The 284020-nt window shown below is 41.5% G+C and overlaps 18 protein-coding genes, 1 long non-coding RNA gene, 2 other non-coding genes and 1 pseudogene across 31 annotated transcripts in view; 11 read left to right on the plus strand and 11 right to left on the minus strand.

Annotated features, from left to right (window-relative positions):
• Positions 1-12038: 12038 nt before the first annotated feature.
• On the minus strand, positions 12039-18958 carry LOC146673573 (uncharacterized). The gene is made up of 3 exons (XM_085390292.1): positions 18767-18958; positions 16047-17102; positions 12039-12935 (listed from the first exon to the last, which is right to left on the minus strand). Exons 1-3 carry the CDS (start codon positions 18881-18883, stop codon positions 12888-12890), a joined length of 1221 nt encoding a protein of 406 aa, XP_085246418.1. The 5' UTR covers positions 18884-18958; the 3' UTR covers positions 12039-12887.
• A 16711-nt stretch (positions 18959-35669) lies between these two features.
• LOC146673574 (PRELI domain-containing protein 1, mitochondrial-like) lies at positions 35670-62637 on the plus strand. 5 transcript variants are annotated; one of them, XR_014908641.1, is made up of 7 exons: positions 35670-35836; positions 36637-36760; positions 37060-37285; positions 38908-39021; positions 40408-40486; positions 41162-41734; positions 62060-62637. XR_014908641.1 is itself a non-coding variant. In XM_085390303.1 (6 exons), exons 2-6 carry the CDS (start codon positions 36669-36671, stop codon positions 41251-41253), a joined length of 603 nt encoding a protein of 200 aa, XP_085246429.1. In that variant the 5' UTR covers positions 35670-35836; positions 36637-36668; the 3' UTR covers positions 41254-43099. The 5 variants fall into 5 exon arrangements, 2 of the variants coding, with proteins under 2 accessions (XP_085246429.1, XP_085246448.1); XR_014908640.1 differs by lacking the exon at positions 62060-62637 and adding an exon at positions 51766-51894; XR_014908637.1 differs by lacking the exon at positions 62060-62637 and adding an exon at positions 51435-51598.
• On the plus strand, positions 36145-36216 carry trnag-ucc (transfer RNA glycine (anticodon UCC)). Its single transcript has one exon. It is a non-coding gene; the product is annotated as a tRNA-Gly (tRNA).
• Positions 46035-55188, minus strand: LOC146673576 (alpha-tectorin-like). Its single transcript, XM_085400974.1, has 17 exons — positions 55146-55188; positions 53891-53982; positions 53378-53602; positions 52627-52701; positions 52373-52478; positions 52113-52242; positions 51742-51979; positions 51427-51577; positions 51215-51302; positions 51046-51108; positions 50659-50858; positions 49480-49611; positions 49199-49386; positions 48887-49038; positions 48519-48764; positions 48248-48410; positions 46035-46543 (listed from the first exon to the last, which is right to left on the minus strand). The coding sequence occupies exons 1-17, from the start codon at positions 55186-55188 to the stop codon at positions 46451-46453; spliced, it is 2385 nt and encodes a 794-aa protein (XP_085257100.1). The 3' UTR covers positions 46035-46450.
• A 1895-nt stretch (positions 62638-64532) lies between the features above and the next one.
• Positions 64533-68978, minus strand: LOC146673577 (alpha-tectorin-like). Its single transcript, XM_085400975.1, has 11 exons — positions 68880-68978; positions 67181-67265; positions 66937-67066; positions 66531-66774; positions 66071-66227; positions 65859-65946; positions 65687-65749; positions 65332-65531; positions 65091-65222; positions 64810-64997; positions 64533-64649 (listed from the first exon to the last, which is right to left on the minus strand). Exons 1-11 carry the CDS (start codon positions 68976-68978, stop codon positions 64533-64535), a joined length of 1503 nt encoding a protein of 500 aa, XP_085257101.1.
• Positions 68979-83525: 14547 nt separating this feature from the next.
• LOC146673578 (uncharacterized) lies at positions 83526-85107 on the minus strand. The gene is made up of 4 exons (XM_085402289.1): positions 84978-85107; positions 84585-84836; positions 83957-84046; positions 83526-83785 (listed from the first exon to the last, which is right to left on the minus strand). Exons 1-4 carry the CDS (start codon positions 85105-85107, stop codon positions 83526-83528), a joined length of 732 nt encoding a protein of 243 aa, XP_085258415.1.
• Positions 85108-88755: 3648 nt separating this feature from the next.
• Positions 88756-92449, plus strand: LOC146673579 (uncharacterized). Its single transcript, XM_085390334.1, has 12 exons — positions 88756-88962; positions 89111-89143; positions 89240-89329; positions 89741-89812; positions 89921-90009; positions 90122-90224; positions 90501-90603; positions 90683-90735; positions 90848-90926; positions 91148-91644; positions 91844-92037; positions 92146-92449. The coding sequence occupies exons 1-12, from the start codon at positions 88813-88815 to the stop codon at positions 92288-92290; spliced, it is 1608 nt and encodes a 535-aa protein (XP_085246460.1). The 5' UTR covers positions 88756-88812; the 3' UTR covers positions 92291-92449.
• A 1421-nt stretch (positions 92450-93870) lies between these two features.
• LOC146673580 (uncharacterized) lies at positions 93871-98736 on the minus strand. 2 transcript variants are annotated; one of them, XM_085390345.1, is made up of 6 exons: positions 98617-98736; positions 96977-97886; positions 96612-96708; positions 96128-96238; positions 95513-95679; positions 93871-95180 (listed from the first exon to the last, which is right to left on the minus strand). In XM_085390345.1, exons 2-6 carry the CDS (start codon positions 97882-97884, stop codon positions 94718-94720), a joined length of 1746 nt encoding a protein of 581 aa, XP_085246471.1. In that variant the 5' UTR covers positions 97885-97886; positions 98617-98736; the 3' UTR covers positions 93871-94717. The 2 variants fall into 2 exon arrangements, with proteins under 2 accessions (XP_085246471.1, XP_085246479.1); XM_085390353.1 differs by lacking the exon at positions 96977-97886 and having other exon boundaries at positions 98617-98723.
• Positions 98737-99461: 725 nt separating this feature from the next.
• Positions 99462-99533, plus strand: trnag-ucc (transfer RNA glycine (anticodon UCC)). The gene has a single exon. It is a non-coding gene; the product is annotated as a tRNA-Gly (tRNA).
• Positions 99534-99943: 410 nt separating this feature from the next.
• On the plus strand, positions 99944-108225 carry LOC146673582 (PRELI domain-containing protein 1, mitochondrial-like). Its single transcript, XM_085390788.1, has 5 exons — positions 99944-100035; positions 101061-101286; positions 105166-105279; positions 107369-107447; positions 108134-108225. The coding sequence occupies exons 1-5, from the start codon at positions 99944-99946 to the stop codon at positions 108223-108225; spliced, it is 603 nt and encodes a 200-aa protein (XP_085246914.1).
• Positions 108226-111662: 3437 nt separating this feature from the next.
• LOC146673583 (alpha-tectorin-like) lies at positions 111663-129220 on the minus strand. Its single transcript, XM_085402290.1, has 18 exons — positions 129175-129220; positions 125370-125461; positions 124857-125081; positions 124107-124181; positions 123853-123958; positions 123593-123722; positions 123210-123459; positions 122838-122988; positions 122623-122710; positions 122454-122516; positions 122067-122266; positions 120451-120582; positions 120170-120357; positions 119858-120009; positions 118197-118442; positions 117921-118083; positions 113337-113429; positions 111663-111984 (listed from the first exon to the last, which is right to left on the minus strand). The coding sequence occupies exons 1-17, from the start codon at positions 129218-129220 to the stop codon at positions 113337-113339; spliced, it is 2400 nt and encodes a 799-aa protein (XP_085258416.1). The 3' UTR covers positions 111663-111984.
• A 6848-nt stretch (positions 129221-136068) lies between these two features.
• On the minus strand, positions 136069-152691 carry LOC146673584 (alpha-tectorin-like; annotated as a pseudogene).
• On the minus strand, positions 138903-141642 carry LOC146673585 (uncharacterized). The gene is made up of 6 exons (XM_085384469.1): positions 141480-141642; positions 141359-141371; positions 140905-141323; positions 140330-140761; positions 139009-139265; positions 138903-138911 (listed from the first exon to the last, which is right to left on the minus strand). The coding sequence occupies exons 1-6, from the start codon at positions 141640-141642 to the stop codon at positions 138903-138905; spliced, it is 1293 nt and encodes a 430-aa protein (XP_085240595.1).
• On the plus strand, positions 141917-148445 carry LOC146673586 (uncharacterized). Its single transcript, XR_014908646.1, has 3 exons — positions 141917-142722; positions 147292-147331; positions 148306-148445. It is a non-coding gene; the product is annotated as an uncharacterized LOC146673586 (long non-coding RNA).
• A 7706-nt stretch (positions 152692-160397) lies between the features above and the next one.
• LOC146673587 (uncharacterized) lies at positions 160398-175736 on the plus strand. 2 transcript variants are annotated; one of them, XM_085390372.1, is made up of 5 exons: positions 160398-160588; positions 166085-166769; positions 168055-168216; positions 170069-170273; positions 170694-175736. In XM_085390372.1, the coding sequence occupies exons 2-5, from the start codon at positions 166625-166627 to the stop codon at positions 172744-172746; spliced, it is 2565 nt and encodes an 854-aa protein (XP_085246498.1). In that variant the 5' UTR covers positions 160398-160588; positions 166085-166624; the 3' UTR covers positions 172747-175736. The 2 variants fall into 2 exon arrangements, with proteins under 2 accessions (XP_085246498.1, XP_085246507.1); XM_085390381.1 differs by lacking the exon at positions 166085-166769.
• A 2891-nt stretch (positions 175737-178627) lies between these two features.
• On the minus strand, positions 178628-189486 carry cyp17a2 (cytochrome P450, family 17, subfamily A, polypeptide 2). The gene is made up of 9 exons (XM_085390394.1): positions 189208-189486; positions 185184-185304; positions 183482-183620; positions 182666-182895; positions 182101-182187; positions 181538-181750; positions 181150-181319; positions 180806-180909; positions 178628-180705 (listed from the first exon to the last, which is right to left on the minus strand). Exons 1-9 carry the CDS (start codon positions 189441-189443, stop codon positions 180440-180442), a joined length of 1566 nt encoding a protein of 521 aa, XP_085246520.1. The 5' UTR covers positions 189444-189486; the 3' UTR covers positions 178628-180439.
• Positions 189487-196552: 7066 nt separating this feature from the next.
• LOC146673589 (early growth response protein 1-like) lies at positions 196553-198915 on the plus strand. Of its 2 annotated transcripts, XM_085402293.1 has the most exons (3): positions 196553-196793; positions 196924-197134; positions 197186-198915. In XM_085402293.1, exons 1-3 carry the CDS (start codon positions 196667-196669, stop codon positions 198093-198095), a joined length of 1248 nt encoding a protein of 415 aa, XP_085258419.1. In that variant the 5' UTR covers positions 196553-196666; the 3' UTR covers positions 198096-198915. The 2 variants fall into 2 exon arrangements, with proteins under 2 accessions (XP_085258419.1, XP_085258417.1); XM_085402291.1 differs by having other exon boundaries at positions 196924-198915.
• Positions 198916-204213: 5298 nt separating this feature from the next.
• On the plus strand, positions 204214-219022 carry LOC146673590 (F-box only protein 41-like). The gene is made up of 17 exons (XM_085390408.1): positions 204214-204354; positions 206216-206387; positions 207743-208264; positions 208345-208424; positions 209673-209745; positions 211564-211794; positions 211918-211982; positions 212065-212220; positions 212306-212475; positions 212613-212836; positions 213611-213726; positions 214268-214420; positions 214493-214588; positions 214777-214895; positions 215060-215218; positions 215306-215421; positions 216490-219022. Exons 2-17 carry the CDS (start codon positions 206238-206240, stop codon positions 216550-216552), a joined length of 2493 nt encoding a protein of 830 aa, XP_085246534.1. The 5' UTR covers positions 204214-204354; positions 206216-206237; the 3' UTR covers positions 216553-219022.
• Positions 219023-220664: 1642 nt separating this feature from the next.
• Positions 220665-227197, plus strand: LOC146673591 (ceramide-1-phosphate transfer protein-like). Its single transcript, XM_085402294.1, has 6 exons — positions 220665-220906; positions 222121-222185; positions 222743-222924; positions 225221-225377; positions 225605-225801; positions 225897-227197. Exons 1-6 carry the CDS (start codon positions 220798-220800, stop codon positions 226123-226125), a joined length of 939 nt encoding a protein of 312 aa, XP_085258420.1. The 5' UTR covers positions 220665-220797; the 3' UTR covers positions 226126-227197.
• Positions 227198-248183: 20986 nt separating this feature from the next.
• On the minus strand, positions 248184-253545 carry LOC146673592 (uncharacterized). 2 transcript variants are annotated; one of them, XM_085390486.1, is made up of 7 exons: positions 253205-253545; positions 252306-252386; positions 251403-251544; positions 251146-251261; positions 250658-250884; positions 250333-250439; positions 248184-249640 (listed from the first exon to the last, which is right to left on the minus strand). In XM_085390486.1, exons 1-7 carry the CDS (start codon positions 253455-253457, stop codon positions 248374-248376), a joined length of 2193 nt encoding a protein of 730 aa, XP_085246612.1. In that variant the 5' UTR covers positions 253458-253545; the 3' UTR covers positions 248184-248373. The 2 variants fall into 2 exon arrangements, with proteins under 2 accessions (XP_085246612.1, XP_085246611.1); XM_085390485.1 differs by having other exon boundaries at positions 248184-249643.
• Positions 253546-255436: 1891 nt separating this feature from the next.
• LOC146673593 (uncharacterized) lies at positions 255437-276489 on the minus strand. Of its 2 annotated transcripts, XM_085390482.1 has the most exons (20): positions 276125-276489; positions 274379-274459; positions 273435-273585; positions 273209-273336; positions 272671-272906; positions 272069-272142; positions 271839-271939; positions 271502-271728; positions 270663-270766; positions 270470-270571; positions 269562-269677; positions 268616-268851; positions 268448-268491; positions 268238-268353; positions 267347-267582; positions 267008-267117; positions 265604-265719; positions 265005-265240; positions 262953-263059; positions 255437-262728 (listed from the first exon to the last, which is right to left on the minus strand). In XM_085390482.1, exons 1-20 carry the CDS (start codon positions 276339-276341, stop codon positions 261633-261635), a joined length of 3834 nt encoding a protein of 1277 aa, XP_085246608.1. In that variant the 5' UTR covers positions 276342-276489; the 3' UTR covers positions 255437-261632. The 2 variants fall into 2 exon arrangements, with proteins under 2 accessions (XP_085246608.1, XP_085246607.1); XM_085390481.1 differs by lacking the exon at positions 270470-270571.
• A 329-nt stretch (positions 276490-276818) lies between these two features.
• LOC146673594 (uncharacterized) overlaps positions 276819-284020 on the plus strand; it is a 36516-nt gene continuing 29314 nt past the window's right edge. For both annotated transcript variants that reach the window (XM_085390422.1, XM_085390431.1), the window contains exons 1-10: positions 276819-277221; positions 279278-279358; positions 279615-279729; positions 279822-279955; positions 280088-280314; positions 280418-280532; positions 282269-282568; positions 283189-283415; positions 283535-283623; positions 283710-283810. In XM_085390422.1, coding sequence (XP_085246548.1) covers positions 276972-277221; positions 279278-279358; positions 279615-279729; positions 279822-279955; positions 280088-280314; positions 280418-280532; positions 282269-282568; positions 283189-283415; positions 283535-283623; positions 283710-283810 — 1639 coding nt within the window. In that variant the 5' untranslated portion in view covers positions 276819-276971. The remainder of the gene's footprint in view (positions 277222-279277; positions 279359-279614; positions 279730-279821; positions 279956-280087; positions 280315-280417; positions 280533-282268; positions 282569-283188; positions 283416-283534; positions 283624-283709; positions 283811-284020) is intronic.

The raw sequence follows: 284020 nt of genomic DNA on the forward strand, positions 1-284020 counted from the left end.
GCTGCATTTATTTTCACATTAAACATAAAGTACGAACTTACATGGAACAAATTTGACTTACGATTTAAAAAAAAAAAAAAAAACCAACAACACGAAATCTGACATGCCTGACAATGAAAGGTAACAAAGACATGCAAGTCATTAACTTGCCCACTCCAGCTCCTACAACCAAATGAAAACAGTAGGGAAGAGGGTTAGCTCAACCCTCCACAACTCCCAAGCTAGCAAAAAAAATAGTTTTTTGGGGTGTTTGGGGTCTGGCCCAGTCTAGTAGCAAAATGTGGGGGGGTAAAGTCACAAATAGCTGCCTGTGCATTTGTGTTCACGGATATGAATCATCGGGTTTTGGGTTTGTTTTTTATTTGCTTTTTATACCAGTCAACAGACTGGAAGTGCACATCTGGTCTAAAGTTGCATCATCATATTATGAAAGCAAAGAAGTGGTAGTCAAAGGAGTTTGCAAAGAAAAGCGTCTGGACTTCTTTAAGTTACTTGAAGACGTTTCACCTCTCATCCGAGAAGCTTCTTCAGTTCTAAGGTCAAATGGTGGAGAGTCCCAGATTTAAACCTAGTGGGAGTGACCCCCCACAGAGGGACAAAAGGACCTCCTGATGATCCTCTAATCTCCTGAGCCAAGGTGTGAAACTGGGTGTGGGTCCCAATCAGCCAGAGTTTCAGGTGAGCTCATTGTGAAACCTGGCCCCACCCTATCATGTGATTTCCTGAGGTCAGATGGCCCAGGATGTGAGTGGGCATTAAGGCGTCTGGGAAGGGATCTCAAAACTGGATTATAGATGGCAGAGAGTTGGTGTCGTAAACCCCCGCCTCTGTTCAACGATGGTCGCTCACAGTGGACATAGATGGCTTCTTTCACTCCTCTTTCAAACCATCTGTCCTCTCTGTCCAAAATGTGAACATTGGCATCCTCAAAAGAGTGTCCTTTATCCTTAAGATGCAGATGGACTGCTGAGTCTTGTCCTGTGGAGGTGGCTCTTCTGTGTTGTGCCATGCGCTTGTGAAGTGGCTGTTTGGTCTCTCCAATGTAGAGGTCTGAGCATTCCTCACTGCACTGTACAGCATACACCACGTTGTTAAGTTTGTGTTTTGGCGTTTTGTCTTTCGGGTGAACCAGTTTCTGTCTGAGTGTGTTGCTGGGTCTGAAATACACTGGGATGTCATGCTTGGAGAAAACTCTCCTGAGTTTTTCTGATACACCGGCTACATAGGGGATGACAATGTTGTTGCGTCTGTCCTTCTTATCTGGGACTCTCCACCATTTGACCTTAGAACTGAAGAAGCTTCTCGGATGAGAGGTGAAACGTCTTCAAGCAACTTAAAGAAGTCCAGACGCTTTTCTTTGCAAGCTCCTTTGACTACGATGACCTGGATGACTGAGAACCTTCACAGACACAAAGAAATGGTAATTGTGCTACTTCAGGCCAAACCATGGGATTTTTTTTTTTGTAACTTAAACGTTATTTGTAATGTCTAAACAGGTAAACAGGTAAACCAGGTAATGTATTCTGAAATTACAAAGCATTAAGGAATCATATTTGTGTCCTCTGGTTTTTGTGAAAGGTGGCCCAGTGAATTTGCTAAGCCCATATATATATATATATATGTATATATATATATATATAAGAAAAAGAATATAAAATGATTGCTTACAGACATTATATACACACAGTACGTTTAGTGCGTTATAAACGAATTTATCAATACTGGAAAAATGTATCTGAAGCTGTGTGATTGTTATGATTAACAGGTGGGAGGCCTCTCCAGATCTCTTTCATCTGAGTAAATTTTAATTATTTTATGCAAAGGTGACATTAAAAAATCAGTAAAACAGAATAGGTGGCAACAACATAAAATGAATAAAAATCAAAAAGGAAAGGAAAATAAAAATGAGTCAGGAAATCAGAGTGAAGGACAATTAAACCAACAATGTGGAAAACAGGAGAATAAAAACACATAAAACTTTTCCTTTTTAGATCTCATTTATTCCTTAATTTTCAATTAATTATTTTTCAGAGTAGTAGCTCTTGGAAAACATAAAAACAAAAAATATAAGGCAAAAACAGAGTTTGTCAACGAGCTTGCAAGTCTATATTTGGTATGACCACCTTTATTCTTCAACACAGCCGGAACTCACTTAGCAAATCTTTCTTGTAATTCCTTTAAGTAGTCTGCGGGACTAGTTCTCCAGGCTTTTTGAAGGACATTCAAAGCTCTACATTAGATGTTGTCTTTTGTCATGTTCTCTGTCAGGATGAGCCCACACTTCATCAGTAATATCTGGGCTTCAGAAAATCCATGACTGATAGTGGTCCGCTGTGTGTTTTTGTATCATGGTGGGCTTTTACTGCACTCGCAGTGTGTTTGGGATCATTGTCATACTGAAAATCTCCCATCGTCTCCCCAGCTTCTCTTGTGATTGCCTCAGGGTGTTCTCCTTGTTGGACATCAGCTAGGAGGCTCCCAGAAGGGCATCCTAGCCAGCTTGCTCCTTTTGATGTGGAGCAGCAGCAGTTCTCTGAGCTATTCTCACTCTAAGGCTGAGCCCAGAAACTCATCATAGGAACATTTCTCCACTTAAATCCATGATTAAAAAATTTTCAGTTAAAAATAACAATTTATTTGACATGAAAATAACCACATGCAGATACAGGTAGTACCTCGGCCTGCAGTCTAAGGGGATAAGTTGACTCAACAGTGACAGAACCTCCAGATCCCTTCACTGTGAAGGACTAGTGGATCAGTTCCCCCACAGTTCATCGCCCGTCTCATCAAATCATTTAATAAAGTTAGAAAAAATAACGTTTTTCTGTGATTTACATTTTTACAAGAAAAAAAGAGTAACAGAAAAGTCAGTGCAGTTTATGTTTCTCACCACCAGATGGAGCCAGAGGAGTGGTTCCCCCCCTTTTCCTCTTCCTCATCATGTCATCACTTTCTCACCACATCCTCATCTTTCACTTTCTCCTTCTTCCTCCCAATTTCCGTGTCCTCCTCTTCACTGGCCCTTAGAAGAGAGCAAGAACACTAAGTGGGATAATGAGCCCCGAGAGAGACCGAGCCAGCGACAGCGGTTCTCCCACACTAATTAAAGCCGCTGGGGTCCCACTAAATGGCTGTTAAATACACACAGTTACACACTGTGATGGATCAATGCCAACTCCTTACTACAGTTGAAGAACATGAGGAGTGTAAAGGAGAAAAGATGACATGATGAGCTGTACAAAAACACCTAAAGAAAAAGCTGAGTACACAAGTGGAAAACAGCATCTTTTCCAGCATACATGTCCATACTGGAAAACGTGCTGTGAAAGATTTGAAATGAACCTCAGACAGTATAGACAGCAGCATAACGCTGAATTTACATTTTTTAAATTTCAAAATAAAACTACTTGTTGAAAACCCATAAAACTACTCTTCAGAAGTGAATTTCATGTCTTTGCACAGCATAAATATGAAGTTGTTTTATAAGTACAATTTCACAGTTTGTAAAGTCTTGTTTTGAAAGATACTGTGCAAAAGTCTTGAGCCACCCCTAGTTTCTTTACATGTTTCTTTTTGTTTAAAGTCATCTTGAGCAGTTGTTCTCCAGGCTTTCTGAAGGTCTTCCAAAGGTCTGTCCCTTGGCTGCTTTTTCACTCATTCTCAGTCCAGTCCTTGTACACAACCACTTTCAAAGGAATGTTTTTAGTTTGGTAAGCCACTAACCAGTGAATCATACAAGCGTAAAAAGGGATGAACCTGTCTGGTGTCTGCACATAGGTGGCACTGTGATAAAGATAAACACATGAAAATAGTCACACCCCCCCCCCCCCCCCCCATTTTATTTTATGCCCAAAGACACTTTATTTTGGTAAGGACACTATTAATGTCCATTTCCTGTCATGTAAGGTGCGCCAGCAGAGGGCGCTCTGTGTCGTACGCTTCAGTAGCCAGTGTTGCCAACTTAGCGACTTTGTCGCTATATTTAGTGAGTTTTTTTTTCTAAAAAGCGACTAGCGACAAGTCTGGCGACTTTTTCTGGTGTTATTGGAGACTTATTTATGACGACTTTTTGACGTGAAAGAGCGTGTTGCTCTTACTCTCGACAAGCAGCGGTGCTGCTGTGGGCACCTCACCCGTGCTAAAGCGCTCATGGGCAGAGGATAGTCCTCCCCCAGCTGCAGGAGATGTTCACATCTATGCGTCCAAACTGCAAATGAACCACGCATGAGCGAAACCGCTGCTCCCGCACTGACTGTAACGCAGTCAGTTCTTCTTTTACTGTTATGCTGTTTTGTGGATCACAACGTTTAAAACTACTTATAAACACACACACATAAAGTGGGCTTTTTTCAGTGTTTTGTTTGTTCGTGAGTAAATCGGTTTGGCTGAGATTAAAGTTATTAGATTAGATTAGATAAAATAAAACTTTATTAATCCCCCGGGTGGGTTCCTCCTTGGTTTTTACACAGCTGACTAAACGTCAAACAGAAAACTGATTAAACAGAAGTATGAGACGGTCGAGAATTTACACCAGTGTCCTGTTATATTTTAGATAGCAGGGAGCAGACGGCTGAGTATATTAAACTCCACCGAGACAGCGGTGACGCTAATCTGAAGGCTAGACCGTCCAATTTCACGGCCGTTTACTTCCGGCCTATCCGACCTTCTAAGGACCCGGCCCACGTAGACCACAAAGGCCGGGTCCTCAGGAGGATGCAGCCCATGAATTTGGACACGACCATAGACTCCTCCGAATGCGGCCGACAAATGCGTCCTCCTTTTCCCCGAATTTGAAGGATGGGTCGGGTGTGTCCTTCGTGGCCCACCATATCCCAGCCAAACTCCAGTTTCCAGCAATGGCGGCCGCTACTAAGTTTTAAAATTACTCTTACTAATCTTTCTGGGTCACAAAATAAACTTTTAACATATTTTCAGGCGAGAAAGTAGCTGTGTAAACATCAAATATCTGCTCGTTTTATCAAGATATCGCATATTTGCCAAAGTGCTTCGATGTTTTCGGAGCATCTGCTACCCACCAGCTCGATAGCTAGCCGGGAGCTCGAGGGTTACTGATGCAGCCGAGAACGGCACAACTCCCGGCACATCATTTTCAGATCACCGCGGACTTTCGCTACTCGGGTTAAATGTAATATATAATTCACTTAGACAACCTAAAAATGTTATTGTTGGGCTTTTTTCAGTGTTTTGTTTGTTCGTGAGTAAATTGGTTTGGCTGAGATTAAAGTTATTAGATTAGATTAGATAAAATAAAACTTTATTAATCACCCGGGTGGGTTCCTCCTTGGTTTTCACACAGCTGACTAAACGTCAAACAGAAAACTGATTAAACAGAAGTATGAGACAGTCGAAAATTTACGCCAGTGTCCTGTTATATTTTAGATAGCAAGGAGCAGACGGCTGAGTTTATTAAACTCCACCGAGACAGCGGTGACGCAAATCTGAAGGCTAGACCGTCCAATTTCCCCAGCAGTTTACTTCCGGCCTACCCGACCTTCTGAGGACCCGGCCCACGTAGACCGCGAAGGCCGGGTCCTCAGGAGGATGCAGCCCATGAATTTGGACACAACCATACATTACACAAAACATCACATGGGGAAGACAGGTCAGAGAGGTATAACAATGGAAAAATGTACCACATGAGGAAAGATAAGGAGATACAAATAACTCCCCCCAGACTGAGCTCCAACAGGGAGATTTCTTTGGAGTCTTGTGTGGTGAGCGTCATTATTACCTCATTATTACACATAATTTATGGACATCTATGTTCTACTTCTTTCTGTGTGCAGCTGGGATGGGTTGTAGCTGACTTTGGTGAGAATTTCATGTCAATAGCAACTTTAGAAATATATTTTCTTCAATACTTTTTTAACCTGCTGTAATTCCTAATTTCCTATCAGCAAATAAAGAAGCGAAGAGTGGATCAAGACTTTTTGTACAATAGTGCAGTTATTATTATGATTTTTGTTTGGATTTGGTAATTTTCAGCATACCATGTCTTTTGCACCTCAACCCTGTGCAGAATTTTATTCACGTCAGAGTTTTAAAGACTTCGTTTTTTGTTTTTTGCATAAGCACGAAGTGGTTCTTAAAGCTGTAGATGTGCCTTTAGATTTGTCATCTCTTTTTGTGTAATGGCGTTCCTTTTGCATGCTGTTTGTTTGTTTGTTTAGATTTCTGACAGATTTAAGGAAAGCTGCTTTATTCGCAGATTTGCAACAGACTGTAATAAACATCAATCATTCATGTCACAGCTGTTTATCACGAGATTAATGGGCTGAAAACTCTGCTGAGAGAAAAGTGCCCTCCTCTATCACTCAACCCCTCTCTATCTGTCAGGCCACACCCACATTCTAGAACACTGGTGGTGGGCCATTGTTAGCGCTGTTGCTAGGCAACACGGAACACTGTCGTCAGGGACAACCAGCCTTTCAGTCTTTCTCTCTTTTTCTGATAGCAACACCATTACTGAGATGAGAAGCCCACGCGCACACATAGACACTCTTAGACACACACTCAGCTTCCATCTTGTGGCAGAGAATTTCACACAAACACAAGAAAACATATTGTTCATTTTCATGCCTGCCTGCTCTCACTCTCCCCCTTCCCCTCCAGCTCTCTCACTCTCCCTCTCACACACATCATTACAAACAATACTGTATGATGCAATCACCTGACATCCACTGCGTGTCTGTCACACACTCGCAGCTAATCTTTGAAATGCTTTATTATAATTCAGCACATGAGGAGGTCACAGAGACAGAATACATGAGGAGGAGGACACACATACAAAACAAACGCCCCCTTCCTCTCTCAAACCCCCCCTCAACACCTTCGACACCTCAGCCAACCTGAGAAAAAGGGGATGTTTGATTCCGACAATGAGGCAATGGAACATTTTCCTCCAAAAATAAATTAGGCTTACGTCAAAATAAAAGTAATCTGTATTTCCATCACGTCGGCAGGTGCAGAAACTTCAACACACTGATGGTAGTAACTGAAACCAGCCACAAACAAACTAATAGGAATCATTCAGCGGGAAACCTGAATCTTTGTACAAATTTAACACCAAATCATCAGGTAATTATCAAGACATTTTCTTTGAAGTTGAAATTCTGACCTACTAGTGGTGCAGTCTGTTATGGACGTGAACGTCCAAGTAAAACATTTAAAATATTTTACTGCCAGTTTCTATTACAAGAAGCTGTCGCCATATTTGTCAGGTACAGATTTGTCAACATGTCAGAGCAAGCAATCATGATGGCATCACACTCATATATTTATGGAATAATAGGAGGATGCATTGAGCATAAAGCTACATAGCTATATGCTGATGATGTCAGATTATTTGCAACAAATTAACACAAATATGTGCTCTTTGAAATAATTAAAAATTAATAAAGATTTTCTTTATTAAATCGGAATTTTTGGGCTTGCTGTCTGTGGAACAAAAGGATCAGGTTGTGATTACTATTTTTTGTCTTGTGTTATTTCTTCTTTCTGGTCAAAATTCAACAAATATAGTGTTAGAAAATATAGTTCAGTATTTGTGTTTCACCTAAAGACCACTTTGTCGAAGTACTGATCAGCTACACAGGACCATAGTATAAAACACGGATGTATTTTCAGGTTGGAAAAATGAAGTCAATGCCCAAGTACCTAAACACTGCAATTTATCTGAAAGCCACTAGATGGTGGTAGCTAGGGTTGCAGAAAGACTTAGGGTCCCGTTGACGTTTCTTATGTGATGTTATGCACACTTTGCTCGAGAGTTGTCTGCAGTGTTGGATGTGATACAACCAATTTTGCTGTATTGGTAGCTAAGGAAATTTGTTTTTCCCAACTAGTTGGTAGTGGTTCCTCAATGTTTCTGCTGCACACTGGGTGTAATCTGTTGCAAAAAAAAAGGTCCACTACCAAAAACCTCCTGATGTTAAATTTGGTTGCTACCAAATTCCACAGTTGACTAAAATTTTTCATGTTTGTTTGCAAATACTTGCTAACTGCTAGGCTGCTAGGGTAGTAAAACTTGAAAAAGTTTGAAGCAAACCAGAAAGGGAGAATGTTTGCCTCTATAGTAAAAGTTCGGTTTCATGAAGGCAAATAGTATCCAGTTCCAGTTTGCATCCTTCTTTTCAGTTTAACTGTAGCTTGGACGGTAACTGACTACTGTTTGTAGACAAGTCTGTCACATTCATCCAAATTATGACCACTGCAATCTGCCAGTGACCAAAGCAATCACAAGGAAGTTTTTGCTAACCATAAGGTTGCCATCAGGTCACTGAACCATTTGTAGACAAGCGTGACTGGGGATTTAGAAATAATTTTCCCAGGATTTCAAAAACCACTGGATGGCATTACAGTATCTACATCCACCTTTTTATAGTGTCTGGCTGGAATCACATTTATGTATTTCAGGAGTTAGTGTTCTCCTTTCTTAGTTACAAATCACTTATCTACTGAGTGGATAAGTGATAAAGTAACAAGAGTGTGTTATAATGAAAATCTTCTAAATGTTATGTGATCCAACCCAGAAAACATGTGAAATGGCTAACATTCTTGACTGTTTCCAGATACACCATATGGACAAAAGTGCTGGGCCACACTTCCTAATCAGTAAATTCAGGTTTTTTTCAGTTCCATTGCCACAGGTGTATAAAATCAAGCACTTAGCCATGCAGCGTCCCTCTACAAACATTTTAAACATTACAAAGAGTAGGCCTCTAGCATCAGCAAAATACGTCACCAGAAGCTTCATGGCATGGGTTTCCATGGTCGAGCAGCTCCTAATGTGTGGTTGGCCCAGTACTTTCATCCATATGGCATATCAAAGGTCTTCTGATGGCAGATTGCTCAACATTTGTGAAGATAATATTTCAAAATAAGACTTTAAGAAGGCTGTGGATTCTGCCGTCCAATCATTTTATAAGACAAATTATTGTTAACAGTAATAAAGGTTTTTGTGCACAAAGTCTCATAGGGCCTCATCAATGGCCTACAGACGTGTTGGAAATAACATTATTTTTTTCTGTGTGTGTGTAATGTTCTGATTTGATCTTTTAGTTCAGTTCAGTTCCTTTTAGTCCCAGAGTTATACTCAGAACCTCAGAGCTCTCCAGATGATCCAAGGGTGAGTCTCTGTGCCACAAATAAACTGCAGGTGAGTTCTTCTGTTCTGGATCCTACTGGTCACCATGTGTGGTACAATATGCCCAGATACAAGTACAGAGAAACTGGTTCTGAACTCTCTTGGAGGTCCTGGCAGGGGTCTCATAGATATGAACTTTAGAGATCTGAATATTCAGGACTGGAGGTGTAACTTGAGAGCAGATTTTCTGATCCATACTTCTCTAAAAATGCATCTTGCCATTTTAAGCTTTTAGTGAAGACAGGAATTTCAAACCTTCAACTGCCACCTTTTAATCAAATGTAAAAAAAATGCAACAAAGTGAGTTTTGTGTTCAGTCTACTGTAGTTCATATAAACCAGAAGTGTGACTGCACCCTGAGAACTTTCCATTAAATCTAGACAAATAAAATAAATTCAGACATTTCACGACTCATTTAGACAGCAGAGTACACTTGCAAATACAAAATCTAAACACCAGATTCCACAAGAGGCAGATCAGCTCCGGACCATCTAGAGAGTTAAGAAGCAGATCATGCCGTACCAACATGAACAGAGCCCAATAAGAATCAATCAAGGTGCCTTTAATGTTCTTGAGGAGGAGGTAGACAGAAGAGACAGATAACAGTGATGTGGTAGTCCTACTGTGGTGAAGTTGTAGTCCTTAATAACAGTCCTGAATCACGTCCTGCTGAGGTCAGTTTGTATCCTCTCTGTGGTGATTTTTTTTCCCTTTGAGGTTAACGTGTCATCCGGTTTTGGTCAGACTGTAATTGTTTCTGTGGTTAAGTCCTGAATCTTCCTGGTTTGGCTACAATGGGGTTTGTGGTTTGCTAGGAGGAGGAAGAAGAGGAAGCAGGTGACAGTTTTATCACAGATTGTGAAGGCTGTACACAAACATACATAATCTGTGCCATGATCACAAACTATATACCATATATACGGCTTCTGTTCACATTATCGGACATCTCAAGACAGCAAGACTACAGCTGACCAAAATTATACTTTATGTACTAAAATCAAAAAGTGCAACTGTGAGAGAGCAGAATGTGAAGAATTGAAGCTCAAAGGTCAGATCAGGAGTTCTACTACCATGCTAGTTGATATTATGGCAAACTGTGTGTTGTGCACCCTGAGTTCACTCTCAGGTGTCAGGCTGCCAATGCAGAGTTCTGCTCCAACATCCCGAGGCAGGGTCCTGAGGGGTTAGAGGATGACTTCCACTATGCAACCTAAGCCATGTTGGGCTGCACATGAATTTGAACACCCTGAAAGGAAGAGTAGCCAATTTAATCCGGTATAGTTATTTTTTCTATTTACTTCGAACTTTCAGACAATCAGCTTTTCACTGGTAATGTCTTGGATGTTTATGTGAACACCGCTTACATACCTTAAAGATATGTTATTCATAAAAGAAATCCAGATTAAGGAGTTTGGACCTTGACCCAGAACAAGAACAGTCTTCTATAAAAGCACGTCAGCACGATGCTTCAGTGGTAAGCCCTGTTGCATGTTCTCCCCATGTTTGAACAGCTTTTCTCTGAGAACTATGGTTTTGTCATAATTGCCATAACTGAAAACCAGGCTAGACTTATGCTCCCTGTTTAGGATAAGGACACTCTCACAAAATCCAGGAAGCCAGAAAGAGATGTTTCATCTCAATTGTTTTACTTCCTGGTAATATAAGTGTTATGGAAAAAGAAAAAAAAAAAAAGTTGCTACATTGCACAGTACACAAAGCGTCCTTGCAATAATGTCACTATTAACATAATACTTTTTCTCTTAGCAAAATATGTTTGTCAGCAAGATTGCTGAATTTCATGAAATCTGTTTACTGGTTTACATTTGGTACTAAAGTTTGTATAATTTCTTATATTTACTGAAGATTATTTCCAGAAAGCTCTTTCCTGTGGGTGGCCAGTCAGAGGTGAGGTAATGTTAGCTACATGATTTTCCTAGTGTCAGGGGGATTACAGTGAGAGTAATCCATTGTCATTAGTTTAACAGGACCAAACTGGCATATATTGTTATTTCAGAATGATGTTTATAAGTAACAACAGGAAATCCTATGCTACAAACTGGGCTTTTCTTCTTCTGGGAGAGACTACCTTCCTTTGGTGTGGACTTTGGGCTTTGTGACTTGATGGACCTTTACAGAAAAGCTACATAACACATTAGAGGAAATGGATAAAACGGTTACAATGTTGGCACTTAAAATGATTTCTATGTAATTAATACATGTTTATGTGAATGAGATTGTCAAGACTGTTCTGGAACTTACAAAAACACTGCTTTGATTGCCTTTTTCCTTCCTTTTTCTTCTTTTATTTTCAGACATTTTTAAATCAAGGCTACATGAGGTACACCAGGCTAAGGTAAACTTCATGTTGAGGTCCATACTGGGATCTGAAATGGATAATCTACCTTATTGATAACACCACCCGCTTTTGCCAGAGCAATCACGTGACCGGAACATCTGGCCAAAACATCTGGTCAAGCTTACAAAGAAGCCCAATTTCCCAAATCTAACATTTACTGTTGAAAGCAGGTACAGAACACTCTCTCTGCTGTTGGCTTATTGATCTTTGATGCCATGCCTCTATTTTCTGTTTTTCGGGGTCAGGTTGCATTGATAGCAAACTATGCAGGGTATTATTCTCCCAATGTCTGCAACATTTTTCAGTTACCCGTGGGAGTTCCCAGTTTTCTCTTGGCTGAAATGGGATCTACAATCTGCATGGCTCCTTCGAGCTTGGATTGTACTGGAACCTTCCAAAGGACAGTACTCAGAGGGAATCTCTAATTAGATGCTCAAACCACCACAGCTGGCTGCTTTTGATGCAAAAGAGCAGCATCCGAGATCCTTACCCTACCTATAAGGCTGAGACCCATAAAAAGTGGATTAGATCTTGACACAAAGAACTGCTAAAAGTAGAGGTACAGGGCAATACTCTTGCATTTTCACCAGTAGATGTCAGATTTCATATACCCTCAAAGATGTCGTTTTGATACAATTTCATGTAATTTTAAGAACAGCCTAGCTACAGACATAGACATAGTGGCAGCTTTGTTCCAGCACTAGTCTTTGAATTGATTGCAACTCTATGAGTAAGCCATAAGAGAACCGTTAATGTTTCGATATTCATCCAGTCAAGCTTGCAATGGAACAACCTGAGCTTTTCGAAATTTTTATGTAATAGATTAGAGCTACAGAATTTATAGATTATTTTTATGTGGCTACTTAGCGGCCTATCCTTTCAATAGTCAAGGCCTGAACTGTTTGTTAAGAAAAGCAAACAGGAGGAGTGATAGACAATTTAGAGGTCTGGAACAAGTTTGTTTAGCCAGTACAAATACAGACTAGTATCTGTTCTAGCCAGTTTGCTTGCTACGGTCTGGACATTCTGTGTGCGCCTTTTTAAGAATTGATTTATAAATTTACCTTTACACAATCTTGGGAAAAACATGCAATTATGGCATCACCACATCAATTGGCCAAGTCCGGTTGCCTGTGACCAAACTGCCCCCTCTTCCTCTCCTTCTGTCTAGCTACTCCCTGTTCCAGCTGAGGTGGGAATAGTCTCAGTCTGGGAACTGTCATCCATACAGTATGAAATTGTAATCCTGTCGCAGAGAATCAATTTCAGTTCCAGAGGTTGTAGTCCTTTTGCTGATTTTGCAGTCCGTGTGATGGTGACTTCCTGCTAGGCCTCCAGATTTTGGTTCTGTTGGTGGAGGGAAGGCTAGAAGAACCAACGAAATGCCTCACTGGCTGGGACAGAGGGAGGCCGCTAAGAATAGGAGACAAAATGTGGCGTGAGACATAGGAAAACTGACAGTAAAATCGAAATGACAAAATAAATACACACCTAAATGTCTGTTTCTACTATTTCTTTCCTGAATCTTAGTCTTTTACCTTTGACTTTTTTTCAGTTAAATTGTAAATATTGGATCACATCAGCATCAACGCTGGCTCGCAGTTTCTGCTGTGTTTCTTGAACCGTTTGTGTGGGTAAACACATCCGCAGTGATGCAGGCTGTAGATCAAAGTCGGTCTGCTGCGACTATACTCTCCTTCCTCTGAAAAGCTGCCAGCAGAACTTCATAGAGTCAATATAGATTTCCTGTCTTGTCACCTTGTGATAAAGTTTAATTTCATTATAATTTGGGGTTTGGGATATAAATTAACTTCGAAAAACAGCAAATCTCTTTGACTGTGTGGATACACAAACTATCACTGGTTTAGTTTAATACTGAGATAATATTAAAAAAAAGAGGGTTTGTTGAAAGAAGAGCCACCAGTCACAAAGTAAAGTATTCATCTGTAAAGGGAAAGCATGTAAAAACAAGTTCTTTAATATAAATTAAAAGGTGACCCCAATAATGAAACAGTCCCCAGCATTTTTGGGGGTGTGGCCTCTTTGAGAGATGGTTGGCGACACAGGTTCAGCTCCGCTACATTTGGACTGTTTGATCTCTTTGAGCCTTTTGGAGGATATTATTGCAATTATCTGATGATTAATATAGTCGTAATAGACTAATATATTTCAATGCAACTTTTCCTGTTGCTTTTGATCTTTTAATAAGATAGTAAGATAATAAGTTTCTTTTACGGTCCATGAAATAGTCTTTATACACCCCTGTACAGCTGCAATTCTGTATGGTCAGTGGTCTGTGGTTTTCAGTAGCGATACATTGTAGATTGACAGAGCCATATGTGACAATTTCGCTATTTTTAACCAACTATGACACATGTACTCTTCTTCAGTGTGAAACTGAAAAATATGTTTAAGAAAAAAACCTGAAAGACAAAAATGTTACTTCTCAGAATATACTACCACTTCATTTCCTTTATGGTGGTTTCCATCATATTCAACAAAATATGAGCTCAGTATTAAACTGGCTAAGTTTCATGTGACTATAATAAAATGCTTTCCCTTCATATGCTCTGGGTAAAAGAAGGCGTAGAAAAGTGCAGAACCAGTCAAAATGTGGGAGGTTTTTGTAAGATGTTTAAGATGTTGTGCAGTCTCACTTGAAGCATAATTTTTCAATCTGCATAATTGTTACATTGCTGGGGGGGGGGGGGGGGGGGGGGTTTGTTTGTTTTTTCTTTTTTAATCTTCGATGGGGTTTTTTCACAGTTCTCCCATTCCTGGTGAACTCCTGTTGCTCCTGTCCTATTCTGACCTACTTGTCAACCAATTAGCATTTGGCAGATGCAAATGTCATATGGTAGCAATCTGTAGTTAGGATTTTGGAGGCCAGGATGGGAGCACGTCTGCGGTTGAAAACCCTTCTCTGCTCACTCCGTGAATAGAAAAATGTTTGAAGTGAAACCGAGTGTAAAAAACAATGAAAAGTTTCCACCGCTGCCATGATCTCTCTTTGTATTTTATAACTTCACTCTTCTCTTTGGCTGGCTAACGGACCAACAACAAAACAAGCAAGAATGGCCCACAGACCAGTTGTACCACTTATTTGTACACTGGCGCCACTGCAGGTAGAAGGGCCATCCTTAGACTCGAACCATAAATTCTGCGTAATGAGGGACATGTGGTCACCCTACCTGCTAAGAGTTGACCATCGAAGAAGTCTGTGCTTCAGTTTTGGTCAGTGACACTCACTAATTAGCACAGTTAACTGATAACTCAATTACATCCTCTCATCCAAATATGGTCGCTTCTAGCTCCACAACCGCCAACATGACGATGGACATGAAGTTGAAATTAAGGCTTCAAAACTGGACTTCTTAAAAGTGACGACGCCTACATATGCGGGGTATGATATCCTTGCATACGTTGCATCGAGTGCACTGAAATCAGCTGTGACTGGTTTTGAAATCACTTTGAAGTTAGTGGCCAGTTTGCTCTGGGCTCTGACAGGTTATCCTGCTGCAGAGAAAGGTGGAGAAAACTACCCAGGGTGCTTTGCTGTTCATCTCACAGAGTAAACTTGGTGCCAGGCTGAGAGTTTGTCAGGTCGACATCAAAGAGAGCGGAAAGAATGAGGCAAGAGTGTGAAACCACCTGCTGACACACACACAGAGAGGGAGAGAGAGAGTTGCCCTCACAAACATTCACATGCTTTGTAACACACACACACGCCGCTGTCACTTGCCGTTAGCCTCCACAGGTCCAATTAGCGTGTAATTGAGGAAGATTATGGCTGCTAATTCACTCTCTTCCCATCACACACACACACAGTGTTTCAGCGCGTGTCCTCACAGCACATGTGTGCAGATGAGGGAATAATTAGTGATAGTTTGTAGCGATTCCCACAGGAAGTGCGTGTGCGTGTGTGTGTGTGAGAGAGAGAAAGGGAGAGAGATATATAGAGTCATCAGTGAGGTCGAATGCTGGTGTCAAAGAATTATTGATCGCCACTAATTCTTATTGCGCTCACACACTCTTATACACACGCACGCACACAGCAGTGGTAGATCACATAAATATTCGCTGTTCCCTCCCTCTCGCCCGGCCGCTTTATCACCGTGAATCAGTGTTGGTGTGTGTGTGTGTGTGTGTGTGTGTGTGTGTGTGTGTGTGTGTGTGTGTGTGTGTGTGTGTGTGTGTGTGTGTGTGTGTCTGCTGGCGGCTTGCCAGACCTCAGCAGGGACCGAGCTCTCGCATTTCACCACCCACCATCTGCACAGCACTCACACACACACACTCAGCAGGGTGAGCGATGCCTTCCAGCTCGAGCATCACTGCCAGTGATCTGGGTTAAGTGAGCCAGGACACACACCGAGACACACACGCACACCGAGATGCACACATACACACAGACAGAGATGCGCACACACACAGAAGAAAGAGAAGATGAGACATACATTTGCTAACGTCCAGCCAATGCTGTGCGTGTGCACGTGTGTATGCGTGCGTGTGCGTGCATGAACTCACCTCCAGCACCCCCCCTCCTCCCCCCGGCTTCTTCTTCAGCTCCTCGCACTTTCTGAACTTGCAGATCTGGTGACCCGTCTTCCTGTTGCGGCACGATGAGCAGACGCCACAGTTGATGAGCCGCCTGCACGGCCCGCACACGCCACACCGCTTCCTCTTTCTTTTAGCCACCGTCCCGGATGACGAAGATGATGATGACGACAAGGAAACGGCCGCCGCTGTCACGCCTGATGATGGGGGCGAGGAGGAGGAGGGGCAGGGGGAGGAGTTGGCATGCTGCTGGCAGTCTGTTAGCGCCCGCTGGCCGCCTGTCATCTGAAAGGCGCTGCTAGCGTCTGAGATCCCGCCCCCTGCTGACCCCATTGCCATAACAATGACCCCGGGAGGTAGTCCCAGCCCCCCCAGGAAGCTGCCACCCATAACCCCTCCTCCGTTGCAGCTGCCACCCTCTGATAGGCCTATCATGTCCGCGTGGGTGTGTCCCTGCTTGTTCATGACGCCACAGTCTGTTCCGCCACTGTATCCAGGAAGGAAGTTCCCGTTGCTTGATGCCATGGCGTGATGGTGTGCCGTTCCCTGTGAAACAGGAAGTGAGGCAGTGTGTCCGTGTTTCTCAGCCCCTCCACCGTCACTGCTCCCACCACCTCCTCCCCCTCCCGACCCACTGTTGCTGCTCTGGTGCATGCTGGTACTATGGGGGTGCGAGGATGTCATGTGACCCGGCGTCGCAGAGGGGTGATGATGGTGGTGGGGGTGGTGCGTCGGCGTGGCCGCCACGGGTTTAGGTCGGCCCCAGAACATTGCCGCCGGGTGGTTCATGTTCATGTTCATGTTGTCGTGGCAACCCCAGGGCGTCGTCGCCATAGCCCCAAGTCTGGCAGCGGTGGGAGGGAAGATGGGGGCGGCCGCGGCCAAGCGGGCGGCCAGTTTGGCTGACTGAGGGAAGTTTGTAACGTTCATGTTCATATTGACATTGGTCTTGTAGAAACTGGCGATGGAGGAGCGGTACCGATCCATCTCTGTAGTGTAGTCCAGCATGGGAGCCAGGCCCGACACCTGCAGGACATAGCACCAATCACTGTTATCAATACCAGCCATAATCAATTTAAAAAAGCACACGGATAAAGTGGCTTTACAGGGAGGTTGGTGGGCAGAGCTGTCTTCATGGAGCAAAATACAAAGGACAGAGCGGTTCACCTGTTAATGGAGCCTCAAATATCAGCAAACACCAAGGCGACAGAGTTGATACTATGCCTAATGACGACTGCTAAAAGCTGGCTACACACCAACAAGTCCACCTTTGAATTGCCCAACAAAACCAAAATGAAGGTGTTGGAGTGGCCTAGCCAAAGTCCAGATTGAGCTGCTGTGGCATGACCTTAAACAGGCTGCTCATGCTTGAAAACATTCCAGTGTGGCTGAATTAAAACAAAGCTGCAGAGTAAAAGTGGGCCAAAATTCCTCCACCATGACACGAAAGACTCATTGGCATTGCAGTCATTGCTTCCAAGGGTGGAACAACCAGGTACTGTTTAGAGCAGGGGTCCCCAATCCCAGTCCACGAGGGCCGGTGTCCCTGCAGGTTTTAGATATGTCCTTGTTCCATCACAGCTGATTTAAATGGATGAATTACCTTCTCAACATGTCTTGAAGTTCTCCAGAGGCCTGGTAATGAACTAATCGTGTGATTCAGGTGCGTTGACCCAGGGTGTTATCTAAAACCTGCAGGGATACCAGCCCTCGCGGACTGGGATTGGGGACCCCTGGTTTAGAGAACAATTACTTTTCACAAAGGAACTAGTGGGTTTGGATAGCTTTTTTCCTTAATAAATGAAACCATCATTTAAAAACTGTGTTTTGTATTTACTCAGGCTATCTTTGTCTAATATTGACATTAAATCTAAACGATTTACCGAATTTCCCAGAGGGATTAATAAAGTTTTATCTAATCGAATCTAAAAAAAAATCCAAGACATATATGCAAATCGCTACAAAATCTGGAAGGGAGCAAATACTGTTGCACAGATCTGTTCCACGTTTTCCTTCCTTCACAGCTCACAAAGAAATATCCGCTGTATTCACCAGTGCAGTTTTATTCATCTCTATTATTTGCCTACAAACATTCGTTCATGAGAGCCAATCTAAGAACTACTTTATTCCAAAGTACAACTCTTAATGAACAGTACCACATTCTGTCTTTGTAGTAAATCCATTTTTGCCTAGACTTCGTCTGTCGTCTCACTGCAGGAAACATTTATTTTGCAGTTGGTCTGACCACACCGTCGCTGTATTCTCTGGAGCAGAGTGACAAGAAGGAAACTGAAAAGTAAAAGTTCTGTAAATGTGAGCATTAATTAAGCTGGCAGTCCCCCCCCCTAGCTGTGAAAATGTGGGGGTCATTTTCACAGCTAATGGATCAATCCTTAAAAGGCTTGTTTCGTTCTTTGAAAGTAACGCAGTGGATTGGACTAATGAGAAAGCGTATTGACCGAACAATCGACCAGCTGACCCTGAGATCGGCGCCCTCGCAGCAGAGCAGCGGTGGGTTCTGTAATTGATGCCTACCTGGATGATCTAATTGAGTTTTTGGCAATGACCCGAGGCCAGTTTCAACAGGAACCTTCTAAATTTAATTTGATTTAACCTTCGCTTCACCCGCTGATTCTGCAGCCCTGCACTGGGAGACCAACATGGATGCAAAAGTTTACACGTCAACTCACCTGTCCCTGTCCACCGTAGCCATGGTGATTTGGGTGATGGTGCGAGGGGGCTGAGCTTCTCTGGAGCATCGAGGAGAGGTCACTGTCCACACACACGCCACTCGTCATGCCCGACATGACCTCACACACACATATACATACAAGCGCACACACACACTCACTCACACACACTCAGGTGGGCTTTGTTGCACAGGAAGCTAGTTAGTTCTGCGTGGTCGCCACGTTTTGCTCTGAAAGTAAAAAGAAAAGTCAGGTGAAGGTGCTGCATTCAATAAAGAAAACCCTCACTCTCGTGGATCATCTTTTTCAGGCTCAGCAACAAGATTTTCTGTGGTTTTAGTCCCACAAATGCACAACTCTGTTGCTTGTGAAGCTCGCACACAAGAATTTCACTCACATGTACTGTACCAATGTACCTGCACATGTGATGTGACAATAAAAGTGATTTGATTTAATTTGATTTGACAAATGATCTACAGAGAGTATTTTAATGTAGCTGATTGATTGGTCAGTTAAGTCGGCAGGCCATTACCCTCAGTTATTCACATCTAATCTGAAAGTAAACCCAGAAAGTAAAGCCGTCAGAGGACATGAAAGACCGACTATCCTGTGACAGTAAGCGAGGGGAAATCCCTTAAGCCTGCATTCCCTCTGAGGTTCGGCAGGGGGCGACTGCTCATAGCTGCAAAAAGAAGTCTAACTGTGTAGAAGTCTGATTCTAACTCGATGTCTGACTTCGGCTAATGCTTTCCTAATGAATTTTAAAAATTATAGGAAATTTAGTCGAGAATAAGCTCTCCTCAAAATCATCACATCAACAGCTCACTTGGTTTCAAAAACCATGATGGCAGCGCACAAAACGCTCCAACAAACTACCTGGTGACATCACGGTGGCTACGTCTTGTCTTTTATATGGAGATGGCGATGACACAAGGCTGCAAACAAAAGAGGAAACAAAGAACAAGCTGCCATCTTCTTCGTCTTCCTTTGTGGAATTCCCTTTTCCTCAGGTGATGACGTGCCCTTGAGCAAGCAAGTGCCGAATCCCCACCAGGGACACCGCAACATCCGACATCGAGTGAACTGAGGCCTCTATTTGTAGCTCGTCAGCGTCGGTTTCAAGGCCAGGTTGTGACCCCAGTGCTTCCACGGAGGGCACTCAATAGGCAAAAAAGTTCACGTAAGGCAGATCTCAGGTCCAAGCAGAGGCCTCGAAATATCAGAAAGGGTGGAATAATCTGATTATAAGTGACCTCTGACCTCTCGGTGTGCACACGCACAAACTCACACACAAATGGTTAAGTCCAACTGTAAAGGAGTCATTGTCGTTTGTGAGCGTGTGCAGAATAAATGGGCTGCAAATGTGTGAGCTTGAAAATGTGTTTGCATGGAGAAAGAAAGAGACTGAAATTGTGTCCCTGTGTGTGTGTGTGTGTGTGTGTGTGTGTGTGTGTGTGTGTGTGCATGTCTATGTGAAAAGAATTGAATGTGTGCAGCCTCAAATGTGTGTGTGCGTCCGTGCGCTCTGCTCTGCGTGCGCAGCCAGTGTGTACGTCAAGCCTGTGTGTGTCTGTGTGTGTGTGTCTCTCGCAACATCCCCCCCCCCCCCCCCTCCTCACCACCACCACTCTCCCACTCCCCCGAGGCGTAACTAATTACCCTGTCTGGTCAACCGGGCTGGCGCGAGCTCCGACAGAAGGTCATGGTGGCCACCGGCCGCGAGGGGGGAAAACGGCTCTCCCACGCGACACATTAACACCTCCCCTCCTTCCTCCCCCCCCCCCCCCCCTCCCCCGGCACAGCACGAGAAAGGAAAAGGAAGGAGGGAAGAAGGAGGAGAGGGAGGGGGGAGGGTGAGTGTTGGGGGGGAGGGGGGTCAATCAAAAAAAAAAAAATAGCCAGACTCGATAACGAGCGGTAAATACCGTGAACACAGCATGCAGTCCGACAGAGAGAGGAGGAGTAAACGAGAAGATGGACGGCGCTTGCTGCTGCTGCTACTTACCGGGCCCGCGAGGAGGAGGAGGTGGTGGAGGAAGAGGGTGATGAGAAGAAGAGGAGGAAGGAGGAGAAGAGGAAGAAGACCGTCTGGGAATTAGCCCGCCACGGATCATGGCTGGCGGGAAGGAGACAGAGAGAGAGAGGAAAGGAGAGGAGAGGAGGGGTAGGGGGGAGAAAGGAGCACCGGGAGGGATTTGTCGGTCTGTTGGTACCGAGGAGAGGAGGAGGAGGAATGGAGGGGGGGGGAGGAGGAGGAGGAGGGGGGTAACGGATAACGGGGGGCGGATGGATAATCACCTGGGCTTGGCACAAGCCAGTGCGAGGCAGGGAGAGAGACACACACACAGAGAGAGAGAGAGAGAGAGAGAGGCGTTAAATTAGCCCGGGTGAGGCGAGGAGGAAGCAGCTCTGTGGAGACCCTGCAGGGGTGGGAAAAAGAGACGAGCTCGAGGAAAGGAAAAAAAACGGCACCATGGGAAGAAAGGAGAAGGACGGGGGAGAGGGAGGGGGTAGGGGGTGATGAATAATGGCGGAGGTTATGAACGGATACGTGCGTCGCTCTTGCGACAGAGTGAAGGGAGCGAGGGAGGGGGGAGGGTGGTGGCAGGGGGTACACACAACGCTGATGTTCAGTAACAGGGAGGGGAGGTGTGTGTGTGTGGTGGCTTGTGCCCTCCGCCGTGTCTCCTGTTGTCAGCGGCGCCCGTGGCGACGTGCCGTGGCGTGTGCGCAGTGTGAACGGTCTGATTGGCACTGAGGCGAGGTGAGGCGAAAACAGGAGGCGCGAGACCCTGCAGATGATTGGCTGCCTGCCGGTAACAGAGAGAGATGGAGAGACCTTAGAAACCACACGGAGAGAGAGAGCTGAGCGAGGAAACACTGAATGAATTTACTCGATATTTTTGTGACAGTGTGGATGATTTTAACTGAGTCCTGTGACTTTGTTGGATTGCTGTTGTATTATTAGTGCGATTGTTTACTACATTTTTGTTAATGTGGACTTGTTGGACCCAGACGTGCCCACATTTAAAGAGGTCGGAGGGTAAAGTTATCAGAATGTTGTGGTCGTTACTCAAAAAGTTTAAAGCGTTAAACATTACTTGTTACTTTCCTTAAAAGCAATGCGGTGTGTTGCTTATTTACTCTCCAGAGAAACTAATTTGGTTACTGTTACTTTTGCTTAACTCTGTAACATGAACTTAAACACACTGTCACATAACGTGATAACAATATAAACCTGAGGCTACAGTTCCACGCACCGCCACAAACCCCTATCCTCATCATATATGCTAATGAGAATACACATATGATTTTTCTTATAGTACAAACACAAAAACAACAACAACAAACTTTGAAGTGATTGCTGGTGCGTATAAAGCACCTTTCCGCTTAGTCTGGGGAGTTATTTCACCCGCACCTTGTCTAACAATTATACACACCCACAAACACACACACACAAGCTCATCAGGTACGGTATCTTGCCCAAAAATATTTTTTTACATAAAGAGTAGAGCAGCCAAGGACAGTAGACAACCTGCTCTTCCTCTCCGCTACAGCAGCAAAGCAGCTTTGCATTGACTCAGAATCGAACCCGGATCAACTGCTCTAACTACGGCTGCAACGATTCATCGAGTAATTCCAGTAATTTGATTATAAAACTCTTGACACAGACAGTGCATCATTTAACACATGACTCTGCAGTATGCCGATGTGTTAAATCAGCAGTCCCCAACCTTTTTTGTGCCACAAACCGGTTTGTGTCCGATGATACTTTCACGGACCGGCCTTTAAGGTGTCGCAAACAAATACAACAAAATAAAACCAGTACCGGTACCCAAAAAAAGATTTCTTCATAACACACAGGAAAAAACCCGGGGAAACCGAGTCAATGATAAAAATGATTTAAAAAAATAACGATAAAAAACAATAAAAACCCTGAAAACAGTACATTTCACACCCAAGCCTCAACTGTCACGGCCCGGTACCAAACGCCTCACGGACTGGTGGATTGGGGACCGCTGTGTTAAATGATGAAAAGACAAACATTTCATTCTTGTAACTAAAAACAGCTCTGCAGTAGGAACATATTTAGGAGCAGTGTTTGAATAAAAAGTCTGAAAACATTAAGCCCACACAGCCCCCAGTTTTAAACAAAAACACAGATAACATAGCAGCAGTGATGATGACGCTGCCACAGTTTTTTTTAATGAGATGGTAAGCTCAAACTGAGTAAAAGAAAGAGTGTTTCTAGTGTTTAAAACAGAGGCCCTGTTCCTGTAATTACCATTAAAACCTTAACTGGGAAAAAGCTAGCAGGAGTCCTTCATCAAACCACCTGATCAATAAACTCCGACATGAAGAAAAGGAAAAGGAAACTGGCATTTCCCTCCACCACTGTTTGTTTTACACAGCAATAAGTCTGCAGTAAGCCTCCAGAAGGTGTATTCAAATTTTATATGGAAGCGATACCTCCAGCAAATAGTGGTGACTCTAAAGGGGGGCATGGGGTGTACTAGTCCAGATTTATTTCAAGGCGTTCGTACCATTTTTCAGATTGAAAGTGGAGTAATATAAAATATTTTATCAATTAAACTGGATTCGCGTTTAAAAATATAAAAATAAAAGCTTTTTTCACAGGCCAATAAAAATGTACATGGGCAACTCTGAGCCACTGACGTGAGGGTTGTTGTTCGGTTGGACGCTATTAATTAACGTCTATATCATCATAGCGTCTGTTTTCCGCAGGACAAAAAGTTGCCTCCAAGAAAACAGGCAAGAAAACAGAGTAAAGGTATGCTTTATTTTCGATTGCGTATACATCTTATTTTATTTGCCTTTGCCCTTTGATCGTACTTGAGATTATTTATATATTTTTGAATTTAAGAAAATGTTTTCAGTATGAAATGTACATCCAATCAAAGAGTTTAGTTTTGTTGGTTTTTTATAAAAAATCAATTTTATGCAGTTAAACTTTAAAACATTGTAATTTCTAAAATGCAAACTAATATGCATATTATTATTCATAATATTCTGAAAGACCTGAGGGTTGTTTTTTTTCTTTGAATGGGTTTTATTGCTCATTAATAAGACAAAAGCATTTCTTATCCGATTAAAAGACGGACTAACTGATAACTAACTCGATTACCAAAATAATCGATAGCTGTAGCCTTAGCTCTAACAAGTATACCACCAATACTTAAAAATGCAGGTCAAATGGAGGCTCCAGTGTCCAAGCCTAATTCCTCATCACTGCCTTTGTTACCTGTTGAAGTTCAGGCTCTGGCTGCTGGGCTCAGGTCTGCATACACTCAGCTTTGATGTCACTCTAGGATCTTCGCTAGCGTTATGTTATTATTGTCTGTGCAGATATCTGCTGAGGACAAAGGTTGTGCTAGTAGCACAATGAATTTTTTGACACAATTTGCATGCTCTTGTTTTTTTGTACATTAACAATAAAAGCAATAAAAACTTTTCACTCAATTGGAGCTCTAAATTAGCTTTTTACACCAAGTAACAGACATTCAACATTTACATTCAACATGTTAGACAACATTGTTTAACATTTGCACTCACTCACATGAAAGCATTAGGGTTCAGTATATTGCCCAAGCTCACTTAGATATGCAGAGTAATCAGAGTAACCACTCACTCACTGATAGGCAGTGTTGGGTAAGTTACTTTAAAATAGTAACTTAGTTACATTACTAGTTACTTCTCTCAAAAGTAACTCAGTTACTTCAAGTTACTCGTTACTTTCAAAGTAACTAGTTACTAGGGAAAGTAACTTTGGTTTTACTCAGAATTCTCTTGTTAATGTGTTGCTTCCATAACTTTGCCAGTCTTCTAGCTTGCTTACTTGCCACAGGTGCACTGTGCCACCTACCAATAGAAAGGAAAAGATAATGTGCATATTTCCACGAGAGAAATCCCACGCCTGGACCGTCATTGACTACTGCCATGATTCTAGCCTACGTCACAGTGTCATGTGCGCCTTTTACATCCAACACAAAAACTGCAGTCGTGGTGCTTTCGATTATACTCAGAACTCGGAAATTCTGCCTTCTGAATAGGAAGATGTAGGTAACACCAGACTGCAGATGAGCTGCATACAGGGCTGGACTGGGACAAATAAATCGTCCCGGGCATTTTGACTAGAGACCGGCCCATCATTATAGGAAAAATCATAAAGCCTTTGAATGAAAATAAACACTGTTGTGACAGTGATGTACACTGTTTTGATGGTATATATGCATCAATCTATCAATCGTTTGTTGTAAGATTCAGATAATTATTTTTTAAAAGCGAGACATTTTAAATGAGAATAAGAAAGAAAAGTATTTCTTTGTGCCCCCCTTTCCCTGTTAATGCCCTACCTGGCCCCCTGGCAACACTTTGCTAGATCCGCACCTGCACAGTTACCAGCTGTCAGCTACATAGAAAAGGATCCTGGTGTTATTTGTCTCTCAGAAACAGTTCATAACTTCCGTTCAACTCATTCATGTCACCTAAAAGGTAAACCTGTTTCTCCATCACAGCTCTGATGATCCAGTAAGGACATCTCCTGGGCCCTGTTTCAGGAAGCCGGTTTAGTGGAAAAACTGAGTAAGTATACCCTGAGTTAACGAAAACTCTGGGTTTTCGGTTTCACAAAGCGAGTTCAGCTGCAGCCTGAGTGAGTCACTATGACGACACACTCCGTGAAGCTAACCTGCCCCCTAGCAGGTTTACTACAACTAACCCTGACTGTCTCCGCCCCTTTGTCGGAAACCTGACAGTAGGAAGTGTCAGACATGGCGTGCCACTTCCTTGAAGAGCCAGTAGATCGTGAAGCCCAAATTCTCCGCAGAGCTCTCCGCCGGGAGAGAGTGATCAGAGCGCGTTTGGACATTTTATCATTTCCTGATGATTTTCTGTGCGAACGTTACCGTTTCTCAGCACAATCTATAATTTATTTGGATAACATCCTCAGGCCATATATTACGCATGTGACACATCGCGGACATGCTCTCAGTTCATTGCATATTATTTGTATTGCACTTCGGTTTCTTGCAAACGGGAGCTTTCTGTATAATATTGGTGACGCTGAGCACGTTTCCAAGGCTACCGTCTGTCGGGCAGTCAGGAATGTTACAGTTGCACTGAAACGTCTCCTGTACTCGTCTGTGGTGTTCCCCGGTCACAGACCCACAAGATTTATCAAAGAGGGATGCCACAAAATTGCAGGTATCAGGATGAACAAAACTTAATTTATGATGTGGTGATACTTGGACTACTACTTAAATTGCACATTTATTTTCAGGGTTCCCAGGCGTGATTGGCTGTACAGATGGCACTCACATTCCAATCATTGCTCCTTTAGTAAATGAAGGAGACTATGTGAACAGGAAGTCTTTCCACAGCATTAATGTACAGGTACATAGTTCCCTGTAGCATGTCAAACTAACAAATTATTTCATTATAGTAATGGATGCTAATTTGTGTTCTCTGCACTGTGAAGATCATATGTGATGCTGCCAACATTATCACAAATGTGGAAGCCAAGTGGCCAGGCTCTGTCCATGACTCACAAATATTCCGTGAATGTACACTGAGCACAAAATTTGGACATGGTGAGTTGAGAATACTTTAAAATATATAAAGACCAATTGCTTCAGGGACATTTGAACTGAAGTGTACCCTTCTGTCTTAGGAGAGTTCACTGGCTACTTGCTTGGTGATAGGGGGTATCCATGTTTACCCTATTTGCTTACCCCTTACTCTGACCCTGAACCGGGCCCACAGCAGCGATATAATCTGGCTAATTGCAGGACAAGAGCCAGAATTGAAATGACTATCGGAATGCTTAAGGCCCGGTTCCAGTGCCTGCAAAGACTCAGGGTCACCCCAGAAAGGGCATGTGACATTATTGTGGCATGTGTGATTCTTCACAACATTGCCACAATTAGAGGAGAACACTGTCCTTCTGAACCAAACATCAGCAGTGATCCAAACCATGAACATCCTGACCCTCCCACGGACATACAAGATGGAAGTGCAGTCAGAGACACCATATGTCACAATCATTTCTTTTGACCCATCACCTCAACATGTTGAAAGAAGAATAAACAGATTTTTTGTTCAACTGGCTTTATTGGTCGCCTGTATTTCCTGTACACAAAGTATTAAAAGATGTAAACCTCATAAAGTGTCTCTGTTGCTTCCTCCTCTGTAACAGCTGTCAATGTTTCTTCATTATTTTCCTGTAGTAAAGAAATAAACAACATTGCTGTTCTACTGTAAACTCATATAATCTGTGGAGTATTACTCACAACTGCATGTTGGTCTGGCTCAACAGGAGGCTGCACCAGATGCAGTACACCATCACCATCAACTGATAGAATATGAGGTTTATACAGGTCACTTATAACTTACAAGGGACCAAATGGCAATTAACAAACATACCAATCACCTTACACTTCATTGTCATTATGCTCTCAAAGACAACCAAGACTGAGGGAAGGCAAAATCAGTCGGAAAATAACTTCACTACAAAATAATTCATTATGGTAAAGAGTTTATCAAATGAATGTGTCGCACTGCAAAGGTGACTGTGAAGAAAGGATGTATGCACATCATGTATTATTTTGAATTTACCCCCTATGTAGGCACTTGTGTCTTGCGGGGTTATTGCCTCAGAGGATGTCCCCGCAGAGATGCCTTCGGCCACAGGGCGCCCACTGTTTTGGCTTAGGGGCCAACTGCTCAGCCTCTGTGAGTGGTGGTGGTGGAGGACCCCCACCTGTTTTTCGGGCCTCCGCTTTTTTTCTGTTGGCTATAACGGGTCACATTTGAGCATACAGAGTAAGCAAATATGTACTTGTAATGTGCTCAGATAATTTCAATAAGTGCTTACAGAAAGAAAATTAATGTAGCCTCTAACTGCAATTGATTTACATGGGACAAACAGACCAAGCACTATGGCTCATAATACAATTACACCTTACCTGTTTGGACTATATTTTTATATTTCATTTTTACTTGCTGCCAGGCACGTTTGGGGCCTGTTGGGTTGCACCTGCGCTCACATCACATCACAAAATAAAATGTATAAAATAACAAATAAAATAACATATGATAAAATAACGTGTTAAATGGGTGGAAATCCCTCGATCAATGTTTAAATTAACACTCACGCATTGACTCTGTCGGCTATGTTTTGCCATGCATGCTTTTGCAGCTGTGGCTGTGTTACTTTTTTCCGCGGAATTTGCATGTTATCGGCATATGCTGCCATCAGAATTTCGGCCTCAAGCGCTGTGAAATACATTGACCGCGCCTTCTTTCCCTCCGTCTCCATGGTGACTCGCTTAATCTGTGCTCCGCTTATCAGGGCTTTATGTATCCTCGTCCGCGCGCTTCACTTGGGGTTAAAGCAACTCCGCGTTGACTGAACTAATTGTTATCAGCCTTTCTGAAACCGAATATTCCGAGTTGGACAGTTCGGGGTTACTCAACCGTGAGTGTCGTTTTTCACTCTGAGTTTTCCAAACCGGCTTCCTGAAACAGGGCCCAGGTTTCATCTTCATGTTTCCCTCTCACCAGATAACCAAACCATATCATGACCAGCAGCTTTACAGCTGTGGCTCCAGCAAACATCAGCTGATAGTAGAAATTAATATTAAATAAATTCTAACAACAGCTGATCAAGCTTAAAAGTGCTGCTGTTGTTTAGCGCGACATCCGCTGGTTTCCTCTTTCGGCGCAAAGTGAGCGATAAACAAACAAGAGAGCTGATCAGCTGATCACTGATCAGTTTCATGATTGAAGTAGAAACGGGAGAGGGAGGGGGGAGAATGAGAGGAGAAGAGGCAGCTGTGCAGCGTAAACACAGAATAACTCCAGCTTTGTGCCTTTTTCATTGTAGCTGAAGTCCGGGACAAACTGTTCCTTTTCACCTCAATAAGAAACGCGTAATATTTTCTCTGAATACCAGACGGGACGGTTGGCAACTCTGATAACTTATGAACAAAAAAAAGTTCAACATCATTAACTTCATAGCACCCACCCAGCTGTATAGAAACTCCGTCATGCTAGCTAGCACGCAGTACGGAAAAAGTCAGAATAACGAAAATAAACTCCACCTAAACTTGGTTCATATCTGACCCAGAGAGACTGCAGGTCATAACTTCTTACCTGAAGTTCAGTTCACACTTGGACCGGCGGCCGCCTCGGGTCTCTTTTCCTTCTGCGTCCCTTTTCCTTCATCCACCTGCTGGCCTCCACCACTTGCTAATGTTACTGAATCTGTGGAAGCTCCGCGATGCCACCACACGAAGTAACGAGTAACGACCCTATCTAAATCCCAGTAACGACTAACGCGTTCCTGATTTTGGCATAATAACTAGTTACCGTGCTCGTTACCACAATAATAACGTAGTTACTGTAACGCGTTACTTAATAACGCGTTAGTCCCAACACTGGTTATAGGAAAACTTTCCCCCCACCATTTGTGTGCTCTTCCACCTCACCGGATTACTTCTTGCTACCTATGAAACGTGCCCTTGGCAATTCCAAGAAGAAATCAAGGAAAAGAGGCTGTAGAGCCCACTCTTCCTCCTGAGTTACAATCTCAAAACAGTTTTACTTTGGCCAGGAATCACACCTGCTTGGAAGGCAACTAAGCTAACTACACATCCAGTGCTGAAACATACAGATAGAAATGGGACATACAACACTGCAAGGTGAACTGCTAATTACTGTCTTTGTTACCTTTTTAAGTTCAGGCTCTGCCTGCTGTGCTCAGCTTGGCTACATTTGTGTTAGCAGGCTGTCTGTGCAGGTGCTTTCACAGACATGCTAACACATGCTAAAAGTTGTGTTGGCAATCAAATGTAGTTGTTTTGTGATCCAGTTTGCACTTTACCATTACAGTCCTGTCTTTTTATGCAATAAAAGCCTGCAAGTCCACTCCTCAAAAATTGTAGATTGCTCCACTGTTTTCCTCCTCCTGCCACACAAACTGAAATCACTTGATGCTATCGTAAAAAACACTTTGCAGTATTACAAGTAGCTCAAAGGTCACAACAAATAATAGGATGTCAAAAACACTATATGGAAAAAATTATGTGATATGTCAGTGAGTGAGTAGTGTTGGTATGTTTGCATGTGAGCACTTGTGATAAATGAAATGCTGCTTGAGTGTAGAAAAGAAGCGCAAAGGGAGGACTGAGCAGCAATTTTCGTCTCTCACCTGCAGCAGAAAACAGAGACACAAAAGCTACGTCCACATGTGCACTTGTATTTTGGCGAATGTGGCTTTTTCTTTGCTATATGTTTTTGTGCACATGTAAATGAAGCATATGAAAGACTCGGTTTTTACATTTACACACGAAAAAGGAAAACAGAGATGCTGTCTTGCGATGTTTTTGCCTTTATCTACTTTTTCTACTATCTAATACCAGGTTGAGATGCAAATGAGGAGACTTCACTCAGGCAAGTCTGCTGGACCAGACGGAGTGAGTCCCCTTGTCCTCAAGACCTGTGCCCCCCAGCTGTGTGGAGTCTTTCATAAACTGTTTATGCTGAGTTTGAGTCTGCAGAGGGTCCCGGTGATGTGGAAGACATCATGCCTCATCCCTATTCCAAAGACGCCACGTCCCAGTGGCCCCCAGGATTACAGGCCCGTGGCACTGACCTCCCACATCATGAAGACCCTGGAAAGGCTCATCCTGGACCAGCTGCGACCCATAGTAAGACCACATCTGGATCCCCTTCAATTTGTTTATCAGCCTCATCTCGGAACTGAGGACGCCATCATCTACCTGCTCAATCGTGTCTACACCCATCTGGACCAGCCGGCGAGCACTGTGAGGGTCATGTTTTTTGACTTTTCTAGTGCTTTCAATACCATCAGGCCGACCCTCCTGGGTGATAAGTTAACAGTGATGCAGGTGGATGCTTCTCTGGTGTCCTGGATTGTTGATTACCTGACAGGAAGACCACAATATGTACGTCTCCCACAGTGTGTGTCTGACAAGGTGATCAGCAACACAGGGGCACCACAGGGGACTGTCCTCTCCCCCTTCCTCTTCACCCTCTACACCACAGACTTCAGCCACTGCACAGAGACCTGCCATCTTCAGAAGTTTTCTGATGACTCTGCGGTGGTTGGATGCATCAGCAGGGATGATGAGACAGAGTACCGGGCTGTGGTCGACTCCTTTGTCACGTGGTGTGAGCAGAATCATCTGCAGCTCAACGTGGCAAAGACCAAGGAACTGATCGTGGACTTCAGGAAGACCAGGAAACACTTGACCCCTGTTTCAATCCAGGGGGTCAGTGTTGATATTGTGGAGGACTATAAATACCTTGGAGTACACATTGACAATAAACTGGACTGGGCTAAAAACACCACAGCACTTTACAGGAAGGGCCAGAGTCGTCTCTATTTTTTGAGGTCCTTCAACATCTGCCAGAAAATGCTCAGGATTTTCTACAAGTCTGTTGTGGCCAGTGCGATCCTCTATGCTGTTGCATGCTGGGGGAGCAGGCTGAGAGTCGCAGATGCCAACAGACTTAATAAACTGATCCGTAAGGCCAGCAATGTTGTGGGGATGGAGCTGGACTCCCTCAAGGTGGTGTCGGAGAGGAGGATGCTGTCCAAGATAAAGACAATGTTGGATAACACCTCCCACCCACTCCATGACATGCTGGTCAGTCACAGGAGCTCGTTCAGTGAGAGACTGAGATTACCGAAAAGCACCACTGAACGACACAGGAAATCATTCCTGCCTGTGGCCATCTCCCTGTACAACGCATCCACTTAACACACTGTTTACTGCTACAGCTACACATGTTTCTTTTTCAGCTATTTATTGATAAGTGACTTTTATGTATATATATATATGTATATATTGTGCTATTCTTAGTGTAGTGTAGTGTATGTCTTGTTAATGTTAGTTTATAATGGAGCACTGTAACAAAAAATAATTTCCCCTAGGGATCAATAAAGTATTCTGATTCTGATTCTGATTTTCAGTCAGATTAGGGTTATATGTTTGTTTGGGTCTTGACAACGCTTGAGATGGGTTTTTCTTTTTAGTTTTATGTGGATGGGGGTATTTTATTTAAAGAAACTTGGGGGAGCTGTTTTAAAAATTAACCGTGTACTTGTGGATGAAGACAAAGGCAACTGCGACCCAAGAGGTGAGCTCTTTTTTTTTTCAGCATCTAGTCATTGATCTGAAGGATACTTTAGGACACATCACTTATCCTATTTAGCCTATTAACTTTACAACACAGCTGAATCTATAATGCTGACAGAAAGAGGGGATAATTGTAAAATGCCAACATGTTCAGTTGTTACATGTTACCAAGCCAAGAAGAAGGAGACAAAGGAGACACTGATACTTGATACAGACACATAGTATAATATAGTAAACACCAGTATGAAATGTAAAATTTGGTTCTAAATTTCTTTGTCTAATGTGTATAATGACACAAAATCACCAGGCAAAATAGGTACACTCGAATAAGAGGATAACTCTTATTTAACTACATTCAAGTACTGCATAAATAATTTTAAATAGGGCCTAAATTGTAGGTATTTTACAGGAAAGGAGAAACAAATTATACTGTAATTAATTTTTCAATACAGTGGTCCCTCACTATAACACGTTTCACCTTTCGCTGCCTTGCTGTTTCGCATGAAATTTTGCATGCTTTGTTTTTTACTGAGCCCCGCAGGGGACATGGGAGAAAAGAAATGAAGATGAACTTTTGCGAGATCTCGCAAAACTTCAAACTGGTGGGTAACAGACATCTCCAAAAACGTTGGAGCACCTTTGCAAATATGTGATGTCTTGATAAACCAAGCAGATATTTGAAGTGTACACAGCTACATTCTCGCCTGAAAAGGCTGGCCCACAAAGGACACATTTGGAGCAGCCTTTGAATTGGGCCAGCCTTCGTCGCCTGGGTCGTCAGCTTCAAGCTGGCAGCCTCTGAAGGATGCAGCCTATTTTGTGAGATCTCGCAAAACGTTTGTGAGATCCCGAGTTACTTTTGCGAAATCTCACAAAAGTTCATCTTCATTTTTGTTCTCCCATGTCCCTTGCAGGGCTCCGTAGTTTTTTCTTTTTCTTCTTCTTCTTTTTTTTTTTTTTACAGCACATTGTGTTCTGCATCCTGATTGGCTGTAGACCAGATAAGAGAGAGATAAGATAAGATAAGACTTTATTAATCACTCGGGTGGGTTCCTCTGGGAAATTCGGTTTCCAAAAGCACAGCACCGACAGAAGTTACAGAGTTACAGAATGTTATATATACACACACACACACACACACACACATATAAATACAGAGACATATATAAATAAAATATACGAAGGGGATAAATAGAATAAATAGGAATAAAAATAAAAATACAAGTGAATTGCACATTTAAAGTATTGAGGTCTATTGCACCATTGACTATTAACAAGAGTATTGCACAAAAGGTATTGCACAGTGAAGTGAAGAGGCACTACAGCTTAGTTGTTCCCCCCTCCTTTGTCCTCCTGTTTCCCCTCCCTCTCCCCTCCAGAGAGGAGTTAAACAGTCTGATGGCGTGTGGGACAAAGGAGTTTTTAAGTCTGTTGGTTCTTGTCTTTGGGAGAAGCAACCTGTCACTGAACAGACTCCTCTGGTTGTTTATGGCCGTGTGCAGAGGATGCCCAGCATTGTTCATAATGTCCAGCAGTTTTTTTAGTGTCTTTTCTCTGCCACTGTCACCAGAGTGTCCAGCTTCATGCCGACCACAGAGCTAGCCTTCCTGATCAGTTTCTCCAGCCTGGATGAGTCCTTCTTTGCTGTGCTGCTCCCCCAGCACACCACAGCATAGAAAAGTACTCCAGCAACCACTGACTGGTAAAACATCCTCAGGAGCTTCCTGCAGATGTTAAAAGACCTCAGCCTCCTGAGGAAGTACAGTCGGCTTTGGGCTTTTTTATACAGGTGCTCTGTGTTGCATCACCAGTCCAGTTTGTTGTCCACCCACAGCCCGAGGTACTTGTACTTGTTGACCACCTCCTCCTCCTCTATCTGAACCGGCAGGGGACCTTCTCTGGACCTCCCGAAGTCCACAACCAGTTCCTTAGTCTTTGAGGTGTTGAGTTGCAGGTGGTTTGTGTGACTCCATGCGACAAAGACTTCTCTACTCCTCTTCCTGATCATCCCAGATACACCCCATGATGGCTGTGTCATCTGCAAACTTCTGAATGTGGCATAATTCAGAGTTGTAGCAGAAGTCAGAGGTGTACAGGGTGACCATTGTCAATCAATCTCGTGCCGTGTCTCCAGTACATTACAGAATGTGTCCAGCTTGTCAAGTTTAAATAAATCTTCGATCGCTACCAGTGTGGCTTTGAAGTGCTGTACTGTGTGTTTGTAAGTTTTCTTGCCAACAAACACAACAATGGCGATGAAACGTTTTGCACCGTCAAAGTCACCTGCGGGTTTCTTTGGTTTCATTCTATAATACTGGACTTATTTTTCTACAAAGGTTTGAACTTTGAGAGTCTTTAAACAAGAGAGAAAAGTGTGAAAATGTTCATGCCTGTCTGAGAAAAGTGTATAAAGTGTGTTGTGAGGGGTTCTACAGCCTTAAAACATCTATAATAATTGTATAAAAATAAAGTTGGCTACTTCGCAGATTTCACCTATTGCGGGTTAATTTTAGAACATAACTATCCCGATAAACGAGGGACCACTGTACTAAGTAATTTATTGAGAATTTTTCAGAAAAACAATATTTCCCCATTGGATAATCAGAAGAGAATGGATGAACGGATAATATTTCACCATTTTACTAGGGTGACCAACCGTCCTCTTTTTTGCAGTTGTTGACTTGTAAAAGCCTATCGTTTAAATATGTTAAAGTTTTCTTTAAGCAATTGTATTATTAAAGTTTTTCATGACTAAGCCAAATCTCCTCTTTTTTGGAAATCAAATGGAAATCAAAATATGGTCACCCTAATTTTACAAGACAAGTTTTCTTTACTTTATGGGGTGCAGCCCATATTATTGAGTCATTTAACCTGGACTGAATTCATGGTATTTTACCAGACAGGAGACACTCCTTTCCTGTACAGCTCTTTTGGTAGTTATGTTTAAACAGTGATTGCGAAAGAAAAAAAAAATCTTAGAATTTCTTAAACATTTCTTGCATTTTTCAACTGTCTTTTTTTCATCAACAACATGAAGTGCAGGTCTTCAGGGCCAGCTTATGTGATAGGAATTCCGTGGAAAGTGCAGGGTATCAAGCAAGTCCAGGGGATCAATCACTGCTCAATCTCATCATAACAACTTTATTCTCTTAAACATTAGATCTTTAAACCATAGTCTAAGTGGATATATCACCTGAAACTTAGATTTGCTCTAAATCTGACCAGGCCTGCTTTAATTCACAACTGAAAAGTGTCTGTAGTATATTTTTGCCTGTACAGTATAGTTATTTATTTATTATTTTATTTTGTAACAATGGAAAAAAGTATTTACTCCTTTTCTGTTAGCTGACACCCATCCTAGAGTAAATAAGTGCAACAGACAGAAGTGGTACCAGCAAGTACAGACAGATTTACACTTTAAAAGATTGAGAGAAACTGTATTGTGATCTAAGGAGCTTGGAAGGAAAAGCATCTGGACTTCTTTAACCTCCTAGAACCTGGCGTCCACATATGTGAACGTCACATTTTGGGTTGCCTAGACTAAAATATGTAAATCATGTAAATTGACAGAGTGAGTGCACAGAGGGCACCAAATTTTTGCAGAGTTGCCACAGACCTCCAAACTTCATGCGGTCTGCAGATCATGTGGATTTAGTCGTGAACCGTTTACCAAGCAGCGCGACCTGATTTCTGCTTGTCTAGTCTGCCATCTGGTGGAAAAAGGCGGTAAGTGCACGTATGACCGCCTGGGTCCACTTTTTTTCTTCTTTGTTTCTGTCTGAAATAAGCAGCTGCTACAAAGAAACCCCCGAACTGCCTCGCTGCTGTGTTTTATCCATGCCGGCTCCCTTACAGTCCGCCGGGCTTTGAGAAACACGCGCTTTAGGTACGTCCGTTACTTGGCTAGCCGAAGCTGTTAGCTTCCTCAGCAGCTACAACAGACTGCGACGTTTACGGTAGAGGGTGTTTGTGCGACCGCGTTAAACAGCTAACTAGCTTGAGCCCGCTGATGAAGTGCGGTTATAAAACAAAGGGATTAGCAATGCTGGCCTCGAGCTGTAGCAACACCTAATAACGGTCGCAGCTAACAGTTTTTACAGTAAACAAATGCTATGATGAAAAGCATTGCGTAGAAGTACTAGTATTGTGTTAATCACAGGATAAGTTGCTCTACTTTCCCCTCTGCTGACGTGAGCGTTGGTGGTATAGTGGTTAGCATAGCTGCCTTCCAAGCAGTTGACCCGGGTTCGATTCCCGGCCAACGCAAAGTCATTTTTTCACTAAAGTGGCAACTTTAGATTCTACTGTTAACAATTGCATATTTAAAAACGTGCTCACCCCAACGGTTTTCATTTGGTGTCTGAAAACTAGCGTCTGAAAACTTTTTGTGGGGGAAAAGCTTTTTGTGGTATGAAAACTAAAGTCATTTAAACACACTGTTAGAATTTAAAGCTACCCGGATTTTCAGGCACTAATGCAGGCACAATCAGCTGTCTGTCCTGTTAATGGGGACTTTGGCACGACTGTCCTATCCTCTCTTGCTTGCCGTGATCAAATTCAGTGAGTGTTCATACCAACGGGACAGGAATTTTATTCTACAAACTTAAACATGAAGAGGAACTCATGACACTAAATACAAAATATATTTTAAAAAAATATAACTTGTCTCTTATGTTGTTCCTGCAGCTGCTGAATGAGCTCTGTTAGTACATGCCGACATGGGGAGGTATTTCCACAGCGAGGTGGACATTAAGAGCCCGTGGCATCAGGTGCTGGCTGCCTTCTGGCAGCGCTACCCAAACCCATACAGGTAATTAATGATTGTTTCAGTGAATATGCAAAGTCATTTCCATCAATGAATCTGATATTTTTCCCTTATAAAACAGTGAAAAATGTCACCTTATTATCTAGTACAATAAAAGAAAAAAAACACATTAGTCCATTTTCTCCAGACAATGGACAAAGTGGACCAAACTGTCGTGCTTTTATCTTGACTGCATCAACCCTGGGTGTTGTTTGGAGAACTTCAGTTTTTTAAACAATAAAAGACATTTAAAAAAAAAGAATGTGTGAGTGTCCTTAAAAAATAGATCTGTTTTGGTGTACCAGCACCCATGTACTCACGGAAGATGTCCTATACCGCGAGGTCACCTCCAGCAACCACCTGCTGTCCAGGCGACTGCTGACGAAGACCAACCGCCTGCCGGGCTGGGCGGAGCGGGTCTTCCCCATGCACATGGCTCGGGCGGTCTATGTCCTGGAAGATTCTATCGTGGACCCTCAGGCCCACACGCTCATCACCAAGACCTGGAACCTGAACCACAACACGCTGATGGTGAGATGCGCTCTGATTAGATCACTGTGGTTAATTAACCCCCCCACCCCCACCCCATGACAGATAGGATAGAGTTCAGATTGATGGTCTTATTGTCATCAAGTGATTTCTCCCACTTTGAATGGGGCAGTTTGCAGTTTGAGATAACCAATCAGAAAATGGCCACGAGCTGTGAATAGCATGAAAGCATGAGATCATGGTCATAAGAGGTGGATGTAATAGAGCAGACCTTCCCAAAGTGTGGGGCCCGCCCCCCAGGGGGGGGTGCAGAGCCATTGCAGGAGGGGCGCGGTATGAAAAGGGGGGGGAGAAAAAACAAAACTCTTGGACACTGCTAGCACAGGGCGCCCACAGAAATGCAAAGCAGGAGATGAAGCATCGCTGAATATGTTTCCAAACCAACTTCATTCTAAGCCAAAGACTAGAAAATCTGGTGAAGCATGTTTGCCCTTTGGTTTCACCTGCACAAGTGCCGAGGTAGGTCTCCCGTGCTTAATTGGTTTTCCCTGCGTTGGGAGCAGTGCTGTGCTCTCCCAATCACGGACAAACAGTATCCCACAGTTGTTTATGTTTTTAAACCCATTTTGCACAGAGAGGCATTTTTTGAAAAATGCATTGATAGCAATGTTGAATATTATTACACATACAGTAAAATAATCACACCGTGACGCCTCTGCCTTTCTAAATGGAGGGACAGTAACTGCGTTTGTATATGTTAGTGTGTAAAACCTGTAGACAGTAAGATTAACAGTATTTTGTCTCTATCTGCCATTCTGCAATTCATCTCATGTAAACAATAACGTGCGCACAGCGTGACGTGAAAAAAGGCACATACCTTTGACGTTGCGTGACGAACTCTGTATTCCTCATCCACACGTAAACGGAAAAAAAGGAGTTTTAAAAAAATCTCCGTTTTCGGTGATTCGAAATGCTGTTTATGTGTCAACGAAACAGCTGCGTTTTCAAAAATACCCGTGTAGGTGTGGACGTAGCGTAATAGTTTACTTTCTTACTACCTGTAATTTATTGCAAGTTACTTGTATTTGCTTAATTGTTTACTAAATGTTTGAGGTGTGAAAGAAACCGCAATGGAGCAAAATATGGGTGTGTGTGGTTGGAGGATGTGTTTGTGCGTGTGCGTGCGTGTTGTAAAACAAAGGCAGCAAAAAAAGTTTGGGAACCACTGTAATAGAGGAACCAGCTGACATGGTTTGAGCACCTGAATAGGACATCTCCTGCACATCTAGACTTTGATGGACTAGGTCAGGGGTTTTGGGCATGTCCAGCTGTGAGGAGACCTGTGACAGAAACAGGACTGGACTGGGAATGCCTTGCTGGAAAGGCTGGAGATAGTTGCCTAAATGAGGCCATTCTCTCCACTTTTGCTCATCTCAGAAAGGACAAGAAAATGGATGAATTTGCAGATTTAAAGAACTGCACTGAACACAGGTATAAATGCTTTTTGACTGGAAAACTACAAGGCCTCTTACAGTCTGGTTGGTTTTAACATTTTCAGTATTTAACTAAGTTGAATATAATACTTTTTCCTGTGCTTGAACATAGTTTGTGTTTGGAGTAAAAACGGGCTTTTTTGTACATTTTCTACCGTCTCTGCCTCTAAGACTGTTGTGGAGCGGTGTCTGTTTGAAGAGAACCATGGTCGGCCATCTTGGACCAAATTGAGGAGGGAGGCCTGGATCTCCACAGCTGTATATGGACTGGGTCGACCCATACAGGTATACACAAACATACAAATGTTTCAGTCCTAAGGAAAATTGGCCACCAAAACCCAAACTCAACCTACTATCACTTAAAGTATAAAGAACACATCAGCTTCTCTTAGTGTATTTCTAATAGAGATTGACAGACCACGTGACCTTCGTGCATTGCTTTGTGGGTACCCGTGGCAACAAAATCAAAACACTGCATTAAGCGCTAGTATTTCCAGCACCGGTAATCATTAATTCTGTGGTTTTAAACCCTACTTGCATTTTATTTACCCCAAAAACAGTTATGTACAAAACGACGGACAACACGGCAGGTCCGTACAAAGGTTGATAGAGGGCGCCCAGTCTGGATCGCATTCCAGCATTTTGTAGGCTGGTTTTCCTACAAAACATAACAAACATTAGCCCGCAAAGCCACAGTGAACAAAGCAGCATAGCGCAATGAATTCTATTCAAATCAATATAAGACTTACTTGTAACCTACATCAACAATTATGTTATGATAAATTACGTAATAACTACAACAGAAGACTTACTGTTGTGGAAATGCTTGGAGCAGACTAACATGTGAGCTGGAGTGTTCTGAAACGTTATATTTGGTCTTCAAATTGCTGCAATCCAGGCCATACGTCAGCTCTTGTTACTTCGGAAACATGGCTTGAACAATTTCTCTTCCACGACGTAATCCCATAAACGATCTCTTTACCCGTCGGCTTCCCGTGGCTGTCATGCGACCGGCTATTGCAGTTAATAATACAACAGCTTCTCGCCATTTTTTGTGTTTCTTTTTATCGCTGTGTGACTGTTTTCATGTGAAAGCCTGCGTGCGCTAGTACCTCTTGCCACGAATTCCCAGAATCCTTTGCGGTTTTACCCCAGAATGACATCACATTTTCAATCTCTATAAAAGATCCCCAGTAATGGCTGGAGGTGTGGTCAACACGAACTTGATAACGGCTGCTTAGTTTGCCTTAATGTTCTGCATGTTTGCGATTATAATTTTATTCCATTATTTTTGCAGTTGGGTTGTTATGCTTGTTACATAGCTTCATGTTGGCTTAGCTAATATCTCGGTTACTCCTTGGCAATGCAGGTCATAAATAAAACCCCTGACTAGTTAGCGAGTTGTTGCTGGGGAAATTCGTTGCAAAGAGGGTGCTGCACCAAAATTCTGTCTGCGATTGGTTTGGTCTCTTATCAGATTGTCCATTGTCGCCCATAGTTTGCATGGAAGATGTCTGCAAACACTCAGAAAATTGTGAAGTAATACCTCCTGGCTCTCAAGCCAAGCCAAGATACCAAAACCAACTATGTGACACTTCGTCAGTATCTATATACAGCTAACGTATGGTGCGGGTATTTATCTTTGACTAATTCTTTGTCTTTCTCCGCCAGGAATTCGGTCTTGCCAGGTTTAAAAGTAACCAAGCTAAAGCCATGAGAGGGCTGGAGTACTCTCTCTCCAAGCTACAGAGTAAGTCACAAATACATGCACACACACATTTGTATTTCACCTCTGAGGGCTTCACCAAAACCTGAAGCTTAATTACCACAAGCTATGTGTTTTTGTACAAAAGTCCTGAAACTGTAAAAAGAAATCCAGTTAAAACCAAGAAAACAAACGTCAGCCTATCACAAAACCGCTGTTTTTTCTTTCTTAAAAAGGGAAATCATCATTTAAAAACTGTGGTTTTTATTTTCTCTGATCATCTTTGTCTAATTTAACTTTTAGAGCATTTCATTAAACGTTGGTCTCAATCTTGAGACCAACATTTACTGTATTGCACACCTTTGGTGGTGGCTTAGAGTGATGTCAACTTTTTCATTGATTTTTAGATTTGGTCACAGGAGTCACAATTTTTTTTATTTATTAAAATATGAATAACAAATGTCATATGAGTCTTCTCTTTTGACTTTTTTATGTAGATGTAGTTTAGATCAGCCTGATTTTCGGTCATTAGAACTTAAACCTTAGATTGCATATAAAAGACGACGGTACACTCCGGGTGTGAGAACTGTGCATTTTCTTTTCTAGTGTTAAACCTTAAACCTATTTTCAGCTCCATTATGCTCATATTCAGTTTATTTTTCACTTCAGGGCTCAGATCAGTGTGACAGTTCCTCATTTTCTACTTTTATTTATCCACAGCTAGTGACCAGGGAGAGTCATCAGAGAAGCAAAAGCCCCTCCCACCACAAGCCACGCCGACCCCCAACCAGAAACCCAAACAGTTTGTCTGAACCTCAGTAGGAACAACAAGCCCACAATAGAGATTGACAGACCACGTGACTTTTGCGCATTGCATGCCGGGAACTCGTGGCAAAACAATCCAAGTACCGCATCAAATGCAAGTATTTGCAGCACTGCAAAACGTTCATTCTCCGGTTCCAATACCTTCTTGCTTTTTCTTTGCCCCCCAAAAAAGGTATGTACAAAACGAAGGATAACAATGCCGGTCTGTACAAAGACAGACTCGACGAAAAGGCAAAGAAAAGATACGTGGAAAAAAATCAAAGGAGTGAAAGGGTTAGACCCTTACGAGCACACAGAGTGGACAAAAGACGTTAGCGTGCTGCCCAACTTTCACCACCACCAGTGCATACATTCATGAAGTTTAGTAACTTCAGGTCACTGCAACAAGCCCAGGTACAGTTTACTGACGGATGGGTACAGGACCTTGAAATGCACCGTGTAGAACGAAAGACCATCGCACAAACAAAGGTAAGTTTACCAGTCTCACAAATCGTCTTCATAAATACACATTCGTTAACCGTTTATTAATAGGACCTTTAAGCTCAATGGTAATTAATTAGTAGTGGAAATAATTTCTGGTACGGATTACAGAAATGTAGCAGTGACAATAATATTGTATGCTGTAATCGTACTGGGCAATTAGTGATACAAAAAACCAAAAAACCTGTTTTATCTGCTTTACCCGTCGGCTTCCCGTGGCTGTCATGTGAGCGGCTATTGCAGTTAATAATACAACAGCTTCTTTCCATTTTTTGTGTTTCTTTTTATCGCTGTGTAACTGATTTCAATTGAAAGCCTGCGTGCGCTAGTACCTCTTGCCACGAATTCCCAGAATCCTTTGCGGTTTTACCCTTGAATGACGTCACATTTTCAATCTCTATGGCTCGTTTGAAGAGCAGCACTAAAACGGTGGGGCATCCACTCATCCTCAGTTCTGATTGGTGACACATTAGCTGATACTGATTACTTTTCAAAGTCACCAGAGCAATGAACTACAATAATTCCCAGGATTCCTTGGGACTGATTTAATCATCTTATTAAAGTTTTAGTAATTTTTTTTTGAAGTTTGCAGTTTGTAATTTGTCAGTTATGTAATGTAAACATGATATTAAGTTAATAATTTAAGTTTATGTTGACTTTTCTTATCTTTGTTTTTATATTTTTATATGGAAATAGTGTTTTGTCTTATTTTGTAGAATTCTCTGAATGATTATTGTCATCTTGGATTTCTTTGGGACCTCCCACAGTAAATGTCTTAAGAGATTTTCTATCAATAGGAACGGGTTTACATCAGATTCAGGTAGTTTAGAATCAGACTGTTGTAGAAATGCATGTTTCATAGTATCCATATGCCAGTTTGAGTAGATGTTTGTTTTCTGGTGGTATGGCTCTGATCTTAAAATTCCAATAGATTTATGTTCTGGATAATTGGCCAACCCATTGAGACCAAGGGGAAGGTCAGAGTTGAGTTTTGTTTTTTCTCATGCTAAAGAGGATATTGTGTTTTAGATGTAGTCTTATCCGTTTTGGCTTTCCCATTTTTCCATTTGGTAGCTCGAAAAAGGGTTGTCAGTAACCTGGTGTATGTTAATATTGCAGCATGCCAAGCTGCATTATGCAAAATCAACCTCTGGGGCTAACAAATAAAGCTAATGTTAAAGCACTGAACACTGCAGTTTCTCTAATATCCACTTCAGACTGGTTCTAAAAGTGACCAAAAGTGAGTCAGTTCCCACAGACGCAAAATGTCAAACTTTACAACAGAAATAAAGATATTTACAGCCTGCTACAAAAAGATATTTTGGCCATATAAACTGTCCTGCATGTTGGCTAGAAGAGGGACATCAGTGTTAAAACTTCTGCCCACTCCCTGTGTGTTCTATATAATATCTATTCACACATCTTGACGCTGAAGGTTCTACATGGTTCTTACATGGTAAAGTAAGCACCTGAAAATAAAAGAGAAAAAACTTGTGGGCTGCAAATGGTAGTTTCTCATTGCCCGGATAAAAAGAATTTGTTAAACTGCCCTCACTGGATTGACCAATGCTTGTAATGGGAAAGCCTAAGTGAAGATATAAGAAGGAAAACTGTAGATTAACCTGAGTTGGGAAGGTCTGTTGGAGCCATTTCTAAGCAACTGCAGATTCCAAGATCATCAGTTCAAGCAGTTTCATCTAAGTACAAGTTATTTGGATGTCTCATTGCTAAGGACTGAAAGAAGAGCCAAACTGTCACTATCAGATGAGAGGAAATTGGTCAGGATGTTCAGGGATCCCCCAGGCTCAAGCCTGCCATGAACAGGAAACTTCTGGAACACCAGCATCAACGTCGATAGCAAAGTCAGTTTTAAATTGCCACGGAATGAGAGGGTGCTGACCAAGAAACAAACTCCTACTCCAAAAATAACACCTTCAAACTCCACTGAAATTTGTAGCTGCCCATATGGACAAGCCAAATGCATTCTGCAGAACATCTTTATGATGAGACTAGACGACCGGGGCGGCGGGTTGGGAAGCTCATCTATGTAACCGGAAGGTTGCCGGTTCGATGGACAAGACACTTTACCTACTGCCTACTGGTGTTGGCCAGAGGGGCTGATGGCGTGATATGGCAGTCTCACTTCTGTCAGTCTGCCCCAGGGCAGCTGTGGCTACAACTGTAGCTTGCCTCCACCAGTGTGTGAATGAATGAATAGTGGAATTGTAAAGCGCTATGAGGGTGTCGAAAAGCGCTATATAAATACAATCCATTATTATTATTATTAGACAAAGGTTGAACTATTTGGCCAAAATGACAGGTGGTGTGTTTGGAGGAGTAGCACTGCAGCGGCCGTCAAGCATGGTGGTAGCGTCATGCTCTGGGGCTGTTTTTACACTATTGCTACTGGTACATTACACAATGTGGATGCAATAATACAGGACTCTCCTTTTTTTTTTTTACTTGACAACGATCCCAAACACAAACGAAAACTCGATTCAAATGGAAGCACATTCAAAGCACATTAGCTCACATTAGCTAAGCCAGGTCTTTGCGAGGAAACTAACCAATTGAAATAAACTCTACCAATTCTGCCATGATGAATGGTCAGTTATCCAGCCTGAATTATGCCAGAAGCTTGTTGATGGATACCAAAAGTGTTTGGTTGAGGTCAAACCTTCTGAGACATTTAACCAAATACTAGTGAGGATGTAAGTATATATTTAAGTCTTTATGCATAGTTTTCGACCCTGTGTGAATTAGAGAAAATTCCAAATAAATTCAAACTTGAGCACCCAGCTCTTATTTTTTAAAGTAATTAAACATGTATGCTATACCATCATTCCACCATCGAAAAAGGTCAGTTCCAATAAATTATTTAAAAAAAACAAATTACCATGACATTCATGATGAGTGTATATAAACTTCTGACCACAACTGTATGTTTAAATGTGGAATGAATGGGTGGTGTCTGTAACACTAATATTAGTGCACATCTTTTCATTTTTCTAAGCCCGTCAGCTTTTCAAAGCCTCTGAATGTATTGCAGGAAATATTCATTAAAGCTGAAAAGACTGGAGTTCAAGCTGAACAGTTTCAGAGCCAAAAAGTAGAAGTAATGAAATTCTGGAAAAACACAGACTGGTTACCACACGCTTTATTTTTCCATCCTTTAGCAGAAATAGTACAAGTATAAAGGAGATGGATAAAAGCAGCATGTCTCTTGTCTCTGCGAACACTGTCACATTAGGTCAGCACTCGGTTGGTCAGTCAGTCCATCCAAGTCACCGTGGAAACCACCTGAGAAGACAACCAGAGTAAACTGTGACTGCTGTTCTTTCTGTCACAGACCTTGGCTCCTTTTCACAAATCATATCCCAGTTCTTCTGTTGGAATCATCTGTGTTTGAGGATGACCTCTGCCCTGATGCTGGACTGTCAGGTGACGTACAGTGGTGTGAAAAAGTGTTTGCCCCCTTCCTAATTTCCTATTTTTTGTGTATTTGTCACTCTTAAGTGTTTCAGATCATCAAACAAATTTAAATATTAGACAAAGATAACATGGCCCTGTATGAAAAAGTATTTGTAATTAAATAGAAATTTTCTAACAAACTGAAGCAAGCTAAGAGATCTCAAAAAGCAAAACAACATACCACGATCCAAAGAAACAGCTGATAAACAAAGTAGGTGACATCTCTCAGTCTGGAAAGGGTTAGAAGGCCATTTGTAAGGTTTTGGGACTTCAGTGAACCACGGTGAGAGCCATTATCCACATATGGACAAAACCTCGAACAGTGATGAACTTTCACAGGCCAGCCTACCAAAATTACTGCAAGAGTGCATCAGCAACTCATCCAGGAGGTCACAAAAGAACGATTCTTGACCTCAAGCTGAGATCACGAACAGATGGCCGTATATTCCCACTTGGGTTCTGCAGGAGGACAATCATCCAAAGCACAACAGCAAGTCCACCTCAATGGCTTAAGAAAAACAAAATGAAAACTTTGGAGTGGCCAAAGTCAAATTCCTGACCTGAATCTGATTGAGATGCTGTAGCATGACCTCAAAAAGGTGGTTTAGGCTTGAAAATCCTCCAATGTGGCTAAATTACAACAATTCTGCAAAAATGAGCGGGCCGAAATTCATTCACAGCACTGTACAAGACAGACTGCCATTTATGGTAAACGCTTCGTTTCAGCTGTTGTTGCTAAGTTTGGCCCGACCAGTTATAAGGTTTAAGGGAGCGATCACTTTTTCACACAGGGCCATGTAGGTTTTTTCCTCTTAAAAATAAACACCTTCATTTAGAAACTGCATTTTGTGTTTACTTGTGTTATCTTTATCTAATATTTAAATTCTTTTGATGATCTGAAACATTTAAGTGTGACAAATCTACAAAGGAAATACCAAATCAGGAAGGGGGGGAAACACCTTTTTGAACCACTGTATAAACTAGGACATTTTATTCACTCAACAGCTTATCAGGCAAAGTTGGAAATACAAACCCATCAGTTTAGGTGGGCAGAAAACTTAACTCCAGTAAAAATTGCTAACATATCTGTAATGTCTCTTTCCACCTCCACCAGTGAGGTTTCCTCAGGCATTTTTCCTCTTTCTGAATTTCTTACTTAAACTTCACTGTTCTCTTCAGCAATCACCACATAACATATATGATGGTAAATCACAAAAGCCGATTGTACCTTACCTAATAAGTCCAGGACACGCTGATGAAGGCTGGAGCTTCAGGTTCATATGTCAAACTGGCAGATCTGCGTACCCGAGCAGGTGTGTTACACGTCTGGAAGTTAAAGACAAAGTCCAGGCTTTACAAAACCAAGAGTGATCCATTCATTTAGGACTGAAGCCACTGACAGCAAACATTTCATCTTTTGTGTCAAAACCCTCCAATTATAACATTTTTATTGAATCTGATGATAGTAGTCTCTGAAAGTCGATCAGCATCTATTATATATGGGTCGATTCATCTTTTAAAAATGATGAATTCCGGTGATAACAATGAACAGCATCAGAAACAGCATTTTCAAAAGCTGAAGAACCTTTTAACCCTTTAAGACCTACCATAGAACCAAGTCCGCCAAAGCTTACTTTATATTTTTACATGCTGTAGTGCCATTTTTGGGAGCATTTCAAGTTGCTATACATCAATACAACTGTTATAGCCCAAATTTTAATAATATTTATGCATTAAATCCATAGTAACCACATAAATTGCAAAAAAGTGCAATAAACTACAGAAAAATTGAACATCGTTTTTGTTTTGTTTTTTAACATATATTTCTAATTAGAGAAATTTAAGAGGTTTATCCCTCAAAACTTTAAATACAAAAAAGTTGCAAAAAATAGTTTACAACCACAGGAAATTTAATTTGAGTGTCTTCATAGTTTTATTTCTGAGATACACCAATTTTTATATACTGCAGAAAAATTGAAAAACAATCGTATAATGCAAATTTGCAAAGAAAACAGCATGTGCATCAAAATAAACTATTTAAAGCAGTACAATTTGAGTTCTAAGCATCACAGAAACTATTCAGAAAAGCATAAAGTCAAACATGACTTTTAAAAACACCAGTATAGGCTTTTAAGGCCTACAAGTAAAAAAACTACATTTTCCGCGAAAATGACGTCACTTCCGGTTTCTGGCAGGTAATGGCGGACATGCGATCGTTCGCGCTGACGTCTATTTCAATGTAGGAAGTGTTACGAACAGCTGATCGGATTGGCAAAGTGTATTACATTTTTGTTCCTGCAAGCACTTTTTATGCAATTTTTGCAAAGCTATATGTGGAAGGAAACCGTGACCTAGCACAAGCTGATGGCATAAGATGTAAGTACAACCCCTCCAGTTTCATATGCAAAACAACATTATTGTGCTAGCTTACATGGTTCCGGTTCTACAGGGATTTAAAAATAGTTACGCAAAACGGAGCGTTGCCGCTCCGACCGCCTTTAAAGGGTTAATGCTTGATGCACTGCACCCATATCTAACAGCTCGGGCAAATTAGGAAAAAAATCTATGGTGTCATGGACAAGAAAGTCTACCACAACATTTTAGTGCATTATGGAGTCTCTTCTGGACCGGAGCTGATTAGTCGTGGGTTCATATACCAACAAGACATTGACCCCAATCATAAGTCAAAGCTGTGCAGACACTATTTGACCAAGAAAAAAGAATGTGAAGTTCTGGACCTGATGAAATGGCGAAGCGAAAGGTCAGACTTCAGTTCTGTTGAGCAGATTTGAGATTTAATGTATTCAAAGACAGCTCGCTAAAGTTTTATGCAAACCAATTCTCTGTGGACAGCTAGAAGCTATTTGGACATCAATAGCAAAAGACACTATGGATAAGGAACAGTAAATAATGCGCTTCAGTGCTTGAACATTTGCACACTGAAGAGAAATGTCTATGTGCAGAGCAATGTCTCATGAAATCAGAAAAGATGGCCAGATTTGGTATATCTTTCTATGAACATTTGCGTACCGGGATGCAGTTGTTCCCCTGTTTGGGACACAGGTGGAGCTGGCAGTGAAGGAAGATGTCACTAGAGCCCCCAGTGAACCGGAACATGTTGAAGGAGAAGTAAGTGGAGGTTGCCAGTCCGTTTTCCTCCACCTGCACCGTCGGGTCAGCAGGGTTTGCACAGCTGTTCATAAGCAGGAAAATAAACTTTGTTCAGGAGTCCATAATAGTGATCAAAAGGAATTAATCTCTGAGCAGCAGCGAGCAACCACCACCTCTGAATTTCTCTCACCCGTTAATGATCAGATCATGTCTTGGACTGCTGGTGGGTGATGCCTGGTCAGTTGCCCAGCAGGAGTCGGTCACCACACTGACCATGCTTCCATCCAAGCCATTGGTCTTCAACACCATCCAGATTTTCTGGTTCAACTGCAATTCACTGTTCCACTCCACAAGTTGTGTGCGGCCGGCATCAGTGTAGGCCTTGATAGTCAGAGTGTAATTCCAAGCTCCAGATGTGATGCACTGTGCAGCGGACCTGCAGAATGCACACATTTACACTGTTGTTAACAACAATCCCAACATCTTAAAATACTTGCTCTGTTAACAATGCCCACATTTTAACAAATATTCAAACAATACCTAGCAGCCATTACAAACCAGTCTCTGATTCTGAAGGTTGCAGTGTGGATGCTTGGCTGACTGTGAACACAGGAGAAGTCGATCTGGACTTGGTCGTTGCGAGTGATGATGTCAGAAGAGTGATTCTGGCTCCTGATGGTGTTCTTATAGATGATGTAGCTGTTGTTGGTCTGCAGGGTCACATAATCAGATACTAAGCAAGTTCTTCATTGTTTCATCTTTAACATCTGATACTGTTTAAGATGTTGACTGACTGGTATAAACTTCAGATGACCAAAAATTTTAGAATTCACAGAGATCAAAGCTTAAACAGCAGGAGATGAAACCCACCGTGACCACCGTCCCACATCTGTTGCTGCTGTTGAAGCTGAAGGTCACCATGTGGGTGAGCTCGTCCACCTGACCCCTGCAGGTCGGGTCGTTGAGCTGTAAAGCAGAGTAATTGATGTCTTTGTCCTCCAGGAGACAACCGACCAGAGTGACTGAAGCAGTGTTCTCCTTGCAGACCGCTGCATCACCTGAACGTCACAATATCAGTCAGAAAAATCACAATTAGAAGTTTTCCTCCATTATTCAGCCCTGTTGTCATGGTGATGTCACAGCTGTCGTACCCAAAGAGTTGTTTTCTTGGTACTTGGAGGCAAAAATGGTCCGACAAAAGCAGCGAGTGTCACCACCGACCGTCTTCTCACCACAGAACTCGTGATCGCTGCAGGTCCTGTCCTGACAGAAGGCCTCAGAGGCTACAGAGGAACACACTGATGTATTATCCTGAAAACGTGGGAGCTCTAAAACTCCACAGTTCAGTTCTTTAACAAAGGAGAGCTTATTAATAGGGGTGGGTTTTGATTAGTGATTTATCGATTAAAATCGATTCTAGCTTGGATAACGTGATATCGATTCATTAAAATCCTGAATCGATTTTTTAATCTAAATTTATTTTGCCCAAAAAGCCAGAATCTCAGGTTAAACCTCACAAAATTTCAACAACCACCAAACAGCTAAAACAGTAAATGAGAGCAGGTACATGGATTCTGCACAAAGACGTAAACACAAAGCGCGGACCCGCGGATCAGGATCAGGATCAGTGAGATGTTGCCTTTCTCACCCGACGGCACGGACTGGGGCTGAAAGCCGACAGCTCGCTGATTCTGATGTTTCGGCGGGTCCACGCTTTTTTGCGCTAGATTCCGAAGCTGCAGGTTTCTCTCTCCAACCAAAATTCACTGAACCAGCACAAAAGAAGCAGCAAACTACGCTTCACATTTGATAAACATCGACGTGAATTCCCTCTTACTTTTGCTGTTTTGCTTCCACCACGATACAATCACACTTCATGCACAGCTCTCTCTCTCTCTCTCTCTCTCTCTCTCTCAGTCTACTTCAAGAACAGTTTTGTTGAGCTAGTTAATAGGTATGCCCTCATTGTCATCTGTTGTGATTTTATTTTGAAAGGATGCTTCCTGTTATGCTGCGGAGTATACGCGAGAGTTCAATAAACAAAGTCACCTTTTGGTGTGAATGTTCCCATGAAAGCCGATGCCCCACGTGTGATTATTCCTCCGTCTAGATAATAAGTATCTTCAATATTTGATAAAGTCTCGCAAGTGTCAGCTTTCTTTTTATGGATATAAAAATATAGAAATGTACCGATGCATGATCTGAATTATAATATTTCTGACTGTCTGAGGCCAAATTTCCCCGATTCAAATCAAATCGAATCAGAATTGAATCGATTCTAGAAATCAGTGACAATCTGACGTCTTATTAAGGTCTTATTAACATCTTACAGCAGCCGGTCTTTGATGTCCAGCCATCCAGAGCGTGGTTGTGTTGACTGCAGGCTCTGGCGTAGGCCTTCAGGAACTGACAGTTGAGTCCGCTCACCGCAGGATATTTACACAAAGTGTCGGTGCAGGCGGTTATGTAGGGCTCTGGGTCAATGTCAGTGTTACAGGAGGAGAAGGGCGCCTCCTTCAGGAGATTACAGCTGTACCACAGATAGAGAAACAAAATTGAAGACAATAAAATAATAATCTGTAATCAGTTGTGTTTATCTTCCATCTATGCTACAGTCACATGTGATGTACCATGTAATTTACAAGACAGATCAACACACATGTTTTTTATTACGTCAAAGGGTAAACAGATCCTGCCTTGTGGATCAGTCTGCTCACCGTTCAGTCACACTGGTGCAGTTGATCGTGCTGTCAGCAGGCTCACTGTACTGCATCTCACAGCTAGGGGGCGACAAACAACAAAGTTCAGGCTCCTTTATAAAAACAGAATATCTGCAACATCAGCAGCAGCAGTCAGAGGGACTCTGAGCTTGTGATGCGGTCTTACCTGGTGGAGCTGTACTCAGAGAGCCTCAGGTCACTCAGAGAGCTGCTGGAGTTTCCACACAGACCCTCCACAGATGAACCAGCAGGTCCTGCACAGGATCAGGACAGAATGAGTCAGATCAGCATCAATATTCAAACTGGACAAACACAGAAGAATAAATAACAGCACAGTTTACAGTTTACATTACATGAGTTAAACTTTATTTTCTGTACCTTTTAAGACGATCTGTGCGGTGTCGCCATCAAAGAAGACAGAGATGCTGAGTTTGGTGAGTTCGGCAGTGACTCCAGTTTGGTCCTTAGAGAGCTGCACACCGTGAACCAGCTGAGATGAGCTGCTGAGGGTCAGTGTGGAGTCGTCCAGCTGCATCACAGCAGAGACAAAGTGGTGGAAACACTGAGTGAAACATGTCAAACACACAAACAGGCTGATTTCACAGCAACAACCACTGAGTTCAGCAGAGGATGAGGGAGGACTTTGGATCAGACTCCACTCTGACACATGAACTGTGGCTGTAGGTCGCTTACCTGAACTCTCCCACCTTGTTCCAGGTGAATGTCATGCCCGTCCACACGCAGCGTCACACTGTCCAAAAAGCTCACATCTTTACGACGTCTGTCCCTGAAGTTCCCCAGAACAAGGAAATCTGGGAGTAACGGAGTCGAGAACAGAGAGTACGCACAGCGATCCTGGATGGAGTTCATATGGCCGTGGACGTCGATGACAGTGGGGCCGGTCACAGTGCAGGTGGAGGCCAACCTGCAGCTAACAAAGGCAACCAACCACAAACATCACCATGAGTTGCTGCCAAAGAAGGTTACCGCAGGGGACCCTCTATTTCTTAAGTTATTTCACTGTAGAACCTTTTAGTAACAAAATATGAAGAGAAAATATTTACATGCCGTTGCCTTGACAATACTCCAATGGACCACAACCAGAGGTCTGGAGGGTTGCAGTCTCAGAACAGGTGACATTGGAGCAGATTTCTGGGTCAGAGTTGACCACAGTACCAGGTATATACACAGTACCTGGGAAGAGATAGAGGCTTCACTTTAGTTCAACAGTTTTCCAACTGTAAGTGCAAATAAAACAGTAACAATCAAATCTTTCAGAATTACATAATCCCAAAGTCACGGTAGGAGTTTAAGATTCACTAACCTGAGTGTCTGCATCCACTGATATCTATGGTATAATTATGATACTTGTTAAGAACGTTATTAACCGCTAATGTGTCGATTACGACATCACTGACCCGAGTTTGGAGCTAAACAGAAACAAACACAGCTAATGTTATAATCACAGAGCAGAAAGAACTGACATCAAGCTGAAAACAGACACAAATGTTGGCATTAAATATAAAGTATTTAACATATTACGTCAAAGTGTTATTGTTCATATACACACAGACTCACCGCCACTAAACCAGTGCCATGTGCTTCCAAACTCAGAGCTGCTTCTGTCCCAAAGTTGAATAGGTTTAAGATCATCTGTAAACAGGTTAACAGGAAAGATTCAGTCACTGTGAAGAAGTTTCATCTGAAAGTGTTTAGAAAAGCTCAGGTTCACAACATTAACATTGGGCCTGTTGAGCTGCATTGCTAAAACATTTTGAATTTCATAATGGAGTGTTTCCATATGCTATAAAAACTACAGTCATCACACATGTTTTTAAATCAGGTGATTATATAACCAATCATCAGACCAATCCTTCTGCTAGCAACAAAAATAGCAGAAAAAGTGATTTTTAAACAAACACGATCATAATCCAACATGTTGTCATATACTGAAGTGGTATCCATGCAAGTCTCTGTTTTCATGGTCTGTATTGTCTTAAAGTGCCTCTGTTTTCAATCTTTAATAGTTGCTTTTGATGTTTAGTTTGTTTGGTTATGATTATGCATTACTTTTACCATTCACATGCGTTGGTCCTGTCTCCTGTCTACGCTTAGATGCCTTTGCATCTTTGGTTTTCCTTCACCCTTCAGGTGAAAACTAGCCTGTACGGCTGCATCTTACATACTCATGTTAATTAGTCTACAATGTCCCTTTAAAAAATAAAAAATAAAAAGAAACATTTTTCATTTTATGTTTGTTTTCAGTGTTGATTGAAACTATTAATTTTAGGCACACCCTTCAGGCTTTGTGATACAGAGCAGGACTCACCGTTAAATGGCGGATCGGCATGATTATTTGCACACTGCATCTCAAACTGTTCTGAATTGTTTGTGTTTTATTTCTAATCCAACGTTCAAGAAAAGAATCTGCTTGAACTATAGAAAGAACTGCTCTCCTTTTGTCAGGTGAGCTCCCTATGATGCAGTCGCCTTTATTCCCAGGGTTGTAAAACTTGTCAAAACAGAACGCAATCTCTTCTCTTGTGAAGTTCGCCTGTAAAAATCAGAGACACAACAAATCAAATAGCAAAATATTTTGTGGGTTTTTCTGTCATGTACAGCTGAACTGTTGGTGCTCAGGTTTCAGTCAGAGCTCTCGCTCTTCTTCAGGAAGCTGCATCAGGTGATGGTTACATACTCAGCATCACTGCAGAGGACATTAATAAGACGCTGATCTCTGAACTCTTCACTCAGTCTGCAAACATCATCTCTGCTACAGGTGGAGATTAAACAGCAACAACACATAAAGCTCTGCTAAAACATCAGGCTTCATCCTACTCACATAGAGCTTCCCGTACTTCTGTCCATAATATGTGATGGGACATGAGCTGATGTCCAACACTGAAGACTCACTGACTGACTGTTGCTGAGCACCTGAAGACACAGACACACGTGAGAGGTGTGAGCTGCAGCCTGTTAGCTGTTAGGACAAACAAAGGTTCACATTCACGCGTTTGTAGAAACAAAGTATTCGTACAAGTTGCCAAAATCTTGGAAAAGGAGGGTAGATTACAAGTTAAACTTGGGGAACTTATATGGATGGGTATAGTAGACTTAACGTTTTTATTACTTACTCACTTTACACTCTCATTTGTAATAGCAGAGCATACTCGATGCAGCGATGGACAGCCGGATAGGTCATGATCAGTCTCATAGCTGGTGTAAAACAACTATTCAAATTATTTTGCTAAAGTAATAGGGTTGATGGATATATGGGGACTTATGAAGTCTTATCTATGTTACGGTAGTACATTAACATGTACTCTCACGACAGGCCTAAACACTAAAGTACAGAAAGGTTACTATGTTGTAACTTCAGATATTGCATTGTATAGATCAGCTATGCAGTGTTTGGAAAAGAGAATGAGAGCTGTTTTGATCTGAATATGATGAGTTGATAACATTCAGAGTGCCAGTGAGGCTAAAACAAAGTAAAACAAAATGTATGAAATACATGACAGGGACTCACAGATAATCAGGGTGAAGCTGAAAAACCAGTAACAGACAGATATGGACAGGGAAAAAACTCCAAATGCAAAGACTGGAGGTCCACTACGAAGCAGGATTCAAGGCAAGGCAAGGCAAGGCAAGTTTATTTGTATAGCACAATTCAACAACAAGGTGATTCAAAGTGCTTTACAGAGACATTAGAAACAAAAAAAAAATAAAAAGCATGATTTAAAATTGATTAAAACAAGCAAATAAACTAACTAACTAATTAACAAATCAAATCAAATCAAATCACTTTTTATTGTCACATCACATGTGCAGGCACACTGGCACAGCACATGCGAGTGAAATTCTTGTGTGCGAGCCCCACAAGCAACAGAGATGTGCAAACACAACAACACAAACGAGCAAAATACAAGAATGGCCAACCTGAAACTAATAAAACAAACAAACAAACAAACAAACAAACAAACAAACAAAACAGTATATAAAATCAAAACAGATAAAAACAGAACAGTAGATAAAATCAGTAGTTAAATGTAAGTTTTGAAATTTAAGCTTAAAAGTGTGGATTCAATCTTATTTACGCTGGGTTTCCTGTCCTGTGAAAGTGTGACTGGGGCATATCATGATGGTAACTAATACTGCAAACCTAACCTGCACTGGGTAAGAGATCAGCAGGTATGAAATCAGTCACCTATTCTCCAGAAATGAGCTTGGCCATTTCTGGGAGATCCCTCGGACCTCTGTATGGCGAGCAGTGTTGGTCAAGTTACTTGAAAAAAGTAATCAGTAACTAATTACTGATTACCTCCCCAAAAAATAATGCCGTTACTTTACTGATTACTTATTTTCAAAAGTAATTAATTACTTAGTTACTTAGTTACTTTTTAAAACACGATTTACAACCTGAATTGGTGATAAAGCGATAGATCTTTCAGCCCAATTCTACTTTTTCTGCATAATCCATCATACAAAATGTAATCAAATGGAAAAGTCTCTTTTTTTAAACTTGTTTTATCAGTTTTAATCTTTTAACTTTATGCATCAAGCAAAGCTTAAATTATATGCACCATTCTCTGACTTGAAGAAATTAGTTTAACATTTAAACCTATTTTCTGCACATTCCAGCACATAAAATAAAATATTTTTTTGTGTTTACACTCAGTCTTTCAAATAGATGCAAGTAAAACACAGCAGAAAATAAATAAAGTCAAAGACTAGCGGTCCTGTTGCTCTATTTTCACCTGTGAAGCAGGACTGAGGGTAGGCGGAGGTTTACCCTGGTGCAGGTGAGCCGCAGCGGTCAGTTGAAGAATCTGCGAGTTTCTCTGTGAGTTTCCCATTACGTGGTAGCGCACTCGGTGCTTGCTTGGAAGTTTAGGGGGGTTTTTTTGCTGTAAAAAGAAGTTTTCTTCCCACGCACAACGGACGCTAATGTTTTTGTCACTTTTTATGGAATCAAACTCAAAGTAAGGTCAGTACTTCCACGCTTTAAACGCTGCACGCTCATACTCTCTCCCACAATCGATATATGATCCATTGTTGATCTGCACACAGCTGTTGTCACCAACGTCGCGCTCGCTTACGTCACTGTCATGACACATTCTCGCAAAAAAATCACGGTTTTAGTAAGGCAGTAACGCAGCGTTCCTATACGGGAAAGTAACGGTAATCTAATTACCGTTTTTGCAATAGTAATCCCTTACTTTACTCGTTACTTGAAAAAAGTAATCAGATTACAGTAACGCGTCTGATGGCGGGTAAGGAGGGTCTAAACTTTTTCAATGACATCTAATGTTTTTGTATTTCTCTGAGTATCAGTTAAGAAAAAAAAAAAGATTCTCAACTTTATTTGCTGATTTTCTCCTGGCTGGCTGCAGATATCTTAACACATCTTTTCTGTTTTATAAGCATTAATATATTATTCTAAAAGAGAGCAGATATTTGTATTGGTGACCTTGTTAAACATTTTTCAGTTTTACTAACTGAAGTGCTTGAAGTATAAACTTTTAGTACTATATATTTCTCTACAGTGCCTTTCTCTTCACACACACACTGCTATTTTTGTGTGTAGCGATCCATATTTTCCCCATGGTACAGTTTTATCTTCCTGCATCCAGTAAATATGGAAGCTTGTTTCTGCCACTGAAAAAAATGCTGTCAGTTATCTGCAAGTTACACTTTTGGTTTATTGTCTTTAAATTTCAATTTAGTAACTCAAGTTTAGGATCAGGACTAGGGGTTATAATTTGTCTGAGTCTTATTAGTTCAAAATGCCACGAAAATAACTCAATATTAACAAAAAACAGGACTTGAAATGTTCAGTTATTACGTGAAAAGTTTAAGATGAGTGAGTTAAATTGAATGTGAACAGAAAACAGGAAATAATTTCTTCCACATAGACCCAAAACTATATTTACTGTGTTTGGACCTTTAAGGACACAAACATGTTAAATGTGAGCAAAATGTTAGTAAAGCTCAGTGTTTTCAATGCAAAAAAGACCATAGCATTGTCAAACGCGCCAAACCTTCCACGAGAAAAACATAGAAACTAAAAGACAAGACAGGGGGTTTGAAAGAGTTCAGGGAGTCGTGTTGAATGTAATTAATGAACCATCAGATTGATGGATGGGCAGATGACAGAGATCTACATCCCTTGAACTCTTTAAAAATGCTTGTTTGTTTGTATGATTGTTTATTCTAAAATAAAGATATGAAAGCAAGGATCCCAGGAAAATCTGTCCATGTTTGTCAGATTATCAGCACTTCAAATGGCCTTCACTGTCCCTCCTCACTTCAGGTCATTTGGTCTTTGTTCCTCAGTCTCTGATTATCAGTTCCTGAATACTAATCACCAAATACTCAAGTCTAGTAAGGATACTTTTAAAGTAGCTGCGGTGCATGCTTACCTGCCAGTACAATGAATGCAGACAGGAAGAGCAGTGGGCACAGCATGTTGGAGGGAACCAATCGCCTGACAAAGACCTGAAAGAAAAAAAAACACAGTTGGACGTCTGTGATTGGACAGAAAGTAGCACAAACATCAAATGGTAACACTTGGAGTTATTACTGTACATCATCTGTAAGGTTAGGAAAATCCCAGCATGCAGAATGTTTGAAATTATGACTCTGATGATGTCACAGAAACAGACTAACTGAACAATCATCACTGTGCGAGTTAAACATCTCCATGCTCCTTCAGCTGTCAGTGAAATTTGTCTCCTTGCATCAACACTTGGCACATTTCCTCTCTGAATCTAAGTTTATTTTCTCATTAAACACCAAACTTCAAAGAAGAGAAACATAACAATATGAATAAAAGACTGGAGGAATGCGTATCATGAGCAAAAAAAACAAAGAAAACCCTGAATTTATCCTTTAAAAGGAGGACTCAGCATTTAAAAGTTCTAAAAGTCAGTGTGCGAGTTTTGCCCACTCCTTCGTCTGTCTGTTATTTATCCTGTTAAAGCCACAGAGATGCCCGTCAGTGACTCTTTATTGTTCTACTCGTGCAGCTCGTCTTACCTTCTGGAGCTCTGTTGGAGGATGAGGAGGGTGGAGGCTGCTGCTAAGGAGGCTGTCTGGTGATGGTGTCTCTGTGAGCCGTCCGTCTCTCTTTATTTGGATCCTTCCTGCTGTCCACACCCAGGTAGAGAGGAGGGCTGGAGGAGCTACCTGATGGGAACCTCCCACTGATGAATCAGCCTCTTACAGAGAGACACCTGAAATAAGCCCCCGAGAGCTTCAGGTGTTTTTTGAAACCTTTCAGCATATAACATTTATGTCTTCTTAAATGGAATAAAATTAGAAATAATTCCTTATGAATTTTGATTGCTGAGATTTTTCTAGTGACCAACATCTTGTCCCGGTCCCGTTCGTAATCTCAGCTTTCTAATCACCACGTGGCTGCAAACACAAGTGCACACGGGCAAGAAAGTCGTCAAGGCCACCAAGATACAGAGATGGCAGAGATGGAGGAGAGTCCCAAGGCTGGAACATTTGAGGCCAGAGATATCGTATCAAACAAAAATTCCTTTAGTTCACTCCTTGTGCTGAAAGTTTTCGTGTCACCCTCACTGCACCTCATCTTTGGGATGACTGTGTATTCACACTGTTAGAGTCCTGTTAATGCCATCATATTACAACAACTTTAATCTACATCTGCTTCTGCTCAGACGGTACCTTTTTAGGGACCAGGAACCAGTGGGGTAGAGAGGAGGGCTGGAGGAGCTACCTGATGGGAACCTCCCACTGATGAATCAGCCTCTTACAGAGAGACACCTGAAATAAGCCCCCGAGAGCTTCAGGTGTTTTTTGAAACCTTTCAGCATATAACATTTATGTCTTCTTAAATGGAATAAAATTAGAAATAATTCCTTATGAATTTTGATTGCTGAGATTTTTCTAGTGACCAACATCTTGTCCCGGTCCCGTTCGTAATCTCAGCTTTCTAATCACCACGTGGCTGCAAACACAAGTGCACACGGGCAAGAAAGTCGTCAAGGCCACCAAGATACAGAGACGGCAGAGATGGAGGAGAGTCCCAAGGCTGGAACGTTTGAGGCCAGAGATATCGTATCAAACAAAAATTCCTTTAGTTCACTCCTTGTGCTGACAGATTAACAAAAGATTAATACACTAATCAATTTTTGTCAGAAGCACGTCGCATATGCCAGCAACACAACTCTAAATAGCTACAGAGAGACTGATTAAGCAGTAAGAGTGAGTTACCCAGAATTAAACACAGATCGGCCACAACTGTTATAGGTAAAAATGGAATAATGTCACTCTTTCACTGGCTAATATGATCACTTCACTGTAGGTCATTAGTCGCTCAATGAACATTTCATTAAACAGAGCAGGAATGTTTAAAACAGCGTGTTCAAACATCCTAGTTTTATTTTGAATGCTCACATTACTTCTTACTTTGCAAAAACACAAAACTAGCAGGGTCAGAATTATTAGCATCACTGATGCTAACAGTCAGCTGTGTGTGGTCTCTGTTGGATAACAGCCTGAACCGAGTAACCCCAGCCTATTCTTCTTTTGCAAAATTCTCAAGCACCTCCAGATTTGACGATCATCTTTTATGGAGCTCGGTCTTCAGTTCCCTCCACAGATGTTCAGCAGGCTTCAGGTCAGGACTTTGTGCAGGCCAGTCAGTAATGCTCATTGTGAGCTGGTTTTTCATCGCCTCCTGAAGGAGCCACGTCTGTTTTGTTTTGCGGTTATGTTGGAAGACAAAGTGAAGACCCAAGCACAGTTTTGCTGCTGACTGCTTGATGTTTTCCTTCAGGGTTGTCACATTTTCTTTCTTCATGTTTCCTTCCACTATGAAGCATCCTCACCGTGTTTCACTGTGGGGACGAGGTTCGCTAGGAGTTGGTTGTTCTGGGGTCTTTAGACACGTCTCTCACTAGTTTTCTGTCCAGTCTTTGAGATCTATTCCTTCCAGTCTCTGCCAGGCTTGTTCTGTACTGTCTGGCTGTCTTTGAATGTATCGATGATCCTTCTCACTCCACTTCTTGACACCTGGAAAATTTTTGTTAATGTTGTATTTTTAGCTCCAGCTTTCTGAGCCTCAGCAAGTCTTTTTCTCAAGTCTAAACTGATTTCTTTTGGTTTTGACATAATTTATCTGTGTAAGTTGAAAGATAATCCTCAGTTTTAACTTATTTCACAAGTTTTGTGGATTTCAAGTTAAACTAGATCATTTGCACAGCTGTGGCTTAATAAAAAAGTATTTTTTTCAGGACGGGTTTGATTACAATTTTGTTGTTCTTGACAATAAGATTCTGAAACAGAAATAATTTAGGCTTACTTAAGAAAACTAGTATGTTTACACATGCCATGTTGAAGTTTGAAAAGTTTTAACCCAAATTTTAAATTTTAGCAGATGAATGGAGGGAACATAACAGGATGTAAAATATTGGTCATTACATTTAAAGATGTTAGAAGGATCGTTGTGCTTAGTCTTTGGACTCACTGACCCATTGATCCAATCCTTTGTGAGCAGGTTTTCTGATGTTTGACAAAAATCTCTAGTAAGTGTCATTAGCATCAGCTTCATGTCAGAATTATTGGGTGTAACAGATAGAAAAGCTCCCACAGTCCCTTTATCAGCCCTCTGAAATATCAAAAGATGCATTTGAGTACACAGCATGTTTACAGGTAATCGTGTCAGTGTTACGTAGTTGTTATCAGTCCTTAACACACTCATCTGAAAAACCCCATTATACGTCATGTTGCTTTGACTCGGTGTAGACACAGATACAGGATGTGGAACAGTTTGGATAATAAGGACTTTAGTGTACATTTTGTTCCCACTGGGATTTTATTACAGCTAACAACAATACGCACTTTACATTCTGAAAGCCTTCCTTTACTCTGACATTTGGGCTCTGAATCAAGAACCGTTAAGTTTGTACATGCTTCTCTGATGGTGAACATCTGTCGGCGTATGCTTATGTACTCGGGCTAACAAACTGCACCACAGAAAGTACACTATGTGTACTTTCAAAATGCATTTCTTGCAAAAATTTAATTTTTGTCATATGTACATCATCTTCATCACAGTCTCACTTTTTCAATCACATGACATTTTACTATGGTATTCTGGTTGTGCTTTTGTGCAAGAACACATATTTTAAACTGGCCAGACTGCATCGAGATGGGATTTTAGTGGAGCCGAGTGTAAAATGAGGATCTTTCAGTGCAATGATGTCATTTTGCATGCACTGAAAGTTTTCGTGTCACCCTCACTGCACCTCATCTTTGGGATGACTGTGTATTCACACTGTTAGAGTCCAGTTAATGCCATCATATTACAACAACTTTAATCTACATCTGCTTCTGCTCAGACGGTACCTTTTTAGGGACCAGGAACCAGTGGGGAATGTAGACAATTTAACTTTTAACAATTTTACTTGAGTGAACTATGTGAAAACCTCCTTTATTTATGAAGAGTCAACAAAATATTTGCAAAAACACAAAACTAGTTACAGTATCATCATGCAAGGACACAAAGACTATTTTTAGGTATTTTGAGATGAGACATCTAGAATGTCAAGGCTTGGGAGGAGCAGATATAAGGGTGCATTTCACATTTGATTTTGAGGAAATCAACATACTTTGGGTAAACCATGTGGAGCGATTCTCACAGAATCATAAACACAAAAAACTTGCTGTGCTACAAATTGAAAGACATCACCACTGTCGTGAAGGTAAATGCTACTAATTAGTGAACTAAATGACACATTCAGAATACTTTATTAATCCCTGAGGAAATTATGTGGTTACACATAATTAATGTTAATTAATGCAAATCAAATTAATTTGATTTACATTAAAATTAATGTCAATGTCAATGAAAAGGTGACAGGCATGTTTTCTGGAGTGCATCTTGCCAAAACACCTAGTGTGACAGACCTCATTCCAAAAGGTTGGACAGGATGTGAGATTGAACATTACACAACTTTTTATTTATGTCTGTTCCCAGAGGCCATTGTTGAGTTGTGGGCAGTACACCATCGACAGCTGGAGTGCATCTAGGATCCACCATACATGGAAATTTTTAGGTGTAGGCTGAATTCCAGTGTTTTCTGACAGGATGTCAGGTAAAAGGTGTATTGTGTATATTTGTCTGTAACAAGTTAAGCATGTGATCGTGTTATCATTGTCATTAATTTGATGATTATGTTTAGGTCCCCACCGTGCAGCACAGCTTTATCGCTGCAGTGTGAAGCTCTGACAGGAGCTCGGTGCTGTATTTGGTTGTCAGGGATGAAACACAGGGTTGTCTCTGCGAATGCTTCAACTCTAACTGTTTGGAAAAACTGTTGAATCTAAACTTTGATTGTGTCCTCTGTTTTATGTTATTTGAATTTTCTTTTAGATGTACATAACTTTAATCATCAGCTGTAGTTTTTAAATGTACTTTAGAAATAAACTTGACAGATAATTATGACATTTTTGGTTTATTTTGAGTTGGTGTGCTTGTGCTTTCCTTGTGCCATTGTTGATAATTTAGTTCAGCTGGGTCTCGTTCTACATGGCTGTCTGCACTTCCCTGAATTTCCCTCTGTGTATACTTCAGTTGCCACATTCTGTATATACTAGAGATGGCACGATACCACTTTATATGTCCGATACTGATATGAATCCGATATAGTGTATTTTTTAATCATTAAAAATGTTTTTTGAATATCTTGCTGCATTTTGTATAAGTTCATTCTCAAGTTTAAAAAACAAAACACTAAAGCTATTCTGTTATGCCTGTATGCAAAAAACACACTGCACTCAAAATATTTCATAGTTCAGCAATACTGATCAATCTAATAAACTTAAATCCTCCATCCTCTCTATTCTGGTATTTTAAAGAGTACTTGGCAAAAACATTAAACAGCCAACTGAAATAAATTTTTCTAATGTTTAAAGTGTCAGGAGGCTTTTAAGAAACTGAGTGGAAGGACTTGCTTCTAGGAGGACTTTGAGTCACCAAATACATTTCTCACTTCAAAAATGATGTGTTCAATTTATTTCTAGAAGCTCAAAATCATCTGCAAGTATTAAGGCCTTTATTTTACCTCAGATACACAGCTAGAAGCTGCTCCTGTTCCCTGTCAGTCAGTTCCCTAAAATTACTTCTCTGCCTCCACAGATGTCTTCCCAACTCTGCTAACCAAACCTCAAACTGCCCCACTGACATCCTGAAAAATGCACGAAAGCGGTCATGGTACAGATTTAAACTCCTGGATCAAATCTCACCGGCGTTCTTCTTGTGAGAAAGTGAACCCAAAAACTCATCCCAAAAAATTCTGAAATTCTTGTAGTCTTTTTGCATAAAGCTTAGTTTTTGTTTTGTTTTTAATGCTCTGAAATAATCTGGGGTGCATAGTATTGTGTACATGTGTGGTCAACTTCTAAATTCTGCCTAACAAGATTTAAAATAATTCAGTGCTTGCCTCATCTCCTACAACATTAGTTTCCTGTTTGCTATGGTCACCAGAGATGGGCAGTAACGCGCTACTTATAACGCGTTACTGTAATCTGATTACTTTTTTCAAGTAACGAGTAAAGTAAGGGATTACTATTGCAAAATCGGTAATTAGATTACCGTTACTTTCCCGTAGGAACGCTGCGTTACTGCGTTACTAAAACCGTGATTTTTTTGCGAGAATGTCTCACGACAGTGACGTAAGCGAGTGCGCCGCTAGTGACAACAGCTGTGTGCAGATCAACAATGGATCATATATCGATTGTGGGAGAGAGTATGAGCGTGCAGCGTTTAAAGCTTGGAAGTACTGACCTTATTTTGTGTTTGATTCCATAAAAAGTGACAAAAACATTAGTGTCCGTTGTGCGTGGGAAGAAAACTTTTTACAGCGAAAAAAACCCCTAAACTTCCAAGCAAGCACCGAGTGCGCAACGACGTAATGGGAAACTCACAGAGAAACTCGCGGATTCTTCAACTGACCGCAGCACACCTGCACCAGGGTAAACCTCCGCCTACCCCCAGTCCTGCTTTACAGGTGAAAATAGAGCAACAGGACCGCTAGTCTTTGACTTTATTTATTTTCTGCTGTGTTTTACTTGCATCTATTTGAAAGAGTGAGTGTAAACACAAAAAATATTTTATTTTATGTGCTAGAATGTGTAGAAAATAGGTTTAAATGTTAAACTAATTTATTCAAGTCAGAGAATGTTGCATATAATTAAATTTTTGCTTGATGCATAAAGTTAAAAGATTAAAACTGATAAAACAAGTTAAAAAAAAAGAGACTTTTCCATTTGATTACATTTTGTATGATGGATTATGCAGAAAAAGTAGAATTGGGCTGAAAGCTTTATCACCTCTTCAGGTTGTAAATCGTGTTTTTAAGAAGTAACTAAGTAACTAAGTAATTAATTACTTTTGAAAATAAGTAATCAGTAAAGTAACGGGATTAGTTTTTTGGGGGAGTAATCAGTAATTAGTTACTGATTACTTTTTTCAAGTAACTTGACCAACACTGGTTGCGAGTGATGACGTCAGAAGAGTAATTCTGGCTCCTGATGGTGTTCTTATAGATGACGTAGCTGTTGTTGGTCTGCAGGGTCACATAATCAGATACTAAGCAAGTTCTTCATTGTTTCATCTTTAACATCTGATACTGTTTAAGATGTTGACTGACTGGTATAAACTTCAGATGACCAAAAATTTTAGAATTCACAGAGATCAAAGCTTAAACAGCAGGAGATGAAACCCACCGTGACCACCGTCCCACATCTGTTGCTGCTGTTGAAGCTGAAGGTCACCATGTGGGTGAGCTCGTCCACCTGACCCCTGCAGGTCGGGTAGTTGAGCTGTAAAGCAGAGTAATTGATGTGTTTGTCCTCCAGGAGACAACCGACCAGAGTGACTGAAGCAGAGTCCTGCATGCAGACCGTTGCATCACCTGAACGTCACAATATCAGTCAGAAAAATCACAATTAGAAGCTTTCCTCCATTATTCAGCCCTGTTGTCATGGTGATGTCACAACTGTCGTACCCAAAGAGTTGATTTCTTGGTACTTGGAGGCAAAAATGGCCCGACAGAAGCAGCGGGTGTCACCACCGACCGTCTTCTCACCACAGAACTCGTGATCGCTGCAGGTCCTGTCCTGACAGAAAGCCTCAGAGGCTACAGAGGAACACACTGATGTATTATCCTGAAAACGTGGGAGCTCTAAAAATCCACAGTTCAGGTCTTTAACAAAGGAGAGCTTATTAATGTCTTATTAAGGTCTTACAGCAGCCGGTCTTTGATGTCCAGCCATCCTGAGCGTGGTTGTGTAGACTGCAGGCTCTGGCGTAGGCCTTCAGGAACTGACAGTTGAGTCCGTCCACTGCAGGATATTTACACAAAGTGTTGGTGCAGGCGGTTATGTAGGGCTCTGGGTCAATGTCACTGTTACAGGAGGAGAAGGGCGCCTCCTTCAGGAGATTACAGCTGTACCACAGACAGAAGAAGAAGTTGAAGATAATAAAATGATAATCTGTAATCAGATGTGTTTATCTTCTATCTGTGCTGCAGTTACATGTGATGTACCACAGAGATCAAGGTACAACACAGATGTTTCCTGCCTTGTGGATCAGTCTGCTCACTGTTCAGTCACACTGGTGCAGTCGATCGTGGTGTCAGCAGGCTCACTGTACTGCATCTCACAGCTAGGGGGCGACAAACAACAAAGTTCAGGCTCATTCATACAAACAGAATATCTGCAACATCAGCAGCAGCAGCAGTCAGAGGGACTCTGAGCTTGTGATGAGGTCTTACCTGGTGGAGCTGTACTCAGAGAGCCTCAGGTCACTCAGAGACCTGCTGGAGTTTCCACACAGACCCTCCACAGATGAACCAGCAGGTCCTGCACAGGATCAGGACAGAATGAGTCAGATCAGCATCAATATTCAAACTGGACAAACACAGAAGAATAAATAACAGCACAGTTTACAGTTTACGTTACATGAATTAAACTTTATCTTCTGTACCTTCTAAGAGGATCTGTGCGGTGTAGCCGTCAAAGAAGACAGAAATGTTGAGGTTGGAGAGCAACAGCTTGGCAGTGACTCCAGTTTGGTCCTGAGAGAGCTGCACACCATGAACCAGCTGAGGCAAACTTTCAAGGGTCAACATGAAGTTGTCCAGCTGCATCACAGCAGAGATAAAGTGGAGGAAACACTGAGTGAAACATGTCAAACACACAAACAGGCTGATTTCACAGCAACAGCTCTGAAAGAACTGCTTCTAACAGCCCTGAGAAGAACGATGCGAGGAAACACAGCAGTTTCTTTGCATAACCTAAACTTGCACCACTGACCAACAATCGACCGAATTGTTATGACCATTAATTAATTGCCATGAGCACCATTGAGAATCGGGGAATGGCTGCAACAATGTACATGGCAATATGGTTAAAGATGTACCCTTAGCTTGCCTGACGCAGCTTACCCAAACTCTCCCGCCTTGTTCCAGGTGAATATGAACACCTGGCCCATCTAGACGCAGTATCACGCTGTCCAAAAAGCTCACATCTTCACGACGGCGGTCTCTGAAATTTGCCACGAGGTACAGGTTTGGGATTGACGGAATAGAAACCAGAGAGTAAGCACACCGATCCTTGATGAAGTTGAGTTGGCCGTGGACGTTGATGACAGTTGGGCCAGTCACAGTACAGGTGGTGTCCACTACACAGCTGATGGAAGCAAAGAAGAAAACAATCAACCACTAACCTCATAAGCCGCTGATGAGGAAGAGACCAAATACACAAAATAAAAAAAATTAATTAAATTACATTAAAAAAAAATCCCTTAATGCATCAGATCTTTCTTTTAAATATAAATGGGGTTATATTCACGTGTTGTTTCCTTGACAACGCTCCAGTGGACCACAGCCAATGGTTTCAAGGACTGCAGTTTCGGAGCAGGTGAGTTTGGAGCAGGTTTCTGGATCAGCGCTCACCACAGTGTCAGGTTCATATGCAATACCTGAGAAGTGATGGACGGTTTACTTTAGTTTAAAAACCAACAAGAGCAAGCAGAAAGGCACAGCACTCCCTGTAACATCCCAGAGTCAAAGTAATGAGCCTGAGATTCACCAACCTAAGTGTCTGCATCCACTGATATCTTGTATTGTATTCTTGTACACTGTAGTCACCTTGATACCACTGATGTAAACTTCCAAGTCCTAAGCAGAACCGCACAAAACTCATGTTACACAGCAAAATCTCCAGTGTTAAATTAACACTGGAGAGTGTCTATATGGGTGCACACCTCTGAGTGTTAAATACAACACTGTTGAGTGTTAAATTAACACTTTGACAGTGTTATATGTTTAAAAGTAACCTAGTCAGTTTTGAAGATTAACAATGGCTAACACTGAGCAGTGCTGATTTTCTAACACTGGAAAATAACTCAAAATGTTAGAAATATTTTGCATTATTCTCCTGAATTAGAAGAAGGTGATAACTATTGCATTTGTTAAACTGATTTGCATTACATTAGACTGCTGATTTATTGTGAATGAATGATATTGTTTTATGATGCATTATACTGCTGAGTTATAAGAAATACTGTTCGCAGAAAGTCATCGCCTTATTTGTCTGATTAGAAGAGAACAGAATATACTGGAGTTTTCTGCCCCATCTCAGCAGGAGGCCGTAGCTTAGGCGCTGTGTGAGAGAAAGAATGTGAATCTCTCAGGCCTGAGAGATTGAACTTTAAAGCGCTATAAAATATTCTTACTGAAAACAGTCGCAAAGTATTTTTCTCCATGATTATAATGGGCTTGGGAGAAAGATGGGACGTTGATCACATGAGAAGTCCTGAGCCTAAAAGGATTGCAGCGAGTCAATCCAGTCCAAAAAAAACACAAGGAACTGTTTTCCTTTAAAATGATGACGTCATCTTGCTGGTGATGGAGGCTCGAATAGGTTGCGCGTGAGACTCCATTATCAGCAATATCTGGTATGAATGTGTGTGGATGTATGCATGTGACTGGACTGTGATGGACTGACGACTAAAAGTTTTAACTGACTTGATACTGAGACAAAAACGGTACCGACTTTAGGATTAGTAAATGTCCACAAACAATTCACCCAGCCTGTAAAAGAAGGGTGGATGTTTTGTCTTGCTTCGTTTTGTTTTTGCAGGAACAGAAGGATGACAGAGACTAAAGGGGGAGGCTGTAGCTTCACATGAGTGTGAAATGCAGACTTAACCCTTTGGTTGCTAATTTTGAGTTACTGATGTTTGCATTAAGAAAATTGTGTTTTAGTAGCTCTGTTTTAATTAATGTATCACATTATATTGTTGGGAATGTTAAATGCTAAAGTGAAGAAAAGGTTTGATTTCACTCATGACTGAACGTGTTATTATTAACCATAGCAGGCCACTGTAAAGAGTCAATTAACTTTTATAGAGGAAAAAAAAAAAAGCCAAAAAACCCTCTATTGAGGTCTGTGAATAACAGGGGAATGATAGACTTGTCACACTCAAAATGGAGATATGTAATAATAAACACTGGTCCCCGTCTTTTAGGTCCCTTCATTGAAATAGTCAATAATTCAGAAAAGTACAGATATAACCGACAGGGGCATGTGCTGAGGGGTGGTGCTGCACAAGAACAAGAGCAAAATAAAGAAAAATATTGTGTTTAGCTTTGAGAAATTCAAATTAAAACGTACCATTACACTCAGAGGATCAATATGAAATTCGATATATGCTAATTTTGTGTGTGAGTACATGACTGGTGACTGATCTGTCCTGAGCTTTTGTTTTTACAGCACCCACTTGACCACACCAACAGTTTCTCGCCACCAAAAGGGGGTACTTGCAAAGAATAGGGAGGAATATCATCAAAACTGGGAAAGGTAAGCCCCGAAGGGGGTGATAACACCATAACTTTCACTTATGGTCAAATTCTCAAAATTTGACCCCAAACTTGAAAAATTCTTCAAACATTTAGAGACAGAGTGGATAAACATAATGTCGCAAACCACATAAGGATGGAGCATTGGAATTGATAAGATGGTGAAATAACACGCAGGAAAAATATTGACCATGTTGATTATGTTTATTCCAGTGTACAGAGATTGGCTAATCTGACCAGGAAATGTTATAAAATGGATTGTCGGAACAGTCAGCATTAAAGTCACCATTGACAGTCCAGACCAAGGTTATTATCGTTAACAAAAACTAACGAAATAACGAAAACTAGAAGTGAAAAAACATTTTCGTTAACAGAAATAAAAATAAAAACAAAAAAGGAAAACTAACTAAAACTGTAATGAGTGTTCACAAAACTAACTAAAATTAACTGAATTTATAGCAAAATGTGTTTCGTTTTCATTGATGTGTGTGCGTCATACGATAGTCAAGGGTGAAGATGAAGTTTAGTTTCCAGATTTTTTCTTGCTGTCTCATTATGCCAGCAGGTGGCAGTACGTTAGTCGTGTCATCTGTGTTGCTGCCAGTGTTGCCAACTTAGCAACTTTGTCGCTATATTTAGCGAGTTTTCAGACCCCTTAGCTAAAAAAAAGACGTGAAAGCGTGTATCACTTTTACTCTCAACAAGCAGCGGATGCTGTAACGCAGTCAGTTCTTGTTTTACTGTTTTACTCTTATGCTGTTTTGTGGATCACAAGGTTTAAAACTAGTTATAAACACACACACAAAGTAACTCCACAAGAGTGCCTATTTCGGGTCACTTTTGCCGGTCCAAGCCCAGGTAAAGGAGCAGGGTTGGAATTGTGTCAAAAAAACAATAATTGCTAAAAGAAATTTAATTTATAGTTCTAAATAGACTCTAAATGCATTTAGGACGTTTTTTACTCACTTTATGTCTCTTCCACGATGTTATTTCTCTCTCCAACAACTTAGGTTACAATGAGATTAGCATGACCAATTATGCAAATTAGGCGATGACGTCATTTAGCGACTTCTAGCGACTTTTAGGACAACCAATAGCGATTTTCCTTATTGAGGAGTTGGCGACACTGGTTGCTGCTCCGTCCACGCGCAGACTCAGGTCAGGAAAAGTCGGGAGAAAGCGCCAGAGTCCAATTTGGGATTACTTTGAATATGACTGTGTTTTGGATAAAGGGACATTTCTAAAGGGAAAAAACTCCCACAAATCTTAAAGTGCACTTGAAAAGCTCACACCAGAAGGCTAACCTAGCTTACCTTGAGAAGGTAAGGGAGCACACTCAACCCTCTTCCCCAGAAAACAGAAGCTAACCCCAGGCAAGACAGCGTGATGCATCCCGAGACAACAGGACGGGGACATCTACATAACTGTGTGAGTCAATTGCCTTCAAAAAGTTTATCAATTCACTTGAACCAAAATTACGACCATCCTGGTGCTGCAAGAGTTAATAGTCTCAATACCCAAGGATAAGCAGAAGAGCATGACTGATATGATGGAACGGGGATTTCATTACACTTAGTTATTGCAAACACAACTAAAGCTATAACTGAAACTAATCAAAACTAAACTGAAACTAAGGATTTTCAGGAGAAAAAATAGAAACTAAACTAAACTAGCAAACAATTGGTAAAAACTAATTACAACTGACAGGAAATTGAAAATCTGAAGTCGAAACTAAATAAAAATAAAACTAATGAAAATTGCAAAACTATTAAAACCCTGGTCCAGACTAAGATGGCGTTGGACATCTTCAGGGCGGAAAAGTGTTGGTGTGAACAAGGTGTGGTTTGGCTTGTTGCATATATGTTTCAAGATGATACAGCTCTGGATGAACCAGTTACCAGGGCATGGAAGGAGGACGGACTCATTAAATGAGGAGAAGAAATTTTCTGGGATTGGTAACCCTCTGGGTGAGTGGTTGACTAAAAGCATGCATAAAATAAAAGCTATTTTTCATTATTGATTGGTAATAGATTGATAATTGGCCACATTTACAGCTGTATTGACTTGTTGTGGACGTAGTCTACTTCATGTTTAAGCACTCTAATTAACAGATTGAAAATAGTGACATTAAAGGAAGAGTATGCAGCGCCACCCTGTCAGACGCCAGTGACGGTGGGGCTCAGTGATTAATCAGGTGAGCTGCATTCATGGCTGAATCAAAACATAGATTCCCCTGCTGTGGTCAGTGAGGGGAAAACAGGGGGAAGTGAAATTAAAAGAGGCATGGATAAACGTTTATGTGTGAAGGTTATAAACGGGATAAAAGGGGGTGTTTTACTGTTATTTTAGCATCAGCATTATTATTACATAAGAATCATATAACAAGCATTGCATTAAACATTTTTTTAAGCTATTGACATTACATTAACATTTGTTTTACAGTGATTGTTATAACCTCAGGTTAATCTTCTATTTACAGGTGTTAGAATAATCATATAATCTTTCATTGCAGGTGTAACCATGATCATTTTTATACATATTGCAGTTTGTTGCTCATTATAGAGTTGTGCTGAAGTTAATAAGGGTTAAAAGCTACAGTCAGCGCGATGTTTGGCTGATCTATGGACTGGAGTGACTTCGAGCATAGAAGGCCGCACGCGCTTACATAACACTGATATCATGCTTTTCTTTGTGCTCTTTTATTCAGTTATATCTTTTGCTAAGTTTTAAGTAGTGGCAGTTGATTAAACAACATTCATTTAATATTACATACCTGATTCCGAGCATTACACACAGATCAACTTAACAATCTGCAAAACCTTGTGGCTGCATTGTTGTGTCTCCATAAGGGACAGTTGGCTCCAGGAGATAGGTGGGAGTCAGTGCCTGTCCTCGAGGAGGAGAGAATCTTCCTTTGCTGTCTCAGAAATAGTCAACAGGTTCATATTGAAGTGAAGTTCATATTATTACAGGTTTTGTTTCTTGGCAATTCTGCGGACGCAGGCTCTGGGCAGAGCCAGGAGTTGAACAGATCTAACATGACAATTAAAATGATTTCATTCCCTAACACAGGATGACAGGACTGGAGCAACGACACTGGATAGGAGAAAGTCTCATACTTTCTAAGATACGAGGTCACTAACCTTTTCTTTTAATTTTCTAGCTCCGTTGATTTGACACATGGGAATGTGTCAAAAAAGGGGGGGAAGTTGAGTTTTAACATCAAACAAGGATTATATGAACATTTTTATGACTTCATTTGTGTTTTAATGACGTAGGTATGGTAAAGCTTAAGCTAATAGAGGTTTCCGGACTTTTTTATAGAATCAGTGAGAAGCATAAATCATTATTTCCATGTTTAAGCGTTAATCATTGAAATGAACTGAATAGCGTTTAGATGATAAAATGCCTGTGTTCATGAGAAGCTGAGTACCACACTGGAGAGGAAACCGTGGGACAGTAGGCGGAAGCAAACACATGAAAACGGGGGGCAAATGTTAGAATTAAAAATGGCTAATTTGTTTTTGATGTCTTTTGTTAAAATGAGTGGTTTTAATAATTTTCAGACACGCCTTGCAAATGTGCTTATAATGAGTTGGCACTTGGTCTTTTGAAGGTCATAAGCTTCGTTCGGCGTGATGGTCCGGACTGATATATTGCAGATATTGACTTTGAGTGCAGAGGGCTAAATGCAAACACGCTTACACACACATAGGATATGATTAGAATGAGTCCCTGGGACATTCTGAATATTCTAAACCAATTCTGAATCGCCAGAAGATCAGTAGATAACAACATTAGATTATTAGGGCTAGGCAGAGAGGTGTTTTGGTTTTCTGTCTCTTACAGAGAAAGGAACAGACACCAGACGAGGTCACAGATATACGAGGATCCTTCGCAGCAGAGACAGACACAGTGACTGCCGAGACACCAACTGGGTTCAAGTGTCATGGCGCTTGGGCTCCGATTAGTCACCTCAAAAGGATGGATCCCATAAACACAGCAATAACCATGAAGGGGTTGGCGGAAATCCAGGAACACCAGACCAGCGAGGTTCGAGAGGCTCTTGGTCAAAAGGGGGACACGTTCCTGTTCCTTTTTCTGGAGGATACACAGGACCGGAGGATACACAGATTGTTGTTTGAAATCGGGGCAGAATAATCCCCTGATCTGTGCAACGACTGAAGGGTTGTCTAACCCCTGAGGTTGAAGAAAGACGAGCAGATGATCACCCAACTGGACGACACTGGTAGCTGCAGCAATAAAATAGAGGCTAAAAGCTCCTCGGACAGGGGTTCTAGTCTGAATACGTCTGGAGGGTATAAGGTAGCACCAAAATAAAGCTGTGGCAGAACTGGGGAGTGTCATCTGTACCTGCTACTATTGTAATAATAGTTTTTCTTGCATCTGAACTGCGCAAACACAGAGGCCATCTCACATATGGTTCACCCAACAGGGGGACAAAGGACCTGAGCGGTAAGAAGAAATGAACCCGGCCACACTGGAATGCAGGGTGTAGGTGAGCTCTTTATTCTAAAATGCTCAACAGGGGGAGTGTGGGATTATAATATTATTGTATGCCATGTTAGACCCCTAATTAAAGATTGTGAATTATTATGTAGTTTTGGTTTGCATTATTCTCCTGAATTAGAAGAAGGTGATAACTATTGCATTTGTTAAACTGATTTGCATTGCATTAGACTGCTGATTTATTGTGAATGAATGATATTGTTTTATGATGCATTATACTGCTGAGTTATAAGAAATACTGTTCGCAGAAAGTCATCGCCTTATTTGTCTGATTAGAAGAGAACAGAACATACTGCAGTTTTCTGCCCCATCTCAGCAGGAGCAGATAAACAGGGAGCCAAGGCCGTAGCTTAGGCGCTGTGTGAGAGAAAGAATGTGAATGTTTAGGCTTTTATAATTAGGTGGGGGCCACTAGAGGCTATAAGAGTTTGATCAATGCTCCACCATTTTGAGATCTGATGCTGTCTGAGTACAGTGTCCATCTCCCACGCGTGTGACCATTAAAATCATTGTTTGACTTAACCCGGCCGGACCAGTGTTGTTCTTTTGGCTTTTCCTCTTGTATCCATCCCCAATATTTGAATCCGTAACAGTTGTTTTCACAGGTGTGCTCTATATCTCAACAATGGCTCATATTAAGACAACAGTCTTTCACACAGGTCAAGTGCCTCTATGCACTTCATTAGTTTAAATATTTGCCTATTTTACTTCATCTCATATGTCATTGTACTGAATTTGAGCAACCCTAAGCTTAATGCAGATTACTTTTAACAACTATCCACCTCAATTAAATCTATGGTCTGGAGCACAGGCTGTTGTCGAACAAGCTAAAGAATAAACATTTTGTGTCAGCAAGGGGTGGGGGAAAGCCATTCACCAGAGCATATCTTAAGTGCTGCTGATGTGGGCTGGCCTTCTCCACACGCTCTTCAAGGCTGATGTGTTTTCTGAAAACTTCTAACATTTGAATCTCTTCCATTTATAAGCCTGCGATTAACCGCACGGCTCAGGTCCGCTTGAAACCCGCGCAGCCATGGAGCCGTCGCTCTCTTTTATTTTTATTTAAATACTTTGTGCTGCCAGGAGCAAAGTCCAGCATAAACGTCTGTCACCCTCTGACACACTCTTGGTTGCTTAGGAATTCATGATAACAACAACAGCTGCTGACGTCACAGACCACGTGTTCTGCTCCTTACACACTCACACAACAACAACAACAACACAAAAAAGGGCTATTGTCCAGCACAATCTGGACCCCGCGGAACTTCTCAATACCCCACAAAGCGGCGGACCCCACAAAGCGGTCTACATTTCTCCCCACTAAGACGGCGAACCAAAAAGGTTCGAACTGCGCAACTCTGCGACTTAATGCTTCTGTACAAAAAAACCCCACTGAGCGGCTTTGTACATCGCCCCACTAAGACTGCGAATTTATCCCCACTAAGCGGCCACGGACAACGCCCCACTGAGCGGCGAAGACGTACAGTTATAGAGTTGGACTCTAAACTTACTCGGTGTTGCTTAGCGTGTAGTATAGCCTCGGATCCCGCCGATTGCCATTCATCAAGGAGAGAAAACAGACAGCTCATCCACTGGCCTGATGACAAACTCTCACGTCTCGGGACTTTACTACAGGAACTTCCTGGCTGACGTCAGTCTTTCAGCGTGTCTCTTCTCCCCTTGGTGAATGTCGACTCCAGGGCTCCGGCTCTCAAAGGACCAATTAATGATAGGTTTGTAGCTTGAACCTATTCACTGGAACGTTGAAGACAATATAATTACACAGCAAGCAAGACACGAAGTAGGCAAAGTTCTTCTTGTTACTCATGCATGAGGGAGACCTGCCTGGAGCCAAGTGTCGTTCCACCACTTGACCTCCGTCAGACTCCCAGCCAGGTTCCCCATAGCACTCCTTTTATTGTGGTTACATGAATATGCATAGGGTCATAACATACGACGGACGTCTACATACAAACAAAGAGTGTGTGTGTGTGTGTGTGTGTGTGTGTGTGTGTGTGTGTGTGTGTGTGTGTGTGTGTGTGTGTGTGTGTGTGATAAGTGATAAGTTAACAGTGATGCAGGTGGATGCTTCTCTGGTGTCCTGGATTGTTGATTACCTGACAGGAAGACCACAATATGTACGTCTCCCACAGTGTGTGTCTGACAAGGTAATCAACAGCATAGTGGCACCACAGGGGACTGTCCTCTCCCCCTTCCTCTTCACCCTCTACACCACAGACTTCAGTCCCTGCACAGAGACCTGCCGTCTTCAGAAGTTTTCTGATGACTCTGCGGTGGTTGGATGCATCAGCAGGGATGATGAGACAGAGTACCGGGCTGTGGTCGACTCCTTTGTCACGTGGTGTGAGCAGAATCATCTGCAGCTCAACGTGGCAAAGACCAAGGAACTGATCGTGGACTTCAGGAAGACCAGGAAACACTTGACCCCTGTTTCAATCCAGGGGGTCAGTGTTGACATTGTGGAGGACTATAAATACCTTGGAGTACACATTGACAATAAACTGGACTGGGCTAAAAACACCACAGCACTTTACAGGAAGGGCCAGAGTCGTCTCTATTTTTTGAGGTCCTTCAACATCTGCCAGAAAATGCTGAGGATTTTCTACAAGTCTGTTGTGGCCAGTGCGATCCTCTATGCTGTTGCATGCTGGGGGAGCAGGCTGAGAGTCGCAGATGCCAACAGACTTAATAAACTGATCTGTAAGGCCAGTAATGTTGTGGGGATGGAGCTGGACTCCCTCAAGGTGGTGTCGGAGAGGAGGATGTTGTCCAAGATAAAGACAATGTTGGATAACACCTCCCACCCACTCCATGACATGCTGGTCAGTCACAGGAGCTCGTTCAGTGAGAGACTGAGATTACTGAAAAGAACCACTGAACGACACAGGAAATCATTCCTGCCTGTGGCCATCTCCCAGTACAACGCATCCACTTAACACACTGTTTACTGCTACAGCTACACAGCAAATTCAAAAGTGTTAAATGTTTTGGTGTTAATAGTCTTCTTGCAAAAGTAGAGTTGATTTTACTCTAAGTAGAGTCACATTATTTTAATGTAACTCTGAGGTGTAAAATGATAGTAGTTAAAATCGAGTGTTAAAAATGAGTGTTTCTCTGTCAAATCTGGAGGTGTTACAATGGAAACATTAACTCTTGACCTCTTAACTCTGAACTCCTACAGGGGCTATGACAGCAATAGAGTAAATTCACAGTCATTTTTTCAAAGATTGTTTCAATTATTATCATGAGCTTTTACTTCTGTGGCTCTTTGGAGCAGGGGCGGAGCGTGGGGGTGGCTTACTGGGCTTAAGCCCGGGTTGTTTTGTCAGAAGCCCGGGGTCTTTTGGAGTGTAATTTTTTCATAGTTAGATGTCTGGCTGACAACTGTATAAAACAAAAAGTACACACAATATTCGAAGCACATAGTGCACACTGTGGGAATTTACGACTGTGCGTGAATCCCCCCTGATATTGGTATGATCCGAGCTCAGGCACTAAGCGACTGAGCGAGGGGGCGGGGCAGCTGCTGCCAGCAGTGAGTGCGCTGTTGGAGAGACGGAGCCAGCCATACTAAGGAGAGCTTAAGTTTGACCAGGTACCAAAGAAAATCATTCATACCGTACAAATAATGTAAATATGATGGTGCATCACGAAAGATTGATATCAAACTGATCACTTGACCAATATTACGTTACTTGCTCTTCAAGTGAATCAACAAATGGCGAAATGAAAAGCCGAACAAATGCTATTTTTTTTAGAGAGTCTTAGCTTACGTGTGTTTATTTCATATTTTCAGTTCTTACCCTCCCCGACTAAATCGGTTTCAGTAATGCACTGAAATATAAGAATGGACATTAGAGGCTTCTTTCAAAGAAAAAACTCAGGTAAATGTTATTTTATATATTATGCTTTGTATGTTGTTCAGTATATTTCTATGCAAAACAAGAGGGATTTCAGTACACAGCAGGATATTCACATTTGTAACCAGATATTTACATACACTTTAGGGAGAAAACATAAAACATTTTTACTGTACAAGATCAATTTAGAGTAAACTTTTGTTTTAGATAAATATTGAAATATATTTTGAATTTGTTAAATGTCAGAATAAAGAGAGACAGAGCTTCTATTTTTTATCACTTTCATCAAATTTAGGAGTACATATACACTACGTTTATTGTTAATTAATAAGAAAACTCCAGAGGATTCCATTCTGAGCTGAAGAAGCTTCTGATAGGTTAGTAGAGTCCATGTGAGTAAACAGGTGGCACAGCTGTGGATGCATATAAGGCAAAACACAGAGCCTGTTTCTTTGACATGGGAAAATCAAGAGATGTCAACCAAAACACCAGGAACAGAACTGTGGAGCTCCATAAGTGTGGCTCAGTTTTGAATACAATTTGGTGCCATTTGCAATTAAGAAATACAGATAGTTTCTCTCTTTACTCTTAAAGTTAACAAATATGTTTTTTATATTTATCAATCTAAAAAAATAAACATTTAGTCTGATTTGATCTTACAATTAAAAAAGTGTTTGTGTTTTGATCTGAAGAGTACATAAATATGTGGTTTCAACTGTATATTTGATGATTGTCAGCACAAAGAGGGAGAGAGAGGAACAGAGAGGGAGATGGAGAATGAGGACAGAACAGAGGTGGAACAAGAGCAGGTGAGACACACATGTTACTCAAATGGTTGTTTACCAAAAGTATCACTGTATCATAGGTACTCATGTATCTAGTACCTAGTGTTTCTTTTTAGGTTTGCTATTTTTCAAATTCTATATTTATTAAGTTATGCAGGCTTGTTTGCACAACAAGGCTAAATAATTATATAAACTTTTCTCAATCTAAATAGTGGACTTTGGTAGAATTAAAAAAATAAGTGTAGTGCAGGTCTATGATGATTTTTAGTGCTACTATCATCTAGTTCTGATTCTGGTTCTGTCTTGGTTAAGTCCTCAGTAGTCCTGATTTTGAACTCTTGTAGTCCTGTTTTAATTCACGGTTTAGGTAAAAATTAAAAAGGTTGAGGTTTTACATTTAGTTCAGTATACCTGTTGCCTGTGTCTTTGTCTTTTGGGAAAATACTTTACACAAGTAATGGCTCAAAGAGGATTCCTTTTTTTTTTTTTTTTTTACTGTGCTGCAATTGTTTACTGGATTATTTGTGCCATTAATTAGTGTCAACTAATTTTTATTCAATCTCCACACAGGATATGCTTGTGAAGATGGAATATGGGGGAGAGCAGAAGTGCGTTGAAGTTCCACAAAGGGATGAATGAAGGACATGCATATTGTATTGAAGAAATAAGAGATGAGAATGCTGTTATTTGCATTTACCATGTCAGACCTTTTGATAAACACAATTCTAATGAAAGTGAGAACATGTATACTGTTACATCTTTCAGAAAATGTTTTGAAATTGTGGTGCACAGTTCAGAATAAATGTTTTTCAAAAACCATTGCATCTTTTTAGTAAATGTTTATTTCCAAAAGAAATTTCTAGAAGTTCAGAACAGTAAAATTCCCGCTTTTTAGAATGAATTAGAAGATAACTCTTAAGTAGTTAAACTAAAATACTCTTTGAGAGTTAATATATAAACTCTTAACACTAAGTGTTAAATTATCAACTCCAGACAGATTTGGTGTTTAACACTAAATCAGAGTTAATGTACCAACTCTCCAAAAAGAGTTAAATTAACACTCTCTGGTGTGGACCCATATAGACATTTTATAGTGTTGAAATCAAATCCGACAGTGTTAATTTGGACATGCTGGATTTGCTGTGTACACATGTTTCTTTTTCAGCTATTTATTGATAAGTGACTTTTATGTACACACACACACACATATATATATGTGTGTGTGTGTGTGTGTGTGTGTGTGTATATATTGTGCTATTCTTAGTTAGTGTAGTGTATGTCTTGTTAATGTTAGTTTATAATGGAGCACTGTAACAAAAAATAATTTCCCCTAGGGATCAATAAAGGATTCTGATTCTGATTTTCAGTCAGATTAGGGTTATATGTTTGTTTGGGTCTTGACAACGCTTGAGATGGGTTTTTCTTTTTAGTTTTATGTGGATGGGGGTATTTTATTTAAAGAAACTTGGGGGAGCTGTTTTAAAAATTAACCGTGTACTTGTGGATGAAGACAAAGGCAACTGCAACCCAAGAGGTGAGCTCTTTTTTTTTTTTCAGCATCTAGTCATTGATCTGAAGGATACTTTAGGACACATCACTTATCCTATTTAGCCTATTAACTTTACAACACAGCTGAATCTATAATGCTGACAGAAAGAGGGGATAATTGTAAAATGCCAACATGTTCAGTTGTTACATGTTACCAAGCCAAGAAGAAGGAGACAAAGGAGACACTGATACTTGATACAGACACATAGTATAATATAGTAAACACCAGTATGAAATGTAAAATTTGGTTCTAAATTTCTTTGTCTAATGTGTATAATGACACAAAATCACCAGGCAAAATAGGTACACTCGAATAAGAGGATAACTCTTATTTAACTACATTCAAGTACTGCATAAATAATTTTAAATAGGGCCTAAATTGTAGGTATTTTACAGGAAAGGAGAAACAAATTATACTGTAATTAATTTTTCAATACAGTGGTCCCTCACTATAACACGTTTCACCTTTCGCTGCCTTGCTGTTTCGCATGAAATTTTGCATGCTTTGTTTTTTACTGAGCCCCGCAGGGGACATGGGAGAAAAGAAATGAAGATGAACTTTTGCGAGATCTCGCAAAACTTCAAACTGGTGGGTAACAGACATCTCCAAAAACGTTGGAGCACCTTTGCAAATATGTGATGTCTTGATAAAACAAGCAGATATTTGAAGTGTACACAGCTACATTCTCGCCTGAAAAGGCTGGCCCACAAAGGACACATTTGGAGCAGCCTTTGAATTGGGCCAGCCTTCGTCGCCTGGGTCGTCAGCTTCAAGCTGGCAGCCTCTGAAGGATGCAGCCTATTTTGCGAGATCTCGCAAAACGTTTGCGAGATCCCGAGTTACTTTTGCGAAATCTCGCAAAAGTTCATCTTCATTTTTGTTCTCCCATGTCCCTTGCAGGGCTCCGTAGTTTTTTCTTTTTCTTCTTCTTTTTTTTTTTTCAGCACATTGTGTTCTGCATCCTGATTGGCTGTAGACCAGATAAGAGAGAGATAAGATAAGAAAAAAAAAAAAAAAAGAAGTTACAGAGCGTGAGCAGAATATTATATATATACACACACACACACACACACATATATAAATACAGAGATATATAAATAAAATATACGAAGGGGATAAATAGAATAAATAGGAATAAAAATAAAAATACAAGTGAATTGCACATTTAAAGTATTGAGGTCTATTGCACCGTTGACTATTAACAAGAGTATTGCACAAAGGTATTGCACAGTGAAGTGAAGAGGCGCTACAGCTTAGTTGTTCCCCCCTCCTTTGTCCTCCTGTTTCCCCTCCCTCTCCCCTCCAGAGAGGAGTTAAACAGTCTGATGGCGTGTGGGACAAAGGAGTTTTTAAGTCTGTTGGTTCTTGTCTTTGGGAGAAGCAACCTGTCACTGAACAGACTCCTCTGGTTGTTTATGGCCGTGTGCAGAGGATGCCCAGCATTGTTCATAATGTCCAGCAGTTTTTTTAGTGTCCTTTTCTCTGCCACTGTCACCAGAGTGTCCAGCTTCATGCCGACCACAGAGCTAGCCTTCCTGATCAGTTTCTCCAGCCTGGATGAGTCCTTCTTTGCTGTGCTGCTCCCCCAGCACACCACAGCATAGAAAAGTACTCCAGCAACCACTGACTGGTAAAACATCCTCAGGAGCTTCCTGCAGATGTTAAAAGACCTCAGCCTCCTGAGGAAGTACAGTCGGCTTTGGGTGTTTTTATACAGGTGCTCTGTGTTGCATGACCAGTCCAGTTTGTTGTCCACCCACAGCCCGAGGTACTTGTACTTGTTGACCACCTCCACCTCCTCCCCCTCTATCTGAACCGGCAGGGGACCTTCTCTGGACCTCCCGAAGTCCACAACCAGTTCCTTACGGTGTCTTCACACCGAACGCGATGGACGCGAATAAAACGCCCCAAACGCCCCTAAATTGACGCGTGTACATTCGCGTCTCAACGCGTGTCCAAGAAAAATCCATCGCCCGTCAAAATATCATATTTTGACGCGCGTGAACCGGAAATGTGGGAGGAATGTGGGAGGAAGTTGTGCCAGACCGGTATCTTTGCAAGATGGCAGCTTTCGAGCTAGCGCTTGAAGAGAGAGTCTCCCTTCTCTATTTACTGTGGAGAGCAGAGCAGCAGCGTAAAAGACGTCCTCGCCGTACCTGGGTCCATCAGGTCCTCCAGAGGCGTGAGCAGTTTGGTGAGTTTCACCATTTGCTCCAGGAGCTGCGCCTGGATGACGGCCGATTCCAGCGCTATCACCGTCGGCCAGTTTGAGAACCTGCTTTCCCTCGTCGGTCCCAGCATCGCCCGCCTAGACACCAACTACAGGCGCTCAATCCCACCTGCAGAGCGCCTGTCCGTCTGCCTGAGGTTAGTAAAAGTATTTAATACGGTAGTCCTTTATTGATACCTGTGCTAATATGCTAAACCATCCATTTATACACTGCTATCATGGATGTGCTATGCTAACAGTGAATGCTGTCGGTGTTTACCGATAATATTCCTAGTGATACTCAGACGGTCTCATCAAGTCCCGATTTAATTCAATTTATGCTGTTATCAGTGGTTGAATGATAGCATGGCTGTGGTGTCATAGGTATGCTCTCGGTGTTTGCTGATATCAAACTGGTATTAGGACCAATGTGGGTTAATCTTTGTAGTGATACTCACTCCTTTTTTTTATTTAGACCTGGTTTAATTCTGGGATAGTTGAATATTTGTATATAATCACCGCAGACTGTTTTGGATTATATCTAAAATATATCATGTAATTATCCTTATAATTACAAAATGTTTTATGTAAGATTTATGTTTTGTAATTTGTAATTTTGGAATTTCAATAATGTATTTTGTAACTGCAGTACACATAATACTCATTTTAAACAATTTTGTCCAGGTTCCTTGCCACTGGGGACTCCTTCAGGACCATCGCGTTCAGAGGCTGTCCTGGTGAGGGAGAAGTTCATGGCTCACTTCTCGGCAGAGGGAGCCGTGTCTTGGCAACCAAAGGAGTAGCCTGTTTGAAGTCTGAGTGACTTCCCCACAACGGCTCTTTTAAGAGCCACCCACAAACCTCTAAAGAGTGTTCCTGTCTTTTTAAATTTTTCTTAATAAATGGAGCTCTACGCCAAAATAAACTAACCTCTTTTTACTCTGCAACTTGTTTTCACTATGTTCCTGTATACAGTGTGGTGCAAAAGTTTGGGCAACCTTATTAATAGTCATTATTTTCCTGTATGAATTGCTGTTACAGTAAAAAAATGTCACTTACATATATCATATAGGAGACACACACATTGATATACACTACATATTTATATTATTTCTCTTTTTTTGTGTTGCCAATTTATGCACCTGCTTGATTTGGTTTAAACAGTTATTGCACACTTTCTGTAAATCCAGTGAACTGCATTTCACTTCTCAAATATCACTGTGTGTCTCCTATATGATGTATTTAACTGACAATTTTTATTGTGACAACCAACGATTTGTACAGGAAAATAATTACTTTTCACAATGTTGCCCAAACTTATGCAACCCACTGTATTAGTATGTTTTGTTATTAGTGTAATATGAAATAAATTCTACTTTTGTCAAGTCGGGTGCCAATATTTGCTGTGTAGTAGAACAAAGACATTTGTCATTATAAATGTTTATTTGATAAAAGATATAAATTCAGTAACAAAAAGATTCAACATAAATATATGAAATTTAACTATTTACAGACAGACAGGAATAAAAAGGACCCAGCTTGGAGTGGAAGAGCCTCAGGGAGAAGGAGGATAAACATAAGAACATTGTTTCTGCCCTGGAGAGCTGCTGCCTCATCAGAAAACTACTGATCATTAGGGTCCAATGTTTCCAAATTTAGCACAGCTGTGCTGTTTTCATAAACTGATTTATAAATTTGGAATTTCACGAATTCTCGTGTCTGAGGCGGCATGCTCTCCAGAGCAGGAACAAGGCTGAGGAGGAAATGTTCAGTTGCAGACGGGCGTGGCCTCTTTAGGGTCTCCAGGATAGCCAGCTCCACCGCCGATGGACCGTCCTGGGACCCTTCCCTCGCCCGCCTTCGAGCTGTCCTCCTCTGTGGGCCTGTAAAACACAGAACAAAACACCACAAAGAAATGAGAAGGCTGCTACTAGATTTTCATTTTCAAAATTGAAGAAAACCAGGATATGAACAGATTGGTTGTAGATATTTAGTAAAGGTGATCACAAGGGGATTCAAGCAAGTAAAAAGCTATCAGTGCTTGATGTTCATACCTGTGGGTGCAGCAGCAGGAGTGGAGGGACCAGGGACTGGGGAGTCAGGAGAAGCAACATGGGAGGACTCTGCTGCATGATTACTTGACTCTATCAAGACAATATTAAATGTTAACAGGTTGAAGACAATAGTCATAGAGAATATTATATTATTATATACAGTGGTCTCTCATTTATTGCAGCACATGAACAGTAGTCACAGTTCTCACAAGTTGATTCTCAAAGTGCAAACCTTTGTCGATTTTAAAACGTATTATGCCGCGCTTTTTCTCCGTCTGCGGCGCCACTTTTGTGCGCCTTTTTCCCTCCCCGGTGCAGGTTTTATATTTCCGAATGAGGGTCATAGTTAAGAGTGTTTTTGTGCTGTTTTTTTCTATTGGACATGATGGATATCAAAACCAAACATGATAAGTTTGGCAAGCGCAGGAGATACGACACGGAGGAGATTTGTCATTTGGGCTGCAGAATGCAATGCTGTACGGTGCAATAAAAACAAAATCAGCAAAAAGGCGAGGCAGTGACGGATGAACAGCGGCACTACTGTATACTGTTTATTAATAAACAAAATATATTCCTGTATGACAACACGCATTAATTAACTGCCTACATTAATTCATTGTAAACATACCTTCTGACTGACACTCCCCTGCTGCCTCTTCGGGCTGTCCCTGGTCCTCGGGGGAGAAGTTCTCCACGGTCCGCACCATATTACCGCTAGTCTCCCGCGGGGTGAGGAAGGGGTCCAGAAACCCCATGACCGCGAAGAACTTCCATCTCCTCCCCGATCCTGCTGCCGACCCACTCCTCTTCTCCTTCTCTGCCCTCTTCTCCTTATTATAGGTGTCCCTGAGGCTCTTCCACTTTCTCCTGCAGATGTCCTCTGAATAAACGCATTATCTGGTTAGCGGAAAGGTATTTGTACAACAGTGGGAAAATCGCGGGACAGTAGGCAGGCTTGCTAGCTTTTGCGCGGCTTCATCGGGTCAGTCTGAAAATTAAAAAGAAGAAGGAATGAACTTACCAGGTTGCCCGATCTCCTCACTTATGTGTCTCCAAGCTAGGTCCTTTTTATTCCTGTCTCGGTAAAAATAGTAGCTGGCATCATACAGCTCAGGGTGGTTAGCCACAGCGCTGATTAGCTTTTCCTCCATACTGAATGAAGAATGAAGGGCTTTGGCTGGATCTGCCCCTTTGACCTAGGTCAGAGCCACATCACCAGGCTCCTGATTGGTTGTCGCGGCGCGATTTGACGCTCGAGTTCAGCTTTTTCCAACTCGAGCGGTAGACGCGAAACGCGCGTATGCACAAAATGCAACACAAAAACTGACGCGCGTGGTTTTATTCGCGCGTCAAACGCGCCAGACGCGCTACACTGACGCGCGTTTCACGCGTTTCACGCGTTTTCGCGTTTTCGCGACGCAAATCTGCTTCCGAATTTTCGCGGGACCCGCAATCGCGCGTCATCGCGCCTTTCCATTGACTTTACATGTAAACCTGACGCTCTATTCGCGTCCATCGCGTTCAGTGTGAACACACCGTTAGTCTTTGAGGTGTTGAGTTGCAGGTGGTTTGTGTGACTCCACGCGACAAGGTTCCTCACCAGACTTCTCTACTCCTCTTCCTGATCATCCCAGATACACCCCATGATGGCTGTGTCATCTGCAAACTTCTGAATGTGGCATAATTCAGAGTTGTAGCAGAAGTCAGAGGTGTACAGGGTGACCATTGTCAATCAATCTCGTGCCGTGTCTCCTGTACATTACAGAATGTGTCCAGCTTGTCAAGTTTAAATAAATCTTTGATCGCTACCAGTGTGGCTTTGAAGTGCTGTACTGTGTGTTTGTAAGTTTTCTCGCCAACAAACACAACAATGGCGATGAAACGTTTTGCACCGTCAAAGTCACCTGCGGGTTTCTTTGGTTTCATTCTATAATACTGGACTTATTTTTCTACAAAGGTTTGAACTTTGAGAGTGTTTAAACAAGAGAGAAAAGTGTGAAAATGTTCATGCCTGTCTGAGAAAAGTGTATAAAGTGTGTTGTGAGGGGTTCTATAGCCTTAAAACATCTATAATAATTGTATAAAAATAAAGTTGGCTACTTCGCAGATTTCACCTATTGCGGGTTAATTTTAGAACATAACTATCCCGATAAACGAGGGACCACTGTACTAAGTAATTTATTGAGAATTTTTCAGAAAAACAATATTTCCCCATTGGATAATCAGAAGAGAATGGATGAACGGATAATATTTCACCATTTTACTAGGGTGACCAACCGTCCTCTTTTTTGCAGTTGTTGACTTGTAAAAGCCTATCGTTTAAATATGTTAAAGTTTTCTTTAAGCAATTGTATTATTAAAGTTTTTCTTGACTAAGCCAAATCTTCTCTTTTTTGGAAATCAAATGGAAATCAAAATATGGTCACCCTAATTTTACAAGATAAGTTTGCTTTACTTTATGGGGTGCAGCCCATATTATTGAGTCATTTAACCTGGACTGAATTCATGGTATTTTACCAGACAGGAGACACTCCTTTCCTGTACAGCTCTTTTGGTAGTTATGTTTAAACAGTGATTGCGAAAGAAAAAAAAAAATCCATCCATCTGCTTATCCTTTTCAGGGTCACGGGGGGCGCTGGAGCCTATCCCAGCTGTCATAGGGCGCAAGGCGGGGTACACCCTGGACAGGTCGCCAGTCTGTCGCAGGGCCAACACACAGGGACAGACAACCATTCACTCGCACATTCACACCTAGTGGTAATTTGGATTATCCAATTAACCTATTCCCACAAGCTGCATGTCTTTGGACGGTGGGAGGAAGCCGGAACCCAGAGAGAACCCATGCAAACACGGGGAGAACATGCAAACTCCACACAGAAAGACCCCGGCCTGATGTTGGAATTGAACTCAGGACCTTCTTGCTGTGCGGCAACAGTGCTAACCACCGTGCCACCGTGCTGCCCAAGAAAAAAAAATCTTAGAATTTCTTAAACATTTCTTGCATTTTTCAACTGTCTTTTTTTCATCAACAACATGAAGTGCAGGTCTTCAGGGCCAGCTTATGTGATAGGAATTCCGTGGAAAGTGCAGGGTATCAAGCAAGTCCAGGGGATCAATCACTGCTCAATCTCATCATAACAACTTTATTCTCTTAAACATTAGATCTTTAAACCATAGTCTAAGTGGATATATCACCTGAAACTTAGATTTGCTCTAAATCTGACCAGGCCTGCTTCAATTCACAACTGAAAAGTGTCTGTAGTATATTTTTGCCTGTACAGTATAGTTATTTATTTATTATTTTATTTTGTAACAATGGAAAAAAGTATTTACTCCTTTTCTGTTAGCTGACACCCATCCTAGAGTAAATAAGTGCAACAGACAGAAGTGGTACCAGCAAGTACAGACAGATTTACACTTTAAAAGATTGAGAGAAACTGTATTGTGATCTAAGGAGCTTGGAAGGAAAAGCATCTGGACTTCTTTAACCTCCTAGAACCTGGCGTCCACATATGTGAACGTCACATTTTGGGTTGCCTAGACTAAAATATGTAAATCATGTAAATTGACAGAGTGAGTGCACAGAGGGCACCAAATTTTTGCAGAGTTGCCACAGACCTCCAAACTTCATGCGGTCTGCAGATCATGTGGATTTAGTCGTGAACCGTTTACCAAGCAGGGACGATCTGATTTCCTCGTGTCAGCATTGTTCCCACATCATCATAATTAATGTTGTTCCAGGTTCAACATTGCAAGTGACCAATCACCTTCTTGTGACGTCATTCCTTTGCGACTTCGAAATACCCGCCTTCGAGTATTTCGAAATACAAGTGAAGAAGCGAAAAACCGCCGCCTGTCCGCCAAATTTGAAGTCAATTCGCCTGTCCGCCGAATTTGAAGTCAATTTAGGATACTTTCCTTTAATAAACGGTAAGCATTATACATATGTTCCTCACTTGGCTTGCTGTTTGTTTGCTAGCGATAGGCTACTTGACAACAGCATTAGCTAACCAGTGTTCTCTAGACCAGCGTTCCCCAACTTTTTGGGTGTTTCGTGGCCCGGGGGTTGGGTCAGGCAAAATTGCAGTAGCTTCCCTGATCATTTTACAAACATAAGTGAAGAGAATCTGGACTAAAAGGCCTAGACTTATGGTTGTGTGCTGAATCTATGAATCAAACTATCACCTGGAAACATAATTAACTGGTCCATAGCTGTGAAACTGGACATGAGTTCTTGATTCTATGGAGATTAACAGTAATCCAGAAATTTACAAATTTGTCCTGGTACATCGCGTAAATGTTGTCCCTGGGACATTGTGTAAATGTTGTCCCTGGGACATTGTGTAAATGTTGTCCCTGGGACATCATGTAGAATTTGCCCTGGGACATCGTGTAGATGTTGTCCCTGGGACATCGTGTAAATGTTGTCCCTGGGACATCGTGTAGATGTTGTCCCTGGGACATCGTGTAGATGTTGTCCCTGGGACATCGTGTGATAGCTTGTAAATAATGGAATGAAAATTATTGATTGTTATTAACTTGTGAAAAAGAAGTGTAACAAATCCACATGTTATGTTCTTACACCCTTACAGAAACTGTGACTCCTTCACAATGTTAGGTAAATGTCAACTCATGTTGAATAATCAACCAATCAAGCCTTTTATTATCACATGCAATGTTACACGTACAACTGCAATGAAAATTTCACCCCCTTCTGACCATACATATATTGCTTAAACATCACATTGGGAAGACAGGTCGGAAACAGTTAGGAAGGTCAGAAAACAATTTAATTAATAGATGAGGAGGAGAAAAAAGAACTACAACCAGACAAAGCTCCTAGAAGACTGAAATGGATGATGGTTGCAGCATGCAAAAAGAAAATGATATCTGTTGACTACAGCATATGCTTTCTCACAGATTACCTTGTGGGAGTAGCTGGACCAAACTCTATTGGTATTTCAAGTTTGAAATCCCTGTTTGACCAGACTAACATTTCAGATGAGGTACCTCTTGACATAAAAATCCTTTTATGTTGTCATAAAACTAATGTTAAATTCTGCTTTAAATACACTTTATTGTACAATTTACTTAATGAATCGTATTCCTTAGTTCTGTTTTTATTTATATGTATTTATTTATTTGTTTTATAAGGTAATAGATGGCCTAATCTATTTGCAGTGTGAGGTATGTTGAAAAGCTTGTTTGATCATAATGACATAGCATGTTTACGTTTTTTGTAATGTATTTGAAAACATAGGTGTATTTATGTTATTTTTATAGAATTTCCCTCACATTTATCCAATACCAAGCCAAATCACTGGAAAAATTTTGGATGGGTCCACAAGAGCACAAAGTGCATACTTTTTGAAGGTATGACTTGGACTGTGGTAACTATGTTCTTATCACAAAGGGTTTATAAGTTGCCACTATAAACAAACAGCATTTTCCAAAATTGAAGCCTTGTCAGAAGAACCTGAAAAATACCTTTCTGAAACCTTTTCTGTGTAAAGACTTGTTCAAAAGCAATGCACACAGATTAAAACATTTCTGTCTTGGCCAACTGATAAAGAACACCAAAAATTGAGTGGTGCGTGTTGAGTCTGTGGTCTTGATTTGTTTTGTACACACTATAGAAATTAATTAATGTAAACCAAAAATGACACTTTCTATATGTTTGTGTATCTGCAGAATTAATTACAAGTCTCACCTGACAAGCTTTTGCAGTTTTGCAGTGTCATTCTTGACAGAAAAACATACTTGTCACATTATTTTTATTTCCAGAAAAACATCTTTCAGATGTATGAGAAATTGATTGGAGCCTGTCTGGAAAACGGCAGCCACTGGACCTTGTTTGTAAGTTGCACAGATTTTGCACTCTCTCTAGTGCATGATACTTTTCAGTGTCCCTCATTAGGAAAGCTCAAGGCCCAAGCCTACCATATCCATCTTTTTACAAAACAGTTTTGTGACATACCCAAGAGGACCATAGTCTATATGAATTCATTTGGCGAGTCGGAGGTCAGAAAAAGTGCGATGTTGAAAAACTGGAGGTAATTAATTAACATATTTAACATAACATATTTAATTTAATTGAAATCATTACCGAACGTGGTTATTGATTTCTCTATATGCTTTTTATTTGTAATAACTGCGATCTCTCAGCTCATTTGCTTCAGCAAGAGGCTGCGCTGGAGAGTGGACCTTGTCACATGTGAGCCACCCACATCAACAGGATGGGAACTCATGTGGAGTGCATGTCATAATGGTACTGAAAACTATAGCTTTAACCTATATAAGTAATGTTTACATTTTTGCCTATTCAGTTTTTAAAGCCTTAGAGGCAGGATGGTAAAATCTCAATTTTTTTTGTAGATTGAACCATTTCAGCAGTAATGCTTTGCTTTGGTTGCTCTGTTTTTTGTTTTTTTTCTCGGGGGGGGGGGGGGGGGGGGGGGGGGTTAAAAACAAACAAACATTTCTTTGTTAATCTAATTCTTTTTGTTCTTTTTTTTTTTTTTTCTTCTTCTTCGTCAATTATTAGTTTGCCCAATCTCTCATTGACGGTAAAACACAAGTGGAGGAGTACAACACTGAAATCACAAAGCTCAGGTCCCGACTTTGCCACTACTTATTTTCCTCAATAGGTAAAGATAAAATTAGCTGCCTTCTTTTTCTCTAACATTGGAAAATGTAACTTGTACTTAAACAAATTATATTTTGCAGATCGAACTAGGAAGTGCAGTCAGTGCTGGTGTGTGATTGCAGCCAAAGACCGGGTACACTATGACATGTCCTTAGCCATATAGATTGTTTATTTAATGGACTTTGTTCATTTGTTTTTTGTTTGTTTATTTCTTCTTCTTTTTTTTCTTTTTTTTTAATTCACAGGTGCAGTGCCAGAAATGTGGTGCATACAAGCACATGCGTTGTTCAAAGTCTGTTTGTGGCATCTGTATCTTCTGTGAGAGTAAGTCACAATATAACTAAACAATGTCCAAAAATGTTTAAAGTGAAATTTTTTTTCGTAATTTTGCCTTTGCACACCAGGACTGTGTAATTAAAGTGGACGTTTCAAGATCCAGTTTTTACACAAAACTATTTTAGACATAACTGTGTCGTATTGTGGGGATTTCTCTTCACAATTAAATTGATATAGTGCTGTTTATATCATTCTTCTTTATGTAACAGCACAGTGCAGCACAGCAGAGGGAAAGGAGTTGTGCAGCATAGTGGGTGGCTATACAGGAGGAGCAATAGAAGTAGCCAGTGAAGAATGTCATCAGGGAAAGCATCAGGCAGCGAATGACAAAGGAAAAGTTCCTAAGGGAGAGAACATCTGCAGCAAATCGACAAGTAACAGTGAGATAGGAAGACTGACAGTCAGAGATGAAGGTACACAGACTGAAAGAGATGAAGGTACACAGACTGAAGACAACGAAAAAGAAGCAGAAGTATACGGCACAAGTCTGAGTACAGATAATGCTGCTGCTGATGATGTTGACAGGATCGATGCAGATACAGAATTCCAAACTGATTCAGAAGGAACTAGTACAGTTTACAGAGTGCATGGTCGCTTATCTGTACCAAGCTCAAAAAAGAAAACCTACACAATAACAGAAGACGAGATCAAGCGCAGAATCAACGCAGAGAACATGTCAGTTCATGTTTTCAGAGGTTTGATTGGGGTAGGTATACATTTCGTGATTTTGATGTCACCTGAAATAAATCCGGGTTACTCGTATCAATGAAGTGACAATCTGGCTGGAAATTGTGCATTTGCTGCAACATATACACAATTACACCATGTAAACAAAAGCATTTAACTTTGTGCGCGTGTGTGTGTCTCTCTCTGCTCTTTTGGTGTTTGCACTTTTTCTTTTTTAGGGCCGTAAAGCCAAACTGCCCGCAATGATTCTTGACAGGCCTAAGAAGGCCAAAACTAAAGTAACAGTGTTTAGTGTTCTGAGTGAAGAGGAGGCTGGGGAGCTAGCCCTCGGGTTTGCCGGAAGATTGGCCTGCGATGTCACAACAGACATGGTCTGTAAAGGCATCGACCATTCAAGTGCTGATATGACAAAGTAAGTTAGTAAAACAATATGAAAGTTGTATCTTTTTTGGTATTATTTGTCATTTCCCCGTATTTGGGTTATTGGTGTAACATTGTTAATCTTACTTTCTAATAACAGACAGACTCTTCTCAAAATCCAACACAATCTTAAACATGAGCTGACTGATTCCTCAACCTTCAGTTTGCTGACACACACCTTTGGCCCCGCTGCACTGGATTCTGTCATTTCATTCCTGTGTGAAAAACTTGATCTTGTCTCTTAAATAATGAAACCTTTTGTGACTTTTGTTTGTTCTGTAAATCAGAATCTTGAAAATTGTTCATTGTTGTTCTAAGTTTGTGTTAACTATTTGGCAAAAATGATTGGTTCCTAATCCAAACAGCATAATGACTGTTCTAACACATATCTTAAAAATGCTACAAAGAAAATTATCACATATGTTTCAATATGAATGTAATTGTGTCACACTCGGTTTGTAGTAGCTTTCCTGTTTTATTTTGAGTTTTGGTATGTTTACACTGTTATTTTTATTTCCCGTGTGTTCGTCTTCCCTTATTAGTTTTACTGTATTTAATTAGTCTGATTTAATAACTTATAATTATTTACTTTCCAGTGTGTATATATGCTCCTCGTTTGGATTATTGTTTGTTTGAGTTCTGCCTGTCTTTTCTATTAAAGATTTGGACTTTTGGACTATTAGTGGACCTCGTAGGTTTTTATTCTGTTCAATTGGTAATTGACTGGGTTTAATTTAGTGGCCTGGAAAACAGGCCGGAGGGGTCTGGTCATTTTAACCCCCTAAGACCCGAAATCTTCCATGGCATGCATTTTTAATTTCTCTTTGATATTTGGGCCGATTGGAACCCGATGAATGTAAAAAGAAAGAATTACCAGGTTTTGTTTTTTTTTACCTAATTTTTGTTTCTGAGAAAAATGAGAGCCACATATGAGGACATTAATTTGAAATTTCGATAGAACAGTTGCAGTATAATGTCCTCATAACTGTATATCAGGCACTTGTTGATCAAGATTTAGTATTTTGGTCTAAATAACCCAAAATGTGATGTCCACATGTGTGGACGCCAGGCTGGAGTAAAGTGTTAGAGCTATTTATACCTATGTAAACTTTTATACACTGGTTTTTACCTGTCTTGTTTCAGAAAGGTTTAAAAGGGTAATGTCCACAGTTTATTTGTTTATTTATTTGTTTGAATTCAACATATTTTATTAAAGTAATTGAGCTTGAACACAGAAAAAACTGAATCAAATAATCATAAAATCAAATCACTTGCACTATACTGAAGTCTAATCTACTCTGAGCTAATGCCGGTTTCCAACACTAATGATCGGGTGAAGGAGAGAGATGAGGGTGTGCACGGCCACTGGTGCTCTTATCCCTGTTCTTTGTGATACAATCCAACAGGAAAGCAGTCAAACCCTTGGACATTAGCCAAGTTAACGTTCACAAATATATACACACAGAGGAACTCTGAGCCCCAATGTCAGCATTAGCACAAACATGCCACTTCATACCAAATCTCAGTGTGAGGTCAGGTGTTAGTCTCATTCCATTATTCTGGCTATATTTTCTTACTCATTACTATTAAACTTATACTTAAGACTAACTATTAACAAAATCACACCCCAATAACTCTGTTATTACACTTTGTATTTAATCATAAAAAGGCTGGATGTTGAAACCTTTTACTTCTATTTTGTATGAGCCGGGGGTTCTCAACAGCTGATACTCTATGTCCAAAAAGTGACAGGTATCGTTTTATGGAGCAAAAAACTTAAGAGCGCATATTTTATAAATAATACCAACAATTACAAATGCAGACCTTTAATAGTAATAAGTAATCCTTTATTTATAATGCATAGCAATATAAAAATAGTAACATATGAAAATATTACAATGGGCACAGATGAATTTGTATCAAAAACAGCAACCAAGCCAAAGTAATGAATAACACACATAAATAACAACTGCTTGAGAGACCAAACAATTTCTTTTCATCTGTTCCTTGGCAGAAAGTTAAGACAGCTATTCAGCTTTAGGTTTCAATAAACAGAAGTAATGGATGCAGTCCCTTTGAAATGTCACACAAAAGTCTACTTGTGCATATACTTAGCTTTAACTCTTCTCTTTTTTGTTTTGTATTCCAAAAGGTTTTCATTTTCTCCAGAGGATGTCTCTCTTTCAGTGGTTATCGACTGTTCACATTCATTTTCACAGACTGTTGGAATGTCGATGCTGGCCGAACGTTTCTTGCTAGAATACAATGGCCTAATTTTGCGTGCATTATCTGTCGTCTTTATTTCGTACTGGCATATACTTTTGCCTACTTGTTTTGTTTTTAAGACATTTGTATGCAGTTCATCTATCATTGCAGTAATACCCTCTGGAATGAATGCCCACTGTTTAACTGTGTCTAAAACAGCATTTAGTTTTCAAACTGCATCTTCTGTGCATTTTTTGTCTGTGCTTTCAACTACAGGAGTGTCATTCAAAGTTGATAGAGGACTTTTCAGAGAGTTTTTCATTTGTTTAAAATGGCTACAAGCCACCTTCAGGCAAGCACATGTGTTATAGTGAGAGAACGTACAACAAGTGCACTGAAGTGTTTCAGCCGATGCAAAAAAACACAGATTTCCAAACAAACTTGGCATTTTTATCACTTTCAAGTCCTCACAGTGTACAAAGTAATGCCTTTCTTTCACTGCAATTCTTGCCAAGGTCTGTTTCCATGTTTGGATAGATGTCATTGTCAGCCTCTGCTAATTTTGCAAGTAACACTAGATGCTTGCAAAGAAGTCCTCGTAAGCCATATGTACAGTTGCAGCAGGACTCAACAGGGCAGACATCATACACCATGTCTTCTCTTGACTCAGATGGGACTTGATATGCATTAACTCCATGGCTGTTCTTGACTGTAATTTTAAGAGCCCAACCACTTTCCATCAGTCTTGAAGCAGAGTCTGAAACTTGAGACAAGGTGTCAGCAAACCTGTTTTTCATGCGGCCCACATCTTGCAGGGTTTTTATGACTGAGAAGTAGTCGTCGGCCTTCCCTAGGAGCACTTCAATCAGATCATCCAGACGCCTATTCTTGTAGCCAGATAAAAACTGGTATTTCAGGCGGTGGAAAAATCTGAACAAAAGTTATTTGAAATGATTAGTAACTGTAATTGAAGGAATTTAAAGTTTTAATCAAGACTGTATTATTTTTTTAAAAATTGGAATACCTATTGCACACGTCTTTTATAAAGGAATGCTCTGTGCCGGTTTAGCTGATTTAGGCAAATCCACCTACTCTGTTTTTTGTTGTGATAACATAAAAAACGCTGCAAGAATTTAAAGGATTTGCCTAAAACCTGTTCTGGCAATGACATGACGAACCTACTCAGTTTAGCCTCTTGGATTAAAGCATAATATCTTTTTTTCAGCAATACAATTGAATGAGGTCAAAATAATAAATCATACCTTTCAATCACATTGTTTGTTTCAGAACGAGCGTGACTGAAGCGACGGCCGTAGTCACACCACATGTGGCCAATGCCTTCCCAGTGCTTCTGAAAATACTGGCACACCAAAGGGTATTGCTTAAATGTCTGGCAGAACTCTGCTGATGTGGCTTTAAAGTCGTCCTCCTAAGAGAATTGGATGCAACAGAATATATTTCAATCCATTTAACAGACCTATTGAAATCTTTAATATTATGTATTGAAGCCCTTTTCCTTTTATTGAATAACATTAAGAATTTTAAGTTATTAATAATATGTCGTGTTTTTGTATTAAGAAGCAATTATTTCTTCCCTTACAATGGCTAAGAAGGAACACTAAACCTATAAGCATATTTGGTTTCAGCATCTGTCTGTGAAAGAATCCCACTCACAAGTTCTACTGCACAGTGGGTGACACAATGATGTTCTGCACAGCTTAAGTACTTGTTTTGATAAGCAAGATAAGAAGCCAGTTTTAGAAATTGTTTCAAAAATCTATTTTGTATCTCTCTGTAACTTTTTTTAGCAACTGAAAGTTATTATGCTCTTAGTGTAATCAAGAAATCAAAATGTGAAATAGACAAATTACACTTACAGATGTGCAAGCTTTCAGCTTACAAAAGAAAGAAATGATTTCATTTCTCTTTTGGGTGTTAGAAAGCCCGTGGACCCCGGACTCTGATTTTGAAAGCCATCGATTAACAGCCTGTGAATGTAAGAGAAAAAAAGTTAATCTGGAGAGAGAGACAGAGGAGCAGCTGTACAAAAAGCATAAAAGAAAGCTGACGTCCAAAAATAACTTTGTCACTCACTGGACAAGAGGACCTGTGCATTACAGAAATCAACCAGGCAAACATATTTTTAAATGTCAAAAAGAGCTTTGGGAAGCAGCCACCAGAAGATGAGTGCACTGTGGTCTTAAATGGATGGACATAGTCACTCAACATTTTATCCCTTTATATTCATTAACCTGAGTAGGTGAATATCACAATGAGGCAAATCATAACAACAGGACCCTGTTGTAAAAATGTGTTTCAGGTGCATCTTAGACAACGTGAAAAGAAAACAATGTGGTTTACCTGCAAGACATGGTACCAGCATAGAAGGATAGCTGACTCTGGAAAAACCTTCTGCAAAGCATTTATTTCCGCAAAGTCTTTGTCAACCATAAATGCTCTACAGAAAAAAAGAAAACACTAAATGAGATTAAACAGTATGAAAATGTTTTTGCTATCTCAAAGCACCACTTCAATGCCAAATTAAACATTTCAACTCACAAGTAGATATATAAAATACTGCATACAGCCTATAGGAATAACTTTAACAACTGGAAAGGAAAGTTTTTTGCAGCCCATGCTGCAGCTATAGCATTAGATTCTGGCATGTTATAACTTTTTTGAAAAGGAATTATTTCAAAATTAATAGCTGTCAATGTATTATTTACCTCGGGGAAGTTGGGAAATGCTCACAAACTATTCCAAGAACAGTTTCCAGGGTTTTCTGACTTTCGTTGCTGACAATAGCATAGGCCACAGGGACTCCATGCCCATGATCATCTCTTACAACAAGTGTGAATAAGGGAAATGAATACTGGTTAACGCAGTGCGTGGTGTCAACAAATACTAACTGTTTTGCATAGTTCTCCATGTTTGATTTCATTACAGGTGTCTGCAAAACAATCATTAGTTCTTGGTCAGATGTGTATGGTTGATAGAAGAGAACATGTTCTTGATGTTTTCCATTAAGTAAGGTATGTACACATTGACTGTCTCCACAGTTAAAGTGCTTCTTCCTCATCATGCAGGTTCTAACACTGTCAATGTCACGTGGTGTGACAAAATGCTCTCTGTTGTGAAGATCTCTGTGTCCATGTTCTTTGGCCCATTTATGACATTCGGTTAGTATGATGGCTGGCTTAGTTCCAAGGGAAAGCAGTTCCTCAATCTTCCTCCTCAAATCACTGGAAATATTGTTGAAATGTGCGTCTTTTGGGTCCGAAGGATCATGCCCATCATGCTTATCATATGTACGCTGCACGATGACTGTGTGGTCTTTCCAACATTTGAGTACTTTAAATGAAACATAGGCCTTACAGCCCACTGCTCTGTAGCTGTTTCGACTTTTTTCCCCAGCTCTGATGCAGTTGAATTTGTAATAGTCTCTTTTCCTGTCTTTACCTGAGGCAACATTTAAACATTTATAATGTCCATGAAGGGTTAATGAGTTCAATTTTTCTAACACAACACTGAATGGGTCCTCCTGGCATTGTGACACATGCACACAAAGTTGTGTGTCTTTTCCAGTTCTTTTTTTTTCGTCATTCAGAACACTTCTTCTAATTATATCGTCCATTTCTGGTGGAAAAATAACGAAGGTTTAATTAGTCAATATTCATTAATTCATTTTAACTTGTTTTGGGGTTTTTTGCAATACAATGTAAATATTAAATATAATATTAAAATATATATATATATATAAAATAATATAAAACAAACAGGGGCTAAAAGAAGCTAAACTTTCATATGGTATGTCTCTGGCAACTTTAACATGATGTCCCAGGGCAACTTCTACACGATGTTCCAGGGACAACATTTACGCGATGTCCCAGGGACAACATTTACGCGATGTCCCAGGGACAACATTTACGCGATGTCTCAGGGACAACATTTACACGATGTCCCAGGGACAACATTTACGCGATGTCCCAGGGACAACATTTACGCGATGTACCAGGACAAATTTGTAAATTTCTGGATTACTGTTAATCTCCATAGAATCAAGAACTCATGTCCAGTTTCACAGCTATGGACCAGTTAATTATGTTTCCAGGTGATAGTTTGATTCATAGATTCAGCACACAACCTTAAGTCTAGGCCTTTTAGTCCAGATTCTCTTCACTTATGTTTGTAAAATGATCAGGGAAGCTACTGCAATTTTGCCTGACCCAACCCCCGGGCCACGAAACACCCAAAAAGTTGGGGAACGCTGGTCTAGAGAACACTGGTTAGCTAATGCTGTTGTCAAGTAGCCTATCGCTAGCAAACAAACAGCAAGCCAAGTGAGGAACATATGTATAATGCTTACCGTTTATTAAAGGAAAGTATCCTAAATTGACTTCAAATTCGGCGGACAGGCGAATTGACTTCAAATTCGGCGGACAGGCGGCGGTTTTTCGCTTCTTCACTTGTATTTCGAAATACTCGAAGGCGGGTATTTCGAAGTCGCAAAGGAATGACGTCACAAGAACGTGATTGGTCACTTGCAATGTTGAACCTGGAACAACATTAATTATGATGATGTGGGAACAATGCTGACACGAGGAAATCAGATCGTCCTACCAAGCAGCGTGACCTGATTTCTGCTTGTCTAGTCTGCCATCTGGTGGAAAAAGGCGGTAAGTGCACGTATGACCGCCTGGGTCCACTTTTTTTCTTCTTTGTTTCTGTCTCAAATAAGCAGCTGCTACAAAGAAACCCCCGAACTGCCTCGCTTCTGTGTTTTATCCATGCCGGCTCCCTTACAGTCCGCCGGGCTTTGAGAAACACGCGCTTTAGGTACGTCCGTTACTTGGCTAGCCGAAGCTGTTAGCTTCCTCAGCAGCTACAACAGACTGCGACGTTTACGGTAGAGGGTGTTTGTACTAGCAACCTCGGACGCTGACTTCAGCATTTAGATAAAAAAAAAAGAAGACGATGACGAAGCGGCGACCGCGTTAAACAGCTAACTAGCTTGAGCCCGCTGGTGAAGTGCGGTTATAAAACAAAGGGATTAGCAATGCTGGCCTCGGAGCTGTAGCAACACCTAATAACTGATGGTGAGCTAACAGTTTTTACAGTAAACAAATGCTATGACGAAAAGCATTGCATAGAAGTACTAGTATTGTGTTAATCACAGGATAAGTCGCTCTACTTTCCCCTCTACTGATGTGAGCGTTGGTGGTATAGTGGTTAGCATAGCTGCCTTCCAAGCAATTGAGCCGGGTTCAATTCCCGGCCAACGCAAAGTAATTTCTTCACTAAAGTGGCAACTTTAGATTCTACTGTTAACAATTGCATATTTAAAAACGTGCTCACCCCAACGGTTTTCATTTGGTGTCTGAAAACTTTTTGTGGTATGAAAACTAAAGTCATTTAAACACACTGTTAGAATTTAAAGCTACCCGGATTTTCAGGCACAATCAGCTGTCTATGTCCTGTTAATGGGGACTTTGGCACGACTGTCCTATCCTCTCTTGCTTGCCGTGATCAAATTCAGTGAGTGTTCATACCAACGGGACAGGAATTTTATTCTACAAACTTAAACATGAAGAGGAACTCATGACACTAAATACAAAATATATTTTAAAAAAATATAACTTGTCTCTTATGTTGTTCCTGCAGCTGCTGAATGAGCTCTGTTAGTACATGCCGACATGGGGAGGTATTTCCACAGTGAGGTGGACATTAAGAGCCCGTGGCATCAGGTGCTGGCTGCCTTCTGGCAGCGCTACCCAAACCCATACAGGTAATTAATCAGAATCAGAAAGGGTTTTATTGCCAAATGTTGAGCAGGTTTACAACATTAGGAAATTGCTGCGGTGCTTCAGTGCAAACATACTGTCATAAATTGCGCTTAAATAGACATGAAAAAATAAAAGTAAGAATAAGAATTAAAAGTGCTACGTAGAAAGAGTGCAGGTGGTGATCAGTGCCAAACATGGAATGATGCAGTGAACACAGCGTAGGGTCATGTGTTAGTGGTGGGAACAGTCGTACGTTTATTGTTCATGTGTCCAACAGCAGAGGGGAAGAAACTGTTCTTATGGCGAGAGGTTCTGGTGCGAATGGACCGGAGCCTCCTGCCTGAGGGGAGCAGGTCAAACAGACTGTGTCCAGGGTGAGAAGGGTCAGCTGAGATCCGAGCTGCACGCCGCAGTGTCCTGGAGGTGTACAGGTCCTGCAAAGATGGGAGTCTGCAGCCAATCACCTTCTCAGCAGAGCGCACAACACGCTGCAGTCTCTGTTTGTCCCTGATAGTGGCTCCAGCGTACCACACGGTGATGGAGGAGGTGAGGATGGACTCGATGATTGCGGTGTAGAATTGCATCATCGTCCGGGTTGGCAGGTTGAATTTCTTCAGCTGCCTCAGGAAGTACATCCTCTGCTGGGCTTTCTTGATGACGGAGGTGATGGTGGGCTCCCACTTCAGGTCCTGGGTAATGGTGGTACCCAGGAAGCGGAATGAGTCCATGAATGATTGTTTCAGTGAATATGCAAAGTCATTTCTCATCAATGAATCTGATATTTTTCCCTTATAAAACAGTGAAAAATGTCACCTTATTATCTAGTACAATAAAAGAAAAAAAAAAAACACATTAGTCCATTTTCTCCAGACAATGGACAAAGTGGACCAAACTGTCGTGCTTTTATCTTGACTGCATCAACCCTGGGTGTTGTTTGGAGAACTTCAGTTTTTTAAACAATAAAAGACATTTTAAAAAAACAATGTGTGAGTGTTCTCAAAAAAATAGATCTGTTTTAGTGTACCAGCACCCATGTACTCACGGAAGATGTCCTATACCGCGAGGTCACCTCCAGCAACCACCTGCTGTCCAGGCGACTGCTGACGAAGACCAACCGCCTGCCGGGCTGGGCGGAGCGGGTCTTCCCCATGCACATGGCTTGGGCGGTCTACGTCCTGGAAGATTCTATCGTGGACCCTCAGGCCCACACGCTCATCACCAAGACCTGGAACCTGAACCACAACACGCTGATGGTGAGATGCGCTCTGATTAGATCACTGTGGTTAATTAACCCCCCCACCCCCACCCCATGACAGATAGGATAGAGTTCAGATTGATGGTCTTATTGTCATCAAGCGATTTCTCCCACTTTGAATGGGGCAGTTTGCAGTTTGAGATAACCAATCAGAAAATGGCCACGAGCTGTGAATAGCATGAAAGCATGAGATCACGGTCATAGATGTAATAGAGCAGACCTTCCCAAAGTGTGGAGCCATTGCAGGGGGGGCGCGGTATGAAAAGGGAGGGAGAGAGAAAACAAAACTCTTGGACACTGCTAGCACAGGGCGCCCACAGAAATGCAAAGCAGGAGATGAAGCATCGCTGAATATGTTTCCAAACCAACTTCATTCTAAGCCAAAGACTAGAAAATCTGGCGAAGCATATCTGCCCTTTGGTTTCACCTGCACAAGTGCCAAGTGCACAAGTCTCCCCTGCAGGATTGGTTTTCCCTGCGTTGGGAGCAGCACTGTGCTCTCCCTATCACGGACAAACAGTATCCCACAGTTGTTTATGTTTTTAAACCCATTTTGCACAGAGAGGCATTTTTTGAAAAATGCATTGATAGCAATGTTGAATATTATTACACATACAGTAAAATAATCACACCGTGACACCTCTGCCTTTCTAAATGGAGGGACAGTAACTGCGTTTGTATATGTTAGTGTGTAAAACCTGTAGACAGTAAGATTAACAGTATTTTGTCTCTATCTGCCATTCTGCAATTCATCTCATGTAAACAATAACGTGCGCACAGCGTGACGTGAAAAAAGGCACATACCTTTGACGTTGCGTGACGAACTCTGTATTCCTCGTCCACACGTAAACGGAAAAAAAGGAGTTTTTAAAAAAATCTCCGTTTTCGGTGATTCGAAATGCTGTTTATGTGTGAACGAAACAGCTGCGTTTTCAAAAATACCCGTGTAGGTGTGGACGTAGTGTAATAGTTTACTTTCTTACTGCCTGTAATTTATTGCAAGTTACTTGTATTTGCTTAATTGTTTACTAAATGTTTGAGGTGTGAAAGAAACCACAATGGAGCAAAATATGGGCGTGTGTGGTTGGAGGATGTGTTTGTGCGTGTGCGTGCGTGTTGTAAAACAAAGGCAGCAAAAAAAGTTTGGGAACCACTGTAATAGAGGAACCAGCTGACATGGTTTGAGCACCTGAATAGGAGATCTCCTGCACATCTAGACTTTGATGGACTAGGTCAGGGGTTTTGGGCATGTCCAGCTGTGAGGAGACCTGTGACAGAAACAGGACTGGACTGGGAATGCCTTGCTGGAAAGGCTGGAGATAGTTGCCTAAATGAGGCCATTCTCTCCACTTTTGCTCATCTCAGAAAGGACAAGAAAATGGATGAATTTGCGGATTTAAAGAACTGCACTGGACACAGGTATAAATGCTTTTTGACTGGAAAACTACAAGGCCTCTTACAGTCTGGTTGGTTTTAACATTTTCAGTATTTAACTAAGTTCAAATCAAATCACTTTTATTGTCACATCACATGTGCAGGTACATTGGTACAGCACATGTGAGTGAAATTCTTGTGTGCGAGCTTCATAAGCAACAGAGTTGTGCAAAATACAATAATGTAAACAGGCAAAATACAAGAATGGCTGATCTGAAACTAATAAATATATGTACAATATATAATAGTATATGCATTTCTAGATGTGTATACTAAATATTTTTCTACGTGTGTGTGTGTGTACACATATTTTACAAATTAAATAGAGTAAACAATAAATAAAATATATAAAAATATACAGAGTTGAGACATGTGCAAAACAGTGGCATTGCTGTACAGTATGTAGTGCATAATGTTGAAGTTCCAGTAGTGGAGGTGAGGTGTCTATGAAGTGTTCAGCAGTCTGATGGCCTGATGGAAGAAGCTGTCTCTCAGTCTGCTGGTACGGGACCGGATGCTGCAGAACCTCCTTCCTGATGGAAGTAGTCTGAACAGTTTATGGCTGGGGTGACTGGAGTCCTTGATGATCCTCCCCGCTTTCCTCAGGCAGCGCTTCCTGTAGATGTCTTGGAGGGAGGGAAGCTCACCTCCAATTATCCGTTCAGAGCACCGCACTACTCGCTGGAGAGCTTTGCAGTTGTAGGCGGTGCTGTTGCCATACCAGGTGGTGATGCATCCAGTGAGGATGCTCTCAATGGCACAGTGATAGAAGGTCCTGAGGATGCGGGGGCTCATGCCGAATCTTTTCAGTCTCCTGAGAAAGAAGAGGCGCTGCTGCGCCTTCTTCACTGTTTTGTTTGTGTGTACTGACCACGTAAGATCCTCAGCCAGATGTACACCAAGGAACCGGAAGCTGCTCACTCTCTCCACAGCAGCGCCGTTGATGGTGATGGGGGTGTGTACTTCTCTGCACCTCCGGAAGTCCACTATCAACTCCTTTGTCTTTGCGACGTTGAGGGTGAGATGGTTGTCTTGACACCAGTGGGTCAGGGCGCTGACCTCCTCCCTGTAAGCCGTCTCATCACCATTGGTGATAAGACCCACCACTGTAGTGTCGTCCGCAAACTTCACAATGATGTTGGAGTTGTTAGTGGCTGTGCAGTCGTAGGTGTAGAGTGAGTACAGGAGAGGGCTCAGTACACACCCCTGTGGAGCACCAGTGTTCAGTGTGATGGGGGATGAGGTGATGCTGCCCAGTCTGACCACTTGGCGTCTGTCAGACAGGAAGCTAAGGATCCAGCTGCAGAGGGAGCTGCTCAGTCCTAGATCCTGCAGTTTCCTGTCCAGCTTCGAGGGAACGATGGTATTGAATGCTGAGCTGTAATCTACAAACAGCATTCTCACATACGTGTCTCTCTTCTCCAGGTGTGACAGGGCAGTATGTAGTGTCAGGGCTATGGCATCATCAGTGGACCTGTTGTGGCGGTATGCGAACTGTAGAGGGTCCAGTGAGTCGGGTAGTGCAGAGCAGATGAAGTCCCTGACCAGCTTCTCGAAGCATTTGCTTACGATGGGGGTCAGGGCTACAGGTCGCCAGTCGTTCAATGAGGAGATGGTGGAGGATTTGGGTACAGAGACGATGGTGGCCATTTTGAAGCAGGCTGGGACTACAGACAGAGAGAGGGAAAGGTTGAAGATGTGCGTGAACACTCCAGCCAGCTGAGCCGCGCATGACTTGAGGACGCGGCCGGGAATCTCGTCCGGACCAGTAGCTTTGCGTGCGTTCACCTTCCTGAAGCACTTCCGCACATCCTCCTCAGACACAGTGTGCGCACTGACGTCATCCGCAGTGCGCACCCTGTCCGGTCTCATGGTGTTCGCTGTGTCGAATCTAGCGTAGAATACGTTTAGATCCTCACACAGAGAGGCCGTGGTCTGCGGTGTGCTGGGTTTCCCTCTAAAGTCTGCGATCGTGTTTAGTCCCTGCCACATACTCCGAGGGTTGTCAAACTGTTGCTCCACCCTGTCCCTGTACTCACGTTTGGCTGCTTTGATCGTCTTCCGGAGTTGGTAATGTGCGTGTTTGTAGTCCGATGTGTTCGCGGAGGCAAAGGCGGTGCTCCGTGCCGCGCGAACATCTCCGTTAATCCAGGGTTTTTGATTTGGGATGGATTTAACTGTTCTGGATGGGACGACATCTTCCACGCATTTCCTGATAAATCCACAGACTGAGTCTGTGTACTCATCAATGTCCCTAGCAGCCACGTGAAACATTTCCCAGTCCGCGTGATCAAAACAGTCCCGCAGCGTAGACTCCGATTGGTCCGTCCAACAGTGCACCGCCCTCCGGGTTGAATATAATACTTTTTCCTGTGCTTGAACAGTTTGTGTTTGGAGTAAAAACGGGCTTTTTTGTACATTTTCTACCGTCTCTGCCTCTAAGACTGTTGTGGAGCGGTGTCTATTTGAAGAGAACCATGGTCAGCCATTTTGGACCAAATTGAGGAGGGAGGCCTGGATCTCCACAGCTGTATATGGACTGGGTCGACCCATACAGGTATACACAAACATACAAATGTTTCAGTCCTAGGGAAAATTGGCCACCAAAACCCAAACTCAACCTACTATCACTTAAAGTATAAAGAACACACCAGCTTCTCTTAGTGTATTTCTGATAGAGATTGACAGACCACGTGACCTTCGTGCATTGCTTTGTGGGTACCCGTGGCAACAAAATCAAAACACTGCATCAAGCGCTAGTATTTCCAGCACCGGTAATCATTAATTCTGTGGTTTTAATCCCTAATTGCATTTTATTTACCCCAAAAACAGTTATGTACAAAACGACGGACAACACGGCAGGTCCGTACAAAGACAGACTTGACGAAAAGGCAAAAAAAAAGGACAAGGAAAAAATCAAAGGATTGAAAGGGTCAGACCCATACGAGCATACAGAGTGGAGTAAGGACGTTAGCGTGCTGCCCAACTTTCATCACGGACATATTTATTATTGTATGGTCCTAAGTGTGAGTGTATGCACTTCACGTTTATTAACTTCAGATCCCTGCAACAAGCCCAGGTCCAGTTTACTTTTGGTGATTTGGACTATTCCATTTCACAGCTGTTGTTACATTTTTTTCCCCTTTTTCTTCTGTACAGGCCAACGAAATCTGTTTGTAGTTTCAGGTTGTAGTATTACACAACATTTTCAGATCTAATAGAAAAAAAATAAGTGTTTCATAATTCATTCAATTTATTGTCTTTCTTTATAACTGGCATTATTGTTTCATTCTATTATAGAATCTTACAAGAAAGAGGCAAAATTGTATTCCATTATGCTTTATTAGCTGCTTCAATAAAAAACAAATCAACAATGCAAAAAACAACAACAAAAAAACAACAACAACAACATTGGAAACCAGCATAGTAGAAAACAGTTATTCATCACTTGATTGCTTGAAAACAACACTTGGGCACATATATGCGGGATTTTCGTGGCTGTTTTGATCTCGCTCTCTCTTAACCGATCAAATCTGGCTGTGGTAGCAGCTTTAAACTCAGTATGATCCAGGTTGATAGAGGGTGCTCAGTCTGGATCACATTCCAGCATTTTGCATTGGTTTTCCTACAAAACATAACAAACATTAGCCCGCAAAGCCACAGTGAACAAAGCAGCATAGCGCAATGAATTCTATTCAAATCAATATAAGACTTACTTGTAACCTACATCAACAATTATGTTATGATAAATTACGTAATAACTACAACAGAAGACTTACTGTTGTGGAAATGCTTGGAGCAGACTAACATGTGAGCTGGAGTGTTCTGAAACGTTATATTTGGTCTTCAAATTGCTCCAATCCAGGCCATACGTCAGCTCTTGTTACTTCGGAAACATGGCTTGAACAATTTCTCTTCCATGACGTAATCCCATAAACAATCTCTTTACCCGTCTGCTTCCCGTGGCTGTCATGCGACCAGCTATTGCAGTTAATAATACAACAGCTTCTCGCCATTTTTTGTGTTTCTTTTTATCGCTGTGTGACTGTTTTCATGTGAAAGCATGCATGCGCTAGTACCTCTTGCCACGAATTCCCAGAATCCTTTGCGGTTTTACCCCAGAATGACATCACATTTTCAATCTCTATAAAAGATCCCCAGTAATGGCTGGAGGTGTGGTCAACACGAACTTGATAACGGCTGCTTAGTTTGCCTTAATGTTCTGCATGTTTGCGATTATAATTTTATTCCATTATTTTTGCAGTTGGGTTGTTATGCTTGTTACATAGCTTCATGTTGGCTTAGCTAATATCTCGGTTACTCCTTGGCAATGCAGGTCATAAATAAAACCCCTGACTAGTTAGCGAGTTGTTGCTGGGGAAATTCGTTGCAAAGAGGGTGCTGCACCAAAATTCTGTCTGCGATTGGTTTGGTCTCTTATCAGATTGTCCATTGTCGCCCATAGTTTGCATGGAAGATGCTGACTTGTCTGCAAACACTCAGAACATTGTGAAGTAATACCTCCTGGCTCTCAAGCCAAGCCAAGATACCAATACCAACTATGTGACACTTCGTCAGTATCTATATACAGCTAACGTATGGTGCGGGTATTTATCTTTGACTAATTCTTTGTCTTTCTCCGCCAGGAATTCGGTCTCGCCAGGTTTAAAAGTAACCAAGCTAAAGCCATGAGAGGGCTGGAGTACTCTCTCTCCAAGCTACAGAGTAAGTCACAAATACATGCACACACAAATCTGTATTTCACCTCTGAGGGCTTCACCAAAACCTGAAGCTTAATTACCACAAGCTATGTGTTTTTGTACAAAAGTCCTGAAACTGTAAAAAGAAATCCAGTTAAAACCAAGAAAACAAACGTCAGCCTATCACAAAACCGCTGTTTTTTTCTTTCTTAAAAAGGGAAATCATCATTTAAAAACTATGGTTTTTATTTTCTCTGATCATCTTTGTCTAATTTAACTTTTAGAGCATTTCATTAAACGTTGGTCTCAATCTAGTATCAGATTGAGACCAACATTTACTGTATTGCACACCTTTGGTGGTGGCTTAGAGTGATGTCAAATTTTTCATTGATTTTTAGATTTGGTCACAGGATTCACATTTTTTTTTTTTTATTAAAATATGAATAACAAATGTCATATGAGTCTTCTCTTTTGACTTTTTTATGTAGATGTAGTTTAGATCAGCCTGATTTTCGGTCATTAGAACTTAAACCTTAGATTGCATATAAAAGACGACGGTAAACTCCGGGTGTGAGAACTGTGCATTTTCTTTTCTTGTTTTAAACCTTAAACCTATTTTCAGCTCCATTATGCTCATATTCAGTTTATTTTTCACTTCAGGGCTCAGATCAGTGTGACAGTTCCTCATTTTCTACTTTTATTTATCCACAGCTAGTGACCAGGGAGAGTCATCAGAGAAGCAAAAGCCCCTCCCACCACAAGCCACGCCGACCCCCAACCACAAACCCAAACAGTTTGTCTGAACCTCAGTAGGAACAACAAGCCCACAATACAGATTGACAGACCACGTGACTTTTGCGCATTGCATGCCAGGAACTCGTGGCAAAACAATCCAAGTACCGCATCAAATGCAAGTATTTGCAGCACTGCAAAACGTTCATTCTCCGGTTCCAATACCTTCTTGCTTTTTCTTTGCCCCCCAAAAAAGGTATGTACAAAACGAAGGATAACAATGCTGGTCTGTACAAAGACAGACTCGACGAAAAGGCAAAGAAAAGATACGTGGAAAAAAATCAAAGGAGTGAAAGGGTTAGACCCTTACGAGCACACAGAGTGGACAAAAGACGTTAGCGTGCTGCCCAACTTTCACCACCACCAGTGCATACATTCATGAAGTTTAGTAACTTCAGGTCACTGCAACAAGCCCAGGTACAGTTTACCGACGGATGGGTACAGGACCTTGAAATGCACCGTGTAGAACGAAAGACCATCGTACAAACAAAGGTAAGTTTACCAGTCTCACAAATCGTCTTCATAAATACACATTCGTTAACCGTTTATTAATAGGACCTTTAAGCTCAATGGTAATTAATTAGTAGTGGAAATAATTTCTGGTACGGATTACAGAAATGTAGCAGTGACAATAATATTGTATGCTGTAATCGTACTGGGCAATTAGTGATACAAAAAACCAAAAAACCTGTTTTATCTGCTTTACCCGTCGGCTTCCCGTGGCTGTCATGTGACCGGCTATTGCAGTTAATAATACAACAGCTTCTTTCCATTTTTTGTGTTTCTTTTTATCGCTGTGTAACTGATTTCAATTGAAAGCCTGCGTGCGCTAGTACCTCTTGCCACGAATTCCCAGAATCCTTTGCGGTTTTACCCTTAAATGACGTCACATTTTCAATCTCTATGGCTCGTTTGAAGAGCAGCACTAAAACGGTGGGGCATCCACTCATCCTCAGTTCTGATTGGTGACACATTAGCTGATACTGATTACTTTTCAAAGTCACCAATCAGAGCAATGAACTACAATAATTCCCAGGATTCCTTGGGACTGATTTAATCATCTTTTTAAAGTTTTAGTAATTTTTTTTTTAAGTTTGCAGTTTGTAATTTGTCAGTTATGTAATGTAAACATGATATTAAGTTAATAATTTAAGTTTACGTTGACTTTTCTTATCTTTGTTTTTATATTTTTATATGGAAATAGTGTTTTGTCTTATTTTGTAGAATTCTCTGAATGATTATTGTCATCTTGGATTTCTTTGGGACCTCCCACAGTAAATGTCTTAAGAGATTTTCTATCAATAGGAACGGGTTTACATCAGATTCAGGTAGTTTAGAATCAGACTGTTGTAGAAATGCATGTTTCATAGTATCCATATGCCAGTTTGAGTAGATGTTTGTTTTCTGGTGGTATGGCTCTGATCTTAAAATTCCAATAGATTTATGTTCTGCATAATTGGCCAACCCATTGAGACCAAGGGGAAGGTCAGAGTTGAGTTTTGTTTTGTCTCATGCTAAAGAGGATATTGTGTTTTAGATGTAGTCTTATCCGTTTTGGCTTGAAAAAGGGTTGTCAGTAACCTGGTGTATGTTAATATTGCAGCATGCCAAGCTGCATTATGCAAAATCAACCTCTGGGGCTAACAAATAAAGCTAATGTTAAAGCACTGAACACTGCAGTTTCTCTAATATCCACTTCACACTGGTTCTAAAAGTGACCAAAAGTGAGTCAGTTCCCACAGACGCAAAATGTCAAACTTTACAACAGAAATAAAGATATTTACAGCCTGCTACAAAAAGATATTTTGGCCATATAAACTGTCCTGCATGTTGGCTAGAAGAGGGACATCAGTGTTAAAACTTCTGCCCACTCCCTGTGTGTTCTATATAATATCTATTCACACATCTTGACGCTGAAGGTTCTACATGGTTCTTACATGGTAAAGTAAGCACCTGAAAATAAAAGAGAAAAAACTTGTGGGTTTCTCTTTGCCCGGATAAAAAGAATTTGTTAAACAGCCCTTACTGGATTGACCAATGCTTGTAATGGGAAAGCCTGAGTGAAGATATAAGAAGGAGAACTGTAGATTAACATGAGTTGGGAAGGTCTGTTGGAGCCATTTCTAAGCAACTGCAGATTCCAAGATTATCAGTTCAAGCAGTTTCATCTAAGTACAAGTTATTTGGATGTCTCATTGCTAAGGACTGAAAGAAGAGCCAAACTGTCACTATCAGATGAGAGGAAATTGGTCAGGATGTTCAGGGATCCCCCAGGCTCAAGCCTGCCATGAACAGGAAACTTCTGGAACACCAGCATCAACGTCGATAGCAAAGTCAGTTTTAAATTGCCACGGAATGAGAGGGTGCTGACCAAGAAACAAACTCCTTCTCCAAAAATAACACCTTCAAACTCCACTGAAATTTGTAGCTGCCCATATGGACAAGCCAAATGCATTCTGCAGAACATCTTTATGATGAGACTAGACGACCGGGGCGGCGGGTTGGGAAGCTCATCTATGTAACCGGAAGGTTGCCGGTTCGATGGACAAGACACTTTACCTACTGCCTACTGGTGTTGGCCAGAGGGGCTGATGGCGTGATATGGCAGTCTCACTTCTGTCAGTCTGCCCCAGGGCAGCTGTGGCTACAACTGTAGCTTGCCTCCACCAGTGTGTGAATGAATGAATAGTGGAATTGTAAAGCGCTATGAGGGTGTCGAAAAGCGCTATATAAATACAATCCATTATTATTATTATTAGACAAAGGTTGAACTATTTGGCCAAAATGACAGGTGGTGTGTTTGGAGGAGTAGCACTGCAGCGGCCGTCAAGCATGGTGGTAGCGTCATGCTCTGGGGCTGTTTTTACACTATTGCTACTGGTACATTACACAATGTGGATGCAATAATACAGGACTCTCCTTTTTTTTTTTACTTGACAACGATCCCAAACACAAACGAAAACTCGATTCAAATGGAAGCACATTCAAAGCACATTAGCTCACATTAGCTAAGCCAGGTCTTTGCGAGGAAACTAACCAATTGAAATAAACTCTACCAATTCTGCCATGATGAATGGTCAATTATCCAGCCTGAATTATGCCAGAAGCTTGTTGATGGATACCAAAAGTGTTTGGTTGAGGTCAAACCTTCTGAGACATTTAACCAAATACTAGTGAGGATGTAAGTATATATTTAAGTCTTTATGCATAGTTTTCGACCCTGTGTGAATTAGAGAAAATTCCAAATAAATTCAAACTTGAGCACCCAGCTCTTATTTTTTAAAGTAATTAAAGATGTATGCTATACCATCATTCCACCATCGAAAAAGGCCAGTTCCAATAACTTATTTAAAAAAACCAAATTACCATGACATTCATGATGAGTGTGTATAAACATCTGACCACAACTGTATGTTTAAATGTGGAATGAATGGGTGGTGTCTGTAACACTAATATTAGTGCACATCTTTTCATTTTTCTAAGCCCGTCAGCTTTTCAAAGCCTCTGAATGTATTGCAGGAAATATTCATTAAAGCTGAAAAGACTGGAGTTCAAGCTGAACAGTTTCAGAGCCAAAAAGTAGAAGTAATGAAATTCTGGAAAAACACAGACTGGTTACCACACGCTTTATTTTTCCATCCTTTAGCAGAAATAGTACAAGTATAAAGGAGATGGATAAAAGCAGCATGTCTCTTGTCTCTGCGAACACTGTCACATTAGGTCAGCACTCGGTTGGTCAGTCAGTCCATCAAAGTCACCGTGGAAACCACCTGAGAAGACAACCAGAGTAAACTGTGACTGCTGTTCTTTCTGTCACAGACCTTGGCTCCTTTTCACAAATCATATCCCAGTTCTTCTGTTGGAATCATCTGTGTTTGAGGATGACCTCTGCCCTGATGCTGGACTGTCAGGTGACGTACAGTGGTGTGAAAAAGTGTTTGCCCCCTTCCTAATTTCCTATTTTTTGTGTATTTGTCACTCTTAAGTGTTTCAGATCATCAAACAAATTTAAATATTAGACAAAGATAACATGGCCCTGTATGAAAAAGTATTTGTAATTAAATAGAAATTTTCTAACAAACTGAAGCAAGCTAAGAGATCTCAAAAAGCAAAACAACATACCACGATCCAAAGAAACAGCTGATAAACAAAGTAGGTGACATCTCTCAGTCTGGAAAGGGTTAGAAGGCCATTTCTAAGGTTTTGGGACTTCAGTGAACCACGGTGAGAGCCATTATCCACATATGGACAAAACCTCGAACAGTGATGAACTTTCACAGGCCAGCCTACCAAAATTACTGCAAGAGTGCATCAGCAACTCATCCAGGAGGTCAAAAAAAGAACGATTCTTGACCTCAAGCTGAGATCACGAACAGATGGCCGTATATTCTCACTTGGGTTCTGCAGGAGGACAATCATCCAAAGCACAACAGCAAGTCCACCTCAATGGCTTAAGAAAAACAAAATGAAAACTTTGGAGTGGCCAAAGTCAAATTCCTGACCTGAATCTGATTGAGATGCTGTAGCATGACCTCAAAAAGGTGGTTTAGGCTTGAAAATCCTCCAATGTGGCTAAATTACAACAATTCTGCAAAAATGAGCGGGCCGAAATTCATTCACAGCACTGTACAAGACAGACTGCCATTTATGGTAAACGCTTCGTTTCAGCTGTTGTTGCTAAGTTTGGCCCGACCAGTTATAAGGTTTAAGGGAGCGATCACTTTTTCACACAGGGCCATGTAGGTTTTTTCCTCTTAAAATTTTAAATTTAAATTCTTTTGATGATCTGAAACATTTAAGTGTGACAAATCTACAAAGGAAATAGCAAATCAGGAAGGGGGGAAACACCTTTTTGAACCACTGTATAAACTAGGACATTTTATTCACTCAACAGCTTATCAGGCAAAGTTGGAAATACAAACCCATCAGTTTAGGTGGGCAGAAAACTTAACTCCAGTAAAAATTGCTAACATATCTGTAATGTCTCTTTCCACCTCCACCAGTGAGGTTTCCTCAGGCATTTTTCCTCTTTCTGAATTTCTTACTTAAACTTCACTGTTCTCTTCAGCAATCACCACATAACATATATGATGGTAAATCACAAAAGCCGATTGTACCTTACCTAATAAGTCCAGGACACGCTGATGAAGGCTGGAGCTTCAGGTTCATATGTCAAACTGGCAGATCTGCGTACCCGAGCAGGTGTGTTACACGTCTGGAAGTTAAAGACAAAGTCCAGGCTTTACAAAACCAAGAGTGATCCATTCATTTAGGACTGAAGCCACTGACAGCAAACATTTCATCTTTTGTGTCAAAACCCTCCAATTATAACATTTTTATTGAATCTGATGATAGTAGTCTCTGAAAGTCGATCAGCATCTATTATATATGGGTCGATTCATCTTTTAAAAATGATGAATTCCGGTGATAACAATGAACAGCATCAGAAACAGCATTTTCAAAAGCTGAAGAACCTTTTAACCCTTTAAGACCTACCATAGAACCAAGGCCGCCAAAGCTTACTTTATATTTTTACATGCTGTAGTGCCATTTTTGGGAGCATTTCAAGTTGCTATACATCAATACAACTGTTATAGCCCAAATTTTAATAATATTTATGCATTAAATCCATAGTAACCACATAAATTGCAAAAAAGTGCAATAAACTACAGAAAAATTGAACATCGTTTTTGTTTTGTTTTTTTACATATATTTCTACTTGGAGAAATTTAAGAGGTTTATCCCTCAAAACTTTAAATACAAAAAAGTTGCAAAAATAGTTTACAACCACAGGAAATTTAATTTGAGTGTCTTCATAGTTTTATTTTTGAGATACACCAATTTTTATATACTGCAGAAAAATTGAAAAACAATCCTATAATGCAAATTTGCAAAGAAAACAGCATGTGCATCAAAATAAACTATTTAAAGCAGCGCAATTTGAGTTCTAAGCATCACAGAAACTATTCAGAAAAGCATAAAGTCAAACATGACTTTTAAAAACACCAGTATAGGCTTTTAAGGCCTACAAGTAAAAAACTACATTTTCCGCGAAAATGACGTCACTTCCAGTTTCGGGCAGGTAATGGCGGACATGCGATTGTTCGCGCTGACGTCTATTTCAATGTAGGAAGTGTTACGAACAGCTGATCGGATTGGCAAAGTGTGTTTCTGGAATATTACATTTTTGTTCCTGCAAGCACTTTTTATGCAATTTTTGCAAAGCTATATGTGGAAGGAAACCGTGACCTAGCACAAGCTGATGGCATAAGATGTAAGTACAACCCCTCCAGTTTCATATGCAAAACAAAATTATTGTGCTAGCTTACATGGTTCCGGTTCTACAGGGATTTAAAAATAGTTACGCAAAACGGAGCGTTGCTGCTCCGACCGCCTTTAAAGGGTTAATGCTTGATGCACTGCACCCATATCTAACAGCTCGGGCAAATTAGGAAAAAATCTATGGTGTCATGGACAAGAAAGTCTACCACAACATTTTAGTGCATTATGGAGTCTCTTCTGGACCGGAGCTGATTAGTCGTGGGTTCATATTAGAGCTGGGCGATAGAACGATAACGATATGTATCGCGATATAACTTTTACTCGATAGAGAAATTAAGCTATCGCGATAGACCTCGCCGCTCTTGTCCTCTTAAAAAAAAAAATACAAAAAAAAAAAATAAAGGTCAGCCAATCCAAATTAAGTAGCGCAGAGCCGAACCAATCACAGCCGCAGCGTCACGTCGCGTGACTTGTTACGTACAGCACAAGTGCCAAGCCGCACGTGTGTTTGTTTGGGAAGCAGCCAGCGGGTAATGGAGCCAGCGCGTAATGGAGGAAATGAGTGTGCCGACTAGAAAAATCAACCGAGCGTGACCGAAGAGAAAACAGATGATGGTTCCAATGCCGGAGAGATTGTCGAACGGAAGAGCCAAAGAAGTTCCGTAGGGTGAAGGTATTTCGGCTATTTCAAGTCTGACAAAAAACAGAGTAGCATGCACTGTAAATTGTGCCGAAAGCAAGTCTGGAAATACAATAAACTGGTGCATGCGTCACACTGTGAGCCACGTTATTGTTTCAGTGAAATGAATTTCTACAATACTGTTACTGTTAATTCTACTCTGCAGTGTTTAAATGCTTACATATACACAGTTACTGTCCGTCCACACATACGACTCGGGTCTGCTTCTATGCCCCAGCTTTGTTTACTTTTTCCCACCGAGGCTTCTAGACTTCTGATTGGCCAACATTTCTGCACGGTTAGGAATCTAGCACCACCTGCTGCTTTGGCATGTTCATAGCAGCGTTTTCCTTCATTTCTCCCTTTATGTGTGGACGGGATTATTTTTTAAAACGAAAACGGAAAATCTCCGTTTTCAAAAATACCCGTGTACGTGTGGACGTAGCCTCAGTCTCTGACTGGAAGCGCTAATTCGTCATTCGGCTTTTGTCAGACTAAAGTAACTGTTAAAACTGTTTGAAAAGCTCAGCTATACAACAAGGAGAGATTGAGAATTTCCTTTTAGTTCTCAGTTTATTTGATATTGACAAAAGTTAGTCAGTTTTGTCTGTTCTTCTGTAAAACAAACTAAGATTTATTTTTAGAATTAACATTTTGTTTCTAAGTGGAATTGACAATTTAGTCTGTTTTGTTTGTTCTATTTTGAAACTTAAACGCTTTAGCGGCTGCCTTTTGTGTAGTTTGCAATATTTGCCTTTATTTATCTGAAAAAGTCTCATGTTCCTTAAGTACATCTACCCTGTTGAACTTATTATGGGAAATAAATATTTAAATAAAAACAAGCTGCTGATTATTTCACATTTTACTTGTGAGCAACGGCACATTTAAATCTTACAAATAGTTATTTGGCTTATATCATGATAGATATCGTTATCGCCTGAAATGAAAAAAACATATCGTGATTAGAGATGGCACGATACCACTTTTTTATGTCCGATACCGATATCATAAATTTGGATATCTGCCGATACCGATATGAATCCGATATAGTGTTTTTTAATCAACAAAACTGTTTTTAAATATCTTGCTGCATTTTGTATAAGTTCATACTCAAGTTTAAAACAACAACTACACTAAAGCTATTCTGTTATACCTGTATGCAAAAAAAAATATTTCATAGTTCAGCAATACTGATCAATCTAATAAACTTAGACCTACACCATCCTCCCTATTCTGGTATTTTAAAGAGTACTTAGCATAAATATTAAGCAACCTAACTAATAGGGTTCCAACTACCAGCAACAACAAAAATAAATAAATAAAAAATAGGGAACCACCCCTCACGCTCCACCTCATGATGCTTAATCGACGTAATCAACCTTAATTTGATGCAGTGTGAAAAAAAATGCACAGAAATCAATTATTTTTCAAGAAATATTAAATAGATTCAACATCTTTCTTCAACAGAATTGCAGACTGCACAGATGGTACCTTCCCAAAGGAAAAAGTACTATAGCTTACTAGGGTATATATATTAGACTTAATAGTTACTATATACAATAATGGACTTCTATTCATTTTGCATCAAATTAAAACTTTGGGTGTCAGATAATTATTTATTAAAAGCTAGACATTTTAAATGAGAATAAGAAAGAAAAGTATGTCTTTGTGCCCCCTTTTCCCTGTTAATGCCCTATCGGCCCCCCTGGCTAAACTTTGCTAGATCCGCCCCTGCACAGTTACCAGCCGTCAGCTACGTAGAAAAAGATCCTGGAGTAGAAAGTAATATTAAATACATTCTAACAACAGCTGATCAAGCTTAAACGTGCTGCTGTTGTTCAGCCGCTGGTTTCCTCTTTCTGGTGCAAAGTGGGCCAAAAGCAAACTAGAGACACGGACTCGCGACAGAAAAGCCGATCAGCTGATCGTTAAGCAGTTTCATGATTGAAGTAGCAGCAAGAAGAGGCAGTCGTTTGTTAAGCTTAACGCAGGAATGCTTTACAAACATTCAGAGATGGACTTACACACTTGCTTTACTTCTCTCGGGATAACTTTGTCGGAGATGAAATGCCGGGTTGCTAGCGAAGCTCCAAATGCTATCCAGACCACCGACAGGTCCCGCATGCCACAGCCGCTCTATCACGTGATGCATACTGCTCCGACGTGCTAACGTTCTGAGGTGAGTTACGGCGTGTTGCAAGTTTTGTGAGGTGCTTTCGTGATATTTAATGGATCGGATTACATTTTTTATTTTTCTCCGATATCCGATCCAGTAATTTAGGTCAGTATCGGACCGATACCGATACGTAATATCGGATCGGTCCATCTCTAATCGTGATATGAAAAAATCTCATATCGCCCAGCTCTAGTTCATATACCAACAAGACATTGACCCCAATCATAAGTCAAAGCTGTGCAGACACTATTTGACCAAGAAAAAAGAATGTGAAGTTCTGGACCTGATGAAATGGCGAAGCAAAAGGCCAGACTTCAGTTCTGTTGAGCAGATTTGAGATTTAATGTATTCAAAGACAGCTCGTTTTATGCAAACCAATTCTCTGTGGACATCTAGAAGCTATTTGGACATCAATAGCAAAAGACACTATGGATAAGGAACAGTAAATAATGCGCTTCAGTGCTTGAACATTTGCACACTGAAGAGAAATGTCTATGTGCAGAGCAATGTCTCATGAAATCAGAAAAGATGGCCAGATTTGGTATATCTTTCTATGAACATTTGCGTACCGGGATGCAGTTGTTCCCCTGTTTGGGACACAGGTGGAGTTGGCAGTGAAGGAAGATGTCACTAGAGCCCCCAGTGAACCGGAACATGTTGAAGGAGAAGTAAGTGGAGGTTGCCAGTCCGTTTTCCTCCACCTGCACCGTCGGGTCAGCAGGGTTTGCACAGCTGTTCATAAGCAGGAAAATAAACTTTGTTCAGGAGTCCATAATAGTGATCAAAAGGAGTTGAATTAATCTCTGAGCAGCAGCGAGCAACCACCACCTCTGAGTTTCTCTCACCCGTTAATGATCAGATCATGTCTTGGACTGCTGGTGGGTGATGCCTTGTCAGTTGCCCAGCAGGAGTCGGTCACCACACTGACCATGCTTCCATCCAAGCCATCGGTCTTCAACACCATCCAGATTTTCTCGTTCAACTGCAATTCACTGTTCCACTCCACAAGTTGTGTGCGGCCGGCATCAGTGTAGGCCTTGATAGTCAGAGTGTAATTCCAAGCTCCAGATGTGATGCACTGTGCAACGGACCTGCAGAATGCACACATTTACACTGTTGTTAACAACAATCCCAACTAGGGCTGCTCAATTAATCGAATTTTAATCACGATTACGATCTGGGCTTTCAACGATCATTAAAAATGACTGAGCCGATTATTAGCCCCTCCCTCATTTATCCGCAACACCTTAAAGGCCGGTCCGTGAAAATATTGTCGGGCATAAACCAGTCCGTGGCGCAAAAAAGGTTGGAGACCGCTGATTAAGAGGACCCGAGGGAAGCTCGGAAAGCTAAGCAGAAGTTATTTGGAGAGGAGAGTGACTGCCGTTGGTTGAAAAGAGAGGTTAAAAAAAACTTCAGTGGTGTTGCACACTATTTTATATTATTTTTTAAAGTCATTGTTTACCCTTTAAATCCGGTCAGAGCAGCACGCTCCGTTTTGTGTAACTATTTTTAAATCCCTGAAGAACCCTGAGCCGTGTAAGCTAGCGCAATAAGTTTTTTTTGCATATGAAACCAGAGGAGTTGTACTTACATCTTATTCCATCAGCTTGTCCTCGGTCACGGTTTCCTTCCACATAAAGCTTTGCAAAAATTGCATAAAAAGCGCTTGCAGGAACAAAAACATAATATTCCAGAAACACGCTTTGCCGATCCGATCAGCTGTTCGTAACACTTCCCACAGTGAAACAGACGTCAGCGGGAACTATCGCATGTCCGCCATTTCCTGCCCGAAACCGGAAATGACGTCATTTTCGCGGAAAATGTAGTTTTTTACTTGTAGGGCTTAAAAGCCTATACTGGTCATGTTTGACTTTTCTGAATAGTTTCTGGGATGCTTAGAACTCGAATTGCACTGCTGGAAATAGTTTATTTTGATGCACATGCTAGGATTGTTTTTTCGTTTTTCCTGCAGTATATAAAAATTGGTGTATCTCCAAAATAAAACTATGAAGACACTCAAAATAAATTTCCTGTTGTTGTAAACTATTTTTTGCAACTTTTTTGTATTTAAAGTTTTGAGGGATAAACCTCTTAAATTTCTCCAAGTAGAAATATATGTAAAAAAAAACAAAAATGATTTTCAATTTTTTTTGTAGTTTATTGCACTTTTTTGCAATTAATGTAGTTACTATGGACTTAATGCATACATATTATTAAAATATGGGCTATAATAGTTGTATAGCAACTTGAAATGCTCCCACAAATGGCACTACAACATGTAAAAAAATAATATAAGCTCTGGCGGACTTGGTTCTATAGTAGGTCGTAAGGGTTAAATAAATATCGTCAAATAATCGAGATCTCAATTTCAGTGAAAATAATCGTGATTATCATTTTTGCCATAATCGAGCAGCCCTAATCCCAACATCTTAAAATACTTGCACTGTTAGCAATGCCCACATTTTAACAAATATTCAAACAATACCTAGCAGCCACTACAAACCAGTCTCTGATTCTGAAGGTTGCAGTGCTGATGTTCGGCTGACTGTAAACACAGGAGAAGTCGATCTGGACTTGGTCTTTGCGAGTGATGACGTCAGAAGAGTGATTCTGGCTCCTGATGGTGTTCTTATAGATGATGTAGCTGTTGTTGGTCTGCAGGGTCACATAATCAGATACTAAGCAAGTTCTTCATTGTTTCATCTTTAACATCTGATACTCTTTAAGATGTTGACTGACTGGTATAAACTTCAGATGACCAAAAATTTTAGAATTCACAGAGATCAAAGCTTAAACAGCAGGAGATGAAACCCACCGTGACCACCGTCCCACATCTGTTGCTGCTGTTGAAGCTGAAGGTCACCATGTGGGTGAGCTTGTCCACCCGACCCCTGCAGGTCGGGTCGTTGAGCTGTAAAGCAGAGTAATTGATGTCTTTGTCCTCCAGGAGACAACCGACCAGAGTTAGTGAAGCAGAGTTCTCCTTGCAGACCGTTGCATCACCTGAACGTCACAATATCAGTCAGAAAAATCACAGTTAGAAGCTTTCCTACATTATTCAGCCCTGTTGTCATGGTGATGTCACAGCTGTCGTACCCAAAGAGTTGTTTGCTTGGTACTTGGAGGCAAAAATGGCCCGACAAAAGCAGCGAGTGTCACCACTGACCGTCTTCTCACCACAGAACTCGTGATCGCTGCAGGTCCTGTCCTGACAGAAGGCCTCAGAGGCTACAGAGGAACACACTGATGTATTATCCTGAAAACATGGGAGCTCTAAAAATCCACAGTTCAGTTCTTTAACAAAGGAGAGCTTATTAATAGGGGTGGGTTTTGATTAGTGATTTATCGATTAAAATCGATTCTAGCTTGGATAACGTGATATCGATTCATTAAAATCCTGAATCGATTTTTTAATCTAAATTTTAATTTGCCCGAAAAGCCAGAATCTCAGGTTAAACCTCACAAAATTTCAACAACCACCAAACAGCTAAAACAGTAAATGAGAGCAGGTACATGGATTCTGCACAAAGACGTAAACACAAAGCGCGGACCCGCGGATCAGGATCAGAATCAGTGAGATGTTGCCTTTCTCACCCGACGGCACGGACTGGAGCTGAAAGCCGACAGCTCGCTGATTCTGATGTTTTGGCGGGTCCACGCTTTGTGTGTACGTATTTTTTACGCTAGATTCCGAAGCTGCAGGTTTTCACTGAACCAGCACAAAAGAAGCAGCAAACTACGCTTCACATTTGATAAACATCGACGTGAATTCCCTCTTACTTTTGCTGTTTTGCTTCCACCACGATACAATCACACTTCATGCACAGCTCTCTCTCTCTCTCTCTCTCTCTCAGTCTACTTCAAGAACAGTTTTGTTGAGCTAGTTAATAGGTATGCCCTCATTGTCATCTGTTGTGATTTTATTTTGAAAGGATGCTTCCTGTTATGCTGCGGAGTATATGCGAGAGTTCAATAAACAAAGTCACCTTTTGCTGTGAATGTTCCCATGAAAGCCGATGCCCCACGTGTGATTATTCCTCCGTCTAGATAATAAGTATCTTCAATATTCATGCAGATTCTGCTGGAAGACCCGTCTCTGCTAACAAGTTTCCAGTCTAAAAATCTGTTTTCTTCATTATTCGCTTGCGCACAAGTCTACCATTGTTTACAGCACTGTTGGCCGCTGTTTTTTTCCTTTTACTTACTTCCGAAAAGAAAAGCTAATTTCTGCTGTTCAATAGGCTACTGAACAAATTTAAACTTTTTAAAACTGTGCAAAATTGCAAAACGTTTAGCTGTGTCTCTAATAAAACCTCTGTAACTTTGCTCTGCTTCACTTCAGCAGCATCAGGTAATGTTCATATGCTGATTAATGGGTTTCTTTCGTTTTTGATCTACTACAGAATATTTTTATAAAATCTCAGGCCAGGAAAATCACCTTCATGTTTTTCTGTGTTTTATCCTCAGTTACTTTGACACAAAGGTATCTGCTGTGATGCTTACACCTTTGATAAAGTCTCGCAAGTGTCAGCTTTCTTTTTATAGATATAAAAATATAGAAATGTACCGATGCATGATCTGAATTATAATATTTCTGACTGTCTGAGGCCAAATTTCCCCGATTCAAATCAAATCGAATCGAATCAGAATTGAATCGATTCTAGAAATCAGTGACAATCTGACGTCTTATTAAGGTCTTATTAACATCTTACAGCAGCCGGTATTTGATGTCCAACCATCCAGAGCGTGGTTGTGTAGACTGCAGGCTCTGGCGTAGGCCTTCAGGAACTGACAGTTGAGTCCGTCCACTGCAGTATATTTACACAAAGTGTCGGTGCAGGCGGTTATGTAGGGCTCTGGGTCGATGTCAGTGTTACAGGAGGAGAAGGGCGCCTCCTTCAGGAGATTACAGCTGTACCACAGATAGAGAAACAAAATTGAAGACAATAAAATAATAATCTGTAATCAGTTGTGTTTATCTTCCATCTATGCTACAGTCACATGTGATGTACCATGTAATTTACAAGACAGATCAACACACATGTTTTTTATTACGTCAAAGGGTAAACAGATCCTGCCTTGTGGATCAGTCTGCTCACCGTTCAGTCACACTGGTGCAGTTGATCGTGCTGTCAGCAGGCTCACTGTACTGCATCTCACAGCTAGGGGGCGACAAACAACAAAGTTCAGGCTCATTCATACAAACAGAATATCTGCAACATCAGCAGCAGCAGTCAGAGGGACTCTGAGCTTGTGATGAGGTCTTACCTGGTGGAGCTGTACTCAGAGAGCCTCAGGTCACTCAGAGAGCTGCTGGAGTTTCCACACAGACCCTCCACAGATGAACCAGCAGGTCCTGCACAGGATCAGGACAGAATGAGTCAGATCAGCATCAATATTCAAACTGGAGGAACACAGCAGCTCAATAAATAACAGCACAGTTTACAGTTTACATTACATGAGTTAAACTTTATTTTCTGTACCTTCTAAGAGGATCTGTGCGGTGTTGCCATCAAAGAAGACAGAGATGTTGAGGTTGGTGAGTTCAGCAGTGACTCCAGTTTGGTCCTTAGAGAGCTGCACACCATGAACCAACTGAGGTGAGCTGCTGAGGGTCAGTGTGGAGTCGTCCAGCTGCATCACAGCAGAGACAAAGTGGTGGAAACACTGAGTGAAACATGTCAAACACACAAACAGGCTGATTTCACAGCAACAACCACTGAGTTCAGCAGCTCTGAAAGAACTGCTTCTAACAGCCCTGAGAAGAACGATGAGAGGAGACACAGCAGAGGATGAGGGAGGACTTTGGATCAGACTCCACTCTGACACATGAACTGTGGCTGTAGGTCGCTTACCTGAACTCTCCCACCTTGTTCCAGGTGAATGTCATGCCCGTCCACACGCAGCGTCACACTGTCCAAAAAGCTCACATCTTTACGACGTCTGTCCCTGAAGTTCCCCAGAACAAGGAAGTCTGGGAGTGACGGAGTCGAGAACAGAGAGTATGCACAGCGATCCTGGATGGAGTTCATATGGCCGTGGACGTCGATGACAGTGGGGCCGGTCACAGTGCAAGTGGAGTCCAACATGGTGTCCAACACACAGCTAACAAAGGCAACCAACCACAAACATCACCATGAGTTGCTGCCAAAGAAGGTTACCCCAGGGGACCCTCTATTTCTTAAGTTATTTCACTGTAGAACCTTTTAGTAACAAAATATGAAGAGAAAATATTTACATGCCGTTGCCTTGACAATGCTCCAATGGACCACAACCAGAGGTCTGGAGGGTTGCAGTCTCAGAACAGGTGACACTGGAGCAGATTTGTGGGTCAGAGTTGACCACAGTACCAGGTTTATACACAGTACCTGGGAAGAGATAGAGGCTTCACTTTAGTTCAACAGTTTTCCAACTGTAAGTGCAAATAAAACAGTAACAATCAAATCTTTCAGAATTACATAATCCCAAAGTCACGGTAGGAGTTTAAGATTCACTAACCTGAGTGTCTGCATCCACTGATATCTATGGTATCATTGTGATTGTTGTTAAGAACGTTATTAACCTCTACTTTGTTGATTACGACATCACTGACCTGAGTATAGAACTAAACAGAAACAAACACAGCTAATGTTATAATCACAGAGCAGAAAGAACTGACATCAAGCTGAAAACAGACACAAATGTTGGCATTAAATATAAAGTATTTAACATATTACGTCAAAGTGTTATTGTTCATATACACACAGACTCACCTCCACTAAACCAGTGCCATGTGCTTCCAAACTCAGAGCTGCTTCTGTCCCAAAGTTGAATAGGTGTAAGCTAATCTGTAAACAGGTTAACAGGAAAGATTCAGTCACTGTGAAGAAGTTTCATCTGAAAGTGTTTAGAAAAGCTCAGGTTCACAACATTAACATTGGGCCTGTTGAGCTGCATTGCTAAAACATTTTGAATTTCATAATGGAGTGTTTCCATATGCTATAAAAACTACAGTCATCACACATGTTTTTAAATCAGGTGATTATATAACCAATCATCAGACCAATCCTTCTGCTAGCAACAAAAATAGCAGAAAAAGTGATTTTTAAACAAACACAATCATAATCCAACATGTTGTCATATACTGAAGTGGTATCCATGCAAGTCTCTGTTTTCATGGTCTGTATTGTCTTAAAGTGCTTCTGTTTTCAATCTTTAATAGTTGCTTTTGATGTTTAGTTTGTTTGGTTATGATTATGCATTACTTTTACCATTCACATGCGTTGGTCCTGTCTCCTGTCTACGCTTAGATGCCTTTGCATCTTTGGTTTTCCTTCACCCTTCAGGTGAAAACTAGCCTGTACGGCTGCATCTTACATACTCATGTTAATTAGTCTACAATGTCCCTTTAAAAAATAAAAAATAAAAAAAACATTTTTCATTTTATGTTTGTTTTCAGTGTTGATTGAAACTATTCATTTTAGGCACACCCTTCAGGCTTTGTGATGCAGAGCAGGACTCACCTTTGAACTGCTGATCTGCATGGTTATTTGCACACTGCATCTCAAACTGTTCTGAATTGTTTTTGTTTTATTTTTAACCCAACGTTCAAGAACAGACTCTGCTTGAACTATATTAAAAGCTGCTCTCCTTTTGTCAGGTGAGCTCCCCATGATGCAGTCGCCTTCATTCCTAGGGTCGTAAAACTTGTCAAAACACATCACAATGTCTCGTCTTGTGAAGGTCACCTGTAAAAATCAGAGACACAACAAATCAAATAGCAAAATATTTTGTGGGTTTTTCTGTCATGTACAGCTGAACTGTTGGTGCTCAGGTTTCAGTCAGAGCTCTCGCTCTGCTTCAGGAAGCTGCATCAGGTGATGGTTACATACTCAGCATCACTGCAGAGGACATTAATAAGACGCTGATCTCTGAACTCTTCACTCAGTCTGCAAACATCATCTCTGCTACAGGTGGAGATTAAACAGCAACAACACATAAAGCTCTGCTAAAACATCAGGCTTCATCCTACTCACATAGAGCTTCCCGTACTTCTGTCCATAATATGTGATGGGACATGAGCTGATGTCCACCACTGAAGGATGAGTGACTGACTGTTGCTGAGCACCTGAAGACACAGACACACGTGAGAGGTGTGAGCTGCAGCTTGTTAGCTGTTAGGACAAACAAAGGTTCACATTCACGCATTTGTAGAAACAAAGTATTCGTACAAGTTGCCAAAATCTTGGAAAAGGAGGGTAGATTACAAGTTAAACTTGGGGAACTTATATGGATGGGTATAGTAGACTTAACGTTTTTATTACTTACTCACTTTACACTCTCATTTGTAATAGCAGAGCATACTCGATGCAGCGATGGACAGCCGGATAGGTCATGATCAGTCTCATAGCTGGTGTAAAACAACTATTCAAATTATTTTGCTAAAGAAATAGGGTTGATGGATATATGGGGACTTATGAAGTCTTATCTATGTTACGGTAGTACATTAACATGTACTCTCACGACAGGCCTAAACACTAAAGTACAGAAATGTTACTATGTTGTAACTTCAGATATTGCATCGTATAGATCAGCTATGCAGTGTTTGGAAAAGAGAATGAGAGCTGTTTTGATCTGAATATGATGAGTTGATAACATTCAGAGTGCCAGTGAGGCTAAAACAAAGTAAAACAAAATGTATGAAATACATGACAGGGACTCACAGATAATCAGGGTGAAGCTGAAAAACCAGTAACAGACAGATATGGACAGGGAAAAAACTCCAAAAGCAAAGACTGGAGGTCCACTACGAAGCAGGATTCAAACTTATTTACGCTGGGTTTCCTGTCCTGCGAAAGTGTGACTGGGGCATATCATGATGGTAACTAATACTGCAAACCTAACCTGCACTGGGTAAGAGATCAGCAGGTATGAAATCAATCACCTATTCTCCAGAAATGAGCTTGGCCATTTCTGGGAGATCCCTCGGACCTCTGTATGGCGAGCAGTGTTGGTCAAGTTACTTGAAAAAAGTAATAAGTAACTACTGATTACCTCCCCAACAAATAATGCCGTTACTTTACTGATTACTTATTTTCAAAAGTAATTAATTACTTAGTTACTTAGTTACTTTTTAAAAACACGATTTACAACCTGAAGAGGTGATAAAGTGATAGATCTTTCAGCCCAATTCTACTTTTTCTGCATAATCCATCATACAAAATGTAATCAAATGGAAAAGTCTCTTTTTAAAGCTTGTTTTATTAGTTTTAATCTTTTAACTTTTTGCATCAAGCAAAACTTAAATTATATGCAACATTCTCTGACTTGAATAAATTAGTTTAACATTTAAACCTATTTTCTGCACATTTCAGCACATAAAATAAAATATTATTTTGTGTTTACACTCACTCTTTCAAATAGATGCAAGTAAAACACAGCAGAAAATAAATAAAATCAAAGACTCAGCGGTCCTTTTGCTCTATTTTCACCTGTGAAGCAGGAGTAGGGTAGGCGGATGCTTGCCCTGGTGCAGGTGTGCCGCGGTCAGTTGAAGAATCCGCGAGTTTCTCTGTGAGATTCCCATTATGTGGTAGCTACTCGGTGCTTGCTTGGAAGTTTAGGGGGTTTTTTTCGCTGTAAAAAGAAGTTTTCTTCCCACGCACGATGGACGCTAATGTTTTTGTCACTTTTTATGGAATCAAACTCAAAGTAATGTTTTTGTATTTCTCTGAGTATCAGTTAAGAAAAAAAAAAGATTCTCAACTTTATTTGCTGATTTTCTCCTGGCTGGCTGCAGATATCTTAACACATCTTTTCTGTTTTATAAGCATTAATATATTATTCTAAAAGAGAGCAGATATTTGTATTGGTGACCTTAGTAAAACTGAAAAATGTTTAACAACTGAAGTGCTTGAAGTTTAAACTTTTAGTACTATATATTTCTCTACAGTGCCTTTCTCTTCACACACACACTGCTATTTTTGTATGTAGCGATCCATATTTTCCCCATGGTACAGTTTTATCTTCCTGCATCCAGTAAATATGGAAGCTTGTTTCTGCCACTGAAAAAAATGCTGTCAGTTATCTGCAAGTTACACTTTTGGTTTATTGTCTTTAAATTTCAATTTAGTAACTCAAGTTTAGGATCAGGACTAGGGGTTATAATTTGTCTGAGTCTTATTAGTTCAAAATGCCACGAAAATAACTCAATATTAACAAAAAACAGGACTTGAAATGTTCAGTTATTAAGTGAAAAGTTTAAGATGAGTGAGTTAAATTGAATGTGAACAGAAAACAGGAAATAATTTCTTCCACATAGACCCAAAACTATATTTACTGTGTTTGGACCTTTAAGGACACAAACATGTTAAATGTGAGCAAAATGTTAGTAGAGCTCAGTGTTTTCAATGCAAAAAAGACCATAGCATTGTCAAACGCGCCAAACCTTCCACGAGAAAATCATAGAAACTAAAAGACAAGACAGGGCGTTTGAAAGAGTTCAGGGAGTCGTGTTGAATGTAATTAATGAACCATCAGATTGATGGATGGGCGGATGACAGAGATCTACATCCCTTGAACTCTTTAAAAATGCTTGTTTGTATGATTGTTTATTCTAAAATAAAGATATGAAAGCAAGGATCCCAGGAAAATCTGTCCATGTTTGTCAGATTATCAGCACTTCAAATGGCCTTCACTGTCCCTCCTTACTTCAGGTCATTTGGTCTTTGTTCCTCAGTCTCTGATTATCAGTTCCTGAATACTAATCACCAAATACTCAAGTCTAGTAAGGATTAGGGATGGGTATCGTTTAGGTTTTATCCGATACCGGTGCCAAATCGGTACTTTTGAAACGGTGCCGGTGCTCAAACGGTGCTCAAACCGGTGCTTAAAGAATGGAGATCACAAAATTGGTCCAAAAACCTCTCATGTTCAGCTGTTTTTTGTAAAAAGACAACAATGTTAGCCTTTTCTGCAGCTATGGGGCATGTATGGTATCACTCTTGGCTGGAAGCAGTGCTTAAACAATGGAAAAAACACCAACTTTGTCCAAAAACCTCTTGTACCTTTTTAAGGTAATGTTCTTTCTGTCTGTTATGAACCAAATAGGGCCAGGCAATGACATGAGTGAGGTTTCCCACTTTTTCTTTGGTCATTTTAGCCTTTTTGGCCAGGGTGAAGGGAGTATCTGCCATCAAACAAGAAGACAGCCGCATGTAGCTATGATGATGTTTGCTAGTTCACCTTACATGCATTAATGTAATAACGTGGTTAGCCTACTCAACGTAAACTACACACGAACAACATTAAGCTACTCACGCAGAGAAGAACGGCTGCTGCTGCATCATCATCCTCATCATTTCTGCTACACTGGCAGGGCTAGGGGCCAGGACTCTCCTCTCGGCTGTTGCTGCCATCAAATACGGCGCATTTCTCGGCTTTTAAAAAAACGCTATGCGTCGCCAGGTGTTTCATCAGATTCGAGGTGTTGCCTCCTTTGCACAGTATCACAGTATCAGCTTAAAGCACTTGTTGCTGCTGAGTTTGCATATTTTGCTGTGAAGTACAGCCAGACTTTTGAACGCTTCACCTTGGACATTTTTAATCTGTAGCTCTGCTCTAAAAGAACGTACGTACCTGGACCCGCCTACTATCCTCGGAAATGTAAAATGATTGGCTAGAATCTAAAGTGTATCACAGCTCAGGAAAAAAAAGCACCGAAATAAAGCACCGAAATGTGCGCTGCTTTTTGGTCTGGTTACTACCGTTTATGTCAGAACCGGTGCACCGGTACCCATCCCTAGTAAGGATACTTTTAAAGTAGCTGCGGTGCATGCTTACCTGCCAGTACAATGAATGCAGACAGGAAGAGCAGTGGGCACAGCATGTTGGAGGGAACCAATCGCCTGACAAAGACCTGAAAGAAAAAAAAACACAGTTGGACGTCTGTGATTGGACAGAAAGTAGCACAAACATCAAATGGTAACACTTGGAGTTATTACTGTACATCATCTGTAAGGTTAGGAAAATCCCAGCATGCAGAATGTTTGAAATTATGACTCTGATGATGTCACAGAAACAGACTAACTGAACAATCATCACTGTGCGAGTTAAACATCTCCATGCTCCTTCAGCTGTCAGTGAAATTTGTCTCCTTGCACCAACACTTGGCACATTTCCTCTCTGAATCTAAGTTTATTTTCTCATTAAACACCAAACTTCAAAGAAGAGAAACATAACAATATGAATAAAAGACTGGAGGAATGCGTATCATGAGCAAAAAAACCAACGAAAACCCTGAATTTATCCTTTAAAAGGAGGACTCGGCATTTAAAAGTTCTAAAAGTCAGTGTGCGAGTTTTGCCCACTCCTTCGTCTGTCTGTTATTTATCCTGTTAAAGCCACAGAGATGCCCGTCAGTGACTCTTTATTGTTCTACTCGTGCAGCTCGTCTTACCTTCTGGAGCTCTGTTGGAGGATGAGGAGGGTGGAGGCTGCTGCTAAGGAGGCTGTCTGGTGATGGTGTCTCTGTGAGCCGTCCGTCTCTCTTTATTTGGATCCTTCCTGCTGTCCACACCCAGGTAGAGAGGAGGGCTGGAGGAGCTACCTGATGGGAACCTCCCACTGATGAATCAGTCTCTTACAGAGAGACACCTGAAATAAGCCCCCGAGAGCTTCAGGTGTTTTTTGAAACCTTTCAGCATATAACATTTATGTCTTCTTAAATGGAATAAAATTAGAAATAATTCCTTATGAATTTTGATTGCTGAGATTTTTCTAGTGACCAACATCTTGTCCCGGTCCCGTTCGTAATCTCAGCTTTCTAATCACCACGTGGCTGCAAACACAAGTGCACACGGGCAAGAAAGTCGTCAAGGCCACCAAGATACAGAGATGGAGGAGAGATGGAGGAGAGTCCCAAGGCTGGAACGTTTGAGGCCAGAGATATCGTATCAAACAAAAATTCCTTTAGTTCACTCCTTGTGCTGAACGTTTTCGTGTCACCCTCACTGCACCTCATCTTTGGGATGACTGTGTATTCACACTGTTAGAGTCCTGTTAATGCCATCATATTACAACAACTTTAATCTACATCTGCTTCTGCTCAGACGGTACCTTTTTAGGGACCAGGAACCAGTGGGGTAGAGAGGAGGGCTGGAGGAGCTACCTGATGGGAACCTCCCACTGATGAATCAGCCTCTTACAGAGAGACACCTGAAATAAGCCCCCGAGAGCTTCAGGTGTTTTTTGAAACCTTTCAGCATATAACATTTATGTCTTCTTAAATGGAATAAAATTAGACATAATTCCTTATGAATTTTGATTGCTGAGATTTTTCTAGTGACCAACATCTTGTCCCGGTCCCGTTCGTAATCTCAGCTTTCTAATCACCACGTGGCTGCAAACACAAGTGCACACGGGCAAGAAAGTCGTCAAGGCCACCAAGATACAGAGATGGCAGAGATGGAGGAGAGTCCCAAGGCTGGAACGTTTGAGGCCAGAGATATCGTATCAAACAAAAATTCCTTTAGTTCACTCCTTGTGCTGACAGATTAACAAAAGATTAATACACTAATCAATTTTTGTCAGAAGCACGTCGCATATGCCAGCAACACAACTCTAAGTAGCTACAGAGAGACTGATTAAGCAGTAAGAGTGAGTTACCCAGAATTAAACACAGATCGGCCACAACTGTTATAGGTAAAAATGGAATAATGTCACTCTTTCACTGGCTAATATGATCACTTCACTGTGGGTCATTAGTCGCTCAATGAACATTTCATTAAACAGAGCAGGAATGTTTAAAACAGCGTGTTCAAACATCCTAGTTTTATTTTGAATGCTCACATTACTTCTTACTTTGCAAAAACACAAAACTAGCAGGGTCAGAATTATTAGCGTCACTGATGCTAACAGTCAGCTGTGTGTGGTCTCTGTTGGATAACAGCCTGAACCGAGTAACCCCAGCCTATTCTTCTTTTGCAAAATTCTCAAGCACCTCCAGATTTGACGATCATCTTTTATGGAGCTCGGTCTTCAGTTCCCTCCACAGATGTTCAGCAGGCTTCAGGTCAGGACTTTGTGCAGGCCAGTCAGTAATGCTCATTGTGAGCTGGTTTTTCATCGCCTCCTGAAGGAGCCACGTATGTTTTGTTTTGTGGTTATGTTGGAAGACAAAGTGAAGACCCAAGCACAGTTTTGCTGCTGACTGCTTGATGTTTTCCTTCAGGGTTGTCACATTTTCTTTCTTCATGTTTCCTTCCACTATGAAGCATCCTCACCGTGTTTCACTGTGGGGACGAGGTTCGCTAGGAGTTGGTTGTTCTGGGGTCTTTAGACACGTCTCTCACTAGTTTTCTGTCCAGTCTTTGAGATCTATTCCTTCCAGTCTCTGCCAGGCTTGTTCTGTACTGTCTGGCTGTCTTTGAATGTATCGATGATCCTTCTCACTCCACTTCTTGACACCTGGAAAATTATTGTTAATGTTGTATTTTTAGCTCCAGCTTTCTGAGCCTCAGCAAGTCTTTTTCTCAAGTCTAAACTGATTTCTTTTGGTTTTGACATAATTTATCTGTGTAAGTTGAAAGATAATCCTCAGTTTTAACTTATTTCACAAGTTTTGTGGATTTCAAGTTAAACTAGATCATTTGCACAGCTGTGGCTTAATAAAAAAGTATTTTTTTCAGGACGGGTTTGATTACAATTTTGTTGTTCTTGACAATAAGATTCTGAAACAGAAATAATTTAGGCTTACTTAAGAAAACTAGTATGTTTACACATGCCATGTTGAAGTTTGAAAAGTTTTAACCCAAATTTTAAATTTTAGCGGATGAATGGAGGGAACATAACAGGATGTAAAATATTGGTCATTACATTTAAAGATGTTAGAAGGATCGTTGTGCTTAGTCTTTGGACTCACTGACCCATTGATCCAATCCTTTGTGAGCAGGTTTTCTGATGTTTGACAAAAATCTCTAGTAAGTGTCATTAGCATCAGCTTCATGTCAGAATTATTGGGTGTAACAGATAGAAAAGCTCCCACAGTCCCTTTATCAGCCCTCTGAAATATCAAAAGATGCATTTGAGTACACAGCATGTTTACAGGTTATCATGTCAGTGTTACGTAGTTGTTATCAGTCCTTAACACACTCATCTGAAAAACCCCATTATACGTCATGTTGCTTTGACTCGGTGTAGACACAGATACAGGATGTGGAACACTTTGGATAATAAGGACTTTAGTGTACATTTTGTTCCCACTGGGATTTTATTACAGCTAACAACAATACGCACTTTACATTCTGAAAGCCTTCCTTTACTCTGACATTTGGGCTCTGAATCAAGAACCGTTAAGTTTGTACATGCTTCTCTGATGGTGAACATCTGTCGGCGTATGCTTATGTACTCGGGCTAACAAACTGCACCACAGAAAGTACACTATGTGTACTTTCAAAATGCATTTCTTGCAAAAATTTAATTTTTGTCATATGTACATCATCTTCATCACAGTCTCACTTTTTCAATCACATGACATTTTACTATGGTATTCTGGTTGTGCTTTTGTGCAAGAACACGTATTTTAAACTGGCCAGACTGCATCGAGATGGGATTTTAGTGGAGCCGAGTGTAAAATGAGGATCTTTCAGTGCAATGATGTCATTTTGCATGCACTGAAAGTTTTCGTGTCACCCTCACTGCAACTCATCTTTGGGATGACTGTGTATTCACACTGTTAGAGTCCTGTTAATGCCATCATATTACAACAACTTTAATCTACATCTGCTTCTGCTCAGACGGTACCTTTTTAGGGACCAGGAACCAGTGGGGAATGTAGACAATTTAACTTTTAACAATTTTACTTGAGTGAACTATGTGAAAACCCCCTTTATTTATGAAGTCAACAAAATATTTGCAAAAATACAAAACTAGTTACAGTATCATCATGCAAGGACACAAAGACAATTTTTAGGTATTTTGAGATTTATAAAAACTTGGATGAGACATCTAGAATGTCAAGGCTTGGGAGGAGCAGATATAAGGGCGCATTTCACATTTGATTTTGAGGAAATCAACATACTTTGGGTAAACCATGTGGAGCGATTCTCACAGAATCATAAACACAAAAAACTTGCTGTGCTACAAATTGAAAGACATCACCACTGTCGTGAAGGTAAATGCTACTAATTAGTGAACTAAATGACACATTCAGAATACTTTATTAATCCCTGAGGAAATTATGTGGTTACACATAATTAATGTTAATTAATGCAAATCAAATTAATTTGATTTACATTAAAATTAATGTCAATGTCAATGAAAAGGTGACAGGCATGTTTTCTGGAGTGCATCTTGCCAAAACACCTAGTGTGACAGACCTCATTCCAAAAGGTTGGACAGGATGTGAGATTGAACATTACACAACTTTTTATTTATGTCTGTTCCCAGAGGCCATTGTTGAGTTGTGGGCAGTACACCATCGACAGCTGGAGTGCATCTAGGATCCACCATACATGGAAATTTTTAGGTGTAGGGTGAATTCCAGTGTTTTCTGACAGGATGTCAGGTAAAAGGTGTATTGTGTATATTTGTCTGTAACAAGTTAAGCATGTGATCGTGTTATCATTGTCATTAATTTGATGATTATGTTTAGGTCCCCACTGTGCAGCACAGCTTTATCGCTGCAGTGTGAAGCTCTGACAGGAGCTCGGTGCTGTATTTGGTTGTCAGGGATGAAACACAGGGTTGTCTCTGCGAATGCTTCAACTCTAACTGTTTGGAAAAACTGTTGAATCTAAACTTTGATTGTGTCCTCTGTTTTATGTTATTTGAATTTTCTTTTAGATGTACATAACTTTAATCATCAGCTGTAGTTTTTAAATGTACTTTAGAAATAAACTTGACAGATAATTATGACATTTTTGGTTTATTTTGAGTTGGTGTGCTTGTGCTTTCCTTGTGCCATTGTTGATAATTTAGTTCAGCTGGGTCTCGTTCTACATGGCTGTCTGCACTTCCCTGAATTTCCCTCTGTGTATACTTCAGTTGCCACATTCTGTATATACTAGAGATGGCACGATACCACTTTATGTGTCCGATACCGATATGAATCCGATATAGTGTATTTTTTAATCATTAAAAATGTTTTTTGAATATCTTGCTGCATTTTGTATAAGTTCATTCTCAAGTTTAAAAAACAAAACACTAAAGCTATTCTGTTATGCCTGTATGCAAAAAACACACTGCACTCAAAATATTTCATAGTTCAGCAATACTGATCAATCTAATAAACTTAAATCCTCCATCCTCTCTATTCTGGTATTTTAAAGAGTACTTGGCAAAAACATTAAACAGCCAACTGAAATAAATTTTTCTAATGTTTAAAGTGTCAGGAGGCTTTTAAGAAACTGAGTGGAAGGACTTGCTTCTAGGAGGACTTTGAGTCACCAAATACATTTCTCACTTCAAAAATGATGTGTTCAATTTATTTCTAGAAGCTCAAAATCATCTGCAAGTATTCAGGCCTTTATTTTACCTCAGATACACAGCTAGAAGCTGCTCCTGTTCCCTGTCAGTCAGTTCCCTAAAATTACTTCTCTGCCTCCACAGATGTCTTCCCAACTCTGCTAACCAAACCTCAAACTGCCCCACTGACATCCTGAAAAATGCACGAAAGCGGTCATGGTACAGATTTAAACTCCTGGATCAAATCTCACCGGCGTTCTTCTTGTGAGAAAGTGAACCCAAAAACTCATCCCAAAAAATTCTGAAATTCTTGTAGTCTTTTTGCATAAAGCTTAGTTTTTGTTTTGTTTTTAATGCTCTGAAATAATCTGGGGTGCATAGTATTGTGTACATGTGTGGTCAACTTCTAAATTCTGCCTAACAAGATTTAAAATAGTTCAGTGCTTGCCTCATCTCCTACAACATTAGTTTCCTGTTTGCTATGGTCACACCTCTCTGTTTTCATCAAAAACTGTGTGCTCAAGGGGGGAAGCTATAAACAACTGAAACGTAAAGCTTGCAGAAACACAGAGATGAGATGAGCAGACTTCAAAGTCCAATACAGCACTATATGTACACGGAGAAGGGGGAGTGGAGAAAGCCGGGGATAACGAGACACAGGTAAACTAAATTGAAGGGTGAGCCAATGAAAGGGTAGCTAAAATCAAGGCACAAGGAAAATGCAGGAAACCACATAAACAAGTAAACCAAGAGTCAAATAGAATATTTACATAAATAAAACGAAAGTCCAAAATCTTAAAAACACTTGGTCAAATCACCCAGGACCGTGATACACTGTATGCTTTTGACTCCATTAGGTTGCGTAAAAGGAGAAATCGTCAGCTGGATAATTACTGGATTTCTACCTGAATGGTGTTTGAGCCAGAAAACAAGGATCAAACTCAGGCTGGTTGTTGCCACATTCTTTATTTTTTTTTGGCAGAAAGTACAACAATAAAGATAATTGTAGGGCCTCTACAATATATAGTGCCTCAAAGCAACTTTTGGTGTGAATTGGCACTATATAAATAAAATTGAATAAAGAAGATGGAGTAAAGTACTGTTGCTCTGTGTGTCTGCTGAACACTGTCCTCAAAAACAATGTTCAGCATTTGGTCGGCAACTGGTCATTCAGTCGTAGTCAGCATGGAAACCACTCTTGCCCTCTCGTGATTCTGTTCGCAGCCAATCTTACTTCTTACACCACTCATTAGATTTGTCACCTGAAGTTACCTAATGAGTCCAGGACATGCCGATGGAGGCTTCACCTTCGTATTTGGATCCAACTGATCTGCGTCTGCGAGCTGCTGCATTACAATTCTGGATGTTCAAACAAAATACAACTGAATTCACTTCATGTTTTCAGTGTTATGCTGTGAGTGTAGTTAAATGAGGATAAAAATGTACAGAACAATATAATCTAGTAATAAACAGGTGTTTAGTTAGAACGTAACACATGCACCTGCTTTACTTAAAGCACCAAAATGATTATATATGACCATATATGTTAATGGTGTGCTTTGGAACAATGAATAGATGGTTAGGTTTGTGCATAACAAATCAAGCCCTCCTGTAACAGGTGGGATGAATAGGTAAAGCTTGCTATGAGTGTTTGACAGCGAGGCCTACCGGTATGCAGCTGGTCTCCTCTTTGGGACACAGGTGGAGTTTGCAGTGCAGGTAGACTTCACCAGAACCCCCAGTGAACCGGAAGATGTTGAACGAAAACAAGGTGGAGGTTCCCAGTCCGTTTTCCTCCACTGCCACTGTCAGGTCAGCGGGGTTTGCACAGCTTTTCATAACCACGAAAATACATACACGTTATTGAGGAGCTGATAAAGGTGATCAAAGTGAACTTATGAGTGACTCTGAGTATCTCTCACCGTTAATGATCAGATCATGTCTTGGACTGCTGGTAGGTGATGCCTGGTTGGTTGCCCAGCAGGAGTCGCTCACCACAGTGACCATGATTCCATCCAGCCCATTAGTCTCCAGCTCTACCCAGATCCTCTGGTTCAGTCTCACTTCACTGTTCAGCTGCACAACTTGTGTCCACCCAGCTTCGGTGTAGGCCTTGATAATCAGAGTGTAATTCCAAGCTCCACATGAGATCTTTTGTGCAACGGAGCTGCAGAATGCACACATTTGCTCTGTTAACAATGCCCACATTTTAACAAATATTCAAACAATACCTAGCAGCCACTACAAACCAGTCTCTGATTCTGAAGGTTGCAGTGTGGATGCTTGGCTGACTGTGAACACAGGAGAAGTCGATCTGGACTTGGGCGTTGCGAGTGATGACGTCAAAAGAGTAATTCTGGCTCCTGATGGTGTTCTTATAGATGACGTAGCTGTTGTTGGTCTGCAGGGTCACATAATCAGATACTAAGCAAGTTCTTCATTGTTTCATCTTTAACATCTGATACTCTTTAAGATGTTGACTGACTGGTATAAACTTCAGATGACCAAAAATTTTAGAATTCACAGAGATCAAAGCTTAAACAGCAGGAGATGAAACCCACCGTGACCACCGTCCCACATCTGTTGCTGCTGTTGAAGCTGAAGGTCACCATGTGGGTGAGCTCGTCCACCTGACCCCTGCAGGTCGGGTCGTTGAGGTGTAAGGCAGAGTAATTGATGTCTTTGTCCTCCAGGAGACAACCGACCAGAGTGACTGAAGCAGAGTCCTGCATGCAGACCGTTGGATCACCTGAACGTCACAATATCAGTCAGAAAAATCACAGTTAGAAGTTTTCCTCCATTATTCAGCCCTGTTGTCATGGTGATGTCACAGCTGTCGTACCCAAAGAGTTGATTTCTTGGTACTTGGAGGCAAAAATGTCCCGACAGAAGCAGCGAGTGTCACCACCAACCGTCTTCTCACCACAGAACTCGTGATCGCTGCAGGTCCTGTCCTGACAGAAGGCCTCAGAGGCTACAGAGGAACACACTGATGTATTATCCTGAAAACGTGGGAGCTCTAAAAATCCACAGTTCAGGTCTTTAACAAAGGAGAGCTTATTAAGGTCTTATTAATGTCTTATTAAGGTCTTACAGCAGCCGGTCTTTGATGTCCAGCCATCCAGAGTGTGGTTGTGTAGACTGCAGGCTCTGGCGTAGGCCTTCAGGAACTGACAGTTGAGTCCGTCCACTGCAGGATATTTACACAAAGTGTCGGTGCAGGCGGTTATGTAGGGCTCTGGGTCAATGTCAGTGTTACAGGAGGAGAAGGGCGCCTCCTTCAGGAGATTACAGCTGTACCACAGAGAGAAGAAGAAGTTGAAGACAATAAAATAATATTCTGTCATCAGTTGTGTTTATCTTCCATCTATGCTGCAGTCACATGTGATAATTTAGAACAGAGATCAAGGTACAACACATGTTTCCTGCTGTGTGGATCAGTCTGCTCACCGTTCAGTCACACTGGTGCAGTTGATCGTGCTGTCAGCAGTCTCACTGTACTGTATCTCACAGCTAGGGGGCAACAAACAACAAAGTTCAGGCTCCTTTATACAAACAGAATATCTGCAACATGAGCAGCAGCAGCAGTCAGAGGGACTCTGAGCTTGTGATGAGGTCTTACCTGGTGGAGCTGTACTCAGAGAGCCTCAGGTCACTCAGAGACCTGCTGGAGTTTCCACACAGACCCTCCACAGATGAACCAGCAGGTCCTGCACAGGATCAGGACAGAATGAGTCAGATCAGCATCAATATTCAAACTGGACAAACACAGAAGAATAAATAACAGCACAGTTTACAGTTTACGTTACAAGAATTAAACTTTATCTTCTGTACCTTCTAAGAGGATCTGTGCGGTGTTGCCATCAAAGAAGACAGAGATGATGAGGTTGGAGAGCGACAGCTTGGCAGTGACTCCAGTTTGGTCCTTAGAGAGCTGCACACCATGAACCAGCTGAGATGAGCTGCTGAGGGTCAGTGTGGAGTCGTCCATCTGCATCACAGCAGAGACAAAGTGGAGGAAACACTGAGTGAAACATGTCAAACACACAAACAGGCTGATTTCACAGCAACAACCACTGAGTTCAGCAGCTCTGAAAGAACTGCTTCTAACAGCCCTGAGAAGAACGATGAGAGGAGACACAGCAGAGGATGAGGGAGGACTTTGGATCAGACTCCACTCTGACACATGAACTGTGGCTGTAGGTCGCTTACCTGAACTCTCCCACCTTGTTCCAGGTGAATGTCATGCCCGTCCACACGCAGCGTCACACTGTCCAAAAAGCTCACATCTTTACGACGTCTGTCCCTGAAGTTCCCCAGAACAAGGAAATCTGGGAGTAACGGAGTCGAGAACAGAGAGTACGCACAGCGATCCTGGATGGAGTTAATCTGGCCGTGGACGTCGATGATAGTGGGGCCGGTCACAGTGCAGGTGGAGGCCAACACACTGGGCATCTCAGGTAGAAATTCTTAAAAAAAAACATAGGGGAAAGGGTGTCTTAGTATCAGCTCTACAAGTCTTCTGGATTTTGGAAGTTCTAAGTTATTTAGAACTTCTTGAACAGTTTCACAAGATATCATGATAAGTTCAGGAGATGCATATGTGAATATCTAACCATGGTCACACTTTTAGTATGGATGATATAACCTCTGGAAATGACTGGTCTCTTGGATTATCTTTAAGATAACATTTCAAAATATCTCAGCACACAATCTACTTTGTCTTTTGCAGAAATGACCAGAAGTGAGTGACAGGTGGTATGAAGCAGACTTGTTTGGGCATTTTTTGTTGTGTCGTTTTCTGTTTACTGGGGTGGAAAGATTGTTCCTTACAGCCAGTGGATGGAACTGGGTACTGGAAAATTTTGAACAACTTCAGTATGATCGATTTTAATTCTCTTCATGCAGCTAATATTAAATTAAATCATTATCTCTTAAGATACAATTTATGTTCAAATATAATGCCTGTAAATGTCAAAAAGGCCTTAAAATTTTAATTAAAAATAAACATCTGTATTATTTTGTAAATAATTATCAAAAAACCAGAACAGATACAATGATTGAATTCATGTCCAAAAAAGAAAGAGCTTGTGGGTAAAACAGTGTAGCATAAATAAAAAAAATCATAGTTGTTGACTGCAAACCTGTCAGTTAATATCAAGAGCTGTGGAAACGCATTGCAGTTTGGTGTTTTATTTTGGTGTTGTCCCACTTTAACGAAAACTCAAAAGCCTCCCAATTTACCATCACAAAGAGCTGAAAGAAGAGTTGGTTCAAGTGCAAAGCCTGTAAAGAGTAAAAAATCATCCAAATTTGCATTTTAAATAGAAAATGATGGACTTTTTGTTGGGTTTACAGTAAGGCTCCAAGATATTGTCTGTAAATAAAATATTCAATGTGAAAGAGCTTGTGGGCAAAACAGTGTAACATAAGTCAAAGCTATCATAATCGTTGACTGCAAACCTGTCAGCTAAACATCCTGGACATATAATCAAGCAGTGGGACTTCAGTGTAAGCAGCTGCACAAATTTACCTTCACAGATGACACCAGCGTCCTCAGAGTGTCCACAGTTGTGAGATCCAAATCCTAAGTGCTGGCACTGAGTGAGATTTGATTCACTGCCTGAGCAACTGACATCATCCAACCAGATGGGTCCGGTGCCCTGACCAAACTGAGCATTTGCTGGTGCTGAGACGACCCTGCCGCAGCCCAGCTGTCTACACACCACCTGAGCATCCACTAGGTCCCATAAATCATCACACACCGTCCCCCACTGCCCACTGTGGAAGATCTCCACCCTGCCAGAACACGAGCTGTTTCCTCCAACCAGGCGGATGCGCCCCTCCACTGCTGCACTGTTGCTCACTGCTGTTGTAGAAGTGAGCCTGACCTGATTGGCTGTAGAGGTCTGCGGTATTGGAGCAGGTGTGGTTGAAGAAAGTGCAGATGTTGTTGTGTTCACCTCTGTTTACAGTCAATACATAAATGAATAAGTGAGAGTACTGCGGTAAAGCTGAGAGCATTTTCCTTCTGAACAGTTGAATTTAGCAGCAGGATGAAAAAGATGAATTTGTTACAGTGTGATCATGCTTAGAGGGCAACAATACCTGCACAGTACGCAAGGTGGCACACAGATGGCCTCTCAAGTTTGTAGACGTAGTAGTTTCCATAGCATAGTTTGACTTGAATGGTGTGTGAAGGAAACTGGCAGCAGCTTCCAGACCAGTTGTTGCACACAGTGCGAGTTACAGTTTCACCTGGCTGTGAGGGATGAGGTTGTGTTATCCACAGAGGAGCATGGGTTCCACACCTGTTTGAGTCTATACACCTCTCGGGAATACGAGCATTGGAGCTCCCCAGAAACAGGCGGTACCAGCCTTGCCAGTTAATAGATTGATCACAGTGTAGGACTGGATTATTTATGTTATTCGTTGAACGCCACTCATCATTCAGTACAGTGTAGCTGTTACAGGGGTCAACATTTTGGGAATCACCTGAAGTAAAAAAAAAAAAAAAAAGCAAAAAACTTTCACCGCAAGCAAGAGACAGTCACATTCATACAGGAAAATGTTGACTGGAAAAGCCAGGGATGGAATATGAGGTTTTAAGGACTTCAAACTGGAGGAACACAACAGCACAGTTTACAGTTTACATTACATGAATTAAACTTTATCTTCTGTACCTTCTAAGGGGATCTGTGCGGTGTCGCCATCAAAGAAGACAGAAAAGTTGAGGTTGGAGAGCAACAGCTTGGCAGTGACTCCAGTTTGGTCCTTAGAGAGCTGCACACCATGAACCAGCTGAGGCAAACTTTCAAGGGTCAACATGGAGTCGTCCAGCTGCATCACAGCAGAGATAAAGTGGAGGAAACACTGAGTGAAACTTGTCAAACACACAAACAGGCTGATTTCACAGCAACAACCACTGAGTTCAGCAGCTCTGAAAGAACTGCTTCTAACATCCCTGAGAAGAACGATGCGAGGAGACACAGCAGTTTCTTTGCATAACCTAAACTTGCACCACTGACCAACAATCGACCGAATTGTTATGACCATTAATTAATTGCCATGAGCACCATTGAGAATCGGGGAATGGCTGCTGTTAGATTTATATTGTTGATTGTCATTTATGCTTAGAAATATTTACTTATATATGCTTATAGAGTTTTGTAATTAGTTGTAGATTGGTAGAGGTTTTGATCCTTGATAGTCTGCAAACTTTGTGTGTATTAGACAGCACTTTGGGAGCATGAGAGGTCATACCGTGTCTTATTGTTTTATGGTAGGATTAACGTAGTTGCGTCTGTTCTAGTCTAAGTGCTCTTTGTTTAGATGAACTGCAGGACTTCCTCACCGTGTTATCTAGGATGAACCATCTAGGGTGAGGGGGAGGCTACCCTCTTCCTGACCAAGGATGTTTGACCCTTTGATCAGCAGGCCACACACACACACACACACACACACACACACACACACACACACACACACACACACACAGGCAAGGTACTCTTTGTGTGTATGTAGACGTCATATGTTAATGAACTTATGCATATTCATGTAACCTCAATAAAAGGACAGTGTACGGGAGAACGGACGAGAGCAACTGGGGTCAAGCGAAGGAACGGTGCCTGTCCGGTTCTCTCCCGTGCACGAGAAACATGAAGAAGCTTGCCTACTTGTGTCTTGCTTTGCAGTGTAATTATATTGCCTTCAACGTTCCAGCGGATGGGTTCAAGCTGCAAACCTATCATTAATTGGTCCTTCAAGAGCCGGAGCCCTGGAATCGCATTCACCGAGGGGAGGAGAGGCACGCTGAAAGACTGACGTCAGCCAGGAAGTTCCTGTGGATTCGCTGTATGTCTTTTCTCCTCGATGAATGGCGATTGGCGGGATTCGAGGCTGATATTACACGCTAAGCAACACCGAGTAAGTTTAGAGTCCAACTCTATAACTGTACGTCTTCGCCGCTCAGTGGGGCGTTGTCCGTGGCCGCTCAGTGGGGCTAAAATTCGCCGTCTAAGTGGGGCGATGTACAAAGCCGCTCAGTGGGGTTTTTTGTACAGAAGCATTAAGTCGCAGAGTTGCGCAGTTCGAACTTTTTTTGGTTCGCCGTCTTAGTGGGGCGAAATACAGACCGCTGTGTGGGGTACTGTAGTGAGTTCTCCACCGCTCAGTGGGGTGTTGAGAAGTTCCGCGGGGTCCAGATTGTGCTGGACAGTAGGCCTATTTTGTGTTGTTGTCATTGTCGTCGTCGTTGTTGTTGTTGTTGTTGTGTGTGAGTGTGTGCGGAGCAGAACATGTGGTCTGTGACACCGACTGTTGTTGTTATCATGGGTTTCTAAGCAACCAAGAGTGAGTTGGAGGGAGACAGACGTTTGTGCTGGACTTTGCTCCTGGCAGCTGACACAAAATGTTTATTCTTTAGCTTGCCCTGATCGACAACAGCCTGTGTGCCAGACCATAGACGTAATTGAGGTGGATAGTTGTTAAAAGTCATCTACATTAAGCTTGTGGTTGCTTAAATTCAGTACAATGACATGTGAGGTGAAGTGTTATAGGTAAATATTTAAACTAATGAAGTGCATAGAGGCACTTGACCTGTGTGAAAGACTGTCGTCTTGTTATGAGCCATTGTTGAGATATGGAGCACACCTGTGAAAACAACTAATATGCTGAACCCTGTATGAAACATCTAAAAGTACATGATGGAGAAGCTGAATTGAATATGAAAGTGTAAGACTTTGCCGCTGTGGGCAGAGCAACTACTGTGTGATGTTGCGTTGCAGTTTTTTTTCTGAGCTGATGAGCAAACTACACATTATCAGATCGAGAGCTGTCTAAGAACTACTCTAAGAGAGGGAAACAGCACTATGTTAACTGTGATAACTGGAGTGTGCAGCGTTTCCATGAGCAGTTTTCCTGAATCTTGACTCTTGTGTGTAGAGTGTTCATAACATCAGCATCATGTTTTTGTTTATTTGTTTTGTTGGATTAAAAATAATTAAATAAACTGGTGATCATGCTTATGGATCACCATGGCACATATCTCCAGCCATATGGTTTATTTATGCAGATGAAAAAGTGAGTGTGAATGTGTCTGACATCACAGTGTTTTTGTGCGCTGTGTAAAAGTAATTGCCTTTGATTGTGAGTGAGAGCGGTGATTCTGCAGGTCACCAGCTATTGTAACGAAAAAAAAGAAAAAAAAAGAGTGAAAAAGAAAAATCATAGGAAAAAGGTTTTGTGTTGATCAGCCAAAAACAACTACAATTTCATTTTCTGCTTTTAAGAAAGACTGTTCACAAAAACACACAGAGAGAGAGAGATGTGTGTTGATTAAGCAGTGATGATAATAATGAAAATGTCTTAGTTTGTCACTTTCAGGTGAAAAGCAGACCTGAATCAATTTTCCACATGCAGCAGTCGGAAGAAAGTTATAGTTTAACATCATTGGAAACATGCGGGCCAAGTTTCTGGCTGACTTATTTACAGCGCCATGTGTCTCTCAACCTCACAAGCAAGCAAGCTCTCACCCCTCCCTGAAGACAAGGAATGCAGCTCCAAAGCAATAACATGATAAAGAGACAGCAGCAAGTCCTGAGCAAAGAGTCCCAGCAAAGCAGCAGCAATGTGGACAAACAGTATCAGAGAAGAAGAGCAAACCCATCATCCTGACTGATCGGATGGATGGCACTGTGTTTACAACAGGCTGTGACTTCACTGTGCATGTGAAGAAAACGTTTGAGGAGAACTGAACAGTTGGAGTTTGACATTTGCCACCTGTGGAGTAAAATGGCAAGAAGAGACAGTGGAACACAGGACAAAGCTGAAGGAGAACTGCCGGCTGTTTGGACTGTTGAAGTGGGAGAGGACAAAAGAGTGAGAGGACAACAGAGTGAGAAGACTAGGTGAGAACACAGAGGAATGCTGTTATTTAATGTGGGAAATCAAAATTTGGGTTAGCAAACCTGGGGAAAAGAAAACTGACTGCTTAAGTTGGAAAATTGAGAAGGAGTCTGGATATATGCAAATATAAAAAACATATACATCATATACAAAATCACACACACAAGCAGAACATGCATTAACCCTACTAACACAAACACAAGAGAGCTCATGAAGATTAGACAACATCTTCAGCATGTGAGTCTGTTTATCATCTTGTCCAAGTCACTTAGTGTGATGCAAAGACCAGTGGACTCATAGCACATTAGTTAAGAAATGATTAAATAATAGCAGAGAAGTGTGTAGGAAAGGCAGCTTTAAGAACATGCTCTGCTGGAGATGCAGCTCCACAGACATGCATTAGACCTGCCTAATAACACAAACCCATGCAATGAAAATTAGCTTGTTATCTTTCATCAGTGTTAAAATAGTGTCAATTTAGCAGACACTTGTTATTAAATACTGAATTTATCCAATGCAAAAAATTGACTCTCTAGGTTGCAGGACAACAGTTTAACTTTTGTGGGGAAAAAAGATTCTGGTTTGACCAACCAGTGATCAGACAATAAATTTAGTTGTTAAAATGGTAAATTGGGAGAAGCTTCCTGCTTGATTGAGGCAGCACATGTAATTTACTGTATGAGGGAAATTGTCTTTTGTGATACTATTTTGAACATGCTTTTCTGTCGTCCTGTCAACTTAGTGGGTTAATAGCTGATATGCAAATTAGTTGATCGGTTTTAGATTAATGAAAGGTGACTGAATTCTAGCACGAGTGAATGAGATGTGTTGGAGTTTGTTGTGTGTTGAGTGGAGACTCTAAAACACTGAGTTTCCTGTTTTGATGTGCGAGTGAATCCTGTATTTAGATACACAACTCTGAATACGTCAGAACAAACTTCTTTTGTGAAGTGCATGACAGCATGTCACATGTTTTATGATGAAGGAAAAAGGAAAATTGAATAAAATAGATCTGTGATTTAGATGAGTGAAGAGCACAGACCTGGTAATTAAACTCATAGCTAATAAGACATTAGGGTTATGTTGTGTGTTGTGCAGCTGATGGTTGGTTTGGAGTGAATCTAGCTGATGATTTTTCTTTTGTTGTGAAGTTGAGCCTGCCGATTAGTATGATGGTATGATAAACCATGCTAATGGTATGATTTACCCTCCTGAGATGAGGAGTTTGTGTCATGACTTAACAAGGCCTTTTTATTTTGATACTTTCACAGTGCACTGAAAGTTTTGTTTGATAATCTCTGTTCTTTAAGCAGATCTGCACGTCGGGAATTAGAAGCGCTACACGTCGTCGAGAAAATTGTGCCAAGTGAGTTCTCCACATTTAAATGGGTTCTGGAGAAAGCCACTTATTGGGACAATTATTAAATGACAGTCCCAGTCCAAAAGGATTCAGCGATGTAATCCAAACTAAAGTTCTTCATTTTCTTTTGAAATGACGTCATTTTGCTGAGAGTGGAAACTAAATGCGACGATAGGTTCCACTATCAGCAAAGAAAGAAAGAATGAATGCATGAATGAGTGAGTGAAAGGAAAACAAAACTGACTGACTGGTAAAAGCTGACAAAAGCTGACAAGACTTTACTGATGTAACACGACTGTGTGAAGTTGACCCCCGCCTGGCAGGGGTGCAGATGAGTCTGTGTGTGCTTCCCTTTACAGGAGCAGAAAGATGACAGCAACACTCGAGGTTGCATGATGATTTAACCTTTTAAATGCCATTTTCTGTGTCTGTGCATTTATCAGGTGTGTTATTCATAGGCTTGTGTTGCTCACAGAGATAACTGTGACAAAGTATGCATACGCCTGCGCAAGCGCTAATATTTGCATTTTCTTTTCTTACAGCATGCCAGTTCTTCATGTGAATTGATGATGCGATTTATACCAGGACAACTGGTTGATGTTTTTTCCTACTACAGGATTTCTGGGTTTATGTGTGAGGAAAACTGTGTTTACAGGTTATGAGTGGTGATGCTGTTGCATTGTGTTGATGGGAAAATGTGAAGGTTACTTTGATAATGTGAATAACATGTGTGAAATTTCCTGTGTTGAGAACTGGTGTTACTTCTTTCCACAACTATAGATGGCTAACTTTATGGTCTTTTTATGGCACCTCTGGAACCTGTCGACCTGCGTCTGACCACCAATGGTCACTGTGTTGCTAATGTTTGTTTTTCTATGACTGCGTGTAGAGGATTCGGCAGAAGCGGACAAGTGACATGAGAAGAACAAATAAGAGATACAGTGTTTCTGGGATAGTTTGATATGGGCTCATTAGCTGGCCACTTTTGAGCCCATAGTAATATATAAGTGGAGTGACTTTGCTTAAGAGCAGTCACCGATTACATTAATGTTGCCTGAGTACATGGGATGATCCATGTCTGAGGCGACTTATGAAAATAATTGTAGTTTACTGATTTGAGAAAACCTGCACATGACACTTGTCTTGCTGATGTTGAATGCTTATTGTTCTTATGATACAATTGTTTACAGGTATGAAGTTTGATTTTACTTCCAGATTTTGCTTTCCAGGCCATGATGGTGTGTATGCAGGCTCCTGGGAGAGCCAGGTGTTAAGCATACTTAATATGCAAAACACACTAACATTTTTATTGCAGGATTATAGGTCCAGGGTGGTGCTGCTCCAGGGGAGGAGATGCCCTGATGTTGCCTGGGATATGATCTAGCTAATCTTTTTCTTTAAGACAGGAATCCAGGTTTGGTGTGTTGGCGCATGGGTGTGTCCATGCGTCAAGAGGTGGGGTCCAAGGAGTAACATTAAGCAATGTTTACTATTATTGTTGCAGTGATTTGTGTGATTAGCCGTTTTATTTACAAATATTAAACCTATGCAAGTGGTGCATCCATGTTCAGATGAGGCTTTGATGGCCTATAAGTGAAGTTCACTGAACTAAAGAATGTGGTTTGATGATTGTTGACATACTCTCCAAATAGTTTGTCTTCCTAGCAAGGAAATACAGGTGCAGCAGTAATCTCCTGAGAAATCTTCAGAGGCCCAGTGAGAAGCGCATAGCTGACAGGACCAGGCAGTGGTTGAGGTCAAAGGTCAAGCTGGTTGGGGCCCATCATGAGATCAGACCTTGGAGCCACAGCAAGGACCATTTTAACTGCCTGCAAAATAGCGAGAGACCCTCCTGGATTTATCAGAGCCACTGCAAGAGGTCGAGGGCCCAGGAAACCCCGGCACCCTCAAGACAGCACAATAGAGAAATCTCACACTTGGTTGTTTCAGTGGTGAGGGGGGAGTGCTGATTGAGCCCCCGTAGGGTAAGCTCGCACTTCAACCTCCAGCCTCTGATCAACTCTAGGGCAACCAAGTGCGAGGCGTGACGGACCTGTGTGCGACCAGGACCCTCTTGGTTACCTTGACTACGACGCTCATCCTTATAGGACCCCAGCTGGTGCCGGAAACAGCTGAACCAGGAGGAAGGCAGAGGAGATGGACACATGACAACTCTCACCTAAGAGAGACAGATCCAGCAGGCCCAAAATCAGGACTATGCATGACGAGAAGGAGTGCCTGAGAGGATCGTCCACAGGATGGGAGCTGAGGCCAGGAGAGAGGCTTCAGGAGGATCAGAGATCATCTTCAGCACAGCAGACATCACACAGAGAGCTGTGCTACTGAGCTTCCAGGAGATCAAGAGGAGACTTCCCACAGCAAGATGTTAAATAAAATGAAAGATTCAATATTGACGCTGAGAAAGACAATTAAGGTGTACGACGTGCTCTGCCTTAAATCTTCAGCAGCGTTGGGATATGAAAACTCGAGGGATGAGGGGAGCGTGCCAAGCTCCATCGACAGCGCAGAAGGAGTTCGAGGATGACGTCATGATTCTGTGAAAAGCACAGGAACCAGAAGCTATGGTGGTGATAACAGCAGTTTACTATGAACATCACCTAACGCTGTGCCACTGTACTGTGCATACGATGACACTCTGAAGGCTGCTGGGATCATAACAGCAGTAAGATGACGGAACCCAGCACCCTTTCCACAGAGAGCTTTTCTGCAGAGCGTGGACAATTAAGGAGTCATAAATATCCCCCTCACAAGACGAAGGTCTGAAGTCAGGTGATGGGGGCTGGTAAGAGGCCATAAAACTGGAGTGCTGAGAGGTCTGCAGCTTGGAAATAGCTGAGACCCATGTTGACGAACAACAAAACCAACTGGTATGTTTGAATGTCTATTCTACATACATTTGGACTCTGGTCCTATGGACAGTGATGGAAACAACTGGAAGAGACATTCATGACGCCCTGCAGAGCTTAAACCACTCTGCAGAGAGACATGTGATGTGCACACCCGGAGGAAGCACCACCAAGCTGAGATGTTTTTGGAAATGTTATCTTCTTATTTTCACTATTAAATTAACAATTTCTTTGTTTGTGGGATGCAGTTTGCCATGAGATGAGATCAATGAGGAATGGGATAACTGCTAATACATTTGTTAAACTGTGTACCTTTTCAGTAATTTAGGGTGATTTGACATATGCTGAGTATAAAAATGTTTGCATTGAAACTGTCAGACATGAGGTATTCATACCTGGGAACTTTTCAAGCATAAAGGTCAAAAAGGGGGGAAATGTTAGATTTGTATTGTTGATTGTCATTTATGCTTAGAAATATTTACTTATATATGCTTATAGAGTTTTGTAATTAGTTGTAGATTGGTAGAGGTTTTGATCCTTGATAGTCTGCAAACTTTGTGTGTATTAGACAGCACTTTGGGAGCATGAGAGGTCATACCGTGTCTTATTGTTTTATGGTAGGATTAACGTAGTTGCGTCTGTTCTAGTCTAAGTGCTCTTTGTTTAGATGAACTGCAGGACTTCCTCACCGTGTTATCTAGGATGAACCATCTAGGGTGAGGGGGAGGCTACCCTCTTCCTGACCAAGGATGTTTGACCCTTTGATCAGCAGGCCACACACACACACACACACACACACACACACACACACACACACACACACACACACACAGGCAAGGTACTCTTTGTGTGTATGTAGACGTCATATGTTAATGAACTTATGCATATTCATGTAACCTCAATAAAAGGACAGTGTACGGGAGAACGGACGAGAGCAACTGGGGTCAAGCGAAGGAACGGTGCCTGTCCGGTTCTCTCCCGTGCACGAGAAACATGAAGAAGCTTGCCTACTTGTGTCTTGCTTTGCAGTGTAATTATATTGCCTTCAACGTTCCAGCGGATGGGTTCAAGCTGCAAACCTATCAGCTGCAACAATGTACATGGCAATATGGTTAAAGATGTACCCTTAGCTTGCCTGAGGCAGCTTACCCAAACTCTCCCGCCTTGTTCCAGGTGAATATGAACACCTGGCCCATCTAGACGCAGTATCACGCTGTCCAAAAAGCTCACATCTTCACGACGGCCGTCTCTGAAATTTGCCACGAGGTACAGGTTTGGGATTGACGGAATAGAAACCAGAGAGTAAGCACACCGATCCTTGATGAAGTTGAGTTGGCCGTGGACGTTGATGACAGTTGGGCCAGTCACAGTACAGGTGGTGTCCACTACACAGCTGATGGAAGCAAAGAAGAAAACAATCAACCACTAACCTCATAAGCCGCTGATGAGGAAGAGACCAAATACACTAAATAAAAATAATTAATTAAATTACTTTAAAAAAAATCCCTTAACGCGTCAGATCTTTCTTTTAAATATAAATGGGGTTATATTCACGTGTTGTTTCCTTGACAACGCTCCAGTGGACCACAGCCAATGGTTTCAAGGACTGCAGGTGAGTTTGGAGCAGGTTTCTGGATCAGCGCTCACCACAGTGTCAGGTTCATATGCAATACCTGAGAAGTGATGGACGGTTTACTTTAGTTTAAAAACCAACAAGAGCAAGCAGAAAGGCACAGCACTCCCTGTAACATCCCAACGTCAAAGTAATGAGCCTGAGATTCACCAACCTGAGTGTCTGCATCCACTGATATCTTGTATTGTATTCTTGTACACTGTAGTCACTTTGATACCACCGATGTAAACTTCCAAGTCCTAAGCAGAACCGCACAAAACTCATATCATGATCTCAGAGTTGAGGCAAATCATTTCAGACATATTAAAGGTGCAGTAAGTAATCTGTAGGTCATCTAATAGACAAGAAGAATGTTGTACTTCCAGATGTACGTTGATTAGTGGCCAGCCAGATACGTAGTACACCTTATAAACTACTTTTTAATATAGTGTCATCAGACAGAAATTAGCTTCACTGACTCATCAACTCATATTGCACTCCTTTCACAAACTTTACAAAGTTTACTTACTCATAAAGAGTAAGTAAATGTGGACGCATTGAGAGCTGAGGTAAACGGCAGACTTACACCCTACACTTAATGCAGAAGAGTGATTTAGGGGTAAAAACACTAATACCACAAACAGTGGTATGGGAATGCAAAGCAGCCAGCTGTGGCTGGTTATGGCGCCCAGTCTCCATTTAGTGTTTTTCATTTTCATGTGCTGTGAGATTTGTGAACTATATGTGCCTTTCAGCCCAAGAGTGAAAAGTATCTACCAGATTATTTGGTGCATAAAATGGTTCTCTCATATTAAAGTACACACACAAGTGTTTACATACTCACCACATTAGTTGTCACATCTGTGAACACAAATAGAGCTGCTTGTTTCCCAAAAGTTAACAGATACAAATCGGCCTGTAAAGGGTGAACACAGATCCAGACACAATCAGGATGCTTGATTTCATTGTTTTAGCAGTTAATTGTAAGCTGTGGACTCTAAAAGTCAAGTTTGACTTCTCATGTCAATCAACAACACTTACACTTGTCGCCTTGGTGTATTCCATGAAGAATTCCAAGTTGCATTTCAAACTGGCCTTAATTGATGGCACTTCTTGGTGGACTTGTGATTCCAATTTTGAATTTTTTGAATTTATGTGTAAGGTAACATAGCTGGCTGCAGGCCCCACAAGACAGTCTCCTCCAGTTTGAGTTTTGAAGAAACCATCAAAGCAGAGTGCGAAGTTTTCAGTCGTGCTGTTCACCTGGGGAAGTCCGAGACAAACATCAAGAACAAACTTTACTTTATACGCTAATGGTTTCCTTATATATTAAAAACATCATTCAATATTAACTTGTTATTATGAGGTTACTACCACAAATCAATATATAAAAACTTGAATGCAGAGATGGTATCATGATATTACCACAATGTTATTACAGTGTTACAAAAATTACTCTATAATTAGTAACTGTTTTGCCTCATAGGTGTGTGTGTTTCTTTCCACATTACTGCCACATTCTTGCCTCTTATTACACAGTTACACAAGTGTTACAACTCGTCTACAACCACTGTTGATACAGGATAATTACATGGGCATTATCACTGATGATAATGGTAATTAAATGACTTGCTATTTACATATTTGTTCCCACCATATTACTCCACTATTTCCATTTTTATTACTGAGCTGTAATTGAAAATGTTACACATAATTCAAGGATTGCTTTAGTTCATCAATCAATAACAATGGTCTTCTGAAACATCACGTTTCTACTCACATAGATTTGTTCATACTTCTTTCCATAATACGTGATGGGACATGAGCTGATGTTCAACACTGAGGACGGTGTAATTATCTGCTGAGCACCTGAAAACATACAGAGGATGGGTGTTAGCTATACCTTAACAGGAAGTACTGTACATTCAAGTGTCGACTTCATGAAAGGTCAACACTTCTATCATGATGTCATCATTTAGCAGTTCTTACGAAGATGGCAGAAATATCTGCCCATGAACACTTTCTGCTTTTTCATTCCTATACTGTTCAGATTTAATTATGCTCTTTCTATTCAGGTCTTCTAGGCTGCTGTGCCGATGCTTACATGCAAGTGCAATGAGAGTAGACAGGAAGAGCAGAGGGCGGGGCATGTTGGAGGGGAGACAATCAGCTCACAGAGACCTGAAAGACACAAGTTTTCTGATTGGACAGAAAGTAACAGCCACAATCAAACTGTAACATAGCCACATCAAAGTCCTATACAGAATCAAATTTACTCCATCACCATGGAACTTGAAATAGCTGTAGGCTAAAAAAACAACTGTCAGCGTAAACAACATTTTTACCTTGAATAAGTATATGACAGAGAGTGTATGACTGGCCTCTTAACAGCAATATAATGGAATGACTATATACTCGCTGTTTTCCACAACTTTTGTTATAATGTTTTCCCAACTAGTCATAAAAATATGACTTATCTTGTGAGCATGCTCATGTGTGGGGTCACCTTGATGCAAGGCATGTCCTCCTTATCTTTGTTTTTAAGTTCATTCATGCTCAAACATGGTTTCCAGACTGCTGTTCCAGTTCTCAACACGTGGTGAAAACACACCCACAATGCCCAAGTGTTTTACAGATCTGATATGACATGAGTGGCCATACAAAATAAATTTCAAATACAGGTCACTGTGGCTTGGAAGGTAAAGTGGGTCATTTACCAATTTAAAGGTCCATTTATCACTGTTGGCCCAGCTACCGGAAGGTTCCTAACTCCTCTAGTCTGCATGTTAAAAGTACCTTGGGCAAGGTACTGAACCCTGAGTTGACCTCAATGCATCTATATTAGTTTAGAAGCACTCTGGCACAGAATAAAGCATTTGTATAAATGTGTATATGAATGAGGCAAATGTTCTTGTGTTAAGAAAACACTTTGAGTGCTCAAATATAGTAAAAAAGCACTATATAAGTATTTTTTTCCCTTGTCTTCATGTGGTTAATTAATGGGTGGGCGTGACTGTACGACAAAAACGAAGCGCTCCTAAAAATAAGTCACAATAAGGTAGCTCCGACTTAAACTGACAGGATAGTTTGACAGGAAAAGCAAAAATGGTTTTGAGAGGTGATACAATAGTTCGTATTTATCAACAGCTAACACAGACTGAGTTACTTTAACCATGAATATAAACAGGTGACGACAACTGTCTATGAAGTCCATGGAGGCTGTACTGCAGTAGGTGTCTGACCAGAGTCTGTAACCTGGCTGAGCTGCTGATGCTTGTTGTTGGGAATTGAGGAAGTAACTGCTTATGATGTAATACTGCTGATCAATTAGGTTTCTTTAAAATGTTGTCTTACAGGTTTTATTGTGTCAGAGTGCATGGAAAAAGGCTCTTGTTGGACTAGAGTTTGAAATTAAAGGTTAAAAGTGTATTTCTGACACCAAACTATTCAACTATGAACTACTGCTGTTAAAAAGGAGCCAAAATTCACCCTTGAGTTGAGTTCATTTTTGTTATTCTTCCTGTTGAAGCCTGCCCTGAACTCAGACTGTTGCTTTGTATTGTTCTGCTCACACAGCTTGTTGGGAGTCTTAAACTTTAATAGCAACCAGCTATAAGGTTTGGATTTTTCAAACCAAGACAGTAAAAATTGGCATCAGCATGTGATACGGTACTCTAGGTGGCTTTTGTTTTGAAATAAAGCTACAGGAAGCTATTGTTGACCCTACAGTCCCTCTCACTTGTTTCTGTTTTGGGGGCAAAGTTGATGTATGAACAATCATGAGGATTGAAATCTGGTGAATTGTTGCTGCAGATGTCAGTGGTGTGCAGATCCTCTTACCTTCTGCAGCTCTGATGGAGGATGAGGTGGCTGAAGGCTACTGTTCAGTAGTTCTGAACTGTTCTCTGGTGATTCTGCAGCAGGTGGAGCGAGCCATCAGCTGTCTCTGTTTTCACGTGGATCCTCGCTGCTGTCCCCACCCATGAGGAGTGAAGGGGTGGAGGTGGAGTCCACAGCGGTGGTAAATCATGGAAACCTCCCTCTAAAGATTCCACCTTCTCCAAAGCAAAATCATAAGGTTTCTTTGTGTTAAGAGGGAGTTTTTCCCTTCCCACTGTCACCAAAGTGCTTCCTTAAAGGGGTTTATCTGATTGTTGGGGTTTTCTTTTTATTATTGGAGGGTCTTTGCCTCACACTTGTAGGTGACAGTTGCTGTGATTTGAGGCTGTATATTTTGATCAACGGGTACTGACTGACATTTAATGGCTACCTGCAGATGTGTATCCTCCTACTATGGTCCATCTTCATTCTTATGAGAAATATTGGGTTTAAATTAGGGACTTTCTAGCCTTTTTTCCCCTTTTGTAGCTGCATCTCCTGATCTTTGTGCAGCTACAAATACACAGACAACGTCTTCAAGGCCACCATGATAAAGACGACATAGACAGAGTCCAGAGGCTTGAGCCTTTGAAGCCAGAGATATTGTATCAAAGAAATTCAAAAATTATCATCGGTTCTCTCCTTGTGCTGACTGTTGTATTAATCTTTTGTCATACATGAGACACACATGTCAGCAATGCAAAATGAATATGAGCAGTCTGAGAAAGATGCAATGGCTGGTGATCAGTGGGATTAAACAATAAAAGTGTCGGGTGCACAGAATTAGAGACTTAGAGGTTTTGTTTTCACTGAGATGCTTTACTGTTTCAGTGGCTAATACAACAGCTTCAGTTGTAATAACTGTAGGTTATGATATGGTAACGTGAATGAAGAGAACATAGTTGGATGTAAAATTTGGATGATTACCTTCATGTCAGAACTGTTGGGTCTAAAGGAAAGAAGAGCTTGAAAAACTCCCAATGTCACCTTATCAAGATACATCTGAGTACACGGCGTATTTGAGATTATCATGTCAGTATTGCGTAGTTCTGCCTGACACACGTACTATCACACTGACCTTTCAGCTGTTATGTGTTTGTTCGGCTGAGGTTGCAGTTTTGTTTGGATGCAGACGGAAGATGTAGGATACTTGAGATAATCAATGTTGTGGTGTACGCTTTGTTCCCGCTGGCATTTCATTAAAACTTATAGCATTCATATTTTAAAATTTCCTTTTCAAATTCAATTCTAAATTTTAAAAAATGGCCCTCCGCATTTTCACATGTAACTTGTGTTCATTTAACTCATTCACTGCCAGCCATTGGCAGTGAATGAGTTAAAATGACGTTGACAAATATGTTAGTATGTGAATGTCCAGTCCATGCTTGGGTATACTGTCCTTTTTCTGTCTTCAGTTAATCAAAGTTTTGCTCATATGCTTAACTTTGGGAAGAGGAAACATGAACCACTAAAAACTTAGATTTACATCAGTGAGCTTCAGTTAACGTTTACAGTAAAGTATACAATCCAGCCAGCAGAGGGTGCTGTTCCATTTCCAGCCATGTTTCCAGGTGTTAAATCAAATCTTCAGCAGTCCCCACCTCCATCAGCCGCAAAACTCAACTAAAAGTTATATTGTATCCCATTCTTATTTATTTTATCTTTTTATCCTGTATATATTCTTATTGGGTCATATCTTCAGTGTTTCCTCGGAGGGGGCTCTCTGCACCGGGGCTGTGATCGACCGTGGCTGCTGGGGCTCTGCCTGTCTATTCAGCCTGGCTGGGGGGCTTCTTTGACTCCCTCCTGCTGTGTGCCCAGCCTGGTGGCTGCGGTCTGTGACCGGCTCCTGGTGCAGACGGCTCCCTGTGATAGTGTTTCCTCACCTGGCTCATGTGTCCCCAGCCCAATTTTACTCTTTAAGTGTGTGTGTGTGTGTGTGTGTGTGTGTGTGTGTGTGTGTGTGTGTGTGTGTGTGTGTGTGTGTGTATTATATGAAAAGTGCTTTATAAATAAAGATTGATTGATTGATTGATTGATTGATTGATTGATTGATTGATTGATTGATTGATTGATTGATTGATTGATTGATTGATTGATTGATTTGGATGCAGACTTAATTATTTAGAATCGCCACTATCATTTCCTACACGTGAATAATACAAATAAGGAGCAGGATTTTAAAAAAAGTTTTAAAGATCAAACATTTTATTTTAATTTTGACCTTATTTGACCTTGAAGATGAGGTCAGAGATCCAAAGTAACGTGATATTAAAAATCCCCATATATCATTCCCTATATGTCGACATGCTGTCAATACAAACAATAGTTTCAAACAGCCTCATAGTTTATAATAGATTCATAAAGTCCTTGTTCAGTTAAAGAAGAATTGTTAAAGCTCTGAGTTTTCTCAACCCTCTTAATGCATTTCTCACAACTCGGAGTGATTTCTGACACAAAAAACGGTGCGAAGCAGATTTTCAGATGTGTGTCAGAGCACGTGATTCAGCGAAGAAGAAAGTTTAGCAGTAAAAGTTTCAATAAATTCACCACATTTCCTTTTTTACTCTTTTGAGAAAAGTGCGAAACCCTTTGGTGTTTCTTCTTGTTGCTAGGACCGGCAAAATCCCTCAAGGTGTTCTGATTGGCTCCCAGCCCGCCACCTCGAGCCAATCAGATACCAGTGCGTCCGTACTGAGAAACCATGGTCCTCTTTTTTCTTCTATACTAAGATTTATTGTTAGGACCTGTTTATTTCCTGTGAAACCTGAACGTGCCTTTGGTCTGAGGTTTTCTGTACCTGCGCGCGAGGACATGTCGATATAATTGATTATTTCTTGATGAACATACAGACACGTCCTCGTCGGTGAGGTGTGTTTTTTTCTCTCTCCTGGTTTCACCGACACACCGATAGGGATGTGCTGCAGCAGCAGCTGTTGCTGGCTCGTGGCGGTGCAGTCAGAGAAAAGCGCACACGCACAACTTCCGTTTTAGTTTCATGGTTTTTACAAAATAAAACTCGCAATGGGCGACGCTACAAATGTATCGACTTTGCTGCATAAAAAACTGAATAAAGGTGAAACTGTCTTTCGATGATGCCATGTGAAACATTATATTTACTTTAGATATACACTCGTATTTTATATAAAAAAAACACATGAAACAACATGACTCTACACAGATTTATTCTTTTATATTATACTAATAACTTAAAATATACAAACACTTCTTTAAAACATATTTTATATTTTTAATATTTATATTATATATAGTATATAGTTTCATGGGGTACTTTACTTTAACCGCATATCTGTTAATACTGTATTAATACTGTATTTGCAGTTAATATTGTGCATATCTTTCTAAACATTTTGCTGTTGCTACTCTGCACATTAGTCTCCTCTTGTTCCAGGCTCTTGTTCCAGGCTCTTGTTCCAGGTTCCAGGCCCCAAGCCAACTTCATTTATACAGTTGGCTTGGCAAATGCTGACCAAAATGTTTGGAGTCTACACGATGTAGCCACCATGATTTCACTCACTGGTTTTGAATCTTGAAGCCACAGCTTTTTCACTGCCAGTATGGTGGTTTTAGGCAAGATCTGAATAAAATCCTAGAATTTCATTCACTATTACTAGAGCACAGACATCTTAGATGACCTCTTAGTAGAATTAACTGCACAGCAGCCTTGTTATTTGTCAGATACTTTCATTAAAATGGACTTTCATTAAAATTAAAAGGCATCAACAGCACAAACACAGTTCAGGTGGCGCAGGCTAACTGAAGTCAGCCCGTGCTGCCATCCACTGTCAAAGCACCTGCTTTGGCTCATCATTATCAGCCCATTCAATGGACGTTATGCTCTCCATTTAATTAAATAATTTTACCTGTAAATATTGCCTTATCAACTGGAAGCCAGCAGCAACAGATTATGGAGTCTTCCTATACCTCTGTTAGTGGTCATCTATGTGAATGGATGATTAAAAAAAAAACTTCTAATAAATTAGTAGGTGTCGAAGGCCCCTACTGCCTCCTGTCTATGGGGCTGCGTACCGCCAATAATGTTGATTGAATAAGATCAGAATTAAGTACCACGCCCCCATCATGTACATCATGTACATTTTAAGCCTTAATATAACACAATAGTGCCCTGCACAAAGCTCACAAAGTTCACAAAGCTGAGGGATCTGGGACTTAACAGCCGTCTGTGTGCATGGGTGTTGGACTTCCTCACTGGCAGAACTCAGGTGGTGAGGGTGGGCAGGTGCTTCTCCAACAGCATCACCATCAACACAGGAGCACCTCAGGGATGTGTCCTCTCGCCACTGCTCTACTCCCTCTACACTTCAGACTGTGTGGCCACCCATGGCTCCAACAACATTGTGAAGTTTGCTGACGACACAGTGGTGTTGGGTGCCATCTCCAACAACGATGAGGCGGCCTACATGGATGAAGTGAAGAATCTGGCATCGTGGTGCCAGGACAACCACCTCCAGCTGAACATCGGCAAGACCAAAGAGCTGGTGGTGGACTTCAGAAGGAGTAAGCACAGAGACTACAAGCCCATTATCATCAATGGAGCTCCAGTGGAGAGGGTGCAGTCCTTCAAGTATCTTGGTGTCCACATCTCCTCAGACCTGACATGGGCTGCCCACATTCAGGTCCAGACCAAAAAGGCTAGGCAGCGCCTGTATCACCTACGACAACTGAGGAAGTTCAGGGTCTCTCCAAAGATCCTCAGGATTTTCTATACAGGCGCTGTGGAGAGCATCCTCACACAGAACATGACATCGTGGTTTGGGAACAGCTGTGTGAAGGACCAAAAAGCTCTCCAGAGAGTGATCCGTACAGCAGAACGCTGCTGCAGGATTGCTCTCCCCCCGCTTCAGGACACCTACACCAGGAGATGCCGGACTAGAGCAGCGCAGATACTGAAGGACCCGTCCCATCCTGGCAACAAACTGTTCCAACTTCTGCAATCTGGTAGAAGGTTCCGCATCTTCCGGGCAAGGACAGAGAGACTCAAGAGGAGCTTCTAACCCCAAGCCATCCGTGCCCTAAACACACACACCCGCCCTCTCACATCATCTATAATTGACTGAGACAGGACTCTTCCAGACACTAAACCAAGCCACAATGTACATTTCAATTCCTTTAATTTTAAATATGTTTATATTGTCTATCCTGTAAAATAGTCAGATGTCTATTCATATTAATGTACAGAATTCACCTGCTTGCTGCTACTACTGCACATTCACCCAATGTATGTACTATATATATATATATATATATATATATATATATATATATATATATATATATATATTTTTTTTTTTTTTATATATATATATATAATGTTTTTCCTCTACACCCCCCCCCCCCCCCCCCCCCAATTCTTTTTTGCACATGTCGAGGAGCGTGTCAGGCTACATTTCACTGTGTGTTATACTTGTATAACTATGCATGTGACAAATAAAGAACCTTGAACCTTGAACCTTGAATATAATTTGATAAGGTAGTTATTTAAAAAGAATAGAAGGAAAAATAACCCATCGATCACTTGTTGCGAGTTGTTGTCGTTGTTTTTTTTAACAAGAATATAATTTAAACATGAACAAGAAGTATAGGCTCTATATCAGAGCCCTGTGGAACTCCATGGCTTGTACAAATTCACCCCTCATTCCTGTTTTCGTTTTTCCCAATGCTCTCTGTTTAATGGTGCATGCAAGAAAACCCATATTTGAGTGTAAAATCCATCAGGTCAGACTTTCAGAGACTTGTCATAGATGTGTATGTAAAGTGGTAAAAAACAAAGTTTTCGTGATTAGTTGACTGGTTTGCATTTTGTGGCACAGTTATGAAAATACACATTAGTTCTGTTGCACTTTTTAAAAGAGGTATTTACTTTGAAAGGAACAGTGGTGACAGGGCGGAGGTGTGTGGTCTCGCGCTGTGCATGCTTGACGTTCTGCTGGCGCTGATGGCGGCGGGGCTGGCGGAGGGTCGCACTGAGAAGGGAGCGCGAGGAGGCGGGGGACCAGAGAGACTGAGAGAGGAGGCCCCGGCGTACCCAGCACCGACACCGCGGCAGACAAACAGGAATCACACCGACTGCAGAAGCAGCCAGTCCCGCAGACTGACCCAGTGGAGGACGGGCGGACGGACGGAGCGGTAGGGCTGTTTTTGTTTATGAGCTACCGGGGGGTTTTACCGTTAACGGCAGCTGAGGGGGGTCCGTCTACAGACTGCCTGGGTCTGAGTAAAACCTGCGTTCAGTCAGCGGCTCCAGGCTTCTGCGGCCATAAATAACGTGTACGTGTTTACTACTGACGTCTCTCTGTATGGACACATATGGCCTTTATGTGTGCGCGCGTGTTGCCTTCACTGACCATCAGCCATCATGTTTACCAGGCTGCAAAGAATGTGTGAGTGCGTGTGCGCGCGCGTGTTTGTAGTACTGCAGAATGCAGCTAGAACTTGGCCCAGTAAAGAAAGTCCTGTACAGACCACCAGCTTTTCCTGTGAACTCTGCAGCACTGTGTTTGTCCACTTGTCCATCTGTCAGTGTGGGGACCACTGAGTTTTAGGGAGTGAGGACATCTATACGTACTGAGGACATTTTGGTTTTTACCTTTCTACAGGGCTTTTTTGAGGGTTTAAGTTTATTCCACACACAAAAAAAGAATCACTGTTAATGTTTGCATTATGAATTCCTCCTTTGCTTGCTGAAGAAAAACAAGTATGATCGCATTTTAGGAACTCTCAGTCAGATGTCACGTCCTTCTTAAAATAAGAGAAATCAATGAGTTAAAGCAATGCAGTTATAAATGGGGAAATTAGATGCATAAACCAATGCAGAGTTGGATGTCTGATTTACTTTTGAATTAAGCAGTTTTCAACACTTCTGTGCTTTGGCTTTGTTTATCTTTTCTGCCATCTTGTTTATAGATGGTAGTCAAGAATGTGGTAATGATATTCGGCTGGTGTATTTGTGTATAATAGAAACATGAAAATTAACTTCATTTTAAAGACATAACTGTTTGATACAGAGTACAATGTGATCAGGCTACAACCAGCTGCTGCTGAATAATCTGTTATTATTGCAGAGTCTTGACCTTATATATAAAGTGCCTTCAGGTGACTGTTGTTGTGATATGGTGATATGTTTGCTCTGTAATATAGTGTTACAATAAAACGCCAAAAACAAAACAAATTTCACAATCAAATCTCTTTTAAAAAGGTTATTTTTTTTCAGTTTACTTCTCCACCAGCTGGAGCATTAGACACGACTGAGAACCTGAAACTAAAGATTGTTTTACGTACACAGATTAATTTTCTTCTTATTGATTAATCAATAAACGGGTCTATACTGAAATGAGTTAGAAGCAGCGCAGTGTCTCTCACTCATCGGACGGTACAGAGGGGAATGTGAATCTTGCCAGAAATTTTTAGCTAAACATTTATTTTACATGCAAAAAAGGAAAAGCGTCCTCAAAAACTGAGCCACGAGTAAGAGAGACATCGGGATGTCGCTAATTTCATTTTCCTTAACTACACCAGTGAAAACAGACTTCCTGCAGACGTGAAAAAAATCTCTTTCAGTTTTAAGGATTTACAAGCTCAGATAAACAAACCATGTGATGTGATTGTGCTGTCATTCCTTATTACATTTTATTTAACAAAAATAAAGCTAAAATGAAGACGCAGTGTGTGAGAATCTAAGCCCACCCCATGATTTCATAGTTTGCAGCCAAAGGTGGTTCTGATGTCCTGTATGACTTTATCAGCTCCTCACGTCGCCTCTTCTTGACAGCATTGTTTCAGCACTCTTTAGGACTAATGGCAGCTTTCCACTTTGCTGTCTAGACTTTGACTGGGCCACTGCAGCACACTGGTTATTATGTTTTTCAGTTGTTGTGTTGTAGATTTGCTGGTGTTATTGGGATCGTTGTCCAGTTGCGTGAATTAAGATGGCCTCACATTTGACTCCAGAATACTTTGTTATATAGGTCACTGTTTCCCAACCTTTTGGAGCCACAGCACATATTTCACATCAGAAAAATCACATGGCACACCACCTAAACAAAAATGTCACAAAAACCATATTGATAATTATCCCCGCACACTAGGGCTGCCACAAACAATTATTTTGATAGTCGACTAGTCACCGATTATTTTTGCGATTAGTCGACTAATCAGATCATCATCCATTGGACGTAAAACGTACAGCTTATTGCACCAGCAGCATCTGCTCTTATATAACTATCATTAGCTTACAGCTTTAAGTGTTTAATGTATGTGCTAACTAAAAATAAAGACAAGATGATAGTTTATTAAATTTTAATGAAATTCGCAGATTGTCTCAGTGGAGTTTAATAAACTCAGCCGTCTGCTTCTCGCTCGCTAAAATATAACAGGACATCGGAGTATATTCTCGACCATCTCACACTTCTGTTTAATCAGATTTCTGTTTGACGTTTATTCTATAACTTTAATCTCAGCCAAACCGATTTACTCAGGAACAAGTAAAACACTGAAAAAATCCAAATAATAACATTTTTAAGTTACCTAAGTGACTTATATATCATGTTTAACTTGAGTAGTGAAAGACGGCGGTGGTTTTAAAAACGATTTGCCGGGAGTCCGGTGTTCTCACGGGCTCTAGTGAGCCTTGAACCCCGGCTCGCTATCGAGCTGGTGGGTAACAGACGTTTCCGAAAACGTTGGAGCGCTTTTGAAAATATGTGGTGTCTTGATAAACTGAGCAGATATTTGAGGTTTACACAGCTACATTCTCGCCTGAAAATATGCTAAACGTTTATTTTGTGACCCAGAAAGAATAATAAGAGTAATATTAAAACTAACTAGCTGCCGCCATTGTTGGAAACTGAGCTGGGCCGTGCTATGAATTTTGGGATAGGTTGGGCCACAAAGAATACACCCGACCCATCCTTCAAATCTGGGGAAATGAAGGGCGCATTTGTCGGCTGCATTTGTCGAAGTCTTCGAATTTGGACAGTCTTCGTCGTGTCGCTGTAACGTAATAGGCCTACAAATGCGGCTACAGGAGGATGTGGTTCCTGAATTTGGACACAGCTATGATACCAGACACTGCTTCTTCTTCTTCAGGGTTTAACGGCAGCTGGCATCCTTGTACATGCAGTGCTGCCATCTTCTGTTTCAGTCCGTTATTACACGCTTAAATCCTACTACTTATTTCTGCGTCTTTTGGGATCTTACAAAGCTTCAAATGACGCGTCGACTATTAAATTAGTCGTCGACCGTGACTAGTCGACTAATTGGGCAGCCCTACGGCACACCAGGTATAGCTGAGTTGGCTCGGCTTGTCCCCAGTATACATTTTTTGCTTTTTTTTCTGACCAGTACTCATGCTAGGGCCTTCATCTGGGTCAGAATTTTCTCCAGGACCCAGGTCAGATTGACTACTTTTTCTTTTCAAATACTTATCTATTGCTATTACGAGCTGCATCATCTCACTTGCAGCATGACTATTATGTCATTCCTTCTTCATCTTCTTCTGTTTTACTGGCAGATGGCAACTTGTTTAATTAGAGCAGGTAGTTGCACTGCCCTCTAGTGGAAGAGAATGCAATTGTTCTGCCTGTTACTCATGCCGATCACTAAGGCTACGTTCACACTGCAGGTGAAAGTGCATCAAATCCGACTTTTTTGACACTATGCGACCCATATCCGATCATGGTATGACAGTGTGAACAGCACAAATCAGATTTTTTCAAATCCGATCTGGGTCACTTTCGTATGTGGTACTGAATCTGATACATGTCTGATGTTTTACAAAGCAACTGCTGTTTGAATGGTCATGTCGCATTAAATCCATCTTTTACGTCACTGACACAAGACAGACGCCAATTATCAGCGCCAAAGAAGACAAACCTCTGCACGGAAGTAGCAGCCACTGCATCAAACAAGGCCATTGTTAAAGCACGGGCTCTCTTTTTTCTCAGTGTCTTTCTTTCTCTAATTAATTTGTCAAAATTCTGTCGGTTACGACTGCTCACAAATTGATAGACTGCTACAACAACACCTACTAGCTCTGTAGCCGCCATATTTACTTCTGTAAACAGAGCGTGTTGTGTGTGACGTCTTCTTTTGTGCATGCGGGCCGCTTTGAGGGTTCACACTAGAGGGCGTTTGTTGTCACATTTTATTTGTAGTGTGAACAACCAGACCAAAAAAATCGGATCGAAAAATCGGAATTGAGCATTAAGACCTGCAGTGTGAACGTAGCCTTAGAGTACCAATCAGGTGAAACCGGATAATCTTCCACGGCACACCTATATGCCATGGTACAGTGGTTGGAAAACACTGACATAGAAGAGTTCATGGTTTGCTCAATGACTGCACCGTGCCCAGGTCCTGGGCTGCAAAACAAGCCCTAATCATCACCTATCCTCCACTATGCTGACAGTTGGTATGAAGCAGTATTCGTGCTGATGTGCTGTGTTTGGTTTTCTACGTTATGGCCAAACGTCTCTGCTTTGGTCTGATCTGTCCAAAGGACTTTGTTCTAGAAGTCTTGAAAAATAGATTTTTTCAGAAGCAAACCTAAGCCGTGCTGTTGTGTGCTTTTTAGAGAGAGTAGGCTTTTTCCTGGCACACCTGTTCAGTCTTTTTCTGATTGTGCTGTCATGAACTTTAATGTTTAACATGCTAACTGAGGCCTGACGAGTCTGAGATGTTGCTCTGATTTTGTGGTGAATTAGCTGTGATGTCCACTCATGGAAAGATTGTCAGCTGCCTTCAGTGTTTTCCATTTCAGAAAATGATGTGGAATGATGGACTTCAGATTGTTTGGAAATATCCTCATAACCCTTCCCATTTGATATCAACAGTTGCTGCTCTAAGATTGTTGCTGATATCTTTACTCCTCGACATTGTGTTAACACACATCTGAATGCTGCAGACCAGCAAACCACCAGAACGCCTGCTTTCAGAGAGGTGCTCACGCTTCCTGATGATGACTTTAATCAAGTGCATTTGATTATCAGCAGCTGGCTGCTGCTTAGCCTCTGAATTCCTGTAAGGGTGTACTTTTTTCATGCACTGCTTCTGCATTACTGCTAGAGTTACGTTAAACAAACAATGAAACCGTGTAATAAGCTGTGAGCCATTGTTCATCTTAGGATGTATTTAAATAGTTTTAAGACCTAAGAACTGGAAGATTTTTATATGCTCAGATTCATAAAAAATTAGAATAAGAATGAAGATGTACTTTCTTTTTACCATGACTGCAAACATCAGCAGTTTATTTTAATTGCTACTCATTAACGTTACTCTCATGTCTCAGTGCCACTTTTACTTTCTCACCTGAAGTTTTTTTAAATGTTGATCCTCTGTCCCTGTGTGTGAGCCCATCCATCAGAGTTGGGTGGGACTCTGGCGGTGAATTATGCCAGCAATGGTTCTCACAAGGACACAAGTGCAAACACGGGTGTGTGTGTGTGTGTGTGTGTGTGACATGGACAGAGTGGCAGCTTTGTGTCACTTGTGCTTTGACTCGCTGCGGCAATGAATATCAAACAGGCCTGTAGTAGTGTGTGTGTGTGTGTGAGAGAGAGAGACACCCTGTCTTGTTTCTTATCAATTAACTATTGTTTTCTTCTTGTTTTTTTCCTCTCTCTCCAGTTCAGAGCCTCCTACTGGCTGTCATCCTGTCTCCTCCCCAGCGCTCTCTTGCAGCTGCAGTACTAACAGGATTTAGTAGCTGTCACATGAGGGTGGTGTAGGTGCTGCTGTTCTGTAGCCTTTAAATCGTGCATGAGTGGTGCTAACGGATGAGGAAGCCCCTCTCTGCCCCGTCGGTCTCTCTTTGGATGCAGAAGTTCCCGCCTGGTTTCTGGTCCTTCTTGGTGATAAGCTCAGTAATTTGCTATCACAGAGGCGTCGCTGAAACTGCCTGAATCTATCATTTTAGGTGTTTCACCTGCGCTGAAAATGTAGATTAGCTTAATTTTGAAGCTATTTGGATTTACTGACTGACCAGAATTTAAGAATAACAGGCTATCTGCTCCTGAAGTAAAGTTTGGCTACAAAACAGATTACATGAAAAAATGTAGCTGGATTTGCAACCGGGATCACACGTTTTAGCAGCTAACGCCTAGTTAGCGGCTTGCGGCGAGCAGGCAGCGGTGGCTCGGGGCTAAGTGTGCATGAAGCAGGGGTGCTATGGAGTACCACTCCGGTGGCAGCCAGCCCCTGCTGGGCAGACCGCGGTACTGCCCGGGTGCCAGCGTTAACGGAGGATACCTGTGTGAGACAGGACACTGCTGCGGAGAGACCGGCTGCTGCACCTACTACTACGAACTCTGGTGTAAGTTCATTTATTAAGGCTCAGTGTAATGTAGCGGTGACTTAAGGTGCTGTCTCAGCATCATTTTGCACTCCTAATTGGGTCTGTCACTCTTATACATGCATGTATGCAGCTGTAGGAGTGCTTGTACTGAATAATAATAAAGGAAGCCTGCTTTACTTGCTGCTGCTTTACAGTTAGCTGATTTTTATTTATTTATTTAACAGAAAAAGAATATCAAACCACTAACAACCGCTTAATGGGCTGACTTGAATTTTTTATAGAAAAGTATGAGTGAATTATCTCTTTCAAAACAAGGCTGTTATAATATTAGCATTTAGGAAAACAAGTTAATTATGTTTTTGTTCATTTTTTTTATCATAACTTCATTCTTCTGGATGCAAACTAGATAGCTTTTGTGTGATTTCCAACCTTTGATAACATTTTTCTGCTGCTCGTCCAGGTAACAGGACCTGACCAAATCCCCCAGCTCTTGTCCCAGTTGGACATAACCAACATAGCCGAACTCACCAATGAGGCATCACATGATCAGATGCCTGAACTTCTCATGGCTCCTTTAAATGTAAAGAAGTAGAAACCCCTAGTCCCTCCCAGATGGCTGATTTCCTAAAGCTTCAATTTTGCTTCCTGTCCTCGACTCAGTTTATGTACATGCGAATCTGAGTGATGTGAATTTAATCACTAGATGGCGAGAGTGAGGGTCAACCTTTTTTTTTGTGACCACACAGACGCGTCTGCATGCGCTCCAGCACGTCAGCACCTACTCCTCAACTTAGATGTGCCACTTCCCATTAAAGCCATGTTACACTCCAGAGCAAACCGCCCCACAGTTTACTGGAGGTCAACGCATGATAAACCCAGCACAGCAGCAGAGAGGTCCTCCACATCTCTGCTGTTGACTGCGCCTAAAAAAACCAGAAGATTTGGTGACAAATGGCGCCCTTGATGGTGTTCAACACCCACCAATAATGAGACTTATGTGACAGGGTGGTGGTCCGAGCTCTCACTGTACAAGAACCCACAAAACAGTTTCCTCATGTTTCACTTTTCCCAGAATATTTGAATCTCTCTGCCAAGCTCCTGTAGACTCTGAGCATTTACTGCACTTTGTAAATTACTCTCATACATTTTCAGATGAACAACAATGCTTTGCATCACGTCATGTCATCGTTGGTTTATTTGGTTCTGTATATAAGGACTTATTCTTGTATGTGACTAAACATTTAAAGTCAATGAAGATTTTCATATGATCACAATGAAATCTGTGTGTGTGTGATGTGTTCAGGGTTCTGGCTGCTGTGGACCGTCCTCATCCTGTTCAGCTGCTGCTGTGCGTACCGACACCGTCGAGCCAAACTCAGAGTCCAGCAGCAGCAGAGACAGAGAGAGATCAGCCTGCTGGCCTACCATGGAGCCAACTCCTACCCCTCCTCTATGCTGGACCTCAGTAAGAAACCTGAATCTGTGTTTTCTGGATGCTTTCAGTGGCTATTTGAAAAATGAGGTGTTTAGATTAGGCTTGTTTTTTTTCTATCCGTACCTCATCACAGCAGGGCTAAAGCGAGAACCAGCCACAACAAGACTCGTCAAAACTGGACAGAAGGTTAAAGATAAGATGCTCCAAACTTCATCTTTTTCTGGCTGATTGGAGAAAAAAAAGGCTTCGTTCTGAAGCTCCGAGCACTGTTACAAAACAACAGAGGCTGGAAAACCATAGGTTTCTGGTTTTCTAGGACCTTTGGGATCTCTGTCTGTATGAGAGCTGCCTCTAAACTCCACTCACAGCATCAAGACAATGAAGCCTGTTCTTGTTTGTGACTGATGCTCGGCTGTCAAGTCAAGTGACGTGCCGCTTTTGTAATCTGTGGCTGTGACGACTCAGTGGAAATTTACAGTGTGGAGGCCTTAAAGAATGATTCCTGTGAAGACGTTTACCCTCTTTTCTTCTTTTTCTTCTCTTTTCTTTTAAACGTTGGAATAATTTTTTGCATGACTTAAAAATATTCACTGGGCGCTACATATCAGCTCATTTTAATGCATATTAGGCTTCAGCTGTGTACAGTCTATGTACTTTTGCTTCTTTATATGTTTAAAAAGGTTTTCAGCACATTTCTTCAAGTGTTGCAGAGAAAAATTAAAGTTGCAGTAGATCTTCATGTGATGCATCACTTCCACACATCCCATTCTTGGTCTGTGTCTGCAAAATAGCACAAATGAATGGTTAATTTACTGAAGTCTTATTATGCAGTCAGTCATTTTCCAATATGCTGAAGTAGAAGCAGGGGTCACTCAAGCTAGGAGATGTTGGATCATGCTAACGCTGTGCTAATCGAGTTAAAGTGGCATCACAATTGAACCACTTCTTGTTTGTTTGATTTTTATGAATTTGCCTTATGCAGTTGCACCCTTTTGCGGTTCGTCACAGCAGATCATCTTCCTCCATTTCATCCTGTCCCCTAGCATCCTCCTCTGCTACACCCACCCCATGCAGTGGGTTTGCATGATCAAAGAATTCTAAGTGTCTTGCTACTTCCAGATAAATCACACTGTCTTCATCACTTGTTCTGTCTACAGCTGGCAGAAAAAGCTCCATTAGCATATATCTTGCCTGCATAATGAGTTACATAGACCAAAGGTTTTCAGAAACTTTGTGCTAAAATGCACTCCAAAGAGAAGTGCATCTGTAAATGCATCAGGTTTTGTTTGTAGAGCCTCGGCATCAAGCTGCCCACTTGTCATTATTGTAATTCAGATCAAGGCTACGTCATATAAATCACAGATGCTTGCTGGACCACAACACCTCGATCGTCTTTTAAACTCGGGTATGGACTTTTTTGGGGTAGATCACCCAGGCGTAATTTATAATTACCCATGAGGGGATAAAAGCCGCTTTGGGAGTCCAGCGTAAAAAATCTAATTCGTGGAGCTACTCGCTGTAGCGCCCCCCTTGGCAGGGGGGTATTGTTTATTTATTTGGAAAACCATGATATCTTGCATGTCTAGGAATACAAATGAATTCACATTCTATAGAAAAAATATTGCTAAATAGGACAAGATTTTCGAATCTTGGTTTCCACCTTTTGACATGGCTGCAGGAGAGAGCACTTTTGTTGAGTTGGGCTTTTATTAAGTTCAGTTTAACAAAGTTACCACTATCAACCTGCTGAGGGACTGCTTAAAAAAAGCAATCCCACTGCCCTCTAGGTGCATTACATCAAAACAAATGTAGAAAAAAACAAAAGAAAAGGGCCACTGACCAGTGTCTTTGTGCTAACCTTCCTTCCCTCTTCTGCTTGTAGGTTTCTTGGCATCCCTGAAGTTGCCTTCCTATGAGGAGGTGGCAGCTCAGCCCTCGACTCCTCCTCCTCCTTACAGCTCCGTCTTCACCACCCCTCGATACCCTCAACCTCCACGCACCGCCGACCCCCATCTGCTCACACAACATGGTCCCTTGCTGCACCGGCCGCACAGCGATGGGCCGTCCTCCCTCAGCTCAGACAACAGGTAAGAGTTTTTCTAATGGTACAGGAAGTACAAGTGGTGATACTACTATAACTACTACCGCAACAGCAAAAGTAGCAGTAATTACTGATTTGGAACCAGGCGCTTTTCCTACCTCAGCTCAAGTGTAACGTCAAGTGTCACTGGTATTAGTGGTACTATCACAAATAATAGCTACTCCCAGTATTTTTGCTACCGCTATTATTTAAACTACTGATAATACCGTCTTGATGCACGTTCAATCCAGGTAAGAAAATCCCAGAAGGTTCATTTTGTTCATCAACGTAGCATTTTCAGTACTGATAATACCATTCAAACAATTTTTCTGTCACTGATTACTGTGTTTACCTTATGAGTTGGATTTTTGCAGCTTTAGTATATAATATTCAGGTGTTATTCAATATCTGTAAATCTTTCCTGTAGCTCCAGCTGTTCCTGTGATTCCTGCTGCCCCTCCTCTCCGTGTAGCTCCTCCCTGTCGGCACCCATTACATATGAGACTGACACTAGCCATGCCTCCACACCCAGCGAAGCCACGCCTCTCACCCTTGATGTCACCATGGAGACCATCTCTGCAGCTGCAACCTACTTGAATTCAAACGAGACGCAGGTTGCTTCTGAGAGGATGGTCCTTGACGTTGCTGACGTAAGCGGTGCTGGAGCTCATACAGCAGTTGCCACAAACTCATCGGTTTCCAACCAGACTGTTACTGTGGCGGTTGTTACCAGGGCAGCCTCCCCTCAGCCTCCACCCTCACCTGGTTTTCAGCTCACCCTCCCAGTCGGGACTACATCTCCCATAAAGCAGCAGCTTGACATAGCACCATGTACCCCAATAGTCAGCACCTGTAGCTCAAGTATACTCCCTAGTCCAAATGTTGTTGACACAGCACTCCCCTCCATCCAAATAATACAAAGCCCAGCAATGGACACCAATACTGTCCAAAACGATACCCCAAAGATTCCCTTAATGTCAAGGCTTCCTACCCCAACTGCTTCTGACTCTTCTATAACCATAAAATCACTGGAAACACTAAATTTAACAAGGACTTTTGATACAGTCAGTTCTCCTAATAGCCCAGCCTCAGTTCCATCACCAGATGCTGGAAGAACTTTGTCTCCAATAGCAAGCTCTGTTTCTGGTTGCCTAACTCCTGACCCAACTCTTGTACCAATTCCATCACCTACAAAGCTTACCCAGTCTCCAGTCCAAGAACCTACAAAGCTTACCCAGTCTCCAGTCCAAGAACATACAAAGTTTACACAAGGTCAGGAACCACAATCACTATTTCTAAAGCTTACACAACCTCCAGATTTGGTAACTTCAGATCATATCCTGCTTCCAAATCCACAGCCTAAAGCTGGGGTAGTTGCAGATTCACCAGTTAATAGCCTTCTGTCTCCAAGGCATGCAAATCTTGCCCTAGTCACAGATGCAGCACCAACTTTACCCATCCTAACTCAGTGCCAGAACCTAGAACTATCACCTGGATCAGGTTTAGTCGAGGGTCATCCAAGCCCTGGGTCACACTTATCCCAGCATTTAGGGTCTATTGCTGTTTCAACATCTTGCCTGGATTCAACTGCAGAAACAGATCATTCAGGTCATTCTCTGGTCCCGCCTCGATTGTCTGAGTTTGACCATATTCCTCCATTGCCTTCAAATGCCCAGGCGTGTTTTAGTTCTGGTTCTTGTTCTGGATTTGAATTGCGCCCTGGGGCTGGTTCTGAGTCTGAGCCTCTGTCCACCCCTACACCACTTCTCACTTTCTCAGAACAAGTGTCCACTGCTTCCCCCTGCCCAGCTATAACCATAGAGTCTGAATCTTCTTATGCTACTTGTCAGTCACCCCTTGCGACTCTCTCCCCATCCTCACCCCCATCCCTTTCTACTTCTCCTCCTCCTCCCCTAACTCTTCAAGCCCTTTCTTCCACCTCCCTTCCTGCTCCAGCCTTACTTCTGGACCCCCTTACTGCTTTCCACCAGTCTGACAAAGGTGGATCTTCCTCTGGCCACGCATCCTCCCTCTCACCATCACCTCGTGCTACTCAGTCTCCACCAAAACAGACTCTGTTTTCCCCCTGCGTGGATGTCTTTGAGCCAGGACCACCCAGTTGGGAGAATGAGGACGAGGACCAGGAGGAGAAGGACAATGACGAAGACGACGATGAGGACATGGGAGCTGATGAGAGCCAGTATAGACACCGGCGACTCACAGGTGACTCTGGGATCGAGGTGTGCAGGTGTCGAGTAGAGGAGGAGGATGAAGAGGAGGAGGAGGAAGGTGGCAGGAGAGGAAATGGAGGGGAGAGAGATAAAAGAAATAGTGACTCTGATCTCCATGACAGTGTGGACTGCCCTGCAAGGGGTCAGGTGACCACAGAGGAAGGACTTACACTGTGTACTCCGACCGCCACCACAACACCAACATCTGAGGACAGCGGCGAAGTCGTCATTGTCATGGAGACAGTGTGACTGACATAAGTAGGGTCATTTGCCATCCAGACAGGGGTTCCAGACAACAAGAACTGATCGATAGTGTTTACCCTTAAATCTTTCTGTAACTGGAAAGGCTTTAGTTAAATGTGATTTTGACTGAGGATAAAATAGGTCCCGTTAATAGGCATGCACAATTTTTAGATGGCTGACTTGAGAGTTTCTTAAAATGAGTTGGAATCATAAAGAGTCCTTGTGCCAACTTTTGACATATCCAGGTACAAGAGCGGTTTTCACTCAAATACCATGCAATGTTGGAGAAGTTTTAGGACTACCACACTGCAGAGCTGTTGTCAGCTAGGTGGGCCCCATCTCCCTAATTTTATCTCATTTAGATGGTGCTGCAAAAGCGGCCTCTAAAATTTCTACCCATCCATTATTACTTCATTTTGGACAGTTGCCTATTTATGAAGAAAATCTATATCTCTAACAAAGATTATGGAGCATTATCTGAAGCACCCAATCGTAAAGGATCTGCACATCCATTAAGTGGCGTTCACAGTTACAGGAAAGTCTTTGTAAAGTGGGAACTAAACCCTAAAATCTAATCTGTGGTATTGAACAATAGGTTTTTTTAGCTTTTGAAAGTTGTTCTCCTGAGCTTTGGCATCCAGGGCAAAAGAAAAACTGACACAAAACTTGAAACTAGCAAAAATATAGTTTTCTTTATTCAAAACATTAGGGTTACAGTTAGAGTTAACCTTAACTCTGATTGTAGGATCGTCTTGAGGTTGACGTTTTCAGTTCCAACGTGATTTTAACTCATGTACATTGGAGGCTTTCACAACAGATGGAGTAATTTGTTAGCCAGCAACAAAAATTGTAAACACAAAGTAATTGATGACATTATTAGTTTCCATTAAACAAATAACCATCTCAGTCATGGTTTGGTTGTGACAGCAGATGGACATGCCATTAAATATCTACAAAACATATGCTGCATGCAGTCATCAAACACTTGATGATAATTGCTAATAATTTTGGTTTCTACTTCAAGTTCATTTTTCTAACCATGTTTGCACAGCAAGTTGCATGAAGGCAAACAGTCAGGGATTGGATTTGTGTAATTTTACTTGCAAAACCACAAAATCATTAGCTTTTAGGCTTTTGCTAGCCTAAGTTTTGGTGCATTTGTAGACCAATGACTCATGGGCAGAAGTAGTCTTGATACAGACTTTTGTTGGCTACACCAGAAACCTTAAAAAGTGGTTGTTTCCCCCAAATTCAGCAGACTAGCAGATTAATGCTGTTTTAGTGATGCAGAGGATTTAAATGCTCAGAGAGAAACTCAGCCGATCCGATGACTGTCACAATTCGTCATTAATACTGAATTAAGACTGCACAGATTGTCGCTGTAGATTGCATCACACCCCTCACAGAAATTATGTTGTCCACGGTTAATAAAAAAAAATAAGGAACTTTAAATAGTTGGACATGTAGCCAGAGATGCCTCGCTCGTCTTGGGGGATGACGTAGGTTTGGCAATGTGCTGGGGACAAATTGGCTGGTTTGGAATTGAAGAGAGGCTGATGTAGGCGGATGATTCACGCTGACTGACAGCAGGAAAGCTGATTCATTCATTAAGGGGACGTTTTTGATGAAAAAGTCTGTCAGAAGGGTAGAATTAGGTGGGTCGCTTTTTTTATTTTTCATTTACTTTTTTCTGTTGATGTTTTTTTTTTCCTGCGATCCTGATTGTGTGTAGAAGATTTTCGGGGTGGACAGGATCGGCAGGCTTCCTGTGCGTCAGCCATTCAACAGAGAAAAGCTCTTACATAAATAAACGCAAACAATGGGTACGTTTAGAGAGAAACAAAGCGCCAAACACAGCAGAGACGAAACACGTCATGGTTCCCGTCTTGCCTTCTTTGCCTCTTTCACTGAGTTTGAGGTCAGATGATACAATACATCTAAACAGTAGCATCTTGCTTTACGCTTCATGCACCTCTTATTCATAGACAACTCTCCTTTGTCCTGGTAAAATGGGATCAAGTAAATGTATTCCAATCAACGTTTTGCCAGTAAGTCAAGATATTTTAAGGCCTTAGAAATGATGCCCCACAATCTGGCTAGAACTGTGATTTATTTTTTTGGCAGCGGTTGGTACCAATTAATGTTTCGTACACTCTTCACATAATAAACATGTCAATATTGATATTTTGTGACAAAAAGACTTGAAGGTAGAGTATATTTTGTCAGTGACACAGAATAATGTTTGTATAGTAATGGCTAATGTGTTTAAAGTCACCTTAGAGTGTGAAATTAGTGAAAAGCAATATTTTTCAGCAAGAGTCTGTGTGTAAATAGCCAGAGAGAGAGCTGCAGAATAACCACCTCTGAAAGGCTTCATAGTAAGAATGCATCATCATTGATTGTAAAATCTGTAAGGTTTGGATTTCTACTGTGGTTCAAGCAAATTCTGCCTACCTTTGTCTCTGTTTTCTTTTCTTTTTCACCTGACAGCAGTAGAATAATTGTGCAGTTTTAAGGACACAAGTAATTTCCAACGCGCTTGATGGAAGTGCGCCATCACACATTTGTGAGACTCTGTGTGTCGGTGTATAACATCAAGTCGAATGCATACAATTCAAAAATGTATACTGTCACTTTGTTATCTTGTGTTGTAGCATTGTAGCGCATGGATTCTTAAAACTGAACTGGTTGGAGCACAAAGGGTGAGATGCCTTCATATCTGCTCCCACAAAGTGCACTTGTTTTTGCAGCCTGTTAATGTTAGCTGCGTTTGAAAGTTTTCACAGACGTGTGTTAAATTTGCAGTGTGTTGGAAAGTGTGTTGACTCCAATAAGAGAAATAGTGCACAGTGGTGTTATTGGATCGTACTGGCAGGTGAATGCTTAAACCAGAACTCTTAAAGGTTGGAATGTTTAACTGTTGCCTAAAAAAAGCAAAGACATGAGAATGGTCAGGTCCCCATGGTGCAGGGTTCACCTGGTGATATCCTTAAATCCTGTGTCCATGCTGCATTACAACATGTATTTCACGTACTTCATGTACAACTTTCTTGGCAGAGGTGTCCATACGGATACCTCTCACAATATACGACGCTGTCATGGACAGAAGCAGTGTCCCACCATACAAAGGACATGACGAAGCAGACTGTTTTGGTAGCCAACGTACAAAAGACTGGATTAATACTTGGATCAGTGTGCATATATCTGGTTTTGAACCTGGACTTATGTGAGTCTGAACGGATTCATCTTATGGATTGAGATCAAAGAGTTTGCCGTGGCTGACGGACCTCCAGAAAGTTCAAGGATGACAACAAGCCGTTGATGTTGTGGTAAATGTTGTTACTGGTGGTGTTTGTTTTTTTTGTTTTGTTTATTAATTTTGGTTTGTTTTGAAGTTTTTTGTATACCTGAACTAATAAGGTTATATATATCTCCATGGTTAATGAGTGCTATTTCTACTTGACAACTGTTACTACTTAGCATTAGCTAGAGCTGTTCTCGCTCTGTGTGTGTGTATGTGTGTGTGTGTTTGTGTGGACTTTTGACCAGAATGACTGGGGAAATGTTGCCTGAAATCTGTCTGCAAGCCCGGGTTCCCAAAGCTGTGGAGCTCTTTAATCTGCCTTTCAATTCCTTAGTCACACAAGCCAAGAGACCACTTGGCGAACCTTGGCAAGGTCCAGTCAGTATGTAAAAATATGCATTCCCAACCAGATGTGGAGTATTTGTTGGAGGTAACTCATTGAAATTGATCACAAACAGCAACAGAAATCTCCTTGTGATGTCTTTGATTGTTAGCAGATTGCAGCAGTTTCCTGTAGTTTATACTGAAGATGCAGACTTGTCTGCAAACAGTTGCAAACTACTCACTGGTGGTTCTGAAGGTCTGAAGAGTGCAACATGGGGCTGAAATAGAAACCATTGATACCATCTTGTTTGAAAGGGCATAACTTTTACTTTGGAGGGAAACAATCTTATTAAACTTTATGTTGCACTTTTCATTTTCGAAGCCACTCAGTGATAAGTGTTTGCAGATAATTCTGCATCACGCAACCACTGCAATCTCCTAGCAACCAAAGCAAAGGCAAGAAGGTTTTAGACTCAACATCATCTCTATCTTGTGACTTATTTTACCAAGCAGCATCAAGCAGCCACCTGGCAACCGTTTGGGGAATACACATTTTTCCCTGGTAACTAGTGGTTACCAGAAGTCACTTGCCATTGTTAAGCCACTTGCAACCAGTTGGGAAATGCTAAATATTTCCTTGCAACCAGGAGTTGCCAGTCAGTGTCAAAGAGTCTCTAGAGCTGTGTGATTGTGACTTTAGAGCTGTGACATGTAGACCATCAAGAGTTTTTACTGAAGCTCTTGGAAGCCAACATGGTAACTGTCTCCTTTGGCGTTTTGGGGATAAAATCTTCGACCCATTGTACCCAGTCTCCTTGAATGTGAGGCTAATTTTAGAACTGAATAACTTTTGGAAACCCCAGTCTCTGTCTTTTTGTTAGAGTTAAACCGGGACTTATCATTTTCATCAGATGTTAACAAGTGTTCTCTTGCACTGAAGAGTTTTACATTTACTAGCACGTTGACAGGTTTTGCATCGACAGGTCACATGTTTGTAGTGTCACAATATGTTATTTTAAACTTTTTGCTCAAACAGAGTCAAAAAGTATCCATGTAAAAGCATTTAAGTTCCTGTTTTTCTCTGACTCCATACATTTGAGGTAGTGTAACCATTAAAGGGAACTGATCACCTACCCAGCCCATTGGCTAACCACTGAAATGGTTTTTTTCTTAGACCATTTTATAAAAGTATACCATAGTTGCTGTAATCTTACTCTGTGGTTCCTTATCTTAAAGGCCATACCATCTTGTTATTTTAGCTCATCTGGCCAAAGGATCGTTGAACTTTGACCATGTTGAGGCATCTGCCTTCTCTTAATAGTTCACAAGAATCTCTACTCTTCCTGAAGTATTTGCGAAGTTTTAGTGGAACTTGCACAAAATGATCAACTAATGTGTCTTCACCTAAACTGTACTTAAGGTCAAGATCAGTTTGTTATTTTCAAGTTAATAAGCAGTGAATTGTGATGGATTGTAAGCCAGATGACCTATTGCGTCATTGACATTCTGGCTGAAGTCAGAAGAGACCAGGTTTATTTAACTTCTGGAGAAAGACGCATGCTTGTTTGATGATTACGTGAAGATTGTGGGCGAATGTTACAAGCTAAATTCTGTATTCTCATCATAACTTCTCATCAGAGTTGCTAATGGTGGGGGCTATAAATGGAAGTCCATCCTGAGATCCAGGAGCAGGAGCTATTTGGAGGCAATGAATCATGTTTTAATTTTTGGGGTGACCTGTTCTCTTTATGTAAAACTGCCTACATTGATGCTAACAAAAGACTAAATTTGGAACTAAAGTCTGATGACCAAATGTTTGGTCATGGTCATGGTACAGTCAGTATTTGGTCATGCAGAGTCTGTACCCTGTTATTATTATCTTACCCTGTGAAACAAACACAGATCTTAACATGACTAGAGTCCATTTAGATTTTTGAATAACCAAATTTCTCTCTTTTTGGCTCTTTGATCAATTTTCACTTTTTGGACGATGCAACTGTAAGCAGCTTCACCTGTGGTGTATAGCAAAATTATTTAATTTTCTGAAAGTGTTGTTGTTCCTTCTATTGTAGGGATCCATCCCTCTGTCTAAAGGATGCTATGCTCTTCTAGTAATCTCTTCTGTCCTTCCTGTATGCATGAGGTTTGTCGGCGATGTCGAAAGAAGCACCGAAGAGATTAGTTGTTAAAACCCATTAATATTACAATGGCAACGGAGCTAATTAGTAGTAATACTAAATTAATAGCTAGCGTGTATGTATGAGTGTATGTGTGTGTGATCCAACTAAACCAGCCTGTTCTAAAAGTGTGTGAAAATATACTGAATAAACTGTCAAATCTAAAAAAAAAAAACTGTCTTTCTGCTCTTTCTAGTAGAACAACATTTCATCCATATAGGACAGAAAATGAAGAAGTGCTACAACCACACTGAAGATTAGTCATCATTTATTCATTTGAAATAATAATAATGACAGACTGTATTTTGTAACAATTACAGATGATAATTGAACAAGTAATAAAATTATCACATAGTCGTTAATACTAAAGTTAAAAAAAAGTAGTGAAAATTTGAAGGTATTAGCAGCTTGAAGCTGTAGGGAAGGTTCCACCATTACACTAACATTTCTAAGGATTTACAGTGTTCTTGTACATTTTTTGTCTGTTATTTAAAGAAGAAATCAGTACCTGGTTTCATAGTGTGGTGGTAAACTTTGATTCCAGCCGGGGACATAAGTTTGCTTGTCGTGTCAGGAAGGGAATTCAGCATAAAACTACCAAGTCAAACAATTTCTTGTCAATCTTCTCAGGGCATTTTCATACCTGTAGTTTACAAACTCATTATATTAGATGATATTTCAGGATGAACTGTAGTCTGTGTCTGTAGTGCTCTGCTGCACACCAGATTGCAGACCATGGCTGGCTACGGGCCGTCTAACTCAAAACTGCAGCATAGACCTAGTACTTGAGTCGGATGGTTCTATAAAAAACTGCTTTGGAGTTTGTTTGAAACCCGACCAAAACCACTAAAGGGTCTCTGTCCACTCATATTGGCCCACGTCTAAGTGTGATGCCCATATTCACAACTGAACACACCTTGAGTGGTTAAAATGAAGTCAACTGGACTATGTGAAGTTGTTTTGCCTTGCATCCAGGAGGATTCTTCTAAAATAACTGACAGCCCAGAGTATTTAACCCCTCTTGGTCATACTTTTTTTGAAGCATTCCTGTGGGTCATTAAAACACTGTTATCATGTGAGCCAAAATGTGGGAAAAAATCCACAGGACATTCCTGTTACCAAGCGCAAAGTGTGACACCTCTCAACCAGAGTTTGACTTGAACTGACCAAACTGCACAGGTAGGAAAACCCCCTAAAAACGGCAATAGTGGCAGGTGATAGTTGCTAGTTTTATACTAATACTTTATATGGTATACTTCATAATAATTTTATACTAATTAGTAACACGTTTATTGGTCAGATCTACCCAATGTTTATTTAACAAAATAACTGTGTTTTTTGTTTTATCCAAATATGATGGAAGAGCTTCCTAAAGAACAACAACAATATAGAATATTTTGACTAGAATAATGGTTTAATGGGTTAGTTTAATGGTTATGGAAGTGCTTAGCTTACTCTCTTAGCTATATGTGCATTATGGTTATGGTATGGCTCCATCACAGTTCATAAGCTTTAATAAAATCTCCCCTTTGCCTGAAAAAAATCCCAAGGTTAAGATTCACATCTTTATGTAAAATTTCATATTGGATAAAGGACTTGCAAACATGAATCCTCAAAAAACAATGCAACAAAAACATTTAAAAACATTTTTTTCTCTGTTTTTGTTTTGTTTTGTTTTTTGTGAGAAAACTAATGACAGCAGAGACACCACAAACTGGTATTCCTCTCTCTGTTGCTATTAAGAGGTGTATCTTTCACCTGAATTTGGTTTTCTTCCTTTTTTTTTTTTTTGCTTGGATTTTGGGCAGTAGGAGGCATGTGATGAAATGACATGGAATGAGCAATTTACGTTTCTGTTTCTCATCACCCAGCCTGACTGTCTGCCTCCACTCTGTCATTTTCCTCCATCCTCCCATCCAGCCCTGGGAATAACAACAACTTTAAAAGGCAATGGCTGCAACACCACACCCAACCGTCCCTGCAAGTTGGGCAGAGGAGCACCATGTGGCACCCTGAAGCTCATTCGCTGGAGCAGAGAGGACAAGAAAAGGAAAAGCTCCAGGATAGCCAGTGATTTGCCAACGCAGACTCGAGGTCCCGCCCCAAATGGAAGGAAAGAGGAGGGTGTGACCTGCTGACCACGGTGGTCAAGAAAACGTTCTGAAATGATGGGACAACACAGGAGAAGGTGGTGTGATCAGGTGCTCTTTTTTAAAAAAAGCTGGAGTTACATTGTTGGTGTTTATGTGCATCTGTTAACCTGGTTTGAACAAATCAGGTTTGTCCCAGTGATGGGGGTCGTGGTGAATCGACCACATGTTGACCAAAACACGTGTCCCCTTGCTGACAATGTGGCCTCCAATCCTACCAGAGATCCCCAGTTATTTAAGGTTTTAAGGTTTTCTTATTATACAAAACAATCAGATTACCTTATAATGCATTTCTGTTGTAATCTTTTTTTAGCTAACAGTGCTTCAGTTCAGCAGAAGACAATGGATGGAGAAAATAAGCTAATGTTTCCTTGTTCACATTTTCATCATAACAAGAAACTTAATGTACTAAACAAATCAGCAATGGCTGCAATACAGATTTAAACTGGTCTACCTGCTGTTGGTCATAGCGGTGTGTGGGATCAGCACGGGACTCACTGGCCGGATCCTCATGCCCTCGTTAATGACACTGTTCAGGTACGGCAGCTGACCACGGTCTGATATGGTCACAGTCCGCTCACTGCCAACATGCTCATCCAGCTCCTTCTGCACGCGCTCCTGGACCTAGAGTGGGTGAAGCATATTGGCAGACCAAATTGACCATTCATAATTAAAGACTACAGAAAAGGCATCGAGCATGATGGAGGGCACAAGATGAAGTGTCTTATATGCCGCCAGTTTTCTGCCCAAACGTCTTCATGTTTTTCTTGTTGGGCTGATAAACAGAAAGTCCTCATAATGCCTTTTCTTTTACATTTCTTTGACCGACATTATGTTTCTACCTCAGGGTGATGCAACAGGTAGGCCAGAATCCACAGTAGTGTGGTGGATGTTGTCTCCACTCCAGCTCCAAAAGTCTCGGCCGCTGTCATCAGGACATGGTCGTCAGTTAACTCGTCGTCTTTTGGCTCCGAAGATTTTTGACCCTGCCCACCAGTCTGGCCCTTTAACAAGGCATCCAGGAGGTCACGTGGTTCTCCGTCACTTCTTGATAACTGAAAACAGATCAGGTAAAACAAAACAAAAAATCAGGCAAGATCAAAGACAATTTTCTAGAATTGTTTGAAGATATGTAAATATATTTTGAAACACAGGCAACAACACGTGCTTCATACATTATAAATTGAAACTTTATCTCATCTTTAAGGGTTTAATATACCCACAATGCCACACTGTTATGCTGTGTGTTCCTTATTTCCCCAAGACAAAATCCTGACGTTGCCTACTGGAGAGACCCATCTTCAAGTTTTGAGCCTTGAGTGACTCCTGATGCTACGTGATGTGTTTCTATGATAAAAATCCATTCTGTTTGCTTATATTAAAGTAGTGTAAGTTTGTTTATTACCTTGTGTTCCTGCAGTTTGCGGGTCAGTAGTTGGTCTCTGATAGTGATACACTTCTTCAATTTACTGAGAGACTTGTTGGGGAATACCTGCGGGATAGAGTTAGACTCTTACAGTTTATTCAGACAAGGAAAGAAGCAATGTTTTGCTTGTGTTACTATAAATGCCATCACTGGATGGTTTTGGATCTTTTTTTAACTGCCAAATATTTGGGCCTTGTATCATATTTTTACAACTTATCAGTAAGTCCTCATGTTTTATTTTTGTTTGTTTCTATGTAAAGGTTAAGTTGAATCATACAGCTCCAGCTGTCACCAAATGGTGACAATAAGTCCTTGAGAAAGTTTTAGCTGATCATTTTAGCAACACAGTGAGAAGAAATGTGTTCTCTAAAGTTAAATATTTACATGTATTTGTTAATTTGTCAGTTGACATCTTTAAATAAAGTTTGAGTGAGTTTGAGTTTGACTTTTTCAAAAAGGGCAATTTTCTTCTTCTTTTTTTTCAAACAGATATAGGATATAAGATTGTATACAGAGCACCTCAGTACCAAGTATAGAATTATACCTTCAGCCAGGGGTAGATGTCAACCAGTCCTCCCCTGGCAATTGTTTCCACAATCCCATTGTTGTATTGAATCACCTCCTGCAGCTCAGCATCGCCGTGTCGATAGGTGGCACTGAACACTAGTGTGCAAATAATATTCGTGACGGCTCTGGTTACTGCAGAGGATGGATCAAACCCCTGCTTTTCGCTGGACAACAGCTCAACACACAGACTGTCCACCTCAGACAGAACTGAAGAAAGAAATGATAAAAAATGTAAAGAAAAAGAAAAAAGATCAGAAAATGGCACAATCAGAATTTCAACAAAACACTTTTGAAATTAAAGGTTTTTCTGAAGGTACCATAAATCAGGGTTACAGAGAGTCGCTGCACTGTCTTGTGGTAGGAAGTGGTTGTACATAAAAGTACTGCCTGACCCTTTGCCAGCATCAGTAGGTATCGCTTCAGTACAATACAGAGACATTTAAAAAAAACTAAAAGTCTGTTTCTTCATATTCTGAATGAACTATTTATAGTCTATGGAGTTACATGCTGTTTATATCCATCAAACAATCAACATAAACTGGCACATTTGAAAAAGCATTTCCTTTTTGCCTTATATTAAACATTTCTTCTGAATTCCCATGCCAACCTGAAGGCTATTTAGGTTTACGTTAGCTTGATGCTGATTTTGATGAATATTTTTTACTTTGCCTGTCAAACAGCAGTGTACTTCAGCTAAACCTGTTAAAATATTAGAAGTGTGGGGTTTTGTTTTGTTTTTTTTTACGAAACAGATGGGTGAATTAAAATCAAGTGGCAGGATGGAGCCAAGTACCGATGTCTTGCAATCGAGTTGTTCCTTCTCCGAACAGAGTGAAGGAGTTGTGGACGAGGCGACGGTGATGCTTCCAGAGAGGGGTGTAGTCTGAAAATGCGATGTCTTTGCCTCCTCTGGTCAGCAGGTTGGTGGTGACCTGCAGGGAAAAACAAGGATGAATGTAAGAACAGTTTCAAAACAGTACTTCAAAATAAAATGGAAGAAAAATATTCAGACAAGGACACTGCTGAGAGCAGCACAGAGACAGGAAATGACATTGACCTGACACCAAGGACGAAAACCAACAGTATTATTTCTGTGAAGGGTTTTCTAAAAATGCAGTGGGTTTTTCTTCTGTTGTGTTTTTCACATCAGAGTAGCTGTGAAATGGTTTACAGGCATGAAATATACATAGGAAAATCCACATTACGTAACAGTTACATTACTGAGGTTCTCACTAAGCTAGGGGCATCTTAATGAAAGACTTCACATGTGTTTAATTAAGGGTGGGAAGTACAGTAAAGGTGAAGGGTTTATAATTATGGATAAGCGTTAACCTCAAATAAACTTTGTAAAAAAAAATAAAATAATTTTTGTAAAATGAAATATGAGTTATATAGTTTTTTGATTTAGGTAAAATGTTCCATAAACTGGATGTTCTGCCTTGAGTTTATTGCCCCCTACTGGGCCTTGTAAATTGTTGTTAATGTGACATGCACTTTGACCCAGAACAGGAAGATGACCATGTTAGTTAGGGTAAGCAGGTTCACATGTGCTGAAGGGTTCCTGTAGTTATCCACTGCAATCCTCTTTCTTGTTTATGCCTTCGAAAGCAGCGTCTGTAAGTACTTGTTGACTTAACAGTATAGAGCCATATTTTAGTAACATTTGCTAAATTTGCTAAGCTAACCACATGTCATGTATACATAGGATGACCTATTACATGAATATGTCTTTGTCTTTTGTTGCTAGCCTTGACTTGCTATAGAGTAGATAATGGCATTTGTAATATATCATTGTGTTAATCACCTTACTATTGTATTATTTCTTCTTATGTTTTAGTTTCACTCAGATTCAATGGTGTATGGCGGTGCAATGTAAAATAAAGCACCTGGAGCTTGGACGCTATATGCTGACTCACGTATTCTTTCAAATGGAGTTTGGCTGGCTGCGTGAATTGTGTACCTGCACACACAAGGAGAGCAGTACACTAAAGCTATAGTGAAGAATTGAAGAATTCTGGTCATTATCAATATATATACAGGTTACAAAAAGGGAGTTTTTCCTTCCTTCACCAAGCGCTTGGTGGATAACGATATGATTGTTGGGGGCTCTTTAGAGTCATTACCCTATAATGTAAAGCTCTTTTAGGGAGCAGTTGTTGAAATGAAATTTTATCAAACTGAATAAAATTATTTCTCAATTATCACAGATCACATAAGACATGAGTGTCATTAAGTACCAAAGGGTCTAACCAACAGCCTAAAACCCAAAGTATTCCAGAAAAAATCCAGAAAATCAAACACTAAAGAGCCTAAAATCATTTCCCACTTTAGAAACTAACCAGTCCAGTTAAAATTAAATTTAGATCATGAACCTCCATATACCCTCTTTATGCCCTTCAAGCTGCAAAAACATAATTAAATTGAAGAATCTGGGCAATTGTTGGAACAGAATATCATGTGGGTATTTTCTCTGTCTTTACATCTGCATGTCTCACCATGCTCGGCCGTCCAGCAAAGTCCTTGCCTTTCTGCATCAGAACCTCTCTGGCATGTTGATGGCTGTTTATGACCACAGTGTAGTGAGGACCGAGGTAGAGCCCAAACAGAGGCCCATACCTGAAATGGAACAGTGCGGACACTGATGCATAAAAACGTGACCACAGTGAATTGAGATACACTAACTAGTCATAGTAATCAGTAAATTGTCCTTATACACACTAACTCATCCTCCCCCACTCATAAATATTTACTATATTTATTTAACATTTAATATTTACATCACTAACATTTACTTGTCCTCCTCAACATTATCTAGATCTCCAATAATGAATGCATACTTACAAACATTAACCTGTCCTCCTTTAACTAGTCCTCCCAAACATTAACCAGTACTTCCATAATGGATTTATGGATTTATATATATATATATATATATATATATATATATATATATATATATATATATATAGATAGATAGATAGATAGATAGATAGATAGATAGATATATGAACTAGTCCCCATCAACACATGTATACTTGTTTACAAAAATTAACTAGTCCTTCCAAACATTAAACTTCTACAGTGAACATGGGCTGATGAACGTTACTCCTGAAATTTAACTAGTCCTCCACACAAACATTTACCTACTAAACATAGCTGGACTGGCCATCGGGCATACTGGGCATTTTTCGTTTTTATGGGCCGATGGTTTTTTTTTTCCCCGTAATGGTATAAACACTGAAAGGTGTTTCTCGTTTGGCTCTCGGTGAAGGCAGTCGCACTTTTTCTCCTCTCCTCCTTCCCCTTATCTTCCCTGCTTAGCCTCTTGTGTCCTTGTCTTGTCTCGTGTGCATTACTTTCCCTTGAACCGTCTCTCACTGTCTGTTTCTAAAACCTAAAAGAGAATTATGGATTTGATCAACTGGTCTCTGAATGCTATTGACACCCTTTTCTCAATGAGAAGTCTGGGCTCGGGAGAGCCCGAGTGCCCTGGAGGGACTTTCCCTGCCGGATACACGATGGACGGGTGGCAGAACTGGAGGATCATGTGCCTGGCGGGACTGTCGATCGAGGACGCTGAAGATATCTACCTATGCGGAACCATGATAACAGGGTTCTTGCTGATCGGAGTTTGCTTGGCCCTGGCTTATCGGAGAATTAAGACAGCGGAACCGGCTGTTCAAACCGCCCCCCCCCCCCCCCCCCCCCCCCCCCCCCCCCCCGCCGCCCCCCCCAAGGCTGACCGCTGGAATCGAAGCGACGGGACGAGGCGCGGCCTCTCACAACGAACGCAGCATGGTTAACATCTTGGAGACGCTTACAGCTGCCGTGAAGACTCAAAATAACACCATTGAGCGTATATTGGGATACATCAAAGAGAGGCCTGCTCAAAATGAGACCCTTGAGCGAAAGTTGGATCACATCACAGAACGGCTCACTGCATGTTGTGGGGTCTCAGAATCACAAGAATGACAACACCACGGAACAGAAGTTTGATACCATCATGGGGAGGCTCGCGGTTCTCCAACGGGAAATTGAGAGACCAGTGTCGGAGTGTTAAAGAACAACTTTGAAATTCTCCTGAGCTGCTTGCATAAAAGAAAAATCAACAATATTCAACATGCGGACACCACGGTGCCAGCTGCACGGGCCCAAGGCTGGAGCCGAACAAAAACTCCCTGATAACGAGTGTGTGATGACTATTCTTCCCATCCCATGCAAGGCCACCTGGGTTGGCTGGTAGACTGTTTACTTAGCCTGATAGGGTGAAGGACACTGTCTCAGCTGAACTATGGACACGCTCACACATACACTTACACTGATAAGCACTCACATATCCCCCCCTCCTTCCAATGCCTTCGATGCTTGTTGCCTCCTGGGAACACGAGGCGGGTCTGGGCAACCTGCATATGGCGAATAAAATTTGAACTTGAACTTGAACTTGAGGTGGTGGATTGGCCAGATGAAGGGAGATGTGTAAAAATGACTGTTTGGTGGTGGCTATTGCGGAGCTTCCACAGATTCAGTAACATTAGCAAGTGGTGGAGGCCAGCAGGTGCAACACGCTGGCAGGTGGATGACGGAAAGGCAGGAGGAGCAGAGACCTGAGGTGGTGAACTGAACTTCAGGTAAGAAGTTATGACCTGCAGTCTATCTGGGTCAGATATAAACCAAGTTTAAGTGTAGTTTATTTTCGTTATGCTGACTTTTTACAGTCAGTTACAATAACTCGAGTAGCTAGCATGACGGAGTTTCTATACAGCTGGGCGGGTGCTATGATTTTATTGATGTTGAACTTGTTTTATCTTATTTTATTTATAAGGTTAGTTATTAGAGTTTCCAACTGTCCCGTAAAAAACAGAGTTGCCTTGTATTCAGAGAAAATATTGTGCGTTTGGTATTGAGGTGAAAAGGAACAGTTTGTCACGGACACAAAGTTGGAGTTATTCTGTGTCTTTGCTGCACAGCTGCCTCTTCCTCTCTCATTCTCTCCCCCCTCCCTCTCCTGTTTCTACTTCAATCATAAAACTGATCAATGATCAGCTGATCGGCTTTTCTCTCTTGTTTGTTTATCGCCCACTTTGCGCCAGAAAGAGGAAACCAGCGGATGTCGCGCTAAACAACAGCAGCACGTTTAAGCTTGATCAGCTGTTGTTAGAATTTATTTAATATTAATTTCTAGTATCAGCTGATGTTTGCTGGAGCCACAGCTGTAAAGCTGTTGGTCATGATGTCGGTTTGGTTATCTGGTGAGAGGGAAACATGAAGATGAAACCAGGAGATGTCCTTACTGAATCATCAGAGCTGTGATGAAGAAACAGGTTTACCTTTTAGGTGACATGAATGAGTTGAAGGGAAGTTATGAACTGTTTCTGAGAGACAAATAACACCAGGATCCTTTTTTAGGTAGCTGACAGCTGGTAACTTTGCAGGGGTGGATCTAGCAAAGTGTTGCCAGGTGGGCATGTAGGGCATTAACAGGGAGAGGGGGGCACAAAGAAATACTTTTCTTTGTTATGTCATCAAAAAACTTTGAATAAATAATTATCTGAATCTTACAACAAACCTTTTCATCTGATGTAAAATATAGAAATCCATTATTGTACATAGTAATTTTTTGAGTAGCTAAGTACTGCACATGATGCCAGTATTTTCCCACATTTTCTAGATACTGCACCAGTACTGTGTGTAAAATGCCATCAAAAAGTCACTTAAGCTTTATTCTTTCTCACCTGTCTTTCTGTCTCCTTTCACTTTTTAAAGGTTGCCATGTTAGAAAAAATATTTTGCCCTGCCATGCTGTTTATTGATGTGGCAAATGAATGGTTTATGGAAATATATCTAAATCTGTCATCAGTAATCAGTAATGATCATGTCTCACCTCTAGTCTTCTCCGTCTTAATTTCAGGTTTTCACCATGTGCTGTAGATAGTTCAGGAGGTTAACTCGACCAAGCAGTCTACTTTCAGGTACTGTTTAGAATACCAGAATAGGGAGGATGGTGTAGGTTTAAGTTTATTAGATTGATACATATATACCAACAAGACAGTGTACATCACTGTGACAACGGCGTTTGTTTTCATTCAGAGGATTTGTGGTTTTTCCTATAATACCTGGTGGGCCGGTCACCAGTCAAAATGTCTGGGCCGATTTTTTGTCCCAGTCCAGCCCTGCTACTAAAGTTAATATTAAGTATTCCTCTCAAACATCAACTACTCATTCCATGATAAGTAATAGTAGTAGTCCCCCAAAGATATACATATTTGTATAGTTTGTCTTCCTAAACATGCACTAGGTTTTCCACTTATTTTGTCCCCCAACTGAAGGAATATTTGCCGACTAACATTAACTAGTCTTCTCAAACATGACTACACGTTAAAAGGTCCTGCCAAAGTGTCCCTAAAAATGAACCAGTCCTTCCATATCTGTGACTGATTGCTGTCTTGTAAACATGACTGATTCCTCCTGACAAAACTCGTGACCAAACTCACGACCAGAAAATTAACATGCCGATCTCACCTGTGGGACATCTGCGTGAAGAGGAGATGAGGTGGGAGGCCTCCTCCAAGCCAGGGGAGACTGCCCAGGAAGGGGAGCCGTGGCAGGCAGGGGATGGAGCCCCGAGCCGAGGGTTCGGTTACAGGAACGAGCCGGCATGTGGTCAAGAACAGGACGACCACTACGACAGTAAAAAGGGTGATAAGGACAGAGGGAGAGAGCGAAGGAGACAGGAATGAGAGGAGACAGGTGAGCATGTCTGCGGTGAGGTGGAGGAGAGTGCAGGGAGACGCTGGAGAGCCCCGGCTTTAACCTCTTACACGCACAAAAAAACCTTGGAGAGGTCGCTGTGTGTGTATGCGGGAGTTGTTTTTGTTACTTACGTATGACCGTGAATGTGTGTGTGCGCTCGCTGGCGGGTGTTTATGTTGGTTCGACAACCTTGATGTTATCAAGCTGCATATCTGGTTCCCATAGCAACCTTAAAGGAGAATACGACCTCGTCAGTGGGTTTCATCCAAGTCAGTTTGTTCTGTTTCACCACAGGATGAAACTTCAAGGTGATATTCGAATTTATCTCCTGGATAGCTGTAAATCAATGGACCACATGCCAGATGCACACCAGTGGATTTGTGAGCGTTTCAAAGCACTTATTAATGTGTTAACGAGCTGTTACTGTTATTAGTCTATCATTCGTTGTCTGTTTGTTCAGCAGCAGCACAGATACCCGAATGTCCACAGGAGGCTCAGCAAACATTTACAACTGCTGCTCTAAAGCTGAAGGGTTTCAAAATAAAACGCCTTTAACCATGGACTGTTTGAGACTCACTCTAAACTACCATTTTACATCATATTTATTATATATTTATATTTATTATAATGACACAAAATGAGATGGTGTGTGTGTTTGTGTATACTTATGTGAGTTTGTATTATGCTGTCTGTTGTTGCTTAATTATATTTGTTATGTTGTGTTTGACAAATTAACTTGTTTTAAAAACTAGTTTTGAGCTTTGTTTTTGGCTTCATTGTGGTCTCTTTTTAATTTGACTCTTGTTTGAGTAACTCTGTGGTACAGTGATACGGGAAAAGTCTGTTTCTGTTCTTATATAAAGACCCGTGTAGCACTTATTACTGGACCTCAGGTTAACTCCATGAACATTTCAGAGAGTCAAAAAGGCACATATTCAATTTCAATTCAGTTTTATTTATATAGCACCAAATCACAACAACAGTCACTTCAAGGTGTTTTGTATTGTACAGTAAAGATTGTGTAATAATACAGAGAAAACACCAACAATCAAACAATGCTTTATTTAGAATACCACCTTTTGCAGTCATTTCCTGTTTCATATGTTAGGCTATCCCCTCTCTATCGCTTCTCCAATTTTGGTGATTAAACAGAGTTGGGTCCACTTTAGCTCAGTTGGCTGATCATGCACTCATATGACACATGGTTAAGGGCTGCTGGCTGGGGTTTGAATCATTTTTATTTATTTATTTTTTTACTCAATTTCCATCTGGGATTAATGCAGTTTCTCTGATTTGGATTCTGATTGCCCAAAACCCAAACAAAAGACATAATAAGAGGCTCTAATGTAAGTATTCTGTTAATGTTGGTGGCCTCAGTTACACAATGGACTCAGAGCCAGCGGTACACGGGCAGGAATGCTTTTCTTACTTGGAAATTCCGACACCACTTCATAAGATGAATGGGATGGGCGAAACTTCAGTATCTGCCATTATTAGCTGGCGTTAGCTGAGGTTAGACTGACTCGTAATTTAACTGTGATTAATATTTGCAATGGAAATTACACATGACATAAAAAAATTACAGATGATGTAGTAGGTTTCTTTTAAAAAAAAGATAATTTAAAAATATCATTGGTTTCATAATATCTAATAAGCTTCATACAGTTAACCACAATCACTACATGACAGAAACACAAGCTTCATCTCTTAATAAAAGCAGTGCAAATTTGTACCTGAATAAAAACAAACATGGGATGTTAGAACACTTTAAGCACTCAAAACTTACAATAGACAGCTGGTTTGGAAGAGAACTGAACAAATATTTAAAGTATAAGCTGATCATTTTTGGAGCAGCCTTCAGGATCTCCATGTATTAACATGCTGTTTTTAGACTTGATGGATAGCATTAACAACCTGCTAGCTGCAAATAATCATGTGCAGTTCCACATGATTATTAACAGACAAAAAGAAAACATATTACTGATACAGAAATGGTTTTCTATACGAGATGACTGCAAAAAGTGCAGCCTTTCGTCCACCCTACTGTTACTCATTTTATGTTAAGATTTAAATTGGTATTGGTATGGGGAGTAACCTTCAGTAACAGTAATAAATCACACAGCAATAGTACATTCATGATATTCAAAAATACGTTAGCCTACTCTCAGTGAGCAACTTATAGGAATACATTACAAAATACATTTTGGGGCATGTATTCTGTAATCTGTAGTGGAATACATTTTAAAAGTAACCTTCCCAACACTGTTTATGAGCAAGCACTGGGTGACAGTGGGAAGGAAAAACACCCTTTTAACAGCAAGAAACTTCCTGTACCACCCAGGTGGCCATCTGTCATGACCGGCTGGGGCTGGAGGGAGGAAGACAACACAAGGACATTCTGTGAAAGAGAGACAGAGATTAATAACAGGTATGATTCAATGCAGAGAAGTCTATTAACACATAGTGAGTGAGAAAGGTGACTGGAAAGGAAACACTCAATGCATCATGGGAATCCCGCGGCAGCCTATGTCTATTGCAGCATAACTAAGGGAGGATTCAGGGTCACCTGGTCCAGCCCTAACTATATGCTTTAGCAAAAAGGAAAGTTTTAAGCCTAATCTTAAAAGTAGAGATAGTGTCTGTCTCCTGAATCCAAACTGGAAGCTGGTTCCACAGAAGAGGGCCCTGAAAACTGAAGGCTCTCCCTCCCATTCTACTTTTAAATACTCTAGGAACAACAAGTAGGCCTGCAGTGCGAGAGCGAAGTGCTCTAATAGGGTGATATGGTACTACAAGGTCATTAAGATAAGATGGGGCCTGATTATTTAAGACCTTGTATGTGAGGAGCAGGATTTTGAATTCAATTCTGGATTTAATAGGAAGCCAATGAAGGGAAGCCAAAACAGGAGAAATATGCTCTCTCTTTCTAGTCCCTGTCAGGACTCTTGCTGCAGCATTTTGGATTAACTGAAGGCTTTTCAGTGAGTTTTTAGGACATCCTGATAATAATGAATTACAGTAGACACTCTGAGACAGGATATTTCTAATTTTAGAAATTTTGCACAAATAGAAGAAAGAAGTCCTACGTATTTGTTTAATATGTGCACTGATGGACATATCCTGGTCAAAACCGACTCCAAGATTTTTCACAGTGTATTGGAGGTGAAGGTAATGCCATCCAGAGTCAGCAAATGGTTTTTGGATCAGTGCTTGGACTCCTTTAGTTTTTCCTTATAGTCCTTCGCTACAGGAGTATGGAAAGTTTTAGGCTCTAAATGTAAATTCAGAACAAAATAAGGACTTTTTATTAAATAACCACCTTCTTACAGAGTAAGGTACAAAACACACTTGTGCCCCACATTTTGAAGTTGGTGGTGGACTCGTCATGCAGGGCTCGGTTGATTTTAGACGCCATGATGTTAAGATTTGTGCTCTTGAGAACCTGAAAGAGCACAAATCTCATTCCTCTCGCAGTTGAATTTGGTTCTTTGTGACTGTGGCTGGATGCTAGGGCTTGCTGTCCTGCTGCAGGATGAGTCTGGGGCCAATGAGATGCCTCTGCGATGTAGGAGAATCTGGAAAATCTAAAGCAGCCACATACTGTACGGAGTGTGAGTTAGTGGCTGCAGATGACAGAAACTGAAGGCCGCAGCGCTTCTGACGCCACATTAATGTCTCCATCGCAGTGTGTTATTTGTAACAGGTGGAGGGAACAGGAGGTGGCAGAGTGCCATGGCAACAGCCTCTCTTACTTCGCCCACACACACTCCCTCTTCCATCATCTTTCTTGATATAGCTTCCTTCTCTCTTCTCTCTGCATCGTCAGCTGACTGTTTTTTGCAGCCCTGTCGCCTGAACGCTCTCACGCCGATGTGATCGGGCTTATTTTAGTCACCCGGGATCCAAACACTCACAAACGTAAGCAGCACCAGAACCCGAGCTGATTAAATATGAATATACAGAACAGAGGGTGCTAAAAATGCCCGAAGCCGCAGTTCCTCTGAAAGCCACCAGATGCTCCCGGGGAATGCTCTGAATGTGTGGAAGTAAAAGTTAAACTAAAAAATGAAGCTTGTCTGTTTGGTCTAACAGCATACTCAGAGACTTGAGCTAAACCCTCCCATCAGAAAGAGTTACACATTCAGGGTGTTGTTATACTAATATTACCTATTCATTCATTTATTTTTATTTATGATAGCATATAACATATTTCATTTATGTTTTTCTGTATACACTAAATTGAGCAGTGCTCCTAACTTTGTTGTATGCTTACACTTAGAGCGATGCTGAAGGTCAAAGAAAAAGTATCTGAAAAGTTTGGGCACTTTTCTGAAATATGTCAGAGATGTTTTCAGCAGAAATCAGAGCAGCTGTTTGTTGTTTGTTGCACAGTTTTCTGTTTTTAATCAGTTTTTTTAATTGAGGGCTGGGTTTGATCTTAGCTTAGTTGAACCACCTTTAGCAGCAATAAGCTAAAGTGATTATTTTCTCTATGACTTTGTCTTCTCTGCTTCAGGTCACTGAGGTTCGTGCACAGCTCTCTGAAGGTCTGGACTTTGACCTGACCGCTGCTGCACTGACTCTTTTAATATTCAGGGAATCTGTTGTAGATTTGCTGCTGTGCATGTGATCATCATCCTGTTCCATGTCTCAGTTTCAGCCAAGCTTTAGTTGTCACACAGATGGCCTTACGTTAGACTCGAGCATACTTTGGTACACAGAGGAATTCATGACGGACCAAGTGACTGCAAGGTGCGCAAATCATCACCTCCCCACCACCTCGCTGACTGTTGGTCTGAGGTGTTCGTGCTGATTTGCTCCACACAACATAATTTTGGTCCCATCTGTCTAAAGGACGTCGTTCCAGAAGTTTTGCGGTTTGCTCAGGAGCACCTTCTGTTCTTTTTAGAGTGAAGAGGCTTTCTGCTTCCAAACAACTAGTTTTTTTATTTGTACCGTCATGAACTTCACTGTTTAAAATGCTGACTGAGGCCTGTAGAGTTGGATATTTTGCAGTTTCCCTGATCATCAGAGGGTCTGAACTCACAGTGAATTTCTTGGATGTGGGAACACAGCTGAATGCTCCAGACCTGCAAATGTGTAAAACTTCTGCTTTTATAGATGTGCTCGGACTTCCTGATGATCATTTAATCAAATGCATCTGATAATCACCCCCTGGGAGCTATTTTGTTTTGCCATGACTGTTAAGAGTCCTGTGAAAACTTTATATTCAACATGACCGTATGTCATTTGTTTCATAGTTTGAAACTAATAACTTTTTATTAAAATCTTTTTCCACCTTGTGTTTTTAACTTAATGTTATATTTCTTCTTTCAGGTTAAAATAATCATAATGCAGCACTATAGTGTGCTAATAATAATAATTAATATTAACTAATGCTATTAGTTAATTATATTATATGTGTTTCACTTTTTTAAGTGATATTAGTATAAGATGATAAGATGTAAAACTCATGTGTATATGTACTGTAGGTAGTCTCTGTAAAATGTGAGATGGGCTCCTTTATTAAAATTATTCGAATATTTACTTCTCTTTACCTCACCCTGACAGCACACTTAGCCCAAATTTGGTGTATCGAGGCTCCTTGTAATTCAGTCGCCATTGCTGATCACCCTAACACTAACCTATCAGAGGATGTAGTTTGGTCTTTGTAATCAGGGACAAGAGTCATAATGTTTTGACTGTCACACATCAAAAATTATTGATTGCGTTCTTCTAAAATCTCTCCCACATTGGCTTTCCTTCATTGGCTCCCTGTTAAATCCAGAATTTAAAATCCTGCTCCTCACATACAAGCTCTTTAATAATCAGACCCTGTCATATCTTCATGGAAATATATTGTCCCATTAGAGCACTTCAATCTTAGACTGCAGGCTTACTTGTTGTTCCTAGACTAATAAAAAGTAGAATGACAGGCCTTCAGCTTTCAGGCCACAGCTCCCAGACTGGGTTCAGCAGACAGACACTAGCTCTGCTTTTAAAATTAGGCTTCAAACTCTTATAGCAGAGGTCGCTGATGTCCACTCGGAGCCTCTGGTTCATCCTTTAATGACTAAATTTAATTTTGAACCGAGGCAGACACTCACATGTGGACATGTCACACCCACATAACTTCTGTGTGGAGCCGTAGAGGCCACTGGTCCTGCTGTGCTTTTATTTTATAAATGTGCACACACAGAAATGTGCACACCACCAACCAGCGCTCAAACACAATCTTAATCAGCAGGGTATATGGGTAAATGATTCTATTTGTCCTCCTGTCTGTGACAGCTGAATCGAGGATGGATGGATGGATGGATGGATGGATGGATGGATGGATGGATGCCTCCCTGAGCACTGATATCACCAGCCACCTTCAGTATTTTAATGCTTTACTGTAGTTGTCATTAAGCTGCAGTCTGTGTGGCTTTATGTAGAAAAATGTACAAACAACATCAAATAAAAAATAAAAATCTAAGTAAACTCTGCTCCTTTTACATAACGCATGCCCTGAATCTCCCTCATCTCCATGGAGACAACATCACCGCAGCTGAGCCAGAACGAGGCTGTGCAGGAATGTCACTAACATGTAATCATGCCACCCTCTCTCTTTATCGCTCTCCGTGTTTCCTCTGGGTGTCTCTCGACCCTTCTGCAGCACTGCGGACTGTGTTTACCTGCAGGTCTGAGCAGAGCAGCAGCCTCTTTGTCCTCAAAACAAACTTCACTGACACCGGTCACAGCCTCAGTCTCCCCGCGAGGCCAAATGCTCCTAACTTGGAACTCCAGCTTCAAAAACAGCCCGCTCCTCTCCTCCTCCATCTCCTCCTCTGCTTGTGTAACTCCTGTCTTGCCGCAGTGGAGGAAACCCCTCTCTCCTCTAGCTCTACGTCGCTCTGCCGCCTGTCCTTTTAAGGCATGGGGGATACCCGCCGTCACGGCCGGATGCTGCCCATATTTGGGCAGCTACGAAGCGTCGCGGCGGGGGGAATCCCTCGCGCCGGTGTCGACCAATAAGGCCCGGACGGGAGTTACCTAGGAGACGGAGAGTATAAAAGCGCAGGGAGCCCAGCATCCTCAGCATCTTCAGCATCCTCAGCCTCAGAGCGTGGACTAACCGACCCGCTCCGGATTAACCGCCGGATTATCGTTTTTAAAGGGAATCCCGGCAGCACGAGCCCAGCAGCTTTACGTTTTTACTGGATTTTTGTTTGTGATTCGTGTAAAAATGCTTCTGGAACGCGAGGACAGCTTCATGTCGGAGTTTGAGGACGCGTGCAGCGCCTGGGTGGACAGTGTGGGCTCGAGCCTCAGCGACCCCGCAGACTCGGACGTGGGATCACCTTTCTGCCAAGGTGAGTGTGATAGAGCAGCTGTGCCAGATGTTTGCACCTGTGACTGATGTGTGACGAGGAGGCTGCCCGCTGATTATGCAATGACAGTAACGCCCCCTCTCTCCCTCCCTCTCTCTCTCTCTCTCTCCAGTTTTCTCTCCGGGCACCGACGCCTCTGACTCAGATTTCTTCTCCGACTTCAGCGACTGCTCCTCGGACACGCTCTCGCCCTCCCTCGGCTACACCGGCAGCTTTTTCGCGGAGCCGGAGGCGGCACCGGCGGGACTGAGCAGCACCGCGGACGCGATCCTCAACATGATCACAGAGATCGTGGGAATCTGCACAGAGATGGAGCAGCAGCAGCAGCAGCCCGCCACCAACACCATCACCTCCACCACCTCTGCAGCCTCCAGCTTCGCCCCAGCACCTGTCCTGGACCTCCCTCCACCCCTGCCTGCCGCCCAGCAGCTGCCCTCCACCTCCGCTTCCCTGCCAGCTGTGGTCAAGAGCGAGTTTGTGGCTTCCAGTTGCAGCAGCGGGTGTGAGCCGCTCTCCACAGCCGGAAACGACGCGCTGTACCCTTCCAGCGCGGACTCGCTTCTGCCGCTGTCAGCTCTGGAGCAACAGGTAGATGTGGCGGATCTAATCGACTCGCTGCTGAGCGCTGACGCCGCACAGGGAGACCTGAAGCCCGCATGCGAGGTGAAGCAGGAGCCGCTGGGGCTGGAGGACTGGCTGAAGAGCCTGTCCGCCGCTCCCGTTACCGGGGGAGATTCCGGCAGCTACGTCATCAACAGACCGCCGATAAAGACGGAGCTCGTGCAGAGCGGGAGCGACCTCCACTGCGCCCCCTCCTCCCTCCCCTCAACCCTCGACTCCCAGCTGCTCTCCTCCCTCCTGCAGGGCGTGTTCCCGATAGTCAACATCGGCGGCGTGCACGCGGCAGCAGCCCCCAAGCTGTCGCGCGGAGGCAGGCGAGCCCCCGCGAAGGGGGGGCCGAAGGCGAAGCCGTTCCCGTGCTCCGTGCAGGGCTGCGAGCGCCGCTTCTCGCGCTCCGACGAGCTCAACAGGCACGTGCGCATCCACACGGGACAGAAGCCGTTCCAGTGCACCATCTGCGCGCGCAGCTTCAGCCGCAGCGACCACCTGACCACGCACACTCGCACGCACACCGGAGAGAAGCCCTTCTCCTGCGACGTGTGCGGAAAGAGGTTCGCGCGCAGCGACGAGAGAAAAAGGCACGGGCGCGTGCATGTCAAGCAGCAGCTGCGCGCACAGATGATGGCCGCCTACTCCCTGGCCCTGAACGCGCCTGGCGTCTAAAAGCAAAGAACAACAGCAGACGAGCTCACTCAGAGCTTCAGGATTTGAACCGTCGACCGGAAAGCGTCCGAGACACCTTTCCACATAACGTCACATCGTGGACGATTTTGGCTGGACCCGAAAGAGGAGGAGGACGTGCCAGGCGTTTACAGGTGTTCGGGGGACTACCAAGTGCACGTTTTGGTTCCTCTCAGGGCGCATGCGCAAGCGCGGTCCTGCAGCTGGACTGTGAGCAGGGCCGCACAGGAGAGGGCTGTACCGCAGGTGCCACTGACGTGTTTCCTGTCTGCGCCCGCCTGCCTGCTTACTGTGGTGGACTGTTAAAGGAGCAGTCCGCTGCCCGCTGGGAGGTTTCTCCTGTAAAATACCAACCTGTGACTTTTCTGCATGAGGACGTGAAGAAATGTAGACGTCAGAATGTCGTGCTTTGTTTTGACTGCTATTTTTATGTGAACATCTTTATATTCGAGGAGTTCTATGTTTGTAAGATAGCTCTATTTTTCTAGATGGGTCGTCTACCTCTTCGTGTTTACAATCAGATTGTATATATTTCTAAAGATGAATGTGCTGCGATGTCACTCTTTCTTTTCTATGAGACTGATTATGAAACCAACGCTCGCGTCTTTGGACGCTGACTGAACTTTATATTACTGCGGGTGCAGGTCTGAGCTGCACCGGTGCATCGTGTTGTTTGTACTGTGACGGTGGAAAAAAAAACTGAACACATACCAGCTCAGTGAGAGCTGAGCTCCAAGTAGCACACATGGCTGTGCAGGTTTACTGTTCCCTCGTTCTGCATGGAGGCTGCTGTCGCTGTCAATAAACAAACAAACAAAGAGTGAGCGTGTCCGACTAATTCTTCTGCTGCTTCATAACACAGGTCTAATTTATATGGGTCTGTACGGGGGGGTTCAGGCTCTCTTCACTCAGAGGTGATATGAGGGGGCACTCTGTGTTTTTCTTTGATTTCCACCCACTCACCAGGGCAGACACCCCTGATCTCAACCTCAACTTCTTTAATTATATTTAATCATTACTCATTTAAAAAGGAGGTTGAGTTTCAGCCCGGTCCTCCGTTGTTCTGCTTTATCAGCATTTTTAAGTGTTATTAGCACAGACCTTCCCAAAGTGTGGGGCCCGCCCCCTAGGGGGGGCGCAGAGCCATGGCAGGGGGGGGGGGGGGGGGGGGGGGGGCGGTATGAAAAAGAAAAAAAACAAAACTCTTGGACACTGCTAGCACGGGGCTCCCACAGAAATGCAAAGCAGGAGGTGAAGCATTGCTGAATGTGTTTCCAAACAAACTATCTTCCAAGCCAAAGACTAGAAAATCTGCTGAAGCATATCTTCTCTTTGGTTTCACCTGCACAAGTGCCGAGGTAGGTCTCCCCTGCGGGATTGGTTTTCCCTTCGTTGGGAGCAGCGCTGGGCTTTTCATATCACAGACAAACAGTATCCCACATTATTGATTTTTAGTTCACAAACACTTGTTGTAACGACTAACTACTCCTGACATTTTGGAGACGTTAGCTCTTTATACAGTAAAGTTACAGCTGGATACAAATAACATCAGGCTGATCCTGCCACGATTTGTCACCCCGGTTCAAATCACGGACAAACAGTATCCCACAGCTGTTTATATTTTTAAACCCATTTTGCACAGAGAGGCATTTTTTTTGAAAAATGTATTGATAGCAATGTTGAATATTATTACACAGAAGAAAAACCCCCAACTACATGTAAAATAATCATAATAATAATAGTAAAATAATCACACGGTGACGCCTCTGCCTCTGTAAATGGAGAGACAGTAACTGCCTGTAAAACCTGAGGATAGTCAGATTAACAGTAACAGTATTTCGTCTCTCTCTGCCATTCTGCAATTCATCTCATGTAAACAATAAGTGGCGCACAGCGTGATGTGAAAAGAGGCACATACCAGACGAACTCTGTATTCCTCGTCCACACGTAAACCACAAAAAAGGAGTTTTAAAAAATCACAGTTTTCGGTGATTTGAAACGCCGTTTACGTGTGGACGAAACAGCTGCGTTTTCACAAATACCCGTGTAGGTGCGGACGTAGCGTAAAAGAGTTAGTAGTTTATTTTATTACTACCTGTCATTTATTGCTGGTTACTTGTATTTGCTTAATTGTTTACTAAATATTTGAGGTGTGGAGCAAAATATGGGTGTGTGTGGTTGGAGGATGTGTTAGTGCGTGTGTGCGCGCGCGGGGGGCAAACGTTTTTCGTGTAAAACAAAGGGGGGCCCAGCAAAAAAAAGTTTGGGAACCACTGTATTAGCAGCCACTTAATACGATTAAGTCCACAATTCACACCAATTAAATGGTAATTGTTGGGTCTGTCTAGCACAGGCCCACCGCTGGAACGAGACAATTTAAAAACACAGCAAAAGCATTGAACACCAAGTAGGCAAAGTTATTCATGTTACTCATGCATGAGGGAGACCTGACTGGAGCCAAGTGTCATTCCACCACCTGATCTCCATCAGACTCTCAGCCAGGTTCCCCATAGCACTCCTTTTATTGTGGTTAAATGAATATGCACAGGGTCATTAACGCCACTGCTCTACTCCCTCTACACTTCAGACTGTGTGGCCACCCATGGCTCCAACACCATTGTGAAGTTTGCTGACGACACAGTGGTGTTGGGTGCCATCTCCAACAACGATGAGGCGGCCTACATGGATGAAGTGAAGAATCTGGCATCATGGTGCCAGGACAACCACCTCCAGCTGAACGTCAGCAAGACCAAGGAGCTGGTGGTGGACTTCAGAAGGGGTCAGCACAGAGACTACAAGCCCATTATCATCAATGGAGCTCCAGTGGAGAGGGTGCAGTCCTTCAAGTATCTTGGTGTCCACATCTCCTCAGACCTGACATGGGCTGCCCACATTCAGGTCCAGACCAAAAAGGCTAGGCAGTGCCTGTACCACCTACGACAACTGAGGAAGTTCAGGGTCTCTCCAAAGATCCTCAGGATTTTCTATACAGGCGCTGTGGAGAGCATCCTCACACAGAACATGACATCGTGGTTTGGGAACAGCTGTGTGAAGGACCAAAAAGCTCTCCAGAGAGTGATCCGTACAGCAGAACGCTGCTGCAGGATTGCTCTCCCCCCGCTTCAGGACACCTACACCAGGAGATGCCGGACTAGAGCAGCACAGATACTGAAGGACCCGTCCCATCCTGGCAACAAACTGTTCCAACTTCTGCAATCTGGTAGAAGGTTCCGCATCTTCCGGGCAAGGACAGAGAGACTCAAGAGGAGCTTCTATCCCCAAGCCATCCGTGCCCTAAACACACACACCCGCCCTCTCACATCATCTATAATTGACTGAGACAGGACTCTTCCAGACACTAAACCAAGGCACGATGTACATTTCAATTCCTTTAATTTTAAATATGTTTATATTGTCTATCCTGTAAAATAGTCAGATGTCTATTCATACTAATGTACAGAATTCACCTGCTTGCTGCTACTACTGCACATTCACCCAGTGTATATACTGTATGTCTGTATATATATATATATAATGTTCTTCCTCTACACCCCCCCCCCCCCCCCCCCCCCCAATTTTTTGCACATGTCGAGGAGCGTGTCAGGCCACATTTCACTGTGTGTATAACTATGCATGTGACAAATAATAAAGAACCTTGACCTTGAACATATGACGTCTACATACAAACGAAGAGTACCTTGCCTTTGTGTGTGTGTGTGTGTGTGTGTGGGGGGGGGGGGGGGGGGGGGGGTCAGAGTGTGGCCCCATAAACGACTTCCCTTAACCTGCTGGTCTGGAAATTCCAACAGTTCATCTATATGTAAAAGGCACTTAGACTCAACTACGTTAATCCTGCCATAAAACAATAAAACAAGGTACGACCTCTTCCCGTGCTCCCAGGATGTAGGGGTGCATTCCAGAGTGGAATACACACAAAGTTTGCAGACTATTAAGGATCAAACCTCTACCAATCTAAAACTAATTATAAAACTCTAAGCATATATAAGTAGATATTTCTAAGCATAAATGACAATCAACAATACAAAACCTAACAGTAATTATTATACCAACTTATCACCTTCATCTTCCTCATGACTTATCTATGCATCATCACTTCAGTCAGTCTCGGGTTTCTCCAGATTTCTCTGTTTTCCGTGCATCAACAGGTTTCTGTTGCCAACACTTTTTTGAACAGTGAAGGTCATGTTGCTATGGGAACAGCAGTTTTACCCAGTCTTATTCTCTCTCCCACACACACACACACACACACACACACACACACACACACACACACACACACACAGGCACACAGGCACACACACACACACACACACACAGGCACACGCACACACACACACACACACACACACACACACACAGGCACACAGGCACACACACACACACACACACAGGCACACGCACACACACACACACACACAGGCACACAGGCACACGCACACATACACACACACACACACACAGGCACACACACACACACACACACACACACACAGGCACACGCACACACACACACATACACACACACTCATTTTCATATCTTCGTGAGGACATCTCATTGACATAATGCTTTCCCTAGTCGCTTACCCTAACCATCAAAATTGAATACCTAAGCCTAACCCTCAGCCTAAACCTAAACATAACCAAATTGTAACCCTGATACTAAAACCTCGCCTCTGTCAGTGCGCCCCAGGGTGGCTGTGGCTACAATGTAGCTTGCCATCACCAGTGTGTGAATGTGTGTGTGAATGGGTGGATGACTGGATATGTAAAGCGCTTTGGGGTCCTTAGGGACTAGTAAAAGCGCTATATAAATACAGGCCATATAAATACAGGCCATTTGGAAACACACGTTTGCTTTCAGAGATCTTTGGCCTCCACTGCAAACTAAATAGGATAAAAGCTTTTCCTGAAGGCCGCGGGATTCTGGCGCCCTCCAGTGGCCACCACATTATCACAGAAGCAGAAAAAATAATACACTCATGCACAAAAGAATGTGTCACAAAAAATGCCTTTTACACAGATTGCAAAACAGAGACCACCTAATATCCACAAACTTGTAGTCTTGCTGTCGCTCTGTGGTCATATAGACTGTACAGGGAGCCATCTCATGATGAAATTTCAACATGATTACAGATTACAGAACAAAACTTCACACGGAGGAGTTTCAGTGATTCAAACATCTTCATCCAGCAGGACTGTTCTGTGTTTGACATCCTAATCAGTTAATCAGTTCCACTGGGAAAACAGATCTCTTAATTGATTCTTTCTGCTTGTGGTTAGGGTTAAAGGTCAGACACTCTGTAGAGGAACTGGCTGGTGGCTGGAGTTATTACAGTGAAATCTGGGTAGTGATGATGATGATGATGATGATGATGATGATGATGGCAGGCTGCTGCTTATGTATAAAACACAGACATTTATTTCCAGTCTTATTAAAAGCGGCACGAAGCCCATTCTGTCATTTCTGTGGTATGAAAAGGTCCCCCGGACAAACAGAAACACCAGCAGTGTCACTCTGGGAGAATAAAACTTGTCGGTGAAACCAAATATACTCATAAAATAAACACTGTGTCACTGCACTCCTTCTACGTTACACAAATGACTTTAATTAAGGATGCTTTGAGCTGGAAGACTCTGAAACATTCCCATGATGCTTGAAGTTGTTTTTTTTCTTCCTCTATGGAGAGATGTTTTGGAGTACACGTGTCTCCTTGGTTACAGGGGTGAAGAAGTGAACTGATTCTCAGTTGAAAAAAAAAAGTGGTCTGAACGCCGTGAGAAGGACACAGTTTCCGTGACTTCCAAAGACACACTGAAGCCCGCGCAGTGGATGTGTGTTAATGAATATCAAATTATCTACAGATCGCCTCGCGCGCGTCGCCGTGTTCATGCTTTTATGTCCAATTCAGTCTAATCTGAACGATAAAAACACAAATGTGTGAAACCAGAGAGCCTTGGCAATCATGGCCCACATCACGCGTTCTCTACGTCAGCAACTGCACGCACACACACAGACACGCACACATTCGCTCCGTGTGCAATGCTGCTGCTGCACGATAAAACGTGGTCGGTACCGGGATGATGGACCATCGATCCGAGGGGAACTGGGAAGAACCGGGAAACCATGGCAACGGGATTTTGGGGTTGAGTGAAGCAGGCGGTCGATAAGGGTGGGTTCAGGCAGCGCGAGGACCAGACATCCGCGGATCGATTGTCACAGGTACTGATAGGTGAACCGGGCGCTCGCGCGTGTGTGTGGCAGCACAGAAGCTGTCATCAGTCTCGATATTTCGGTAAGAACCCGAAGAGCAGCTCGTTCTCCTCACAGCTGCAGGCAGATGTTCGAATAATCTATCAGTTTCTGTCTGTGTGGCTCAACTTTTACGTTCTTTTACGTAATAAAAGCTGTAATGTAAGCTGTACTCTAACAGCTGGACACAGAGTGGGCGGGCTGATTAATCAGTGAAACCCTGTCCAGTGTTCATACTTTATGCTGCAGGTCATTCGACAGTCTTTTCTTTGATTTGTGCTCAGGTCTCATTTTTTTCCAATTCATGAATTAAAGTTTTCTCGTGTCACAAATCAAACTTTTCCAAAATAGTTCTGACCAATCTGTCATTTGTTAGTGTTGACTTTTTTTTTCTAAAAGCTTTGATTTTACATCATTGTTAGTTTTTTTATGTTTACATTTTATAATGATACATTATAGCAACATTTTCTTTATATTTTTCACGTTTTTTAAAAAATATATTTACATTTTATATTTTTTTCATCACAGAACTAATTTTACTTAATTTCTTATTTTGACCTTTCTTTGTAATGTATTATTTTATTTATATTTTAATTAATTAGACTGTTTTGCTTACCTTTTCACTTATTAGGTTAAACGTTTTAAGTTTTAATTTTCCAATTTTGACATTTTTGCGTCATAATTTGACTCTTTAGAATAGAATAGCCTTTATTGTCATTGTACAGAGTACAACGAAATTGGAGTGCCACTCCCTTGGTGCAAGATTCAATAATAAAAATAAATGTAAAATATAAAAAGTAAAATAAAACAATCACAAGTACTCAAACAATAGTAAGTACGATATATACAGGATAGCAGCATTAATATAATGACAGTATGAATAGCAGCATAATTAGTGGCATAATTTAGACTTTTTATGTCAAAATATCTCAAAATTCTAAGTTTCTTAGTGGTTAGTTCTTAAATGTATACTTTTCTTTCAGTTTCAGTTTTCATTTAAAAATGTCGCTGTATGTTTAAAGCTTTAATTTTTCTGATCACTTTTACGTTTTATCTCATGATTTTGATTTGGTGACTCAAACATTTTTGTTTGTTACGCTGGTGTTGGTCTGAGTGACATAAATTTAATCATCAAAGGCCTCCACACCAATTTGTTTGTGAGTGTAAGGACATTCAGTAACTGCATAAGTCCCTTAAAACAAATGTAAAAACTGAACTGTGAACAAATCCTCCTCTGTGGCACACAGAGGTAGAGCATATTTGGGCTGCTTAAAGCACAAATCTGCTCTTCTTCTGTATTTGTATAAGCTCTCAGGCGAGTCACTGTAATGCAGCAGCCCCTCGCTGTAGTCCTTACCAAATAAAAACTCCTGAATGGAGGGCATGGAAAGAGGAAGAGGAGGCTGAAGTAGGCGAACACAGAGACTCCACGCCCCAGACGTTTCTTTCTTCCTGCTCATCCATGCGTGCTTAAATTCCTCTGCACGGGTCGGAGCAGCGGCGTGAAAGATTGCTGCCTCACAGAAACAAACACACACATGCGCCCCACTAACATCAGACCCAGCAGCTCGCCACAGGACACGCATGTGATGCTCCAGCATGGATCCGGCTTATCCGTGAAGAATAAATCAAACACACGTGTTCTGCTGTCTTTAATGTTCAGGTCTGAGCCTCGTTACATCTTCATCTGCATAGAATCAATTATGTAGAGCTCACACGCACTCTGACCCAGTTTTCACTCCGGTTTACTCTGTGTGTTTCTTCTTCTACTCTTACTATCTCGTTGCAGTCTCTTTGTTTTTCTCTAATGAGCTCATATCTTTTCTTCCAGGTCTGCTGCTTCCTCGTGAATCATGTCTTCCTCCTCGTCCTCCTCCTCTTCCATGGAGCTGCCCTACTTCTGTCCTCGTTGCGGGGATGGGTTTCGGTTCTCATCTGTAGCTGAGCTCCGGGCGCACCTGGTCAGCCGACACACCTACGAGACCCTGCTGGTGCTCTCCCAGGTAACCAAGCAAATGATCATTTTCACGACTGGTTAACTGCTAAAGTACTTTTGTTGTGGAAGATTTCATGATATGTGACAAACTAAAGAGATTTGAGTTTACTGTCATGTGGAACAAAGAAATAATGTGTCCTCCCAGAGGCCACATCGTGGAAACGATTGCAATTTGGACACATAATAATGGATCTGATTGGGAAATCTGTCTGACATCACCCGGTGAATACGGAATATGGATGGAAAGCAGCTATATGGAGCTACAGAGACTCATTAGTTATTCTACATTAAAACAAACTGATGTTGTCTGTTTCATTTTTCAGCCTCTCAGATTTAAGATTTTCTGTTTCTGTTTGACACCTGCTGGTAATGAAGCTAGCCAACAATACATGACTTTGGTAGCTTTAATTTCCTAGCAAACATGGTTGAATTCCCAACATAATCTGCCTGGTCATAACTGATCATGCTAGGACTGCAAAAATAAACCATAGATCGATGGATGTTCGTGCTGTTTGCACACAGAAGTGAGGTCGTGTCAGACCTTAGAAAGGGAGAAAAACTGACCAGATTATTGCAACGAAGAAAATAAGTGGCTGTGTCTGACAGTTAATCTGGTTAGTGCATGGTTTGTGAATAGAAACAAACACAGGCTTTTATTTTTATTTTTCTAAATAATTAAGACTCTTAAACTGTTTAGATTTATGTGAATTCTGTCAAGCATCACCTCTCTGATCCTCATGTCAGCATCATAAACTCAGGGATGTAACTAATATTGTGAGTTTGTGACACCCATGAAATTTATACCAGTGTTATTCGTTTCTTCTCCTTCATTTTATTGAGAATATTTTAGTTCTTTGCATTCTAAAAGCGGTGCAGGACACATTTGAAGACAGTGAGACAGTAGGAGTGGCAGGTGGGTGGAACCACATTAGGGTTTGGCTTTACCCCCCCCTTATTTAGAGTTATGATAGACAGGTAGAGGAAGATAGAGGAAGTCAGACGGGAGTCTCTGTGGACTCTGATGTTTGCAGATGACACTGTGTTCTATAGTTTGAGCAGGGAGAGGTGGAGGTATGCTCTGGAGAGGAAAAGAAGGTGAAGGTGAGTCAACCATCCAAAGCAATAGACAGTGCACAAGAGCGATGAGGAAGAGAGTGCAGGTAGGGTGGAGTGGGGGGAGAGTGTCAGGGGTAATTTGTGAATGAACGATAGCAGCAAGAGTGAAAGGAAGATTTACAGGATCGTTTGGAGACCATTGAGATGATCCAGATCTTCCACCTGTAACTAATACATTTTTTTTAATGTCATCAGCCCTTGAACTGCGTTACCAGTGCCAGTATTAACTTTGTCTTAATGTTTCAGGCTCGGGTCAGAAGCTCCAGAACCAGTTCTCTCCTCCCACTCCCTAGCCCAGCTGTATCCCAAAGTCAGAGCACTTCTCTGGACATGGAACATCAAAGCCTGCCCCTGCCACTGGCCTGCTTGGATCTCGCCTCATCATCTGCCTCCGTCCAACTGCTCAGGGAGATGTTCGGTGCTTCAGATTGCCCTCTGCCTTCCTCTACGGTACATTCAGAAGGCCCCTCCACTGCTCTGGCCCTTCCTGGATCTGTGGATCTTTTTGCTGGGAAGAACCTTGGAGAGGTGAGGGTCCAGCTAGGCTTGGTGGAGATTGGGCTGGAAGAGCGACTGGGGCTCGGGCTGGATCATAAAATCGCCCGGACTTTCGCGGAGGTTGAGGAGAGGGTGAACCGACGCATGGCCCGACTGAAAGTAGAGCTACAGAGGAGAGAGATGGAGCTACAGCGGGCGAGGCGAGACAAGGAACGACTCTGGAGTGAGAAACAGGAAGTGGAAGAGAAAGCAGCCTACCTGTCCCGACAGGTGGGTGGGCTTTAAGCAATGTTTTAAACACGATTTTGAAGTCGCTGTATATTCACTGTTCTATTTTTGTATTCCTGCAGGTCTCAGCTGCCATGGAGATGATGGAGAAATTAAAGAAAGATCTTACAGGGAAAGAGAAGGAGCTGAGCAAACGACAACAGTCAGTATCTGGACGTTTAGTGGATAAAACTGTGTTTTCAGGATTTATTTTCCCTCTTTTTATGGAACAAACAAGACATTTTTAGATGAAAGTTTTCTTCATTGCACCATTGTTATTATTCATTTATGATCAGCCACTTTTCTATGTTCTATGGACTAGTCATCACAATAACAATGGTAAAAAGTTTAACATGTTCACGTATTTATTTTAAATAGTGTACATTTTTTAACTTGTTCTGTAAATAGACAAGGTTGAAAAGACTAAACAGCAGTTTAGGGCTGCAGTTCCCCTATTGTCCACTTGGGGCAGGGTGTAAAAGTAAATGAGTGCCCATAGACTTCCATGTTAAATTTTCCAACTTTACAGCAGAAATAAACATGTCTGCAGCCTGCTACAAAACCAGTTTCTGTTGGGTGTTTTAATTTGTTTATATCACACCTTTTTATTTTGTATGAAGGACTAAAGTTTGGAGTCCCTTTCCGATTTATCACCAATAAAATGACCAAGACATCCATAAATTCTTCTGAAAATTATAGAAAAAAAACACTTTTTCTTAGTGTAGCGCTTACCTAAATCTTACCGAGCTTTAAAGTTTCCTCTAGTACTACACTCATCCAGTAATAGATCTCCAAGCACTGCAGGCAGCAACTGCTGAGGTTGTTTTTGGCTAATTTTACTCAGCCCTCAGTGGCAAACTTGAACTCTGGTGTAGAATGTAAGGCAAGTATGTGGAGGTGAATGGGGTCAGATTTAAATACCAAGTAGGAAGTGCTTTGGGCATTAAAATCTTTTGCACTCGTATCCTCTGGCAGCAGTAGATGCAGTGTGGCAGAATTTGTCGTGTGGTCAGTTTTTGTTTGTGGAAAATGAAACACTAATAGCAGAAGCAAACAGCATGTAATGTAATATCATGGAACTACAGCGCGCTGAGCACAGAAACACGGTGCACAGGCAGAGGACACGTCATGTTTAATCTGCCTCACTCTGTGTTTCTCTCTGTCTCTCTCTAACACACACACACACACACACACACACACACACACACACACACACACACACACACTCTGCTGCGGTTTGCTGGGATGATAAATGTAAGATGACAATGAGGCAGAGCAGCCCGAGGGTGTGTATTTTTGGGAGGTCACTCGGTTTGTTTTGCGTGTTTTTTGTGCCGTCTATCTTATTTAACTTATTTATCATTTGGGTCACTGAATAACGTGTACATTCTGAACTGTGTGTGTTTTTCAGGGAGATGGTGGACATTGAGCATTTTTTGAGGGAGACGGCAGACAAAGAGGCCGAAGCCAAATCCAGGCTGCAGGTGATGCAGGAGATCTTCTGTTGTTGGTTCTTTTGTAATTAAACTCTGGGTGGTTTATTTTGATTTGTTTGACAAGAGTGATGCGTGAGATTAATCTGACCCAGCTCACACAGGGTAACCCGACAGTTTTTATAGTGGGGTTGGCCAAGATGAGGCTGTTATTTACACATGAAACGACGTATTGGAGGGGGGCAAGTATGCAGCATGTGCACTCGTCTATGAAATAATCCTTTGTCATTCAAAACCTGTACAGTTTTATATTATACTTTATATTTTAACTTAACCTTTTCTTCCCACATAGTTTGGTTAGATTTTTAGATTAGAGTTTGGGTCAAAATCATAGAGTTCATGTACAAGAACGTGTTCAGATTCCAGAGAGAAAATAAAGGACACTGGGCAGAGTTAATATACAAAAAGCAAGCTTTTGTTGGCAACTTAAGAAAACTCCTGCAAAATGCACAGATGTTAATTCTATTGCGAGTTAAATATGTAAGTATCTGTCATAGGACTCCTTTCAGGCCTTAGTGTCATCCAGGCTGCTTAGTCTGTGGGCCCACAAACACTGTTGTCACTCAAACTAGAACTGTAAACAATTTTAAAACACATCCATTGAAATTGGATCTTAACCCACACTGAGTTAAGAGACCCACAATGAACATGAGGAACATGGGGGTGCACATGCAGCGCAAACAAGAAATTTAACTGACACGGGTGCAGATAACAGTGCACACACACAGTGAAACTAATGCGAGTGGCGTGAACAATCACAAAGGAAGGAAAACTACAAGACAGTCACAAAAATACCCAAAATATTCGATTTCAATAACAAACCCAAAAGTGACTCATCAAACTTGCTCTAAGGCAAACCCTGCCTTGTTTGCCTCGTCCTCTTCCCCTACTACAGCTTTCCAGCCAGTCCTGGGTCTGTCCCAGAGCCTCCTCTCAGTTGGACATGCCCAAAACACCTCACCCAGAAGGGTCCCAGGAGGCATCCGAGTCAAAGGCTAACTCAGTGTGGAGGAGTAGCGGCTCTACTCAGAGTACCAACCAAACGGCAGAGACCCTAAACCTCATTCTTTCTGTCACTACCCAGAACCTGTGGCCACATGTGAGGGTGGTAATGTAAAACAACAGCTTTACTTTCATGCTCAGCTCTCTTTTCACCACATCAGACCGGTACAGGGTCTGCATCACCGCAATGCCACACCAGTCTATTCATCAATCTCCTGCTGCTTTCTTCTCTCACCCATTAACGAGACCCCGAGATACTTGAACTCTTCCACTTGGGGTAGCGATCATTTCCAACCTGTCCTCAGACTTTGAGGTCCAATTTCCTGATCCATGCTGGAGCTCATTGCTCAATAAAGCCATCAGAACCAGACTGTCCAGTAATGTCCTGGTGAAGTCCAAAAGCCACTGAGCACAAGTCTGTCTTATTGCCTTGGGCAAACGCCCACATATTCCTGAATATCCTTGAGAAGAGCTGGTCCAGTGCTTCCTGACTAGGATGAAAACCTCATTGTTCTTCCTGAATTGTAACTAAAGACAGCCTCTCTTCTCAAGGACATTGGCTGCTGGCGATGCTAAGGACTGTAGAGCTGGAATGAGATATTCCACTCAATTCAGTTTTCTTTAGTCATGTCTTGGTGCTTCATAGTGTAAGAGAACCTCTTACAACTTCATGTTAGTTCATGATTGTGGGGTGTGTTAGTAATTCCTATCAAAAACCTTTGGTATTCAGATGCAGCTTACAGTAAACATACAGAAGTCAGCAAATCCGATAAAATCTTTCTGTTGTGGTGCTTCGCTTGATTACAGATGTTCATTGAGACACTGCTGGAGCGAGCAGATTGCGCAGAGAGACGGCTCCTGATGCTTGGCTCGCACGAACATCGCAACCTCTTCCCAGACAGTGACGGGTACGCATACACCGAGCCCTATTTGCTCACTGAGGTTTACGAACCTACACGGAGCCAAGGGGGACGCAGTCTGGATGGCAGCACTGATGACATCATTGCAAATAAGATGCAGGAAACCATTGGAAACAGGGTGGGAAATACAAACAAACATCTTTGATTAAAGTATTCATGAGAGTATGTATTGTCTATAGAGAGGAGCAGGACCTGGAATTTGTTAGGTCTCACTCAACATTTCCTCATCCTGCTCTTCCAGAGGAGTTATAGCGTGTCAAGCTCCTACAGGCTGGGAGAGCAGCTGCATGGACACCATCGCTACAGGTACCTGAACACACCTGACTCTTTCAAAGAGTTTACAGTGTCAGTGAAACGCTCACACCTCCTCTCGGTTTCTGTCATCAAGTGGTCTTGCTGGACGAATGCGAACCTCGTCTCTGGGTTCGGGGGGTTGGAACTGCGAGGCGGCATCAACCCATCTCCATCCGAATCCCTACGCCCAACCCTGGACTCAACGAGAGAGAGGAGAAGGAGGAGAAGATGGGAGGAGGGAGAGGTTCTGGTATGCAGATGTTTGTTTTGTGACTTTTATTTTGAACAGGGCTTAAAATTTTAAAGAGCAAGTCTTTCTTCTGCTGTGATTTCAGGACTGCGGAAGAGGGATGGGGGAGAACGTGGAAGAAAAGAAACTTTCGTCACCATAGCACCGAGGAGGAAGACGAGGAGGAAGAGGAGGAAGAGGAGGAAGATGAGGAACTGTGGACCAGTGCTGAGATGAGGAGACTCATCTTTGCCAGGACACACACACCTGGATCAGGTATATAATTTCTGCCCATCATTCCTGTGGTCTTTCTTTTCCCCTCTGGCTGTTACAGGCTGCTTTAATGCAAAACTTCCTGTGGCTGCTTCACAATAAAAGCTTCTGCCTTTCATTACTCTGCTCTCCTGACCCAGATACCCCCTCTTCCGTCCGCTCCACACCCTCCCGTTGCTTTGGTGACAGACAGCTGGTAGCAGACACCCTGCGGCTGAGGGCGGGCCTTTTTTGCATCTTCCCATATTTGGACGTGCGCTCAATGCTGCGTGCAGCCGAGGTGTGCTCTGATTGGCGGTTCGTTGCCAGGCACCCTGCTGTTTGGACACGCCTCCAGCTGGAGAATGCCAGAGTGTCTACAGAGGTATCGAAGTCCTCATCATCTTCAGATAGTTACTAATGTCATCCTCTTATAGCTGTCCCTGATAATCTGCTGGCCATGTAACATTTAACTTGTCCGCCATTTTGGACATGTGACAGTCATGGTGACAGTGTAGGGTGAAGGGAATAACGCCCCACTCACACAGGTTTAGAAACTAGTCAGTGACCCCCTGGCAACCACTGGTTGCTAGGGGAAAATGTGTATTGTGCATGTTTGCAAAAACATACATGTGATTGCTTTAGTCACTAGCAGAATGCCAAGGTCACCTCCACTTTGCATGAAAGAAACTGAAAACTGCAACACTAACCACTTCATGCTTTCAGTTTGGGTATTTCCATCCAAACTTAAGCTTGGCTGGTTGGTTTTCTTTTTTGACTTCATACTTGGAATTTGTCTTTTTTCCATAATTTTAGCCTTGCGATTACAAGATGGGGCATAGTAGCTTCAACAGAAAGATAAAAGAAAGAGCAGCATCTATACAAAATAAATATGTGTTTGCTTTTTGTCTCAGTTTTAAAATTGTTGCTAATTTAAAACTGTGTTCACACATAGAAACCTTAATTAGGCAGAATATTCTTTATTCAGTACTACTCCAAAATCAGATTTTTATTCAATAAACAGTTACTGTCTTGTAGTATTAAACTGTGTGGCAGAGTGACTACATGAAAGATGTTGTCAGGGAAAAAATGCAGGAATTATTAGGTTTATACTTTAAAATGTTTATTTCACATTTAAAATGTTTTTCTTTGTGTGTAGTTCCTGACGACGCTGTCACAGTGGTGCACTCAAACTCAGGCCGTGGTGCTCAGCAACCTGAAGCCTCGAAGTCGTCGAGCCAACGAGACGCGAGAGGATTACCACAGAAACATACGGTAAATTAAACTCAAGGTTTGACTTTCTGTACTTCTGAGGGCCCTGGTTGTAGCCCAAGCATAGGTTAAGTCTTTAATGTTACTGGCAAGCCAAAATGTCCAGACGGTGATGATTTAAACCAAAAATAACCACTGAGTCAATAATAATAATAATAATGGATTGGATTTATATAGCGCTTTTCAAGCCACCCAAAGCGCTTTACAATGCCACTATTCAAGCCCTCATTCAAACCTAATTATTTACATTTTGAGGATTAATTTTTGTCCCCACAGTGTGACTGTGTGAGTTGTGTCCCTACAAAATCAAAAATCCAAGCCCACAAACACACACCGCTCTCAAGGATTAATGCTGCTACCGAGGAAATGTACAAGCTTTTCTTATCTTTTTGAAATGCATGTTGTCATGGTAACGCAGCTGTTATCTGATTGGTCAGTGCTCAGTGCATTAACAGGTTTCTGAGACGTTACAAGAGAAGAAAGCTGTCCTCTGAGTGGATTGTGGGTACTGTAGTTGGCATACGTCTGTTTGTGTGTCAATCAGAGGGAGTGTGGAGCCCGGGGTGGAGGCCCTGCTGCGGTCAGCAGGGGGCAGCTTGCTCCACCTGTCTATCTCTCAGTGTCCCCACATCCTCACCGATAGGACCCTGTGGTTGGCCAGCTGCTACAGCAGGAACCTGCAGATGCTCACATACAGGTGAGGCTGTTTACCTGTCCCCTTCTTCACCTGTCTGTCCGCTTACTCGACTGTCTGTCTGGTCCTCTGCAGGAGTTCATCAGATCCTCTCGGTCAGGAGGTTCTCTGGGCTTTGGGTGCTGGATGCAGGAGCATCACCAGCCTGCAGGTGGCGCCTGCTCATCCCTGGTTAGTACACACACACACAGTCCACTGTGATAGCTCCATACTGAAAAACAACAAATCTGTTTCCCTTTTTCTAAAAAAAAAAAAAAATTCCTGTCCTGTCTGCTGTGAATCCAGTCTAGAGTGCAGGAACAAATGAGCAGATTTGAGTCACCTTGACACCAGTCTTTTTCTCTCTTCAATATTTCCAGCCAACAGCCAACTCGTTTTGGTAACCGCTGCTTGCAGACAATTGGCCGTTGCTGGCCACACCTCCGCTCTCTCAGTGTGGGCGGAGCTGGCTGTGGGACTCAGGGGTTGGTTGCTGCTGGTCAGTGAAAAATATGGTTATTGACATTTTTGTTTCTTCTCCTACATGCTTGTACAGATTAAATCCGTAGTAACTGTAAAGTTACAGTTTATTTTGGTGTAAAAATACAATGCATTATACCATTAGCTGTGTGGGGGTTTTTTTGTTGTGTGTTTTGTGTGCAGTACGCAACTGTGCTCAGCTACAGGTGCTGGAGTTGGAGCGTATTACTGACCTCGGCCTGCAGGCGGCGACAGAGCTGTGTAAGGCTGGACTGAAGAACCTGCAGACGTTGATCTTGACACACACGCCCGTGAGCGGTCAGGCCATCCTGCACTTCCACAGTGAGTCTCTGTAACTGAAGGCAACACAGAAATGTGAGATTATTATTAATCAATGATTGCTGATGACTCCTCTGTATACCTGTGCAGGTGAGTGTGAGAACATCAGGTCAATCATTGTCGAGGTCTCTGCGTCAGATTACTTTGAAGAACCGGACACTGAGGAAGCACAACATCTGTTTGGAGAGATTCTCAGTACACTGAAGGTGAGTTATAAATACTGCTCTTTGATTGGCTGTCAGGACAAGCAGACAAATATTTATTTCAATGTAAAGTGTGCACTGAGAGAAAATAAGACTGGGCTTATGGGCAGGGGGCTAAATCAGCTGCTCCTCAGCAGGCTCCACAAATATGATCAATCACCCTTGAGGAACTACAAAAAAGCCAAGTATAAGACAAAGAAGGATTATTTTTAACTGTGAATCACTAAAAGCTCATCTAGAATAAAAATGTGGAACAGTAAATTAGCAGAATAGTTCCCCTCAAATGTACTTCACTTATGTTTAACATGAAACATTAAAACATCAAATAAAACACAAATATAAACAAGAGTAGCTCACATTTGCTGCTTGTCCCACAAGTTCCTGACACTGCCCCCTGGTGACTGTACATAGCTACAACATGGGTCTGCAAAGCTCTGGACTTGGGTTTAATGTTTTTCTTGGAATGATGTGCCTGAGACGTGCCAGTCATAAATAAACCCCGCTCTGAATTGCTCAAAGACAAAAACACTTTGGTCACTATCGGCTTCATGAATACTTAATAAATCATCACAAACATCACAAACAACTGACATCACTGACAGTCACTTTACAACTTGCTTTGTTTTTAGAACTGCAGAAGCAGTTCTACAAGTTTTTCAAGCTCTCAAAATACTTCTGGAAGTGTGCTTTCAACAAGCAGAGTGCATCAGTTCACTCTGCACTCGTGTGATTTTCGGACATTTGTGACAAACTGTCTACAGACAGAAACCCTCTGACCAATTCAGGATACATCCGTATAACGGTGCAGGCATACAAATCTGTACAAATGCAATCCCACAACGTCAAACTCAGTGGTCAGAACATGCTTGTACTACTTAACCACAATGTTTTTGTATTTTCCTGTAAATCTGTAAATGGTCATGGTTGGATTTACCAAGGATCTAATTTCCTTTAAATAAACCCAACTCTGGACGACTTAACTGGAGAGGAAGTTTTTTTAGGTCAGCTTTAAAACTCAGAGAGACTTTAAGCACAGACCACCTTCATGTTGTCATTTTTGTGCCCCTTCAGGTTCTTCAGACGCGTCCTGGTGTGAGTGACGTCCTGCAGGTTAAAGCCGACAGTTTCTCCTGACCTCAGCGCAAACTGCTTTCTTTTATACGTGAGAACGTCTAAATCTGGGTTTTGTGTTTGTTTTTTTTTACCTGAAGCCATTAATCTTTCCCTGAACTAATGTGTGCAATATTTACTACACACTGGCCCAAACTGTTTATGAAACTGTTTTTTGAGGAAATAGGCTACCTGTAGCTTGATTTATTGAAAAAGAAAAAGAAAAAGAATAAAAGGTATTTAATGTGTTTTTAGGAATTTAGGCTAAAATAAACCATACTTATCCCTTAATATCTGTGCTAAACCCATGCAAAGCAGTCAAGTCCCATGGCGTCAAATACTGCCACTCTATCTGATGCTGCTGTTGTCCTATTGATAGGTTTCCTTTGGCTTGATTGTCCTGACATATCTAACAGTCCTCTTTTAAAGCTACTTATTTCAAAAATTGTTTAAATCCTTCAAAATCAAATTAAAGCTGAAAAGCTCAACAGAACTAAACACTGTGTTAAAGAAAAAGCAGTAGTTTGGTGTAATACCAATGTATACCCAAAGAGAGTGCAGCGACTCAATGGAGACTTTTTTAACCAGAAAAATGATTAAAGTTATATAAGAAAAAAAAAACCTCTCAAGGAAATGGGGCTGCTAAAAGAAATTAGTTAGCTGTAGGCACGGAAAACTACTTGGTCAAGTTTTTTTTTTTTTTTTTTAAAGGCAATAAGTAGGGCTGTGCGATATGACCAAAATCTCATATCCCGATATAAAACATCTATCGTCCGATAACGATATAAATCACAAAAAATGTAATATTTTCTGTAAATTCTGTGAATCTCGGGTAGGTGAAGTGTTTCCAGCTGGGCATCTTGTACCTGGAGTTGAGTGTTTTAACCGATGCATGAAACTACACATTTTTAGACATAAGTTGTAAAGGCCGCCGTTTTCTTTGTATTTATTACACGGCGTGCTGCGGGGAAAAGCCTGTTCTAACGTTTGAGTCTAAGGTTTATTTTTTAGCACCTGACGGCTCTTTTTTTGCTTCTCATCCGTCAATACTCTGCATCTTTCACGTGATTCCGTTTATTTTGAAAAGCCTCAATAGGATCTTGAGCTTTATTGTGAAAGGTTTATGTGGAAAATAAACAAGCGGACATGCGATGGTTTTACCATCGTTGTTGCTAACGACAACCCATAAAAAGAGACGCTTGTCCGTCCGTAGTGTGGTTATATTAAATATAAGAGAAAGAGAGAACTTTAAGAAATTAATATAGCCACTACAGTGACCATCAAAACCATGAAAAAATATTGCCGTAAACAGTTTATTTTGCGACACCACGAAACAAACGATAGCGTAAAATGAAACGTTTTTATATCGTCATCCGATATATATCGTTATATCGAACAGCCCTAGCAATAAGTATGGCCTTATGTTAAAAAATTATGTTTAAATGGCATGATACGAAAGGGCCCTTCACAAGCGTCGATACATGAAGAACAAACACCAATTTTCATTTTATCTTTGAGATGCCACTGGCTAAGAAACATGGCAGTATTTGGAACTCTGAGAATGAGACTGGGCTAATCGAGGTCATCTTAAAGCTTTTAAAATCTATTAATAATACAAATAGGACAGACTAAGTGGCAATCAGGCTAAAGCAGGCTAACCCCTGCTCACTCCAAAAGACTAAAACTCAAAAAGTACATCTGAGGTTTCATATTTTCTTAAGCTTTAATTTTCCTGCAGGACTTTTTTTTTTATTATGAACAGCTTCTAACATTAAAAATAAGACTTAAAATAATTGTATGAGTCACTCATTGAGTGAAATGGGAAGGCAAGACCTCAAACTAAAATCTTGATCCTTTAACTTTTACTTAAAAGTGTGAATAAGAACTTTTTCTACCATAGTGACCTCTTTTTTTAGCACTCTTTCTCCTCACGAATCTTAGAGCCCTTTAACTTTTATTCATCTCTTCTATTTTTGCAATAACTCAGACCTCAACAAAGTTGAGGCACCTCTAATAAACCTTTATTTACCCTTATCAAACAGAACATCGTTGTTCCGCAAATAAGAGCCATACTTGTTGTATTGAAGTAATCATAACCTTTAGTCTTACCTCAAGTTTTAACAGAACCCTTGTTCATTATTTTTACCTTAAATATAAGCACAAGAACCCACATATGCACAAAGACTTTTTGCACAAGCAAGCAGGGCGCATTGAATTATGCACCAAAGACATCAGTCGAATCAACCTGTCAGTGAGACCTGCAGATGTGTTGATAAAAAAATGTGTCTTTTAGCAACCCCTAGAAGCTGCAGATGCTACCTGTGTGGTTTCCCCATCAATAAATCACTTCCTCATCAGGTTTGTGTCTCCTCTTGATTAATTATGTTGTAAAACAATCAAGATATGTTCGTCTTCTACAATCAAAGGTTTCTGTTTCTAATGTTGGACTGGAATCTGCTGTCCTTAATTGTGCCCTATGCAATGCTTTGTCACATGTGAAACACTTTGTATTTCCACTTAAAAATAAAAATGTTCCTTGAGTCTCTCAGTTACCTCAAACAGCCTTTGGACTCATTCCTGTCTGATGAACGTGAGATGGAAATCTAAAGGATCTAAGGATGTGACGTTTGAACACAAAAATAAAACCTGATGTGGCTGCACACAGGATTTAGGTCCCAGTCGCACAGGCTTAAAGATCAGGGGTTGTGAGGGCAAATTGTTTGCAATCCACCCCTGAGAAGTCGTGGCTCAGTGTTTGTGGACTCAGTCATTTGGGGATTTTTGCTTAGAACCTAACCGATAATTGTTTGCAGAACCCCCTGCCGAATCTTTAAACTGTTTAAACTATAAAAAAAATAGGCATTTATTGACAGCATTAGCATTTTTTTTACCATATCCAAAATTCATGGTTTTCAACAATTCATGCGTGCTCTAGGAATGTAACCCTCGTGAATTCTGGGGGTCTACTGTATTTGCCAAGTGATTCCTGGAGGTTGAGACCTGTTACTAAAGTTACATTTGCTGAGGCTTACAGAATCACTTCCAAAATAGAGAAAAGTTTATATTTCCTGACCTATTGGTGACTGGTTACCAGTAGTTACAAGGGGAGACTGGTTGCAAAGAGGTGTACAGTGCTGCACCAAAACCCTCATTCTTGTTGGTTTGGTTGCCCAAACAAGTGTGTGGAAAATGCAAACTATGGGCAAGTAGCTGTTCTGTATTTTGAGCTCTAGTGAAGTTAGAAAAAGTGAAATGGAAATTGGAAATAGAGGACTCTAAAAGTAAAAGTTATGCCTCTGCATTGTCTCCGATTCTGGTTTGCAAGCTTCCTACAGCTCGGTGAGTTGTTAGCGAGTGTTTCGGAACAAGCTGGCATCTTCCATACAATATTCAGGTGACCATGGCAAACTGCTAGCAACCAAAGCAATCGCAAGATGGTTTTCGCCAGCCAGGAGGGGAATGCCCATCTTGGAAGGGGGTCACTAACTGGTTACTAGGCCTTTGTAACTGGCAGGTTTAAGTCATGTAACAGCAAAACCTTAATATGTGCTGCCTTTTCAGCTGCTGTACAACACTCATGACATACAGTATAGAGTAGTAATACGTTGTAAGTGGATGTTGTGGGTGATAGCAGCTCGCTGCCTGCAGTTCAATTAACAGCCACAGGGGTCATTCATAGTAACAGCTTTTTGAAGATTAAATGTGGGCCACATTATACCCACCACATTGATTGCTTTGGGCACGAGGAGTGGTGTCGTCACACAACCATATCCATTTGAAACTGCCATACAGCACTGTTGTACCAAGGGCAAGAACGGTGAGTATAATCGCCGTAAAAGACATTGAGAACCACCAGCTTCCTCTGCAGCTTCCGAGATACACAAATATCACCTGGTCAGCGTTGATGTTTTTTTTTTTTTTGTTGCAAAAAGATCCAATCAGTGTATAAAAAAACTGTCTCTGTGAGTTCTGATCAGTGCAGGTTTCAGTCAGCAAAGCTCTGCGGATGACATGCGGTTAAGATAAAATGGGCTAAGATAAGCTGCTACACAAAGAAGGTCAGGAGCAAAGGTTGTCCCCGTGTGTTTACACCTGTGGGAGTGAGCGACCTTTGATCCCGAGAGAGTGACTAATAGTGAGAGCATGGTATGAAGTAACGGTAGATGATGTGTGCGTGTTTTAATTTGTGTGAGAAAAAAGTGAGGATCCCAGGCAAATCTGTGTGGTTTGGCTGATTGTGTGTGTGTGTGTGTGTGTGTGTGTGCGTGTATGTGTGTTTTGGTCACCATGGTTTTCCTCAGACGGACACCGCTGCTTCGTTACGTGCTGCTGTCGGCCATGTTGGCTCTGCTCCTCTTCATCAGCTCTTTCTGGCTGCGTGAGTTTCCTTCGTCACTGTTGGTTCCAACTCTCAGTTATTTTCTACCATAGACTGTAACAAAGTATATTTGCTCAAGTAGTGTTAAGACACTTAAAGATGATCTATTCTGCTTATTCTGTCATAAATAACTAGATACAGATATATGAAAGACCATACATTTTATATGGTCAAAGTATCAAATATTGAGTTGAAAGTATATAAATTCAACCTCGGGAAGCAAAAATTCACTCCTAGACTCTGTTTAAGTTTACAAAGCACTGGGTGCTTCCCCTCAACAGGTTTCCAGAAGTTGGCCAATCAGGTGAAGGTGAGTTTTTAGGGAGGCTCGAGATAGTTTGTGTTTGGTTTTGTTGCTTTGTTTTTGTATCATTTGCATTAGCAAGCAAGCTAAGGTTAGTCAGTAAGTGCTTACCTGATATTATTGGTATCAAATAATATCAGGTAAGCTAATGTTTGCTGATATCAGCCAGAATCACTGATCTGATAAACGCCTGCCTGGCTTACTTTTTATGGGGGAAAAAATAACCCTCAGTAAATAATCACGTTAGTAAGGCTTCATAAAGTAATTTTAGCATCAATGTTAGCAAGTGAGTTAAGGTACCCCCTAACCCTAGCAAGCTAACCTTAACTCACTTGTTTATGATAACATGTTCTACAGATAAGCTCATGTTAACTTACAATTTTATCCGGTAAAGCTGTGTTCCTAGCTTTTTATCAGCCTAAAATACCCTGCTACTTAGAAAAAGTGTGGACAGAGAGAAAACTAGACTTCAGCAGACTTCAGCTGCCCCTCAGCAGGCTTCCAGAATTTGGCCAGTCAAAAGAAAGTGAGCTCATTGTGTAAGTCGGGCTGTATAAAAGCCCAGTATAAATAACAGAGCTACTCTACGAGTCCCAAAATAAATTTAAAAAAAAAGTAAGAATAACGCACATTAGATTTTTAGAGTTTGGAAGCACTGCACTAGCTACTTTTATATTTTTATTTTACATTGATAAACATATGATGAACTCTAAAATCAAAACTACATTACCAGAAATCCTAAAGTTAATAATGTTAACTGAACATTGCTTCTTTTTAACCAACTTTATTACCAAATGCAATCATTTAATATATTAACTCTGCAATTATTATGAGTCACAGCTGATGAGGTTTGCATCTTATTTGTCTAACCAGAGTTTTGTTTGGTTGGTTTGTCATCTGTTTGTTTCAGCCCAGGGTGGAGTCCGGGACTGTGGCAGCCCCTGGCAGCCATGTTTGAGTTTTTACCACCAGAAGGTAAGATTAATTCCACTTATATACATGTAAGTTGCACAATAAATAAAAACCTGTAATGTTCACAAAAAATCTAAACCTTTAAAAAGCTCTTCTGAGTGATCCAATCAAATTTTTCTTAGAGGACTGTTGTTTTGTTTTTCCAGAACACCTGTATGAATACAAATGTCTGTTTTAAGACATACCTGGTGAAATAAAGCTAACAATGACTTGCTGCACCATCATGCAGTACAAACTGGTACTGCTGGAAAGTACAGCCTGCCATAGGAGAGTTTCGATTAATATCTCTTCAACAAAATGTTTGGACATAAAATTAGTCAATACTTCACCTAAAGTTAATAGTTTTAGTTAAACTAGAACGGTTTGAATGATATTTAATAATATATATAATGCTATATTTTTAATTAAATTATTAAAACTGACTAAGGACATGTGAACGCAAATACAAAGTCTATCATGAAGAGACTAGAAATGAAGAAGAGAAACAAAGAGAAACTAACATGATCATGATAACAGTAACTATCTTGTTGTTTAGTAAAAAAAAAGTTTCTCTCTTTTAGCCAGAGCCTCCATGGGCCCCTGAGCAGTGGGCGGAGCCAGATGGAGCCCTGTCCCTCGTAAAGGAGTGCCCCGGCCAGTCATTTCAGGCTTCACATCTGCTGCTGTACCTGAAATCCAGCCTGGCAAACAACGAAGATATCCTGCTGGAGCCATATCTGAAGAGCTGGGACCAGCTGCTGAAGTACACAAACAGCTCGACAGTATTATTACTCTTATTCTTTGACTTTGCATGATTCACAGTTGAAAAAAAGTGTCCTTTTTGTTTTACTTTAGGCCTTTTAGTACGGAAGCGTATTTTGCCACCCAGGCAAAATAAAAATAGAGCTATATCACAATATACAGGGAGTGCAGAATTATTAGGCAAGTTGTATTTTTGAGGAATAATTTTATTATTGAACAACAACCATGTTCTCAATGAACCCAAAAAACTCATTAATATCAAAGCTGAATGTTTTTGGAAGTAATTTTTAGTTTTAGCTATTTTAGGGGGATATCTGTGTGTGCAGGTGACTATTACTGTGCATAATTATTAGGCAACTTAACAAAAAACAAATATATACCCATTTCAATTATTTATTTTTACCAGTGAAACCAATATAACATCTCCACATTCACAAATATACATTTCTGACATTCAAAAACAAAACAAAAACAAATCAGCGACCAATATAGCCACCTTTCTTTGCAAGGACACTCAAAAGCCTGCCATCCATGGATTCTGTCAGTGTTTTGATCTGTTCACCATCAACATTGCGTGCAGCAGCAACCACAGCCTCCCAGACACTGTTCAGAGAGGTGCACTGTTTTCCCTCCTTGTAAATCTCACATTTGATGATGGACCACAGGTTCTCAATGGGGTTCAGATCAGGTGAACAAGGTGGCCATGTCATTAGTTTTTCTTCTTTTATACCTTTTCTTGCCAGCCACGCTGTGGAGTACTTGGACGCGTGTGATGGAGCATTGTCCTGCATGGAAATCATGTTTTTCTTGAAGGATGCAGACTTCTTCCTGTACCACTGCTTGAAGAAGGTGTCTTCCAGAAACTGGCAGTAGGACTGGGAGTTGAGCTTGACTCCATCCTCAACCCGAAAAGGCCCCACAAGCTCATATTTGATGATACCAGCCCAAACCAGTACTCCACCTCCACCTTGCTGGCGTCTGAGTCGGACTGGAGCTCTCTGCCCTTTCCCAATCCAGCCACGGGCCCATCCATCTAACCCATCAAGACTCACTCTCATTTCATCAGTCCATAAAACCTTAGAAAAACCAGTCTTGAGATATTTCTTGGCCCAGTCTTGACGTTTCAGCTTGTGCGTCTTGTTCAGTGGTGGTCGTCTTTCAGCCTTTCTTACCTTGGCCATGTCTCTGAGTATTGCACACCTTGTGCTTTTGGGCACTCCAGTGATGTTGCAGCTCTGAAATATGGCCAAACTGGTGGCAAGTGGCATCTTGGCAGCTGCACGCTTGACTTTTCTCAGTTCATGGGCAGTTATTTTGCGCCTTGGTTTTTCCACACGCTTCTTGCGACCCTGTTGACTATTTTGAATGAAACGCTTGATTGTTCGATGATCACGCTTCAGAAGCTTTGCAATTTTGAGACTGCTGCATCCCTCTGCAAGATATCTCACTATTTTTGACTTTTCTGAGCCTGTCAAGTCCTTCGTTTGACCCATTTTGCCAAAGGAAAGGAAGTTGCCTAATAATTATGCACACCTGATATAGGGTGTTGATGTCATTAGACCACACCCCTTCTCATTACAGAGATGCACATCACCTAATATGCTTAATTGGTAGTAGGCTTTCGAGCCTATACAGCTTGGAGTAAGACAACATGCATGAAGAGGATGATGTGGACAAAATACTCATTTGCCTAATAATTCTGCACTCCCTGTAATGTGAAAAGTTTATTGTGGGTGTGGCTTCAAGGCTCACAAGTGATCATTTAAGGAAATCCCACAGAAAACAAGTGTTTAGAGCAGTTTGAGATTTTGGCTTACGGCAGCTACTTGTGCTGATGTCATTGTTTAAAACTTTGGCCATGCTTCATGTGAGTATCCACCATTGGGGACAGTAGCTATCTATCTGTCCATCTATCTGATTTTATGCTAATAAATGTAACATTTCTGGGTTTAAAAATCAATCAGACAAAACATGTTAGCTTTAACTCACCACATGTTTCTATGGGCAAGCCCAGTGCGGGCACACTCATTGGGGGGTGCATTGGACAAGTGTTGGGTTGTCTTACCCACACATCCCCAGAGTTTACCCACAGCTACCCACTGTGGTCTCACAGGGGCATGTTTTCTAGGTATGTGCTCTTGATTGACTAATTTAACATAAAACCAAGGTCCAAAATTAAAAATGACGATGCAGGGAAAAACAAAAAGTTTTAAAAAATACTAAAATCTGTGAAAGCTGATTCTCACAGCACTCGTGTTATCTTCACAGAAGGGTCTCATCAATGTTTTTGCCCTCAGGTTCATGGAGTCGCTTGGGCCGATGGTCAGTTTCTTCTCTCAGAAGGTGCAAGAAAAGGTTGTGCTGATTCGAGAGCTGTCACTCAGACACAGTGCAGAGGCTAATGGGAAACCCGCTGGACTACAAACCCCAGAAGCATTTGGATTAAAAACAGGGGTGAGTTTGAGGATTACTGTGTGAAATTTTCATCTAACCATGTTCTAGTATACCTGCCAAAAAAGAAATGTGAATTTTCTTGTTTGTTTTTTTTTAACATTTTGGTTTATTGTTGATGTTTTTAAATGGTAACAAAGACATTCCTGAAGAAATAGTGAGGTCAAAGTTCACAAAATCCTGGCATCACACTGTGACACTGTCATTTTCGGTTTTATTTTTCTCTGGAGGCGTATCGTTCTGTTAGATCCATGATGGAGGCGGAGTTGAGAGCGGATATGGTAAACTTCTCGTACCGCACAGACTCAGGCTGCAGGACGCTGCTCCGGCTGCACCGTTCCCTCCTCTGGCTGAAGCTAATGTTGGAGGGTTTGGCTGAAGGACCGAATGAAAATGGACAATACAAAACGCCGGGGGAGCTGAGCAGGTAACCCCACCAGTCTGTTTTTAAGTACTCAGACAGACTCAAACTCTCATGTTTAGAGTAAAAACTGACTAACATACATACTATTATCCGTTCAGGGATGCCTACAAGGTGGCGCTGGCCCCACACCACCCCTGGGTGCTCCGGCAGGCAGCAGAATTTGTCTTCCTCGCCCTTCCCAACAGACAGTACTTTCTGCAGCTGGTGTGTGTGCAGAACCAGCAGGAGGCTACGCCCATCCTGCGCATCATCATCGACGCCCTGATGCTGGTGCACACACGAACTCAGCAGCTTCTGGCCGAGCGAGGCATGCTGGATCTGCCCTGACCAGCCAACTCAGTCTCACGGCAGTTTGTGAGACAGTCACAATATTTAATCTTAATCTTATTTAATCCTATTTTTTCATTACAAGAATTTTCTCATTTTTCTGAGAGAAGAATGTAAAGTGTGAAACTAACTTTGAGACTACTACTACCACTACTATAAGGTTTAGCAATTGTAGATCTACTTGGTTAGGTTTGAGCATGATGGATTAGGTTTAAACGAAGATCATGGATTGGCTTAAAACACAATGGACCCATGGATGTGAGCAGTCAAACTAAGAAAAAACTGGAAACATCAGGAACAAAACAAAACTTTCACCTCACAAATTCAGAGAGGATTCTACAGACTATTCTGACTCTGGACATGTTTAGGATTTTTCAATCTTTGGTTTATTTGGAACATAAAATTCTGTCGATTTTTTTCCCTTTTTTCACACATGAGGAACAGAGGTTTGTATGAACAAATGAAAAAAGGTTATTCGCTGAGGAGGAGCATGAAGATGGCAATAATTGTAAATGACCTCATTAATATTTTGTAAAGTGTTTTGTAAAGTTATGAGTGACTATTATATTGTTGGAGCGGGTGCTTTTATTTTGAAAGTCACAGAGCGACAAGGTGCCGTAAATTAAGTGGCGTAAACCATATAGCAGAAGCGCGAGTTTTAATGCACAGAGAGGTGGTGTGCTCTATGGTTAATGGACGGGAATGGGAAAAAGAACGTATGTATGTATAATTGTATGTGTATGTGCATTTTATATGTAAACTTGTTTACTTTAAATAAAGTTTAAAAAAAAAAAAAAAGGAAAAAGAACGGCTATTAAGGTGCAACACTGAGTCGAAAGCAGTTTCTTAGCACCTGGTTGATGAGGGAACAAGGTTTGTAACAAAGTTTGTCCTGTAGATATGTATTTGGTTGTTTTACGGAGCATATAGCTGCTGACCGCTACTAAGCATAAAGGCTAAGTTTTCACCCACTAGAGGGCGCTAACGTACCTCGTCATGTTTAGGCAGCGATGCAACGATTTCCCTGTTATATGCAATAATTTACAAGTTTTAGTGTTATTTGTTATGTAAGGTAAGGAGAATTAATTTGTGATTAATGAATAAGTCAAAAGGTTAAAGGTAACACACTGTTTGATTTACTAATAGTCTTTTATTCTGTATGTTGTAGCTCTTACGGTGTGTTCACATACACGGCTGTTTAATAAAAGGATTGTGAACCATTTTCAACCGGGGATGCTACAATAATATCAAAAGAAAGAACTCAGGATTTCAAAGTTTCATTAGAGTTATTGTTGACAATAATTTACACAAATGTAATAAAACTTTCCATGACTGGTAAAAGGTTCGTGTTCCAGGGTCAAGGCTTTTTAACAGACTGAAGAAGCTGCAATGGTTTATGTTTAACATTCATTCAAAAGGTCACAAAAACTGCAGACAACTATGGGCCTGAAGTTTGTTTTGTTTGGAGAATTTTGTTAGTGCTCTAACTAAATACTTTTATTTATTACAAGCATTAACAGAAAGCTATTTGAAAGCCAGCGTTTTTCCCCTTGTTTGATTATCAATACTTAACTGCTTTTCATTGCTACCACTAAGATGATGGCAAGATGGCATTTCACTATAAAATATACAAGTTATACAGAAAATACAGACAAAATACAGAACACGATGCAGGTTTCACCTCAGTGAGCATGGACACTGGAGAGAGGACTGCCCCAACTGGGGCCAGAGCCAGGATGGACAGCACTGTGAGCAGCAGCAGCAATGGTCGCAAACAGCCTGAAAAGGAGGGCAGGACCCCAGGGCAGGCTTCAGGCCGTGGTTTACCCAAGACACCAGAACAGGAAAGTGTGTATTAGGTTTATTGGGGTTTCCTTATTCATACTTACAGCTATTTGGGTAATTTGTGGTCTATCCGAGGATTATTGGAAAACAGGGCTATTGGGGATCGGACATGAGCAGACATGATGATGCTTGATGGCTTTTAATAGTGTTGATCTGCCATGGGGCAGATCAAAGGAGGGACTGTTAGAATTAAATAATTTGCAGTGCCTCAATAATGCTATGCTTTTTGTTAATAAAGTTATATAGTGTAGTATTGAGTGGACAGAGCCCTGAAAAATAAAGGCATTAGACCATGTGTCCTTGGGGAGTAGAAAGCTGCAGACTCTGGCTCACGCTTGCTTTGGAAAATGCAGATAAGTGGGGACCATCTCTAGTGGAAAGTTACTGAGACACTGTTGTTTAGACTAGAATGAGAGAGTAAAACAGAGAGTAATAGGCTCTGTTTTGTTGTGTTTTTTGCTCAAAAAAGAATTACTTCATATAGGGAAAAATGTATACAGTGGGGCAAAAAAGTATTTAGTCAGCCACTGATTGTGCAAGTTCCCCCACCTAAAATGATGACAGAGGTCAGTCATTTGCACCAGAGGTACACTTCAACTGTGAGAGACAGAATGTGAAAAAAAAAATCCATGAATTCACATGGTAGGATTTGTAAAGAATTTATTCGTAAATCAGGGTGGAAAATAAGTATTTGGTCAATAACAAAAATACAACTCAATACTTTGTAACATAACCTTTGTTGGCAATAACAGAGGTCAAACGTTTACTATAGGTCTTTACCAGGTTTGCACACACAGTAGCTGGTATTTTGGCCCATTCCTCCATGCAGATCTTCTCGAGAGCAGTGATGTTTTGGGGCTGTCGCCGAGCAACACGGACTTTCAACTCCCGCCACAGATTTTCTATGGGGTTGAGGTCTGGAGACTGGCTAGGCCACTCCAGGACTTTCAAATGCTTCTTACGGAGCCACTCCTTTGTTGCCCGGGCGGTGTGTTTTGGATCATTGTCATGTTGGAAGACCCAGCCTCGTTTCATCTTCAAAGTTCTCACTGATGGAAGGAGGTTTTGGCTCAAAATCTCACGATACATGGCCCCATTCATTCTGTCCTTAACACGGATCAGTCGTCCTGTCCCCTTGGCAGAAAAACAGCCCCATAGCATGATGTTTCCACCCCCATGCTTCACAGTAGGTATGGTGTTCTTGGGATGCAACTCAGTATTCTTCTTCCTCCAAACACGACGAGTTGAGTTTATACCAAAAAGTTCTACTTTGGTTTCATCTGACCACATGACATTCTCCCAATCCTCTGCTGTATCATCCATGTGCTCTCTGGCAAACTTCAGACGGGCCTGGACATGCACTGGCTTCAGCAGCGAACACGTCTGGCACTGCGGGATTTGATTCCCTGCCGTTGTAGTGTGTTACTGATGGTGACCTTTGTTACTTTGGTCCCAGCTCTCTGCAGGTCATTCACCAAGTCCCCCCATGTGGTTCTGGGATCTTTGCTCACCGTTCTCATGATCATTTTGACCCCACGGGATGAGATCTTGCGTGGAGCCCCAGATCGAGGGAGATTATCAGTGGTCTTGTATGTCTTCCATTTTCTGATGATTGCTCCCACAGTTGATTTTTTTCACACCAAGCTGCTTGCCTATTGTAGATTCACTCTTCCCAGTCTGGTGCAGGTCTACAATACTTTTCCTGGTGTCCTTTGAAAGCTCGTTGGTCTTGGCCATGGCGGAGTTTGGAGTCTGACTGTTTGAGGCTGTGGACAGGTGTCTTTTATACAGATGATGAGTTCAAACAGGTGCCATTCATACAGGTAACGAGTGGGGGACAGAAAAGCAGCTTCTTACAGAGGACGTTACAGGTCTGTGAGAGCCAGAGATTTTCCTTGTTTGAGGTGACCAAATACTTATTTTCCACCCTAATTTACGAATAAATTCTTTACAAATCCTACCATGTGAATTCATGGATTTTTTTTTTTATTTATTTATTTATTTTTTTTGCCTGTCCCGTTTGGCTCTTTTGCCATCAGAATTATTGTCTAAAGGCAAAGAAAGATGCCCAACGGATTTACTTTACCAAATTGACCATCCCAGCCTTGCCGTAATGGTCCATTTGATTCACCTTTTATTGTTTATTTTATTTTCACTTACTGAATACGGGACAGACTTGACTGGGGGAAAGAAGGGGAGAAAGAAAGAGGGAAAGAAAAACAGCTGAGAAGAGGGACGGGGGAGAAGGGCAAAAAACAAACACCAACAGAATGAGCAGAGAAAAAAAAAGAAATAAAAAATGCATATATCATAAAATGCAAGAACGTGGAACATAAAATCAGCCTTTATGCGGATGATGTGTTACTCTTTCTCCAAAATTCACAAACCAATATCTCTGGGGTGATTGAATTGATAAACTCTTTTGCAAGAATATCAGATTACTCAATTAACTGGTCAAAATCTACAGTCCTACCGATTAATTGCTCCTTCCATAATTCCTCTTCTACACCACTGCAATCGGGAAATATAAAATATTTAGGTATTAATGTTTCTCCCAAGCTTGCAGATCTAACTAAATTAAACCATATCCCACTTTTAAAGAAGGTAGAAGATGATCTGGCTAGATGGAAATGTCTACCCATATCACTCATGGGAAGGGTTGCCGCTATAAAAATGATGGTCTTACCAAAAATAAATTATTTATTCTCAATGATCCCAACTAAACCGCCACAAGATTGGTTCAGATCTCTAGATTCATGTATGTCCAAATTCCTTTGGAAAAATAAACCCCCACGTATAAGCTTAAAAACACTACAAAAGACCAAGGATAAAGGAGGACTAGAACTGCCTAACTTTCAGCACTACTTCTTAGCCAACAGGCTTCAGTTTATCTCAGGATGGCTAAAACACACCCTCTTAGATGAACCTTGGCTAGATGTAGAACAAGCACTCTGCAATAATCTAGAGATCTCAGACCTACCATTTATCAGCTCAAACATCCAACGACATGAATGCTTTAAAAGCATCAACATCAGCTCTTCTCTGACAGCATGGTGGGAGTTTCTAAAATTGACGGCGTCTTCATTAATCCCATGCAAACGTACACCTATCTGGAACAACCCTGACATATTACAAAACAATAATATGATAAACTTTTCAGATTGGAGTGATAAAGGAATCAAATATTTAGAACATATACTAGAAGGAACAGAATTTATTTCATTTGACGGACTAGTTACACAATATGGGATCAACAAGAAAAGATTTTTAGAATATCAACAAATTAAATCCATAGTAAAAAAGAAATTTAAACCGGGTCAAGTTGAACTACAAACACCACCAAGTGTGGTTCAATTTCTTACTCTTAAACCCCCCAAATTACTATCCAAAATATACAGAATGCTTTCTAAAACAGATGAATCAATATCACTTCCTATTGCAAAATGGGAAGCGGATTTATCAGTTAACTTAGACCTAAACTTCTGGTCTCAGATTTGCTTAAAAACCTTTCATCTAATTAGAAATCCCAGTCTTCAATTAATTCAATACAAAATATTACATAGAGTGCACTATACAGGTCATCGGATGTTCAAGATGGGCTTTACGTCTACCAACAACTGCTCACACTGCCAAACCAATTCACCGGACAATTATATCCACGCTCTTTGGTTCTGTCCACCAGTTCAGAAGTTTTGGCGCGAGATATGTGAAGACTTATCGAAGTGTCTGAAATGTAACATTCCAACTTCCCCCTTAGTGTGTTTGTTGGGCAGCTTAGATAATGTCACTTCAGAAAAGAATATCGCCCATATGGTTTTCACTGCCCTATGCATAGCCAAGAAAACAGTCCTCATGAACTGGAAAAATAAAAATAATCTTAATTCTAACCAATATAGAAATTATCTATTAGATTACATTAGTCTTGATACAGCCTCTGCCACCACATCAGATCAATTGCTCTGGGCTCCTTTGATCAGCTCCATCACCTAGTGGGGGTGGGGGGTCATAGTTTGGTCCCGCCTTCACTGTTGTGATTGGTGTGGGGGTAGGGACAGGCTTAGGGCGTCGGGGGGTTCCCCGGAGGCATCTTCCTTGGGGGGCTCAACCCGGGGTAGCGGTCATGTCCGGTTAGGGGCTCTGTTGGCTCTCCGGTGACTGTTTCCTCGCGGCTGCGTGCAGCGGGGCTAGGGGAGGGTCTGTGCTGACGTACGTCGGTTACTGACCTGGTAGCCTGGCTGCCCCTGGGTGGGTCCGGGATGGGCGTGAGGTTCTGGGGGCGCTCCGTCTCTGGGCTGGGACCCGGACCGGGCCTCGGGGGCTTGGGTCCTGGTTGGTGTGTTGCCGGGGTTGTGGGCGGGTGGGTGCATGGGGGCCCAGCCCTGGAGCAGGGTGCCACCGGTGCGTCGAGCCACCTGGGGGGCTCTTCAACTGGTGGGGGAGATTGTCACATCTTGCAGGAGCTTTCCTCTCCTCAGGAGCTGCCTCTGCAGGAGGGGGAGATACAGGAGAGGTGGAGGAAGATCTCAGCCTGGGTGTTTATTGTCTTATGTAGTCTGGAAGATGAGTGGATGGTGGGGTGGGTGCAGTTTTCTCTGTGGTGGGGTTGGGTGGACTGTCCCGGGCTCTGTGGGGCCGGGCGGCGCTGCTGCACTGGGCCCGGTCTGGATGGGCCTGGGCCCCCTTTCCCTGGCGGGTCGCGGAGTATGGGGGTGCCTACTGGGGTCAGCGGGGGAGCTGGCCCCAGGGAGGGGTCACCTGCCCCTCCCTTCCTTCCCTCCCCAGCTGCCTCCCTCTTCCCGCTCCACCACAACCACCCACACATGCAGGGCCTTGGAGTAGGGGTATGTCACCAGGGTGCAGAGGAGGCTACCCCCCCCCCCCCCCCCCCCCCTCTGTCCCCTTCTGGCTGCCTCTGCCTCAATTTTATCCCACAACTTAGACATTCACATTACTCACACTCTCATTACACATACATATAGGATCTTGGGGGTGGGCACGATACACGGAGTCCAAAGTACCATCAGGGTGTACACCCCACCCCTGGCATCGTTGCCCACCTCTCAATTTTAAATACACGTAGACATTGAGGGCTAGCAGGAGGGACCATGCGCTTACCTGCTGCTCTCTGGCAGGTAGCTCCAAGCCCTCCTGGGTTTTAAATGCACCTTAGAACACACATGCATCAACATTACAATGAGCGGGTGGAGGGAGGTTCGGAGTCTTCTCTCACCCCCGTTCTCTGCGACCTGCTGGAGCAGGGGGGCTAGGACTAGGAGGAGGAGTTGGCCGTCCGACTGCGGTCTGGAGTGTGAAGCCTTCCTGCTGCTGCGGAGTCGGGGCGGTCTGCCTCCCCCCACCGCAGGGAAAAAGGGAAACACCACCTGGGTCTGGGTGCAGTTCCCCCCTCCAGGGGCGGGGGCACCTAGACCCGGTTTGTAGAGTACGCTTGGGGAGTGTGATCGTGTGTACAATGTCTCTTTATGTCTGTCTCCACGTTGGTTGAGTGTGGAGTAAGTGCATATGAGAGCATGAGGGTGGGAATGGATGTTTGTATCTGTGTGTGCCTGTATGTCTGTGTCTATATGTCAGGTTGGGTGTCAGGCGCCACCTCTCTGGGGACATCTCAGGCCCTCCAAGGTTTGGAGGCCTATCTCCCCCTACCACCACTTCCCCTGCCAGTGGCGGACCCCCTCAGACATCGGTGCGTTGGTGGTTCTTTGTGTCCGGGGATGGGCGTCCGGGTACACACCGGCTCACTCCTTGGCGGCCGCTTATCGGGGCCTGGAGCCTGGGGCTCGCTCGGGCCACTTCGGAGGTGGGGTGCCCCCGGCCTCTCGGCCTGGGGCTCGGTCACTCAGGCGCAGCTGGCTGCCGGCGGAGCTCACGGGCGCGTCACTGCAACTCCCCCTGGCTTCTGCTCCGCGGCTGCTGAGTGAGCCCTCATCTGGGACTCTCCTCAGCTCTTTCCGGGACAGTGGCGCAGCTGCCCCTCTGTTGGTCTTCCTTGGTCTCTTGTGTTCTGGGGGCCTCTGGATGTCTGGAGTTTTGATCTCCTCCACACCTGCTTCACGCCCTGGAGGACGGGGCTGTGGCCCCCCCACACCCTCTAGCAGATTATTACATGAAGGAACCTTTTAAAAAAACAAAAAACAACCGCGTCCATGCTCACAGGTGTACACACGGGTGATCACACCCACAAACTACACCCTTTTTGGCTCCTACCTCAAAGCACACTGTGTTCTGTTGATCTTATGTGCTGCACAATAATGTTTAACATTTAGTATTTACTGTCATATTCCCATATATCATTGTGATGTTGTTTATTCTATTACTCTTGTTCTCTTCTGCTTGCTTTCTTTTTTCTTTCTCAGCAGGTGATCCAGGTGATTGATATATGCATTTTTTTTCTCTGCCCGTTCTGTTGGTTTTTGTCTTTTGCCCTTCTCCCCCGTCCCTCTTCTCAGCTGTTTCTCTTTCCCTCTTTCTTTCTCCCCTTCTTTCCCCCAGTCAAGTCTGTCCCGTATTCAGTAAGTGAAAATAAAATAAACAATAAAAGGTGAATCAAATGGACCATTACGGCAAGGCTGGGATGGTCAGTTTGGTAAAGTAAATCCGTTGGGCATCTTTCTTTGCCTTTAGACAACAATTCTGATGGCAAAAGAGCCAAACGGGACATGCCAAAAAAAAAAAAAAAAAATGAGAGTGTGAGTAATGTGAATGTCTAAATTGTGGGATAAAATTGAGGCAGAGGCAGCCAGAAGGGGACGGGGGGGGGGGGGGGTAGCCTCCTCTGCACCCTGGTGACATACCCCTACTCCAAGGTCCTGCATGTGTGGGTGGTTGTGGTGGAGCGGGAAGAGGGAGGCAGCTGGAGATGGGGAGGGAAGGAAGGGAGGGGCAGGTGACCCCTCCCTGGGGCCAGCTCCCCCGCTGACCCCAGTAGGCACCCCCATACTCCGCGACCCGCCAGGGAAAGGGGGCCCAGGCCCATCCAGACCGGGGCCCAGTGCCGCAGCGCCTCCCGGCCCCACAGAGCCCGGGACAGTCCACCCAACCCCACCACAGAGAAAACTGCACCCACCCCACCATCCACTCATCTTCCAGACTACATAAGACAATAAACACCCAGGCTGAGATCTTCCTCCACCTCTCCTGTATCTCCCCCTCCTGCAGAGGGAGCTCCCGAGGAGAGGAAAGCTCCTGCAAGATGTGACAATCTCCCCCACCAGTTGAAGAGCCCCCCAGGTGGCTCGATGCACCAGCGGCACCCTGCTCCAGGGGTGGCCCCCAAGCACCCACCCGCCCACAACCCCGGCAACACACCAACCAGGACCCAAGCCCCCGAGGCCCGGCCCGGGCCCCAGCCCAGAGACGGAGCGCCCCCAGAACCTCACGCCCATCCCGGACCCACCCAGGGGCAGCCAGGCTACCAGGTCAGTAACCCACGTCCGTCAGCACAGACCCTCCCCTAGCCCCGCTGCACGCAGCCACGAGGAAACAGTCACATGAGAGCCAACAGAGCCCCTAACTGGACATGACCGCTACCCCGGGTTGAGCCCCCCAAGGAAGATGCCTCCGGGGAACCCCCCGACGCCCTAAGCCTGTCCCTACCCCCACACCAATCACAACAGTGAAGGTGGGACCAAACTATGACCCCCCCACCCCCACTAGGTGATGGAGCTGATCAAAGGAGCCCAGAGCAATTGATCTGATGTGGTGGCAGAGGCTGTATCAAGACTAATGTAATCTAATAGATAATTTCTATATTGGTTAGAATTAAGATTATTTTTATTTTTCCAGTTCATGAGGACTGTTTTCTTGGCTATGCATAGGGCAGTGAAAATCATATGGGCGATATTCTTTTCTGAAGTGACATTATCTAAGCTGCCCAACAAACACACTAAGGGGGAAGTTGGAATGTTACATTTCAGACACTTCGATAAGTCTTCACATATCTCGCGCCAAAACTTCTGAACTGGTGGACAGAACCAAAGAGCGTGGATATAATTGTCCAGTGAATTGGTTTGGCAGTGTGAGCAGTTGTTGGTAGACGTAAAGCCCATCTTGAACATCCGATGACCTGTATAGTGCACTCTATGTAATATTTTGTATTGAATTAATTGAAGACTGGGATTTCTAATTAGATGAAAGGTTTTTAAGCAAATCTGAGACCAGAAGTTTAGGTCTAAGTTAACTGATAAATCCGCTTCCCATTTTGCAATAGGAAGTGATATTGATTCATCTGTTTTAGAAAGCATTCTGTATATTTTGGATAGTAATTTGGGGGGTTTAAGAGTAAGAAATTGAACCACACTTGGTGGTGTTTGTAGTTCAACTTGACCTGGTTTAAATTTCTTTTTTACTATGGATTTAATTTGTTGATATTCTAAAAATCTTTTCTTGTTGATTCCATATTGTGTAACTAGTCCATCAAATGAGATAAATTCTGTTCCTTCTAGTATATGTTCTAAATATTTGATTCCTTTACCACTCCAATCTGAAAAGTTTATCATATTATTGTTTTGTAATATGTCAGGGTTGTTCCAGATAGGTGTACGTTTGCATGGGATTAATGAAGACGCCGTCAATTTTAGAAACTCCCACCATGCTGTCAGAGAAGAGCTGATGTTGATGCTTTTAAAGCATTCATGTCGTTGGATGTTTGAGCTGATAAATGGTAGGTCTGAGATCTCTAGATTATTGCAAAGTGCTTGTTCTACATCTAGCCAAGGTTCATCTAAGAGGGTATGTTTTAGCCATCCTGAGATAAACTGAAGCCTGTTGGCTAAGAAGTAGTGCTGAAAGTTAGGCAGTTCTAGTCCTCCTTTATCCTTGGTCTTTTGTAGTGTTTTTAAGCTTATACGTGGGGGTTTATTTTTCCAAAGGAATTTGGACATACATGAATCTAGAGATCTGAACCAATCTTGTGGCGGTTTAGTTGGGATCATTGAGAATAAATAATTTATTTTTGGTAAGACCATCATTTTTATAGCGGCAACCCTTCCCATGAGTGATATGGGTAGACATTTCCATCTAGCCAGATCATCTTCTACCTTCTTTAAAAGTGGGATATGGTTTAATTTAGTTAGATCTGCAAGCTTGGGAGAAACATTAATACCTAAATATTTTATATTTCCCGATTGCAGTGGTGTAGAAGAGGAATTATGGAGGGAGCAATTAATCGGTAGAACTGTAGATTTTGACCAGTTAATTGAGTAATCTGATATTCTTGCAAAAGAGTTTATCAATTCAATCGCCCCAGAGATATTGGTTTGTGAATTTTGGAGAAAGAGTAACACATCATCCGCATAAAGGCTGATTTTATGTTCCACGTTCTTGCATTTTATGCCCTTAATTACTGAATTCTGTCTAATTGCTGCTGCTAGTGGTTCAATAAAAATTGCAAACAGTGAAGGGGAGAGTGGGCATCCCTGCCTGGTGCCCCTCAAGAGACAGAAGCTGGAGGATGTCTGGTCATTTGTTCTAACACAAGCTGTTGGGGAATTATATAATATTTTTAACCAGTTTATGAAAGAGGATCCAAAACCAAATTTGTGTAAAGTTGCAAATAGAAATTTCCAGTTAACTCTGTCAAATGCTTTTTCTGCGTCTAAAGAGAATATTGTAGTTTCTAGGTTTTTACTGTATGAGTAGTCTATCAAATTAAGTAATCTACGTGTATTTGTTGATGAGTGCCTACCTTTTATGAAACCAGTTTGGTCAGGATGAATTAAGAGGGGGGTTATTTTCTCCAGTCTCTTTGAGAGAGCTTTGCAGATTATTTTAAGGTCTACATTTATAAGCGATATTGGACGATAGCTTGAGGGATATACAGGGTCTTTGCCTGGTTTTAGCAGGAGATTAATGTTTGCAGAATTCATATTTGATGGAAGTCTGCCCTTTTCTTTAATTTCCAACAATGTTCTGTAGAAAACTGGTGCTAGAATCGACCAGAATTCTTTGTAGAATTCTGCAGGAAAGCCGTCTGGACCTGGAGCCTGCATGGATTTTTTTTTCACATTCTGTCTCTCACAGTTGAAGTGTACCTCTGGTGCAAATTACTGACCTCTGTCATCATTTTAAGTGGGGGAACTTGCACAATCGGTGGCTGACTAAATACTTTTTTGCCCCACTGTATCACATATGCAGGACACCTTAAACTAGTTTTTTAATTAAGCAGCAAGGCAGAACAAAGTCGGGGCTGTATCAAGACACGCGGAATAAACCCCAATTCAACCAGACCCAGAACTGATCCAGAATTAAAACAGGATGTAGTGCTGTTTTAATTCCAGTTCAAAATCAGGACTACTGAGGATTTAACCAGGACAGAACCAGAATCAGAACTAGATGATAGTAGCACTAAAAATCATCATAGACCTGCACTACACTTATTTTTTTTTATTCTACCAAAGTCCACTATTTAGATTGAGAAAAGTTTATATAATTATTCAGCCTTGTTGTGCAAACAAGCCTGCAGAACTTAGTAAATATAGAATTTGAAAAATAGCAAACCTAAAAAGAAACACTAGGTACGAGATACATGAGTACCTATGATACGGTGATACTTTTGGCAAACGACCATTTGACTAACATGTGTGTCTCACCTGCTCTTGTTCATCTCTGTTCTGTCCTCATTCTCCATCTCCCTCTCTGCTCCTCTCTCTCCCTCTTTGTGCTGACAATCATCAAATATACAATTGAAACCACATATTTATGTACTCTTCAGATAAAAACACTTTTTTAATTGTAAGATCAAATCAGACTAAATGTTTATTTTTTTAGATTGATAAATATAAAAAACATATTTGTTAACTTTAAGAGTAAAGAGAGAAACTATCTGTATTTCTTAATTGTAAATGGCACCAAATTGTATTCAAATTGAGCCACACTTATGGAGCTCCACAATTGTTTTCCTGGTGTTTTGGTTGACATCTCTTAATTTTCCCATTTCAAAGAAACAGGCTCTGTGTTTTGCCTTATATGCATCCACAGCTGTGCCACCAATTTACTCACATGGACTCTACTAACCTATCAGAAGCTTCTTCAGCTCAAAATGGAATCGTCTGGAGTTTTCTTATTAATTAACAATAAACTTAGTGTACATGTACTCCTAAATTTGATGAAAATGATAAAACAATAGACAGCTCTTTCTCTCTTTAACTAATTCAAAAGATATTTCAATATTTATTTATCCAAAACAGAACAAGTTTACTCTAAATTGATGTTGTACAGTAAAAAAATTCTCTTGTGTTTTCCCTAAAGTGTATGTAAATATCTAGTTTAAACTGTGAATATCCTGCTGTGTATTGAAATTCCTCTTGTTTTGCATAGAAATATGCTGAACAACATACAAACCATAATATATAAAATACTACCAGAGTTTTTTCTTTGAAAGAAGCTTCGGGTGATCCGAAGGGCCAGCTCTGTTCTAGGATGCCCTCTGGACCCAGTGGAGGTGGTGAGTGACAGGAGAACGGCGGCTAAGCTGTCATCCCTGATGGACAACATCTCCCACCCCATGCAGCAGACTGTGACAGCACTGAGCAGCTCCTTCAGTGGGAGACTGCGGCACCCACGGTGTGGGACGGAGAGATTTCGCAGGTCTTTCCTCCCCACTGCTGTCAGACTCCATAATAAAGACTTTAACTGATCAAGCACACACATCCATACATATGCAATAATACTAAGTGCAATAATCCTTTCTGTCATCATTGTATTTTTACTCAGTTGTATATAGTATTTGTATTTGTATTCTATTTTTATCTTATTGTATATTTATTTTATTTTATTCTACTGTATATAGTATTTTATTTTATTCTATTCTGTACAGTTGTGTACTGTATTTATTCTTATTGTATTCTAATTTTTGCCTCATAACTTTTGCACTGTCCACTTTCTGCTGTGACAAAACAAATTTCCCACGTGTGGGACTAATAAAGGTTATCTTATCTTATCTTATGTCCATTCTTGTATATTAGTGCATTACTGAAACCGATTTATTTAGCCTGGAGGGAAACAACTGAAAATATGAAATAAACACGCATGTAAGTTAAGACTCTCTACAGAAACAGCATTGTTGTTGTTCGGCTTTTCATTTCGCCATTTGTTGATTCACTTGAAGAGCAAGTAACGTAATATGGGTCAGGCGATCAGTTTGATATCAATCTTTCGTGATACACCGTCATATTTACATTATTTGTACAGTACAAATGATTTGCTTTGGTATCTGGTCAAACTTCCATTCTCCTCTGTCTGCCTGGCTCCGTTTCTCCAACAGCGCACTCGCAAGCAGCAGCTGCCCCGCCCCCTCGCTCAGTCGCTTAGTGCCTGAGCTCGGATCATACCAATATTAGGGGGGATTTACGCACAGTCGTAAATTCCCACAGTGTGCACTATGTGCTTCGAATATTGTGTGTAGTTTTTGTTTTATACAGTTGTCAGCCAGGCATCTAACTATGAAAAAATTACACTCCAAAAGACGCCAGGCTTCTGAAAAAACAACCCGGGCTTAAGCCCAGTAAGCCACCCCCCTGCTCCGCCACTGCATTAGCTAAGGCTGCACTTTTTGCAGCGAAACTATTTCTGTATCAGTAATATGTTTTCCTTTTGTCTTTTAATAATCTCGTGGAACTGCACATGATTATTTGTAGCTACACTAAAAAAAAAGGGATTGGCCAGCTCTTGGATTTACGTAAGCACCTTGCGTGTATTTAACACAATTGCCTCATGGTTTAAAGTTAAGTGTAACTATATAGTGTAAAAACTACATAATATGCAGAGCGGATAGATAAGAATTGTTCATATCATGTTTGAGTGAAGTAAGTCAATGATATAGCAATGTTAATTCTCGCGACACTGCACGGGATTTCAGTCTTGCACGCTTTGGATCGTGGTTTCAGGAAGGCATCCATCTCAGTCAAGTCGAACAGCTGCCTCTACGTTTTTTTGGTATACCGAAAAAAGTAAATTGGGTGGTTGTTACATTAAAAAAGTCTACCTTGTAATTTGAACACAAAATTTTCATGTTTCTATCTTGAACGTAATTAAATCATGTAGGATCTGTACGAAATTCAACAACTTAATTTGTTCTTGTTGAGATGACCTGATACAATCTAGTAAGAGTGGTTAGTTGCTGGACTAATGAAATTAACAAGATCACATGAGATTTCAAACTGCAGGAAAATCACTAGAGTTATAAGAGGCAGACAACTACACACACACAACGTATATGCTATTGCTATTTATTGTGGTTTAACCTGTCAAGGACAAAAACGTACAGAAAATTCTGCATTAAGCCTTGATATTGTAGCTTTCCCACTCAAAAAAATGAAACGTTGACTTTAATTAAAATTATTTTGTCAACAGGTTCCACGAAATTGCGTTGTGTTAGTTTAAAGCAAAAATCTTTAAGTCATCTAATTTTAAAAAACTACTTAGGATTAACAAGAGATATTTAAGACTAAATCAAGTTATGGTGTATGAACATAAATTATGTATTTACAGGTTAGATAGTTTAGATTAGTTACTTAAACACATTTCTTATTTGTGGCAGTAAAATGTTAAATTTAAGTTAGATTAATTCAAATATTATATTTTCAGCCACCTTATGCTTTACTAATTAGTTTTACAGCTCTGCATTTCGAGCAGCCCTTGAATTGGGACAGCCTTCGTCGCGTCGCTGTGACGTAATTGGCCTTAAAATGCGGCCTTTAAGGCTGCAGACCCTGAATTGGGATACAGCCTATGTTGTTCCAGGAACAACACCAACACGATAATATCAGATCATCCCAAGAGGCACAGTCAAACACTCATGCGCTGTCCATGGTCCTGAAATGATCACAGTTTCGCAGGAGTGTAATAACAGCACTTTGATTTGGACCCATATAAATAAAACAGAACTGAACTAAATACTTTTTTCACATGTTTTTAAAGCTAACATAACATAACATAAATTAATTGATCAGACTGATGTCCATACAGGGGCTCATTATTTTTAGGACAGTCCGTGATGTCATCCCTCTGCTCTGCTCTCTCTGTTTTGCAGCCATTTCTCTTTGTGATTGTCATGCTGGCTCCATGTTTGTTCTTCATCTTTGAGTAGATGATGCTTTTTCCACACAGCAATAACTGTGACCATAGCAAGCACCCTTTTTTGACGTTTAATATCTGTGTAATTAGCAGTGAACTGCAAGTTGCAGATGTTAGAAAATCAGTTTGCGCCCTTGATTTAAACAGTGTTGGGGTTCATTATTTTTTTCAAAGTAATGTATTACACTCTACACATTACTTTTCTTAAAAGTAATGCAACACATTATTATTTAATTACTCACTGGAGAGTGTAATTTGTTACAATACTCATTACGTTACATTCTCATTACTCTATAATTAAAAAATATAAACCTGTAGGCTATAGTCCCACATAGAACACTGTCCTAATGAGGACACATATTTTTCCCTGAGTCTACATGTGAATGCCAACAACACAAAGTAACTTTTAAAGTGTTACACCAGATTTTTAAGTTCCGCCCAACATAAATATTCTCCAGCATATATTTTGCACCTTTAGAAAGGAACTTGAAATGCATATGCAAGAAGGTCACTCGCAAAAATCTCTACACATAGTCCTCTCTCTGCGCGCTCTTGGTAAATACAGAGAGTGTTATTATTATGCCAAAACCTAGTTTGTGCTGATGCAGCCCATTATCAGAGACGGAGGTTTGGGCAGAAAAATGAAAAGATGAGATGAAAATGACTGACATTCTTCTACCACGGCCTTGTGGAAAATCTCAGATCAGTGCCCCTCAGAAGCATATTGAATTCAGAATCTGCATCCTGGAGGACTCTCAGATTGATATGCTCTCCGACAAGGTTAACAGCTTGTTATTTAATCACAGAAACATTAAAAGAATTAATCTATGTTAAAAAGTCTGAAGATTTCATACTCTCCCAATCTGAACTCCAACTGATTCCTCCCTCAGGAATATTCTGATATTTTACAGTGACGGTGTCTGCTGTAAAATAAGAAGGCATAGGATACATTATCACTGATATGCAAATTACACCCAACTTTATCTGTCTATGAAGCCAGATAATACACACCAGTAAGTTAAACTGCAGGAATGTCTTAAAGACATTTAGACCTGGATGGCTGCTAACTGAACTTAAATTCAGATAGAACTGAGGTTATTGTACTCGACCCTGAAAATCTTAGAAATATGGTATCTAACCATGATGAACTCATGATGAACTCTTCCCTTCCAGTGACTAAGTATCCAGTGCAGTACCTGAAGTGTCCTCATGGTCTACAGGAAGCTGAGTTCCTGGACTTGCTGAGGTCCGCATTTTTTCATGTGTGACTTTTATTACTATTAATGAAGGCTACTCGCCACCGAGCTAACATTGTTAGCTGGCGTTAGCTACGGTTAGTTCATAGACTGCAGACTGTTTGGCCGTTTCTAAATACAGGGAGTGCAGAATTATTAGGCAAATCAGCACGTCACTTGGCCACCAGTTTGGCCATATTTCAGAGCTGCAACATCACTGGAGTGCCCAAAAGCACAAGGTGTGCAATACTCAGAGACATGGCCAAGGTAAGAAAGGCTGAAAGACGACCACCACTGAACAAGACACACAAGCTGAAACGTCAAGACTGGGCCAAGAAATATCTCAAGACTGATTTTTCTAAGGTTTTATGGACTGATGAAATGAGAGTGAGTCTTGATGGGCCAGATGGATGGGCCCGTGGCTGGATTGGTAAAGGGCAGAGAGCTCCAGTCCGACTCAGACGCCAGCAAGGTGGAGGTGGAGTACTGGTTTGGGCTGGTATCATCAAAGATGAGCTTGTGGGGGCTTTTCGGGTTGAGGAGGGAGTCAAGCTCAACTCCCAGTCCTACTGCCAGTTTCTGGAAGACACCTTCTTCAAGCAGTGGTACAGGAAGAAGTCTGCATCCTTCAAGAAAACATGATTTTCATGCAGGACAATGCTCCATCACACGCGTCCAAGTACTCCACAGCGTGGCTGGCAAGAAAGGTGATGGGTTTAGATTTTATTATTGTCATTTGTATTAGGAAATATTTAACCATATATGCTTAGAGGTGTATAATCATTGTGTAGTGATAGGATGTGTGATCTTTAGCAGGCTGCAAAGGCTGGGAGCATGGGAGCATGGGAGAGGTCATACCTTGTTTTATTGTTTTACAGTAGCATTACATTAACGTAGCTACGTCTGTTCTAGTCTAAGTGCCTTTTGTTTAGATGAACTGTTAGATTTTCCAGACCAGTCACACTCTGACCCCACACACACACACACACACACACACACACACACACACACACACACACACACACAGTATTCTTTGTTCACATGTATACCTATGTAAGATGTTATATGTTAATGACCCTATGCATATTCATGTAACCACAATAAAAGGAGTGCTATGGGGAACCTGGCTGAGAGTCTGACAGAGGTCAAGTGGTGGAACGACACTTGGCTCCAGGCAGGTTTCCCTCATGCATGAGTAACACGAAGAACTTTGGTGCCTTGTGTCTTGCCTTTTGCTGTGTAGCAAGTTGTCCTTAACGTTCCAGCGAATAGGTTTATGCTACAAACCTATCAAAAGGGTATAAAAAGAATAAAAACTAATGACATGGCCTCCTTGTTCACCTGATCTGAACCCCATTGAGAACCTGTGGTCCATCATCAAATGTGAGATTTACAAGGAGGGAAAACAGTGCACCTCTCTGAACAGTGTCTGGGAGGCTGTGGTTGCTGCTGCACGCAATGTTGATGGTGAACAGATCAAAACACCGACAGAATCCATGGATGGCAGGCTTTTGAGTGTCCTTGCAAAGAAAGGTGGCTATATTGGTCGCTGATTTGTTTTTGTTTCGTTTTTGAATGTCAGAAATGTATATTTGTGAATGTGGAGATGTTATATTGGTTTCACTGGTAAAAATAAACAATTGAAATGGGTATATATTTGTTTTTTGTTAAGTTGCCTAATAATTATGCACAGTAATAGTCACCTGCACACACAGATATCCCCCTAAAATAGCTAAAACTAAAAACAAACTAAAAACTACTTCCAAGAACATTCAGCTTTGATATTAATGAGTTTTTTGGGTTCATTGAGAACATGGTTGTTGTTCAATAATAAAATGATTCCTCAAAAATACAACTTGCCTAATAATTCTGCACTCCCTGTATGTTAAAGATCAGTTTTTGTCATTCATTCATTTTGCGTATAATGTGAGTTTGTGTCATCCTAAAGTATTTCTGTTTTCTCTTCCTGTATCTCTGCCACTCTCTACAGAAGCAAACTATTGAAAAGGGGAGAGAGTGTGTCCTCAGGGCACTACCTCTTTACCTGAATGAAGACCCAAGACAAACAAATTACCCTTGCTATCTTCACCATCGAAAGAGCTGATGCGAACACTCCCCCAGCCGATGTGGGTATAACCATCTAGGGTGTTAGGGTCAGGGTCCGTTGATCGGCGGACAGAGGCGGTTTCTCGCAGCTTAAGTACAGTTTTTTGTTTTATGGCGGTTTTTCCCGAAGTCGCAAAAGTATGACGTCACAACATTCTGATTGGTCACTTGCAATGTTGATCCTGGAACAACATTTACTATGATGATCTGGGAACAACACCAACACGACCATATCAGATCATGCCTCTTCCCTCCATCACAGACACTTGTATCACCCGCTCTATCCACAAGCCACCAGAATTGTGGAGGACCCCACACAACCCTCACACACACTCTTCACCCTGCAGCCCAATGGCAAGAGGTACTGCAGCATTCGGGCCTCAATGCCAGACTGTGAAACAGTTTCTTCCCCCAGGCCATCAGACTCCTGAACACTCAGTGACTGGACTGACACACACACACACACACACACACACACACACACGCAGAGCTACATACACGTCACTACCAAACACTTATCTGCAGTATCACACACACACTAACACACACATGCAGACCATCAGACACCAAGTTACTTTTTGCACAACACTCAGTATTTTGCCTATTTCCATTACACTGTTTTGTGTGTGTATCGTCCTGTGCTGTCCAGTGTTGCACTGTCTTGTCTTGTTTCTTTGCAATTTTTGCACGTTGGACTTTATGTAGTCCTGTGTTGACTGTCTGTTATATGTCATATGTAGCACCAGGGTCTCAGAGGAATGTTGTCTCATTTCCGTACATGGTTGAAAGGACAATAAAAGCCGCTTGACTTGAAAAAAGAACCAGACATGTCTGACAGAAATTTCTCTCAGTTCTGTGTGACTGGTGGTGCTGCTGGATTTAGTTCAGTAAGAAAAACAAAACACTTGCACATTTCATGAGTGTGTGTGTCACATACCATCAGAGTGCATGCAGTTGATGTTGTGTAGCTTTACCACTAAAAGCAGTCACATGTTGGATCACAGCCCACGAGATCACGCACGATCTGATATCGTTGTGTTGGTGTTGTTCCCAGATCAACATAGTATTCTGATTGGTCACTTGCAATGTTGATCTTGGAACAACATTTACTATGTTGATCTGGAACAACATGAACACGACGATATCAGATCGTGCGAGGGAAGAGAGGCAAGGTTTGATCCCTCGAAGTGATTTATAGGAGTTTTTTTTAATATAAGAACGCTGCAGAACGCAGAATCAAAACACTGTTGTACAGTTTAGAGTCCTACTTATTCCCACTACTTGACATCAATATTTTATTCTACTTTCAGCTTGTGCTTGTAAGAATGGATAGATTGCCAGGTCTTCCACATTGCTGCAGACATAACAGAGTCAGTGCTCTGCTCCCTCACTCGCATACACAACCCCCTTTATTTTATTTGTATGACTGATGTCTGCAACTAATGTGATATTTTAGGCTATTTGTACTAAAAACAATAGCAGTACAAGGTAGTTTTGTATATATATAATTGCAGGGTTAAAGGTTTAAGACAAAACGTAAAGTATTGGTCAATTTTTATACAAACTAACAGTGTAAAATGACACAGAATACGACAGAAATCCCCCCAAAAAGATTGTTTTTCAGCTCCTAAGTTTAGAGAAGCTTCTGGATTTCAAAGTTTTATAAACCTGGATGGTTGTTTCTGTGTGGAGATTTTTTTTTTGTTTAAGTTAACTCTTTCGCTGATCTCTCCGCGCCTCCTTTATCTCTAGTTAATTATGTTTTCATTGCGCACTCAAGTGTTTCTATTTTTTATTTGATGTTTCTCAAGGTTGGTTTTTGTTTTGTTTTGGTGAGGCTCTAATTCCTTTCCTGTGATGAAAGGCGCTGTATGAATACAGAGGAGTTCTGGGTGACAGCAGATGTTTGGCTTTTTTTAAAGCTTTTTACTGGTTTTCGTTATTCTGACTGCCCACTTTTACAATTATATGCTGATCTAAAGTGTGTGTTAATGTACATTTGAGCCCTGAAATTGATGGGGGGTTACGGTCCAAGAGCACCCGTGAATTTTGAAAAACCTTGAATTTTGGATGTGGTAAAACAAAACTGCCTATAAATGATTTTATAGTTTAAACCCTGAATATATAAATCTGGGGATGAATGACTTTAAGAACAAAATGAAAAACACTCGAGATAGCTACATGTATGATGTGGGAACGCTGGACTGCATCTGCTGGAGATGCAATTAAGAGAGATGAACAACGCTCTCGGATCGGCTACTTTCAAATCCCCGCCTCTGAGTACACTGGCATTTCAACACTCAAAGGTGCGTTTTCCTTTGAAACAACTGCGGAGGATATCTGTGGTTTCTAAGAAAAAATCTGGGAACATCTGTTTACAATGGCTGTTGGCTTGATATTAGCTCACTTCTAAAACAATTTGATTAATACAAAGTTCCCCCTGAAACACAATTAAGGGGAACAATTAGGAAACAAGATGAAACTCAAAGACTTTTAAGATGGCCAAAATCATACTAAACTAATTTTGAGAGTTCTGATTATCAGTATTACTGTGTTAAAAGAGAAAAGAAACTAACCAAGAATTCAAATAGTTAACTTTTTTCCCCTTTTTATTTAAAGCAGAGTGGTTTACACGACTAACATTTTACTGCACCAAATTTTTTACAGAACTTTGTGATTTTTTTTGTTTTATTTTATAAGCAGGTCCTTCAGTAACTTAGGTCTTTATGCCCAAAAAAATAACGATTTAGTAGAACTGTTGGTCACCAGACTACATGTTTGCTGTAAGTGACATGATGATCTAAGAACCACGTGTTTTAGCACAAAAAGTTATAAAAAGAAGAAAAAAAAAAAATCCACAACACTTTTTCCAGTTTAAAAAAATGAAATATAAAGTTCACAGATTAAAAAAAAAACAAAAACAAACTGCATCTGTAAGTATATTATGATAAAAAAAAGTTGTTTTCAGTGTCGTTTAGGTTGTGGATGGACTGGGGACAGAGGTTTCCTCCACCTGGTGGCTCTTCATGTGCGTTTTCAGACAGTGGCTCTGGGTGAAGGCTTTTTCGCAGATGGTGCACTGGTACGGTCTCTCTCCGTTGTGGGTCCTCATGTGGACCGTCAGGTGTTCCTGGCGAGAGCACGCCTTCCCACAGATCGCGCACACAAACCGTTTGATGCCCAAGTGGCTCCTGATGTGGTTGGTCAGGTGAGTCTTGCGTTTGAAGAAACGGCCGCAATCGGAACAGCCGTACGGCGCCTCACCAGTGTGCACTCGCATGTGAACCTTGAGTTCGCCGTTGGACACGAAGCCTTTGCTACACACGCCGCAGACATGCGGCCTCTCGCTGCTGTGCGTCTTCATGTGAGTCATCAGGCTGCAGTTTGACAGGAAGGATTTGCAGCAGACGTGGCAGAGAAAAGGTCGCTCCCTAGCCATGTGGATCTTCTCGTGGGACTTCAGGTTGCCGGAAAGTTTGAAACGCTTCCCGCAGATTTGGCAGCCATACGGCCGCTCTCCAGAGTGAGTGAACTTGTGGCGGGTCAAAGATCGAAGGTCACAGACAGACTTTCCACAGATATTGCAGACGTATCTGTCTTTGCTGGTGTGTATCTTGCTGTGAGCTTGGAGCTGCGCCTTCAAACCAAAGGATTTTGGGCAAATGTCACATTTGTGTGGTTTCTCTTCCACATGGACCCAATGGTGAACATTCAGACCAGACATGTAAGCAAAGGTTTTGCTGCAAATCTTACATTTGAATGGCCTGTCTCCTGTGTGCAGAGAAACGTGGCTGTTAAGACCGACGATGGTGAAGAAAGATTTCCCACAATATGAGCAGTCGTGAGTTTTCTGGTGAATTCTGATATGTCTCTTCAACTCATCCACAGATTCAAACTGCTCTCCGCAAACTCCACAACCACCCTGTGGCTCCTCCAGGTGACTCCAGGTGTGTTTGATCAAGCTGCCCAGGTTCAAGTACCACACTCCACACACTTTACAGGCTATTTTACTCTTCTCTATCTCCTTCATGTCACTTTTGCGCACTTGTTTCTTCATCTTTTTTGTCACCTGGAGCTCAGAAACAGGTTTAAAGCATTTGTCTACAGCCAAGGCTTTGTGTTCATCTTTGCTGTCCACTTCCCTCTCACAGGCCTCTTCATCTGTTTGCAGGTCTTGCTTTTGTGATGTTGAGCTGCTGGCCAGCATGTCCACACTGGGACTGTCTGTATGCTGATCAGAGCTGCTGTGGAACAAAATGGTTAAAGGTAAGTTTTAAGTACTGAGCGCCTGTACATAAAAGCCATAGGTTTCGTCTACTTGCAATAACTAAAAACAACAAACTCATCCATTAGAGAACTTGAACCACAGAATTTTGGGTTTGGTATTCGTTAGATCAGAATTTGTTCCCTCAATAATTTTTTAAATTTCATGTTTTTCATTGAATTATCACAATCCAGCGTCTAGATTGAGTGAAACCCTGATCTCTGATCTCACGTAGTAGTAAAAGGTCTCTTAAGTTATGATTAATGAGTAACCGATCGTGGCTCAAGAGTTGGCGTTCGCCTTGTAATCGGAAGGTTACCGGTTCGAGCCCTGGCTTGGACAGTCTCGGTTGTTGTGTCCTTGGGCAAGACACTTCACCTGTTGCCTACTGGTGGTGGTCAGAGGGCCCGGTGGCGCCAGTGTCCGGCAGCCTCGCCTCTGTCAGTGCGCCCCAGGGTGGCTGTGGCTACAATGTAGCTGCCATCACCAGTGTGTGAATGTGTGTGTGAATGGGTGGATGACTGGATATGTAAAGCGCTTTGGGGTCCTTAGGGACTAGTAAAGCGCTATATAAATACAGGCCATTTACATCAACATTCTAGAGTCTTGTTTTTGATATCGTCGGTCAATCAAGAGCACACAAATCCTTATACCCGTTTTTATTTTTACCTTGACTGGAGTTCAGCTTCATTGTCTTTTGTTATGTCAGCATCGCTGGATGGACAGTCATCGTTTGTTGGTGAAGGGGGAAACTCTTTCTCTCCCTCCTCACTAGTCTGTAAGAGTTCATTTCCAAATTATTATCAGTACTTATGTTAACTGAGAGTAAAATAGCTAAAATTTCTTTAACATTTTTGTAAAATCTTAAAGTGTACATTTAAATCACATCATGATTGTTACATTTTAAATCTGTTATTGTGGTATAAAGAGGCAAAATTATCAAAATCCTACCAAAGTCAGAGGCAAAAGCAGCACAAACAGGTACAGCGTCTACCTTCAGGCGGATGTAGAGGGCAGAGTTTCCAATGAACATGTGGATCTCCTCTGGAGTCACAGTCTTCACTTTCAGGGGCTGGAGCCTCCGGCTTCTGTCAGTTGTGAACAAGTCAAAAGGTTCATCATCTGCCAGCTGAGGAAAGGTTGACTTCAACAGGTCCAGGAATTCAGCTTCCTGTAGACCAAGAGGGCACTTCAGGTCGTGTGCTGGGAACTTCTTGAATACTGGAACAGAAGAAATTCATCTTAAGATCAATAGTCCTTAGGCAGTCAGTAAAACCAAACCTTGCCCTAGTATTCATTAGTTCAAGTGATTAGTTGGCCAGTCTTTGACTATTTCTGATGATAAATAATGTAATTAAATATTTTTGTAAGCATTGGAAAATGCTTTGAATTAGGAACAAAGAAAAAATGGTATTAATAGCACGGCTAACACTGTACCACATAACAGACAAGTACAAAACCTTAATGATTAACATTTCATACTCGTCTTAGAGAGCACATTGGTGTGAGAGTCCTCCAGGATGCGGACTCTGAGATCTATATGGTTCTTTGTGTCACTGATGCGAGGTCTGCCGGGCTTCTTCCTGATAGTCGGAACTCTGGCGAAAATGCAGGAACTAAGTCAGTGCCATAAAAGACTATAAAGCAAATGCAAATAAACTTGGGGACCATCCACATATTGTTGGCCATATCACAAACCTCTACAGTTTGTTGTTCCTTAAAGTGGTGTTTGTTCTAACCTTGACGGCATTTTATAATCTGGGTCCTTTAGATCTTCTCGTTTTTGTCGGGAACTTGTTGGTTGCATCAACTCCTGCTCCTCTTCATCGTCATCAATGTCGTCGTACCAAAGCAGGCCCAGGCTCTCAGTGTCCTCCACACCTGGATACATCAGAAGTCACTTTTTGTTATGGTTTTTAATTTGAATCATATGATGATAAACACACGATACATGTGGTTTAGTCAGTTTGCTTTAGTAATAATTTGATTAATTGAACTCGCCTGGCGCACATTATATAAGCACTGCACTCACTTTCATGCCCTCTTTTCACTCCACATGGGGCGGCAGCTTAGGTGAGTTTGATTTGTAGTTCTCAGTTTAAATCTTTATTTAAGTTAATGACTTAAAGTCATTAACTTAAATGACTTGTTTTCTCTTTCAGAGTTTAGCAGTCCATGCGTGTCTTCCTTTAAGTTACTACTGATTACAGTGAAGTAAACCAAGATATACGGCAACTAATTGATAGCAGTTTTCTTTGCATTCTGACCAGATGAGGCCATGGTGATAAAAAATAAAAACTTTGAACCTCCTTATTAACACACAGTAGGAGGCAAATTGGTTCTAAACAGTCAGGCTGACTTTTGACTGACTGCTGGTGACAAATTGGTGATGTTTGCAAATAACTGGAGGCCAATTTACAAACATGGACAGACTGCCAACATGTTGCAATCAATCTTAATCAGTCTGTGCCAATAAGCGCAACTCATCTGGTTGCCAACTGGTTGTATTCTGGATATATACCTATATATGGGGTTACCCATGTTATAGGGTGCCTGTGTCATTTTGCAATATTCTTTATAAAAGCCTTGAACCCCCCCCCCCCAAAATAAAAACAATTAATGGTAAGACTGTTCAGACGTACCTGTCTGTTGCTTGGGCTGTTGCTCCTCTCTGTCCTCAGGCACGACTTCCACCTCATGCCTCTCCACATCAGGCTGTAGGACTTTGTGTTTTTTGGTCAAAAAGAACATTTGATCAATATATCAGCTTTGTGTGACTGTGGTGTTTGACTGCAGCTCCAAAGACGCTCCTTCCTGTTGATCATTGTTTTTATTATGTAAACCACTAAGAAAAAATTAACTCTAGATTCCAAAAAGACAAAAAAAAAAACCCAAAACAAAACAAAGAATGACAATCTGGGATAAGAATTAGACCAGACTCTTATGCTCTCAAGGATAACTACATTACGCCCAATGGCATATCTTGTGAGAAGAAGGGCATGGTTATGGGTTATATGGCCTGTTGCTACATGCTTTTAAGAGTCTGTACAACAGCCATGAGAGCGTGGATAATAAAAAGCAGTAAGTCAGATTGCACGCTCAAGAAGAGTTTAGTTGGGTGGTCTCAGATGTTTTCTGTTGGCGACCTCCATCTCACTGGAACAGCCTGAAGCAGCAGAAATTCTAATTAGTCCCTCAAAGTCTGAGGTCATGGCACTAAAAAATGTATGGAATAACCACTCCAGGCTGAAGGTTCTACCTCAAGTAGAGGCTTTATACACCTCAAGGTCTAGTTCAGGGGAAAAAAAAAAAAAAAATTGAATCATCTGCTCTTCTCTACACTTAAGCTGAGAGAGATTCATGCCGAATTGCAAATAACGCTAATATTATTTTCCCTGCATTCACATTTTATTGTAATTACACATCTGTATGTTTAACAGCTTGTAAACGTAAAATCAGCGATTTTTAAACGAAGTTCGGCAAATTCTAAATTTACAAATCAGCTTTTTGTGGCTGCGAGCAGCTTTATTTGTCCACTCACCTCTTCTCTCCAGAGAGACGTTAGGCTGCAGGAGCTCCAGCAGTCTCCTCTGACGGCCGATCTCTCGCCTGAAGCCCGCAGCCTCCTCCTCGTAGTCGGCTACAGTCCTCTCCACCACCGCTAAGATCTCGCGGGCGGCTGTGCTCATTTTCTCGGTGACGATTCCTCTCAGTATGTCGCTCTTAGACATGTTACCGACGCTGTCGACCGGCTCGGGGCCGCCGCTGCTGCCGCTCTTCATCCAGTAAAACATGTTTGTTTGTTTTCTCAGCTGTGTTTTGACGAAGAACACATCCACACACTACAGCGCAGGGTGCGTTTCCGGCGGATTCTGGTGCAGCTACAAATTGTGTCCGGAAAAGAAAATCAGGCGTTATTTAGTTCCCCTGCTGGTGTGACTTTTACTAGCTAACCCCAGTAAGACTGATGTCTGCTGTACATTTAAGATGCTGGTGAAAATCATGGCATTATAGTAAAGTAAGTGAAAAGCATTTTTAATGTAGCACCTTTAAGGATAAACATCATAACAAAAATGGTTAAATGTTAGAACAAAAAGTTACCCAAAAGCAAGCTTAAAAAGATTATATTTTTAGCTGCTTTTAAAACAAATCACCACATTCATAGATCTCAAGCTTCAAAAGCTCTATCTCCTCTTTTAGCCCTCAGCATTGGATGATGCACAGTCTGCATTGACCTCGGGGACCTTTACATTAGGGGCTTCTGTCCAATAGCACAGCACCGACAGAAGCACAGCATGTTACAGATACAGTAAAGGGGAATGAGAGTAAGGATATAGGCATAAATATACCACATATACACATATATAAACACAGAATATATAATATGGATAAATAGGAATACCAGTGGATTGCACATTTGAGTGATTTTACACAGTGATTATTGCTCAGTCGAATATAAGAAAATACAGTTTTATACCTATTAAACTTATATTTTTGTCATTTTACATAGAAATTGAAGAAAATATGTGTTTTTGTGACAGGGTGATAGTAACAAAGTGACTAAAGATATAATTTAAAATTGGTGCTTTGTGACGTTGTCTACACATCATTAGAAAAATTACAAGAAAGTCTGGCTGCTTGAAAACAAAATGACAGGTGACATTCAAGTATGACAAAAATGGTCATTTCTGTTATTTGGTTACTTTAACTTATTGCCCTTTTATTAAAATGGTTACATTCAGGTATTTAGCTTAAAATCATAAGGAAAAAAACTATAAAGAAAAAAAAATCAAATCTACTAATAAAGTGTTGTCTGTTAATATTCTGACTTTAATTCACTAAAGCCTCTAGATTAATTCATATTGTTATACATATATACATTACTAAATATAAAAAATAATTAAAACAAACATTAAAATTTCAGTTTAGTACTATTAACAACCAATGGTTTAGACTAAATTGGCTATATTAAAAGTAATCTAACAAATAAACAAATTAACATATTTGTCATTATTTTTATGTTCTCCATTAAACAGTTAAAATTTCAATAATTCAATAAAATGAAAAGTTAACACTATATCACATAAGCTAATATATAACACAAAAATACTCTTAACATAGGTATTTTCTAATTATTATTTTATAAATTGCATTTTATATTTAAATTTTAAAATATTAATAACTTTATTTAAACTAAATTTCACATTTTAAGGTATTTTAAAAGTATACTTTTGAACAAAAAGGTGTTTAATGTAAATGATTTTTCAAAATGTTAAGAAATGGGTATAGTGTAAGTTGTACTTTTAAATTCACATTGACATATAAATCTAGGATTTAATACAAGAAACTTCTATTTAATTAGAAATTATAGAGAAGAATTAAGAGTAAACAGGGAGGTTATTTTATTACATGAAATCTCTGAAAACTGTCTAACAGATTTTTCTTTCTGGACTTCTTCAGCTAAAATTGATAGACTCAGTGAAGAAAGGACAGTAAAGTAGGGGAAAGCATGCGGCAAGGGGCTGCGGGTCAGACTCAAACCCGGGCGGGCCGCTCTCAGCTGTATGGCATGTGGTCACCCGCTCAACGCACTGATCTAAATTTGGCTTCTTATGAAGTTACTTTTCACCCTAACCCCCTAACACAATCTTTTGATAGATTCTGCACAGGTGGGATTACTGCAGTAAACTCAAACACTGTCACAATATTGATCCAACTAGAATATTTTCCAATAAAATGTTTAATAGAAGAAAAAACAATTGTGCACACAGGGTAAAATAATGAAGTGGAAAAATAACAACTTTAATCCAAATTTCAACAACAAACCAACAAGACATTACACATTAAACAAAAGTCAAGACAATCCAAGCAGGACGACATTCACAATGACTAACCCCGAAGAGTTTTAAAATGACTGTGTGCTGATAAAAGTCCCACAGATTGCGGGGGCGGTGCAAGGGTGTTCACAGACTCTGGAAACAATTTGACGTTCCCTGTAGAATATCTGTAGCAAGTATGTCAAACGCACCGCCTGTGGACCAGAACCGGCCTTCTGAAGTGTCCGATCCGGCCCATCGGATGGCTTTGCAGTTAGTAAAAATGTCAAACAACTTTTCACGGCATGTTGCAGCAGCAAGCAGCTTTTGAGTTCTTAAGTGTGAATCACACCATGAGAGTCTGAACTGTCAATCTAATGTGGAGTCAGAGGAATCATCAGTTATATGCCTCCTTACTGTCAAATAATCTGCCATACTTACAAAGTAGTGTTCTCGACCCCCACCTATTCACAGTTCAGTATTATCAGGTTATCTTCATTAGGATGACAGTTTAAGTTATATTTGGTGTTTGAACTATTAAAACAGGCAGTTATAGTTGTTTTTAGAGGGATCTCAGGTATTTGTAGATTTAAACTATTCACATGTGGTTATTGGGGGTCAACTGCAGTTGATGAACCTTTAAATAACACAAATGAAACAATGTTGTCTTTTCATTATTGAAATTTTTTTTCACTTCTTTCTTTGCATTTGGGCACTTTGTTCTTGTTCATTGTTAGTACAGCGAACTTTGTGATACAGGCCTCTGAATTAATTAAGAACAACTATAACTAAGACCTCAGTCACACAGGCATACAGACTGGTTGCCAACCAACATATGTAATCCCAAGTCAATTGTTGAGTGGTTCGTGGAGGACGCTGGGAGTTGTCTGCCTAAAACTCATTGGAAAGACTGCACAGTGATGCACCAAAAACCTGCTCGTGATTGCTTTGGTCACTAGCAGATTTCTGCGGTTTCCCTCAGGTTGCATGGAAGATACAGACGGGTCTGCAAACACTTGCTAACTAAGTCCCAAGCTGTACTGAGACAGAGACCATTCATCTTCAAAATAAAAGTTGCACCTTACAAGAGCAGTTAGCTTTTTCTTTAGAGGCAAACTTTTCAGTTTTAAAACAACTCTGCAAGTAGTTTACAACCGTTGTCTCCCATATTAATTGTTGAGACTGTGGCAACCTGAGTGTCACCAAAAGAAATCTCACAAGGAGGTTTTCGGTGCAGCGCTCTCTTTACAAACAATTTCACCCATCAACAGCCAGAAACCTCCAGCAAACAGTCGGGTTGCACTACTTACCGCTGATTGCCAAAGAGGTGCAGGCCGATCTGTAGGCCTGCTTTACCGAGGTCCAACATAGGAAACAACCCACCAAAACAACATTTACTGTAAAATGATCAAATATAAAACTAACCTTCATACAACCGGCGTCAATTAGAGCTGGTCAAAACTTATCAAACATCTCCTGTAAACATAAAAATAGTTTTTGTTCTTGAGACTAATACGTAAACAGCAAAGAACTCATCCAGCAAAATTACTTTTGCCCCCATAAACAAATTACTCTGAAATACTAAAGATAAATAAAGGTTCAGATCTGAAACGGGTAACAACAAACTCACATTTTCTTATAAAAATAAGATGAAATAACATAAACAGGACTTTTAACTTTAAGGGACCTCTAATGAACGGAATCACATTTACTTTGTTAAACTTCCCATAGAAAAGTCTTCTGATGGCATCTGGTGATCATCTGTATTTCTCTTATTGTCAACAACTCTCCCAAATATGAACTAAATGTTTATTTTCAATGAAAACTATGGGCTCAAATTGTGCTCATACATATTTTGCATAGTTGTGAACTGAGTTTTGTAACCTTGTAAACCAAAATATCTGAACATTTTAGGTTGGTGCATCTATAAAATTTCACCGAACTCTGACACGCACAGAATGTTTTCCTTCGTGGTGATGAAGGACAACGCTGGGCTGGCACGTGAAAGGACCATCACCCTTCCAGGACCTGAGGCTCCGTAAGGTACCCCTCCGACAACCACATCCATCTGTTCTCTGATTGGATTGTTAAATTTGTGATTGACATGACATTGACCAATTAGCTGAAAGGAAGAACAATTGGGTGAAAATTCATATTTGTAAGTTGAAACTTACACACAGCAAGGCAACTTGAGCACAAGGTTTTACACTTTGTTTGTTGCTGTGTATCTGTAACTAGACCTTAATAATAAGTGTAACTTGTGTAATTTTTTTTATATACAAACACACATTCTAATCTACAGGGTGGTCCATTTATATGGATACACCGTAATAACATGGGAATGGTTGGTGATATTAAAGTCCTGTTTGTGGCACATTAGTATATGTGAGGGGGCAAACTCCTCAAGATGGGTGGTGACCATGGTGGCCATTTAGAAAGAAAACTGTCACTAATAAAGAAACATCAGTGGCTGTCCTAGCTTCATTCAGCAAGAGCCCACATGTCACTGGAGAGTGGGATTAATCGAACATCCCTTCAGCGGATATTAGCTACTCACAAATGGCAGCCTTACAAACTCCAGCTACTGCAGCACAGAATTTGCAGAATGGGCAAAACAAAAATTGGAACAGGACCCTCAGTTCACGCAGACGATTTTGTTCAGTGATGAGGCAAACTTTTATGTGAATGGTGAAGTTAACAAACAAAACCACCGCTATTGGTCTGACACTAACCCACATTGGATGGATCCCTCCAAGACTGTTGGAACAACAAAAGTGATGGTTTGGTGTGGTATATGGGGTACAACGATAGTGGGTCCATTCTTCATCAATGGAAACCTCAAGGCCACTGGATATTTGAAATTGCTACATGATGATGTGTTTCCCTCTTTATGCACTGAAGCTGGCACGTTCCCTGAGTTTTTCCAGCAAGATGGTGCACCACCACATTATGGGTGCCAGGTCTGAGCATTCCTAGATGGACAGTTTCCTGGAAAGTGGATTGGTCGTCGTGGGCCAGTTGAATGGCCCCCAAGGTCTCCCGATCTGACCCACTTAGACTTTTATCTTTGGGGTCATCTGAAGGCAATTGTCTATGGTGTGAAGATACGAGATGTGCAGCACCTGAAACTACGGATACTGGATGCCTGTGCTGGCATTTCTCCTGCTGTGTTGCTATCAGTGTGTGAAGAGTGGGAGAAGAGGGTTGCATTGACAATCCAACACAATGGGCAGCACATTGAACACATTTTATAAGTGGTCAGAAACTTGTAAATAACTCATGAAAGAATAAAGTTACGTTGAAACCAAGCACACCATTGTTTTTCTTGTGACATTACCGATAAGTTTGATGTGTCACATGACCCTCTTCCTATTGAAAAAACAAAAGTTGCATCCAAGATGGTCGACTTCTAAATGGCCACCATGGTCACCACCCATCTTGAGGAGTTTGCCCCCTCACATATACTAATGTGCCACAAACAGGACTTTAATATCACCAACCATTCCCATGTTATTACGGTGTATCCATATAAATGTCCCACCCTGTATAGACGCACAACCATAACACTTTCAGAAATTTTGGTTTACAAGGTTACAAAACTCAGTTCACAACTACGCATTTGATTTACAAGCACAAAATATTTTTGAAAACAACTTGAGCCCATAGAAAATGAGCAATGGTATAAGGAAATTAAACTTTTGGATTTGGAAAGTATTCAATGCAGCAATGTTTTCTTTACTGGTATCAACAACATGTGACATTTAAAAAAAAATGTAATTTTAAATTTTTTTTAACAAAGCACTCAGAGAGCGCAACTCCTCCCAAAAAGTGAGGACTATATACTATAATGTTTATGTTTGATGTTTTTATTAAAACACGCTGGTGTCAGTCTGCTATGGCGTCATAATGGAAAAAACAAAACAACACAAATCATACAATCATACTTGGTATGGTTTCTTGAAGAAATTTTTTAAGAAGACTTTGACCTTGAGCGCTAACCATGAAGGTCAAGGTAAAAGGGTTTGCTAACCTTCAAGACCTAGTATATTGTTGCAAGGCTTGAAGACTATCTTAAAAAAAAAACCAAAAAAAAAAAAAAACGTGGGTAACAAAGCGCTTTATTTCTTTTTTTATTAACTGATTTTTTTAGGTTTGGTGTGACCTTGATCTGATGTTGAGCTGTTATTGGTATCTACCATCACAATATTTGAAAACTGTAGACACTAGACTGGCTGAGATGGCTGTAGCTCAAATGGTGCAGGTGACCACAAACCATTACCTGGAAGGTTAATGGTTTGATCCCAGTCTTCTCCCATCTGCATGCCAAATATCCTTGGAAATATACTAACCCCACGTTCATATTCCGATGCATCCATCAGAGTATGAATGTTAGATAGAAAGCACTTCGCATACAGCGTTTGAAAGAAAAAAAAAAAGTGCTTGGGTGAATGTACAAGTTGTGTAAAGCGCTTTGAGTGCTCAGAATAGAAAAGCACTACATAAGAACCAGTCCATTTACCAATTAGACTGCTAAGGAACACTATATGGATAGTGCTTTTTGTAAAGTATCATTCCCTAAACTTGTAATCTATTGCGATACTATAGTTATCATTAATCCTGGGGTCTACATGTAGTAAAAACAGGACAGCTAGAGTTACAACTATGATTTTTTTTCAGGGGGGTTGTTGACAATGAGATAATGTAATCTTTAGGGCACAGAGGTACTTTTTTTAAAAGAATATGTAAATCTAAAAAAAAGTGCAAACAGAGAACAAGATCATCTGAATGTGTATGAAAAATATTTAACATTTCCTGCAGATTAGCATCAATCCATTACTTCCGTCCAGAAGTCACAGAAACACTAATTTCCCTGTACCATTACGCTTTGTTTGTAGTACTGAGTTAAATCTGCACCATGTTCATTCTCAAGAAATGTAACTAATAACATTTGGTGGACTACTGATTAGCATGACTTCCGTAAACGCTAGTTATGCTGACACAATAGTTGGAAATGTACCTTTTTTTCCTCCCATTTTCACAGCTCTGGCAGTTCATGTGTAGACTCAGTCAGTTTTGAAGTCTTTTTGTCCTTCCCCAGTTTCAAAGTAACTGCTGGTCAAGATTTAACAGCTCCTGGTTTATCACAATCAACTCAGTTTCACAAGTGCAGGTAAACGCCAGTGCAGGTTCAGCGCAGTACTGCTAATTAAGCTTCAATGTCCAGGATCTTTCCAAGGACTAAAGGTTCCTCCAGCTCAAATTATATCCCAAAAAAAGGAAGCTAGGCTTTGTTTACCATAGTAACCTTACATTTTAGTTCTTCTAACCTTTGAGTCGCTAACCATTATTTTGTTTTCTTTGATATTCCTTTGCCACATTGCTGCTAGCATATAGCAGCATAAACACGCCTTAATATGCTGAATCTTTGTCGAAAACAAAAAACCATAGTGAAGGAACTTGGAAAATTTGTGGACACTACATGCAAAAAGTTACTTTTAGAACCTGACCAATACTGGAGTTTTAAGAAGGATACCGGTAACTGATATTCTAATATCTCAGGTGATATTTTTTATTTTTCCACTTGAAACACGAAACATAACATTTGTTATGTGTACTTACTAATGTACTTATTTCTTTATTTTAAATTTTCATTTACTGGCAAATATCTAATACTGGCCAAAAAAGATAATGCCCTACCTGCTTTAAGAGCACTAGTTTTATTGGTAAACACAAAAAATACTCAGTATTTACTTTGTTTGTAAACTGAATAACCTTTGGGTCTCAGAGTTTTGGTCTGAACAAATCAAGGCATTCGAAGGCCTCAGCTGATCCTGAGAAGTTGCCTTTCTGACATTGTGAAGAACACTGAACGTAACCATTAGTTTAAGTAAGAATAAAAAAAGCAGCCCACTGTTAAAAAGTGAAAGAAAACATGAAATAAATGGATGGTACCCTCTTACATTGGTGACGTTATCAGGAACCACTGTCATCCCTTGAACTTCAGCCGCTACCGTCTGGGCCGTCTTGAACACTCACCTTCTAACTATCTAGAAACCTATAAGCTAACTTTCCCCAGAGATCGGTTGGTATTGAGGGTGAGGCACATCTTTCCCCCTCTGGGTCACTACTGTACACACCCACCACATTTTAGTTTCATTTTTGGGGAGAGGGCATGCTGTCCACCTTAGCATAACTGTCTTCAGTTTCAACCCTACTAAGCTGCTCTGTTTGTTGGTGGTACTTCTTCTGGTGGATCAGGAGGTGTCTTCTCACACAGTGGCCCTGGCTGAAACCTTTCCCACAGTGTGTGCACTTGTAAGGCTTCTCTCCAGTATGGACTCTCATGTGAGTCACCACGTTTGACTTGTGAAAGAACTTCTTGTTGCATTTATCGCAAGCGAACAACCTCTCCCTGCTGTGGTTCTTTGTATGGATCCGTCTGTCTGTGGCTGCCGTGCTACCCGAGTGAAGTGCCACATGTTGAGACAAAGTATCCAGGTGGCGGAAGCGCTTCCCACACACATTGCAGCTGTGTGGCTTCCCCCCCGCATGATTGGTCGGCCGGTGAAGTTTGAGCTTCAACTTGGAAAAGTTTTTTCTGTGTGGCTTATCCACTGCATGGACCCGGGACTCATGGTTCTTCAGCACCCACTTCTCAGGGAACGCTTTGTGGCAGGTTCTACATTTGTACGGCGTGTTTCCCTTGTGTCGAGCGAGGTGACCCCTGTAGCCAACGACGGTGAGGAAGGACTTCCCGCAGATGTTGCAGGTGTGCGTTTTCTGGTGAGTCTGAAGATGACTCCTGAGCTGCTCTGCAGACACTGACTGCTCTCCACACACTCCACAGAGCCTTTCTCGCTCGTCCACATGACTCCAGGCGTGTTTGATCAGCATGTTTGTCGACCCACGTAAAATCTGGCAGACTTTACAGGACAGCAGAGCCTCGCTGTTGTGAATCAACATTTTCTGCTTTGCCTTCTTTATTCGGATGACTGAATGTTTGACTCGTCGATTCCCTTTCGTCTTCTCGGGTTCACCGTTCACCAGATGATCATTGGTTATGTTTGGTTTCTCATTGGGAAGCCCATCACTCAACTCGTTGTGTTCATAAAGTATTAAAGATTGCAAGGTCGAGAGACCAGTGTACTCCAAACCACCCTCAGATTCCTTCAGCTCCACATCTTTGTGACGTGATGTTGAGCTGTTTGAGAAAATGTTCACTGGATTTTCTTCCGGTTGATGAGGGCTTCTGTGAGAACAGAAATTTAAAGTTTAGGGCTTATTGTTGTTATTAATGACAAACAGTTTACTGGTGAGTTGAGATATTCAAAGTGGTGTCTGTGTAGCATCTTCTAACACCACAGAGCATGAATTGATTGGGAGTGAATGTTTCATAAAAAGCAATCTGTCCAGTTAGACTCTTTCAGCAAACCTCAGACTTTTTAACAATTGGATCTAACAGGGGGTGCTTACCCCATGTGCAGCCCAGTTTGCTCGGTAAAGGACGGAGACTCTTCAGTGCCGTCAACTTTTCTCTGTAGGTCAAGCTTTTTCGCGCTAGTCTGGACTCCCTCAGGTGCCTGCGTGAATATCCAAAACATAAAGTCGAATTAGAAATCATTAACCTCTGGTACGTGAGCATACATCAAAATAACTTTTAACCCCCTGGGGTTGCCGGACGCGCCGGCGCGTCAAAATCACATGACCAATTTAAGACGACACAGCTACAAGATGCAGCACGTCGGAGTCTCCATTTCAACTTGGCTCAAAAGTGCGGACTTCAAACTATATACCAGTTTTTGAATTGTGTCGATGGGCCACGTAAAACCAGAGTTATGATAAAAAATACACGCGATGTTTTTTTCTGAACAAAATAGTGGCGTTTACAGCGGGAAGGACGGTAAAAACTGCGTTTTCTACAGATATCGCTAGTATATCTCCCTTTGCGAGTGAAAAAAGAAAAAGAAATAACACCCCTTCCCTATTGGTGTTAGAGTTTACCATGTCAGCCAATCAAAAAAATGATAAGGCAACCTGTGACACTTGGTTGTTTAGGGAGAAGAGGAAGTTTTTAGGAGTGACACCCGCGACGGAAAGCGGGCGAGCGAAAGACAGAGTGAGAGAGTTTTCCTATGTGAGACATTAGTGACGTTTAGCGTGTTTGGAGGCTGTAGTTAGTGTGTTGTGTAGTTATTGTCTCGTATTGTGTGTCAGTTAGACTGCTGAATTTCATATTTGCTCTAAAAAAGCCGTCAAAGGCAGATTCCAGTGTAAATGCTGGTCCCACATGGAAAACTGGACGGATGCACCTCCTGCTGTCAGACCTGTGGTGTTCTCCTCTGTCTTATACTGAACACAAACTATTTTTTTTGGACTGGCACAAATCATTTGTGTGCCTTCTTATTTGGTGCAGAACACCTGATTGTTCTGTAAATAGATTTAAATGGTTATATAAAAAAACGCCTGAGGTGTTGGCTGCATTTTTGGTAAATAGTACCTGATAACTTTGTTGTTTGCAAAACTTGTGCATAATTTTTAGAAATGTACAATTTCTATTTGCATTTCAAGTTATGAAAATGATTCGTTAAACATGTTTGTGGGTTTTACAGTAAAAAATATAACTTTTTTCTACTCAGATTTAGAATTTTTTGTCTGAATTTAGATCAACTGTGCTAATATAGTATACCAAAATGAAAGAATAACTCAAATTTCAGATATTTGAGGTTGTGCTGAAAATAATGATACCAAACAAGGCAAGAAAAACATATTTTAAAGGTGAAATATAGAGGTAAAATCAAAAGTAGTCAAAAACGGCCAATTATACCCTGGACGCCAGAGGGTTAAGGCCCCGTGATTATTTCCATTTGAACCTAGAAGTAAGAATTTTAGAGCTCCCAGTTGGAATTTTCAACTGGAATGTACATCTCAAGTTGAACTAGCCCTGACTTCACAGTCCAAGACATCCGACTTCTGAGGCAAATATAAAACACATCAGTCACAGAGGCGTAGAGACTAGTAATCACTGGTTGCTAGGGAAAAGTGTACTTTACCTCAGTTGGTTGGTTAGTGGTTGCTAGAGGGTACTTGCTGTTGAGCGGGCGACATTTGCGAAATGAATACTGGAACAAAAATGTCCTACGATTGATTTGGTTGCCAGTAGACCTCACAGAAGGAGCCAATTTGTCTGCAAACACTTGCCAAATATTTGCTAAGTGGTAATAAAATTGTGAAAGATGTGATGCAAAGAACTGGAGAACATGTGCCTTCAAAGTTGCACCTTATGAAATTTTTTGCCGACTGCAGCATTAAGATGGAAACTTTCCTTTGGAGGTGAATGTTATTAATTTACAGTTTGCATCTTGATTTGCTCTACCTTTGTAGAATGAAGGACACACATTTAAAGCAGAGAGCAGTGTTACTTCAGTTTTTGTTGGACTTATTAGACTTTTGGTCAATTAATCTATCTAGATCTTTCACAGACATTCTGAAGGACAACACAAATATCTACCCAGTCAGATGCAGTACCTTGAGTCGAACGAAGAGGACAATGCTCCCACTCGCCTTGATGGCTCTGTACAGCTCCTCTGGAGTCAATAGCTCTACTTTTAGAGGCTGCAGTCTTCTGTTCCTGTCAGCTGTGAGGACGTCAAAAGGTTTATCAGCAGCCAGCTGAGGGAAAGTGGACTTCAGCAGTTCCACAAAGTCGGCCTCCTGCAGGCCTCGAGGACACTTCAGGTGATGAAGCGGGTACTTATTATACACTGAGAAAAAACAGAGAAACTCCAATAGTCAGGCAGGTAGTTATCCATGAGACAAACACAACAAACAGTATGCTGACTGTACTAACATTAACAAGAAAAAAAGAGACAGCTCACCTTACAAGCTACTGCTGCATTAGGCCTACAGATTTTTTTTAAAATAAATTTGATATAAAACCCTAGTGACAGCAATCCTAAAGGCAACTTTGTCCAACTTTGCCTAATTTTCCAAATCCTGACACTGAAAGTTGAAAACCTAAACAAACACATATCTAAATAATCTAATTTTTAGGTATGGCCCTAAAAATACATATCAGTGCACATTTGTTACCAATCTGAACACAGAATGAGCAGTTTTAAATTTACCTTTAGGTGAAATCACATTGACATCCCAGTCCTGCACAAAGCGGATCCTGAGATCTACATGGGAGCTTGATTGGCTAATCCGAGGCCTACCAGGCTTCCTCCTGTCGGACTGATCCCTGGGAAACAATAACATTAGAGACAGACACCACAGCGTTACACTGGCCCCTTTACAGTTATTACCTTTATCTATTTTAATAAGTTGAACAAATGTGAGAAATATTTCCGGAAGCAGTAAAGATTAGCTTCAAATTTAAGTCCTGTCACTGCAGCAGAGTAAGACAATGTTCAGTACGTTTTTTTAATCTGCAAAAAAATACTTTTTTTCTTAGACCGGAAAAGTTGGAAAAGCGAGTGTCTCTGAAGGTTCTCAGTCATCCAGGTCATCGATCCCAAGACTTCAGCAGCAGGTCCTTGAGCTCCTGAACTGGGCCCATTGTTGAACCACCTTGGAACAGTCTTCGTATCTACCAAGCACTCCACACCAAGAACAACCCACAAAAAAGCTGGATAGAGCACGTTTTAATTTTCATCCACACCACCTTCAGCAACTGACTGGCTCAATGAACCCCCCACATTATTTAGTCCATTTTGGCCGGTGTGGTGGAGGACACCAAGGAACAAGGTCGTGTTGACTGGAGCATTAAAGTATCCCAACAAAGTTGATGCACAGGAATACTGACAATATTTTTCCAACTCACTGTCAGTGATTGTACATCAGTGAACACCACAACTTTTCTAAACTTGACAGAACTGGAGACTATAAAGTGCACCCTTCCACAGGTATGTTTTCTATGGCCTACTGGGTAACACCAAGGTCCAGGGAACCTCCATGTGAAGACACCACCTCAACTTTGAAATCTAGGAGCCTTTTTATACCTGCTGTGTGGTAGACCGGAATCAGGATATGTTATTAATCCCCAAGGAATTTATGTAAAATTATGACAAAGCTGACATCAAATTGATATACCAGCTGCTGTCACTAGGTCTAGCTGTACTGCTGCCGCTCCAGGGTTGAAATGTTGGTTTTTACTTTTGTTTTAATGATAAATCAATAGTGAAGCTCAAAGTCACAGATTATACAGAGCGAGATCCTGCAACACAGTGCTGACATTATCTGAGTGAGGACACCAAAACAAAACAGCCGCCTCCTGTGCCGTAACAGTGAGCATAAATGGATTGGGCTGGGTGACGACATCACTGGCAGCTGCACTTGCAGCGACCAACCTGGCAGTATGCTGGTGCCGTGAAGTGCAGCAGCGTTCAGTGACAGTCTTGTTTCTTCAGTTACTACCTAACACTCACGACCACATGCGAGTTTGAAGGTTCAAGTATCATCACACGTATGTTCCTGTCTCTTTATAGATTTCTATTGAACGGCTAAGACTGATAGTTTGACCGACTCACCTCCCATGCATCACAGTTTGTTCAGGTAAAAATGACGACTCTGTAGCTGTGTCCACTTTTTTCTGCAGGTGTTCAAGCTTCCTCGCACCAACCTGGACTTTCTCTGGTGCCTGAAAGAGTTTCGTATTAAAAAAATAAAAAGAAAAGAAATTTTAAAAAAAAGAGAAAAAAAAAAAATCACAAAATGTCTTTGCTTCAGCAGAAAACAGTCTTCGATGCATGATAAGGGCATCCACATTTAGTTTCACGTTTGTACCAGAGAGCAATGTTGTACTTGCTGTACAAGGTTTCCGGATAATGTCGAGTAGGAGTATTTTAAAATGTAGTGAGTCACAGTACCTTCAGTCGAATGAAGAGGGTATTGATCCTTGATGAATCAATGGCCTTGTAGACCTGCTCTGGAGTCAGTGACTCCACATTCAGAGGTTGCAGTTTCCTGTTTTTGTCAACCGTGAGGATGTCAAAAGGTACGTTAGCAGCCAGCTGAGGGAAGGTGGACCTCAGCAGTTCCAGAAAGTCGTCCTCCTGCAGGCTGCGGTGACACCGCAGTTTGTGAAGTGGGTAGTTCTGAAATACTAAGAGGAAAGAGAAAAATGAATCCACTCAGTCACAGCTTGTTCAGTTATCCATGACGTGTACAACACATAACTAAAAACAGTAAAGATGCTGGGAAGCTTTTTGGCTGATTTATTGTTATTGAACTGAAGCAAACAACCACAGTCAGGGCTCTTATGAAAATGTAAAATCAGACTTTTTTATTTCTCATTCATGTTTTACAGCTTCAACCCACTCTGCTGGTCTCTAAAGACTGTTTCATTTCCAAAGACTAGACAAGTCAAGACCACGGTAATTCTTGCCCCGCAGGGAAGGAGTATGTAATCGGCTCAGTTCGTCTGCCTGTCTGTTAGCAGTCTAGCATCCACAGTAGACCCATGAGTACCTAGGGTGGCTAACCATTAGACCTTCATGGTTACTGCCCAAAGTCAGAGTTGACATTGAAAGAAAATTTCACAAAACCATTTCGAATAATATACAATATGCAGTACTTGTCATAGACCACACCATGCCGTGTCACCACAGCACAAGGAATAAAGTTAATTATTTACATTTACATTTTTAAGGACGGGCAGAGGACAATAGCTCTGCTGTCTGCTAGCATCCACAAGCTTGCTGTGTATGGATGGCAGCTGAAGCCGTTTCTGGACACACAAGTAGCAGCTGTGCATTTACCTTGGGGTGCGACCACCTCCATCTGAGAGTCCTCCAGGATGCGGACCTTCAGATCTACGTGGGAGTCTGATCGACTGAGCTGAGGCTTGCCCAGGCTCTTCTTGTCAGACTGAACTCTGGGACACAATAACGTTAGTGATGGCGATCAGGCGATAAAACGAGAGATTAAATTGATTAATGAGCAGCTGAGGCTTGTTAACATTAACTCACCTGGTGTCCAGTCTGGTTGGATTTGGGGTGGACGGACCGGCTCCCTGTTCCCCCAGAAGGTAAAAACAAAAAAGGTTTGTATCTTAAGTGTTTCCACCAAAAACAGCAACACTGTCCTTATTTTTATGAGCGACAGATCAGATACTTGGTCTCAAGTTTACACGGTACCTTCAGTCGGACGAAGAGAGTAGTGTTTCTCCTTAAGGTGATGGCTCTGTGGATCTCCGCCGGTGTCAGCGTGTCCACACTCAGCGGCTGCAGTACCCGGCTTTTGTCAGCAGTGAGGATGTCAAAAGGTTTACCTGCAGCCAGCTGAGGGATGGAAGACCTCAGCTGGTCCAGGAAATCAGCCTCCTGTAGATCATAAGGACACCGCAGCTCCTGAATGCGGCTTTTCAGAAACACTGGGAACACAAAAGCCAAGTAGGTAAGAGTCTGAACTAATAACACGAGTTACAGAGGATATACTGCTGCTGTAGCTTGTGCTGGTCACAGTCACAGCCGGCGTTTACCGAGAACAATCGAAAAGGTTCACAGTTATATATCAGTTACAGTCATTTGGTTTAAAACGACCCAATGTTATTTGAGGCGAAATTTCTTTAAATATGATTAATACGTTAACATGACTCAGACCCGTGTGTTGATTTTGTACAAGCCTGCAGGCACTCACAGAGCCTCTTTATAGACAGACTGTTAACATTTCAGAGTCTCAGCAGAAAAGCTTCCAGAGAGACACAAGCTGTTGTTGGGGCGACCATGGCTCAGGGGGTTGGGAAGCACATCTGTAACCGGAAGGCCGCCGGTTCGATCCCTGGGCTCTCTGTCCTGGTCGTTGTGTCCTTGGGCAAGACACTTTACCCTACTGGTGTTGGCCAGAGGGGCCAATGGCGCGATATGGCAGCCTCGCTTCTGTCAGTCTGCCCCAGGGCAGCTGTGGCTACAACTGTAGCTGCCTCCACCAGTGTGTGAATGTGAGAGTGAATGAATAGTGGCATTGTAAATCGCTTTGAAAAAAAGCGCTATATAAATCCATTATTATTATTATTATTATTATTATTATCACCTCATACAGGAACTGGAGATGTGACCTCAGAGCTAAAAGCTTTCAATTTACCTTGGGGTGTGAGCACCTCCATCAGAGGGTCCTCCAGGATCCGGACCCTGAAATCCACATGTGTGAATGGGTCACTGAGCTCAGATTTGGTAGGTTTCCTCCTAGCAGACTGTACTCTGAGACACAACACACAAAGATGAAAAAGGAGAAGGAAAGGAGATGAATCACAATAAAGCTCAAGATCCTGTTGAGACTTTTCAAAATAAACTGAATCACGTGAAAGATGCAGAGTATTGACGGATGAGAAGCAAAAAAGAGCCGCCAGGTGCTAAAAAATAAACCTTAGACTCAAACGTCAGAACAGGCTTTTCCCTGCAGCACGCCGTGTAATAAAAACGGCGCCCGTTACAACTTATGACTAAAAATGTATTGTTTCATGCATCAGTTAAAACACTCGACTCCAGCTACACGACGCCCAGCTGGAAACACTTCGCGCAAGTCGAGCTGCCCGAGATTCACAGAATTTACAGAAAATGTAAAATTTTTGTGATTTATATCGTTATCGGGACGATAGATGTCTTATATGAGATTTTGGTCATATCGCACAGCCCTACTGTCTCATTATGCATTTAACTTAAAGGAAAGCAGAGGTTTTGGCAGTTTGATGGTTCGCAGCATTCAGGTGTGTGTTAACAGAATGCTGAGGAGGAAAAACATCAGCAATGATCTTAAAGAAGAAACTGTATCTGCGAGAAAAAAATAGTTACCAAAGAATCTAACATCCATCATTCTGCTTCATTTTCTACAGTGGAAACATTCAAAGCAGCTGCCGATCTTCTCAGGAGTAAATGCCCCAGCACATTCACCACAAGGTCAGACTGTGCAATGCCCGGAGAAACTACAGGAAACCAAAAAGCTCCATCTCAGACTCCAAGGGCCTCAGTCAGCATGTTAAAGTTCACACACACCTCATACCAAGAGTCGGCACAGTGGGGTGATGATTTGGCCACTTTGCAGTCACCAGAGTCAAGTGCAGACCACAGCCTGACTGAGTTTGTTTTTCATCCTGTCTTGATATGCAAAACCTTAAAATTAGGCTTTTACAGATCTGTTTGCTATGGCTGACTAGCCAATATTTATTATAGTCAGGTTTTGACTTACCCGGGTTTCTTTCTGGTTGGTTTTAGGGTCAATGGAAGAGTTTCAGCTAAAACATCTCCTACACTCAGGAACTGTTTCGCTGAGGCTTGAAGCTCCTCCGACGGCTACAGAAGAAAGAAAAGATTTAGTGGTGTACTGTTGGTCTGTGTAGTTAAATGCAAATGTACGGTGCCCCTGAGAGGACAAACGGACTTCAAGTTAAGAAAACACCAGCAATAAGAAAAACGTTGCAAAAACACACAAAACACAAATAGAAAGAAACAGATTTCCAAAAGCACAAGGGAAGTGTTTCTGGGGAGACAATAACCCGACGGACCAGCTGCAGGAACCCAAAACATGCTAGGTGTGTTTTATCATGATTCATTTAATACTGATGATGGATTTTTAGGCTAATAGTTAGGCTAACACACTTAACTCTGATCTTTTCTTTCCTCACAAACCGATAGATCCTCCACTTCTTTTAAGTGTCTCTCAGTGCAGTTCTTAGCATATTTTGGTTCCTGCAACTGGTCCGTCGGGTTATTGTCTCCCCAGAAACACTTCCCTTGTGCTTTTGGAAATTTGATTTTTCCTATTTCTGTTTTAGTTTTTTCTATTTCTGTGTGTTTTGTGTGCTTTTGCAGCATTTTTCTTATTGCTGGTGTTTTCTTAAGTTGCAGTCCGTTTGGCCTCTCAGGGCCACCGTACAAATGGCACTCCTGACTGGTCACACGTGGAGTTTTACAACCTATTTAATGCTCAAGATTCTCAGAAAACACAAAGACAGACAATAAACCAGATTATTTCTTTGTCTGCTAAGATTTTTTTAGTAGCAGACAAAGGTCTTTGTGAATCAGCACCTTCAGTCGGATGTAGAGCGTAGAAGTCCTCGTAGCCCTCTCCACCTCCTCCGTCGTCAGTGACCGTACTTTCAGAGGCTTCAGTTTTCTGCTTTTGTCACTCACAAAGAGGTCAAAAGGTTCATCGGCAGTCAGCTGAGGGAAGGTGGACCTCAGCAGGTCCACGAAGTCATCCTCCTGTAGACCCCGAGGGCACATTAGCTCATGAAGCGGGCACATCTGATACACTGAAAAACAATGAACACACATGGACAGGCTTTTACTATTTAACTTCACAGTCACAAAGAGACACAGTTTGTCCAAAGAGACACCAAACTGGAGGTTTTATTGGGCGCACCTCTGGCTGAGAGCACGTCAGACTTCATTTTACCCAGGATGCGGATTCTGATCATTACATGCGTCTGTGTTTTCCTGAACCCAGGTCTGCCCACCCTCTTCCTGAAAGAGTAAAGAAGTCAAAAACAACATTATAACAAATAATTTAGCCTTTTATATACGATGTATCTGTTTGTTTTTGTCCTCTATATTTACTGGTTATTTACAGCAGCGTTTGAATACTTGAGGTACCTCATGTGCTCAGCAGCAGCTTTATTTCCGTGCAATGGCTGAAGCTCCTCTTCAGCTTCTAAACTCTGCTGATTCTGAAATAAAGATGTTTTGACAGTTTTTTTTTAGAAAAATGGCACAAAAACGAGTCAGACTGCAGGACTGTTCACGATTCTTTCCTTATGAGAAGATCCCAACTAGACTGGCTGGATTGCAGCCCCACATCATGACAGAGCCTCCACTGTGTTCTACAGATGGCTGTGGATGCTCACTGTTGTATCTCACTGCACACCATGCTGAGATATGACACTTTTTTACCATAATAGCTCTTCAGGAATCACCTTGTTGGTGCAAAAATGCTTTACTTTTGGCATTTTTCATAGATTAATTTAATAAAACTAAAGAAATGAAAACAAACTGCCTGCAGATCCATTTTAAAACTGATTCTACGCCAAGTCCTCTGTTCTGTGTAGACACAACACTGGTTCATCCCTTGAGTTTGAGCCTTTTTATGCTTGAATGATTCATTCTCCAAAAGACACCATCAGAGCAACGAGCAAAGTCAAGAACATAGTTTACAGGAAGTTAACTCCAGCGAGGGCGTCACACATTAGGCACCTTACCTTCAGGCGGATGTAGAGGGCAGAATTCCCATTTGCCCTGATGGTCCTCTCGATCGCCTCCGGAGTCCACAAGTCTATTTTCAGAGGCTGCAGCTTTCTGGTGTTGTCAGTTATAAAAATGTCAAAAGGTTCATCAGCAGCCAGCTGGGGGAAGGTTGACCTAAGCAGATGCAGGAAGTCGGCCTCCTGAAGGCCACGACGACACTGCAGCTCATGAAGTGGGTACTTCTGAAACACTGCGATGCAGAGGGATAGACAAGTTTTTATCTAGACTGCAGGAAAAGCTTCACCCACAGACTACAGGCTTTGATTAAAAACACAAAAAGTGACTTTTTATTCATTCCTGTGCTTTAGCTGTATTTTACAAATGCTCCAAATAAGCTGAAATACATTATGAGGTATCTGCAGCAGTCACATTGCCCATAAAACTCCATGTCCTCAGTTTAAAATCATATGGGGAAAAACATCCAGAGTAAAATCCAAACCCTTAAAGATGCAACAGTAATGGTTTATTTATTTACATCTTTCTCACACTCACCCCTCTTTGAAAGCACGTCGATCATCGAGTCCAGGATGCGGATCCTGAGGTCCACGAAACTCTGCGTTTCACTGATCCAAGGTCTGTCTGCTCTCCGTCTGTCAGTCTGAACCGTGGAAGGCACGAGCCTAAAAAAGGAAAAGAACAAAATAACCTCAAGATCAGCAGATGAGTCACAAATGTTACAACAGCACACGCACACACAGAGCGGTGTCTGTACACTTACAGTGTGTCTGTATCTTGTAACCGTGGTGCTGCTTCATAACACTGCTGTGCCATCTCCTCCTCCTCCTCCTCCTCCTCATCTTCATGTTCGTCTTCCTCTATTTGTTCCTCACTGTAGCCTGAGAATCCCAGGCTTTGGCTGTCCTCCACCCCTGGAAACAAATTCAAAGTTTATTTATTTAGTTTTCCCACATGACAGCATTAATCATACAAATGTGCAACCATGAATAAACAACAGTTAACATGCCGCGTCAGGAAGAGGAAGAAACGCTATTACTTAAATTCTCGTCTTCAAATTTTGTTTGCTGTTAAAAAAACAATTATATGAGGCTCCAATGAACACTTCTATCACTACTTAGTCTGCCAACCATTATCTGAACATTAAAGCAGTTCTGTAGGACGGTTAATTACACTCTCCCCTTCAGTGCGTGAACATGTGATTACAACTGAAACTGTCCGTTGACTGGGGTCAAATTGCAGTCAAATATTTTTTTACCTGAACACTAAAAAAACTCCAAATGTTTGACTCTATCAGTCTTTTATGTCTCAAATTTGGGAAATTTTGTTGTTTCTGAAATTCAGCTTCAAATTCAGCTTAGTTAATTCAACTTATTACTAAGAGAAAAATACTGGGAGGTTATAATGCCCAACAAACTGTTCATTACAGCAATGCATTTGACAAAGTCAAATAAAAAGTACCAAATGACATAAACAGAAACAACAGTGGGCCCAGAGAGGATCCCTGCAGTACACCACATCTAATTTGAACTGCATTTATACAAACGAACATCAGTGTTTAGATAGATAGATAGATAGATAGATAGATAGATAGATAGATAGATAGATAGATAGATAGATCTCTTATGTTTCTGTGCATCTTGATCCATTACAAATATAAATATGACGACTTTGTTTACATATATCAAAGTAGGTTAAAAGTCATACTCTGCTCATATTTGTGCTGCTCCTGATCTTCTGGTAGTCGACCTCCTCCAGCCTCACAAAGGGAAAACTGCTGCTGGTCATCTGCACCATATAAGCATTTTAGTGTTATTAAGTAATAAAACAAAACAATCAAAAAAAAGATTTCACGTCAGAATTATTCTTATTCTTATGAGCGCAGATGACACTGCTGATTAACGAGCAACCTGTTTCATTCTCTTGAGTCACAGCAGTAGATGAGTTAAGCTTTAGATTCACCTGATTTACATGTAAACAAACTGCAGACTCCAGGATTCCCACATTCAAATAGCTCTCACATATGGCAGCTATTTGGTGTCCATACAGGCTTTTGCGTGCCTGCAGGTGTTTCCAGGGGAAAGTCCTTTGTGTAGTGGTGTCTACATCGGCCTAATACGCCAAAGATTCCCAGTATGATCCCAGGAGGAGACAAAAGTCTCTTTATATTTGTGTCAAATCTGCTAAATCAAAGCACATGGAGCTACCTGTTGTTTCAACCCCAGAATGGTCAGGTCCAATTTACATACATTTTATTGTCAGAGGGTAAGTGGAACTGTTTTTAGCAAATGCGTGGACAAAACTTATTACACTATTACACAAACTACATACACGGAACAACCCATGGACACAGGCCAGCTGACAAGCACTTAGCAACAACTGGTTCCTAGGGAAACATGACTGTTCCTCGGCAGGTCAAATCAAATCAAATCAAATCACTTTTATTGTCACATCACATGTGAGTGAAATTCTAGAGTTGCTAGAGGTTCTTGAGTGACACGAGTCCTTTTTAACCACGTTGTTTCTTATTGGCTGCCCCTCGCAGAGACTTGAAGGCTAGAGAGCACATTTAAGGATATCCCGTTTCATGACATAGGCCAGATCCAACCATAGACAGCTGTAAAAAAAAATTAAATATATAAGGGATATGTTCTAAAAAATGGGTGTCTACAAAAAAATAAAGGACTGTGATTATTAGCAAGAGAAGTCAATGCTTATTTGAAGGTTCGCAAAGACATTAATGTGAAGATGAACGACGAAGTCAAAAGAAACACCCCCACCCGCCCCAAAAAGGTTACGGGTAATATCTAAACATTATATACGTTGGGAACTTAAAACCGCTGGTTTCACAGCACAGCTGTGTGTTAACTATAGCACAGTATTTTTTATAGTTGATTTAAATAAATTTCAATAGAAACAGTCATGGCAAGCGCTGTAAAATCGCACCACAGCGCTTGAACAAACACCGTTGTGTCCATGTAGCCGGCAGGCCGCCATCTTTGTTTTGATTCGGGAACAGCGGCGCAACTTGGGAAACGATTTAAAATGTTTATTTAAATCAGTCACTAGGATGGGTTTTTTAAGTCCCGATGACTCTGTCATCATTCTAGAGAGGGTTTTATAGCAGCTGTAGCTGACTTTAAACGACATTTCAAGGCTTTAAAAGCCCACCGGATTTCACTTAAAGAGAAACCAAAGGCTAGCTTTGTGACATTACCACGAGCCAATAAAAACTTAAAATTCTGAAATATGACATGGCTCAGGGGTGTTACATGTATACCAAATTAAGGAGTGTTATAATCAGGTTTTGAGATGAATACTCGAATGTCAATGGGCTTCACGTCAAGCAAAGAAATGTTAAATTAGTGTTTTGTAAACGGGGTTCGTCATTACGCGAGCTCTCGCTCTCTCCGCAGGAAACAACACACTGTTCTGTTATCCACACACACAGACCTAAAGCCTCTAACTTGACTTCAGGCTGCAGGAGCTCCAGCAGTCTCCTCTGCCGGTCAATCTCCTGCCTGAAACCCACAGCCTCCTCCTCGTAGTCGGCTACAGTCTTCTCCACCACCGCTAAGATCTCCCGGGCGGCCAAGGTGAGCTTCTCGGCGATGACTCCTCTCAGCATGTCGGTTTTGGACGTATTGGGGTCGGATGAGTCCGGCTCCATGGTGGGGCTCCGTGGGTCCCGCTCACTTCTTTACCGGAGATGAAACAATTAACGCGCGTGGGGGAACGTGCGGTACGGATGTTACACTACAGGCGACGTACAACAGCAAATGCTGCCCGGCTGGAAACATGAACCACAAACGAGAAAAAGACCATACTAAATTTTTTTAATTAAATTTTTTTTTAATAAATAATATTCCTGCATACTCTACAGAAAGTGGAGCAATATAATTACAATAAAGTTACAATTAGGCTACAGGAAAACACAGGGGCGACACTTTTTTAAGTAACCCTCGGAGCACAATCTACATGTATCATGATTTCTCCCTATTATATGTATTAAAACCTGCTGTTATTGTGATGGAAATGCAGTTAGTGCCAAATAAACCTAAATGGGTTTTTTGGGCGGCGGCGGCGCGGGGGTTCTTTTTTAATAAATACTGATATAATTATACGTGTGATAGTCTATTACTGTGCTATGTCTGTGCTATGTGTCATTTTCTCCTAGGATGGTGTTTCCTTTTATGTTTCCAGCCGGACAACATTTGCGCGTTCACTAGCTCGGTAAAAACTTCTAGGGTTAAACATCCGACAGAAACATTTTCCCACGCGGGAAAAAAGAAATTATTTCATGAGCGACTCGATGATGATGACGATGGTGCAGAGCTGGGACAGCGAGCCAGACATCGCTAATATGTCCAAGAGCGACATACTGAGAGGAATCATCACCGACAAACTGAGCACAGCCGCTCGGGAGATCTTATCGGTGGTGGAGCGGACTGTAGCCGACTATGAGGAGGAGGCTGCGTGCTTCAGGCAGGAGCTCGACCGGCAGAGGAGACTGCTGGAGCTCCTGCAGCCTGAGATAAAGCAGGAGGCAGGTCGGTGTTTTAGCCCCTGTAACATTTATTGAAGTGCTTCGAAACACTCAGCGGCCACTATATTAGGTACTCTTTCATCTTCTCGTTAATGCAAACAACAAATGAGCCAATCACATAGCAGCAACTTGATGTCTTCAAATGGCCAAGACAACCTACAGTAGCTCAAAATGAGAATCCGAGTGAGAAAGAAAGGTCTTTGGTGCCAGACGGGCCTGTCTGCTGGGATTTTCCCACGCAACCATATCTAGGGTTTACAGAGATTGGCCTGAAACTGACGATACGTCGTTTTTTTTGTACCTATCGTTTGTTTCGTAGGGTCTCAAAATAAACTGTGTACGCCAATATTTTTTCATGGTTTTGATGGTTACTGTAGTGGCTATATTAATTCCTTAGAGTTCTCTCTTTCTCTTATGATTAATATGATCACACACCGGACCGACTGTTTGTGAGTACTTTGGTTAGCAACAACGACGCTAAAACCATTGTGTGGCTCCGCCGTCCGCTTGTTTATATTCCACATAAAACTTTCACAATAAAGCTCAATATTCTGTCGAGACTCAAAAATAAACTCAAATGATATACATTATTGTCAAACATCAAATTTCAGATAATACATTAAACAAATTGGCTCAAATAAAAACATGTACTTATAAATGGCACTTACAGTCAAAGGAATAGAGGATCCAGACAAGAGAATGCCAGGATGGCCAGTGAAGATGAGCCAAAACCAGGTAGCTCCAAACACAAGGACCAGTCAAACAAATTGAGCACCTTATTCCTAAACGAGGGACTACATCTGTAGCATTAACATGGTTGGTTATGAACAGTCTGACACGGACCAGGAAATTGTACTATGCAAATTATAATGCAAACCGGTCCCCGCCATGGACTCAAACATGGAAAACCACTTTTACCACCTATGCAACAACTTGTCTAAAAATGTATAGCTTCATGTATCAGTGACTCCGCACCTAGTGTAGTCTGGCTCCAGCAGATCCTAGGAAAAACGTTGGAGATCTCTGTCCAGAAGACTGCAGTCCTAGAAACAGCTAAGATACTGCTTAGGACCCTCAATGCTCCAAAGCGTCTGGTATAAGACCCAAGCTCAAAGGATATGTGCCACAAAGAATTAAAGCAATTAGGTACTAGCAAGGTGTACCTAATAAAGTGTCTGGTCAGTGTATAAAACGTACAGGATACTCATCAACTTGATTGTAATGGAGACCAGGGGTTCCATTACCTGGTTGGTATTGTTAATAATAAATTGTTGGATTGGGAATTTAAAATAGGGTAATAAAGAAAACACATTAGTTCTTTTGGAGTCTTTTATTAGGTTATTTGACATACGATTAAATTGACAGCTTGTAACAGAAAAGAGACAGTGGGACTGGCCATCCTACCTGTGTCGGAGAAGAGCCAAAGTTAGAGCTGTTTGCAGTTAATCATTTATCAATAACCTAAACATATGTGAAATGAGAACTTGTAAAGGTACTCACCTGTCCTAGTTGCTTCTTGCAGGATGTGGAGCAAAAGAGTGAAAGCGGCTCAATCACCTGTTTAAGAGCTCTTGGAGCAGACCAGTGTGCCAGGTTAGGGAGTATGGATAAAGAGGGTTTTAATTTAGATAGAAATGGGTGAAGCTTATGTTATTGGTTTGTTTATAGTATGTGTTGGAAATATGTATATGTTTGTGATGTGCTTTAATGTTATTGTATGTTTGTTTGTGTGGAGGGTTATGTGTTCATTTTGATTAGTTAACCCCCATACTTGGGCTATTCCAGATGCTCACCTGAAAAGGTAGAGTATAAAAGGAAGCCATTTTGTTTAGTTGTAGTTAGTGTTTGTGCTGTTATCATGCGCCTTCTTTAATAAAGTGTCAATCCATGGATGTCTTTTACTCCAGTCTTGTGTCATATTATTGGACAGAACCTATGACCGCCGGCCAAAACTGACATTGATGTGGATCTTAACATTGCTAGAAACTTTTTTTTCCATTTATCTTCTATCATATCACATTTGGTTTTTCTAAAATTGAACATTAAACATACTTTTGCAGACGACCAGCAGCTGTTTTCCATCTGTGAAGATGGAGGTGGTCCATTACTGGATGATCAGAAGCAGGACAAATATGAGCTGAGTAAGAAGCTACTTTGACATACATGAATAAAGTTCAGTTCTAGACAGGACTGCTGTTTCATGTCTCTTACATGAAACAACAACATGTCTCTTATATATACATATATATATAAGAAAGATACATTAGCTCATGTCCTCTTAAAGCACAAACAGTAGATAGTAGCAGCATGCTCCCTTTCGGTTATATAAATGGTCAAGTTCTTGTTGAGCTGGGCAACACATAATTGTGACTAACATAAGAATTTATTTGTTCCTAGGGGTGGACGACAGTAGCAGCCTGGGATTTCAGGCACCGATAGAGGATGAAGAGTATGAATATTTAGAGCAGGAGGAAGGATACACGACAGAGCTGGATTATGTAACAACATCAAGGTTAAAAGACAAGTGCATAAATGTCTACTATGTACAAAAGTATATGTGTTATCTTTTGTATCCCAGCTCCCGTTTTTCCGTGTTTTCCTTAGGTTCTTGACTCAAACAGTTCCGTCTAAGAGGAGAAAAAAACATGGCAAACGTCGAATCAGCAAATCACAAAATTGCATAGATCTCAAAATCCGCATATTGGAAAACCCAAACATTGAAGTGCTTTCAAATACTGGTAAGTCTAAAGCAAACGTGATGTGAAATTTAAATGTTAAAAACAGAATGAAAACACCTCAGTACACATGAAACTCTGGAGCAGATGTGGAAGATTTCACTGTGATTGATTCAGTGTTCCTCTGTGTTCTAGTGTTTCGGATGTACCGGCTTCACAAGCTGAAGGTTCGTCGTGGTTTGAAGGAAGCTGACTTCCTGAAACTACTCAGGTCTACCTTCCCTCAGCTGGCTGGAGATGAACCTTTTGACCTTTTCTTATATTGCAACCTCAAGAAACTGAAACCTCTGCAAGTAGACTCTGTGACACCAGAGGAAATCATCAGAGTTTCTCGGGGATCTACCCTCTACATACGACTGCAGGTACTGTGCTGAGAAGATTTAACTGATCTCAACAGCGTTACCAAAGATTACAACACATTGACAACTTGATTTGAGAAGAAAATTCCAACCTTCTGTAAAACAGAAAGAAGATGCTGATGAAGATCATGAAGATCTTCCATCCACTGAGACAGACACCCATATAAATCTCAGAATCCGCATCCTGGAAAAGCGAAAGATTAATGTTTTGTCAAACCAAGGTAAGTCTAAAGCAAACATGATGTGAAATTTAGATGTTTCTGCTATAAAAATGCAGCACATGTAAGCCGTATATCACCTTGTTACCTACTAGGTAAGTTCTGAAGTGCTTTTCACCCTTTTACCTGCTCGGAGATCGGTCTATTAAACACAGGTGAAGCTGATGGTCTCCACCACACCTCTATACCAAAAACAGTCATTTGCACCTTGTAAATCACAATTGTTGATGCCAGTAATGCTCGAGAGCAGCTGAAACCCTGGTCAGGACCAATGTTCCCTCTAAGCTGCGTACTGCGTACAGAAAATCTAGGTTGTGCGCAAAAAAAAAAATCTAACCTGAATTGAAATTAAAGTAAATATTTTAACAATTCTGTCTTTTGCAGTGTTAGTAAGTGACTGGCTGCTCCCGTATGGGGTTAGACCGATGCCACCTTATCCCATAGTCCAGCCAATAATGCGATTCACATTCGTATATACGCAGCTAATCAACATCGCTAACAGGCTATGACAGCGTCCTTATGTGTCGACACCGGTGTTTTAGCTAGCAAAGTGGCGTGACTGATGTGGCGTGAAGCCACGTTAGTGTATAACCATTGGAGATGTGAGCAGGACAGACAGAACAATTGACGGAACAAGTGTGGACTTTATACCAGTTTTTAAATTGTGTTGATAGGCCACGTAAAACCAGAGTTATGACAAAAATATCTGCAATGTTTGGTTTTCTTCCTGAATATTATCATTGTTTATATTTACTGCGGGAAGAAATGGTAAAAACTGCGTTTTATAAGGAAAACGCTCGAAAGCACTCTCCACCTGTGAGCAAAGACAAAACCAAAAAGCCCCCACCCTTTCCCATTCGTCGAAAAATGTACCATGTCGACCAATCAAAACATGATATGGCAATATGGCATTTAGTGGTTTAGGAATGGGGGGGCATCAAATTTGATGCAGAACAGCTGACTGTTCCGTAAATAGTTTGAAATGTTTTTTTAAAAAAATGCCTTAGTTGCATTTTTAGGTAAACAGTTGCAAAAAACTTTGTTTGCAAAACTCAGTAACTTTTTTGAAGAAGTAACTATATAATTAACTGCCCGACATCAACTGTATTTTGCAGACAGAGCGTTACAGGACTATCTCCCAGACCAGACTCATACCCATAATACAAGTCAGAGCTTGTATGTAAATGTAAATGCTATAATTTGATTATTTTAATAAACCATGTAACTTGGATGGATTCGATGCTGGCATGACCACAGTGCACACGTCTGATGTCGCTCACAATGGTCCAAGGGATCGCTCAGGGAGTTTGTGTGTTCGCTCAGACACATGAAAAATTAGAGGGAACATTGGTCAGGACACATATACCGTTTGTGCTGCCTCCCTGCACTCTACATGGACATCTTCATCTTTCTGCACTACTCCCTGGTCTAAGAATTGTAACATATTAATAAAGAAATATGTACTATAATACCAAGAATATTTTCATTATAAAACACAATGAAAACACCTCAGTACACATGAAACTCTGGAGCAGATGTGGAAGATTTCACTGTGATGATTGGAACATTAGGAGCCCATGTCACCACTGGTACCTCCAAACTGTGAAAGCAGATTCCAGAGTCAATTGGAAAGTAGTATCAGACGAACATTTAGTGAAAGTACAACAGGAAAGTGATGATTTCTTTCTCCTAATACTGGAAAAATTGAACTGATCTCTCAGCGTTCCTCTGTGTTCTAGTGTTTCAGACGTGCCCGCTTCACAAGCTGAAGGTTCATCGTGGTTTGCAGGAAGCTGACTTCCTGAAACTACTCAGGTCTACCTTCCCTCAGCTGGCTGGAGATGAACCTTTTGACCTTTTTTTAAGGGCCAAGCACAACAAACTCAAACCTCTGAAAGGAGACTCTGTGACACCAGAGGAAATCATCAGAGTTTCTCGGGGATCTACCCTCTACATACAACAGTCACTGTGTCCAGAAGATTTAAGACTTAAGATCCGCATCCTTGAGGACCCTAAGATTGATAAGATCACAAATATAAGTAAGTTTAAAGCTTTTAACCTTCAAAGATCTTTGGAAGGATTTGATGCCGTTAACGTTTTCTACCTCTTATTAGCTCCTTAACTTGATTTAGAGGCTTTGCATGTCTCAAGAGTCCAACGTACTAGTCATCCAGCTCTCTGTGCAGGTTTGCTGAGTTACCCGTTTATTAGTTGATTCAGGAAAACATGTCTTCTAACTTGTCGATGACTGAAACTGCTCTGACTGTAGTCACACTACCCGCTGTCTTAAAAAACCTCATAACATTATAAAAGATACCTCACACTCTGGCCACTCCCTGTTTGAACTGTTGCCCTCGGGCCGACGGTACAAAGCAATCAGCGTAAGGACAAACAGACTCAAACACAGCTTTTACCAAATCAGAAAAATATGTCTTGATGCTGCTACTAAAAAATGTCCATCACGCTACTCCTGAAGTGATCTATGCACTGACTGAGGCATGTGTGTGGGGATTGATTTTATTTTACAAATTTTATTTAAAGTTTACATTTGTATGGATGATGCATTGATCAGAGATCAATTCTAATTTCGTTCTACCTGTGACAATGACAAAAAAGACATTCTGATTCTGACTTTGTGAGCTTCTCTGTTTTCTCTCAGTGTGTCAGAATCACCCGTCTCATGAGCTGAATGTTCCTCGTGGTCTTCAGGAGGCTGACTTCCTGGCTCTGCTGAGGTCCACTTTCCCTCAGCTGGCTGCTGGTGAACCTTTTACCATCTTAATTGGTCGCAACCACGATCTAATTCCTCCAAGAGTGGAGAGTATGACTGCAGAAGAGATCTGCAAGAACAGGACTAGGAATCCTGGTATTTACATCCGACTGAAGGTACTGCAAGAACCAATTTAACATCAGGGTGAAAACATTGTTTAAATGTGGAGCATGTTGTTCTGAATGAAAAATCAGATAAAAAAAAACTATTCTTTTACTTTTTGGTGGAAATTTAGGGTCCAGAGAAAAGGTCTCTACAGAGAGAAGATGCTACTGCTGCTGAACTTCCTCCACCCAGCCTGGATTCAACCACACTGACCACTGAGTGAGTCAAAGAAAAGAGTAAGCTGCTGCTGTTAGAGTTTGTTATTTATGTCAACAGTTCAATCCAATTTTGTTCTTTTCCCCCAGAGTTGAGTCTGAGAAACCTCAGATCAGTCAATCAGACACCCACATGCATCTCAAGGTCCACATTGTGGAGGACCCTCAGATGGATACCATCTCGCCCAATCGTAAGTTCAAAGCCTTTTAATTTATCTGTCCAGTACAATATTCAGTTATCACCACTGTGATCACATGCTGAGCTGAAATAATAAAGAGTAGCCGAGCATAGCTCCTAGGGTGGTCAGGACACATTTGTGACTATGAGGTCCTTTGTAGAGCTCTGTAGGCATGCTGCTGGATGGTTTGGGAAGCTTGTGATGACCTGAGTTTGGACCAGT

This window comes from Rhamphochromis longiceps, linkage group LG3 (genome assembly GCF_057381845.1).
Source record: "Rhamphochromis longiceps isolate RC_006_pf linkage group LG3, R_longiceps_female_GT1.1, whole genome shotgun sequence".
NCBI classification, from domain to species: domain Eukaryota; kingdom Metazoa; phylum Chordata; class Actinopteri; order Cichliformes; family Cichlidae; genus Rhamphochromis; species Rhamphochromis longiceps.

Coding starts and splice junctions, on each gene's coding strand:
- LOC146673573 (XM_085390292.1), bottom strand. CDS start 18,883: ATGTCGGGCATGACGAGTGGCGTGTGTGTGGACAGTGACCTCTCCTCG. Junction 17,103..18,766: donor GCTACGGTGGACAGGGACAG/GTGAGTTGACGT, acceptor TATGTCCTGCAG/GTGTCGGGCCTGGCTCCCAT. Junction 12,936..16,046: donor GAGGAGGGGGGGTGCTGGAG/GTGAGTTCATGC, acceptor TCCTATTCTTAG/CGGCCTCCCTCTGTCCCAGC.
- LOC146673574 (XM_085390303.1), top strand. CDS start 36,669: ATGGGGAGGTATTTCCACAGCGAGGTGGACATTAAGAGCCCGTGGCAT. Junction 39,022..40,407: donor GACTGGGTCGACCCATACAG/GTATACACAAAC, acceptor TTTCTCCGCCAG/GAATTCGGTCTTGCCAGGTT. Junction 40,487..41,161: donor CTCTCTCTCCAAGCTACAGA/GTAAGTCACAAA, acceptor ATTTATCCACAG/CTAGTGACCAGGGAGAGTCA.
- LOC146673576 (XM_085400974.1), bottom strand. CDS start 55,188: ATGATATGCCCCAGTCACACTTTCACAGGACAGGAAACCCAGC. Junction 51,109..51,214: donor TCTGAGTACAGCTCCACCAG/GTAAGACCGCAT, acceptor GTCGCCCCCTAG/CTGTGAGATGCAGTACAGTG. Junction 49,612..50,658: donor GACATCAAAGACCGGCTGCT/GTAAGATGTTAA, acceptor GTTCCTCTGTAG/CCTCTGAGGCCTTCTGTCAG.
- LOC146673577 (XM_085400975.1), bottom strand. CDS start 68,978: ATGGTGTTATCACCCCCTTCGGGGCTTACCTTTCCCAGTTTTGATGAT. Junction 65,750..65,858: donor TCTGAGTACAGCTCCACCAG/GTAAGACCTCAT, acceptor GTCGCCCCCTAG/CTGTGAGATGCAGTACAGTG. Junction 65,532..65,686: donor TGCACCAGTGTGACTGAACA/GTGAGCAGACTG, acceptor TCTGTGGTACAG/CTGTAATCTCCTGAAGGAGG.
- LOC146673578 (XM_085402289.1), bottom strand. CDS start 85,107: ATGGAGGAAAAGCTAATCAGCGCTGTGGCTAACCACCCTGAGCTGTAT. Junction 84,837..84,977: donor TGAGGAGATCGGGCAACCTG/GTAAGTTCATTC, acceptor GCGTTTATTCAG/AGGACATCTGCAGGAGAAAG. Junction 84,047..84,584: donor AGGGGAGTGTCAGTCAGAAG/GTATGTTTACAA, acceptor TTGTCTTGATAG/AGTCAAGTAATCATGCAGCA.
- LOC146673579 (XM_085390334.1), top strand. CDS start 88,813: ATGATGGTTGCAGCATGCAAAAAGAAAATGATATCTGTTGACTACAGC. Junction 90,225..90,500: donor GTGGAGTGCATGTCATAATG/GTACTGAAAACT, acceptor GTCAATTATTAG/TTTGCCCAATCTCTCATTGA. Junction 90,736..90,847: donor TGATTGCAGCCAAAGACCGG/GTACACTATGAC, acceptor TTTAATTCACAG/GTGCAGTGCCAGAAATGTGG.
- LOC146673580 (XM_085390345.1), bottom strand. CDS start 97,884: ATGGACGATATAATTAGAAGAAGTGTTCTGAATGACGAAAAAAAAAGA. Junction 95,680..96,127: donor AGCTGAAAGCTTGCACATCT/GTAAGTGTAATT, acceptor CAATTCTCTTAG/GAGGACGACTTTAAAGCCAC. Junction 95,181..95,512: donor ACAAACAATGTGATTGAAAG/GTATGATTTATT, acceptor ACTTTTGTTCAG/ATTTTTCCACCGCCTGAAAT.
- LOC146673582 (XM_085390788.1), top strand. CDS start 99,944: ATGGGGAGGTATTTCCACAGTGAGGTGGACATTAAGAGCCCGTGGCAT. Junction 101,287..105,165: donor TGAACCACAACACGCTGATG/GTGAGATGCGCT, acceptor TCTGCCTCTAAG/ACTGTTGTGGAGCGGTGTCT. Junction 107,448..108,133: donor CTCTCTCTCCAAGCTACAGA/GTAAGTCACAAA, acceptor ATTTATCCACAG/CTAGTGACCAGGGAGAGTCA.
- LOC146673583 (XM_085402290.1), bottom strand. CDS start 129,220: ATGCTGTGCCCACTGCTCTTCCTGTCTGCATTCATTGTACTGGCAG. Junction 120,583..122,066: donor GACATCAAATACCGGCTGCT/GTAAGATGTTAA, acceptor GTTCCTCTGTAG/CCTCTGAGGCCTTCTGTCAG. Junction 118,443..119,857: donor ACCTTCAGAATCAGAGACTG/GTTTGTAGTGGC, acceptor TGCATTCTGCAG/GTCCGTTGCACAGTGCATCA.
- LOC146673585 (XM_085384469.1), bottom strand. CDS start 141,642: ATGCAGCTGGACGACTCCATGTTGACCCTTGAAAGTTTGCCTCAGCTG. Junction 140,762..140,904: donor CCACCTTGCGTACTGTGCAG/GTATTGTTGCCC, acceptor GACTGTAAACAG/AGGTGAACACAACAACATCT. Junction 139,266..140,329: donor CGCTGGTGTCATCTGTGAAG/GTAAATTTGTGC, acceptor TTTTTTTTTAAG/AATTTCTACCTGAGATGCCC.
- LOC146673587 (XM_085390372.1), top strand. CDS start 166,625: ATGGAGTACCACTCCGGTGGCAGCCAGCCCCTGCTGGGCAGACCGCGG. Junction 166,770..168,054: donor CTACTACTACGAACTCTGGT/GTAAGTTCATTT, acceptor TGATGTGTTCAG/GGTTCTGGCTGCTGTGGACC. Junction 168,217..170,068: donor CTCCTCTATGCTGGACCTCA/GTAAGAAACCTG, acceptor TTCTGCTTGTAG/GTTTCTTGGCATCCCTGAAG.
- cyp17a2 (XM_085390394.1), bottom strand. CDS start 189,443: ATGCTCACCTGTCTCCTCTCATTCCTGTCTCCTTCGCTCTCTCCCTCT. Junction 182,896..183,481: donor AACTCGATTGCAAGACATCG/GTACTTGGCTCC, acceptor TTCTTTCTTCAG/TTCTGTCTGAGGTGGACAGT. Junction 180,706..180,805: donor ACCTGATTTGTTCAAACCAG/GTTAACAGATGC, acceptor CCATCATTTCAG/AACGTTTTCTTGACCACCGT.
- LOC146673589 (XM_085402291.1), top strand. CDS start 196,667: ATGCTTCTGGAACGCGAGGACAGCTTCATGTCGGAGTTTGAGGACGCG. Junction 196,794..196,923: donor GGGATCACCTTTCTGCCAAG/GTGAGTGTGATA, acceptor CTCTCTCTCCAG/TTTTCTCTCCGGGCACCGAC.
- LOC146673590 (XM_085390408.1), top strand. CDS start 206,238: ATGTCTTCCTCCTCGTCCTCCTCCTCTTCCATGGAGCTGCCCTACTTC. Junction 209,746..211,563: donor AAGCCAAATCCAGGCTGCAG/GTGATGCAGGAG, acceptor GCTTGATTACAG/ATGTTCATTGAGACACTGCT. Junction 213,727..214,267: donor GATTACCACAGAAACATACG/GTAAATTAAACT, acceptor TGTGTCAATCAG/AGGGAGTGTGGAGCCCGGGG.
- LOC146673591 (XM_085402294.1), top strand. CDS start 220,798: ATGTGTGTTTTGGTCACCATGGTTTTCCTCAGACGGACACCGCTGCTT. Junction 220,907..222,120: donor CATCAGCTCTTTCTGGCTGC/GTGAGTTTCCTT, acceptor TGTTTGTTTCAG/CCCAGGGTGGAGTCCGGGAC. Junction 225,802..225,896: donor ACGCCGGGGGAGCTGAGCAG/GTAACCCCACCA, acceptor TTATCCGTTCAG/GGATGCCTACAAGGTGGCGC.
- LOC146673592 (XM_085390485.1), bottom strand. CDS start 253,457: ATGTTTTACTGGATGAAGAGCGGCAGCAGCGGCGGCCCCGAGCCGGTC. Junction 252,387..253,204: donor CGTCTCTCTGGAGAGAAGAG/GTGAGTGGACAA, acceptor AAAAACACAAAG/TCCTACAGCCTGATGTGGAG. Junction 251,545..252,305: donor ACAGCCCAAGCAACAGACAG/GTACGTCTGAAC, acceptor TGATGTATCCAG/GTGTGGAGGACACTGAGAGC.
- LOC146673593 (XM_085390482.1), bottom strand. CDS start 276,341: ATGGAGCCGGACTCATCCGACCCCAATACGTCCAAAACCGACATGCTG. Junction 273,586..274,378: donor GCAGCACAAATATGAGCAGA/GTATGACTTTTA, acceptor ATTTGTTTCCAG/GGGTGGAGGACAGCCAAAGC. Junction 273,337..273,434: donor TTACAAGATACAGACACACT/GTAAGTGTACAG, acceptor TTCCTTTTTTAG/GCTCGTGCCTTCCACGGTTC.